This window comes from Excalfactoria chinensis, chromosome 25 (genome assembly GCF_039878825.1).
Source record: "Excalfactoria chinensis isolate bCotChi1 chromosome 25, bCotChi1.hap2, whole genome shotgun sequence".
NCBI classification, from domain to species: domain Eukaryota; kingdom Metazoa; phylum Chordata; class Aves; order Galliformes; family Phasianidae; genus Excalfactoria; species Excalfactoria chinensis.
The window spans coordinates 2,787,504-3,057,935 of record NC_092849.1 but is presented as its reverse complement, the minus strand read 5'-3'; the positions used below and the strand labels follow the sequence as shown (position 1 = coordinate 3,057,935).

The 270,432-nt window shown below is 50.4% G+C and overlaps 19 protein-coding genes, 1 long non-coding RNA gene and 1 pseudogene across 37 annotated transcripts in view; 16 read left to right on the top strand and 5 right to left on the bottom strand.

The window, feature by feature from the left end:
• The window catches only part of KANSL3 (KAT8 regulatory NSL complex subunit 3), a 19,152-nt gene extending 909 nt beyond the window's left edge, over positions 1–18,243 (top strand). The window contains exons 2-22 of one of the 8 annotated variants that reach the window (XM_072357154.1): positions 359–529; positions 731–821; positions 1,122–1,307; positions 1,485–1,616; positions 1,728–1,844; positions 2,303–2,404; positions 2,492–2,563; positions 2,861–2,935; positions 3,199–3,356; positions 3,991–4,054; positions 4,509–4,709; positions 4,979–5,135; positions 6,151–6,228; positions 8,269–8,460; positions 10,066–10,150; positions 10,973–11,124; positions 11,437–11,543; positions 12,170–12,389; positions 12,608–12,741; positions 15,561–15,702; positions 17,541–18,232. In XM_072357154.1, the coding sequence (XP_072213255.1) occupies positions 359–529; positions 731–821; positions 1,122–1,307; positions 1,485–1,616; positions 1,728–1,844; positions 2,303–2,404; positions 2,492–2,563; positions 2,861–2,935; positions 3,199–3,356; positions 3,991–4,054; positions 4,509–4,709; positions 4,979–5,135; positions 6,151–6,228; positions 8,269–8,460; positions 10,066–10,150; positions 10,973–11,124; positions 11,437–11,543; positions 12,170–12,389; positions 12,608–12,741; positions 15,561–15,702; positions 17,541–18,085 (3,181 nt within the window). In that variant the 3' untranslated portion in view covers positions 18,086–18,232. Of the gene's footprint in view, positions 1–358; positions 530–730; positions 822–1,121; positions 1,308–1,484; positions 1,617–1,727; positions 1,845–2,302; positions 2,405–2,491; positions 2,564–2,860; positions 2,936–3,198; positions 3,357–3,990; positions 4,055–4,508; positions 4,710–4,978; positions 5,136–6,150; positions 6,229–8,268; positions 8,461–10,065; positions 10,151–10,972; positions 11,125–11,430; positions 11,544–12,169; positions 12,390–12,607; positions 12,742–15,560; positions 15,703–17,540 lie in introns of all 8 variants that reach the window. The other 7 variants (XM_072357153.1, XM_072357159.1, XM_072357157.1 and 4 more) reach the window with 7 other exon arrangements.
• A 1,378-nt stretch (positions 18,244–19,621) lies between these two features.
• On the bottom strand, positions 19,622–24,197 carry ARID5A (AT-rich interaction domain 5A). Its single transcript, XM_072356984.1, has 7 exons — positions 24,173–24,197; positions 23,686–23,795; positions 22,782–22,926; positions 22,437–22,489; positions 22,242–22,339; positions 22,001–22,148; positions 19,622–21,853 (listed from the first exon to the last, which is right to left on the bottom strand). The coding sequence occupies exons 2-7, from the start codon at positions 23,746–23,748 to the stop codon at positions 20,579–20,581; spliced, it is 1,782 nt and encodes a 593-aa protein (XP_072213085.1). The 5' UTR covers positions 23,749–23,795; positions 24,173–24,197; the 3' UTR covers positions 19,622–20,578.
• A 4,147-nt stretch (positions 24,198–28,344) lies between these two features.
• On the top strand, positions 28,345–31,832 carry LOC140262573 (uncharacterized). The gene is made up of 9 exons (XM_072356987.1): positions 28,345–28,433; positions 29,883–29,926; positions 30,218–30,289; positions 30,492–30,563; positions 30,689–30,760; positions 30,850–30,927; positions 31,075–31,188; positions 31,345–31,492; positions 31,597–31,832. Exons 4-9 carry the CDS (start codon positions 30,560–30,562, stop codon positions 31,787–31,789), a joined length of 609 nt encoding a protein of 202 aa, XP_072213088.1. The 5' UTR covers positions 28,345–28,433; positions 29,883–29,926; positions 30,218–30,289; positions 30,492–30,559; the 3' UTR covers positions 31,790–31,832.
• Positions 31,833–32,078: 246 nt separating this feature from the next.
• DUSP11 (dual specificity phosphatase 11) lies at positions 32,079–36,215 on the top strand. The gene is made up of 9 exons (XM_072356986.1): positions 32,079–32,377; positions 32,454–32,529; positions 32,991–33,122; positions 33,519–33,642; positions 34,144–34,204; positions 34,442–34,488; positions 34,610–34,682; positions 34,932–35,060; positions 35,547–36,215. Exons 1-9 carry the CDS (start codon positions 32,079–32,081, stop codon positions 35,884–35,886), a joined length of 1,281 nt encoding a protein of 426 aa, XP_072213087.1. The 3' UTR covers positions 35,887–36,215.
• Positions 36,216–36,459: 244 nt separating this feature from the next.
• STAMBP (STAM binding protein) lies at positions 36,460–46,361 on the top strand. The gene is made up of 10 exons (XM_072356985.1): positions 36,460–36,606; positions 37,234–37,458; positions 40,918–40,993; positions 41,141–41,236; positions 41,757–42,132; positions 42,752–42,876; positions 43,100–43,237; positions 44,361–44,473; positions 44,662–44,761; positions 45,041–46,361. The coding sequence occupies exons 2-10, from the start codon at positions 37,244–37,246 to the stop codon at positions 45,095–45,097; spliced, it is 1,296 nt and encodes a 431-aa protein (XP_072213086.1). The 5' UTR covers positions 36,460–36,606; positions 37,234–37,243; the 3' UTR covers positions 45,098–46,361.
• Positions 46,362–48,551: 2,190 nt separating this feature from the next.
• ACTG2 (actin gamma 2, smooth muscle) lies at positions 48,552–51,240 on the top strand. The gene is made up of 9 exons (XM_072356994.1): positions 48,552–48,645; positions 49,313–49,484; positions 49,572–49,700; positions 49,784–49,894; positions 49,975–50,059; positions 50,178–50,339; positions 50,414–50,605; positions 50,716–50,897; positions 51,002–51,240. Exons 2-9 carry the CDS (start codon positions 49,359–49,361, stop codon positions 51,143–51,145), a joined length of 1,131 nt encoding a protein of 376 aa, XP_072213095.1. The 5' UTR covers positions 48,552–48,645; positions 49,313–49,358; the 3' UTR covers positions 51,146–51,240.
• Positions 51,241–51,780: 540 nt separating this feature from the next.
• On the top strand, positions 51,781–53,304 carry DGUOK (deoxyguanosine kinase). Of its 2 annotated transcripts, none has more exons than XM_072357029.1 (7): positions 51,781–51,903; positions 51,977–52,086; positions 52,249–52,310; positions 52,387–52,534; positions 52,618–52,733; positions 52,812–52,911; positions 53,006–53,304. In XM_072357029.1, exons 1-7 carry the CDS (start codon positions 51,813–51,815, stop codon positions 53,093–53,095), a joined length of 717 nt encoding a protein of 238 aa, XP_072213130.1. In that variant the 5' UTR covers positions 51,781–51,812; the 3' UTR covers positions 53,096–53,304. The 2 variants fall into 2 exon arrangements, with proteins under 2 accessions (XP_072213130.1, XP_072213129.1); XM_072357028.1 differs by having other exon boundaries at positions 52,162–52,310.
• Positions 53,305–56,215: 2,911 nt separating this feature from the next.
• On the top strand, positions 56,216–78,180 carry TET3 (tet methylcytosine dioxygenase 3). Its single transcript, XM_072357027.1, has 10 exons — positions 56,216–56,279; positions 65,164–67,060; positions 67,537–67,627; positions 67,765–67,858; positions 68,379–68,587; positions 68,760–68,910; positions 69,291–69,380; positions 69,497–69,634; positions 70,121–70,457; positions 70,872–78,180. The coding sequence occupies exons 2-10, from the start codon at positions 65,209–65,211 to the stop codon at positions 72,611–72,613; spliced, it is 4,704 nt and encodes a 1,567-aa protein (XP_072213128.1). The 5' UTR covers positions 56,216–56,279; positions 65,164–65,208; the 3' UTR covers positions 72,614–78,180.
• An 841-nt stretch (positions 78,181–79,021) lies between these two features.
• BOLA3 (bolA family member 3) lies at positions 79,022–79,778 on the top strand. Its single transcript, XM_072357042.1, has 4 exons — positions 79,022–79,134; positions 79,225–79,348; positions 79,444–79,532; positions 79,639–79,778. Exons 1-4 carry the CDS (start codon positions 79,102–79,104, stop codon positions 79,702–79,704), a joined length of 312 nt encoding a protein of 103 aa, XP_072213143.1. The 5' UTR covers positions 79,022–79,101; the 3' UTR covers positions 79,705–79,778.
• Positions 79,779–79,881: 103 nt separating this feature from the next.
• Positions 79,882–84,176, bottom strand: MOB1A (MOB kinase activator 1A). Its single transcript, XM_072357041.1, has 6 exons — positions 84,058–84,176; positions 82,449–82,615; positions 82,212–82,305; positions 81,053–81,186; positions 80,765–80,928; positions 79,882–80,616 (listed from the first exon to the last, which is right to left on the bottom strand). The coding sequence occupies exons 1-6, from the start codon at positions 84,069–84,071 to the stop codon at positions 80,539–80,541; spliced, it is 651 nt and encodes a 216-aa protein (XP_072213142.1). The 5' UTR covers positions 84,072–84,176; the 3' UTR covers positions 79,882–80,538.
• A 247-nt stretch (positions 84,177–84,423) lies between these two features.
• On the top strand, positions 84,424–90,647 carry MTHFD2 (methylenetetrahydrofolate dehydrogenase (NADP+ dependent) 2, methenyltetrahydrofolate cyclohydrolase). The gene is made up of 8 exons (XM_072357005.1): positions 84,424–84,580; positions 85,613–85,797; positions 86,442–86,564; positions 87,009–87,161; positions 87,244–87,351; positions 87,696–87,788; positions 88,311–88,436; positions 89,017–90,647. The coding sequence occupies exons 1-8, from the start codon at positions 84,495–84,497 to the stop codon at positions 89,154–89,156; spliced, it is 1,014 nt and encodes a 337-aa protein (XP_072213106.1). The 5' UTR covers positions 84,424–84,494; the 3' UTR covers positions 89,157–90,647.
• A 476-nt stretch (positions 90,648–91,123) lies between these two features.
• SLC4A5 (solute carrier family 4 member 5) lies at positions 91,124–109,571 on the bottom strand. Of its 2 annotated transcripts, XM_072357006.1 has the most exons (25): positions 109,233–109,571; positions 108,903–109,094; positions 106,040–106,169; positions 104,338–104,498; positions 104,028–104,183; positions 103,130–103,225; positions 102,737–102,792; positions 100,571–100,728; positions 100,396–100,483; positions 100,081–100,235; positions 99,799–99,942; positions 99,452–99,626; positions 99,046–99,179; positions 98,663–98,934; positions 95,944–96,005; positions 95,453–95,653; positions 95,003–95,116; positions 94,225–94,386; positions 93,609–93,787; positions 93,454–93,526; positions 93,236–93,304; positions 92,524–92,697; positions 92,170–92,331; positions 91,850–91,917; positions 91,124–91,518 (listed from the first exon to the last, which is right to left on the bottom strand). In XM_072357006.1, exons 1-25 carry the CDS (start codon positions 109,303–109,305, stop codon positions 91,353–91,355), a joined length of 3,420 nt encoding a protein of 1,139 aa, XP_072213107.1. In that variant the 5' UTR covers positions 109,306–109,571; the 3' UTR covers positions 91,124–91,352. The 2 variants fall into 2 exon arrangements, with proteins under 2 accessions (XP_072213107.1, XP_072213108.1); XM_072357007.1 differs by lacking the exons at positions 108,903–109,094; positions 109,233–109,571 and adding an exon at positions 108,003–108,103.
• Positions 109,572–113,675: 4,104 nt separating this feature from the next.
• LOC140262679 (tetraspanin-15-like) lies at positions 113,676–144,180 on the bottom strand. The gene is made up of 12 exons (XM_072357152.1): positions 143,981–144,180; positions 142,919–143,082; positions 142,293–142,384; positions 141,105–141,197; positions 137,154–137,746; positions 134,033–134,218; positions 127,652–127,726; positions 125,757–125,852; positions 121,891–122,004; positions 119,219–119,272; positions 118,545–118,661; positions 113,676–114,217 (listed from the first exon to the last, which is right to left on the bottom strand). The coding sequence occupies exons 5-12, from the start codon at positions 137,238–137,240 to the stop codon at positions 113,927–113,929; spliced, it is 1,020 nt and encodes a 339-aa protein (XP_072213253.1). The 5' UTR covers positions 137,241–137,746; positions 141,105–141,197; positions 142,293–142,384; positions 142,919–143,082; positions 143,981–144,180; the 3' UTR covers positions 113,676–113,926.
• A 2,043-nt stretch (positions 144,181–146,223) lies between these two features.
• On the top strand, positions 146,224–159,671 carry TACR1 (tachykinin receptor 1). Its single transcript, XM_072357151.1, has 5 exons — positions 146,224–147,284; positions 153,082–153,276; positions 155,720–155,870; positions 156,116–156,312; positions 156,716–159,671. The coding sequence occupies exons 1-5, from the start codon at positions 146,884–146,886 to the stop codon at positions 157,005–157,007; spliced, it is 1,236 nt and encodes a 411-aa protein (XP_072213252.1). The 5' UTR covers positions 146,224–146,883; the 3' UTR covers positions 157,008–159,671.
• Positions 159,672–164,267: 4,596 nt separating this feature from the next.
• NCAPH (non-SMC condensin I complex subunit H) lies at positions 164,268–173,027 on the top strand. The gene is made up of 17 exons (XM_072356974.1): positions 164,268–164,534; positions 164,607–164,700; positions 165,717–165,809; positions 166,344–166,482; positions 166,994–167,106; positions 167,396–167,585; positions 168,067–168,158; positions 168,301–168,506; positions 168,928–169,076; positions 169,503–169,606; positions 170,276–170,398; positions 170,718–170,825; positions 171,087–171,248; positions 171,471–171,584; positions 171,824–171,909; positions 172,102–172,177; positions 172,560–173,027. The coding sequence occupies exons 1-17, from the start codon at positions 164,326–164,328 to the stop codon at positions 172,617–172,619; spliced, it is 2,118 nt and encodes a 705-aa protein (XP_072213075.1). The 5' UTR covers positions 164,268–164,325; the 3' UTR covers positions 172,620–173,027.
• Positions 173,028–173,247: 220 nt separating this feature from the next.
• On the bottom strand, positions 173,248–180,962 carry LOC140262564 (uncharacterized). Of its 5 annotated transcripts, none has more exons than XR_011905841.1 (7): positions 180,772–180,953; positions 179,922–180,271; positions 179,158–179,586; positions 177,544–177,685; positions 176,703–176,751; positions 174,349–174,420; positions 173,248–174,264 (listed from the first exon to the last, which is right to left on the bottom strand). It is a non-coding gene; the product is annotated as an uncharacterized lncRNA (long non-coding RNA). The 5 variants fall into 5 exon arrangements; XR_011905839.1 differs by having other exon boundaries at positions 179,286–179,586; positions 180,772–180,935; XR_011905840.1 differs by lacking the exon at positions 177,544–177,685 and having other exon boundaries at positions 176,598–176,751; positions 179,286–179,586; positions 180,772–180,962.
• Positions 175,244–176,261, top strand: LOC140262542 (uncharacterized). Its single transcript, XM_072356928.1, has 2 exons — positions 175,244–176,209; positions 176,253–176,261. Exons 1-2 carry the CDS (start codon positions 175,244–175,246, stop codon positions 176,259–176,261), a joined length of 975 nt encoding a protein of 324 aa, XP_072213029.1.
• An 808-nt stretch (positions 180,963–181,770) lies between the features above and the next one.
• LOC140262563 (uncharacterized) lies at positions 181,771–183,424 on the top strand (annotated as a pseudogene).
• Positions 183,425–185,856: 2,432 nt separating this feature from the next.
• On the top strand, positions 185,857–236,691 carry AAK1 (AP2 associated kinase 1). Of its 5 annotated transcripts, none has more exons than XM_072357254.1 (21): positions 185,859–186,529; positions 198,163–198,281; positions 199,078–199,186; positions 200,788–200,930; positions 202,932–203,053; positions 204,502–204,583; positions 206,018–206,150; positions 206,960–207,063; positions 207,452–207,531; positions 208,685–208,839; positions 208,928–209,196; positions 209,989–210,207; positions 211,857–212,086; positions 212,647–212,804; positions 213,188–213,307; positions 214,608–214,703; positions 221,620–221,721; positions 222,305–222,406; positions 222,936–223,046; positions 225,436–225,540; positions 227,068–231,921. In XM_072357254.1, exons 1-21 carry the CDS (start codon positions 186,367–186,369, stop codon positions 227,160–227,162), a joined length of 2,817 nt encoding a protein of 938 aa, XP_072213355.1. In that variant the 5' UTR covers positions 185,859–186,366; the 3' UTR covers positions 227,163–231,921. The 5 variants fall into 5 exon arrangements, with proteins under 5 accessions (XP_072213359.1, XP_072213354.1, XP_072213355.1 ...); XM_072357256.1 differs by lacking the exon at positions 227,068–231,921 and adding an exon at positions 226,411–227,061; XM_072357258.1 differs by lacking the exons at positions 225,436–225,540; positions 227,068–231,921 and adding an exon at positions 233,008–236,691 and having other exon boundaries at positions 185,857–186,529.
• A 198-nt stretch (positions 236,692–236,889) lies between these two features.
• On the top strand, positions 236,890–244,703 carry NFU1 (NFU1 iron-sulfur cluster scaffold). The gene is made up of 8 exons (XM_072357093.1): positions 236,890–237,004; positions 237,525–237,631; positions 239,259–239,394; positions 240,075–240,141; positions 240,936–241,050; positions 241,993–242,056; positions 243,730–243,904; positions 244,422–244,703. The coding sequence occupies exons 1-8, from the start codon at positions 236,958–236,960 to the stop codon at positions 244,467–244,469; spliced, it is 759 nt and encodes a 252-aa protein (XP_072213194.1). The 5' UTR covers positions 236,890–236,957; the 3' UTR covers positions 244,470–244,703.
• A 2,446-nt stretch (positions 244,704–247,149) lies between these two features.
• GFPT1 (glutamine--fructose-6-phosphate transaminase 1) lies at positions 247,150–270,103 on the top strand. The gene is made up of 19 exons (XM_072357034.1): positions 247,150–247,222; positions 253,046–253,153; positions 253,366–253,473; positions 254,006–254,131; positions 254,449–254,507; positions 254,881–255,015; positions 255,618–255,679; positions 256,222–256,301; positions 258,581–258,686; positions 259,241–259,404; positions 260,039–260,134; positions 260,259–260,356; positions 261,067–261,187; positions 262,491–262,648; positions 263,745–263,859; positions 264,136–264,263; positions 264,669–264,836; positions 265,569–265,730; positions 266,348–270,103. Exons 1-19 carry the CDS (start codon positions 247,216–247,218, stop codon positions 266,390–266,392), a joined length of 2,046 nt encoding a protein of 681 aa, XP_072213135.1. The 5' UTR covers positions 247,150–247,215; the 3' UTR covers positions 266,393–270,103.
• Positions 270,104–270,432: the final 329 nt, after the last annotated feature.

Sequence of the window (270,432 nt, the reverse complement as noted above, 5' to 3'; positions counted from 1 at the left end):
CAAAAGGTTATTTATAAGGAAAGACTCACCAATATTGATGCCTTTGCTGGGAAATGCTGAGGCAGTCTCCACCAAGGAGCAGTCTCCAAGAGATGCTGCCTCAGTGGTGGTCAGCCCTTAAATGAGGTCCAGAGGAGTCAAGCTCCACCCCTTCCAGGAGCACAGCTCCATCACTCTCACCTGTGCTCCCACAGCTGACCCCACACTCACCTCAGCCGATTAATCAGAGGTTCAGGCTGTGATTACCAATTTCCCATACAGTGGGGTAGGGCTGGGGGCTGCATCAGGATCGAGGGGCTGAGGTGTGGGAGTGCAGAGAGATTAGCCCCTTTCTCTGAAGCACGATTTTCCCTTGTAGTGAAGCAGATGTCCCCATCGATGTTGAGACGGTGACAGCTACGCCGGTGCCTCTCTATGACAACCAGAAGGCACGCAGTGTGATGAACGAGTGTGAGCGGCACGTCATGTTTGCTCGCACGGATGCAGATGCTCCTCCGCCCCCAGATGACTGGGAGGAACACGTGAACAGGTAAAGCATGGCAATGGGGTGGGCTGAGGAAAGCTGGAGGAATACGGAGGTAACTTGTGCTAAAGAGAGTGATTGTTTTGGTCTTATTTATGGGTTCTGTTGTTTCTGCTTTGGGCTGCTTACCTGCCTTGGGAGTGTGTGGCAGCTGGAAGGACTGGGATGGGTTTCTGAGCAGTGTTACCCCTTTGGTTTTCTCTCCAGGACGGGCTGGACGATGGCCCAGAACAAACTATTTAACAAGATTCACAAAGCACTGCAGTCTGACAGGCTGGCTCGCTTGGCTAATGAAGGGGTAAGAGCTCTTATTCCCTGCTGCTCTTCTACCTTCCAGCAGAGCTGTTCTGTGAGTGGTTTTATTCAGTCCTCCCTAACAAAGCAAGGAAAGTCCTGGCCTTTGGGTTGTAGGGCCTTAAGAAACAGGGAACTCTGGGCTTGTTTGAGGTGTGATTTTGTCCTCATTGAGGGGATTCTGGCCCTTGCTTGCTGCCAGAGGGCTTGGAGCTGATTCATTCCTGTAGTTTGGGGTGAACAGGGTATGTTTAACTTTTCCCATAACATTGTTTTTTTTCTTCTTTAATGTCCTGGATTCTAGGCTTGCAATGAACCAGTCCTGAGGAGGATAGCAGTGGACAAATGTGCTCGGAGAGTCCGCCAAGCACTGGCTAGTGTGAACTGGGACACCAAACTGATCCAGTGGCTTCACACGACCTTAGTGGAAACCCTCAGTTTGCCAGTGCTGGCTGCTTACCTGGATGCTCTGCAAACACTTAAAGGAAAGGTGATGAGAGCAGTGAAAGAGATCTTACTGCTTCTTACGACGTTCTCCCTTTATTAAAGCTCATTAAAAGGAAACCGGCGGAAGCTTTATCCTTTTTCTTTGAAGCTCTGATGATGTTTAAAAGGCCTTTGGGAAGCCTATGTGCATTTTCTCAGTCCTTTTCTTCTCTGGTTCCAGATCCCCACTCTGATCGACAGGATGCTGCTCTCTTCCACCACCAAGACGGGGGCAGCAGGTGCTGAGGCTCTGTCTCTGCTGCTGAAGAGACCTTGGGACCCTGCAGTGGGGGTCTTGTCCCATAATAAACCAGTGAGTGCCTCACAGGGACTGAGAAGTCATTCTCATTCCCAAAACAACAAGTGGTGGAGATTTGGGTTGGGAAGTCACTTTTGCTTATGCGTCACTTGTGGAATTTTGCAGAGCAAATTACCTGGTTCCCCCCTCATCCTGATTGCTTCCTCTGGACCCTCCAACTCCATGTTCCCCACTTCTCGACGGCACCGATTCTGGCAGTCACAGCTTTCCTGCTTGGGAAAGGTTGGTATGGATGGTTTGGAAGGGGTGGGGTGGGGGTGGAAGGTTCCCATTAACAGCTGTGGCAGAGTGCAGCTGTTGAGCATGTTTTTATAATCCTTTGGTGCCCCAGAGTATTTGATTGTGCTGAGAATAGGCTGACATCTGCTGCCTGCTGCATTTGGCAGCTGGGTCACACAGTGGGGTGGAGTTGCTCAAAGCTGATGGAGGGCTGGAGTCCTCCAGTAGAAAGAGACTGGATGGAGGAGTGAGGGTATGGATCACCTCAGGTACAGAGCTGCTCACAGCCCTCTATGTGCGTTAGCTGTAATGGGTGTATGGGGGCAAAGTGAGCAGCAGAGATTCTCTGTGGGAATTCTCTGTTGTGGGAGGGAGACAGGAAGCTCAAATTCACATGGAGTTCCAGCCTGTTTCTGCTGTGGTGCCTTCCTCGTTTATTCCTCTTTAATTTCACCCTACAGGTGATCCCCATCGCCACCCACCTGCTGAACAACGGCAGCGGGGTGGGAGTGTTGCAGTGCCTGGAACACATGATTGGGGCAGTGAGAAGCAAAGTGGCGGAGGTGAGATCTGCTGCGCTCTGCTGTGCTGCCCAAAGGCATCGCCTCATTGCCTGTCCCTCTCCACTGATGGCCTTTTTCCTCCTGTAGATTCACAACCACTTCTCTCACAAGCCCATCATCCTCATCGGGTGGAACACGGGTGCCTTGGTGGCCTGTCATGTAAGTACGTGTTACAGGGAGGCCCTTTGACAGCTTTTCTTCGGAATTAGATTAAAAATGACTATAGTGTTTAAGGCTCTGCTGGATGATTCTCTTCCCTTTTCCCTTGTTGAGGCTCATCCCTTTTAATCCTGAGGGCATACAGGGTTTGATTTCCCCTGTGTTTTTTCCCCAAACCCATTTGTTAAACAAATGAAGGTCTAAATAGACATGGTGCTTCTGAACCCAGCGAAGCATCCTTCACGGCACTGGTGTGTTGGACTGTTGGGTTGCTGACTCTTGCTTTTTTCTACCCAGGTTTCAGTGATGGAATACGTCACTGCAGTTGTGTGCCTTGGATTCCCTCTTCTAACAGTTGATGGCCCCAGAGGGGTAAGGACCAATGGGGCAGGGGGACATTTAATTAACTGTATTATATTCTTCAGCTTTCAGCTGTTTCATAGAGTCTGGCTTCGCAGTCTAGAAACAACTGGGAGGTTTTTGTTTGGAGGAGGTGTCACATCTGTTGTGGGATTCCTCACATGATGTGATTTTGCTGCTGCTCCTGGGGGTCTTACGTGTGTTGCTTGTGCTCATGTGTCCAGAGAATATCCCAGCACAGCTCATCTGAACCACAGTTTCCCATTCTCTTGCAGGATGTTGATGACCCCCTCCTGGAGATGAAGACCCCCGTCCTCTTTGTCATTGGTCAGAACTCCCTGCAATGCAACATCGAAGCAATGGAAGATTTCCGGGAGAAGATCCGAGCTGATAACAGCATGGTGGTGGTGGGAGGAGCAGATGACAATCTCAGGTGTGCTGTGCTCACGGATGGATCCTTCTTTCCCACAAGGGCTGCTGGGCAGGATCTGAAATGCATATCAAAAAATCTGGTCCTAATGCACTCTCAGTCTTGTTCAAAGGCTGATGTGTTGGGTAGTGGCTCGTTTGGTTTGTTTTTCTGTGATAAATTTGCCTTGGTAAGTAGGAGATCCAGGGTACAGCATTGTATGATAACACATATCATACAGGCTATGTGTATGTGAATGGGGGTAGCCTGGTGTTAACCTGTGCGGACAAGATTCTAGAGCATTGTGTAAGTCAAAAAGAAGTGTCAAACCGTGACAAAGTTGAAGCTCTGAAGGAAAGGAAATACCATATTTACTTGGCCAAAAGCTTTGGTTGCAAGCTCAGCCGCGCTGGGCTCTTGTTAGTAAAGCTGCTCAGAGTTTTTGAGGGACAGACCTCGTCTTTCCAGCAGGCGGTGCTCTTGAGTTGAGCGCTGGTGGAACCAACTCAGACCTTACTTGGTAGGATCTGTGCAGGGGAGTAGGAAACATGCTGCCATGTGAATTGTACTATCGAGTGAAGGATGGCGTAGCGAGCACGAAAGGGGAGAAACAAATGTTTGCTGACTTCCATCTGGTTTTGTCTATTTTATTCCACAGGATAAGTAAAGCCAAAAAGAAATCAGAAGGCCTGACCCAGAGCATGGTGGACAGGTGCATCCAGGTAAAGGCAGAGGTTTCTTCCTTTTGTACTTTGTACCTGTTGAAAGAACATGCTGAAACGGTTCAGTGACCACAGGTGATAACCTGACTGAACAAGTTGAACAAAGTCATCTCTCTCTCAAGAGATGCTTTGAAGTGGTTGTGTCCGTGCAGGAGGAGGGCAGTAAGCTTCCTGCGTGGCTGCTTTAAACAAAGCTCAGTTTTCTGCTTGGGGAAGCAAACAGCTCTTAGGGAGAAACCATCGCATTTCCCTTCCATTCGCCAGAATTCAATGGAATATGAGCTTTGATGGGGAGGCTGAGGTCCACCTGCAAGATTTTAGGGGTTTTAAATCTAGAGAGCCCTATCAGTTTGCTTCTTTGGGAATCCCGAGTTCTTTTTTTCTTTAAGCTGTGAAGATGACTTATTTTTAGAGAGCTTTGCACCATATAGCCTAATTGTTTTGTCTTGCTTAGGATGAGATCGCTGACTTCCTGACTGGCATCCTCACTCGAGCAGAGAGCCATTCAGGCTCTGATCCCCGTGATCTGGATGCTGAGAAGAAGAAGAAGCCACGGGACTCAACCAGGAGGGATCTGTCATTTGACCTGCCAGAAAGAACCAGCCGGCCTGCCTCGCCAGCATCCAGAGTGCCTGCATCGCCCTCAGGCTCTGAGGTGAGGTGTCCTTCAGGGCATGGGGAGCTGAGGAGGGCTGAGGTTGTGTGAGGAGATGGTTTTGTGCAGCTGGAACGTGCAGTGAGAGGTGCTAAGCATTTGGAGAAAGGGAAGAGGATGTGAGAGGATGAATGGCTGACTATTGGGCGAACAAACCTTGAGAGTTCTGTCCTTTTCAGCAGAGGGACACGCGTTCTGTGCATGCTTAAGCTTAGGACTGCCTCTGCTCAGGGAAACATGGGATAAGAGGTGTTCCTTGTCTTATCCAGGACCTATCCAGTGTCTCCAGCAGCCCCACTTCAAGTCCCAAGACTAAAATGGCTGCTGTGTCTTCCATCCAGAAGCCCACCCCGATCAGTACCGCTCAGCTGCTCAAGAGGCAGGTGCAGAGGACAGACACGATCCTGACACACAAGCAGGCCCAAGGTAACAGCTGGTGGCTTTCTTACCTTCTTCCCATCCGGATTTTTGCTCTTCTCCCTGACTTCTTTAGGTTTTATCTTCTGATTGCTGTCCTGAATCCTTCCTGTGGCAACTTGCTCTGCAGCTTAGTTCCCTGTTATTGCCATTTGGAATGCAGCAGCTTGTGGGGAGGTGAAATTAGGTTGGAAGCGGTGCTTGTGCAGCTTGCAGAGCCTTGTTGCTGTTCCAAGTGGGAAGGATTTTCACTTGTTATAGCTGACCAAACCTCCGCATAGCCGTGCTCTCATCCTCTTTTGTCTGTGAGCCCCTTAACTGATGTCTTATATCCCCAAGGCTGCTTGGGAGGGGGATTAAAGGTACTCAGGTGATGACTAAGGATGTTGAATTCTGACTGAAAACAGTGGGGCTTTGGTAACTGGAATCATCTTGTATCAAACACAGAGGAAAAGCTGCTCCGAGCTGTGGGGTTTTTTGTCCTGTTGGATGCTGATTAAAACCTTTATTGACCAGCTTCAGTCTGACTGTAAAAGCTGTGAATGTAGGTAATGGTTTTGTTGGCGGTGTGATTTACTTGTGGCAAAAATCAGCAGTAGGTGGAAAATAGTTCTTCATCTTCCCTTCTGTGCTTGTTTGTTTGCTTGAGATGGCTCTAAAAAGGCTGCTTGTTGTCTGCTGCTGTGTGACCCTGCAAGTCAGGATAGGCTCCAGAGGGAAAGATAGGCTTGCATCTCTCTAGTTCCTCAGGGGATGAGCTAAAGCAATCTGCTTCGTTGTTGTTGTAGTTGTGGAAGTTTCTAGGTAGCACATGGAAGGCAGGAGGAGGGTTTGTGGAGCTGCTGCTGTGTGGCTTCTAGCGCGTGTTCCATGGCAGTAGGTGATGAGGGATGAGGTGGTGGCCATGCCCAGAGCTGTTTGCCTGCCTGCTCCCAGGTGTCTGTGGGTCACAGTGGTGTCCTTGCAGCTTGCATCCCCTCCAGAGCCGGGCTGTGATACTGTAATTCTCTCTGATTCATTTCAGCTCAGTTTGCTGCTTTTCTGAAACAAAACATGCTGGTGAGGAAAGCTCTTCCTCCTGGCACCTCTTCATGTCTCTTTGGTGAGTATCTCCTCACTTTCCACTGTCTCTCTCCGCCTCCCTCTCTCTCTCTTTCTGCTATCTCCTTTTGACATCTTCCTCTTCCCTTGCACTGGTTTGGGTCACAACCCAACGTTTCCCTTTGTCCCCCTGCTTTTTGCTTTCTTGTTGCTGCGTTTGAAGCTTAAGCAAATGGCTTGTGTGCCAACTGAGAGCACTAACACCTCTTGAGCTCTTCCCTGTTCCTGCTGCACAGATAAACACTGGTGTAAACTGGCAGCAGTCCTGCTCTGCTGGACAGTGGGTGATTTGTATCATGAGTTTAACTCCTTCCTTGTACTGAGGTCAGGCTGCATGTTGGTGGAGTGTCCTTACTGCGTAGTGCAGCAAAGTGGCTGCTGGTGAACATGGAAGTGAAGAGCTGCCAGGTGGCTCAGGAGGGGCAACTGTGGACTCAGAACAGAATTTCTTGGCCAGAAAATCATTGAAGAGCAAAGAAGGCAAAGAGAGGGGTGAGAGCCTTAGCTCTCCAAAGGGAAAGCCTTGGGGTGATTGGTGGGAGCTGGCTCAATGGGGTTGTCCTGACCTGGGGACATGCAGAGGGGAGCTGTGTTTAATCCAGAGGTTTGGGAGGCTGCACTGTCAGGAGAGGTGTCAGCTCTCAGCTCAGGTGACCCCAGGAAGATGAGAGCATTGACATAGATGACAGCTACTGAGCTGCAGTGCTCCAAACATGAATGCTTTTAACTATCCAGGGCAAACCCTGGATGCAGCATAATCTGTGGTATTTTCGATGTGCTGAGCACACACAGGATATGGTCCAAACTGCACATACAACCCCAGAGGCAATACTGAGGCCCAGTATTGGACTAAGCCGGTTATCTTACAGGTTACTTTCTCTCTTGAGCTTTGTTTGAAAGCAACACTGTGGTCACTTCAAACTGTGTGCTTACCCAGCATCAGATGGGAATGGAAACTGATGGTGTGTATGCGTGTGCTTTTTCACTGTCCTGCTTGGCTGGTGGCACCGTGGGCTTTGGTGCACACCTGGTGAGGTCTCCAAAGGGTGATTTGAACCAAGTATGTTTATAGTTGAGTGAGAGACGACATGTCTTTTGGTGTCCAGGCTTTTGACTTAGTCGCAGGGACTTGCAAACAGGGAGTTCGCTGGCTTGCATCTATCTGGATGGAGAGTGCTCTATGGAGTTTTCCCCCTGCTGCTGCAAATTGCTGCCAGCACCACGGCAGGAGGCAGAACTGCTGTCCGTCAGTGGTGGGACGTGGCATTTTGTGACTGCATCTTGGCCCTGTGCTGCCCTGCGGTGCTTGTCATGCACTTTCTGGTTGATCCTTTCCCCAGCAAGCTTATGCTGTAGGCAGAATGAAGTGGATGTGATGGATCAAGGATATAACAGCAAAACAAACAGTTGGTGTGGAAGAGAAATCTCAGCTTGCTGCTTTTCTCCCCAGTACCAAGCAGTGCAGGGCTTGGCTTTGCTGCAGCACCTCCTGTGCTCCTGCCTGCTTCGTGGCCACCTCTGTGCTTCTGTCCATCTCTCAGAGGGCTGGAAGGGATGTGCTGAGTGACAGGCACACAGACAGCTTGGCAGGTGTGTTGGAGGAGCAGAGAGTCTTGAGTTCTGATCCCAGCACGCCTGCACCTGCGTTTTCCTCAGCAGGAAATCAGGGATGATGCCAGGATTGGGTCTACCCTACTTGGAAATGAAAAGGGTTTCTGCAAAGATGTTATTGCTGTAGGCATCCTTTTTTTTTCTCTTCTGCAGATGGCAGGACAGACTTCCTATGCTGTCTTGCCTTTAGCCTTGGAGTGGCTTAAGCTAAGTACTGGCCCCGAGACTGCAGCTCAGGGCACGCAGAAGTCGGTGTAGGTGGTGAAAAGGAGAAGCTCCTGGTGCATGGGAGATGGGCAAGGCTGGCATGAAAGGAGCTGCAGAAGTATGCATGGGCATGTGACCCTTCTCCACACCTTGGTGCGCACAGCTGAGCTGCACCAACCTCAAGGAATCGGCCGTTTCAAAAAGCTCCTTCTGTGTCCCCCAGTTCCAGTCTCCTCAGAGCACTCGGAAGGGGCTGAGAAAGATGATGTGCGCGTGCAGCTGAAGAGGCATCAGACCCCCAGCCCGACCCAGTGCAGCAAAACTTCCAAACGAGCCAAAATCAAGGTGACCATTGTCTCTCACGGAGATGCTGCTGGCGTGGGGAACGGAGCACCCCTCAGCACCCAGGCAGAAAGTGAGTTGCCGTGGCATAGCTGCTTGTAAACCAGAGTGCTGCTGGGGCTGCGCCCACACCGACTCCTCTGGGGCACAGGGAGGGAGGGGAGCTGTGCTTTTGCTTTTTACTTCTTGAGGAGGTAGCTGCAGAAAACAGAGGCTGAAAGGCACGAGTGGCGCGGTGCTGTTGGGGGTAGCTGGGGGCACGTGGGGGGGCTGGCTTTGTGTAGCCTGGACTTGGCAGGTGCGTCCGTGATGTGCTTGTGAGCTGCGAGGAGGATTTCGTACCTTCTCTGAAGCACCAGGCTGCTGCTGGAGGCAGGATGCTGGTCGTGGCAAGTGTGTGCTCCAAGTGGGTCGTGTGGGTCTCTGGTTCTGCTGCCTGCTTGTAGCCCCTGAGCCAAGCTCTCTCCTGGAATGTGCTCTCAATTTGTGGAGAATGGTGACGTTCCTCCCTCTGGAAAACCTTTATTCAGGTTCCACAATTCAGCCGAGCTCTGCTGACCCTGCTCAGGTTGTGCTGCATTCTGAGATCCAGTGCAACAAACCCTTAGTACATATGTTAGCAAATCCCAGCTCTTCTCTTGGGAAAAGCCCACCGTGACAAGCATTGCAGAGGTCCTTTCTGTCCAAGAAGATGTGCTTGGTGTGCTTCCCCTCAAACCTTTGTGAAGGAGGCCAGAAGCTTCAGCTGCAATCCCTGCTGTACTTGAAGGACATTATCTTGCTGCTGCCTCACCTCAGAGCCCCAGATGCATGAGGCAGTTGCTCATTATTAGCATTAGGTTGGTGCAGGGCAGAGGGGTCAGCATCTCCATTCCAAATAGTAGGCAGTCAAGTTTTAAAAGCAGAGAAGCAAACCTTACTCCTTCAGAAGCCTTTCTTGGGTAATGGTTGTTTTAAACTGCGAGAATTAACTAATAAATACGCATCCTTTCTCAGGGTTGCAGCTCCTCTTCTGGCAGCTTTGAAGATCTCTGGTTTCTGGCATTTTCTTTTAATTTATTATTTTTATTTTTAATTTTTCCCACCTTCTTTTCACAGAAAGGAAATGAATTGCAGAAGTAAACATGAACCAAACAAGATTTCCCTCTTACCGTGTGTGAGCAGGAAGGAAGCACCAGACACACTCACTTGTATCCCAAAGGCTGCGATAAACCGACCTTGTGACACAATAAACAAATACCGTGACTCCTGGCATCCCTGTGTATTTTGTGTCTGTAAAGAATGCTTACAGAATGGAGCAGGCAGACCTTAGCTCAGCAATCCAGGTGGCAGAGCTGTGCTGTGAGGCCTGGAAGGAGGGGATGAGTGGTGATGGCACTTAGGAGACAGGTTTGCAGTTGTTGGTGAGGGCTTTGAAGCCGATTCCTTTGGTCCTGTCTGCTGTAACACTTGAACAATGACAGCATTCTTGTTTTAATTTGCAACTCTGCTCTCTTTGATGCTCCTGATGTTGTTGTGTGGTGGCTCCAGAGGGTGTTGATGGCTGCAGGTTTCTTTGAGAAGAAGCTTTGTGAGCAGGACGAACCCATGCAGCGCTGGGCTGTCTCTGTGGGAGCAGAGGAATCCCTCAAGGCTTGTAGAGGACAGAGAGTTTAGGTGTCTTCTTTTTCTTTTGCAGTTGTCTCAGGAAAGCCATTCCCTATGGCAGTCAGCCAGTCTGTGTCGGGTGGGAAGGAGCCCTTCGGACTGCTCGCCACATCCAAGTGAGTGCATCTTTCACTATGGGCTGCTATTGCAGAGCACCACAATGCAGTGATTTCTGCCTGTGGGGCTGCCTCTCATCTTGCTTCCTGATGTACGGGGGACTCTTAGGCTCCTATCTGTGGGCTGGTGGTCCAATCTACGAGTGATGGAAATGGGCAGAAGGTATTTCGCCTGCTGGGCCCTATTTCTGTATAGTTTTCCAAACTCAAGCTTGCTTTAGAACTACTTATCTTTGTCTTTTGAATCACCGTGTTGTTGTCTTGGCCAAAAGCATAGTGCTGTCTTTATTCTTTCCCTTCATTCTCTGATGGTAAATCATTGTTGTTTTTTTTCTCCCCAAAGATTGAGAATTCTCAGTATTGGCTTTGAAAGTAACTGACCACAGGGATTGCTTTTGGGCAATGAATCTGGTGTTGACAGTTTCTCACATCACTGTTTTCCCTTTTAATTCAAACCGTGCTTTGGAGAACTGGACCCTGACTGATCTGGGAGGGGAGAGGAAGAAGAGCTGTTCTCAAATAGAAAGTAGGTTTTAAATGGGAAATGGCTTCACTTCGAGGTAAATGGCTTCTGTGTAGGGTGGCAGCACCTAGGCAGGCACACACACATAACAGGATCACTTCTGACTTGGAAATACAGTGTTTATCACTCCCTGCTCTAGCTGCTGTGGTGGACACAGGGGAGCTTCTCATGTTTTGGGTTTTTTTTATCTCATCACCTCCCTACTCTGTGTGTTCTAACAGTGTGCTGACAAAGCAATCTTGCCTTGCCACGTGTAGTTTATCACCAAGAAACATCTTTTTCTTCTGCTTCTTTTGCAGGCTGGGCTCAGCAGCAGAAAGCTCAGTGAGTCCTGCTCCGTCTGCCTCCATCCCCAGCAGCACGACGCCCAGTGCTTTCCATGCCCTGCAGAGCAGGCTGGTGGCCAGCAGCACCCACTGCATGCAGGCCCAGCCAGCCAGTGCCCTCCAAGGTACCTGCCTCTCTCCATCCCTTTATTGTGATTGGAAAAGGTAAACCTCGATGCCTCGAGATAGCCAAAGTTCCCTCCTCTCAGACAGGAGCAGTATCTTGCCTCCTGTTTTTTGCATGTTTAGCTCCCAGCAAGGTTGGGCTATGTGTTGTGTGGCCAGGATGATCCCCACCAACCTTGGGGCCAGCTGCTTGGGACCCTCCTCTTTAAAGAACAATTTACTGTCCTGGGATGTCTTTACTATGACCTGGGATTTGATGGTGCTTCATTCTCCAGACCTGATTTCTTTATTTTTTCCTTTGTAAGGAGCAGCTTCTGCCAGCAGCCTGCTGCAAGGGCTGAGCTTCAGCCTGCAAGACATTGGGACTAAGTCATCTGCCCTTCCTGCCAGCGTGGCTGCAGCTGGGACACCAGTGCAAGTATGCAGCCTGCAAATGTTACTCTCTGAAGGGAAGCTGTATGGAGGGTAAAGTGGTAGAAGCTGGAGGGAGCCTAAATAAGCCATATTTGTCCCAGGAACAAATGAGCGATGCTGGGTGTGAACTGCAGCGAAATAATGTCTGAGGTTTGGCTGAGTGCTGGGGGTAAGGGTTCCTGTAAGTGGTGTGGGTTCTAGGAAATGGGGCTATGGGAAATTTTACTCAAAACCAGGCTTTGCAGCTACCAGAAAATACTGAGAAGAGCTCGCAGAATGGACTCGGAGGGAGATCAGTAATCTTTTCTAATCATTTTTCTTCTGGGAAAATTCACATCTGTGGTTCTGTTAAACAATGCTCCCCAACTTTTCAGTTTGAGGAGGCCCCATTCAGAAAAGGAGGCTCCTTACAGGTGTAGCCACAGTTTCTCCTTGGCGTGCTTTAAGTTGCAGTGAGTGTGTGCAGGTGGGAAGGGACAGCTTCACTTACCTTCAGACCTGCTTGTGGCCACCAGGATGGTGTGCAGAAACTCTCCATCTGCCCCCCTTGCTGCCATGGGAGGGAGAGGCTGTGCCACCCCAGCAGCCTCTTTCCTTCCAGATACTCAGTGTTTCTGCTTTACCTTCCAGACCTCAGCTGTGAAGACACCCACACCCATCCAGAACCTGAGTGCCATCACCACAGGCACTGGCACCATAGTCCGCACCATCCCAGTTGCCACCTCTTTGTCAGTGGGAGCTGCAGCGAGTGGGAAGCCCACGGCCATTCACCAGCTGCTGACGAATGGAGGACTGGCAAAGCTGGCCAGCAGCTTCCCTGGCTTGGCTCAGATCTCCAACCAGGCAGCAGGTGAGTCCAGCATGCAATGCAGGTGCCCAGAGCACCCCATCATCCCCCAGAACTGCTGTTAGCAAAGCTTTTTTCACCACCTTGGAGCTGCAGCTGTGGAAAGGCACTTTTGGTGGTAATTTATGAGCTGGAGGAGACTCATGCTGCAGCCGCAGCTGGTGAGCATGGCCTCTACAGTTCCTGTGTCTCAGGGGTGTTGTTTTTGCATGTTTTCTTAGGCCTGAAGGCCCCCACGACCATTACTGTGACGCTGCGTGGGCAGCCCAGCCGTGTGACAACGCTTAGCCAGGCTGCAATGGGGACGGTGCAGCCCCAGGTGGAGGAGCAGCCTATGCAGACGCAGGCACCACAGGTAATCTTTGGCACCTTCTGTGTAGAGAAAGCATCCAGTGCTGCTGGGAGGGCAGAGGAAGCTGCCCTAAGGAAAGGGTTCTTGCTCACTGCGTTTCTCTTGGGTGTGATGAGCTCGTTGCTGGTGATTAGAGAACCCAGGTTAACTTCACACCTTTTAGCAGCAGGGTTGTTTCCTACAGAGAGATTGCGTGCTGGTACTGCACCAAAGAAACCTCTGTCTGGATTTGTAATGTAATCAGTAAGGAAACTCTTCCTGAAGCTTCGGGCTTTCTTGGCAGTGACAGTATTTGGTGGGAGGAGGAAAGCTGCTTCTGTTGTCTATCCCTTGTCTGTTCAGGCAGGAGAAAGGGGGTTGGCTGCACTGTCTGGCATTGTCTCCCTCTTGGAAATGCTTCTTCTGACTATTAGGTGCCCTGATGTAGTGCTGGGCCCTCTGGGTGTTGGGATACCCTGCTTTTTCCAACTGCAGGTCCCCAGCTTCTGCTTTGTTTCTCTGCCATACTGTTAAAACCCATCCATGAAGCACTGAGTGTGAGCTCCAAAGTTCATCTGCTCCCAGCTGATCTCCTTGCTGGGATGGATCACTGACGGAAGGAAGCGCTCTTGCTGTTCTCATGCTAAAGGTGTGCTAGGTACTGACTCAAAAGGATCCTGGCTGCTTCCCGGGATACATCTTGGTACAGCTGATGAATTGAGAGAAGTTGGAGAGGATTGTTTTGTTGTGGTGAAGGTCTTGAGTATTGTGACACTGAACTCTTCACCCCAATACCTGGGGTGCATTTGCTGCAGATTTGCTTTTGTGCTGTGTCCTAAATCGGTGCAGTTTTGAGATGGACCCATAAGTGTGAGGGCAGTCAGATGAGCATGGAGCATCCCGTGGGGGTCAAACCGCAGTTCCCAGCAAGCTGCACTGAAGGCTGAGGGCATCAGAAGATGCCAGGATCACTCCAGGTTGGGTGAGAGGCTGTTCTCTCACTTCTGACTTTCCTCCTCCTGTTGTCACCAGCACAGGTAGGTGAACTGGTGCAGGAGGTGCAGAGCAGTCTTTGCTTTGCAGACGAAGCTCCGTGGTTCTGCTCCAGGGTACTGGGGTGAACTGTGTTATGGGCAACATCATGGGGGCAGGGAGCATGCTCCTGCACCTTGCTGCTGTTTGGGGTTGCTGGGATGTGTAGGAAGCTGCTGTCCTACAGGTTGAGCCTTTGGATGGAAACTGGGTAAGTACTGACAGCAGCAGCCGTGAGGCTTTCATTTATCCTGTGCTGCTTCAGAGCTGGCCCTGCAGCCACCGTTGCCTGTATCTTCTATGCAGAGTCCTGGTTTGCTTCTGGTTAAAGCTGAGATTTCTGAGCACCCACATCCTTCCTCCTCTGACTTCTGTGTTTCTTTCAGTCACTCTAACACAGCAGAGTCTGCAAGTGCAGGCAGAGCTGGGCTGTAGTAGAGCTCAGCAACACAGAGCAAGTGACGCTCAGTTATCCACTGTGCAGATCCCAGCTGAGCTCAGGGTGTCACACCATCACAGTGCTCACTCCAGATCTCTTCACCCAGGTAGCAGGCAGCTTTCATGCTCTTCAGAGGCCGTTTGAAGGCACCATCAAGGCTGGCACGCTTTCAGTGCTCTGTTACCTGAAAGGTGCAGTGCAGCCGATGGAAAAGCAGCAAGGCAGCAGCGTGAGGTTTTGCACAGATGGGCTCTGGGGTGAATGGGTTCACATCCAGGTCAGTGTTTTCAGGCAGCCACACTTGAAACTCAGCGTTTGATCGTAGACTGTGACCTGTAGCTCCAGTGCTGGGTTTGTGTGTTCAAGGCAGTGGCTTAACGCTGGGAGAGCTGCTTGAAAAGCAAACTGAAAGCGGGCCCTTACAGGAAATGGAGTGAGCTGTGTGTTTTTGTGACTAATTATAGCCCTTGACATCAGCTCGTGTGTACCTTTAGCACATAGGATTACGTAATCCAGCGGGGCTTCCTGGAAAAGAGCAAGTTTACAAAAGGCTTTGGTGTGGGGGGGGGGGATTATGGCAGAGCTTCAGCTCTTGTGTTTGCAGCAGCAGCCAAAAGCTTTGTTGGTTGGTTGGGTTTCTTTTGAAATTCCAGCTGACTTCAGTGTGTCTGCGCAGGAAGCGTGAAGCCCACGCATTGCATTGCTGTGTGTGCTGTGCTTTCTAACTCTGGGGGCTGGGATGGTGCTGGTGGCTGCTGAGATATAGAGTGGGGGGGTGAAACCTTTCCTCCCCCTATGGGCAATAAAGGGGGGGGGGTTGTTTTTCAAGGAGCTGCTCCAACGTGGTTTGAATGTTGCTTTTCTGAATGAGTTCCTCCCTGCAGCGTGGTGATTTCCCGATGGCAGCTGTGTAAAAATGTAGTGATGCTGATGCTTTCATCCCTTGTTTGCTGAGCTTTCAGCAGTGCTGGCGGTTGCAGCGCTTTCTTCTTGCATCATGCAGGTGATGTGAGGACTGGTTTTGAGCTCCAGGTTGTCACTTCAGTATTGCTGAGGAGGAGAATATAGCAGGGCTGACCTCCCTACAGTGGGGACAGGTATCCCATTCTGCTCTGGTTTGTTCTGACAGCAGTGTTGGTGCTGTGAGTGGCACCGTCACACTTTAAAGCACTGATGCTGTGGATTTTGCTGAGTGTTCCCAAGTGACCCATGAAAGTGAAGGCAGGAAGCAGGGAGAGAATGCTCTGCTGTTGAGCTGAGGGACAGCACGGATCCCAAGGAATGGTTGCAGCCCCCTAGAGGTGCTGTAACCTCACTCCCCCCCCCGGGCTCCTGGCTCTGCAGTAGCTCTTGGTTACTTTAACCCTTCCAGGCTCCGGACGGTGCAGTTGGGAACTTGGCCGCCCCAGCTTCCAGCGCCGCCTCTCCTGGCAATCTGCTGTCTCAGATGGATCTCAGCAAAGCCCAGGCTGGTGCAGAGATGGCTCCCACCAACCCTGCAGCAGCACCCCTAGGTGAGGCTCACGGCCGTGGCGGGGCGCGGGCAGCCAGCCTGGGGGCCTGCTGGGAGCCATGCCTGCAGGGCAGAGTGTGGAGTCACATTGGGGAAGAGTTCCCCCAACCAAGTTGACTTTTTATTATTCTTTTTCCCTTTTATTTTTCTCCTTTAAGTGAGGGCCCTCGTGGCTTCTGTGAACAAGTACGTGGCGTTCTGATTTGTAAGCTGCTGCCTCCAGCCAAAGAGTGGAGTGTAAAGTGTCAGCCCAAGGGGATTATTAGTGTCTTTAGGACCCCCACCACATGCTGACAGCGCTCTCCCTGCTGCCTACACTTATTTCCCTTCCTTAGGGAGAGCAGAACCATCCGATTACGCCTAAATAAATATTGCAGAGCCACTATCCAGCAGCCTCAGACTTAGAAATGAAGTAAAATCCTGTACAAAAAAGCCCCCTCCTGCCAAGCCTGTGCTTCCGTTTCCCTCTGCCCAGCTGCTTTGCTGTTCTGTTGGGAAGATGAGCAGGTCTGTGGGACACAGACCAGATCTGGTGGAATGAGGGAGCTGTGCCAGCTTCCCAGAGGGGCAAACACAACAGCTCTAGGTGGTGTTGATGTGTGGGATGCTTCACTGTGCTGTTGGCTTTCCTTGCAGGCATCAGACCCAGCTGTAACTCTAATCAGCGCTGACCCTCCTCCTCCCCCCCCCCCAGGACTCAACAGGGAGTTGCAGAAGTTGCTGGGCTTAATTCTTCTCCTATGTTTTGTTTTCTTTGTCCTTGCTAGTTGTGATAAGTAGTGGATAAAGTCAGAGAACTTCTGGAGGTTCAGGTTGGCTCTGCGTTCAGTGTGAGGACCAGTTTGTAGTGAAGCTGCTAGAGCAGCAGCATGAACTGGGGTGCTGATGTGGAAGATTTCTCCAAGCTCTCAGTTTCATGGGTATTTCAGATGCCTGCCAGCATCACCACGTCACTGTGCTGCTTCCTCGGCCTGTTTAGGAGTGCTTAGTCTCCTGTTCCTGCTGTTCTTCTGGCCTGTCTGTCCCCTCCATGATGGTGGGGTGTCCCAGCTCTGTTAGGCAGCTGCTCCTCAGCCTTTGCTCTGTGTTCTCTGTGTTTGAACCTGGTGTTTTCTTTTGGAGAGGTCGGCTCTGTGCTGGTGGTGACTGTGGCACACTCTCACCCCTGATGAGCGCAAGGGGTATGGTTACACATCTCTGTTACCAGCTGGGGGTGAACCATGGGCTGTTCCAGGTTAGGATCTTGAATCAGCAGCAGGTCTACAAGCTTTTCCCAGTGTCTCGAGCACATCTAACCCTGGTGATTGGGTTTCAGTAAAGTCGCCTTCCCCTGGGCTGTGGTTCCTGAGGAGCAGGCTGAGATGAAGGAGCCACCACATGCAAACTCTGCTGTTGCCTTAGAGCACGAAGGGCTTCACTGATGGCTTTTTTGCTGCTGTCGGGGTGGAGCGTGACGAGCATCTGAGCACCTGCAGAAGCCTTCACTGCTGGTGGGACAGAGCTGGAGGTGCCTGAGCTGTGTGAGAGGCTGGAGAGTGGGATGGAGATTACTTGGCAAGGAGGAGCCCCAGAGTGCTGGCCCTGTGAGAAGGGACCGTACTGGGGAGAGTGAGCTGAGGGGTCTACAAAGGGAGCTGGCAGGTTTGGGGTTCCTTTGTCGTGCTCTGCCCAGGCTGTGATGGTGCTGGGGTTTGTTTTGTAGTCACTCTGAAGACAAAATGGGGCAAAGGGGGTTCCAAAAGTACAGCTTGAAACCCTGCCACTTTGCTGCCGGGGCTGCAGCCCAGGGTGGGCACCCTGTCCCCATGATTGCTGAGCATGTCCTTCCCTTCTCTGCAGTGACCGCAGCCAGCCCCATGAAGACCCTGTACGTCATGTCAGATGCCAAGCTGTCTGCGCTGACCAAGTCTGTGATGGATGAGGCTACCTCAGTCCCCCTCAAACTGCCCGGCCTCCAACCTTCCTCCTCCTCCACCAGCTCTCCTGCTGGTCCCGTCACCTTTGCCTCCTCCCCGCTGGCTGTCGCTCCCAGTCCTCCCAGCAGCCTGGTGCACTCCAAAGTGGGACCCATCCTGCAGACTGCTTCCAAAGCAGTCATCCTCACCTCAACACTGGCCACCATGAAAGCCGACGGGTCCTTTGGACACCTTGGGGACAAGGTCAGTCTGACCAGGAGCACCTCAGCCCTCAGCCACGCTCTGGGGGTGATGGAAACCTTGGGGAGGGTCCCCTCTGTGATGGATGATGGAAGCACTCTCCTCCATGCCAGAGAGACCCTGACAAACAGACACTTGCTGCCAGGAGGGACTGGGGCTGCCCTCCTAACACTGAGCAGCTCCTCTGTCATCACTACAGCAGGGCCTGCGCTCGGCCAGAAGCCATAGGGACCTGGGGGACCCTCAGCATGGCTGTGGGGTGGGAGGGGGGAGGGCAGCCCTTTGCTGATGGGGCTGATTTGGGCTCTAGCAAACTGAGGGGATGTTTTCTGGTTTTGTTGAGCTGTTTAATAAATCTTTTATATATAAATGTATAAGGATAGATATATTCACCGGCTTTATTGTACCTGGCTCTCCCAAAAGCTGCTCTTTTCAGCAGCCGCACTGTGGGCTTCTTAGATGCTCTGAGTGTTTGAATGAGCCCGGCTTTGTTGGTCTGATTTCTCTCGCCTCGATTGCAGGGACAGACAAAGAAGCATTGTGCAGGCAGGGAAAAATGAGTGCTGTGCGTCCTGGGAGCGGCACTGAGGGAAGCTGCTCCACTGGAACGTCCCTTTGATTTTCTGCTTCCGAGAAGGTTTGAACTTGTTGAAAAAGCTCCGAGGGTGCAGAGCAGGGTTTAACTTTTGTGTATCGCAGAGCATGAAGCGTCAGCAACAAGCACAGGGCAGCACCAGCCTGAAACAGGGGAAGCAGCCCCCAAATGGAGTCCCAGGGTGATGAGATGGAGCTGATTTTGGCAGCACTAAGGCTGGTTTCCTAGGATCTGCATCTTACAGGGCTCAGGACCAGGGCTGTCCCTGGGGTTGCTTTCACAGGACGGAGCTGAGAGTTGTGATTTGCTGTTTGTGTTTCTATTACTGCTGGGGTTAATCTCCATGCCCTGCATGTTGTTGTGGCTCTGCCATACCCTGAACCCTCACCATCCTCTTCCCTGGAGGGGATGAGGGGCATCAAGTTGTGTTTGCTGTCCAAGACTCATTCACAAAGTGTGGATCTCTGTGGTGCTGGGGGAGGCCTGCGCTCCCCCTCCTGACAGCAGGCATATTTCTGAGATCTCTGCTCACTTCCTCATCCTGCTGGCTCCTGAGGAGACCCTATTGTCAGCTCTTCCAACCACCGCAGCAGAGGAAACGCGATTGTTATGGGGAGCCTGGAAAACAGAGCAGGAGGGAATAACCATTTCCCCCTTCGGCTGTTTGTTCATCGAGAGATGCCATCCATCCCTTCCCACCCTTCCTGGATTGTCCACGTGCCAACTCCAGATGCTGCCCAACCTTTTGGGGGACTCGCTGTGACCTCACCGTCTCACCACTGCCTCGTCCATTGGGCTTCATACCATCCTGATGGTGAGTAATGGCCTGGTGAGGATGCTGAGCGATGCTTTTGAGCTCTGCCCTTTTCCTGGACCAGTATCCCAAGATATCCCAAGCCCAGAGCCTGCCTCTCTTTTTTTCCTTGGGGTTCTGGGGCAAAGTGAGCAAGATTTGACTTTGCCAGCCACTCAGTTTCAGCTTCAGAACCCAAAGGGGACAGCAGGGTTGCCCCCTTTGGCAGGGGACAGCTCATGGCTGCCCCTGTGGCTCTGCTCCTTTGCCAGGATGCGGAACCGAACCAGCTCTGAGGTGTTGGGACCAGCTGTCCTCTGGCCAATTTATACTGCAGGACTGATATTGCTGCATCCTCTGGGCCACATTCAGACTCAAAAGAGGAGCAGATAACAGACTGAAGGATCTGGCTGCAGCAAAGACCTCAGGTCATTTGCACTGGCTCAGTGGGAGCTTGCAGAGGCAAAAAAGCAGCTGGAGTCGTGCTCTGCAGGTCTGTGCTGGTTTGCAGATCCCTCAGTTGTCCTGGATCATCTGGCTGCCACTAATAGTGCTCCTTTTCTCTCTGCAGATCACATCCTGGGTGCTGGCTGTCCATCTGTGGTGGGTTCCAGAGCCAGGAGGCCTCTCCATGCCATTGCTGTGCTGTCATCCTGTGGCACCCACATTTGGACACGTGGATGCTCCAGAAAACAGCTGTGAACCCCCCAAGGCTGAGAACAAGGTGCCAGAAACGATGCAAGAGAAAAACAGAGGTAGGTCTCAGCTTGCTCCCAACTCGGGGAAACACCTGCTAGGGTGAGGCCAGCTTTCCCCTACAGCCTAGCCCTAATCCCAGCAATCAAGCACACCCCAAACACCGCCAGCTGGGACCATCCAGTGAGGTTTATTTTGGATGCTGCCCTCCAGCACCCGCTTTGGAGCAGCCAGCGTGCTTCCCATGGATGCTTGCTGCCCTGCTGAGCCCCTTAGAACCTCAGGAGCTCCTGCTATAAGGCAACAGACTTCAGAACACAGCATGGCGAGGTGGGAACATCCACTGCCTGTCTGTGTTGGCTGCACAAAACTGCATGGGGACACGGCATCTCTAGCAAGAAAACCTCTGCAACTCATTTTGCTCCCTTATTATTGTTTATATATATAATATATAACCTTGTGATACTGGTAGTTAAATCACCGGAGTACGATGTCAGATACAAACATCTCTAAGACCAAGAGTAAAAATGACACGGTCCAGCTCATCTTTGCCACGAGACAAAGCAGCTCTGATGGCATCCAGGTGCCGCCTTCCCTCTCTGTGGGGCTGGGGCTGATCCAGAGCAGGACAGCAACCCTACAGCTTGGTGTTGCGGTGGAAAGCGGAGGTGTGTGGGGTGCTGTAGGTGTGCTGGCTGTGCCATGTCGCTGTGGGGTAGAGCCGGTGCTGCAGCGAGCCCTCGTAGGACGTCGGGTAATGCCTGAGGTCAGAGGGCTGCACAGAGGTGGCTATCACGGGGCTGGGGAAGGCAGGGATGATGAAGGGGTTGATGGAGAGAGACGGCACTGGTGGGGCTGCCTGGTTTTTCAGGTGCTCCAAAGGGTTGCTGAAGTTCACCGGGAAGCGCAGCATTGCTCCCTTGTAAACGTCTGGGGCTTGAGGCACTGCGGGGAGCGGAGCGGCGTAGCCAGGTCCGGGAATGATGGCTTTGGGTTTGGCCAATCCTTGGTGGCCCCTGGGCGAACCAGCGCCCTTGTCCCTGCCTTCGGTTTCGTGGAGAAAGGGGGAAACAACCTGCAGCTTCCTGCTGGGACCCAAAGGCTCCTCATCCCGGCTCCTTTTGGCAGTGGGTGGAGTGGGGCTCTGTGTCAGTGGGGTGAAGCCGGCCCCGGGGGGCACCCAGCAGGCTTTGACGAAGGCAGCCGGCTGCGGGCTCTCCCTGCTCCATGCTTTGCTCCGCAGGTCTTGGGGCTGATCCTGACCAGCCTCCGTGTCCTCGGGTTGTGGTTCCAAGAAATCCTTCAGGTTGGAGAAGTAGCCCCCAAAGGGGGGGCAGCTGATGGGTTTCAGCACCTCGTTGCGGTACGCGTGAAAGAAGCCGGTGAAGACAGCGGGCGCAGGGCCCCCATCCTCAGCTCTTGGGTAAGGCTGTCTGTCCGTCCTCCCAGGGGATGCGCTGGGGATGGGTCCTGCCTCACTCCGGCCTCCCTGCGGTGTGTCCTTCAACCTTTGTGTCTCGGGGCTCCTCTGCTCCTTGAGGTGGGGGCTGACTGCTGGCCGGCTGGGCTCTGGGTTGGGCTGAGCGCTGTTTGCCACCCCCCTGTCCTCCAGGCAATGGCGTTTGAGGCAGTGCAAGGACTCTGCCTTGCTCACCTGGGACAGCAGCTTCTTCTTGGCCAGCGGAGACATGATGGGGTGGTTGCCTTTGGAGTAAAAGCTGGAGAAGAGGCGTTTGTAGGCTTCAGTGTGGGCTCGGCAGGTGCTGGGACACCCTGCAGAGGGGCTCGGAGCTGAGGCCTTGGGGCTGGCGCATCCCTCTGCTGGCTGGCCTTGCTCCTGGGTCTCTGTTGAGTCCTCCTTGCTGGCTGTAGGGTTGGCTGCCACCTCAGGCTTTGCCTTCTCTGGTGCCACCTGCAACCAAAAGCAGAATTGGTCTGTGGGTTCCAGGCTGGGCCATGCACCCACCCCATCCCCTTGCCTCCCCCCTCCCCAGAACTCCAGAGGATGGGGATGGATGGAGGAAAGCTGAGCAATGAGCTTCACCCTGTGGCCCCTCACCTGCTCCCGGCCTTTCTCCTTCTTGCTCCTCCTGCTCTTCTCACCCATCTCGGTGCCCTTGGAGACCTTATATTGCTTGCGGGGTTTGCTGGGAGGCAGCGGCTTGTCGTCCTCCCCCTTCAGGTGCCGCACATACGGGAGGACCAGCCTGCAGGGTGGGGAGTCACAGCGCTGAGCCCCAACCCCATTAAACCCCTTGGAGGATGGGGGGGGAAACTGAGGCACACGGTGCCCCCCCTACCTCTCATAGTGCCGCCGGGTGCACGTGGCTGCACTGGTGCTGCCGGGGCTGCCACCCAGTTCATCATAAACGTTCTTCCACAGCCGTCTCCCCGTTACCTGTAGTGGGGCAAAGATGGGTAAACCCTCCTCCAAATCTGGAGCTCAGAGCTGTACAGGACAGGCAGGGCACGCTGCCTGCTTACTACCTGCTTACCAGCTCGTAGGCTCCCAGCTTCTCCACTGCTTTGTAAATCTTCCACAGGTTAACTGGAGAGAAGGGGGAGAGGAGGGAGTCAGCCAGACATGATGCGAACCAGCACTGCATCCCAAAGGCATCCTGGATCCTGAAAGCATCCTGCATCCCAAAGGCACCCAAAGGCATCCTGCATCCCAAAGGCATCCTGCATCCCTAAAGCATCCCGCATCCCAAAGGCATCCTGCATCCCAAAGGCATCCTGCATCCCTAAAGCATCCCGCATCCCAAAGGCATCCTGCATCCTGAAAGCATCCTGCATCCCAAAGGCATCCCGCATCCCTAAAGCAGCTCCCAGGTACTTACTCTGCTTGAAGCCGAGGTGTGGGATCCTTTCAATGGGCGTGTGCCTCTCCTTCATGAACTTATAGAGGCTGACAAGAAAAGCCTCCTCTTCCTCTTTCTCACCACTGGTATCTGCTGGCTTTGCCTGCTCGGGGCTCGGTGACACCTGGGGGGTGGGATGCAGCCATCAGGAGGGCAGAAAGAACCCAGAAAAGGGATGGGGGGGGGGGAAACTGAGGCAGAGCAGCAGCTCCCCCCCTCCCCTTCCCTCCCCCCCTTTCCTCCCCCCCTTCCCCTTCCATCCACCCTGGAGGCATTTGTGCAGCTCAACCTTCATTATTCAGCAGCCCGGGCTGGCGGCCAAGTTGGTCAAAGCTCCGGAGCTGTTTGAGAACACGAGGAACAGCTTCCAGGAAAACAGAAGGGCAGAAATTCTTGCTCTTAACCCCCCCCCCTTCTCCCTCCTCCCTCCTCCCTCCGCCTCCTTTCTCAGCTAAAAATGTTTCTCGTTTGTTTGTTCTCCATTTTCCGGAGTTATAAAACTTGTTGCTATTTTTGGGCAGAGCAGCTGCTCCCCCCCCCCCCCCTCCCCGACGTTTCTTCTTCTTTTCTATTCTTTTGAACCGTTTTTCTGACGGGGCCTTTCACGGCTCGTCTGTTTCCAGGCTCTTAAATAAACCCCGTTAAGGCGGGGGGGGGAGCAGCGTGAGAAACCCAAAAATGCTCTTGGCAGCCACGTGGGCACCCAAAATGGGCTTTTTTTGCCCCAAAGATGGGAAGTCCTCCTTCCTCCCCCCCCCCCCCCTCACCCTCACACCCTCCCCTTATTGATAGGGTGGGAACCTTGTGCCAACCATCACCCCCCCCCCCTTTAGTTATGGGGATGGCAGCCCAAAATGGGGTCACCCCCCCCCCAAGCACTCACGGTGGGTTCGGTGCTGGCGGGGGGCTCCTCGCCCCCCCCGTGCTGCTCCTGGCTGTCCTCCATGCGCGTCCCCCCCCCCCCCCCACCGCTCCACGCCTTTAGGACGGACCCTGCGGGGGGGGGGGGGAAAATAAGGGTCAGATCGCCCCCAAATCGTCTCTCCCCTTCCAAATAAGGAGAAATGGCCATCGCTCGAGCCCCGCTGTCACCTATTGTGAGAGCCCACCCTCAAAGCATCGCAGCCCCCCATTCAAATAACGCATTTTAGGACCCCCCCCCCCCCCTTCCCCCTCCCTGCCCAGTCCAACTTTGGGGGGAAAAGCCGCTCAAAAAGGCTTTTAAAAAGTATAATACTAAAAAGAGGAGTACCGGCCCTTCCCGGGAAGCTGAGGCAGAGGGGGGGGCAACACGGGGGGGTCCCGGCTCCCTTTTCCTTTCCTATCCCCCCCCCCTTTAATCCCCCCATTCCCTGCCCGGTGCCGCTCACCCGCCGCCGCGCCATGTGACTGTCCGTCTGCACCCGCCGCCCCGCCCCCCTCCGCCTATTGGCCGGCACAGCCACGCCCCTTTCTCCTATTGGGCAACTCCGCGCTCGCCCCGCCCCCTCGGTGAAAGGCGTGCTGGATGCTGTAGTGCCATCAGTGCGTGAATCCACGCGTGTGCAAGGCGTGCGTGGGGGTGTTTGGGGCACGTGGGCACCCCGTGCGTGTATGGCAACGATCCCTATGTACGCCTGTTTGTTTGCGTGTCCAGCTGCGTCGCGCGTGGGTTGAGCCGCGTGCGGGGTTCCGTGTTGCACACGCGTGTGCAAGCGTGTCGGTGGGCCGTGCGTGCAGCCCGCTGTGATTCCCCGGTTCACACTCAGTTCCCGGCACCGCAACGTGCGGAGTTGACGCGATTTCCTCCCATTCTACGAAATAAGCAGGAAACCAACCCGCGGTTCGGGGCTTTTTTGGGGCAAAAAAAGCTCGATTTGGTTGCGAGAAAACAACGGGGCGATGAAACGGGCAGCGAAGGGGCTGCGTGGGGCCGGATAAAGTCCCGTCATTGAGGGTAGGAGCGAAACAACCGCATCTCAGCCCTGAAATGCCCCGATTCCCAACCGGCCGCATCCCGGTACAGCGCAGCGCTGCGCGTCACGGCCGGGAATAGCACGGGAGAGCTGCCAGCCCCGCGCTGAGTAAGGCGTGAAGTCATCCCAACCGCGCTCCAAACGCCTGACATCACCCCGACACCCCCCCTTCATTTCCCACCCCCCCACCCTCAAAACAAAAAGACCCCAACAAAAAGAGCCGCTCGGTGCCGCTCCTCGCTCTGCCCGCCCCAATAGAAGCGTGGGGTCGGTTCGTTCCGGACAGCGGAGCATCATTGGGACCCCCCCCTCATCCTATCCCATCCCATCCCATCCCATCCCATCCCATCTCATCCCCATCCCATCCCCATCCCATCCCCATCCCATCCCCATCCCATCCCCATCCCATCCCCATCTCATCCCCATCCCATCTCATCCCCATCTCATCCCCATCCCATCCCCATCCCATCCCCATCCCATCCCCATCCCATCTCATCCCCATCCCATCTCATCCCCATCCCATCTCATCCCCATCCCATCTCATCCCCATCCCATCTCATCCCCATCCCATCTCATCCCCATCCCATCTCATCCCCATCCCATCTCATCCCCATCCCATCTCATCCCCATCCCATCTCATCCCCATCCCATCTCATCCCCATCCCATCTCATCCCCATCCCATCTCATCCCCATCCCATCTCATCCCCATCCCATCTCATCCCCATCCCATCTCATCCCCATCCCATCTCATCCCCATCCCATCTCATCCCCATCCCATCTCATCCCCATCCCATCTCATCCCCATCCCATCTCATCCCCATCCCATCTCATCCCCATCCCATCTCATCCCCATCCCATCTCATCCCCATCCCATCTCATCCCCATCCCATCTCATCCCCATCCCATCTCATCCCCATCCCATCTCATCCCCATCCCATCTCATCCCCATCCCATCTCATCCCCATCCCATCTCATCCCCATCCCATCTCATCCCCATCCCATCTCATCCCCATCCCATCTCATCCCCATCCCATCTCATCCCCATCCCATCTCATCCCCATCCCATCTCATCCCCATCCCATCTCATCCCCATCCCATCCCATCCCCATCTCATCCCATCCCATCTCATCCCATCCCATCTCCCCTTTGACCTCGCCGTGCCCATCCCTGCAGGCTGCCATTGTAATGCAGCCGGACTGTGGGGGTCGTTCTGCCCCGTGAGCCCACCGACCCCAATCTCACCTTACAGGAGGCTCGGGGAGGAGCAGCGCGGTGCCGTGCGGTGTGTTACAGGACCCGGGATGAAGGCTGAGGGTGACTCATCCCCACTCAGGGAAGTGATGTGTGTGTGTGTGTGTGGCTGCTCTCGTGCGTGTGCCATTGACTCTTTCCTTACCGGAACCAAAGGGAGTTTTGGGGCACAGCACTGAATGACTGTGCTGGGTTTTCCGGAGCCCCCATGGCCTGTCACCGTGTCCCCATGTCCTGCTGCTGGTGGGTCTCTGCCCCTTTCCTTCCCCTTGCCGTCCTTAGGATTTATCCCCAGCTTGGTGCCTTGTCCCTGGAGCCCTGTCCCATTCATGGCAACTCTTTGGGACAAACAGAGCCGCTGGTTCCCCCCTCATTGACCTGAAGAACATCCTGAGTACCCAGCGTGGCTCTGCTGATGGGGACCCTGTCCCCAGCTTGGTTGGGAGCCCTGTAAATAGGGGACAGCAGCAGGACTGGGGGGTTGCTGCAGCACCTATGGGTGCCCAACCCCTCAACATCCCATCGGAGAACCCCCCTTATCTGCTCAGCAGAGAGAGCCCCGAAAAAGAAAATCCCCCAGTGACTCATTTGGGGCCCAAAAGGCAAAAAAAAAGCAGAAGCTTGGAAGGGGGGGGGGGGGGGACCCTTTGCTTCTCTCCCCATTTAGGGGCAAGAAAAGGGAGGGACTAAGATAACAGGGTGGAAGTGGGGGGCTGAGACACCCCCCCCCAAAAGCCAGAGGGGGAGAAAGGAGAAGTGAAGGGGGGGGGGGGGGGGGACGGACATGGATGAGGACACTTGGGGGGTGACATTAACCCTTTGGTTCCAGGAAGGGGAACGCTCAGCTTTGACTCAGCAGCACTCAGAGTGAAAACCGTCCCCGTCCCACCCGCTGTGATGCTTCTGCCCTGAAGCTCTCAACTCGCCCCGTGCCTCAGTTTCCCCTCGTGTGATGCCACCACCCAGCACCCCCTGCCCCTCCTCGGCACCCGCGGTGAGTCTGTGGGCACAAACGAGGGGACACCATCGGGCTGGGGATGCGTCACACCCAGAGCTGGGCAGCACTGAAGGACGTCAGCTCCAAGGGGAAAGCCTTCCCCCATGGAAAGAATGGGCTGTGCGATGCCTTGGGTCAGATGTTGGAGCAGAGGACATTAATGAGGTTAAAACGTGCAGCCTGGTATTGCCTGAACCCCCCCCCAACCCCGCAAGTGCTGCTCAAAGCTCTCCAGTGCCCCCTGCTGCTCCTCGTGGTTCCCCAATGAGCTCCCATTGCCTCCCACTATCAGCCTCAACCTCCATGTGCAAAATCAGTGCACCCCAGTGCTGTCTGTGGCCCCCAGTAACCTCCCAGTGCCTCCAGTCCTGCCCAGTGCCCCCGTGTCAGCACAGCTGGTGCTCAGTATGTGACCATCTCCTTCCCCAGGCACAAAACAAGGCGATGGGGGCATTGGCAGCAGCAGAGGTGATGCAGAACATCAGTGAGGAGGTGCAGGTGTAGCAAAGAAAGTGAATACGAAGCATTTAATAATTTAAAGTAATTTATTGATAATTTAACAGAATTTAACATAAAGTAACATAGTTTAACATAACAATTTAACATAAAATAACATAAAACAACATAAAGTATCATAAATAATATAATCTAAAGGGCTGTTTGTGCTGAGCCCACCCAGCTTCATCTAGCGCCGGCGCTTTGGCTCTGGAGCATCCTGGTCTTCTGGCAGCTTCCTCTTTGTGGCCTGGATGCTGCCATTGCACACGGTGGTTGGCACGGGCGGCTCTGGTGGGCTGATGGGCACAGCTGGGCTCAGTGGCTCTGTGGCGTTAATCCAACGCAGCAGATCTGACGTATCCTGGAAGTCCAGCTCAGGAAATCTTTCCCCTTCCATATCGTCAGCGTCTTTGGTCCCCTCTGTTTGGTTTTCAACCAGGTCCTGGTTCTGCTGGGGGACCTCCTGAAGTCTCGCCACTTCTGAAAAGGCAAGAACATCCCCAGAGTGATGATCACAGCCTTCCCACAGCCACTCAGTGCAGACACCACCCCCGCCAGCTCTGAAGCCTCCAAACTCACCACTGTTGAGCCACGTGAGGAGATCGTCCATGTCCTGGCTGTCAGCCTGGATCTCAGTGCTGGATTCTGCTGCTGGAAAAGCAAGAACATCCCCCGTGGGTCAATGCCACTCGGTGCCAACACCCCCCCTTTGAGCTCTACAGCCTTCAAACTTACAGCTGTTAATCCATGCCAGGAGGTCATCAATGTCTTCTTGGTTGGCAGAGCTTGATGTCGCTGCTGGAAAAGCAAGAACATCCCCATTGAGGCACTGCCAGCTTCCCCACAGCCACCTTGTATGGACAGCCTGCAACCCACCCACCCTGCAGTCCCCAAACTCACCACCTGATTCCGGTGCTGTGGTGCTGCAGGTCAGTGGAGCCGTGGTGGGACGGGGGCTCACGTTGGTGGGACGGGGGCTCACGTTGGTGGGACGGGGGCTCACGCTGGTGGGACGGGGGCTCACGTTGGTGGGCGCTGGTTGCTGCTGGTCCTCTGTGTGCACCACGGCATCTCCATGGGGCTGACCTTTCTGTGCCCAGCCGGCGGGCAGTTTGCAGCGCACGGTGATCACCTGATGCTGCCTTGGTGGAGCTTTGCGGACCTTTCTGCGGCGGTGGCCGGGGGCCTGCAGTGAGCAGCTGCCTGCAGGCTGTGGGGGCTCCCCATGGGACACGGCCCCAGGTTCGCGCCCCATCGGCTGCTGGGGCTGCAGCGTCCCTGCCAGCTGGGGATGTTGGCAATAGTGGGCAGGGGCATTTTGGGGGGGCATACTCGGCTTCACCCCCCCAGGGAGGAGCATGAGGAGGGGTAAGTCCTGCCCCTTAGGTGGGAGCTGACCCACAACCATGGGGACCGCCCCAGGTGGCAGCTGAGCCACATTTGGGGGCAGCCCCCCAGGTGGCAGCTGGACCATATTTGGGGGCAGCCCCCCAGGTGGCAGCTGGACCACACTTGGAGGCAGTCCCCTATGTGGCAGCTGGGTCACAATTTGGGGAAGCCCCCCATGTGGCAGCTGAACCATATTTGGGGGCAGCCCCCCATGTGGCAGCTGAACCACACTTGAGGGCAGCCCCCAAGATGGCAGCTGGACCACATTTGGGGGCAGCCCCCCAGGTGGCAGCTGGACCATATTTGGGGGCAGCCCCCCATGTGGCAGCTGGACCACGGTTGGGGGCAGCCCCCCATGTGGCAGCTGAACCATATTTGGGGGAAGCCCCCCAGGTAGCAGCTGGACCACAGTGTGGGGCAGCCCCCCAGGTGGCAGCTGCGCTCCCTGTCTCTGCACGCCTCGTACCCATGGCTGGGTAGAGGCCTGAGGTCCCACGTAGGTGACAATGGGGACAGGGACAGGTTGCAGTAGCACTGGCACTGCTCTGCTGCTGGTGGGATGCATTACAGCAGTGTCCAGTGGAGTAAAAAGGATCCCAGTAAATCTGCGTCAGGTGATGGACACACCGTCAGCAACAACTGAGGAATTCTCTCTGTGGAGAAATGCCCAAATAGACACTGGGGTGAGATCTGGGGCACTGGGATCACTTGGAGGGTCGCAATGGGGGAGCAGGAGGAGCCTGCTGCCTTACCTGCCAGGGCAGATCGAAAGTGACAGCAGGGGGTTCCGTTACCACTGAGGCCAGCCCCTCTCCTCTGAGCTCACAATGCCCCTCTGTGACGCTGCCCCTGATGCCACATGCATCGCTCTGTTCCTGCCCCACCTCCAGCACTTGATGTGGCTGCGCTTGTGGTGGTGACAGCACGAGACACGTGTGGAGAGCTATGGCCTCTGCCCATCTCATTGTCCTCCTCCTTTTGGCCACAAGGTTCTGGAATGTTGATGCTGCTGCATGGCAAGCACCTGGACCAGGTGGGTGAGCAAAGCTGAGCGGAATGGGGGGCAAGAAACCAGGCTGTGTCCCCATGGCCATTGCATGGCGGACGTGCTGGGCAGCACCCAGTTCCCAACTCAGGGTCTCCCTCGGCCTCCAGCCCAGGGGAAGAGCCAGGCAGGTTTTCCTCCTGTGCTGCACCATCTCCTTCCTTTGTGCCCATCAAAGACCTGCAGTAAGAAGGGCCCGAGTGGCCAAATGCTGCTCCACGTGGCACACGATGGCGTTGCACACGTTTAATGGAAACTTCTCTCTGCTTCTGTTTGTAGATCATAACCCGGCTTCATTGAATGTGGCTGCCTGGTCAGATGCTGCTCCTGAACCTGAGGTGGAACCCAGAGGTGATTGCAAGGACAAAGCCTTGGGGGGCTCCCCCTCTTTTCCTCCCCTCTCCATCCCCTTTCCGTCCCCTTCTCCTCCCTGTCTCCAGGCAGCTCCACACGGGGGTTATTGTGTATCAGCACGGTGCCCCTGCAGGCACCCAGCAGCTATGGCTGAGATGCTGCTGTTTGACACGAGCTGCTCTGTTCTGTTTGGTTACAGGTGTGAGTGGAGGTGAATGGGATGCAGAATCCCAGCTGCCTCCTGTGATAGAAACCACAGTGGATGGTATGGGTAAGTGAGAGCACAGAGCTGCACGTGCCCCATCCCTGCACCATCCCCTGGCACCAGTTGTGCCGTTCCATAGTGACACGGATTGCAGTGTATGATGGAAAGCTCTTGTGGTTCTTGCCTTGTAGAAGTGCCTGCAGAGAGGGCTGTTCCAAACCCGCAGCCGTTTCCTGTGCCGGAGCCCCGCTGGTATCCCAATGGTGGGTAGTTTGTCTGGATGGACGTCCCCAAAGAGCGCTCAGTTCAATGGCTGGTGTGTCTGAAACGTGCCCTGCTTTGTTCTGTGCAGACCCTGTGAGACGGATGGGGAAGCTGGCGAGGTTTTCACCAAGGATCAGGACAGTGGCGAGGCAGAATGAAGTACCTGGTGAGTCTATTCCTGTCAGTCTATTTCTGACCTACAAATGCACATACAAGATACCGATGCCTTTGGAGAAGTGATGCCTCCTGAGGACGTCCTCCTCCTGACACGGGCAGATACTTACAGTCCCATTCTGCTGCCTTCTTACTCAAGAGATGGATGGAGTTTCTGTGAACAAGCCCATGCGTCAGCTGGGCAGCAGCCGCATTCAGCACATCTCCATCTTCCCCAAAGGAACAGAGGAAATAAGAGCATCTGGCACCAAAGGTGAGGGCCGTGCAGAGCTTTGTGGCTGACAGTCAGAGCTACTGTTGTTGCATTTCCTTTTTGTGGCCTCCCAGAAGGTTTCATGGCAATGTCAGAGCTCTGCTGAGATCACCTGCTGGGCACAAGGCGCAGCACTGACCACCGTTGTTCCTTCAGATACAGGTAGTGATGAATCCAACAATGGGGTCCCAGTGAAAGATGTCCCCATGTACTGCCTGAAAGGCGCCATTGCTGTGTTTGTTCCCATACTGCTGGCCATCATCGGGTGCTGCATTTGGATCCGGCGTCGGAGGCAGAAACAACAGTGAGTTGCTCCCCCATCCCAGCACGCTCTGTGTTCCTGTGCTGCTCCTGGAGGAAGGAGAGCTGGGCATTCAGCCGTGCCCTCAGCAGCTCCCATCTCTGCAGGCGCCTCATGGAACTGGCCAAAGCCCGCAATGCTGCCTATGAACGATCGTATGCAGACAGACGGACTCGGTACCAGCATCGAGTGCCAGGACATCCTGCCCGGATGCCGCCCCCGAGACCCCCCAGCCCCATCTACACCCCAATGAAACCCCACCGGCCCCCACCCCCACCTCCATCATACAGGGGATGGTAGCGGCCTTCCCTCCCTGCAGTCAAGTGACATCATCCTCCGAGACAAACAACAGCTCCCGCCACCAGCTGCGGCTGTCAGGGATTTTATTCCGATTATACAATAAAATCCATTATAACATCATTTCTGTACTGGGCTGTTCGTGTTTGGGTCAGTCCAAGAGTCGCCTGTTGAGAGAGGAGGAGGCCTGGCTGCTTCATAGTGGGCAGCTGAGGGCCCAGCATTGCTGCACAGACAGGCCCTGGGTGCCCCATCCCTTCGGGTGCCCCCAGCTCAGCTCCCATTGCAGTCAATGCAGATGAAGGTGGTTGATGAAGCGCTGTTTGACTCCGGGCAGCCCCCGATCGTCCCCCTGCCGGCCGCCCCCCTTCACACACCGGCTGCTCGGGGCCTCAGAGCGGGGCGCTCCGACACGAGGCGCTGCGGCAGGCCCGGCTGCGTCGTGACGTCATCACGCAGACGGCTGCCTCGCGGAAGCGGAAGTAGAGAAGCGGAAGTAGCGCAAGCGGAAGTAGCACAAACGGAAGTACCGGCTGCGTTCCCCGCCGCCGTCAGCATGCCGGGCCGGGGCCGTTGTCGCGTCCCGGAGCGGTGAGTCCCGCGCGGTTTCTTGTCTGAGAGCGGTGGGGAGGCTCCGGTTGTAACGTCCTTCCGCTTCCGGTTGTAGGTGGACCGATTACGTCCCGCTAGGCCGCAGGCTGCCCGGTACCCGCTTCATCGCCTTCAAAGTGCCCCTAAAGAAGGTGAGCGGGGACCGACGGCCGCCCCGGGGCTCATTGGGGGCTGCCCGTGTCCGGTTGGTCCCCATTAAAGCATGAACCGGGCTGTGCTGGGCTGTGGGTTGAGGCCCCTCCATTGGGGGCAGCGATAAGACAAGGGGGGATGGCGTTAAACTGAGACTTGGAGGCTGAGGTTGGGTCTGAGAAGGAGGGTTTTCTCTCATAGGGTGGTGACGCACTGAACATGTTGCCCAAGGGGGCTGTGGGTGCCCCATCCCTGCAGGCATTCAAGGCCAGGCTGGATGTGGCTCTGTGCAGCCTGATCAGCTGGTTAGCAGCCCTGCACATTGCAGGCTATTGGGACTGGATCATCTTTGAGCTCCTTTTCAACCCAGGCCGTCCTATGGTTGCTGTGATGAGTGGCAGCTCAGCCGTCACGGTGCAGCTGTGTTGAATGTTGGCTGCTGAATGTTGTTTCCCCTCAGAGCTTTAATCACAACCTGCACCCGGAGGAGAGGTTTTCACCTTGTGACCTCATTGAGAAAGTCAAAGAGCAGAAAGAAGAGTTGGGCCTCATCATTGACCTGACGTACACGACGCGCTACTACGGACCTGAGGTCAGTGTCGGTCTCAGCTCAGGGGAGGGAATGGTCTCTTCAAGCCCTGATATTGCTGCTGAGTGAGGAGATCTTAGTGAGAAGGTACCTTTAAAGGGCATCAAACACTTAAATCCCCTGGCAGGGGAATGTGGGGAAGCATCTCAGAGCTGTTTGGGTTGGGGTCTTTGTCTTTGATCAGGTGTGACGCTGAGCTCTGCAGCCTTTCTCCTTCTACAGCCACCACAGGTTTCTGGTTACCCTAAAGGTGGTTTTGTGGGCTGCCAATGTGTTAAAGGGGTGACATTATCTTACCTCAAACCATTCTGCTCTTTTGGCTTTAATTGGAATGCTGATTTCTTGCACCTTTTTGTCAGCAGTTCTCTATTCTATCCTCTCCTCCTTTGTTTCTTGTAGGAGCTGCCAGCTACGCTCAGGTACTCAAAGATCCTGACCATGGGACACGAAATACCCAACAAACAGACTATTTTTCAGTTCAAACGGGTTGTGGAAAGCTTTCTGAGAGACAACAAAGACAACGGTAACGTGAATTTCCCTTCTGTTCCCAAGTGTTCCCTATAGGAAGGGTGGTGTTCTCAGCTGACCTTTGTACACAGCATGAATTTCCTTTCCTCCTCTTGGTGTGTGAATGTCCAAGCAATGAGATCAGGCTGTTGTAGAGGAGTTTGTGCTGGCTGATAGGTAGCAGTGGGTCCTTGTGTTGGGTTGGGTCCTTATTGTTGTCTCTAGTATCTCTGTAAATACTGATGGGTGATTAGCAGCGGTGTGAGTGGGAAGCTGTCAGTGCTCGGGCAATGTGGGATAGAGCACATTTCATAGAGCATTTAGAAACATCCTCCCTGCAGTGAGCTGTGGGACCATGCAGATGTGGGATGAAATGAGCCTGTGAGCCAAACTGGTTGTGATAACCAACCACAAATGGGACTTTGTTGCACGATCCTTGCACTTTGTTTACGTTTGTCACCATCAGAGGACCAATGTGAAGCTTGCTTTGCTCTGACTTGGTTGCTGTTTGTTGCAGATAAACTTATCGGAGTGCATTGCACACATGGCTTAAACAGAACTGGCTACCTGGTCTGTAGGTGAGTTGTTTGTGGTCGGAGGGCATTAGCTGGGAGCGTTGCCTGCTTTCACCAGCAAAAGGGGTCAAATGTTGCGTGTAATCCAAGGCCTGCAAGGATCCAAAGCTTGTAAGCTTAGCAAAGATGTTGATTGCAGGGAAAACAGAAGCTCGAACAAATTCCCACTCATGTTTGAATTGTTTGTAAATGGCTTTGGGGTCACTCGTGTGATTAGAGCTGTCTTGTTGCTCTGCTCAGGTACCTGATTGATGTTGAAGGCATGGAGCCCAACGCTGCAATAGAGTGTACGTACATGTATGTTCCTCTTGTCAAGATACAAAATACTTTCTGTGGGCTCCTGGTTTTAAATGGGCTCGTGCTTGTTCCATTGGAGCATTGTTAGAACTCAGACCTTTCTTTCTCCAGTGTTCAACAGAGCTCGAGGGCATCCCATTGAGAGAATGAACTACATTGAAGATCTCCAGAGAAGATCTGGCATGTGAGTGCACAAAATGAGAGCTGCAATAAATAGATTTTAAGCTTGGCTGACTGCTGCTGCTTGACGTAGGGTGCAAGTGGGATGAGGAAGAAGGTGGGCAGCTGTGACACGTGGGGTTACAGATCCACATGGTCTGACCAGCTGCCCACCTCAGGAGGTTTGAAAGGGGGTTGATTGAAGTGTAAGGGGGCTGCTGTGATCACTTGATGTGGTTCGTGAGCCCAGCCATGACCCAGAGTTCTGTTTAAGGAAACGTGAAGTGAAGAATTTGGGGTCAGTCCCGATCAAACAAAGAGTGGATGCTGTTTGGAACAGTAACAAGCAGAAGGCAGAGAATCGCCCACAGCGTTCAGAACACCTCCTCTTAACAACGTCCAGGTGGGTTTTTTGCCTCTTTCCTCTGTGCTTCTTGTACAGCTGAGCAGATAGAACCAAAAAATGCTCCTTTTTCTTTTCCTTTTCAAGCAACTTAAATTCATGTCTTTACAAGTTTAGATGCAACGTCGCTACGTACAGTAGAGCATCCATTGCCATTTCTAGGGGCTGTGGAGGCAGGGGATCCTCCCTGTGTCTTCTTAGTGCTGAAGTTCTCCTTGTGTCTGCAGCAGCATGAAGCTGTTTGCCTCTGGATAACACACTCGTGCCTGCAGATGTGGAGTAGCATCCCTTACAGTGTAGGTTCTAGTTCCTGGTGGGGCTGCAATGTGATACTTCAGGGACAAGAGGACTTAGTTTGGGTCAGTTGGAGCTGTTCTTCAACCTACAGGGCTCAAAGGATCTGAAACTCCTCAGCAGAACCCAGGAGAGAGTGGGGGGGAGGGAGGTTTGAATTCTCCAGGTCCTGACTTTCAGCTCTTCTTTCAGGAACTCCATCTGTGCCAAGAAGAAGAAAAAGCAGCATGACAGAGTGGCAGACCAACACCGGGAGTTTGTGCACAAACCCGGCACGGCTGAGAAAAGGTGGCCTTGCAGTTTGGGTCAGAGGAACTGTTCGCTTTCGATGCCTTCTAAGAAGCGACACAACGAAACCTCCTTCCTACCTCCAAATCCCCTCCACCAACAACCACAGGAGTCGTGCGTGGCCAGGAAACGGCGGCGGCAACGTAAGAAAAGGATGGCAGAACTGAAAGGCACAACAGCATCCAGTCAGGGCTGCCTCTCCACAAAGGAGCTGCGCAAGGGCTCCAAACTGAGTCAGCTGTGACCGTCCACCAGCAGCTGAGCTGGATGCTGGGAACTGCGGGTGAATGGAGGTTCACATCAGCACGACCCTCTTCTTTCTCTTTAGGTTCCTCCCCAACCCCCCCCCCCTTTTTTTAATGCTTTTCTGGGTCCTTTTTGACGAGTATCTCAGCTGTTGGAATCACTCGGTGCTGTTCTGCAGTCCTGGCTCCGTTTCTCAAGTGATGGAGGGAATAAATGGAACTGGATTCGTTCGAATGAAACGCCATCAGGAGCATCTCTTTAACCTTCCACAGCGGGGGCTTTTGTTGAGCATTTCCTTAATACATGTGAAGAAATAGGATTAGGCCTGAAGCTAGATGATGATGACGGGGTTTTTTTTCACTCCCATTTGCTAGAGGGAACTAGAGGGAACTGCCCTGCTTATATCCTGAACAAACGTCCTTTTTGGGCCGGTTTCTCCAGCTCTGAGGGAGATAGAAGCCCTGCACGTTGTGTGCCTCCAGCCCGGACCCTGGGCTGAGAGCGGTCCCTTTAAGGCTCGGGCGCCTAGTGATGACGTCACACTTCCGCCCGTTCTCAAAATGACAGCCGCTGAGTCGGGCGGAAGCAAGACGCGGCTGCGAGATACCCGGATGTAAATAAGCGTTGTGATTGGGTGCTGGGATAGAACCGAGGGGCGGGGTCACGGCGCCAACCCGGAAGCGCCGAGTGCAAGCTGTGGCTGTCCCACCCGGCGCAGGTCGTGCCCCGTTCGGGCCCTACGCGCCCGTTCCCGATCGGGGTTGGGGGGGGGGGGGGGCTCTTCCGGGGCTCCCTTCGAGCTCTGCCTTGGGCCTGAAGGGCTGCGGGCTCCGGGGGGGGTTCGAGATCGGGCTGATCCCGCAGCGTGGCGGCTGTGGGGCCGGGAGGGGGGAGGGGGGGGGCAGCAGTTCGGGAGTGATTCGTTCCCGGCCCCAAATGAACGGCTGGAACTCGTTCTGTACAGAGGGATGGTGAGGAAGGAAGAGCTGCGTTGGGTAACGAGTCACATCGGGTCCAAACGGGTCACCCGAGGAAACGAGCTGGAGTTCATGGCTGCTTTACAGGCTTATATCCAAGGGCTGGGTCCAAAAAGAGCCTGGTTTCACCCACGTTTCTCCCTCAGGACCCCCCCGAGCTTTGTATTAAACTCTTTAAGGCTGGAGGGATGATTTTGTATTAAACGCTTTAAGGCTGGAGGGATGATTTTGTATTAAACGCTTTAAGGCTGGAGGGATGATTTTGTATTAAACACTTTAAGGCTGGAGGGATGATTCCTCTTAGGGAAACCAGCCACGTTTCCTGCTCTCTGTTGGTTTTGACTCCCTTGGCTTCCCTCCCACTGCAGCGCTGCTTTGATGTGCCTCGTTATGACCAGCCGTGCTGATGTCAGCCTCCCACCAGAGGAGCGTGTCCGAAGCCTGACCCAAATAGGGAGTGCTGTGGAAGTGAATGAGGATGTCCCACTGCGACGCTACTATCGCTCCGGCGTGGAAATGCTCCGCATGGCGGCCGTTTACTCGGAGGAGGGCAATATTGAACATGCCTTCATCTTATACAACAAGTACATCACGTAAGAGCAGCTTTACTTTGCTTGCAGCGAGGGGTTGTTGGGCTTTCAGTTGCTTCTTTGGGGTTTGTATAGACAGCAAGATGTTGTTGAGCTGGAAGAACTGGGTTCTGTCCACAGCTTTGCTCCTTTTGAACTGATACGGGTGACCTGATGAAGGTGACCACATGGTAAAGGTGCAAGGTACAAGCAATGCTCATTGCTTGGTGGAATGTCACTAAAAAGTCCCTGTGAGATCAGGCTGGCCTTATATAGCTCTGTCTCATTAACAGCTTCTGTCAGCAGGAGGAAGGTGTCGGCTCCTTTTGTTTAACAGCCTCCTGGTGTTTTATCGCTGCAGGGTGGTGAGGTTGATCTCAAGGACTGTGATGTCATTGGCAGGCATTCATGGCCAAAGCTCACGGTATCGGAAGGAGATGAAGGCTGGTTGGTGGCTCTCTAATAAACCAGCTTCAGAAGAGAAGCCTTCTTGCTGTTTAAGCTACTACAGCCTTTTACAGCAGTCACTACGTTCCTCTTTCAGCACAGCTGTGGAGCACTGGAGGCTTAGCAGCTCGACTTAGAGTAATTCCCCACACACACCATTATTGTCTGTATGCACCCGGACCATTCTGAGGAGGGACGTGGGGAAAAGGGTGCCAGGTCTGAACAACCTGCCTCTATTCTGCTTGACTTGGACAGTATTTGAGATCTCCAGGCTCTGAACGCTCTTCTGAAAAGCCAGAGGTTGTATATAAACCCACCCAAAAGAGCCTGTTTGCCATCACAGCTGCCAGATCTCCAGCACAGGGGCTGTCTGTATGGACAAGCATGGAGATGTTCTCACTGTCACTTCCAGAGCTGGTTGGGAATAAACCATCTTGGGTCTGAAAGCTGAGCTTCTGCCTGAGCAGCTCAGAGTATGAGTGATACAAACGTGTGTCCCTTGCTGTGCCTCCCCGTGTTCAAAGGGCTGAAAGTAGAGATGCTCAAGGGATAGCCCAGCAGCATTGATCATCCTGTTCCCTCAGGCTTTTTGCCCCCAATCTCCCCCCTTTCTCACTCACCAGAGGGTCGAGTTTGCTTTCTGCTGCTCTACCCGCTTATCCAGAATGAGCTTGGCCTTTCTATGGGTGTTTCCCTTCCTTGCCTGCCTGTGTGCACAGGGTTCCTTCCCCGGCCTCCTTCAACCCACCACATTTTTCTCTGCTGAGCTTTTCTTCCCGCCCTGCACTTCCTGAGCTTTTATGGTCATTGTCGCTGCGTAGGGAGCTGCAAAGTGTAAAAGCATCGGGAAGGTTTCCAAGCTGGTTACATAGCTGAGGCTGAAGGAGAAGCTCTTTAACTAAACAAGTGAACGAAACGTGCCTTTGCTCTTTCATGACAGCAATGCTGGGTGCTGGCCTGCTGTCCTTCCAGCAGCTTTCAGATGCCTGTGGCATTTACATTAGCCTGACTCTCGGGCTGCAGGGAAGGTGAAACGCTTTCCCTTTTGGTGGTGTGATTTCTCATGCTGATGAGTACGAGCTGCCAGCTTGGATTATCTGAAGATGCAAAGTTAATGTCATCATCTCGTTTCTTTAAATGGAAGAGTAATGCTGTAGCTCCTGTGGAAGCCAGAGGCCTTGGCAGAGCGTTGGTTGAGGTGTCTTTCCCTGAGGCAGAGCGCTGTAATTGGAGCCTCCAGTGGAGCTTTCCCATCTCTAGAAATGGGGTTTGATTGATTATTCAGCCCTGAGAGGCTCCTGGCTACAGCTCTGCACGTGGGGTGTTTGTTAGGACCAAGCCCACCATCCCCAGGAGCGAGTCCTCGGCTTTGTGTTGGCTTTGGGGAGCTGGAGGTCCCTTTATTTCCCTACTCCTGAGAGAGCCATTTGTCTGGGGAGGATTATAGATTGATATGGGAGAATCTGGGGGTGGATCCGCACTGAGATTCCCACTGAGGCAGCCAGTTCCATTCCTGGCTCTCAGCCTCCCACTTGATGTCAACTTGAATCTCCAGCCTTTCTCTTTCCCGTGCTGAAATGAAGCTGAAATGATGCTGAAACGCACCTGCTCGTTTTTTTCCCTTCAGCAGCAGCTTCTGCACCGTTCAGAGCGGATTTGTTCTCAAAGCAGGAGGATGCTGGGGCTTTTTTTGAGCCAAGAAAGAGCAGAGCAGGGAAACGTGACGTGAATTTCCTGGGAGATGAGGATTCCTGCTTTGTCCGTGTGACTGTGAGCTGCTAGGACTGGCTCCAAGGGTTTGTGCGGGGTGTTAAAGGGACTCGAGAGACGCTGCTTTGGCTTGTGTGCTGCAGCAGTGCTTAAAAATAGCCTACGATGTGGCTGCTCAGTGCCAAGCAGCCGCTCCGTTCACAGCGGACTCGCAACAGTCAGAGGTTTGGGGCTGAGGGTTTAAGCCTTGCCAAGCCTCATCTGGGCTGTGGGTAGGAAGTGTGAAGTGTTCTTATTAGAGAATGCAGAGTCCTCCTCTGCCTCCTTCCTCAGCCTGCTGCTGCTCTTCCCTCAAAGTCTTCCTCTGGCTGCCTGAGTCCTCCCTGCACCCCTCTGCTCTCACTGTTCCCCCTTTGTGCCTTCTGAGAAGGCAGCTGCCTCTGCTGCTTCTTCTGTCTTCCCCAGGCCGGCATCTGCTCTTAATCCTTCTTAATGAATCCCTTCCATTTTAATCTTCAATCTGTTGGCAGTGATCGCTGCCTTGTTTTGTCTCCTCGACACAGTGACCTACTTTGCATCCACCAGCCCCAAGCAGGGACCTCACAGCTGCTCCGTGCCACGGCTCTGCTGATCCTGTGGTCTCTGGCAAGAGCATCCTCGTGCTCTCCATGGTAACCACGAGCACAACCAAGAGCCTGGGATTGTGAGAAGTTCTTCCTTTTCCCAGAGGGCTGGGTTTTAAAGCAGACGGGTTTTATTTAGTGCGCATGCAGTGGTTTCACAGCACGAGGGAGGCTCTCTGCTCATGCTGTGGCTTTCCCTCTTGGCTCTGCTCGGCTTGTTTGGGCTGTGCTCTCTGCTCTTCTTCCCTCTGCCTGCACACAGGGCTGCTTACTGCTCTTAGTCCTGTTCTGCTCTGCAGTTGGTGCAGCCTCACCTCGTGCTCTGGGTGCAAGTTGGGGCACCACAATACAAGAAGGACGTAAAACTCTTGGAGAGCATCCAAAGGAGGAGGGATACGGAGATGGGGACCCTTGGTCTGTTCAACACATGGGGCTGTGGGGAGGCCTCGAGGTGGCTGCAGCTCCTCACAGGGAGCGCAGGGACAGCACTGAGCTCTGCTCTCTGGTGACAGCAATGGGGACTGAGGGAATGGCACCGAGCTGTGACAGGAGAGGGGCAGAGGTGGGGTGAGGGGTTGCAGGAGCACAGGGAAGCGGCAGAGCAGAGATAACTGAGCTGGAGGCAGATGATAAATACCTCCCAAAATGCCATTTCCTTTTGCTGGCATTCAGGAACACGGCTTTCTCTCCTGTGTATTTATAGGCTCTTCATTGAGAAGCTGCCAAAGCACCGTGATTTCAAAACTGCCATCACACCTGAAAGGAAGGAGACGATGAAAGTAAGTCATGACATTCCAAGTCTTCAGTGGCTGCTGTTGAAAATGCTTTGGGGGCTTATTTTCTATGAGAACCCATCGATTCTTTCATCCGTTCTGGACCTGCTTTTCTTGGCTTGCTGCTCTTAGGATTGTGTTTCCTCCTTTCAGAAGCTGAAGGAAGTAGCCTTTCCCAGGGCTGAAGACCTCAAGAAGGAGCTATTGCAGAGGTACATGAAAGACTACGTTAAGTACACTGAGCAGAAGGTGAGTGAGAGGAGATGACAGGCTTCTGTAATCTCACAAAGCCTCAGAGGGTTTGGAAGGGAGCACACACAGAAAGGTGAACTCTGGGAGGCCCCAGCTTTCAGTCTCCATCCTTGTTACCTGCAGCATGGGGCTGTTGTTACATGGGTGAACATAGATGTCCCCGCATCTCATTTTGTTGCGGTCTGAGATGGGACGTTTCTTTGGCTTTCTTTTTGTCTCAGCGTGTGAGATCTTACAGCTCAGAAGTTCAGCAGGTGCCTCACAACAGTATGAGTGGGGATGTGGTGTTCTGTGGGCAAAGCAGCAAGCTCTGTGGTCGGTTTTGCTTTAAGAAAGTGCTGTTTTGGAGAGAAGAGAGAGAAATCAATGGAGAATTGGATTCCCACACAAGGGCATTTAATTGCTGCGGACCCTTTGGGTTTGGTCTGTGATTGCTGAGGGTCTGCGGGCGGGTTGGAAGCTGCAGTCCTAAAGGAGTGATATTTGCTGATGTCCTTTGGTGTATTTCTTCTTGCAGAAAGAGAAGGAAGAGGAAGATGCCCGCAACTTGGCTTTGCAGCAGCAATTGGAAGAGGAAAGGAACCGTGTAGCCTTAATGAAGCAGCAGCAGGCAGAGCAAGAGCAGTTTCTTGCCTTCGAGGAGATGATTCGACGACAGGAGCTGGAAAAGGAACGTTTGAGGATAGTGCAGGAATTTGGAAAGCCGGAGCCAAATCCTGAGTCTCTGGATGGACCCCTCATCCCTGGCATAGAAAAACCACCTACTGATTTAACCCCAAGGGTTCCCATCTCTCCAGTTCACCCTGCGAGTCCATCGATGGGGAACGTCTCATCCAACCCTCCTGTTGTGGACAGATCTTTGAAACCTAGTGCTTTGGGAAGCACAGAACACAGTTAGTACAGCTCCGGGCGTCCTTCTCCCTTTCTGGGGCTGAACCAAATGCAGCCAAGGAGCTGAGCTGGCTGGGAGGCTCTTAGAAGTGTCTTGTCAGATCTCCATCCCTTCTGGGATATTTGGTCTCTCCTCAATGTCCAGCAAAGGTTTGCAGGGCTGGGGAGAACCGTCTCCTCTTAGTACTCCAGCCTCAGCTCTTCTCTGCTGACCTAAAATCTACAACCTGTTCGGCTTTTGACCTTCCTAGATCCAAATCCATTTTGGAGATAGGGGCTGAATTCCTGGCCATGCTGACTGAGCTCTCCAGTTTAGCCAGTTACAGATCCAAAGTTACAACCCAGACATTTCTAAACAACCGGTTCTTGACCAGAGAAACATCCTACCTTTAAATGACAGTTTTAGGAGCATTCGTGTTTTCATTTTCTCCATTGACTGTCCTTTATGGAGTGTCACTGTGACTTTATTTCCCCCATGGAAGAGCAGACATTAGTTTGCATAGCAGTTAACGTTTTCAAGCTGATATCTCTCAGTCTGGTCCCTTTAGGTCCACACTGAGGGAACATCTCTCCATTGGCACTGTCTGTCGCTGCTCACTGTGCTCCCAATTCTCCCCACAGCTGCAGGTGTAGATGCCCTTCGCCAGGTCATTGTCCCCATAGAGCTGTGCCATAAATTCCTCCAGCTGGCTGATGCCAACACGGCCCGAGGTGTGGAGACCTGTGGGATCCTCTGTGGTAAGCTGGTAAGGTGATAACAGTAATTAAGCCCCTGGAAGCAGGACAGGACTCGTGGGCTTGTTTGTAGAGCTGCTTTTCCCCTTGCTGGGCCCCTGAGTGATGAACACAGAAATGCTTCATTCCCAAAGCTTAGGAAATTACCTTTGCACCAATGGGCGGCAGCAGCGTTTCCTGTTTGGGGGGGGGGGTATTTCTGGAGGGTAACAGCCTCCTTGTGCTGCCTTGCAGATGAGGAATGAGTTCACCATAACCCACGTCATCGTTCCCAAGCAGTACGGAGGCCCTGATTATTGCAACACAGAGAACGAGGAAGAACTCTTCCTGATCCAGGACCAGCACGGCCTCGTTACGCTCGGCTGGATCCATGTGAGCCTCTCATCCCTGCCTGACACCCAACCTAAATCTTCTGTCCCTCAACTTGAAACCATTTCCCCTTGTCCTTCCATTATCTGCATCCTTTCCATCGGATCTCTCTGTGATGCAGCCTTGGTCACAACTCACATTGCTTGAGAAATTCAGGTCTGTTGGAGGTTCAGATCCCTTCCCAGAGCACTGGCCCTTTTGGCAATGAGATGCTGGGCTAAAAGCAGACCTGGGGACATCCCAGCCTTCCGTTTGGAGCTCCTGCTGTCAGCACCGTGGCCTCTGCAGTGATGTGTCCCTATAGTAGCACAGCTTTTTGCAGACAGCTGTGTGCTGCTCTGCCGTAGGATGTGCCAGCTCCAGATTCCTCCTCTGGCTCCCTGCTGCCTGTCCCCGTGGAGCCTTTGGCAGTCGGATGTTTGCCAAGCAAAACGTTTGGTGCTGCTGAGTAATCTCTCGAAAGCAGCAGCTGCTTTGCAGGCTTTGACAAATAAATGCCTGCTGAGTGTGCCTGATATGTGCGGGTGTCTGCTGACAGTGTTAACTCTTCAGTGATGGCCCCGGAACATCCAGGCACCCTCAGGAATCCCTTTGATTGAATCCCTACATTTGGCAACAAAAACCTTACAGGGGAAGAAGGAAAGGCCTTTCTGCCAGAGCGAGGCTATGAGATCTCTCAGCCAGAGCTGAGCACGTTGGATGTCATCTGTGATCTTTAAGAGCTTGGCCATCTTCACAGGGTGTGATCTGTTGGAGCACCGTGGTGATGCGTTGTGCATCTGGTGATGCTGTGCCCTGGGGTAGCCACACATCAGAAGCGTGTGAGGTGACTGCCCTGCATTTAAGGCAAGAGAAAGGCCGTGCATTAAAATAGGAGTTTGCAAGGGACGTGGCCAGAAAAGCAAAGCTTCTCCTGTCTTCTTTCCAAATGCAAAGGAGGAGCAGATGTTCTGGGGCAATCCAGAGCCGCTGCCAGCATGTTAGCAAGTCTTCTGTGCCATCTGAGGAGCTGCGCCTCTTTACCATTCCAACCTTCACTTGGCAGATACAGCCTGTTGGGGGGGGGGGGAAAGAAGCCCATCCAAACCCACTCTGGTGTTCTGTCTTTCCTTACCCTGTGTTTCAGACTCACCCCACGCAGACAGCTTTCCTCTCCAGCGTCGACCTGCACACACACTGCTCCTACCAGATGATGCTGCCGGAGTCCATCGCTATTGTGTGTTCTCCAAAGTACCAGGAGTAAGTGTGGTTGCCCACCCGTGGCAGGGAGCAGCTCTGCAGCCACAGAGCTGGCAGAGGAGCGCCTTGCAGAGCGTGCTGGGTCTCGTGCTTGGAGACAAGCAGATTCAAACACGCTCTTGGAGTGCAGGAGCAGCTGTTTCTTCTTGCAGAGGCTCGAGCTGGATGCAGTTTGTGCTTCTTTCTAGGACAGGGTTTTTCAAGCTGACAGAACACGGCCTGCAGGAGATCTCTTCGTGTCGACAGAAAGGATTTCACCCACACTCCAAAGACCCTCCTCTCTTCACTGTAAGTTGCCTCACGGAGCACTGGGGTCTATGTTAACATACTGGGCAGTTCACTTCAGATTGGATCTATGGTGAGTCTGTGGCCCAGGACAGGGGAGAGCCTCACTGGGACCTGCTTCTCACTGGAGTTGGGATGGAAAAGCTTTCTGACTCGATAGGTCTTTGTTTCTTCACTGCAAAGAGAGAGCGGTTCTCGGAAGGCCGACGGATGCAGATTGCATCAGGAGGTGGAAATACCTGAGAACATCTGAATTAACCCCATTTCTTCTTTCTCTTCCAGACCTGCAATCATGTGTCTGTAGTCGAGAGAGATGTGGTGCTGATGGATCTACGATAGGCGTCTTGCCTTGACTGCTTACTGTCAAACCACCTGCCTTCCCTTTAGGCTTAGGTAAAGTTTGGGTTCCTTCTGCAGCAGGTGATTTCCACCACGTGGTGCCCCTTCCCTTCCTCCCTGAGCAGGCACAGTGAAATCAGTTCCCTGACCTCAGCTCATCAACTCGGTGCCTGGTGTTGGACTGGTGGAAGGGCGTTGAGGTTTGAGGCGTGGGGAGAAACTAACTGGAGATCCAAAGGGGGAAGCTAACACTGAAGCTGTTATTTAATTTAGAGTTTGACCAGCTTCTTGGCTGGGGAGGGCCCTGCAAGTTGCTGCATCCTCGAGCTATGAAACCTTTTCAAGTGCTTTCCTAAGTGGGACCTGCCCAAATTAACCCATGTTCTGCTTTGCCTCTCTTTCTGGGTTGGTAAACTGTGGCCTTGAGCGTGGCTGGTTGGAGCAGACAAATCCTTGCTGTCATTTAAAACAAAACCTTCCTAATACCTCTCACTCCATATGAGAGCCCATCCTCACTGACCCTCAGAGCCCATCCTCCCTCCTGGTGCTCACATCTGTGTCCAGTGGAACAAGAAGGGACCCCAACTGTTGTGCTCTCCTCCTTCCTTTGGGAAACCCCCATTTCAGGAGCTCAGGGTGAGAAGGTTCCTGGATGCAGCACTGCTTTCATTCCAGGGATGCTGAGTGGGGTCTATCTCATTGCTTTCTTCCTTTTCCTGGATGGGACACTTGCTGCAGCAAGGGTTTGGGTTTGCCTGGTGCTGGTGAGGTGACAGAGGATGCTCTCCCACCTCTCAGTGCATTGGTGCACTCTGTTGCTGATCCACACGTGGAGCTCAGCTGTTTGCCCGACACTCCTGTGTTTCTTGAGTCCTTAAACACTCTCATTCCCAGCTACCTCTGCAGTCTTTAAGGTGTTATGAAGCCTGTCCTTGCCAAACTGAGTGCCCCACAGTGTTGCCGTGATGCAGGACACCATCTGAGGACCTTCTCTGTACCCTTTGCTGTTGAATGCGAAGCAGTGACTTTGCATCCCCCTCACCTGTATCAGCATTGAAAGGTGGAAGGCTCAGAGTGTGACGCATCACCTCTCCGTGTCCTCCATTGGGATGCTCTGATATCAGCATGTATCTGCATGGGCAGGGGGGAGGGCTGGGGAGACACACACATACATGAACGTGTTGTGCCCTTGTACTTCTACCTACAAGACAGCAAACAGCGTTCGTTGGTGGATGGTTTAATACAGACAGGTTGTGTTATGGGCTGCTTCTCTCGCTTGTTATCTCTAACTCCTCGGGCTGGAAGGAGCTGCTCCGTTTATTTATGATGTATCTGACAAACTGCTGCTGCAGTTCCCGGCGTGGTTTTGGCAGCGGGGGGGGGGGGGGTGGGGGAAGCAGTGGGATCACACACAAAGGAACGGAACCAAAGCCGTGCCCGAACTCCCAGCCAGGAGCCCTTTACAGCGGGACGTGCGGACGTTACCCATATAGGGAGGTGCAGAGGTCCGGCGGTGTGCGGGGAGCTCAGCCTGCAGCCCCCTCCTGCTCGTGGCACCGGGGTTGGCCTCGCGTGCCGTGGGATGCCGGGCGTTCCTATGAGCATCCCGGGCCGCCAGCAGCCCTCCCTGCAGCCCGGGCACGGCCAATGCTCCGGCAGCTGGATTGGCTGCGGTGGCCGAACCTTTCCTTTTTAGGCTGCATCTGCTCTGGCTCTGGGCTCTGCCACCGCGGTCCCAGCTTTCAACCTCCCTTTGCCGAGGCTCAGCCCCAGAGCAGGGACTGCTGTGACCCTGGGAGAGAACCAGGGGGCTGGGGAGGGCTGGGACCGCTTTGGCTTGGCTGCAGTGGGGGCTCGTAGCCCCATGGTGTTGTGGCTTTGGGCACAGTTCCCTTTTCTATTGCTGAGATACGGCTGTGCCATCAGCTCAATGCGGCCACCGTCCCCCCGCAGTGTGAGCACAGTGGAGCCCAATGGCCGGGCTGCCTCCATCCCACTCCCTTTTGCTTTTTTTCCTTGCCGCTCTGCCGGGTTGGGGTTTCTCCTTTTTTTTTTGCAGCATGTCATATATGGCAACCTTTTGCCTCGGTGACCTCATGTTTGGCAGCGGGCCGGGCAATGCGGGCTGGGTTGAAAGCAGCTGCGGGTGTCTCGCGTGAGCTGCGATGCGGGCAGCGCTGAACGCACAGCCGGGACCTGGGGACGCATCCAGCCCCCAAGGGATGGGGGGGAACCGGGACGGAGCCACCGCTGTGAGACGCTCTGGGACCGTGCCCACATCCTCACTGACACAATGAGAGCCCCGAGGCCGTGTGGGACCTCCCGTGTCCCTTTAGGCAGCTCGTGGCTCCTCATCTCTGCACCCACACCTCCGTATCCTCACCCCAAGAACGGCTCGGGGTGCAGCAAAGCAAAGCGGGAGGCAGCGCCTGCTCCGTGCCTCAGTTTCCCCAGCTGCAGCCTCACTTCCCACAGCTCTCAGTAGCAGCTCCGTGGCTTCCTCCCATCCTCAGGCACTGCTGGGAGGCCCCAGAACGGGATGGCTGCCCTTCCAAAGGCACCAGGTGATGTGCGAGGGATGGGAGCTGGTGCCTTTGCCATGGTGGGGCACTGGGGTGGCCCCGGTGCTGCTCGGGGGCAGCAGATCTCCATTTCCCCCTGGGATCGGGGCTCGTCCTGCTTCCAAACCCTCCTGGAGGGAAGCTGTGGGTGCACCAGCCTTGCAGGGCCAGGTTTGGAAGGACCACATGGGGCTCAGCAATGAGGGTCTGGGGTTTTGGCCAGGCTGCGTGGTGCCCAGAGGACCTTTTCCCTGCCAGGGTGAACACAGCTCTGTCAGGACTCCCATAGAACCTTCAGCCTTGCGCTGAATTGGGCCCATTTGCCTCGTGGGGTCCCTGCCCCCAACAACTACAACGATGGAAGGGAAAAAATCCTATGGGGGAAACCCTCAGGGTGGGGATGCTGGGGCCCAGGGATGGAGTGCAGCACCTCAAGGCTGTGACGCAGCACTCATCACTTGGTGTGCTGCTGGGATGCTGAACCCCTTCCAAATCAGGACATGCCACAATTCTATGGCTCAGGTGCACAGCCATCCCTACAGCCACCACCATCCCTACAGCCACCACCCTCCTGGGCAGGGCTGTGCTCAGAGAGGACCAAAGGCTGTCAGACAGGAGCACCTCCACCTCGCTTTTGCTGAGCGTCACTTATAAGGACTTGAGTCTTGCCTGTTTATCGAAGCGTAGCATGAAAGGAACGGGCTCACCAATGGGATGTTGCCTCCTAAGCATCCCCACGTAGATTTTCTTCCTTTTTTTTTTCCCCCTTCCTTACAATAATTAACTGTGCTGGGTCCTACCATCAGTCCAAGGTCAATTTAATGCAATAAAACACCTTATATGGCCATATGGCTAACACACCATCACTTAGCCTATTTAGGGTCTTTGTGTAGAGAGGATCCGCCTCTGAGGTTTCGCGGGCTCGTGGTATTTATACCAAAGCAGATCGGGACTCGGTCCCAGAGGAAAGGAGCTCTCACGTCTACGGTGAGTACAGCCCAGCACTGATTGCTCTTTGCTTGCGGGAACAGGAAGGAACAAACCCCCCACCCCCCACCTCCCCACCCCCCTGCACAGCCCTGGGGGCTTTGGGGTATCCCCAGCTTCATTCACACCGCATAGGGGAGGATGAACCCCATTACGACCCCTCCAAGCCAGGGGCGTCCACGGAGCCGAAGAGAACCAGGCAGCAGCCAACGTGGGTTTCCAATGCGCAGAGAAATCCCTGCCTTTATTATTATTATTGTTGTATTTGGGGCTGTTTGCCTGCTTTCCTCCAGTCCGGAGGGAGAATGTTTGGACATTTGTTCCCATTTTTGGGAATGGCTGCAGAGGGGCTGACAGTGAGATGGGATCAGCTGCTGCTGGGCACGGGGCATCGCCTGCCCCGCTTGGTGGTGTCGGCTCCGGATGAGGCACGGAGATCCCAGCTTTGGAACAAGCTCGGGGCATCAGCTGGCACGAGATGAAGGAGCAGGGCTGGGGCTGAGCACTGCCCCACTTTGAGCATCGCGGCCCGCAAAGGGAACCGCATCTCCTGCAGCTAAAGAACTCACAGCCTCAAACCACGCAGAGCCCAACCTGGCAGCCGGGCACAACCCCTCATCCTCGCTGCTGCATTTAATGCTTATTCCCCCCCCGCCCCCCACCCCAGCTTTTCCCCCAGGTCCCCCTGAGCGCCAGCCTCTCCCAGCCCCACCATGTGTGATGAGGAGACCACCGCCCTGGTCTGCGACAACGGCTCCGGGCTCTGCAAAGCCGGCTTTGCTGGTGACGATGCCCCCCGCGCCGTCTTCCCCTCCATCGTGGGGCGGCCCCGGCACCAGGTGGGTACCCGGGTGTCTCTTTGCTCTGCTCCTTCTTCTGGTTGCTTAAATGAGGCTAACGAGGCCGTTTCTCCCCGCTGGTGTTAGGGTGTCATGGTAGGCATGGGGCAGAAAGACAGCTACGTGGGCGACGAGGCGCAGAGCAAGAGGGGTATCCTCACACTCAAATACCCCATCGAGCACGGCATCATCACCAACTGGGATGACATGGAGAAGGTGAGAGCCCTGCCGGGACAGGGAGCGGGGAGAGCCCCGGTTCCACCCCATGGGATGACCCCACCTCCCTTCTGCCTGCGTAGATCTGGCACCACTCCTTCTACAACGAGCTGCGCGTGGCTCCCGAGGAGCACCCCACGCTGCTGACCGAGGCACCGCTCAACCCCAAGGCCAACCGTGAGAAGATGACCCAGGTAGGGCACTGCGGGGTTCAGTGTGCGTGGGGGGCCGTGGAGTTGTGTGTCCCCATCCAACCCACCGCTGCTCCTCACAGATCATGTTTGAGACCTTCAACGTGCCGGCCATGTACGTCGCCATCCAGGCCGTGCTCTCCCTCTACGCATCCGGCCGCACCACCGGTGAGTTCCTCATATGGTGTCCACCATTGGGGGTCCTTTGGATGCCTCTGAGCCCCATCCCTCACCCCATCCCTCACCCCATCCCTCACCCCATCCCTCACCTCTCTTCCCCTCCCAGGCATCGTTCTTGACTCCGGGGATGGTGTCACCCACAACGTGCCCATCTACGAGGGCTACGCTCTGCCCCACGCCATCATGCGTCTGGACTTGGCCGGCCGCGACCTCACTGACTACCTCATGAAGATCCTCACCGAGAGGGGCTATTCCTTCGTCACCACCGGTACGGGGTCGGGGATGGGGGTGGTGGGGATGGGGGTCCCGCAGAGCCATACTGAGCCCACCTGCCCCCTGCAGCCGAGCGGGAAATCGTGCGCGACATCAAGGAGAAGCTCTGCTACGTGGCCCTGGACTTCGAGAACGAGATGGCCACGGCCGCCTCCTCCTCCTCCCTGGAGAAGAGCTACGAGCTGCCTGATGGGCAGGTCATCACCATCGGCAACGAGCGCTTCCGCTGCCCCGAGACCCTCTTCCAGCCCTCATTTATCGGTGAGCCCACCCCAGCCCGTTGCACCCACCATCCACAGGCAGCCCTTTGGGGGAGCCCTGTGCAGGTGGAGGGGGATGTTGGGGTGCTGAGATCCTCCCTCCCACCCCAGGTATGGAATCTGCTGGTATCCATGAGACCACCTACAACTCCATCATGAAGTGCGACATCGACATCCGCAAGGACCTGTACGCCAACAACGTGCTGTCCGGCGGCACCACCATGTACCCCGGCATCGCCGACCGCATGCAGAAGGAAATCACAGCGCTGGCTCCCAGCACCATGAAGATCAAAGTAGGTGCTGGGGATCATCCCACCCCCAAGGCTTCCTTTCAGCTGGGCGGCCCCGGGGTGCTTTGGGGGTCGCTCCCTCGCTTTAACAGCCCTTGCTTTGACAGATCATCGCCCCGCCAGAGCGGAAGTACTCGGTGTGGATCGGCGGCTCCATCCTGGCGTCCCTCTCCACCTTCCAGCAGATGTGGATCAGCAAACCCGAGTACGACGAGGCCGGGCCTTCCATCGTCCACCGAAAGTGCTTCTAAGCTCCCTGCCCCGTGCCTGGGCTGGGGCGCCCCGCTCCTCCTCCACCCCACTGCTCCTCCCCGTCCCCCACTGCGCAATAAAGCCTTTTCTCCAGGCTCTGCCCCTTCTCTGGGAGGTTTTGAAGTGCCGTGATGGGGTGGGAGGGGGCGGGACGGGAAGCAGGGAGGAACAGCGCAATCCTGACCCCCAGCCCCCTCTCGGTGCCCCCAACCTCACGCTCTCGCTCTCACACTGCCGTGGGTGCCTCCAACCTCTTGCTGGTGCCCCGACCCCATACGGTGGTTTCCCTGACCCCACGGCCGTGACCGACGTGCTGACGACAGCCCCAACCCCGCGGTGTTGCCCCGATCCCATCACGACGCCCCAACCCGATCCCGGTGTCCCGGCTGTCCCTGATGCCTCCAACCACGCGGTGGTGCTCTGACCCCGCTGATACCCCCCACCCAATGCTGGTGCTCCCCCCCCCCCATCACCACTCCCCGTCCCCACCCTTCCCCTCGTTCCAACTCAGCCGAGACCACCCCTACGGCCGCGGTTCATTTGCATAAATCACCATATCCCCGCCCCGTCTCCCCGCCCACGTGCGCTAAAACCGCGCGACACCTCCCCTTCTCCCGCGCCCTGACGTCACCCGGGGAGCAGCGAAGCCCCGCCCCCCTCATTTGCATGGCATTCGCGCGCGGCGGCACCGGCGGCGGCGGCGCTGAGATGGGGCGGAGCGGCTCCGCGCTGCGCCTGGCGCTGGAGGGCAACATCGGTACCGGGAGAGGGGCGGGGAGGGTCGGGGCGGAGCTCCGGTCCCACGCGTGACCGCCTCGCTCCGCCCGCAGCCGTGGGCAAATCGACGTTCCTGCGGCTGCTGGGCCGCGCCTTCCCCGCCTGGCAGCGGGCGGCGGAGCCGGTGGCGCGCTGGCGGGAAGTGGTGGCGGGAGCGGCGCAGGTGAGCGGCGGCGTTGCGGGGAGATCCCCGCGTGGTGCGCGGAGCCGCGGCTGAGCGCCGCCCCGTTCCCCGCAGGGCGGTAATCTCCTGCAGCGGCTGTACCGGGACCCGGCGCGCTGGGCCTTCACCTTTCAGACCTTGTCGTGTTTGGGCCGCCTGCAGGCGCAGCTGGAGCGGCCGGAGGGTCCCGTGCGGGTGTCTGAGCGCTCCGTGTACAGCGACAGGTGCGGGGCGGGGGGGGGGAACCCGTGCGGGTCCGGTGCCGCTGCGGGTGCGTCAGCCCCCCCCCCCCACCCGCAGGTACGTGTTCGCCAAGAGCCTGTTCGAGGCCGGGCAGCTGGACGCCGTGGAGTGGGCCGTCTACCAGGAGTGGCACACGTTCCTCGTGGGGCAGCTGGGCGCTCACACCGCCCCGCACGCGTTCCTCTATCTCCGCGCCTCCCCGCAGGTGTGCGGGACGGAGAGAAGGAGGGAGGGGGGGGAGGCGGGGAGAGCCCTGCGGGGTGCGATGCGGGGCGCTTTGCTTCGCAGAGATGCCTGGAGCGGCTGCGGTGCCGGGCGAGGCCGGAGGAGCGCGACGTGACCCTGCGGTACCTGCAGCGGCTCCACGCGCAGCACGAGCGGTGGCTGCTGGAGCGCAGCGCTGAGTGAGTGAGGACTCAACACGGTTCTTCCCCTCCCCGGCTCTGCCCCTTCCCCGCCTCTGACCCTCCTCCCCTCCGCAGGGTGCACTTTGCAGAGGTGAGGCACGCCCCGGTCCTGCTGTTGGACGTGGAGGGGGACTTTGAGCACGATGCAGCAGCACAGGACACGCTGATGGCACGGGTGGGTACGGCACGCACTGACCTGCAGCCACATCCACGGGTGATGCTGCTCCCCCCCCCACACACACATACCCCTGTTGGAATCCATCCTGCAGGTGGAGGACTTCGTGAAGGACCTGCAGGATGGAGCTGCACCGCAGCGCCCCGAGGGGGGGCACATGGCTGGCACCGCTGCTGGGCCCTGAGCTGCACTCCATGCAGCAGCACTGGGGGTATCCACGAGGCTGCCAGGAGACACATGTGCCACAGACCCCCCCCCCACATCTGTTGTGCAGGGTGGACGTGCTTGGGTCCATTCCAATGGAAAAACAAACAAACAAACAAATCAAACTGAATCAAAGCGAAAATGTCGGCGCTTTTGTTTGCGTTTTAAGTTACAACGAAATCCAGCTGCTTTCTTGTTTGGTTTTTATCCTTTCTTCTTGAAACCAAAGCATCACGCAACTCTTCTTGTGTGGGGACACCTCGCTCCCTGCACTGTGCAGAGGATGAGACCCTCTGAGGGGCTGACCCCCCCCCTGTGCCCACTGCTGGGGATGGAGCCTCCTGGGGCAGACAGCAGCCTCATCTCCCTTTCCTCTTATGGGGTAAAATCTCTTATGGGGTTGCTATGGCTCAGAGGTGGAGGGGAGAGCAGAGCCCTGCAGTAACCATCACCCCCACTGCTGGGGACCCTACAGTAACACCGGAACGGGACGCTGACAAAGCCCTACAACAGCCCTACAACAACAACCCCCCCCCCCCTCCCCCCCCCTCCCCCGAGAACAAAGGACGGCGGTGGTTCCATCACTGCGGGCTCCATCCCCATCCCGAGCCTCGCTGACCCCCCATCTCCCCTTTTCTTAATCGGATAACGCTCTTTCTATACCCATTGGGGGGTAATTGAGACAAAAATGGGGAGGGGGGGGGAGGGTGGAAGGGGAAATCCCCCCCTTGTTAGCAAGAGTTTGGTGCTGTTTGTTGGAGGCAGGATTGCAAAGTGAAGTTGTTGTCCCAGCGTCACTCCCGTGCTTCTCTCTGTCCCTTCATCCCATGGAGGGGGAAGCACAGTGCCCCCCAAATCTGCCCCCCCCCCCAACTCATGCATCACTCCCCATGGCCGTGAGGCTCTGGTAGGTGAGTGCTGCCCTCCCGCTGTGGGTTGGGGTGACGTGTGGGGTCACGGGGTGCTTCTCTATGGCTTTAGGTCGCCTTAAAGGCTTCAGTGATCGCCCCCAAAAGCTCAGCTGGTCCCCCCCAAAATGCCACCGCGTGGGGACGGGGATCCCCTGCACTGTGACTCATTTCATTCTGTCAGTTCTTAGTGTTAGAATGGCAAAACGCTGTGCAAGAGCTGCTTTCCCCCCCTCCTCACCCCACACACCCCTCTTTGCTGTTGGGGGGCCCCATTGAGAAGGGGACAGCCCTGTCCCCAGGCCACCCCACCCTGCCCAGCGCCCCTGGCACCAGCTGCGAGGCCAACAACAAGTCAGGGCAATGTCTGTATCTACGCACGGGATGAAGAGTGCAGCACTTTGAACCCACATTTCTGGTTTGACCGGCTTGGGATGGCTGGTGGTTGCACTGAGCTGATTTATGATATGGCACATACGGTTCTTTAACCGGAGGGGATGGCGAAGGTCGGCCCTCCCTTGTCTCTGGGGTTCAGTTTTGGGGGGGTTCCCAGCTCTTTTGGGTTGTTCTGAGTGTAGTTTTTACATCAGGCAGAGCTTTAAGCCAAGAGATGTGGATGGGGCAGAGCTCCCTGCTCAGCTCTTTGGGATTCTGCCCTATACCGAGTGTCATTGCTTCACCTTTTGGGGCCTCGCTGCTACTGCAGGTGGATGATCTGCCCCAGGAGGGCAGGATTTGGCCTTACAGGTGACAGCTGTGGCCAGCCCAGAGAGCAGCTGATTTGGGGCACATCGGGGCTTTCAGCCCCTGCATTATAAATCAGCCCCTTTGCCTCCCACTTTGCCCTTGACAAAAAGCCATTCAATACATCCTTAAGCCCGGACTTTGAGGCCACCCTTTTGCATCGCTGCAACATTACAAGTGGCTCAAGAAGATGCTGCTGGGGACGATGGTGGTTGCAGAGGGGCTTCCCCACAGCCCACACGTCATGGGGGGGATGAGCTGCCAGCCTGTCCCTGCACGCCCTGGGCTCGGCATTCCCTGTGCTGCTGTTCCCACGTCCCCTTGCCTCTCCCAAGGGTTGGCTGCACCGTGACCGGTTCTGCCTGTTCCTCCCTGAGCGCCGCCGGCTGTGAACCTCCCGTGCTCAGCCCTCGCACCTCCATCACTCCAGCACTGCTCCTGGTTCCTCCTCCTGCTGGGTTTCTTCAAGCCACGGCTATTCCTGCAAACAGAGAAGGGAGATGCTGGAGGCTTAAGTTTGCAAACTAGTGCTGGTGTACAGAACCCTGAGCTGCTGTTCTGCACTGAAACTGTCCATCTTTGGGGTGGGAAGGCTTCCCTGATTTCACGGCATCATAAAGGCTTCAAAAGAGCTCTAAAACCCTCACGTTCAACCCCAGCCCACCCCCCCCATGCCCACCGACCACGTCCCCAAGCATCACATCTCACACAGACCATGGCTCACCACAGCTTAGCGTGGTTCAGGCACTCTGGTTCTGTGCTGGTACCTTCATCCACCACCCACTCCCAACACCGGAGCTTTGTTCCTGCTTTGTCGTGACCCACTTTGTGCCGGCAGAACCTCTAGGCCAGGTCAGCTCACAGCAGCCAGGCCTGTAGCCAAGCCTGCGGTTGGGCCTGCAGCCAGGCCTGGAGCCGGTCCTGTGGCCGGGCCCACGACTAGTGATCCCCATTTCGGACTATACGAGTCCTGTGGCTGGTTCTGTGGCCACGTTTCTGGCCGTGCTTGTGGCTGGGCTTGCACTTGGACCTACAGCTGCTCCTGTGGCCGGTCCTGCGGCCAGGACTGCAGGCTGTATGTGGGCCTGTGGCCGGGCCTGCAGCAGCGCCTACAGCTGGGCCTGTGGCCGGGCTGCAGCGGGGCCGGTGTCTGGTCCCGTGGCTGTGACTGCAGCCGTGCCTCCAGTCAAGCCTGAGGCCGGTCGTGCCGTCGGCCCCGCAGCTGCTCCGTTGTCCCGTCCCGTGCTCGGCCCGCTTGAACCCGTGCCCGGTCCCTGCGCTCGGCCCGCACGCCGTCCCAGCTCGCCCCCCGCCCCCCCGTGACACCCCACCTCTCGCCCCCTCCCCCGCCGTGCCCCGCAGCTCCGGGACGGTTCGGTGGGGGCCGCCGTCCCCGGTCCAGCCCCGCTCGGGGCCGCACGGCGGGTGGAGGCGGAGCCCCCCCGTGCCGGGGCGGGCGCAGCGCCGCACAAGATGGCCGCCTCGTAGCGGCGGGGGCAGCGGCGGGGCGAGGTAGGGAGCGGCGGGGCCCGGCGGGGCCGGGGCGGGGGCGGCGCGGCGGAGGCCGGGGACAAAGCGGGGCGGCGGGGGGGGGGACCCCCCTTCGGCTGCCCCCTCCCCCTTCGGGTTCCCCGCGCGCCCAACCCGCCCCGGTGCTCCCCCCTCCCCCATCCGTACTGAAAAATACCGGTTTGCTGCTTTTAATCTATTTTACAGTGATTCCCACCTCCCCCCCCCTCCCCTTTCTCCGCGGTTCCCCCCCACTTCTCCCCTCCCCCCTTCTCTCCTACTCCCCCTCCCCCCCCCAGCCCGTGCCCCGCTGCACCGAGCGCCATGGCAGCGGGGCCGGGGGCCGCGGTGACGTCACGGGCTGTCACCCCGCACGGGGACCGTCCCCGCTCTGCGTCACTGCGGGGTGCGGGCGGGGGGCGCGGGGCCCCCCCGGCTCATCTCTCGGCCCACCCCGGTAACGGCACCGGGCCCGACCCCGAGCGCGGTGGGGACCCTCCGTGTGCCGGGGCTACAGCGCGGCTCCGCCGGGTGCGGGGATACCGGGGGGTGCGGGGGGTGCAGGGGGGGGGGAGGCCGTGGAGACGGTCCTCGCGGTGGCCCCGGAATGACCCCCCCCGGTCTCCAGCCTTGTACCCGTGAGCGCAGGTGACGGAGGGAGGGGGGACTCGGGAGGTAACACGGTGCCCCCACCCCGCTCCTGGTGCTGTGTGTCTGTCCCCAGGTGTGGGGTGACATGGCAACGACGTGGTTGTGCTGTTGGCTGTGCACTAAAGAGCCTTTCCCAACGGGGTCTTGGCTCATTGGGGACAACCTGTCCCAGCCCTCTGCCTGCATGTGCTGGGGTCCCCATCCTCACAGTCTCACAGCCCCCGACCCCCTGCCCACGTGTGTTGGGCTCTCCTGTTCTCTGTCTGGCACTGAGGTCCTCCTCCCTGTCCCCACAGCCCCACGATTCTGGGTTGTCTCCCCACATCTGTCTGTTCTCTGGTCCCTATTCCCACTGCATGAATGTCCTTCGTCCCCCGTTTCTGCGTGCTGGCGTCCCCATCCTTGGGGCATTACAATCCCACACCTGCCCGTGTGTGCAAAGGTCCTTCCTCCTTGTTTCTGCAGTGTCAGGTTCTCTGGTCTGTATCCCTATGGTTTCAGCGTCCCTTGTCCCCTTCCTGTGCATGCTGGACTCCCTTGTCCTTGGTCCTGTGCTACCAGGATCCTTGCTCTCCTGCCTCATGTGCAGGGGTCCCTTGTCCTTGTCTCTATGGCTTGGGGTCTTCAGCTTTTTGCCTGTATATTGGGGTCCCCATCCTGTGCCCGCTGCAGTCCCTGGTCCTACACCCTCATTCCACGTGCGTGCTTCTAATGGCACAGCACCAGCACCGCCTTCACCGCGGTTGTTCTACTGTCCCCATTGCAGCGTAGGGCACGAGTGGGAGCTCCCCGATCTGAGCCCCATCAGTGCCACCCTTGAGGCTCCATCGCCTCTTTTATCTCTCCTTTGAGCTCAGTGCAAGAGGGTGCCAGACCCTATTTCTTCTTCTTCTTTTTTTTTCCTTGAGGATAAAAGAGCTTTCTTTTTTTCCCCCTGGGCCGGGATCCAAAGGGAGATGAAATGAAACGGGAAGGGGCTGGAGGTGGAACAGCTGCAAGCTGTCCTCACTCAACATCCACCCACAGCGCTGCTGCCAGCGCCAGGGGGCTGCTCTCTCCCATTCCCTTTGCCCACAGGGTGAGGGATGCGTGGTGTTGGGACCATGGGCAGGCGTGTGCTGGGTGTAGCAGGGGATCCTGTTGTGGCTAATGATGCGGAATGTTTGTTTGCTTCAGCTAAAATGGCAGTTCTTAAAGGGGAGGGGAAAAAGAAAAGAAAAGAAAAGATGGTTTCTGCACATCTCTTGGCTGCATCTTTTTTTGATTCAGCGAGGTTTTGTTGTCGAGTGGTGGAGTTGGGGACCTGGAGCTCCCAATGCTGCAATTTCCAATGCAGCCAAATGAGCGGGGAGGGGGGGGATGGGGGTGGACCAACCCACTCCGAGCTCTCCAAACGCTGTAAAAAATTGATTGGAGCAAGTTCTAATTGCTGCAGTCGTCAGCGTGGAGGCCGGGGGATGCTGTGTAATGTCTGGAGGGCTCGGCTCCAGCTCTCTGGCTGCAGTGCTGGCTGCTGGTGGTGTGGCTCTTTGCTCCCCAGGTGGATGAGGGCACAGGGAGCCGTGGGTCTGCGTGAGTGCCGTGCCATAAGGCAGTCGGGTGCAGCAGGAGGCTGAGAAACACAAGAGCAAGGGGTTTTAATGACCCCTGGAAGCCCCAGCTTGGCGTTGCAATTGGAGCTGTTACAGTTGGAGCCGTTGCATTTAAAGGCTCTGCATTTAAAGGCTCTGCATTTAAAGGCTCTGCATTTAAAGGCTCTGCATTTAAAGGCTCTGCATTTAAACCCGGGTGGTTCTCCCCGCTTACAGGTGTTGTAGCAGACGAATGGGTTCTGACCCTTCCCTGGTGATGCTCATTTGGAGGCAGCTGCTGCCCGTCCCTGCTGTCCCAGGGCTCCTCGCTGGCGGCCGCAGCCTCTCTGAGCCATTGGCAGCCGGTGCTCCTGGCCAGAGCACGCTGCCTGCCTGCACATGGCTTTTTTTAGGTTTACAAACATTACGGCCCCGTGCACACGTCGCTTCCCCCCTCCCTTCCCGTGAGTCATCAGCCCCGTCACCAGTGCCGGGGAGCGCAGGCCAGGGAAGCCGGAGGCGGCGTCTGCGCTTCCCCCCTTGGTGCTGATGACCCCATCAGAGGGGAAAAAAAAATAGTAGAGATTGGGTCTTTTTTTTCCCCTCCCTCTTTCGGTCATGGAAAAGGTTGAGCGCGATGAAGAAGACGCAGCGGTGACGGCTGTGATGATGCCACGGCTGTGATGATGCCACGGCTGTGATGATGCCACGGCTGTTTGTGGCATCGCCCGCCATGGGGCGTTTTGGGAGAGGATGGCAGCACAGCCTCCATCCAGAGGCTGCTCGAATGCAGTGCTATGCCTGGAGATATCGGAGAGGGCCGTGGAACTGATGGCATCCATTGGGCTGAGCTCGGAGCTGTGTGTGCCCCCCGACACGGGATGGAGCGTCGGCCTTTGGCTGCGTGCACGGAGGTGCTGGAGCCCCCGCGCTGAGCTCATCGCGGCTGATGTGGCTGCGGTGACTCAGCAGCGCCGGCGCTGACTCAGCGGCACTGCGGACCCCAGGAGGCAGCCGAGGTGGGAGGGGGGCTGTCATTTTCTGGGGGAGAAAAAAGGGAGGTTTTGTGCGGCGTGCTGCATCAGCCATTGTGCCTGTGCCGGTGCTGATGGGGAGCGCATTGAAAGGATGTGATGCAAGCACATCCCCGTGTAGAAAGGCTCCTGCTTGCTTTTCAGGTGGTTCTTCAGCACTGTGTGTAGGAGAGATGCGGTGGCTCTGACTGAGCATGTGTCTGAGCCCATACATAGGGTGGAGAAGGAGCTTACCTTACTCAACCCCAGCCTTGCTGCTGTGCTAACCTCATGGTGGGGGTCTTCATGCCTTCCCCTCCATGGGGATCTGTCTGTGTGCCGGCTGCCGGCCGCCGCGCCGGGGTGAGTACAGGGAAATGTGGGGAGGGCACCGTGCGAGGGGACGCGGCTGTGGCCATGTCCCTTTTGGGGGTGGCAGCTGGCTTGCACCGCCGGGCTTTCAGCTGTGCGTGCACACAGGGCTTGGGGCCAAACAGGAAAATGCGCCGCCCGCTTCTGTGCTTGCAAGAAAGAGGATCTCAGCCTGGAGAAGGGGAAGCGGCCATCCCATGTCTGCTCCGGCTTGCAGAGCAGGATGTGTCCCCCGAGAGGCTCTTCCTGGACGTGACTTGGTTCCCATCACGTCCGCTCTGGTGTTCCGGGACCCTCCCGGCCCTGGTGGGGCACATGGGGTGGTGGTTGTTTTGGGGTGAGTCAGGGGGGTCGTGGGCACGCTGTGTTGGGCCATGCCAAGCCCGCCCTGCGTCTCGCTTTCTCCCCGGGTGCTTTTCCCTGCCGGGACGGGTCGTGGCAGTGAAACCGGCTGGGGGAGCCAGTGCTGTCCCTGCACCCAGACTGGGCAGGGCCGGGCTCCCACTCATTTCTTGGCTCCTGCCCGCCAGCCATCGCGCTGCCGACGTGTTCCTGCTTGCCGCACACACGTCCCTCCTCCTCCTCTGCCAAAAGCTCGGGCTGCTGACGGGTTTCACCAAGCGAGGAGCAGGGCCGGGGCTGCGCATCCCCCAGGTACGGCGGGCCGTCAGGTGGGCTTTGGAGAGCCGTGCACCCACCATACAACACGGGACCCCGGTCCCAGCAACGTGCACAGCCCCGGTGGGACGGGTGTGGGGCGGCTTTGCGCCATGGCCACCGATTCCCGAAGGCTGGTTGGATTTCTGCACCCTGCTTGCAAGGCATGGGAACCGGGCGAGGGGGGAGTTCCCACTGGGGTTGGTGTGAGGCGTGCAGGGGGGCACTGCGCCCCGTCCCAATGCAGGCAGTGCTGTCAGGGTGTGAGGGGCTGCGGAACGTGGCCCGGCCCCACGTGGGCAGCTCGGGTGGGTGGCAAAGTGCTGCCGGTACAGGGAGAGGCTCAGCACAGCCTCAGGCGTTTCTGCCACAGCCTACACGCTTTCCTCTTCCTTCCCAGGTGAGTCCACGTCCCTTCATTCCTTCACCTTACATTCTTTCTTTTCCTTTCTTTCCCCCTTCCTCTCTTCTCCTTTCCCCCTTAGCCTCCCTTTTATCCCCTCCTCTCCTTTCCATCCCTTCCTGCTGAAGCCCCGTTGTTTTGGCATTGCCGGGCCGGCCACAGCGCCAATCTGGTAGCTGAGCTGAGCACGAGAGGAGTCAGCTGTGCTGGACTGAAGCCTCTCCAAGAAACAAAAATAGCGCCACGTTGGGTTTTTGGTTGTTTTTTTTTCCCTTTATTTTTTCCTCTCTTTTCCCTTTAAAGAGCTCTTCTCCCCTCCCTCGCTGCCGGCCGGAGCAGCCTGACGCAGCCTGGCAAGCCGTTCCCCCTTCCTCTTGCCAAATGCTGGTTCCCGGCTCAGTGCCGCGCTGGGAAAGCCAGCCCTGCATCTGCTGAGCAGCTCCTGATCCGGCTCTGCTGGTGCTGAGCATCTCACAGTGCTGTGCCCCGCAGGTTCCTCCTTCTGCCTGGCCTGAGTGGGGACCTCAGGGGCCGCTTGCGTGCGTGGGGATGAATGTTCCAGCCCAGCTTTGAAAGGCATCCAGGGTGGATTAGCAACAGATGCCGGAGCGCAGCCGCTCCTGGTGGGGGTGATTTTGGAGGAGCTGCATCCAAGCTCTCACCTCCCCTTTTTGCTCCATGCATCGAGGATTGCTGCTGGGCAATCCTGCTCCCATCTTTTCCCCTCGCTTTGATCAGCTTTCCCGTTGCTTGTAGCTTGGCTGGGCTGGGCAAATGCTTTTCCTGGAGCCCCACAAGAACGGATGGGGTTGGAGACATTTCCTGGTGGAGGAAAATCCCCCCGTCCTTATTGCACGCTCCTGGTGCGTGTCATTAAAACAGCTTGTTGCCTGCGAGATGGAAAGGAGGATGAAACGCTTATCCCAATGGCATCCAGAGCAGGATTACGGCTCCGGGCTTCCCTGAGAGGCCCATGGAAGCGGGGATGGGTTCTGTGCAACACAGCCCTGCCACGGCTCTGCCCGTCCGCCGGGCTAAATGAGGACAGGAGCGAGCGGCTCAAACCCAGTGCTGGGGTCAGCCGGGGCCACGGAAACAGCTTGGAAAACAAGCGAGCGTCTGGGAGCGCCGGGAGGAGCTCCATGGCTCTTCAGTTGGCTTTTCCCAGGGCCATCACATCCGCTCGGGGTATCCGTGCCGCCGGGCTCCTCTCCAGCATCCCCAACCGCCGGCACCATGCTGACATTGGGCGGCTTTCTGTGCCCGCTGAGCGGCTCATCCAACCCCAGGGCGTGCTGCCGGCCTCCTTTGTGCTGTGCTCAAAGGGATGCTCACCCATATCGGGCTTCCCCATCCCATGGGGACACAACGGTGTCCCGGAGCCCGGAGGATCCCGGAGCTGCTGCCAGGGGAAGAAAACCACGAGCGCGGCACGGGGCCGGCAGCCAAACAGCCGCCTGCCTCTTGGCCGGCCCCAGCCGCTGGCGCTGGCAGCACTGCTGACCTCCCGAGCACCCCGCCGTGCCACGGCTGTGCCAGCCCTGCATCCATTCCCCGACCCCGTGCCGTGCGTCGATGCATCTGGGCACCTCCAGCCCCCAAATCCTGCCCTTCCAATTGGGATGGTTTGTGGTTGGACACGATGATGCGCTCGGCTGCTCCGAGCCTGTGAAATCAATTGAGGTGTGTGTGTGTGTGTGTGTAGGAGTGGGTTTACAAATATCCCAGACAACCAGATAAGGGATCGCTGCTTCTGCTCCCAGTTTGCGGGGCTGGATGGGCCTCGTGGGGGATGAGGAACAACCCTTTGCACAGCACAGTGCTGTCTGATATTCCACCCATCGCTCCGTGTTTCTTATGGGGTCGGGGGAAATACAGCATGATAAAAAATAGGGAGGGAGAGGGGAAAAAAGGATAAAGGGCCCTATGGTGGCTGTGGCACCTCAGCTGGGGACACCGGTCCCCATAGGATGCTGCTGTTGGTGTAGGTTGTAAAGGGGTCTGCTGCATATGAGTTGGTTGAGCTGTGGGATGTGTGGGTTGTGGGATGTACGGGGTTATGTGCTGTATGGGTTATGGGCTGTGTGGGATATGGGATATATGGGTTATGGGATGAACAGGGTTATCGGCTGTATAGGTTATGGGATATATGGGTTATGGGCTGTTAGGGCTATGGGATGCACAGGGTTATGGGATGAACAGGGTTATGTGCTGTATGGGTTAAGGGCTATATTGGTTATAGGATGCACATGGTTGTGGGCTGTATGGGTTCTGTGCTGTATGGGTTCTGTGCTGTATGGGTTATGGGATGCGCAGGGTTATGGGATGCACAGGGTTATGGGATGCACAGGGTTCTGTGCTGTGTGGGTTCTGTGCTCTATGGGTTGTGTGCTGGATGGGTTATGGGATGCACAGGGTTCTGTGCTGTATGGGTTCTGTGCTGTATGGGTTCTGGGCTGTATGGGTTCTGGGCTGTATGGGTTCTGGGCTGTATGGGTTCTGGGCTGTATGCGTTCTGGGCTGTATGGGTTCTGGGCTGTATGCGTTCTGGGCTGTATGGGTTATGGGCTGTATGGGTTCTGTGCTGTGTGGGTTATATGCTGTATGGGTTCTGTGCTGTATGGGTTATGGGATGCACAGGGTTCTGTGCTGTATGGGTTATATGCTGTATGGGTTCTGTGCTGTATGGGTTATGGGATGCACAGGGTTCTGTGCTGTATGGGTTATATGCTGTATGGGTTCTGTGCTGTGTGGGTTATGGGATGCACAGGGTTCTGTGCTGTATGGGTTCTGTGCTCTATGGGTTCTGTGCTGTGTGGGTTATGGGATGCACAGGGTTCTGTGCTCTATGGGTTATGGGATGCAGAGCGCTGCGCGGTGCAAGAGATGCACGGACGCACCTTGCCGTGGGGCGCTGAGGCTGCGGTCCCTACCCGTGACACGTGCCGGCTCTCGGGATCCTCCCGGCCGTTCGGGGGCTGCGGGACCGATCGCACGTTTCTCCCCCCCCCAACCCCCTCCCCACCCCCCCCCTTCCCCGCCCGTACGTGCGCGCGGCGCCGGGGCTGATGGCTCCTGCAGCTGCCGCGGGGGGCGGGGAGCCGCGGCCGGGCGCGGTGCGGAGCAGTGCGGGCGCCTCCGTCCCTCCGCGGGCGCCTCCGTCCCTCCGCGCCTCCGCCCCCCCCCCGCAGCGTAAGTGCGGCGCCGCGGCCGTAAGTGCGGTCGGTCCCGGTGGCTGCGGAGGAGCGCGGTGCGGGGCCGGGGGTTTCCCGGCGGGGTCGGTGCGTGTCGAGGCCTTTTTTTGTTTGTTTTCCTTCCGCTCAAAGCATCGCAAACAGAAAAAAAGGGGGGTTGGGGGGGGGGAGCGGGAATCGCTGTTGGCTTCGGGATGGAATCCCGCACCCCCCCCCCCTTTTTCAGCCCCCTTCCCCCCCCCCCCCCACCTCCCCACGGCGGTGCCGGGAACAAAAGGCGCGGGGCGGGAGGCCGCGTGCAGCCCCGCGTGTTTTCCCCGTGGGTTCCCCCCCCCCCCTTCGGATGAACATGGACGGACCTCGTGGGGAACCTCCAACCGGGCCGCGCGTGCGGGAGTTCCTGCGTGGGGGAAGGGGGGGGGGGGGACGAGTGGGGGAGGGGATCCCGCTGTGCGGGGCTCCCGGCTGCGGAGGGGCCGTGGGAAGGGCAGACGGGGCCGCCAATGGGGTTCGCCCCCCCCAGGGGGATGTTTGGGGCAGGGAGGACTCGAGATGCTCCTTTCTGCTTCCACCGGGGTTTTGCTCTGCCTGGTTCAGGTGCCTGTTGCTCCGTCTCTTCCTGCCCGTCTGCGGCCCCCTTAAGGGGTGAAGGCATCCCCCGGCCCCGCACAGGGCTCTCCTGTTAGTGATAAACTACACCATCCTATCCCTTGTGGCACTGAGACCCCCTTCCAATGGGCATAGAGATGCCCCCCCTGCCCCTGTGTCATGCACCCTCCGGGGTGATGGGCTCCGGACCCCCTTCTCTCCTTGTTGCCCCACTCCTTGCTCAGTGCCCCATTGCAAGCTGCGGTCCCAGAGAGCACAGCTCCGTGTGGGCCTTTGGGATGGGAAGGGTGCAAAGGCACCTGCAGCTGTGCTGGGATGGATGGGGAGTGGTGGGCTGTGGGGTGGGATGCGGGACATGGGATGTTGCGTGGGATGCTGCATGGGATGCTAACACTTCTCCTCTCTCCCCACTCTCAGACAGGTCCGGGGGGCGACTTGGTTGATGGCCCCAGAAGAGGCCCAATGGAAGAAGGGCTGATCGATTATGGAGGCGAGAGGACGCTGAGCGAGGGCGGCCGGCTGGGCCTGGCCGCTGGGGGCCGGCCGCAGGCGGGGGGCAGCGCGCTGATGGAGCCCGGCGGATGGCTGCCCGGCCCCCCCACCGGCCCCGCACGCCTGGAGGACGCCCGCAACCTGGTGGCCTTCTCGGCGGTGGCCGAAGCCGTGTCCTCCTACCGGCTGCCCGCCCCGGGTTCCCCCTCGCTGCTCTACAAGAAGTTTGACACCGAGATGAGCCGGGGAGGGCTGGCGCCGCGGGACGGCGTGCCAAGAGGGGAGGACCTGCACGCCCTCAAGGCCGCCCTCGCCCTGGCCAAGCACGGCATGAAGCCCCCCAACTGCAACTGCGACGGCCCCGAGTGCCCCGACTACCTGGAGTGGCTGGAGCAGAAGATCCAGGCGGCCCTGGGAGAGGGTCCGCTGCCCCACGCCCCGCCGCCCCCCGACAAAGGTGCTATTGCTCCCCCCGCGGTGCTGGAGGCCGCCGAGCCGTGCCCGTCGGACGGCCTCCCCTTTTCCCAAAGTGCACTGAACATCGCCAAGGAGAAGAACATCAGCCTGCAGACGGCCATCGCCATCGAGGCGCTGACGCAGCTCTCGGCCGCGCTCCCTCAACCCGGTGCTGATGGGCCGCCCCCCCCGCCGCCACCACCGCCGCCGCCGCCGCCTCCCCCGGTGCCCCCTGCCCCCCTGGAGCCACCCGTCAGCACAGTGCCTCCATCCGGGACCACCGACCCTATGGCGGAGCTGGAGCAGCTCCTGGGCAGCACCGAATACATTGCTGCCGCCTTCAAGCGGCCCGAGGCCGGCAGAGCCCCCCCTGCAGCAGCCCCGAAGCCCCCGGATCGGACACCGGGCAAGGAGGCAGCAAGCAGCCCCCGTGTGCTGCAGGAGCCCGACCTGCACAGGAAGACGCAGCTGGTCCTGCAGCAGCACCTGCATCACAAGCGCAGCCTTTTCCTTGAGCAGAGCCTCTCCACGACCCCCCCGGAGCGCCCACCCGGCTGGTGGACCCCCAGCACCCCCAAACCTTTCGAGAAGCAGGCCAAGGAAAAGAAGAAAAGGATGCAGCCGGACAAGCCAGCCCGCAAGCAGGTGCAGATCAAGAAGCCCAAGCAGAAGGATTCACAGCCGCTCTTCCTGCCCTTCTGGCAGATCAGCCTGGAGGGGCTGCGGACCCCCACCGAGCCCCCCGCCTCAGCATCGCAGCCCGAGCCCCCACCGCCCACCCCGCAGCCACCCACTGCTCCCGACTCTCAGGAAAGGGGGACCCCCGGGGGGGACACCCACAGCCACCCGCCAACACCGGGCCCGGAGGGAGCGCCGCCCGCCGTGGTGGACGACAAGCTGGAGGAGCTCATCCGGCAGTTCGAGGCCGAGTTTGGGGACACCTTCAGCCTGCCGCCCGCCGGGACCCCCGCGCTGCAGGAGGGGCAGCCGCCGGCCCCACAGGTGCCCCCCATCACCGCCAGCACCGCCACTGTGGCCCCCAGCAACGCCGCCCCCGGGGGCTCCGTGCTGTCACCGGGGAAGGGACCTCCTGCAGAGCATCTCTTCTCCGTGCGCTCCCCCAAGCAGATCAAAATCGAATCCTCTGGTGCTATCACCGTGCTGTCCACCACGTGCTTTTACTCTGAGGAGAGCCAGAACGCCGACGAGGCGGAGGGGACGCCCACCAAGGATGAGGTGCCGCTGACCCCCACCCTCAGTGGATTCCTGGAGTCTCCTCTCAAATACCTGGACACGCCAACCAAGAGCCTGCTGGACACCCCCGCCAAGCGTGCGCAGGCCGAGTTCCCCACCTGCGACTGCGTGGGTAAGGGGGGACACGGGGGCCTGGGGGTCCTTCGGTGGGGGCTGGGGATGTCACCTGGGGGGCACTGAGGCTGCTTTGGTGGGATTTGTCTTCATTGGCTGTAGGGTGGGTTTGGGCTTTATTCCCTCTTGCTTTCATGGCCAAGGATGAGTGAGCACTTGATTGAGTGCCACCACCAAGCGTAGAATCAGACCAATCATAGAATGGTCTGAGTTGGAAGGGACCCTTAAAGGCCACCCAGTCCAACTCCCTGCGGCAAATGGGGACACCCAGGGCAAGACTCTCTCGGCCCTAAAACACTCAGTGCCAAAATGCTGCATTCAGGAGTGAGGCTCGTGCTCTGTCAGTGAGGAAATGCCTGATCTTTCCTGCAAAAGTGCTTCGTTTGAGGGAATTCGGCATCTGGGGGACGTGGTTCCCAGAGGACACCCCAACATCTCCGTTCCCTCCCCCCACACACACACCTTTCCCTGCAGAGCAAATCGTGGAGAAGGACGAGGGGCCGTACTACACCCACCTGGGCTCGGGACCCACCGTGGCATCCATCCGGGAGCTGATGGAGGAGCGGTAAGGGACCCCAACCCCTCACAAGGCCCTGACAATGGGCCATGGGCTTGTTGGAGGGGCTTGGGGGCTTCAGTGGGGGGTGTGTGTGGGGTGAAGCCTCAGCTGGACACTTATGACTGATGTGGGTCTGCCCCCAGGTATGGAGAGAAGGGCAAAGCCATCCGCATCGAGAAGGTCATCTACACTGGGAAGGAGGGGAAGAGCTCCCGGGGCTGCCCCATCGCCAAGTGGGTGAGTGTGTGCCTGCAGAAAGGGCCCCAGAAGTCCCTGGGACTCCATCGGTGCCATTTAATCAAACATGGGTCAGAGGGAGTGAAACAGCCCCGGGCTCAGTGCTTCTGCCCCACCGCTGCCATCCTCAGTGCCATGCTGGTGTCTGTTCCCTCTCTGCTTGGGGACAGGGAGGGTCCCCACCATTGGTGGTCGTGAGGACCGGGAGAGGATGCTCAAGGTATAGCAGCAAAGGGCAAAGCGAAAGAGGTGGCCACTCCTGGGATCCTCTGCAGGGCTTCTCACCCTCATAGAATTGTAGAATCATAAAATGAATAAGGCTGGGAGAGACCGCTCTGATCCAACCATCAACCCCACACCCACAGTGCTCTGAGCTCTGTGGGCCTTGGGGTCCCCAAAGCCCATGGGGAAGGACATACCCAGGGTTATGCCTGCAGCTCTCCTCCATGTTCCTGTGTGATGGTGCAGAGGCACCCACTGGTGGGGGCTTGTGTGCCAACTGGGCCCGGCTGTTTGACAGGTGATCCGGAGACACAACCAAGAGGAGAAGCTGCTGTGCCTGGTGCGTCACCGAGCTGGCCACCACTGCCAGAACGCTGTCATCATCATCCTGATCCTGGCCTGGGAGGGCATCCCCCGCACGCTGGGTGACACGCTGTACCAGGAGCTCACTGACACCCTCACCAAGTACGGCAACCCCACCAGCCGCCGCTGCGGCTTGAATGACGAGTAAGTGCGAATGGGTCACCACACCAGCTCAGGGATGTGGGGCAGAAGGGGTCGCAGCATCATCCCATGTTTCTCACTCAGTGGGGCCGGCTGTCAGCCCTCCAACCCATAGGGAGGGGGATGCTATCCATGCAGAGGTGGCTGATGCTCTTCCTTGCTGTCCCTCCCGCAGCCGGACTTGTGCGTGCCAAGGCAAAGACCCCAACACCTGTGGTGCTTCCTTCTCCTTCGGCTGCTCTTGGAGCATGTATTTCAATGGCTGCAAATATGCCCGAAGCAAAACTCCACGGAAGTTCAGGCTGGTGGGGGACAATCCCAAGGAGGTGAGTGACACAATAGTACTGGGAAGGGGGGGTTGGGGGGTCCTTTTTAGCCCTGGCTCCAAGTTTTGTGAGGAGAAGGTGTGAAAATAGGGTCCCACTTAGTAGTTTTGGTGAATTGGGGGGTAAAAATGACAACCTGACCCAGCAAGGCTCTCACTGATGCTGGCTGTGACAAATGGGGCCTCGCTAAAAACCCCAGGGAGATTGTAGAGTAGGAAATAATACAAGAATGGCTGTGTGCTTTGTGTGATGGCAGACATGGTGGGGAAGGTTGGACGCAGTGTGATGTATATGGGCTGCATCCCTGATTGCATCCCTGCTGCCAGAACCCTCGGGTGATGTCCTCTTGTGTACAAACACCTTTTTTTTCCCTATTGCAGGAAGAACTGCTCCGGAAAAGCTTTCAGGACTTGGCCACTGAGGTTGCTCCGCTTTACAAGAGGTTGGCACCTCAGGCCTACCAGAATCAGGTACCCAACCACCCAACATCTCCTCCTGGGCTCCACAGCTTGGCAGCCAGCAGAATGGGAATGGGGTGGCAGCATGCAGATTTCAGGTAACCAAAGCCTTCTCCTTGTTCTGCTAGGTTACCAACGAGGATATCGCAATAGACTGCCGGCTGGGCTTGAAGGAGGGGAGGCCGTTTTCAGGGGTGACAGCGTGCATGGATTTCTGTGCTCATGCTCACAAAGATCAGCATAACCTCTACAATGGCTGCACAGTGGTAAGCAGGCACTGGCGGGTTGTTCAGGATGGCTTCCCTTTGGCTGCTGGTGCTTTTTGAGCTATGTGTTGTCCAGCTGGTCCCTTTAGGGAGCTTTTTGGAGCAGAGTTGACTGAACCACTGTCACCCCAGTTTGGTGGCTGATATTTGGTGCTTGCACTCATGGAGCAATTTGCTTTTCAGTGCTTCAGTCCCTCAAATGAAAGTGTTTGTGTCCGCAAGGTGCTGAAGCATCTGGTCCCCACCAGATGAAAGCAAAGCACTCATGGGAACTACGCATTTGCTGTTGTCTGACCCAGACCCCAGGGGAAGTTTCCAAACAGCAGCAGGGGAGCAGAGTGGGCTGGGAGATGCACACCAGTGCAAGACCGGGGTGTGGATTGCTGTTGAATCAGGGCTGTCCCCCTTGTCCTCCTTGGGCTGCATTTGTCAGCATCTCTAGAGCTTGGCAGCCCCGTCCCCTCACAGCCTCCCGCACTCTTCCAGGTCTGCACGCTGACAAAAGAAGACAATCGGGTGGTGGGGAAGATCCCCGAAGATGAGCAGCTGCACGTCCTCCCCCTCTACAAGATGTCCAGCACGGATGAGTTTGGCAGCGAGGAGAACCAAAATGCAAAGGTTGGCAGCGGGGCCATCCAGGTGCTCACATCCTTCCCCCGTGAGGTGCGTAAGCTGCCCGAGCCCGCCAAGTCCTGTCGGCAGAGGCAGCTGGAGGCAAAGAAAGCCGCAGCGGAGAAGAAGAAACTGCAGAAGGAGAAGCTGATGACACCAGAGAAGATCAAGCAGGAAGCTCTCGAACTTCCTACACTCCAACAAAATGCAGGTAATGGGGACAGAGCTGAGGTCGCACAGCCCCAAGCTGTCCAGAAAGCAGTGAGGGGATGAGGATGTTCCTTTGTGGCTCTGGGAGGTGTAGTGGTTGGGGGCTTTCTTGGCCCACAGGGTGCACCAGCAGTGCTGTGTGCAAGTTGGCATTACCAGCTTGTGCCATGGGGTCTCACTTTGCACTGCGGTTTTTGTGGTGCCCGTGCTTTTGCTGCAGCTCAGTGCGTGGGTGCAAATTGCTGCCAGCACATCAGCACACGGGGGTGATGCCAGTCACAGCCAGGCTCTGTATGCCAGCAGTCCCGCTGTTGGCTTTTTAAGGCTGGCTGGGTTTTTTGGGCACAGGATCCTCACTCCCTGCTGTGTCTCCTCGGCCAGCTGGTCACGGTGGCTGTGTGTGCTATGCCCACAGGTATGGCGTTGAAAAGTGGGCTCACCCCGCAGCCGCTGAAACCTTCCATCAAAGTGGAGCCTCAGAGCCATTACAACGCCTTCAAGTACAACGGCAATGCGGTGGTGGAGAGCTACTCGGTGCTGGGCAGCTGCCGGCCCTCCGACCCTTACAGCATGAACAGTGTTTACTCTTACCATTCCTACTATGCACAGCCCAATCTGCCTTCCGTGAACGGATTTCATTCCAAGTTCACGCTGCCCTCCTTTGGGTATTACGGTTTTTCCAACAACCACGTGTTCCCCTCGCAGTTTCTGAATTATGGGGTGCCTGAGAGGGGTGAGAGCTGGGTGAGCAACAGCTACGAGAAAAAGCCCAACATTCAGGTGCTGCAGGAGAACCTCAACCATACCTACAGGAATACGGATTTCCCCGAGCCCATCCCACACAGCGTCCGGAGCAAAAACCATCACCAGCGCACCTACGAGCGGGCCAGCCGCTATGCCAGCCAGCAGAAGGCGGCTGCGGCCGGGGTGCACAGGACTAGCACGGGCTCAGAGGAGGCATCGTCGTTTGCACAGAACTGTTTTGGCAGCAGGGCCATCAAGCAGGAGCCCCCGGACCCCCCGCCCAGCATCGAGCCCCCAAACAACCCTGCAGCAGCCGTGCCCGGCACTGGTCTGGCTCTGCCCGCTGTCCCCGTACCGGAGCAGCAGTGGAGTCCCTACAAAGCATCGTCCCGAGGTTCGTCTTCCCCCGAGCGGACTAGTGCGGCCGAGAGCTCGTGGAGCAGCCTGGTGCCGGGTGCTGGAGGACGGGAGAAGCTGAGCGCCTTCGATGCTGCCGTGCACCTGCCACTGCCGGAGAAGCAGTGGCCCAACGTCGTGGCAGGAGAAGCGTCATCATCGTGTGGTTCCAGCTTGCTGCCGAAGCCGTGGAGCCCCTGCAAGCTGGGGGAGACGGTGCTGGGCGGTGCGGGTACCCCGACCCTGCGGGACAAGGGCTGGGAGCTGGGACCGCTGGGCTTTGGCTCGGCTCTGCCGGAGCTGCCCGTCTTCTCCGAAGAGCCGTGGGGATCCAACAAGGCCGAGGGGCAGAGGACGCCGGCAACTGTGGCGGGGCTGGCTGAAAAGCCGTGGGAGGCGGCGGCGGTGCGTGAGAAAGGAGCAGCGGGGGTCCGCCGGGAGAAGCCGTGGGATCCCTTTGGGCTGGAGGAGGGAGTCGAGGAGGCGGCGGTGAAGGCGGTGAAGGAAGAAGAGGAGGAGGAAGAAGAGGAGGAGGAGGAAGAGGAGTGGTCGGACAGCGAGCACAACTTCTTGGACGAGAACATCGGCGGCGTGGCCGTGGCGCCTGCGCACGGCTCCATCCTCATCGAGTGCGCCCGCCGCGAGCTGCACGCCACCACCCCGCTGAAGAAACCCAACCGCTGCCATCCCACCCGCATCTCCCTGGTCTTCTACCAACACAAGAACTTGAACCAGCCCAACCACGGCCTGGCGCTGTGGGAGGCCAAGATGAAGCAGCTGGCGGAGCGTGCCCGTGCGCGGCAGGAGGAGGCGGCGCGCCTGGGGCTGCAGCAGGACGCCAAGGCCTTCGCCAAGAAGCGCAAATGGGGCGGCGCGTTGGCAGCCGAGGCGGCCACCAAGGAGAGGAGGAACGCGGTCCCCACGCGGCAGGCGGTGGCCATCCCCACCAACTCCGCCATCACTGTGTCCTCCTATGCGTACACCAAGGTGACGGGGCCCTACAGCCGCTGGGTCTGAAGGCGGAGGCGGCCGCCGCAGCCCTTCTTACCTCAAAGTCAGCAGCACTGGAGTCCCGGTGCTGCTTCGTGGTGCTTTCTCCTCGGGCATGGGGGAGAAGAAAACAAACAAAACAAACAAAAAACACACACAAAAAGCAGAAAAAAGAGAGGAAAAAAGCAAAATAAACCCAACGTTATGCTTGGAAACAACAGAACCGATGCGGGTGCGAGCTGCACTTGGCAAAGTGTAGGAAAATAGGAAAGGAACAATGCTCTTGGACATTTTTCAGTAACCTAATATTTATATCTCTGTGTTTTTTTAATCTATCCTTGTGCACTGCAAGAATGGAGAGAGAAGTTTATAGCGTCCTTTCGCAAAGGAGAGGTTTTTAATCCCACTTAAAACCGCGTATTTATTGGATTATTATTATTATTATTTTTTAATCTGACAAGAACGACGAAGCCGACCTTCAAAATATGAAGCGAACATCAAGGAAATAAAAGAAATACATGGATAAATTAAGAAAAAAAAAATAGAAAAAAAAAAAGAGAGAAACAACCCAAACACCAAACCAGCGTATAAAGGCAGAGGTGGAGCTCCCCAGGGCCGTGGATGGGGGTCGGCCCCACAGATCCACCTGGAAATGTGTGCTATAACGTCAGCAGGACGCACCGAACATCCAATGTTTTTTAATTGTTGGTTCCCAAGGACCCACAATGGCTGTTTTACAACTGGAGGAGTCCAACCCCGTGGGTGGAGACCTCAGGGCATTGTGTGGAGGGTGCTGCTCTCGGAGCTCCGTGGCTCTGCGCTCATCTGGGGCTCCGTTGCCCTGAGGAGATGAGGAGCAGCTCGGCTGCGTCTCCGAGAAACCCGACAGGAATCAAACACATAAATAGGAAAAAGAAAAAACACAAACCCACGATAAACAACACAAAACTGTGAATAGCTAGCGTTGCTCTCTGTACATCACTGTTGCTGAAGTCTGGTGCTTTCAGTCTCTTGGGGGGACTTTGGCCGTACGAGCGGCTCTGGGAGGAGCAAACCCAGGACTTGTCTCCCCACACTCTCAGTCCGATGGGTGAGTTGGCGCGGCGGTGTGCTCCGCGTTTTTCTCTCCCCAGGTGCCATCATCTCACCTTCCTACAGGTTGCTGTTCTTCTTGCAGAAAAGAAGACAACACCCAATCCACCCACCAACCAACTGACCAACCTACCCACCATCCATCCAAACAACCAACCAACGAACCCACCAGCCAACCAACCATCCATCCAACCAATGAACCAACCAACCAATCAATGAACCCACCAACCAACCAACCCACCCACCCTGTAACCATCCAATCATCCAACCAACCAACCAACCAACCTACCCACCAACCATCCAACCAACCAACCAATCTACGAACCCACCAACCAACCAACCCACCCTGAAACCACCCAACCAACCAACCAACCAGCCAACTTACTCACCGACCAGCCCAACCTGCAACCAACCCACCAACCATCCAACCAACCAACCAATCAACGAACCCACCTTGCAACCAACCAACCCACCCACCAACCATCTTACACCGCGTGGTGCTTTCCCAACAACCTCAGCTGAGGCTGCCACCCTTGAGCCGTATGGGGCGCTGGGTGCAGGATGAGGCCGCGTCGTCGCTTTGCACTTCCAGGTGCCTTTTTGGGAACACGTGAGCAAGAGCCGGCGCCGTCACCGTGCCGAAATCACCGCGTGAGTTTACTGCAACCCCACTCACTGGCACAGCTCAGCAGGATCTTGGTAAAACAGCCTGAACCTTTGTGTAATCAGTCTGATTTTAAAAACCTGTACATAAGGAAAGAATTTTTTTTTTCTTTCTTTTTTTTTTTTTTTACAAGCACTTTCACTTAGATTTAAAAACAACAACAACAAAAAAGAAACTTTAAAAAAAAAAAAAAGCAAAAAAAAAAAAAAAAACCAACAAAAAGACAAAAAAATTCCCCTCTCTCCCCTCCCGACGACTTGAAAGCGGTATGTTTTAGACACAGCTATGGTGGGAGAACTGTAAATACTGGCAGAATATTTAACACGCTTTGTCCGTCCTTCATAATTTTTTTTTTGTTTTGTTTTGTTTTTTGTTTTTTTTTAAAGTGTAATCTGTAAAGTCGCGTATATTTGACAAGGAAATTCAGTGAGCTTTTATTGCTTTTCTTATAAGTACCCAATAGCATATCAGGATTGTAGAGTTCATGGCAAGTCAGACCTTTGGTTGGCCTGCGGGTGTCTTGGGCCTGCATGCAACAGGTTGGCTATGGGTATTGGCCATGGGGTTCAGCTGTTGGTCTTGGTTGTAGGTCTTGGCCATGGTTTTGATCATAGAGTTCAGCCATAGCACTTGATCATGGGTCTTGGCCATAGCATTTAGCCATGGGTTTTGGCTGTAGATCTTGGCCGTAAGTCTTGACCATGGAGCTTGGGCATAGGTCTTGATCATGGAGCTTGGTCGTGGGGCTTGGTCATGGTTTTTGCTGTGAGTCTTGGTCATGGTCTTGGCCATAGGTCTTGGTTATGGTCATGGCCATGGGGCTTGACCATGGTCTTGGCCATAGGTCTTGGCCATGGAGCTTGGCTGTAGGCCTTGGCTTGTAACACTTGGCCATGGAGCTCAGCTGTGGTGCAGCAGCAGTGCTGTTTGGAGGGCTAAGATTGAAAGAGGTCGGATTCGGGTGCCGGCCTTGGTTTGCTTTGCCCAGATCTTGTCTGACTTCCGTGCTGTAGGTTGTCGCAGGGGTGCCTTGAAAGCTTCGCGTAGATGATGTTAGCAAGAAATTTGCGGCATTTGGGGAGAAAGGGGAGCGTTTGGAGAATGTTTTGGTCCGTGCAACCTGTCTAAAAGTCCTGCTTCCTTGGAGGTGTCTGGTTTGGGGGTTTGCTCCAGTGCGGCGTCCCCCCCTGCCTTGAAGGGAGTCTCAAACTGGTCCGGGGGCTTGGGGGAGGGGGTGGGCAGTGGCGTGTGGGTCAGGGCGAGAACTGCTGCAGTCTCACGTTTTTACACTACATTACGTATAACCTACCTCAAATCTCAGTCATTGAAAATTAGCATGCTTTCAGACTTCTTATATGAAAAACTAGAAAAAAACTATGCACAGCTCTTTAACCCCTTGCTGCTGAGAGTCTGTTTTAAGCGAAACCTTTTTTCTTTTCTCTGTACCAGCACCTGCTCTTGTCTCACCCGCGCAGAAGCCATGGGGTGGAAGCACTGCGGGGTCGTCCCGGTGCGGGGTGGGCGGCGGGGTGTGCTGGGGGCGGCGTTTTTAATCGCATCGGGGCCTGGGGGGGGGGGATGGTTTGGGGATGGGGACACTTTGCAGCAGGTCGCAGTCACGCTGGTGCTAAAACAACACCCACCTTGGGAGATGGGGGGAGATCTCCGTGCTCAACGCGGGGTTCCTGGCCACGGTGCGCAGCTCGGTGCTGGCCAGGGGCTGCTCCCCCTCTTGGCACTCTTGGGATGAGGCTCAGGAAGGAGATGGAAAGCAGAATCCCTGAGGTGCCTCAATTGCTAACTTTTCCTTTTAGTACTGGAATATATGCTTTGTGGGCTCTTTAAGGCATATTTTTATTCAATGAAATCTTCTAATCAAAATGGTGCTATGGTGTTTTAACAAACTGTTATCATGCTTCTGCCTGATTCCATCTTGCCGAGGTGCTACTAATGTATATAAGAAACTAGAGAACCAAGAAAAAAAAAAAAAAACAAAAAAAAAAAAAACAAAAAACATTAAAAAAAAAAAAAAAAGAAAAAGAAAAAGCAATGAAATGATGTCGTTGAGAAGGAAGTTTACTTTTCCGGAGCGACAGCTCAAAGCGTGCCGGGAGCATCTTGTTCTTATGCAAACAGAAACCGGTGCCACGCTGATGCATTGCGGGCACCTTTGCTTTGTGGCGGCTTCGTTCCCCTCCAGGAACCAGGGGGTGGGCAGACACGGTGCTCAGATGTGGTCCTCAGCCCCAGCGTGTGGCCACGGTGCTCGGGCACGGTGCTCGGCCGTGCGCTGGGGACCCGGTGCTTGCTTGTGGTGCTTGGCCACCGTGCGTGGCCTTGGTGCTTGGCAGTGGTGCTCAGCCAGGTGTGTGAACACGGTGCTGGTTGTGGTCTGTCGGTGCTCAGCCGCGGTGCGTAGACTCGGTGCTCAGCCCAGGGGTTGTGAGCGCACTGTTTGGTCACGGTGCTCGGCCGCGGCGCTCAGCGGTGCTATGGATGCGGCGCTCAGTGTGTGAACGTGGTGCTTGGATGCGGTGCTCAGCCAGGGAGGGGAACGTGGTGCTCAGCTGTGGTGCTCAGAGCTGGTGCGTGTGTGCGGCATGCGGGCACGGTGCTGGCTCAGACGGTGCTGCGGCACCAAGCGCGGTGCTCAGACGTTGTCCCGCAGTCACGGTGCTCGAACAGGGTTCATGGACACGGTGCTTGGGCACGGTGCGTGGACGTGGTGCTCAGGAACAGTTGCTCAGGCGTGGTGCTCGCCCACCGTTCACCAACACTGTGCTTGAACGTGGTGCTCAGACGTGGGCTGTGGGTGGACGTGGTGCCGGGGCACGGTGCTCTCCCACCATGGAGCTCGGTCCTGGGGCAGCCTCGGTGCTCAGGCACTGCACAAGGACCTGGTGCTCACCCTCCACGGTGCTTGGATCCAGTGCACCCAAACACGGTGCTGGTACCTCCTGGCCCCGGAGCTCCATTCCCTCCCTGGTGGGGTTTTGGCTGCGGTGAGCTGTAGCAGGGGATAGCTGGGCTTCACGCTTCTCCCATCTCTTCATTTCCTTTCCACCTCCCCACTCTCCGCTGTTGGGTTGATTTTTCTTTTGGGGGTTTCATTGGTGCTACTTTTTCCCTTTGGGTTCCCGTGAGCTGAGGGGGGCAGCAGCCCCCTCCCAAGGCCCCAAACCAAGGCAAAATACCTCAACCCCAAACCCCACAGCGCCGCGGCAACGAAGGCAGCGAAACCAGGGGGGGCGAATCTTTCCGAAATCAGGGATCCTTTGGCAGCGCTGTTTGTTTCTATTTTGACTCTATATATTTTTTACCTTTCATCGATCCTCCCTTTTCCGCCCGGGTTTTTTCCTCATTTTTCCTCATCCTTCAGGGATTACAAACTGAAGTAGTTTTCAGCCTTGTTTTATTCCGGGAGCGTTTTGCCTGTGGGGTTTGGGGGGGGGAAGGTGGAAGGGGGGGGGTTGATTTTTGCACCGCAAAGAATAAGAAGGAAAAAAGGAAAAGGAGCAAACAAGAAAAAAAAAACCAAACAAAAGGAAACGAAAAACCCAAGAAAAAAGGAAAGCAAAATAAGCGCCATTTCCGCAGGGTTCAGAGCTCGGGGTTGGATCTGAGGAGGGTCTTTTGGGGGGGGTCTGGGGGGGGGTTGATTTGGTGTTGGATGGGGTTCGGAGGATGGAGCGGAGGCGATGGGGGGGGGTGGGGGGTGTTGGGGGGGGTCTCCCCTCTCCCCTGCAGGGACAAGACTTGAAGATTCCTTGGCCGGCTCGGGGCTGTGGTTACTTGAAATGAAGTTGTTTGTTTTTATTTCTGTCGTCGTCGTCGTTTTGATTTTGATTTTTGGTTGTTTTTTTGGCTTTTTTTTTTCTTTATTTTTTATTTTTTTTTGGCTTTTTTTATCTCCTTCCGGGGCGGATCGAGGAGCCGTAGATTATCCCCCCCCCCCCCTTCCCTACAGTCTCAAGGCAATAGGATTAATGTGTATTAAACTGTAGATAACTCCTAGGACAGTCAATGGATGCCGATCATAATTTTATTTTGTATAATTTCACCCCTTTTTCTTTCTCCTCTTTTACGTGTGTTTCTCCCCCCCCCCCCCCTTCCCCTTTATATCCCCCCCCCCTCCCCCTTTTTTCTCCCTTCAGTGTTTTGGTAAATTTATTTTCTAGGATGCCTAAAAATCGCAAGTATGGACCCCCCCCCCCCCTTTATCCCCCCCCCCTATTTTCCAACCTTTTCTTCTCCCCCATGATTTCGTTTCTCATTTGTATTTTATTCCCTAAGTTCCACGCGGTCCCGCCCGAGGCCGCAACAATGTATTATTATTATTATTATTATTATTCCTGATATCTTTAAAATATTGTGGGTGTTTTAATAAATTTTATATTTATTTTTTGCACTCAAAAATACGCCTGGGGGGACGTTGCTCATTGGCTGATTTCAGACGTTGTGTGTGTGTGTGTGTGGGGGGGGGGTCGGGATGGGGTCGGGGCGGCTCTTGGGGTCGTAGGGGGGTGTTGGGGCAGGATGAGGCCCGGAGGGGAGCGGTGGGACGGGGGGGAGGTGAGGCCGCTGTGTCTCCTATAGGGGATGGATGGGGGGGGTTGGGATGGATGAGGCTGCGGGCCCCTCTTGAGACCTCCAACCGGCAGGGGGCGCTGTGCTGCGTCGCGGCCTTATGACGTAACGGTCAGCGATTGGCCGGCGGCGGTCACCTCTGCTCTCCGGTAGCGGGCGCGCCCCCCCCACAATGGCCGCGGCGGGGCTGCGGAGCCGCGGGCCGGTGAGTGTGCGGGCGAACCGGAGGCCTTTAGGCCGCTCCGAGGCCCCCGTTTCAACCCCCCTTCCCCGTTCCGCGTCTCTCTGCCCGCAGCTCTTCGTGCCTCGCGGCGCCTGGCGCGGCCTGTCGGCGGGGGCGGCCGGGGAGGAGCGAGTGAGCCGCGTCCTGCGCCAGAAATTCCCCCGCGCCTCCGCCATCCGCGTGGTGGACATCTCCGGTAAGGAAAACAGGCCGCTTCCCCCCCCACACAACGGCAGCGCTGTTAAACGGCGCCGAGCCGAGCGGTTGCATGAATGTGTGATGCGTGAACAGGCGGCTGCGGGGCGATGTACGAGATCCACATCGAGTCCGAGGAGTTCCGGGAGAAGCGGACGGTGCAGCAGCACCAGATGGTCAATCAGGTACCGGGAACCGGGCTGCGCTCTGCCCGGCCTGCAGTGCTTTACAACGTGCTTTATAAGGTGCTTTACAAGGGACTCGGGCCCTCTCTGTCCGTCTCTGTTGCAGGCGCTGAGCGAGGAGATCAAAAGCATGCACGGGCTGCGCATCTTCACCTCCGTGCCCAAGACTTGATGGAGCGCTGCACGAATGGGGAGGGAAGGGGGGGATGCAAAGCTTGCCAATAAACGTGTAGCTGGATGAGGAGGCTCCTGAAGCAGCGCTGGGGTCGGGGGGGACAAAAGCTCCACCAAAGGGGAGCTCTGCAAATAAGCAGCTGGGGGGGACACACAGACAGGACGGCTGTTAGAAAGGAGAGCAGGAAGAAGAAACTTTATTGCCTTGCCAACATGGTCCCTGCCCCTCCCTCTGCCCTCCCCCCCCCCCCATCCAGCTGGGGCAGAAAAGCTGCACCCCTCGCCAGGCACTTTGTATTTCCCTTCCCCGTCACTGTTGCCATGAGGGGAGTTTAAGGCTCTGGGCCAAAGTGCATCGAAATCCAAAAAATAAGCACTTCCAAAAATAAGCTGTGGCCTCTGCTGCCCTTCCCCACCATGGGAAGCACAGGCTGGATGCAGCCCTAGAACGGATCAGCTTTGCTCCAGCACTGAAAACAGCAGCGTGGCATTCCGGAACTTCTCCCTATACCTGCACAAAACAAACCAACCCACTGCAAGCTGCGCGTCCCAGTTTCCCCCACTGCGATTCTTGCCAGACTTGAGTACGTATATGAGAGAAGAAGTGGACAAAACAGTGCCAGGCACCACAGCTCAGCCACCAGCTACACAGCAGCACAGCACTAACGCTGCTTTGCCAAAGGCCTGTAAGGCTGAGTGAGGCGGCACCAGCCAGCACATCATCCGGCTCTTTGGGGCTTGTGTTGCTGAGGGTGAAGGGGAGAATGGCTGTTGACAAAGCAGAAAGGAGTGGCCACGACTGGAAGTTGAGTGGGTCCTCCCAGGGAAAGTTTTATCTGTCTTTGGAACCCAGCTTCTCAATGAGTTCCTGCAGCGGAGCCAACTCCCGCCTGTCGATCAAGTTGAATTCCTGGTAGGAAAAAAATGCAACATCAGAACGGAATGCGCTGCTGAAAGAACCCCAAAAGGAAACAAAAGCTCCAGGTGCAGCCAGCACGCATGAAAATGGGAACAAAAAGCCCTGGTTGAGGCAGCTGAGCAGCTGTTCTGCACCTCACCTGCACAAAGAAGATAAAGTGCTTGAAGGAGGTGTTGAGATGTGCCTCCTCCTGCAGCCGCATGACGGAGTCGAAGTGCTGGTGGTAAATGTGGGCATAGACACGGAAGAGTCGCTTCAGGATGGTCTTGGCCACAGACATGAAGTTCTTGGGAAAAGGGACGCCTGAAAAGCATTGATAAAACAACAAAACAAACCACTGAGACTTGAAAAACCCACTAAGACTTTGTGGTGGCACTGTGCCTTGGTCCTGGACGTGGGGCATGTTGTGTTGTGTCACTGCAATTACCGATCTTTGATGGGAAGAGGGTTTCGTCATCCAGCTGGTCCTGAACCCACGTCATTAAGTAATCAATGTACTTTGGAGCCGAGCACTTGATTGGCTTCTTTATGTTGGTACCGTCTGCCCAGTGGTACTCGTATCTGTTGGGTGAGAGAACAAACAAATTCCTTGGCCCATTGGGGAAAGAAGAGGGGAAAGAAGCACTTGCAGGCCCTTTTCTGGCCACTGGGCCTCACAGCTTCCTCCTTATCATGGCACGGAATGACTTTGCAAAACAAGTACTCTGTGTGGTGCTCTGCCTTTACGTCTGAGCTCCTCGAGCCCAATACAGCAGCTTGGCTTAACATCTCCACCCCAACAACTGCAGCAATAGCCACCAGGGTTCAACCCCCAGAGGCCCCACATCATCAGCCTTCTGAAAAGCACCATCTCAAGGTGACGTGTGCTTATCAGTCTTACAGCACTCTTTTGTACAATCCCTACAGAGAGGGGGGGGGAGAAAATGACGTTTTGGCTCTTGTTTCTCAACAACCAACAAGTAAAAACGAACAGTGAGCTTCAAACAGGAAGTCCTTACAGGAAGCATCCCCAGATATAGAAACAGGAACTCACAATCTAGATACTTCTAGTTTAGAAAAGCAGGGCAGGATTTTACACAGCACCGCAAACTCCCCAGCCAGCCCCCACATCCTGCTTTGTTTTCTTCTCCCATGGTGCCTCACCCTTCTCCCACTCTTCTCCCCTGCTCTCTTCAGCAATCTGACCTCAGCACCTGCTGGGTTCTTGCTGTCTCACGTCCTGCCCCATTAGCGGCTGTGGTTTTAGAACTGCACGCACTCAGAACCACACTACGGCCTCTCAGTGCTTTTGCCCTGCAAGGCAACACACTGGGGCACGACTAAATGCTACAGCAAGGTCTGACGCTTCCACGTCAGGTTCAGTCTCTCCATTTGCCTTAGAATTAATCTGTTACTGGTACCATGTGTCCTCCCTAACTGCCCCACAGGGCTTCATGCACAAGTGAGTGACTGCAGGAGCACAATGCCATGTCCAAACCCCATCCAGACACATCCCATCCTCCTCAGCTTTTGGACACACACTTCAGAGATCGTCCAGCCACTTCCACAACACAAACTGCAGCTGTAAACCACCACAAACTTCTTACCTTGGTCCCGCAGACATGACCGGGCAGCTTGCCTCTGTGCAAAACTCTGTGATGGTCCCATAGAGCATATTGATTTGGTTGAAGAAATCCACCGCTGGAAAGGAAACGCATCAAGTTGATCCCAATTGCTACTCATAAATAACAGCTTTATGTTCCAAACACCTTCATTCCAAACGTCAGCCCTCAAGGCTCACTCCCAGTCCCCAGTTCCACACTCTGGTGGATCTCCTTACTTACTGTTAACTGCAATCCACTCATTAAGGTCTTCTCCCTCCGGCAGCATAACGGCTTGCCTGAGGTTGCCACTCCCAAGAGTGGCCTCTGCATGTTTCAGGAGCTCATATTGATGGGAGCCTTCAGGAATATTCTTCTTGGGTTTGAATGTTTTCGAAGATCGACTCCCGCTGTGAAAACAAAGAGAAACAATTTGGGTGAGCCCTTCAGCAGCAACCTCCTTTCAGAAGCATTTCCCTCCTGTTACCCCATTGCTCTTTGCCACCCGGCAGGTCCAGCTGTGGTGACACCAGGCCTTTTTTTCTCCACCATCAGGGTGAATGGATCCTACACGTGAGCCAACGTGTTTCTGACAGCCACGTGTACGCTGACCTTTTCAAATCACAACGAGCACGTGGTGCAAAGGCTCAAAAACAGACCAGTGATGGTTGCATTCAGTCACACTGCAGACAAGCCACCAAGGAGCCGCCGAGGAGCAAAACGACTGGCTAACTGGGTCAACTGAACAGGGCAAAAGCAAACTGTATAGGAAACAATCTGTTCAGAAGAGCAGCCTAACACAAGCCAGCCCTAAAACATGCATTGTCAGAGCTCATTACTGGCTTTATATCCGTGCACAGAAACCAACGCTGCCAAGAGATGATGGCATTTTAATGCCTCCAAACCATAAAAAACATTAACTTTTGGACTCCCGACTCGCACAGCTCACTGCCACCACGCTCTGTGCTGACTCTGATGTGGGGCGGTGTGAGCCAAAGCACTGCTGGGGGTACAAGCATTTCCTGGCACTGCTGGGCTTGCTGCTCACCCCCCAGTTGCACACAGCCGGATGCACTCGGCCTGCACACGCCTGGTGTCAGCTTCCTGATGCAGCCCTGCAGCACAGCCCGCTGCCTTTGCACACTGTTTACGTGCAGCGGGAATAAAAGACCTTATGATCCAATTCGTTCAGCTCAGCCACCGCTCCCTGCAATGGCGCAGGAGGGAACACAGTCCCAGCACAGTGCTGATACTGGGCACACTGACAACAGAATGAGGCTCTCCAGCCTCTTCTCACACCTCAGGGTGTCTCTGCTCCTTCTGACACCTTTAAGGGCTAGAAATGCACGAGTGTTCACATCTACCACCTGGGTACGGAACAGCCCATCCCTACAGCTGGTTATGGACACACTCTTACAGCAGACAGCCAAGCCATTCCCACAGCAGCCCGTCCATACCCGCCTGCACACAGCTGGGCACACCAACACCCCTCCACTCCCACCGCAGCCCCCGGCCCGCCCGCTGGGAGCCCCACACTCACAGGACAAAGGCCTCCTCCTCCTTTCCGCCTCCCCTTCACCTCCCTAAGCCCAAAGGCTCCCACCAAGGCCTTCCCCAGCAGCTCCCCACAGCAGGTGAACCTTCCAGCCCCTCTGTAGGCCTCTTCCTCCTCCTCAGCCCCTCAGCAGGCCCCACAGCACGCCCTCAGGCCTCCCCTAACGGGCCGAGCCCAGAAGGCCGCATCCTTCCCCCAAACCCTCACACGAGTCGCTCTATAGGGACGCCCCGAAGCCCTCCCGACCCGCAGCCGGCCGAACAGCGGCTCTCAGCCCGCACAGCCCCGGGCACTCACAAGAGGAAGCTCATGGCGAGCGGCGCGGCCTGAGGGAGAGCGCCGCCGGCAGCCGCAGCTCCCGCCCCAGCCTTAACTCTCGCGAGAGCAGGAGCAAGAGGCGTGGCCTCAAGCGGCACTGTCACCATGGCAACAGGCGTAACCTCGCCCCGCCTCTTCCTGCCGCGGCTTCTCACGCTCGCCAGGCCCAGCCAATGGGCGCCGCCGTGCCCAATTACGGAGGGAAGCCCCGCCTCCTTCCCCAGCCTTCCCTCCCTTTCGCCCCGCCCCCTTCCTCTCATCCACCACTCACCGCTCAGCACCGCGTCGCTCGCCGCGACGATTGGCTCCCGCTGCCAGCAGGGGGCGGATCCCCGGCGCTATAAAAGCGGCCGGTTGGGCGGCGCGGTGAGTGACTGCTCTCGCGTGTTCCGTATCCTCGGTGTCCGGTTGTTGCCATGACAACCGCGCTCTGCCCGCTCCGCACCCTCGGCCGGATCACGCTCCGTCCCCGCACCCGCCGCCTGCACCTCAGCGCACCCAGGTAGGGCAGAGCAAGGCCCGGCCGGTGGCCCCGCTGCCCTCGCAATGAATGGGGCCGGACCCCCAGCGGCCTCACCGAGCACTGCAGGCTGATGAAATCCCGCCGCCGCCTTGCGTGGGGATGGGGGGTGCGGGGTGGGGGGTCCGAACCGGAACCGGGATCGGAACCGGGGTGGGAACCGGGCTGTGCCCCAATTGATGCCTGACCGCCGCGGCGTGTCGTTGCGCTGCTCTTTACTCGCCGGTTGTTCCAGCACCGGGAACGGACACGGGGGGTGTGAGGGGCAACCGGAGGTGAATCTTGAGGAGGTGAAACATCAAGGGAGGGATCCGTTGGTAGAACGGCGCTGAGATACGAGCCGTCATCAGGAACCGGAGCGGGGAGCGGCCGTGAGCGCTGCTCGGCTGTGGCTCCGTGCTCACGGCCGTATCCAATTGCCCGGAATGCGTTTGGCAGAACCTCTGTTACCGATATAGCCCAGCAATGCGGGCGAGGAGCTGCCGTGACACGGTTCGGATGGGCTGACACCCCCCTCGGCTCCAGCTGAGCGTTGGGATGGGATTGAAATCCTATATCCCACACCCGGCTGTGTCGCCGTGCAGAGGTGGGCTGCAATGGTGCAGCACTTCCAGCAGCGCAAACTCCACTTACATGCAATGAGTTTTGCTTCGTAGAGCAAAGCTGTCGTGCTTTGGAAAGGAAAGGGTGACTGACTGCCCCTAAAGGGAAGCTGGCAGTGTGGCACGTGTGCCAACAACACGCATGTGGGTTCCTAAGTGCTTCTTCAGGCTGCAGGAATAGCTCTGTTCCTCCAGCAGCTTTGCTTGCTGCAGACAGCAGGGCTGGAATAGCTGCTTAATGTAACAGGCAGGAAAAGAAAACAGGTCTATAGGTAAAGGCTTGTGCTGAGCTCAGCTGCAAGAACTGCTGCTGCCCTGCCTTGGGGGCAATGCCTGTTTGCTGTGCTGATGTTGCACAAAGGTTGGGTTTGCTGGCCCTAACGCTGCTATGGTGATGCTTCTCATGCTGCAGAGATGATGCGGTTGTGATTTCTGGAAGGAAGCTGGCCAGGCAGATCAGACAAGAAGCCCGTCATGAAGTTGAACAGTGGGTGGCAGCTGGGAACAAGAGGCCTCACCTCAGTGTGGTTCTGGTCGGTGAAAACCCTGCAAGTCACTCCTATGTGCTCAACAAAACCAAAGCGGCTGCTGATGTCGGTAAGTCTTGTGCTCATCAGACTCTGCAGCTTGAATATGTGGGCTTGGTGGGCCCATGTAAAGCACCAGCAGGGCTTTGGTTTGCCTTTAATCTGCTGTTCAAGGTGCAGTCGTCATTCAGCACGGTCCCACTGTGCTGTGATGCTTTCAGTCTTGCAAGCTGAGATCCTTCTTGGTTTCCCAAACGTATTTCTGGAGGAAATGGGCTGAAAAAGGTTCAGGGCAAACATTAACTCCATGCTGAGTTCTGTGCTGCTAAAACCTTCTTTGGAGCTGAGATTTCAGTCTTGACATCCCCTTCCTGAAGTGAAGGAGGTCCACAGGAGGTGCAATTGCATTTGCATCGTAGCATCTTTCAGTGTGGCTCCTCCAAGCCCTCCGTACCTTTGGAGGATGGCTGCTTTCAAGTAGTCTTTCCCAGGGATGGCTGCACAGACAAATGGTCTTCAATCACGACTTGCAAGACGTGTGAAGGGCTGCAGCCTGGAATGCAGTCACTGTTACACGAAGCACACGATGATCCTTGATGTGCCCATATCAGATTCTGTGTAGCATTTAAACCAACCAGCTCAAATTAGCACAGACTGGGGAAGCTGCCGCCCCATTTGTGCACGTGCCACTCTCTAACCCAGCACTTTGCACAGGAATCAGCAGTGAAACAATCCTCAAACCGGCTTCAATTACCGAGGAGGAGCTACTGGATTTGATCAGCAAACTCAATAACGATGCCAACGTGGACGGCCTGTTAGTGCAGCTTCCTTTACCTGGTGAGTAGCTGGGTTTCAATCTGCTTATGAGTTCACGTGCCAGAAGGGAGGTGTAGCTCAGGAGTCCTCCTGTGACATGACAAGTGACACTGTGCCGCGGTGCAACCTTAAAGATGGCACTGCTCCATCATACAGCTGCCTGTAAGTTGCTGGGGCGGTGGAAATCTAATCTCGTGTTGCTGGTATCAGCTTCGTGCACCAGGAGCTTAAACTTGGCTGCAAAGCTGCAGCTGTCTAAAAATACCCCTGCTCCTTTAGCAGCAGTGTAGTCCCCAAGTGGTTCCAATCCCCTTCTGCTGGGAGCTGTTAGCCTTGAGCTTGCTGGAAGCTTGGAATAGCTTTGAGCCCCCAGACTGTGATGACTCTGAAGGCCTGCTGCAGCAGGTCAGGTTTTTTGGCTGATCCTTTACTCTTTTTTTTTCCCCCCTTCTTTTTCTTTTCCAGAACACATCGATGAGCGGAAGATTTGCAATGCTGTGACTCCAGACAAAGACGTTGATGGCTTTCATGTGATAAACGTGGGGCGCATGTGCCTTGACCAGTACTCCATGCTGCCAGCCACCCCGTGGGGAGTGTGGGAGATCATCAAGAGAACGGGTAAGCTGCTGCAACATTTGGCTGCTGTTTGGTTCAGCTCCAGCTTGTATTTGTCCTTAAGACTCTGTTTTATCTACTTCAGGCATCCCAACGCTGGGGAAGAACGTGGTGGTGGCTGGTCGGTCGAAGAATGTGGGGATGCCCATTGCCATGTTGCTGCACACTGATGGCAGGCACGAGCGCCCAGGAGGTAGGAGCTTGTTGGTCTCAGAGCCCCATAGTGTACGAGGTAGCTGTGGGAGGAAACCCTCTACCTGTCTACTGGGCTCTTAAACCAGCCCCAGGTCCGCTCTGGGGGCTGTAACATATCTCGTGTGCTGTTGGTGGAGGCTGGAGAGTTAGCTCTGCACACAGGCAATCACTTCAGAGCCTTCTTCAGTTAGTCCTTTACCAGATCTCTCCTTCTGACTTTGTAGGCAGGTTTGTCATCAAGCTCTTGTGTATCTGATGCTTTCCCAGGTGGTCTTGAAAGCGGAGGGTTAGAGAAGTTGCCATATACGTGAGTGAAATGCTTCATGTAACCCCCTCTTGCAGGTGATGCCACGGTAACAATATCACACCGCTACACTCCCAAGGAGCAGCTGAAACAACACACGATCCGCGCTGACATCGTGGTAGCAGCAGCAGGTAAGACTGATCTACCAGTGCAAGGAGGACTTGGTGTGCTAGCAAACACCTGATCAGACCTAGAGAACAGCTAACAGAGCCTGTTATACAGCCTGTGTTCTGTGTACAGACAGGGGGGAGAACTGAGACAGCATCTACTTACCAAGAGGTGTTGAAGGTGCTGAAGGACATCTGCAGTACCCTCTTCAGAGCACAAGAGGTCCCACACGTACATGTGCTCTTCTTTAGGCCGTGCCCTTGGCATGGAGATGGCTCATTAGCAGAAGAATTGAGTTGGTTTGGGGTGTCCATGCGTGGCAACAGAAGCCTGGTGTGAGAGAAACATGGGTTAGAAATTGGGCATAAAGAGACATAAGGTGGGGGTAGGATTATTAGTGGTGTCGGTGGTGAAGGCAGTGCTGTGTACACGAAGGTTTCAAGCTGGGTCAAAACATACTGGGTTGTGCAGTGAGAAGATGGGGGTGATGGGGGACAGGGAGCTGCTTAGCACCACTGTGAGCTTCTGGGTCTGTTCTCTTGCAGGTATTCCTAATCTGATCACAGCTGACATGATCAAAGAAGGAGCTGCAGTTATCGATGTGGGGATAACTAGAGTGCAGGATCCTATCACTGCCAAATCAAGGCTGGTTGGGGACGTGGATTTTGAAGGTAAAAATAAGAGCTCTGGCATCTCATACTTTGAGCATTAAATATCCAGCTGAGAAGTGGGGAGAGAGCCCTGGTTCATGCAGTGGAGCAGATGCACATCAATACTGAAGCTCTCTTTTGCCTTCAGATTTATGAGAATACAAGGGAGCAGCTTTCCTGTAATATGCCATGGGAACACATATACTTCAAGGCAGAAGAGACTGATTCTGAACCTAAGGCAGCTGGGATGCTTTGCCTCTACTCCAGTTTATAACCCACACTCCTGCTTTTAAACTCTGCCCCCCAAGAAAACCAAAAGCATGCAGAGATTCTCTTTTGCTTGCTGTTTACTGGCCTTGCTTACCACTTAGCTGCAACCATGCCCAGGCAGGTCCTGCATCTCCATGAGCCCAGCAAAAAGTACTGGAGCCTCCTCCTGTAAAAACAGAGGGCAAACAGTCACTAGAGTCCTCAAGAGCATGCATCAGGCCTGAATCTGGTCTCAGACTCAGTATGTGTTGCATCAATCTGGCTATTTAGACCTCTCTATATATATATATATAAAACTACTTACATGGTAAACTCTCTGTCCTTCCTGCAGGGGTGAAGAAGAAAGCCAGTTACATCACTCCTGTCCCTGGGGGAGTTGGGCCCATGACAGTTGCCATGCTGATGAAGAACACCATCATAGCTGCCAAGAAGCTGTTGAAACCCAAAGCACTGGAAGCCTTAACTGCTTAACACAGGACTCTCTTTTTAGCTCTGAAAACAACATTCCGAGATGACTCCTAGACAGGCCGATAGAAAATGCAATACTTTATTTATTGTACAGAGGTGGTATTTACTACTCTGAGGTCATAGATATTTATTTGAAGCTGAAGCATATGCGTATTGGCTGTAATAAGGCATATGCATCTACACTCCTGGCCTTCTAGCACAGCTGCTTTCTAAGCCAGTGCTTCTCTAAAGGAACCAGCCTTGCATATCATGGTGTTCTTGCAGGGGCTGAGCAGCAGTGGGGACCCTCTGGGTGTGCAGAGCTTGCTGCAGCATTCGCAGTCCTTGGAGTGGAATGGTGTGTGTTCCATGGTGCAAAAAGAATGGCCCTTGTGGTGTTGTTCTCACAAATGCTCAGTCCGTGCTCTGAAGCGTTTAACTCTGTGATGGGTGTTCACTTGGAGTCGAGCTCTTCTGTAGAAGCAGCAACTGGAAAAAGCCACGTTCTCAGCCTGGATGGGGCTCCTGGCGGTGGTAGATCAGGTATCCCTGGGAAGGCTGATCCCACCTTTCTGGGTGCCAGCAAGCTTTGCTGTGGAGCTGAAGGTCTGTTGCCATGCAAGAGCTGCAGCCACCTGCCAAAGTCACCTCTAGTTGCTCTTCCCTGGAGGGGAGGATGCTCAAACAAATGCAAACCGAGGAGCACCTGGAAAGGCGAGCTGAGGTTCAAATGGCTGAGGTTCAAATGGCTGAGGCTGCACGAGAAACGCAGTAAGAGCTGAGACTAATTTGAAGTGAGATTTATTGGATTGTATCAGTGGTAAATACAAAATGGCTAAAAGTAGTGCTGTAACAGGGCTGGCAAATCTGTGACGCTCCAGTATTTCATATACAAAAAGTATAAACCGTGTGTGAGACTTGCAAAATGGATAAACTGAAACAAGCTGCGCTCTAAAAGGGTCTGAGCTGAGGCTTCAGTTGTGCCTTATGGAACAGCCCCCAGAGCCTGTGAACCCTTTCCAGGGCTGGAAAGTAAAGAGCTGACATAGTGGATAAAGCAAATTAACCATGGTGGAGTGATTACAAGCAGAAAAACCTACCTGTGCCATGCTTCAGCTACCACACGTGAGATTGGTACAAAAACACTACAAAACAGACACAATGCACCCAAACTGAAATAGCTCTTAATGTTAATGTCAAGCTAAAGTGGTGACCGGAGTCATGCTGTCTTATTAAGCTCACCATGGTCCCATAAAGTGTTCTTGAACCAGAAAAATAACTGCTATAAACAGGAAAAGTGCATTCAAGTCCTTCTGGTTTGACTTGACTATGTACAAAGGACTGGGCTGTCCCACACAGAGGTTCAGACCTCTAGTCAGTGCCCCCAGGAACTGCTGGCTGGCACAAGCACAGAGCTCCTATCAATACCAGGGGATGGGGGGGAAGAGAGAGGGCTTTTTGTAGCCTTAAAATAGAGCCAGAAAAAAGAAAGCCCCATCTGTGGGGAGATGTTTGCTGTTAAACCACATGTGTGTGTGTGTAATGGGGGTGGAGGAGCTCGAGGAGGTGCAGACTCCCTTGTCCAGGAGCTGGGAGGCTCCTTGGTGGTGTGCAATGGGGCAAGGAGAGGATGCAAGGAAGGGTATGCCAGGTCCAGGCTGGGTGCAGTGAGATGGGGTCAGGCATGGCCACGCTCAGCTCTGCTGCTCAATTCCTTATGGAAACCATTCCCAGTTCTCTGCAGCAGTGATCAAGCTCTGTTCCCTATTACTGCTCCTATGCACATACCCATCTCAGACACTCCAGCTCCTGAGCCTTCCCTCCTACCAGTCCTCAGCCTCCAATGCGTCCTCATCCCCTGCTATGCCTCAGTGCTGAGCCCCAATGGGCAGGAGAACCCCTCTTGCTGCAACAGAAGGACCCTGATGGGATGGCTGGGACATTCCCCAGCATCACCCCCAGCCACCTTTGGCTTTTCCAGCCCAGCAGTGGTTCAGAGGCCAAAAATGCCCATTTCCACATTTTGAGCCCAGTTTTGCCATCAGCGCCGATGCCTTCGCCCAGCAGAAAGGGAGGAAAATGTGACAGCACTAAGATCTATGGGAGCAGCGGCTCCCCTCAGTCTCACGTAGAAAAATATGTCCAATTTGCTTTATATATATATATGAATATATAAATATCTATATATATATATAAATTAGAGGAAGCGCTGCAGGAAAACTATAGCGTGGTCTCACTGCCCATGTCCCGCGGTGGCTTTTCGGTGTCGGTGTCCTCATAGTCTGACTCCATTTCTATCTTCACCTGGGGCACAGCACAGATGGGGCTTCTGGAGTAATTAAATGCAGGAGATGATGGGCATGAAATCTTCAGGTGGAGTGTAATGCTGCAGAGGAGGAGGAGGGGGATGCGGAGGTGAGCACAATGCCCACCCGCTCCCCAAAACAGCCCAGAATTCCCCCATGGGAGGCCTCCAGATGCTGCTGCTACTGGGGGAAAAAAACAGTTGAAAAGTCATAAAAGATGCTGTGAAAATACACTGAAAATGAGCATTTCCGAATGGCCCAGAGACTGATGGGAACTGGCTCAAGGTGGTGGTAAAAGTGATGCTCAGTAGGAAGCATTGGCTGCTGGACCTGGAAATGTTTGGTGTTGCGGATGGGGGACCTGATGGGGCAATGTGAGGGTGAGCGTTGGGGGCTGCGGGTGCTGCTCACCTGCGATCCATGTCGGAGCCGTTTGGGGAGGAGTCAGAACGCAAAGCTCCGGGTGGAGGACCTCTTTCCTGGGGAGGACACAGAGGTGAAACACTCCCAGTTGAGGAATGAGACCCCCTAGAACCCCACTCCCCTCTGCCCCAGTGAAGCCCAGCAGTGTGCCAGGCTGCTTTTGGAACGAGATGGGGCCAAACTGCACTCATCTGCCCTTTTAAACTCAAAGACCTTCTTCTCCCCAAACTTCAGCCCTGAGGGTTTCAGTGGGACCCTTCCCCTCCCCATGCTGTCCCAACCTTCCCCCCACCTCCTCAGCTGCACACCTCCTCATCACTGCTGCTGTCCCCTTTGTTGCCCTTTTTCTTCTTCTTCTTGTCATCTTCCTTCTTCTTCTCCTTCTCGGGGATGATGTTGTCAATCCAGGCCAGGTCATGCTGGGAGAAGACAAAGTCCAGCAGCCGCCGCACCAGGATCAGGGCTAAAATCTGAGAGGGAGAGATGGGGGAGTGAGGACCCGGGGGCCACCACTTGTCAAGATTTGCTTCGAGCCCAACGTCTTGCAGGCAAGGCAGCAATAGGGGCGATGACGCACATGGGAAGTCAGAAAGTCAGTGGGTTATTTTGCAATGAAACACAAGCAAAAGCCACCTGGGGAACTCTGCAGCGCTGAACCTTACCATGACAGGGAAGATGATGGCAGCCACGGTGGATTTGAGGATCCAAAGCACCGCCAGGCAGATGATCTGCACCAGCGTGAAGAGGTGGATGCGGCGCAGCGGAACGTGCCGCAGGAAGACGTAGTCAGGCTGGTGCTTGGCTGGCATGAGGAAGAGCTTGCAGCGGTCCCAGAACTGTGATGGGATGAAGGCTGGTGTGAGCTGTCAGCCCCACTGCCCCCCATGCAGGCTCCCAGTTGCCTGGAGAATCCCTTTTCATGTGCCTCAAGTGGGGCAGCTGGGGCTCTGTGATGTTTCACAGAGGGGTTTGGATATTTGTGGCTTCACGTGGCTGGAAAATGCTGGGGATGGGTAAGTTCTGGGGTCCAAAATCCTCATTTTTGAGGAGGTTGTAGTGAGGAGGGAGTTGGCCTCTGCTCCCGAGTAACAGCATTAGAAAGAGAGGTGATGGCCTTATGTTGTGCCAGGGGAGGTTCAAGTTGGATACGAGGACAAATTTCTTCCCCAAATGACTGGTTGGGCATTGGCATGGCTGCTTGTGGGGCCACTGTCCCTGGAGGTGTTCTGGAACCATGGAGATGTGGCACTGAGGGATGTGGTCAGCAGGCACAGTGAGATGGGCTGTGGATCTTCCAACCACAATGGTTCTGCAATGCTCTGATCTCTGCTCAAACATGGGGTCCCTTTGTGGCAGGAGAGGAGGAATGCTCACCTGGATGCCGTTCAGCGACGCGACGCCCATGTACAGGAAGACGCCGTACAGCACCGGCATGGGGATGTACTGGGAACATGGAAAAACATGGCCTTTACCCCAAGGAAGGTGGGCAGCTCACTCCTGGGGAGGGGGACAAATGCCGAGGGCCGAACAGGGGGGAAAAATCCACCCCAACCACCTGTATGGCAGGGATGGGGCAACGGGGGATGTTTTACCTTCAGAATTGGGGCCAGGAAGACAGAAATCCCTGTGAGCACGAAGACGATGATGCCCGTCACCCTCTGCTCTCTGGGGCAGGGAAAGAGGGGGGTGAGGCCATGTCGATGGGTCCCCATAACATTGGGGCAGAGCATGGCTGAGCCCTCCTCACCTGACCCCCAGGAACTGGGGCTGCTCCCCCGGGGCACTGGTCTCCGTCTCCATCTTCAAGCTGTCGATGTGGGCGATGGAGATGACGGTGGCTGCCACGTACCAAGGCAGCCCCATGAAGGAGCACACCGCCATGAGGATGCCCACCCAGAAGAGGTCCAGGTGGTAGCCAGCTGCTTTCTGCAACACAGTGCAGAGGGTCACGGGGGGGGGGGGGTTGGGAGGTCCCTCTGTACACCACAAGGCCCAGTGAGGCAGAGATTTCCCCTGGCAGCATCTGCATCCTGTGAAGATGCTGGGGGAAGTTTTTCACTGAGAGGACAATGAGGTCATGGCACTGCCACCCAGAGTGGTGATGACCCATTGCATGTTGTATAGGGCCGTGGGCAGCCTGATCTGGTGCCTGATTTAGTGTTTGGGAACTCTGGAGCCAAATGATCTTTGAGGTCCCTTCCAACCAAAGACATTCTGTGGCTCTATGTCCCTGGACAGGGCTCTGAGCACTGATGGATCTGTTCACTGCAGGAGAATCGGACCAGATGGTCCTTATTAAGGGGTCCCTTCAAACTCAAATGCCATGATTCTATGACCCCACGTGAGGGTTCATCCCGACTCACCCGCAGCTTGTGCTCCTTCCTGTTGACGATGACGGCCGTGATCTGCTGGTCCATGAAGATGAGGATGGTGACGAGCAGGGCAGGCAGTGCACTGGCCAGATACACCCACCATGGGTTCTTCCCAAAGGGAAAGACAAACCATCCTCGGTCCACACGCGTAGGCTGGGAGGAGAGAGCAGTTTGCAGCCACGGCCGAGAAGAATCCTAAGCTTGGGAATGTTGGCAAGCCCCACATCACCTCACACCCCATTTCCTCATGAGCATCATTTCATCCCATGTTCATCCACCCTCATAGCCACGTGTTGCAGCCCCAAATATTCCCCAGATGCTCATCTGGACCGAGCTGCCCTTACACAGCTTTCCCACACCACTGATGGGGAAGAGATGTTTTCAGCAACACTTCCAGAAAGGGATTTATTGCTTTTTTACCTTAAAGTCAGTAGGCACTTGGAGCTTTGGGGTGTTCAGTCCGAAAAGCACATCCAGCCCCACAAACATTAGTATGGACATAAAGATAGAGAAATCGCTAATGAGCTTACGGAGCTGCCAGAGTGAGAGGTGGGAAGAACAGAGAGAGGGGAAAGGAAAGAAGAAGGAGGAAGAAAAGTCACAGAATTAGAATATTCCCCCAGAAACACCACGTAGCTTTTCAGAAGGTGCTCACACACCGCGTTTTTGGCCCCAAAAGAAAGAAAGGGACCACCATGTCCCCCTAAAAGCACTGAGAAGCTGAAGGGAGAGAGGTGAAGAGGCACAGACCACAACAGTGCGGCCAAACCTTGATGATACTGGGGATGTGCAGCTTCGGGGTGTCCAGGCCGAAACAGGCATCCACACCACAAAACAGCAAGATGGAGAAGACATTGGAAAAATCAGCAATGAAGGCCCTGACCTGGAGGTAGATGGGAAACGGGGGGGGGCAGAAAGGGCAATTAATGGGATGGAGGAATTTGCTCCCATATCTGATGCGTTCCAGCTCTGCACACAGATGGGCATAGCTCACAAAAAGCATTATTTCACCCTTTGGGTTGCATGGCTTTAGGGTATCCAACACGCAAGAGCCCAAGCAGCATCTGAAACCTCGGAGAGCATTATCCTTATTGATACCAACATCTCCTTTTGTCGTAAAAGAGAAACACGGATCTATTTTCTCACCCAGCAGCTCCCATTCTTCCTACCCTTAGGAAAGATTGGGGTAAAAGCCCGCAGATGTCAGTGCTGTTCTTACCTTGGTGGGGAAGTAGCGGCTGAATTTGAACTTCTTCAAGGTGAGCGTCATGGAGTAGGTCCCAAAGAAGAGAATGAAGGACATGAGGGCCAAATCGGGCACGAATTTACAGGATTTTCCCACTAAGCTGCCGCCGTACTTGAGACACTCCTTCTTACTCAGCTGAGTCCAATCCAGAGCTGTGAGGTTAATAGCATTGTACTGGGGAGAAGCCCCCCCCCCCAAAGAAAAAAAAGAGAAAAATCACAATTAGAGTTAAGCAATGGCAGTGTGCAAGGAAGGGGTGTTTCCAATGGGAGCTGCTCCAACCCCATAACTGTGGGAAGACCCCAGAGATGCCATGAATTTGGGCAAAAAAAGCGGGGATTTTGTGCTGCTGAGCCCAACCACGATCCCAAATAGTTGCAAAGCGTTCCCCCAGACCTCAACCTATTCCCCAGGGGCAGCCATGCTACACCTCCCCCCCAATGGGAACACATAACCCCGCTTACCAGAGATGTGTTAGTGGTGTTTGCTGCTACTGGAACTGAAGCATCGAACAGTGTCATGTTGGCTGCAGGAAAGAAGTTTGTTATTAAGGTTCTTGGCTAACAGAGAGGTTCCTGCATTAAAAACTGGCCAAGCTCCATGCAGAGAAACATGGTTCAGCCTGGACCGGGGTGGGGGGGCGTAAGAGCAAACGTAGGGCCAAGCACATCCTCTGAAGCCCTGTGCAGCCGTCAACCCCCAAGGGCTGACCAAGGTTTGGGGAGCACACCCTGTTTCTAACCCCCCAGTAACTTCTCCCTGATTAATCCCATGCACTCCCCTTGGAGCCACCTGAGTTGGAGATGCAATCCAAAGGGTAGAAGGGGGGGAAAAATAAAGACCAAGAAAGCAGCCTGTCCATTTTGGAGAGGTGACACCCATTAACACCCGATTTGTTGGCATAGCTTGGCATGGGCGTTATTTTATGTGTGTGTGTGTAAATATATATATCTAAAACTTATATATATATTTTTTTAGGGAGGTGTTTTTGTGGCTCTGCAAAGCAATCAGTAAAAGGCAACCTGCTGGGTTCTCCTCTCTAACCACGGCACCTTCTCCTCCAGCACAAAGAGAGGTTCCGCTCTTCGGACGATGCAGCTCCGCGGTGCCAGGAGCTCCTTGTGCTGCCCTACATGGGGTCCAGGATTGCTCTCCCCCCCCAATCCCTGGGGTCCATCCTCTTCCTGTGGTCAGGTGGGAGTTCGGCTGCTCCACCTTGCTGCAGCCTCCCCCGGTGCAGAGAATTAATGAAGGAGAAGCAATTGCTGGGTTAGAAGCAGAGAATCTGGGGGCTGCTGGAACCAGGCTCCAGGAAGCAGTGCTGGCAAACCCAGCCCGCCCTCTTTACAGCATTCAAACATATATATATATAAGTTATCATTATTATTTTCCTCCATAACTTTTTGCTTTTCCAGCAATCGAATTTTATTTCTTTTGTATAATTACTTCTACAACCCAAAGAGTGGTGTAGCATTAACAGAAAACTGGTGAAGGAACCTGTAAAGGCTCTACATAAACCCTTCTATTGGAGCAGAGAGAAAAGTAAAATACATGAGAGAAAAAAAAGATAGCAACCAAAGCCCCACGGGGGTACGAGTATCAAATATTAAAAGAGCTTTAATATTTAGAAGGTGATACTCACTTGAGATTGAAATCAGCCCAAATTGATGTGTGCAGCAGAGACAAATATGGTACAAATCAGTTATAATAATCAAAAATCAGAACTATTAAAAAGTAAAAAGAAAAAAAAAAGGGGGGAAAAAAAGAGTACGGAAGGGAAAATAAACACAACTTCTCAATATCTAGAGGAATGGAAAATCCATCTTTGCTTCGGTGCCCAGGGCAGCAAAGGTGAGGAAGAAGGGCCTCATTGCCCAGAGGTTGGAGGTTTGGAGTGGTGTAGGTGGCTCTTGGTGCCAACAGTGGGGCTTGCTCTAGGCAGAGGCCGGGGTGGGGGCTCTGGAAGGGAGAAACCTCTGTGAGGTTGGGATGTTTCAGCCCTGGGGGTTGCACTTAGCCTAAGTTGGCCAACACTGGGAGAGCCTGGGTTCCAAAAGGACGGTGCCGTCACTCGGAGCTTCCATCCCAAACCTGATGTGGTTGAATTGTTCAGTGCATGGTGAGTAAATGGGAATGGAGTCAAAAAAAAAACCAAACAACCCCCACAAAACCAAATCAGAGAAGGGATTTGAGTGCTGTTTCCATCATGGCCTGTCAGATCTCATCTTGAAGCAATGGACTCATTGGTGCAGCTTGTATGGCAGGTGTTGGATGCCTTTTATTTCTTCGCTGTCACCCTTCTTTTTCTCCTCCACCCGCAGCTGATACTCCCCACAGATTGTTTGTTTTTCTTCTTTTTAAATAAATTTGGCCTATTTGAGAGAAGGTGGTCGCTGGCATTAGCCCCAAACTGGGACCGTCACCGGGAGCATTTGAGTTGCGTGGATTTGGGATCATTGCACATCTACCCAGGAGCAAATAAAGGCATTGGTGGCAAAAAAAAAAGCAGCATTTTTAGGGCAAGGCTGAATTACAGTCCTCTTTGCCATCAGAGAAAGCTATGGCTGGAAGATGTCTTCACTTTGCTTCCCCCAAAGCACAGCTTGTTTTAATAAGAAATTGCAGCTTCTTCCTCTTAAAAGAAACTGGATCAAAACCAGAGGAGATGTCAAAAGACCTTCTTGCTCAGAGCCTTGTGGCCTCTCCTTTTTGAAAAGGAGCAAGAAAAAGAGGAAAACAAACGCACACAAAAAACCAGTCCAGGAGTTTCTCCAAAGCCCATTGGGATACACTTCAGGCATTCCAGAATCAGGAGAGGACTCAACGTGTTTTCTGGAATGAAGTTTCCATTGGCAGCATTGGTGGAATCAATGATCCAAGAAAAAGAAAACAAAAACAATCTTTCTTTCCATCTTTTTATCCATCCAGGTCCAGCTGCTCCAGGCTCTCCAATGCTGCTCAATGTATCCCAAGGCCATGGGATGAGGCTCCGTTTCCATCACCTTGCCCAAAATCACCCCAAGGAGGATGATGAGGTCTCTCTCTGCCCCATTCCCACTGGTAGCTCCTTCAATGTCTTTGGCTGATGATCCAGTTAGAATCTATCTGCAGCGGGACCCCCTGTGGGCACCTACCTCCCCCCCTCTGTCTCCCCATCCAGCACTGAGAAAGGTTTGTACTCACCTGGGTCAGGAGCAATGCACTCGCATTTGTACATGGTCACATAGTCCGGCTTGAAGTCCGAATTGATGGGGTAGTACTTAAAGGCCCCTATCATCTTCTTGATGGCATCGTAGATGAAGATGAAGCTGATGAGGGTGGAGAAGCCTTCCTCTGTGAAGCGGGTGATGTACTTTATAATGAAGCTGGCATCAGTGGCCACCAGGATAAGGCACTGTAGGGCAGAGTGCAAGCCGATCCAGAGGCGGAACTCCATGTAGTCAATGCCGTTACCTCTGAAAGCAGGCAGAAAATGAGAGTGGCCCAGGAACATGCAATGGGTTGGGGTCAGACCCCATCCCGTTAATGAATAGTCCCCATTCCCTCTGGCATCACTCAGCACCTACTTGCTGAAGTCAAAGAGCAGCTTCTCAAAGATGAGGATGGGGCCGGTGCTGCTGAGGATGATGAGCGGCTGCCCAGCAAAGAGGCAAAACATGGAACCTGCCATTGCTGTGCCAAGGAAGCTCTCCATGACACCCTGAGAACAGAGTAAACCCAGAGTTATGGTGGTGCTGTTCCAGTTACATCCCCAGGGATACCCCAGATAGAGATGGGAATTAAGGACTCCTGTTTGGACTCATCTAAGATGGCTTCTATGAATTCTATGATTCCATTCTATGATTTGGGAATGAGTTTCCACCCCTCACACCAAAGGTTGGCATGGCACGTGGGAGTAGAACCCACTGCATCCCATCTCACCCCTGTTTGCCTCTTTGCTAAGCCAAAGTGACCCCTGTCCTTGGACTCCACCTGGTAGTTGTCTGTCGCATCCCCAAGCAAACCCCCGAACGTGATGGCATTGGTGATGCAGCCCAGGTAGATGAACAAGATGGCAGAGATGGACTGGATATGAAAGCCTTCATAGAAGTCACTTGGGAACCAGGGCAGCTTCCTTTTGATATCCAAATAGAGGCCACCACAAAACCTGCGGAGATAAAGCCAAGGATGAGATCCAAACTGTGAAGAACAACTCACAAAAGCCTGTTCCCATTAGGAATTCACCCTTCTGCATCCCTGGAAGCCACAGGGTGAGCAGCAGGAGATGCTGATGGGTGCCAGCACCCTTTGGGGTTTTTGGGTGGCCGGGTGATGCTCACCTGCCAGTCCATGCAAGCTCTTCTCCAATTTCATGCACTTCAGGCATCTCCCCATCATCACTGCCTCCTCCACCGCTCCCAGCACCTGCCCCACCAGCTGTGCCATTCATTTGTCCCACTTCATTCAAAGAGAAAACTGATTTCCTGTGGGAATGATCATTACTGCGGATGTTACACGTGGGGATGAGGACAAGCAAAGAGGCTGTCCTCCTCCAGCACCTCCAAAATGAGAGAGATGGGGACAACCACAAGGCTGGGGCCAACCCCACGTCTCCCGCTCACCTTTTCTCAGCTGAGGGCACTTTTTTGGGTGGCTCGATCCTAATGTTGGGGTCCCACTCTCCAGGTGGCAGGACAATGACTTCATCCAGAAATTCATCTATGCCAGCGATCAGGTCTTCTCTATCTCGGGCTTTGTAAGCAACATCACTGAAGAGCTGAGGGTCGTGAGAGCGGTCAGTTTGGGGACAGCACCCATATGTCCCCCCCCCCCTCCCCACATGTTTTTACAGATGTTTCATAGGATGCAAACTGAATTCTTCTCTCAGCCCTGAGCAAGAGGGGCTCCCAGCTGGGCCAAGTTTGGCATTTACTCACATCATCCACCATGAGGGTCGCGATGGCTCTGCCGATCTCATTGTAGGATTTGGCTTTTCCTGCAGGGCCCAGGAGAATAAAGAGGAATCTGGGAAAGGAGTGGCACCGTGTTGGCATCCTTGCACTGCCACCTCCCCTGTCGTGAGACCAGCCAGTGCTTCAGAACCAGGCTCACCTGGTGGGGACGGGCACCTCCGTCACCCCTCCCAGCATCGTTGCCTGGAGCAGCCTCACAAATGCTACAAAGGGCTTCTCGAGGAATTCCACTTCTCCCACCAGCACGTTGGAGGCCTCTGCATCCTTGGGGATCTTCTTGATGAACTTGTTTTTCAGCTGTTGGGGAAGATGAGGCAGGGAAGGGAGCTAAAATCCAACCTGTCCTTCTCTTTTGTACCCTGACTACAAACACTAAAGCTGCAGCACCAGGTGTGGGCTGCAGGCTCCAATCTCAGCTCTCTGATGCTCCTGGGGCTCCCAGGGGATGTGAGGGTTATTTCCACAAATAAAACAGGGAGAATTCGTAAAGCTGAATCTGTGAATTTCAACACCACTTCTAAGCCCAAGATTAACTTGAAAGCACGTGCTCTGGGCTGCCTCATGCAAATGTGCAACTCCGTGTTCTGGAAAAGGTGCTTTGCTGTGCTTGGGGTCTAAGCAAGGAAAGCCCATGGCAATCCCCAGACTGACTGCATCAAACCTAAGCCAAAAATACTGATTCAGTGGGAAGCCTGCAGGCGTCTCTCTAGGCCTGCTTGCAGCCCTGTAGCCCCAGGCTCCCCCCCAGGGCTGAAACACTACTTGGTGCTTTGCACAAGTGCATTGAGCTCCTGTCTTTGTAGCTCGTTCCCCTACATCCCATCCTCAGAGCAGGAATGGATAATGCAAGCAGGAAACCTCCATCATGGATTTTTTCCCAGGTCTCTTCTCCCCTGCAGCTCTTTCATTATTAGCCCCAAATGGTTCAATACAAACCGAGGCAGGGTGTTATTATAATCTATATGCCAGCATGAGGGGAGGCATGTGAGTTGGGCAGCAAGCTCTCCCTTTCTAATCCTTTAAACCCAAATGGAAAAAAAGAAAGATGAAAAAAAAAAAAAAAAAAGAAAAAGAAAAATAATAATAAACCAATTCCTCCAATGCAGCTTGGAATAAGCAAGAGCAGGAGTTAACAGTGGCCACTAAGCTTCACGTAACATTGAACAAGTCCCTTTGTAGCAGGCCTACAGAGCGATTATACCCAGCATTCTTGGTCCTACGTGCTTTGCATATTTTGGAATTAACCCCCTGCATCCCATTGCTGGAGGCTGATACTTGGGGTGCATTACTGGGCCATTGGCTTGCTTTATTGCAGCTCTAATTTAGGAAGGTGCACTGGGAAACTTCTTCTTGTGAGCTGTTTCCCATGCGTTGTGACACCCTCATCCTGCTGCTCCCTTCTTGCAGCCAGTGCCTGGGTTTGGGGATGTGCCACCTGCTGGATGGCAGCGGGCAAGAGAAGCAGACAGAGGGGGCACAATCCCTTCTGACACACAATGATGTATTTCAAAGCCAGCCCCAAAGGGTGAGGCCAAGCTTGGAGACGTAACCATGGCATGAAGAGCCCCAGAGCTCAGGCAAGCCAGGAAAATGGGGATTCCCATCCATTGCATCACATCAGATAAGCCCACTGAGGACATCCCTTGGGGCAAGGCAATCACTTATACCACATTGTACCCTGCAAATCCCTGCCGGACCCTTCCATCCCCACTGTCTGGGCTTGCTAATTAGCTCACAGCTGCCAGATTTGGGGCATTACCCCCTTGAAGCAGAAAAACAGCTTGTGGCTGTAAGTGGACTCAAACTGCACAGTTTGGCCTTGATGCCACGTTTCCCCCAGTCAGAACTGCTTCCAGCTCCAGCAGCTGTACTTCAAACACATCCACCTTGTGCTCTCCACCAGCTGCTTCAGGTCAAACACACGATAGACTGAAAGCTGTAGGAAAACATCATATGTATTTCCAAGGACTGAATGGCAAGCTCCATCCTGCAAGCCATATGTTGGCAGGATGGCACAGGAAGCATGCCTGATTGGACCTGATGAACTTGAAGGTCTTTTTCAACGTAAAGGATTCGGTGGTTCTATGGTTGTTTCTGGGACAGCTCCCCCATGAACAAACAAGGATCAATATGAGTATTTGTTTCACTAATTAGTAATTTGTGTGGTTATTGACTGCAATGCTCACATGGACCTTAACTCATGGAGTCTCCCACACATCATAGTGCATCTGCAAGCAGGCCAATAGCAGACAGTTGTGTTAGAGATGCTCCTCATTACATTGCACAGAAATTTGGGGATTATTACCTGGTCGGTGCTCGGTGTGTCTGAGATATCATTCATGCTTCGGCTTTGCACGTGGCCTGGAGACGAGAAAGAGAGAGAAGCAGGGTGAGCAAAACCCCATATGGCGTGCAGCTGAACCTCAGCCCCACGTGGAAGAATGAAACAGAGCAGGAAGACTTCAGAGGGAATAGATGATTATTTAGCACAGCCAGGCCTGCAGTAAGATCAAAGCTCAATAATAACAGCTTTCCTAACATCAGCCATCCCACAGCTGCACAGAATGCGTCTCATTCATGCCCAGAGATAGTGGTTTGGCAGGACCCCACCTCACAATGCAGCTCAGGTTTGTATCCCCCCCCTTTTCCTGCTTCTTTTTGGCTGGTTTCAGCTCCCTGCTGCCCACCCCCAGCTTACGCAGGCGGCCGTAGCTCGCGCTCTGCCGCATCCGCAGGTCCTCTGTGGAGCGATGGAAGGCAGCACCTGCAGCTGGGCTCCGAACGGGGCTTCGATCTGGGCAAAGAGAGGATGGAGAGGAAGGGGGAACCACAGGGAACTCATCTGCAATTCATTCCACCCATAGTCATTTTTCCATTAGCAAATAATAGGCTTTGCTGCCTTGAGCCTCACGTGCTCTCAGTGGAGGTTGCAATTTCTTTTCCTAAAGAAGCTATGCTTGCTTCTTCACAGGTCCCTCCAAAAATAATGCCTCCCTTTTATTCCCATGTAAACTGCAACAGGCACAAACAGCACAGTAACACTCTTTGATAGAGCAGATTCTCAGCTACAAATGATGATTTTTTGCTCTAAGACCTCGGGATGCCCGTGGGGTGGACACATTGCTTATTGACAGCCAATTCCACATGCACTTTGGGTTTGGGTGCTGCTGTTTGTGTCTGCCCAGAGAGCAGCTGAAGCCTGGCAAATCCTGGGCTCCACCAAATGACCTCCATTTAAATCTAAGTAAATAATCTAGCGTGAAAACAAACAAATATCCTTTTATAAAGGCTCAGAAATAGGCAGGTTCAGTGACGGAGCAGACTGGATTTGTCTGTAGGCTGCTTGCCCCTTGGCCAAGTGACCGCCAATGCTTCTGCCCACCTCAGCAGACACTGCTTTGGCTTTTAGCTTCCATGACCTGCCACTCTCAGCGGGTGGCAAAACTTCTGGGGTTTTTCTTACTGCCATAAACAGTTTCATGCCCCAAACGGTTCGTGTTTTTGCTTCTTTGTCTCCTGAGATCCGCTTCCCCCAGGGACTGTTAACTGAAGATCTAAGGATGCAATTGGGTGCGGGTGGGATGCCAAGCACTCACTGGTGTTGGAGGACACCGACTTGCCAATGTCGGCCAAGGACCGGTGGATGGGTTTCTTGGTCTGGTGGCGGTGCTTCCTGAGGAGCACGTAGCTGATCTTTTCCCTCAGCTCAGGTTTGAGCAGACCGTCCTCTATCTGCTTCTCAATGACATCGTCTGAAAGCATCAAACGAGGGAGAGTCACCTCACTGCAAAACCTTCTCCCCCCTCCTCCTAAAAAGGCATCAACTCTTATTGGACCAATTTAATGGCTTTCAACCGCCATCTTCACTTCCCTTGGCGTGAGTCACTGCTACCCACAGACTCATACCTATGATTTGGGGCAAAGAGTAACCATCGAGGTCCAGGAGCACCGTTCCTGTCTGCAGACACGTCCGCAGCTCAAACAGGCTGTGCAAAGACAGCGTGGACACGTGGGGTTTGCTCCACCTTTCCCCGCCTTCCTCCACCTTCTCTTCAAACTTTATCCACCTGAAACAACAGAGAAGTGAAGCCATCTCACTGTCATTGCTTCTGCAGTTGCAGAGTGGAGCAAAACCAGCTTGTCTCCACCATTCAAACACTCCTGGTACTGATGTGGGAGGTTTCCCTGCAGAGCTGATCTTGCCTTAGCTGGGCTCTGCACCTGCACAGAGCAGCAGAACTTCATGCATGCAGGGATGCAAAAACCCACAGCATTGCAAAGGTCTTTTTAACATCTTAGCAATGCTCAAAATTCAATGTGGGCAATTCATTCCCGTGGTGGGAGAGGAGAAGATCTGCAAGCTCCTCCTGTCCCTTGGAAATAAGCCTTTCTGCCTCCATTCCTTAATGTCATAAGCCAAAGACTTTGGAGCAAATCTGGGAGCAGTGGTTGATTTCTTCCAGCTCCTTGTGAACAGAGCGCTCGGAGAGACGTCAGTTTGGGGAAGAAAGCTGCCCTTTTCTTCTTTCTTTTCTTTGTTTTTGTTTTTAAAGGAGGTCTGCAGGCTCCATGGATTAGTCTTGGCAGGGCTCAACCTTGCGACTTTTAACTGGTACAACGTGGATTTGGAGCCCTGCCATTGCAGAGGGCACAGATGGGAAGGATGCAGGGGGAGAAAGGCTTCTGGGAATCTCTGATGGCTCAAGGAGAGCCTGGGACTGTGTGAGCTGCAGGAGGGGCATTAAAGTGCTGCTGGAAAGAGAAAATGCAAGGGGAAAATAAAGCCACAAAATACCACTGGGGAGTGTCAGGAATGGAATATGCAGAGGACAGAAATCCAGATCATTCAAAAACACAGAGATTGTTGCTAAAGCCAGCACTGTATCCGTGGCTTCAAAGCTCCTCATCCCAATTTCTTCTCAGGAACCCCCTTTCTCCAGCCTTCCAAACAACACTGCTTTCATTGGGAGGAAGTTCCAGCTTCTCCCTGCCCCAGCCGTAGCACCACTAAGACACACTGCTCACCCAAAGCCGATTAGGTTGGTTTTCCTTTCTCTTTTGCCCCATTTTCCTGCTGAAAGTGGGTTAGCGTGCATGCATTGCAGTGAGAGCTGCTCTGGATGGCGTTGGGACCTGAGGCACGTCTCTTGTGCCCTGGGAGCAGCACCCCGCGATGCCTTTGCAAAAGCTCCAGCAAAACCCTCACCTGCTGTGCTCTTTTCTTTCTTTCCCCTCTCGGGGGGACTAAATCCCACTGCGGGGTTTAACCGCAGGTAGCGCTGCCGTGCCAAGGTGAAAGGGGGATTTGCAGAGCTATGTAGGAGGCTAGGTTAAAAATAATATTAATAATTAAAAAAAAAAAAAGATATAGGGATTTTGAGTAAAACATTGGATGGGCCAACATCAGTTACTGAGAAGTGGGGAAATTCTAAGTAAACCTGTCCCAAAGTCATTGTGATACGAGTTGATGGGGAAAAGGATGAGTACTTAACCTCATTGAGGCAATACTCATCCACAGACCCATTCCATAGGGCAATGTTTCCAGCTAGGAATAGCTTGGGTTGGCTCTTGTTGATGCATTTCTGACCTGAAGGGTGGCTTGCCTTACCTGGCTGACTCCTTCCACTCCATCTCCTCCCCGTCGTGCTGCAGTGTGTCCATCTCTGTGAAGAGTGTGGGGTTGGGAGGCTCATCATCATCACCCAGGATGTAGCGGAGACGTTCGGCAGCCGGTGACACTGATGGAGGGGGGTGGAAAAAGAAGAGTTGTGCTGAGATGAACTCAAGCCAAATCCTTGCAGGAAGAGCCCAGCAAAAAAAGGGGGATTGATTTGTTGGGTTATTTAGGATGCCAGGGTTAAAAAAAATAAAAAAAAAGAGAGGGATTTTGAGCAAAACGTTGAAGATGCCAACCAGTTATTGAAGAGTGTGGAATCTCTGAGTATATCTGTCCCAAAATCTCTGTGCAAAGAGACTAAATTGACTGGAAAAGACCAATATCATCCAGTCCAACCACCAACCCATCCCTCCCATGCCCAGTAAAGATATGGGATGCTGAAGGAAAGGGTGAGCACCTCCACCTGCTTCCCTCTGTTTGGGCAGCAGAACTGCAGCTCATCACCCAGCCATAAGCCCCTGTGACTCAGCTCATTCTCAATTAGGGTGGCAAAGAAGTTTTGTGCCTTCGAGATGCTCAACCCAAATGGACACGGGACTGCTTGGGCTGTTCCTCCTCTCTCCACAGCTGCCCAGCTATTTGAATAAGAGGATAATCAGCCCTACGCCGTGCTCCGTGGAAATGGTGTATTTTTAATAAAATCTTGGGTCTTAGCCCTCACCTAATATGGCAGGAGTTAATCCAGCAATGAAAATGTCTTTGTTAGCAGAATCCTCCTGTACCCAAACCCTGGAATAAGAAAGTCGGGTAATGCAGTGCACGGCTCATTAAGTTGCCATGCGTGAGCAGAGGACAAACTCGCGTTGCTGCTGGAGCGCTGCCTTGTCCCGCCAGCAGATCAGCTGAAGGCCGAGTTGTGGCCACTGGGAAAGAATAGGATGTCCCTTACAGTCCAGCTGAGCCTGCTTAACTGCTTAAGCACTTTAAGCCACACCACCAGGGCTAAAGCCCTGTTGTCAAGTCCTGAGCATGCTGTGTACTGGAAGATGTGGTTTGCATTTGGGAGATGCAAAAGTGCTGCAGAGACACCTGGAACCAGCACCTGCATCTCACAAGACATCACTGAAACAAGATATCGTGCACACAATAGATCTGTGCCTCCCTTGGTCAACTCCTATGGTGGGAAGATGCTCACAGCTTCTCTGTTCTGATTTACACCCAGCAAATCACTGTTAATTCCAAATCGAGCCCAGAGATGTGGGACTATCTCAGTATTAACACTGATGATTCAGGGTAGTTATATGCACAAAAGAGCTGAGGTTTCTGTGGGGCATTGCATGGGACAGATGAGTTACACCAACTGGAGGGGCACAGAGCCTTTCACACCACACATTTAATGCAGCAGTGGAACCTCCGCCAACAGCACATATCCAAACCAAAAACCCCACTCTGCCTTTGGGGCTCATTGAGAGGTACAGTAAAGACAGGCTGACATCCCATGGGGAGGGGGAATCCATGGATGCTGCCCATGTCACGCATTGACCACCCGCTATTACTCCACAACAGACTTTTTCCTGAGTTTCATGGCTTAGAACGAACCTTCCTCCCCCAAATTACACCAGAGCGGGGCATGCATCCCATGCAACCAGAAGCTTTGCTCCCATTCATTTCAAGAAATCATATGGCCCCAGGTCTGGGTGGTGTTTATCCCCCCAAACACAGCCTGTGCTGCTTCCCTGAGCTGGGACAGGTGCTGATGAAGGCCCCCCTCCAATCCCTGCTCCATTCTGAGGTGTCCCCAGGCTCATCCCAGTTATCGGCATCACCAGGACTTGCGACAGCCCCGTGCTGACCCCGGGGAGAACCAAAGCCCAAAGCAATGGGGACTTTCCTCCCCTCCTGCTCCCTCCGCCGTGACCACAAAGGAGGAATAGCACACAGTGCCAACTCCTACCTGGAACGGTGTCCTTTTTTTCCCCCATTTCTTCCCGTTGAAACAAACCTTCCTCGCGCGGCACAAAAGCCCCCAAACTTCCTCCTTTATCCACTCAAGCCTGTTAAACTCCCAGGCTTAAGGAGCAGATTACAGAGAATATAAAGCACTTTCCTCTCCCTTCAGCTCTCATGACGGGAAGTTACCAAATCAAGCGAGATGCGTTCAGGAGAGGTGAGCACTTGGGAGCATGTGTGGCAGCAGGGCCAGGGGAGGGAGGGGAGAACAAAACCCAGGGACAGGGCTGGGGTTGCTTTGAGGGAGGTGGTTTTCTTTCCCTCCGCTTGGAGCCAAGTGGGAAAACCACCTGCAGAGTTTCCTCTGAGTTCAGGCTGCAAACACCAACTCTGCTCCCATGTGAAAAGCTGGAGAAGATTTCCCTCTATGGGGAAAGCCATAGCTGAGATCCCTCCATAGACATGGCAGCAGCGTAGTTGGTTAGACATCAAGGAAAATGTAAATAAATCAAGAGATTAATGAACACTTTGCTGTGCAAAATGTTAATCTTTGATACAGAGAATTATGGAGACCGGGTAAGGTCCTGAGTGATAGACTAAAGGGAACAAGGTTGGGGTTGGAAGAGGGAGCTGGGGCTGGAAAGGGGGGGTTGGATGTTTGCACCCCCAGGGCATCGCTGTACCACTCCATGCAACCTCCCAAAGGCAAGGAGGATCTTTTCAGACTACCCATCACACAAGCAGCCCCAGATATTGCTTCATGCTCTCAGACGTCGGGAAAAACGGTGCCGAAAAGAAAAGCCAGGCAGGAAATGCAGCAGGGCGCACGAGGGTGATTTAACCCCGATTTCCATCACACCGCAAAACCCCTCCTGCTTTCTCAGGAAGCCAGAGGACAACTCACTGGTCCTGCTGGCGTTGTCATTGCCGCTCTCGTAGCAGCCGTGGCCGCCGTCGTCGGTGTCGGAGCGCTCCTGCCGCTCGTAGTGCCGCTCGCTCTCGCTGGTCCGATCCCGGCTGGAGGCGGATCGCCGCCGACGCCGCTTCCTCCGGTATCCCCGGGGCACCGGCACCCCGATGTAGATGGAGTGGTAATCTGGGGTGGGAAGGAAGGAATCAGAGAGCGGGTCCGAGCATTTCTAGCTTGTAAAGCCTTCCTCCTGCCAGGCTCAAAACACCCACAGCCCCGAAGGTCCCGCTGCCATGCGGCAGGGATGCTCACTGTGTCACTCACCTTCTTCATCGTCGTATCTCCTCCTCGAGCTGCTGAGTCCCCGCTCGCTCAGCCCGTCCTCATCCTCCAGCATGGTCCTGCCTTGTGGTGAGAGCTGAACGGGGAGTCAAGGGCAGAGAAAGGGGAGAGGTGGTGAGAAAGGCCGGGGAGCAGCTCCTTTGCTGCCTGCTGGGTAACCCCTGCTATGGGAAGCTCTTGTATGTGGCCAAAAGCACAGGGACCTTCTCGGAGGGCTGAGAGCACACTGGGATCTGCCACCTCTTGCAACGTGCTGGCCCTCCCCCCATAGCAGCAGGCTCAGCCTTGCCTCAACCTGCACCATCGCTGCCCCTGCTCTGTCCCCGCAGCTCCGAAATGTATTTTACAGCACTGATATCTCCATCCTTCCCTCCTGCTGCTGGCAGGAAATTGCAAGTGATTATTAGAAAGAATTCCCTGTATAATGATGGAGAGCTGCTTGGCTAACAGAGCTGTTGCAATGGGGCTGGTTGGGGATTAAACAGACATTTAACTTTTTTGGGGGGCATGCACAGCTAAAAGGGGTTGTGTCAAAGCAGAGTTTGTCTCTCCCCATATCCCGAGCACACGTTTCCACTTCCAGATGCCTTCCTACAAACCTATGGTTTTATTCCCCATGCGAGATTATTTGGATTTTGCCATGGACACTAATTAATCTCCTAATTATCTGACCTCCAGTGATTGTCTTTCACACTTGACTTGGATGGGGGAATGGTTACTACTAGTGGCAGCCCAGTCGATGCCTCCCAAAGTCACTTTGAGAGCAGCTCTCTCTGCATCCCCCCGCTCTGCCTGCCTGCATCCATGGCAATATACCATCATTCATCTCCTGCAGGGAAGCAAAATCTCAATTCAACCCCAAAAAGGTTTAAAATAAAAAGCAAACTAGGTGTGCACACGAGGAGCCAGAAGGATCCATTGCTGGCCAGGTCAGCTCTATTTGAGTTACTGAATTATTGACTCATTTTTTTCCCCAAGGCAGAGACTACTTTAGTAACCAACACAGGCTCCAGCCTCAGCTAATTGCCACCTGAAGACATCCTTTGATCTAACAGATTTGGGCTTTTTGACCATGTTAGTCCAACTGTTCTTGCCCAGGTGCAGGACCCAATCCATTTTAAGGATAAACAGCTCTGGGTGGACAACCATGCCCCAAACCTGGCTATATTGGAGAATAACACACATCAGCTGTGAGCCTTGGCTTCCTGCAAATAACATCATGGGGCTGAATTGGGGGATTCAGGAAGCTGATGCTGGCAAGAGAGGCAGCATTACACTTACCCAGCTGCAGGTATGAATAACTTCTCTTTAAAACTGACCCAGTGCCTTCCAGCAGATGAATCCCATGAACCCCCCCCAAGAGATCTCCCCAGGGGCAGCAGTGCTGAGTGTGGATGGGGACACACAGCCCTCCTGGTAGGTTTACATTGCTAAGAAATATGAATTATTATTATTATTATTCTTTTTTTTACACCTATCCTGGCCAACACGAGCTCTGCCACAGCTCTGTTTGGCAGTAAAACAATAACTCATTTCCCCCCAACAAAAGCACGCTATGTTAAATCTGCTGATAAATAGAAGGGCCCCGACTGATGTATCCAAGCTGTACCTCGGGATGTTTTTCATCTCATTTTTTACATAGGCAGTTTTATTTCCCCCCAGAAGTCTTTGCATATAAACACAAGCACGACGCAGACTAGAACTGTAGGGAAACACAACCTAAAGTGCTGCAGGAGCAAAAAGCAGAGCGCATCCGTACTTCCCAATTAAACCCCACCACCTAAACCAGCTTTCACTTCCAGAAAAAGCAAATGTTAACGTCAATAAACTCACCTCTGGCTCACCAGAAGCACTCAGAAATTGGAAGGGCTGTGCTCAGCGTGGGGCTGCAGTGGGTGCTGATGGATGTGGGAGCCCGGACTGCCTCGGGAGGAAATGGCTCCTGCAAACATCATATCGATGCCCATTGGCTGCAGCTCTGTAGCTCCCAGCTTCAAATGTATTTTTGGGTAACGTCGATTGACTTTCGGAAGAGAAAAGCATCATGGGATGTAAATAGACCTTCAGAGAGGTTGTGACATTCATGCCATGCAGACCTGGTGGCGTGCAATGATGGTTTCCAGATGGGATGTAACAACATTTTGGCTGCCAATCCCTACCATCCACGATTCGCCTCTCCTGAGTTAATTGTTACTTCTTTAATTATTGATTCCTATCAGTTTTGCCTTGATTGAGGGGGGATGGAGAGAAGAACAGCTTTGGCTCTTTGGCTCAGTGCAACCTCACACAAGGCTGATAGCAAAGAACGTGAGGAAATTACCTGGAAGGTGCAGGGAAGCACTGCCAAGAGGCAGAAAGCTCCTGAACCCATTGAGAGCCACACAACCAACCTAAATGCCATCAACAGCTCTACCTTTTTTGATACACGTTCCACATTTTGCCTTCAATACACGAAATACCTGCAAATTTGAGCATGTGAGAACCAACCTCTTGGTTCTGTGAGCGGGTGAGGCGCTCCCTTGCCTGCCTGTGTCTATTTAACGCCTGGCTTGCTCACGTCTGTTTGACCTCTTAACAGGGATATCAATAAATCTGCATCAAAGCAGCATCAGGCACTTGGCTACAGACAGTCCCACCATCCAGCAAGCAAGCAGAGAAATCCTGCTTTGGGTTTCGAGGCTGTTGGACAACAGCATTTTTCCTCTCACCTCTCTGGCATCACCTGGAGCCTCAACAGAAGCAAAGCCTGTTTGATGCTTTATTCCTGTTTGCTTAATGGGAATAGCATAACAGGGTGCCAAGCCTCCATGCATATTGCACCCGCTGTATCTCTCATCATTCAGTGCCTGCTACAAAGCATCCCTTGTTAGTCCAGGTAGGAAAACCTGCTGAATCTGACCCGCTATGCACTGCATTCCAGCCTTCCTAGGCTCTGCCCAGCTGGGAAATGCTACAGAGACAACAGCAGCAGCTCATCTGCTAAGAAAGAAAAGAGAAAAATAACAGGAATGAATTTTCCCCAGCTATTACACAGAAATTAGCCCCAAAGAGCAGGCTGGATTTATCTGCTTGTATATATAATGGTTTTCCTAAGTGCCTCCCAGAGACTGGAGGAGGAAGGAAGAAAGGCTTGTGAGATGCCTGGATGAAGGCAAACACCTGTTATTCCTCAGATGATCGTGAGCACCTGGAGGTTTTAACCTTTTTACCTGCAAGAAATCCCACAGTGTTGGTCACATTGCTTTAAAAGCATTCAATAACCCCACTGCTGGCTCACAGCTCCATTTTCAATGCAATCTATGGGAACCACCCCATGCAAAAAGCCCTTTTCAGGCTTGTGCTGGGAAGGTTCTCATCTGGTTAAAGGAAAAAAGTCTCAAAACAGGCAGAAGAGGGAGACAGAGCTCAGCAGTTGTACACAGCACAGCGCATGGGGTGCCCACGTTACAGAACTTGGCTGCTGCCCTTATTAATATGAAGCACATCTAATAACTCCAGCCTTTCTTTTGCTGGGGGGGCTCAGCAGAAACAGCCATTTTTAAGAGCAGACTTTTTGTTCTTTCCTTTGCCTTTTTGCTTTTGAAATGACCTCTCCTACTTGATGGATGCGGCTGCCACCACTGCCCTGAGGGTGCCCATGAGTTCCTCTTGGGGGGAAACATCTCCAATCGATGCCTCCTCCTCTGCACTCACCGAGCTGTGTTTGACATTGGGCTGATGGATGGCAAAGCTCCCACCAATGGGTTGCAGCTGAGCCAGCAATGGGGAGGTTTTCACTCTTGGCTTTTTTTTTTGTGATGAAAACACACTCTTATTTTTGCAATTCATCAGCCCTGGGCTTCCCTCTTGATTCCCAGCGTGGCCCATTTATCCCAGTCAGCATATTTAATTCCTATATCCTGAGCGCTGCAGAAGGGAATTGCTGCCTCGATCACCAAGACGCTGCAGTAAAGATAATAAATGTTAAAAGAGGGAAAAATCCTTTCCTTATCTGGTCTTTAGATTTGGTCTCTGGAAGAATCATAGAATCATTAAGGTTGGAAGAGATTTGTCTCTAGACCATTCCAGCCCCAACCCATCCCACCATCCCCTCAGTGCCATGGTTCTAAAACACCTCCAGGGACGGTGACACCATCACCACCCTGGACACCCTGTGCCCAACCACTCTTTTGGAGATGAAATTTGCCCTCATATCCAACCTGAACCTCCCCTGGAACAACCTGAGGCCATCACCTCTTGTCCTATCTCTGTTAACTGGGAGCAGAAGCCAACACCACAATCTCCTTTCTGTGGTTGTAGAGAGCCATGAGGTCTCCCTGGGGCTCTATCCTTCAGGATAAACACGAACATAACAATAGCACAACATGCACTAGTGCTGCTTCTCCCCCCTCAGCCACTCGACCAGCATACGCAGCAAGTGCCAGTGACTTTGCAAAACAGAACAGCAGTCACATTTATTGTGTTAAAAAATAATAATAAAGAGATGTACAAATACTTCAAGTGATGTACAAATACTTCAAGTCAGCAATGTAGTAAAAGGGCTCTCGGGAGCTCACGTACCCACACGGTGCATTGCACTGTTACAGCCTCCCAATGCTACCTTGCAGTTTTTCCCTAAAGGTCCCCTGAACCTGAGAAAACAGACTGCAATATTTTCACACTCAGCATCAGCTGCCTCACTCAGAGTTCTGCTCGAAGTTTCCTTTTCCATCGCTGCTTTCAGCCGGCTCCTCATTCTTATGGCAGACGCCTTCCTCCTCTTCTTCTTCCTCATCCTCCTCCATGGCATTGACAGGGATGTATCCTCCTTCCTTGGGCAAGCACCAGCACCAGCCTGCACCACTCAGGTCCAACGCTCCGAAGCTGAAATCGCGCACCTCCAGCATCTTGAAGTCCACAGTGTCCAGCTGGGAATAAATCTCATCGAGCTTTTGCCAATACAGCCACGCCATCACCAGGCCGACCACCTGCAAAATGCACAAGTCAAAGCCACCACACGGGCACATAAACCATCCCCAAAGGTCTCTGTGTCACCCTCACTCTGCAACCTGAGCAAGAGATGGGAGAGGATGTGATGCAGTAATGCCAGCTGACAGAGCAGGAGGATCTTTGCTAAATCTGCTGACAGCTCTGTCTGCCTCATGACATCCCACACTGGCCCTGATCACAGGGCATGCTGGATATCACTGTGAGCATTGCAAAGAGAGTGGCACAGGTCTGTCTTCTGGCTTAAAGTAGGATAACGCTGCAAGCAAGGTGCCACTGGGGTTATTTCCCTGCTTGGCTGTCAGGGGAAAAAGAAATAACAATTTAGATCTTAAGGAGGATAAAGACAATTGTTTCCAGCAGCCCAGGGATTCAAATCCATTGCTTTGATTTCACCCGATGCTTCCTTTGGGGTGATATCTGCACCATCCATCCACTGGCATCTCCTGCAGTACTGCAGTGCATTGCTCTGGGAGCTGAAAAATTAACATTTTTGGATCATTGAGCTGCCTCCCAGCTGATCCATTAAGGTCTGCAAAGGGGGAGAGTGAAGGAAAAGACAAATGGGGGAGTTGTGCAGCCTGTGGACAGGAGGGATGCAGGAGTCCAAGGTGATTCATGGTGCTTGGGGGCACCTTTACCTTCCTATGGAAACAAGAGAGAGCCCAGAGCAACCACAGTTAATGCCCATGCTTAAAATAAGGTTGTTCTCATCCACATCCAACAGCAGAGTCCTCCCAAAGGACTTCAAAAGTCTTAAAATAATACTCAAATATATGTCATGCTCCAGCATTATTTACTTCTGTGAGGTCACTGGGCAGATTAACAGCCCGCTGCTGTTAGAGTGAAGGGACCGGGAGAACAAACCCCTTTGAAAGGACACATTTTTAGGCAAGCATATAATTTTTTTCCTCTGTTAACCAAACAGTAACTCAGGGAAAAAGATTTGTGTCTACAATAACTTGAATCCAAACGGATCCCATCCTGCAAAATCAGCCAGGTTTGGGGATGCAGTGCTGGAAATTTGCCTCCTATTTCTCTCCTCCTGATGGGACACAGCACTGGGGTGAAGCAGGGGATTTATTTAACTTAATTAAGGCACCCCAAGTCCTCAGCCTGCATCCCCACACCTTGGTTCTCTTCTGAGTAATGAACCAACTGCCATTCCAGCTCAGCTCTAAATATCCTCTTCCACTTAATGAAAATGGAAAAAGCTGTCAGGAATACAGATGAATTCAATATCCCCAGCACCAAGGGCACCATGTTTTCCAGAAGTAAAGAGACTTCTAATGGGAGTGCTGATTTTATTGTGCTGCAGTATGAAGGCTTTATTGCAGAGGAGCGTGTTACCACAATGGGTGAAGCATCAGATTAAAGGGAAAAAAAAAGGGGGGGGAAAAAAGCTGTTCTTCTCTCTGCTTTTTCCCCTTGTAATGACTTCAAGCTACCGCTGGTGGGTCATTGGAAGCAGTGATTTGCCTGTTCTTTCTGGCTGGCATTCAGCAAGGGACAGAAGGCACTGCTGCTGCCCCACGAGGTCCCATCTCTCTGCTGTTTCCTATCTCTCTGTCTTCTCCCAGCTGCAAACTGAGCAGCTTTGAGCTGGCAAAGCAGCATCTTACTGCAGCCAGTGCCCTTTTTCTCCACCTTTCAGCATCGCTCTGGGTCTCACCCAGAGAGCAGCAGCTGAACTTTGCCCAAAGCACCCGATCTGGGCAAAGCAACCTCTTCATTTTCCTTCTCAACCAGCAAGAAGGAACTAGAGAGTGAGACCTCTTGCAATCAGCAAGGGCCATCTGGAAGCTCTCCCATCCAGCCCAAGCAGCTAAAGGAAATTCAGGGCTATCAGAGGGGAAAAAACCAAAGCACCAAAGCACAGATTGCCAGGGATTTTACTTGTTTCTGATCCACCTGGGAGGATGGAGGGGTAAGCAGTCTGATATTTTTATACTTAACTCAAAGACCCAACAATAACTGCTCAGTTCAACCCAGAAGGTTCCCATGCAATTCCATGCTACTGGCTTTCTCTGGAACACCTGTGAGTTTTCTCTGTGCAAAACAGCAAAAGCTCAAAAAGAAAACTGAAAACATTTCGATCCTGAACCTATAATTATTCCTAGCTAACTTAGATTAGTGACACTAATTATAACTGGGCACTGTATTATGTTTTAACTATGGGTGTCTCCTTGTCCAGCTGAGCTGTGATACCAGGACAACATCTGCTGATGTTTCCAAACCATTGCTGCAGAAAATAAACTGCTATTGAATCTGAGACAGCAAACGTGCCACCTTGTTCACCACTATTACTGCAAGGCACAAAGAACTGCCTTAAGAGGTATCCAGGAAAGGTTGAACAGAGATGGTTTGGGAAGGGCAGGAATAATCCATTGGCCCAACAAGGGTCTTCTGCAAGCAGGTTGGTAATATTAGATATTAACCCTTGGAGATGACCCATCAGAGATTTGATTTTTCATTGGACTTCAGTTCTTTTCTCCTTCTTTAGGATGGAGGAAAAAAAGCTCTTTTTCATCCCCTTATTTCTTCCTTATTACAGTGGCTATTTCTCCATCTTGCTAAGAAGGATTAAACGCCATCAGAAAACATTTGGGTCCCAACCTTCTCATTGGCTTGCTGCAAGTTTCCCATCAAGGTGGTTTGCAGCTCTTTTTGAGACTAGAATAAGTGCATGGGGAAACACAACCAATGCCCAGTGGCCGAAGATGAGACACGTTAATACATTTACCCAAAGCTCAGGGCACCACCACCTTTCCATGTCACCAGTGCTTTCCTCAGGCTAGGAGCTCAAGGACAATAATCTCATCCTGACTTTCCATTGGCAGTTGCTGGGGTTGAAGCTGTTTCTGGGCTGACAGCTCCTGGCAACGCAGGCAGCCATTTATAACTTAATTCCCTCCAAAACTTGACAGCATCAAATCCAATTTATATTTAAAACCTGGAAGCTGAAAGCAGATGGGAAGAACGACGTTCTTGATCTGAAGAGCATTGAAGGGGATGCCAGGAAAATCACAACGCTCACTCGAAAGCACTTGATATTCATCAAGGCTCAGCAATCCTTATTGCCATCACTGGTTTGTCTCCCTGTCCTTCCTAATTAAGAGCACCATGTTGGTAGGTTAATGGATAACGCAACAGGCAGCTCCTGTAATGGGCTCTTGACATCCTGCAAGGCAGATGGAAGTGGCTGCCTCTTTTATGGTACTTTCTCACCCAATTTCTGCGCCTGTTGTGTTTCCTGTTGGTAGCACAGCAGAGGCTCCATTCTCATCTGCACACTGCAGAGATGGCAATCAATAAATGCAACTAGGACTGGGCAAACTGCTCCTTCACCTCATTGTTTTCATTCAGATCAAGAACGGGTCTGAATGGATCAGAGGAGTTCAAAAAGCATTTAGATGTTGCACTAAGGGACGTGGTTCAGTGGGGAAATATTGGTGGTAGGTGGATGGTTGGACTGGATGATCTTGTAGGTCTTTTCCAACTGTGGTGATTCTGTGATATGGTGATTCTATGATCATCTGAGACACTCAGGAGAGTCAGTCCTTTGAAAACTAACTCAGTGTGGCACCTGTTTCCCAAATAACTTCTACTCTACTCAACCACCAAGTACCTCCAGTGGCAAACCCAAAGTTATATCCAAGGAGTTAAAGAGAAAGCTTTCATACATGAGCCTTGAAGGAAATCAATAATAATAATAATAAGAGACTTAATCAATGCCATATTACTACAGTTCTGTTAAAGATTATTCTGGAAAGAGCTAAGAGATATGAATATCTTTGCAAGCACGGTGCCAACAGTGCTCCAAAGAAGAAACCCTCACTGCAACTCAACATTTCTCACCATATCAAGCATTTGTGATGGAGAGCTTAATTACTTGTGCTGGAAAGCTGCCTGGATTCTCAGGCATTGGTAATGGCCAATGATTTAAGCACAGATTTCATGATGCATGAAAATAGCTGCTGAATTTATGATTATGGTTTCTTTCGGTTGATACTTACGCCCTGTTTGAAGAGAGATGTAAAAACAAATGCAACATGATTTCTGGGTATCATATGCATGTTTTGCTTTCAGATTTTATTACTCGAACATTAATTAAATGTGGGAGTGTGCTCTGAGACGGCCAGCACCACAGCAGTAAATTGCTAATTTTGCTAAGGTTGCTCTAGAAAGTGCTGCTATATTCCCACTCGGGACGGATCTCAGATATAAAAGCTACTTAAAAACAAATCATTTTCCTCCCCCAGAACAGAGAAAGAAGCCAAGAGGATGCTGGCTTGATCCACAGCCTACCTGGGGAAGCAGAAGGGTGCAAACAATGCTCAGAGTGGACTCAAAGTTATCTTTCAGCCACAGTCCCACGGCGTGGATGCAGCCTCGCACGTGGATGACGTCGAGCAGCTCCAGGCGCTGAAGGAAGGTCGAAAAGAAGCACTGCAGTTAGAAATGAGGTTGTGGTTTTGGATGGGTTTGCTCCATTCTGCAAAGGAGCGCCATGGCAAAGCGTGTGGGAATCCATTTCTTAGATTGGACTTTTTCCTCCCTGGGTTTTCTTGCCAAAAAAACCCCACTCCCTTTACAGTCACAGTCCATACTGCATCTCTCTGCTGTGACACAGTCCTACAGTCACCCTTGAGGGTCTCACAATCAGTTCTACCACCAAAACCAAACCTCAGGGCCAGCGTTAGGACTGACCAAAGAGAGCTCCCTGCTCCCCAAAAGGCCCCACCAAAGCCTGCATACAGCACCCAAACATGCCGTGTGCTCACACTCTTTGAGCCCACGCAGGACCTTGGGATGCTAATCAATATGAATAAAAAAAAAATGTATATAGGGCTGCAGAAACAGCTGTCCCTATTGGGAAGAGCCTTCCATTGTGAGGCAGAGCTTCTGGTCATTTTAGGGGTGTTTTGGGAAGGGCTTCACAAAGGTTTTTTTGTACAGAAGAAGGAAAAAGCAAACATTACCTCTTTATCAAGTGTCCTGTATCCGCACAGGGTGTTAATGACTTCTCCAGGGACCTGTGAACAGAGACGGCACAAACTTGGACCAGAAGAAACCAAAGAGAACAGATAGGAAATAAGAAAATGATTTTCTTGAACTATTTTCCTCTTTGGTTTCTGCCATTTCAGAGGATGATTCTCATCCCTTGTCTGGAGATTCGAGTTGGGACCACCCTTGTGTTACGTGAGCACTGAACAAAGCAGCTCTGTGAGGTGTTCCCTTGATTTTCCCCTTGCTTAATTCTAATCACCTTTTCTCACATTTTTAGCTGTGTCTCTCCTTCTTAACAAAGGGAATTTCACCAGGATTAAATGTATTTGGTTTTCCAGAAATCAAAGGGGAATTTCCCCAAAGCCTCCCAAGCTGGTGGGCAGAAGCTCCAGCATGTCCTGACCTAGACAGCTTCGTACCTCTCAGGACTGATCTTCTGATGTTGACTTTTCATCTGTTTTTGGCTTATTTCGTTAAGAAAACAGCATCTTCCATAACGCCGTGTAATTCTAAAGGGACCTTGTATCCAGAAAATAAGAACAAGCTGAAATGATCACGCTTTCAGAAAGATGGCTTTGGCAACCAGCAAAAGCTCCTGGACAACAAAACAAAAACTTCCCGTGCTTTTGGAGGCACAGAGATGAAAAAGAAATGTGCACATTTAGGGGTAAATTATGTTTTCTTGCAAGGAACGGCATAAAAGAAATGTGCACTTTCAGGTCCCAGCCATAAAACTGCAGCTTGTTCCTTCTGCAATCGGCAAGGAAATTATCCCAGTGATGCTCTACCAAGAGCATCTGCACCTATCTGTGTTAGCCACAAAATCCCCTCTCTCATCACTTCAATGCTCTACTCACAGACTGGCATAGCAAAGGAGATTAATTAGTCCTTGTGCCTACTAAAGGTTTGCAGAGAAATCCAGAGACCAGCAGCAAGGCATCCCCTGGCATTTCAGGGATGAGGTCTCACCCTGGGTTTGGCTCATGTAATGGAGAATACAGATATGGAAAACTCACAGCGCCCTCATTGCCATTGCCAATAGTGACACAAAGGAACACGTGCACGATCAAGGATCCAGCTATTTCATTTGCATTAAAAGCAAACAAAGAAATTCGCTGAACACAACAACCCCCAAACCATCATTCTTGGCAGCTTTCAGTTGGCCTTGCTGTTCACATGTGGACATCATGGGATCCTTACTGGTGAAACACCGCTGCTTTCTATAGGGCTCATCCCATTTGAGCATCTGGCTGCAGCACAGATAGCCACTTTTCTTCTTTCTTGCATCAAATACTGAAGGGTTTCTCAGTCACCCCCAGTTCAACCCATCTGTTCCCTCAGGTCTTTGGGAGAAAGGAGAAAAGTGAAGTTTCGGTTTTGATCCATTTTTTGCCAAGATGTTGCATGGAAGCAAAGGTCAGAGCTGAACGGATATTCCTAATACAAAAAGAGGTGACAGCCCTTATTCTACCTGAATTCATTTTGATGCATCCAGGAAAAGTCTCCCCTGAGAAAATGGGATGGTTTTAGGTCTGGGCTAGAAGCAGATCTGGAGGCTGGTGGCTCTGCCTGTGGCAGGAGGTTGGAACTCAATGAACCTTCAGGTCCTTTCCAACCCAATCAATTTGATGATTCCATTACTTCACCCACTACATTAAATATGTGTCTTCTTCCATCTCCAAAACAATTTGCCAGGCAAAGGAGTTTTGTTTCCCAAGTTGTCATAAACCACAGGGGGATGCAGAGATACTGAAAAACACACTTGACTTTCTCCAACAAATCCTCACTAGTAATAAAAGAAAGGACAGGCCATGAATTCCTAATTCCATCTTCAGGAGCTGACAAAGATCCTTAATCAACACCCTGATTAGAGAAAATAATTATTTTTGCAGCTGATTTGCATGCCAGCCTTCCACTGATAGCAAAATACATCACATTTCCCCCCCCCCCTTTTATTTTTCTATTGAAAAATAAATACGAAGGCCAACAACTATGTTAGATTTAAGATACATGCAGGTATACAAGCAAGATAAAGCAAGCTCTGCACAAGTTCAGAGTTGGCTGGTGATTATCAGTCCATCAGTACTGCAGTCCTGCAAAGGGGGCCCAGGGGTCCATCACCAGTGTTAAAGAGAGCATTATGGCAGTACATTATTTTCAGCAATATTGACAGAGTTTTTAAGCTACGGCAGCTGAGGATATTTGCACTTTTTCTTGTCCAGCTCCTGGCTTTTTTCTTAAGCTCTTCTCATGTCTCCTCTAACAGCAAAACCTCCTTGTTATGAGCAGATGCCAGCAAACGTGAAGCCCATACTGCTAAACCAAGTGGCAGCCAGCTGAGAACAGCGTGCCACTGCACAGGGGTGCAAAAGGGAAGGACAACAGCTGATCCCAATCCATGCTGAGATACAGCTAAAGATGCTTCTCTTTGTCAAACCATCCTCCAAACAAGATGGAATGTCTGACAGAAGGTAGAAAGATGGGAACTCATTTCAAACAACCTCTTGGCGCAATACAGACGCAATGTGCAGCCCAGTGCTTTGCTATTCACACTAAATTAAAGCAGTTTATAAGAAGCCAGTGCAGAAACCAGTGAGAAGATTTTGCTTAAATAGAGGCACTTCCTGTGCCTTGGCTGCTTTACCTTCCTGATGCAGCACGTGTAGGGCACGCCACATGCAAGCGGTCCGCTGCCATTGCAGGAGTGGTACAGGTTAACCTCCCAGTCTCGGTATTCATCGCCACCACAGCAAGAAAACTGCAAAGGAAGACAAGGAAGGGATAAGGCAGGCAGGTGAAAAAAGCACAGCGTTTCCAGCTCACCCATGCATCTCCCTCCAGCCTTGCAGTGCACCTCTGGTGTTGCTAATATGAAGAGATCCCCAGTTACTTCTTGCTTTCTGGAACTCTAAGCTAGAAGCTGAAGATACCATGTTAAAAACCAACCAACCAAGGGCGTTTAGCAGCATTTTAGAGACATGCAGCAGCTAGAGGACTGTGCATGCATGTGTTGGAGGCATCACTCTTTCACAAGCCTAGGAAAGATGAGGCCCATTCATGCTTTGCTCCAGCTGATTTAATTACAGGTGACTAATCCATCCTATTCTCAGGGCATGCAAGAGAGATGCTCTTACAGTGCCTTGAATGAACACTCAACTAGTTGGTGCTATTTAGCAATATGCTGATAAAACTCCACGGTCTAACGGCCATTTCTCTTCTTGTCAGGTTAAATTAGAGATCAAATGCTGCAGCTACAAACAAACAACAACAACAAGCTGCTTTTTCTTCTGTTTGGGCAATAATATTAATAATAATAAAAGTTTAATGAATGTCATATTCTGCTTTCCACAGAATAAAAGTGAGCTTAACATATCCTGAGTCATCCCTTCTCTTGGTAAGCAAGCTTCAATCTTAACAATTTTCCCCCTCAAAAGAAAAGCCTGGGGTGGGCAGGGGAGGTGTGTGTGTGCTAAATAAGAAAGGGCTTTCCCCATTTCTTTTAAGCACAACAGAGTCTCCAAGGAACAGTTTTTTGGGGACAGGTTTAGCTCTGGGAGCATCTGTTCCCTTTCCTGTAGATTGCTGGCAATACTTGGCCCACAGGAGTAGGAATAGACACCAGTTCCTCAGGCTAGATTTCAAACTGTGTTCTAACCTGCCTTTATTGTTTTTAATGCCATCTGTGTCAATGAGGGAGGCAAGCTTGAAGAACTAGTTTAGGAAGAAAGGTGGAAAACCCCCGAAGGAATATTGGATATTGCTGTACTACTCAATATTCCAGTGCTGCAAAGAAGTTTCTTCCATTTGCTTTCCTTGCAAGAATTGATATAAAATCCTTGTAATGAGCATTACTGACTGCAGGAGAGCTCCTCAGGGTGTATTCTTCCCTGCAAAGAGAGACTGCACTGCTGTTGTGCCTGGATTTATTTCCTATAAGCTGAGACAGACCTGGGTCTGTGTTTTACTTTCACGGGGGCTTGCAGAACTCAGAGAAGGATAACAAGCAGAAAACAACAGCAGAGCCTGCAGACAGAGCCTTGAAGGCTGCTTTGGAAGAGCCACACATGCTCATTGCTGTCATCCTGTGCAGTGGCCTCAAAGCAATGTGCTCCAAGGAGATGCGCAGGTGGGAGCTGCCTTTCATCTTCCTGAGAAAGAAAGAGGTGTGCAAGCACAGCGCCTTCCTCCCTCTGAGCCTTACTTTGAGTTTGGAGCTGTTCGGGTTTGAGCGTGAACCAACATCGCTTTGAAATTCAAATCCTGGCTTTTGAACCCCCACCCCTCCCCAACTTGAGCTCAGCAAGCTACCAAAAAGAGACAGAAGAGGAGCAGCACAGAGCTGCAGTTCATCACTGGCAGCAAAGTGGGGCTTCTGACTCATCGTGGCATCCAACCCCACATCCCTGTGCTGCAAAGGGCAGTAGATCAGCACAAATGAGTAATGCAAATGGATAAGTATTATTTCTTAAGGACAATTCATTCTAATATCTGCCATCTCACAGGCAGACAAAACAAGTTGGTCTTGGCAGGTAAACCCACCTTACTTGAGCAATAATCGTAGCATGTAAATTACCGTCCCATGCTTCTACACACAACTGTTATTCAGGAAAGGACCACCATTTCCTGTTGTTTCTACTGCACGATACCAGTTTAAGTGCGTGGTTTGCAAATGCTGTGCTAACACAGAAGCTCACAGCAGTGAGATGCACATTCTTGCAAAGCTCCTTTTTCTTGCTGGATGGGAAAACATGCAAAGGATTTTCAGCAAAGCCAGAAGCGGCCACAACTTCTAAGTACAGAGAAAGAGACTTTGAGATGAGTATCTCCCACAGAAAAGCTTAATAAAAGGTCAAGTGAAGAAGTCAACAGGAAAATATCATAAACAGGGGCTGAGATCATACGGTAAGTGCCCGATCCTCGCTGGGCTGGAGCCACAGAAACCTTCCTGCAAAGAGATCTTGCCCCCACTCCTTGCCAAGGCGCTCTGAGGATGGCTCCAATGTCTTCTTTCTGATGGCTCACAGCACATCCATTTATCTTCCATACAGGGAAGACAGAGTGACAGCATCCTCCCAGAGAGGTTGGAGCCAAGCTTTAGATAAAGATCTTCCCTGAGATCCCTTAAGCCTCTGGACCTTCAGAGGGCTCCTGGTCTTACTGATGCATTTGGTTTAGTGATGATGGCTCTGCAGGAGCCAGAGGTGGGTATTTACAGAGAGGGGAACATGGAGGGCACCCTCAGCCTTAAATTTCACCTCCATCAAAGGAGCTTCATGGGCTCCTTCAAAGCAAGAGGTAAAATTCACATATTTGTGATGCTCCAAACGACCATGAAGAAACATTAATCAGAATGCAGCTGTGTTGGAAAGGGAGCCAGGCTTTGCCAATAGGCAAGCTCTGGGTGTGCAGTTTTCACTGTGATTTCTCCCTCTTTCCTCTCCTAGATCTCAAGGTTTCATTTTTCCCCTCTCAAAACATGCTTAAAGGTCCCATCCAACTCTAAGGATTCTATGACTCTACGATCATTGTTCTGAAGCACACCTACCTGGGGTTTTTTGAGATGGAACAGTGGGAAATAGGGACAAGGAAGACATTTTAATTGGATACAGTGCACGATCAGCAGAAATCTCAATTAAAAAAGCTACGAAATAAGAGGCAATAGCCAAGGCACATAATAGGATTGGTTCAAAAAGAAGTGATAACTGCAAGGAGAACTGTTTATCAACCTGAAGGTTGGCCTGAGAACAGGGGATAGATGCTGCCAAATCCTGGCAGCCTCTAAGCATTAGATGCCATGCTTAATAGATGCACAACCACACAACTGAAGAAGCTAAAGCAGAATAGCCAGGCCCCAGAATAGGACAGGGTGCAGATTAGCACTGCTCTTGCAAGTCCTTGTGGCAGCTTGCTCACAGTGCTGTCCATGGAAAGCCAGGGGCTCTTCTTTCCTCCCAGCTACCAGGAGAAATCACTGGCAGTTTTCCCATCAAGTCAAGTGCTTGCCAGGCTCAATGACACATCTCTAACAGTTACCTAAGGCAGCCCACCTGAGGGTTGCTGCAGTCTTGAAGAGGCTTTTACACATCTTAGTTCATTCTTCCAGCTGTTCCCCTGCAGTTTGGGATAATGACCAAAGAGTTTTCTATTTGCTATGGGAAATACAAATATCCTGGCGAGGTCTCCTTGTCCATGTCACAGCACAGAACTGAAGGATGTTTTCATTGCACACACCAGGAGAAGGTGCTTGCCAAAAACAAGAGGGCAACTGCATGAAGGTTGACATGGGCAGTGGTGGATGCTGCAGCTGGGATGGGTACACATACAGACTGGGGGACAGCTGAGGGTTGATGCTAAACCAAATCTGAGCCAGCAGTGTGCTCCTCCTTCAGTGAGGCACAGAGCGAACCCCTCATTATGCTTCCCATCCATAGCACTGCAGCATATGCTTGTAAAACTTCATGAGTCCCCCCTCCCCAACCCCTGTATTCAACCCTCCCTCCAAAACCAAACCTTTTCTTGGACAAAATCTAAGATGTTCTTGAAGTCGAGGTCGTCGTAATAGTGCCGAATGCCCTCTTGAATGTTAGAGTGCAAAACTGCATTCATCTGGGGACAGGAGAAACACAAACACGTCTCACAATTGGAACAAACAGCAAAATAGCACGAACTGAGAAAATCATGCAGAGAAATCTTTTCATAGCAAGCTTTGCTGGCTGCTACTAGAATGAGAAGCAGCAACTTGTGTGCTGTCCCAATTTGGGGCATAATGGATGCCCATGGAGCAGCATCGTGGCTCTGTGAGCCTCATGCATCTCTAAGGGAACTTTGATGCTTCAAATTAAATGCTAACCAAATGGAAAATGCATTTCACAGATGCATGGGAAGATTATTTGTGAGCCGGGAGCACAGGCTCCAAATGTGCTATGCCAAGACTGACGTGGGTTTGCCACTTTGCTCCTGATAAAGGGCCAGGCAGAAATGCTAAGGGAGGGAAAGGGAACGTTTTCTGAGTTAGAAGTGAGGGATGAGAGGAGGGAAAAAAAAAACATTGTTCTTCATAATTCACTCTGACATGAAAATTAGGGGTTGGAAGAACTGGGAGATGAAGATGGAGAAAAGAAGAAAAAAGAAGAAAATGAAGGCATGTCAGAGTGGGAAACAAAGCCTGCCGACAGCAAGGGATCAGGTAGAGGAACTGAAAAAGCCTTTCAGAAAACACTCCTGTGAACACTGATTCAAACGTTGCTTCCTGGTTCACCCAGCACAACAGGCAATGCCTGGGTTCCTCTGCTCCCTGCTGCTTTCATCCCCATATGGGCTCATCCTGCACTCCCATCATCCTCCCATACGATCCCAGGATGGGGACAGCATCCCAAGTGAGATCTCAGCTCTGAGTGCTGTGGCCTTGCACTGCTGCTCTTTCCTTGTTGTTTCCCCCCACTTATATAATACAAAACCCAAACAAATCTTGACTAGCTTGACGAGCATTGCTCCAAATGCAGATTTGTGCCTCCTGGGCTCATCACTTGTTGGGTCTCTTTTCTCTCTGCCCCACTGTTTCATTTCCAACCAGGTTTTGATAATGCACGTTAGATTTAAATTAAGGGATGATTTACGCACTAATAGCTTGATTCATCCCATGAGTTCTCCTGTAAAGCTGCGATCCCCCCTCCTGCCACACAGGGTGGTGCTGAGCATCAGCAAAAAGGGACAAAGATGGAGAGGAGCAAAGTCAGCAATTCTGTATCATTTTCTATGGAAATACAGCCACCTCGCACCATGCCAGCACTTATTGATCTTCTTTACATAGGAAGGACTTGAGTGCTCTCATTTTCCTTAGAAAATCACACCTCCCCACTGATGCCATGTGTAAGATAGAATGATACAACGATGGTAACAAAGATAGTAACAGATATTCAAAAGGTTATTTATGAGAAAAAACTCACCAATATTGATGCATTCACAGGGAAATACTGATGCAATCTCCACCAGGAAGCAATCTCCAAGAGATGCTGCCTTAGTGGTGGTCAGCCCTTAAATGAGGTCCAGAGGAGGTGGAGTCAAGCTCCATCCCTTCAGGGAGCACAGCTAAATTACTCTCACCTGTGTTCCCACAGCTGATTAATCAGAGGTTCAGGCTGTGATTACCAGTTTCCCATACACCATGATAACCTGCAGCTCCCTACAGGATTGGAGGTTTCTGGAGAGCTCTGGCAAGCTGCTGAGCAGAGCTGGCTGCAGCATCCAACCTTCTTCCCTTCAACAACCAGCATCTTCCATTCTCAGCTCATAGGAAGGTGTATACACGAGGTGAGAAGGAAATCTTCCCCCAGCATGCATAGGGCTGTAGCTTGCCACTGTGCTAAGCCAAAGAGCAGCTCCTCCAGTCTCCTGATGGCACTCACCTTGTTTTCAAAGATGATTTCAATGAATATCAGCAGCAGCTCCGTGATGAAGATCACCAGAAGGACCCAAAAGAACTGGAAAGAGACAGAGAAGGATTAGCCCTGCTGTAAGCCAGGCTGCATCAGCTGCCAACAGTTAGCTGTGATGAGGAAGACCTGGAAACCAAGAGATGCTCAGAGACACTTAGAAATCAGATCATTTCATTACAATCTCCCCAGGGAGCTCCAAATCTCTTCCAAAGATATCAATCCTGAATTTGCTACTCAGTAAAATGAATGGCAGGAAGGAAGGACGGATCAAAAAAGAAACCAAATGTAATTTGGATGGCTAAATTCTGCATGGGGAAACAGGCAAAATGGATGCAGTGGAAGAAAGTATTTCCTCTGGGTGGATATAAGTGTGCAGAGAAATGCCAACACCTATTAGGATGGGATGCCAGTTCTTGGCTGAACATTGATGTTTCCAAGCCAGGCATCCAATGGGAAGTTCTCCATCCCCAGAGCAGGGCAGTAACTCACATCTCTGACTAATGGTAGCAAAAAAAGCCTGATCTGGAAATTGGTGTCCTGATGAAGCAAACAGCTTCAGCTGGGAGGTTTGATATTCCTGCAGCCCAAACTCCTAAAGCCCCAGTCCTATGTGAAAGATCCCATCTTTCTGCACCTAACTGCATTGGATGGACAGCAAATCACAGCTTGGCTCACATGCATTGATCTCCCCAACACTACCTCCCCTCTGCAGCTTTGGAGACTCACCAGTAAAAGGAAGGTGGAAAGTTACCATGGTAACCAGCTAAAAATCCAAACAAAAATGGAAAAATACGACAAATAAAGTGAGTGGAGGTAAATTATTACCACGATATTCACTTTGGCCACTTGTTTATTAGCAGAGCCTCGTCATGAAGCAGGCATTGCACGGATCCGTGTGCCCAGAAATTACTTCCCAAGCTCAATTAAGACTAAAGCACCCCTGCAGCAGCACCCTGCTTGCTGTGCAAACCCCGAACTGCAGGGTTCTCATTAGCCACCTCTGGCTGAGCTGTGCACTGTGCCTGTTTGCTAACAGCCAACCAGCACAGTCCTACTGGAGAAGCAGCACTGCTTTTCCCATCAGCTAAATCAGCTTCTAATGGGCCAAGTTTAATTAGGCGGGGAATCCTGTAACCAAACACCCATTATCCCATAGTCAGAGATAACACAGTGTGCATCAAACCCAATGTAAAACGATTCTGATCCAGCAGGAAGCCCAGGTTGGTGCGGTTGAGTCTTCCCTGTGTTTTGCCCATTGAGTGCTACACACCAATTTCTTCGTCTCCCACTCTACTTCCATCTCGTGGTCTGTGTTTTTGCTGTACAGCTTGTCAATTCAAGGCATAAAAAGCAAGATTCCCGTAGTGTAATCCAGCCTGCTCCACGCACACTGAAATCAAGGCTAATACTTCACATCCAGGAGTCTTGCCTGGTTTATAGGCAATCGTGGCCCTATTTTGCATAAGTCCACGGGATGGCGGCTGTACCTGGCTGTTCAGAAAAATGATTGCTTTCAAATACTCCACCAGATGAAGTTCACAGCTATTAAAGCTCTTTGCTTCCACGAGAGCAGAGGGTGAATGGATGGAAATGAATGAAAAGTGCAAGTTCTGTGTCAGAAATGCAGACACAGAAAGGGAGAAGCTGGCAGAGGCTGATTGCTGTTCCTTCCAAGAGGCAAAGAACACGACTTGGGGGTCACGCAGGTGATGCCCAGCTGCCCCTGGACACCATGGAATATGTCACTTTGCCTCCAGAAAGACCAACGTTTCCCTTATCGTGTCCAGAAGGTTGGCAGGGAAAGCAGCCAGAAGCCTCATCTCCAGCCTTGCAAACGTTCAGCCTGAGTGAAAACCAAGCAATGGCTGAATGGAGCAGGCAGACCCTTCACTGACAATGCAGAAAGTGCCTTTTGTTGTTGCTTTGTTGTTGCTTTCCCAAGGACTGCAGCAACCATCAGTAACAGGAACACGTGTGAAGGAGCAAAAACGTTGTCAGTGCCTGCAATCATCCCTTCTACAAACACATCGCAGCCTTTGCTGCCTGCCAGACCAGGCATGAATAAGATGGCATCTTTTTTTTCCTTAAGAAGACTCCAGCAGCACAGTGACCGAGCAAAAACCCACCCCAAGCAGCTTCTAACCCTGCCTCGAGTTGTTGTAGGTTTGCAGCAAGCAGAAATAAATACATAAAAATCATAAAGTGGGGGGAAAAAAAGAATTGCAAAGCAAAAGCAGCGCGCTGAGGAACTGCAGAGTGTGAAGCAAAATGCTTCACGGAGAGAAAATAGCCCTAAAAAAACCCCCTCAGTTGCCAATTTATCTTGCTCAAGATGCCTGGCAAAGGGAAAAGATCCTCAGTTGTCATTAAATTAACACTTGCTGCAGTCAGCTGCCTTTAATGAGCTCATTGCTTTGCATACAACCGGAGCTGTGCCTTCCCAGGTAGCCTCTAAGAGCTCTTTCTGCCATCTCCCTGTGTCAGGTGGGATGTCTTGCTGCAAAGTCTGCTCTCCCAGAAGCTTAAAGGTCACCTGAAATGCTCGGTTGGTGCCCAGTAAGCACTTCTACCCCTTTCCAACCCAGGCCATTCTATCATTCTATGACTCTCCACTCCCATCCTGAGACTAAGACAGATGCTGCAGTGCTTCGGAGCTACAATACACTCATGCTTTCCCCAAAGCAAAACACAAAAGGAGGGTTTTCTGAAGCCCCACTAATTCACTGCAAGGAGGGCTGTTATTGCAGAGGCTGATACAGGGATGAGATTATAAAAGAAAGAAACCTGCAGAAGCAAGAAAACAGAGCAAACACCAAGTAAAAGAACACAACATGCTGGGAGTTTGCTGGTGATACTCAACATAAAAGCCTTGGGAGGAATAAAGCAAGCTTCTTGGTGCTTGCAAAACCATCCCGAACCACTCCTAGAATGACAGTGAATGGAGACACAGCAAGAAATCGAATGTGAAAGTGGAAATAATCAGTGTGGCAAAGGAATCATTCACTCCTGCAGGGCTCCAGCTCCCTCGTTTCCCCCCCGGAGTCAAACCTGGGCCAAACAAATCCCCATTGAAAGCACATCGCAATGATTAAAGAGCCCCAATCAAGTGGTGACTAACCCTTAAAGAAGGAGATCAGCCACTACTGCCTGCAGAAAGTTGCTCTCGCTGCCCTGGGGTTTCTGCTTTGTCTCAGTCAAATGAAATGATAATGATTGCAATAATGATAACGATAAATAAATAAAGAAATAGAAATGGATTCAAAGGAGAACGAATTAAGAAGGCTGGGAGGGCCTTGCAAAGCCTTTTCTCACTATATCTTTTTTCCAAGATTGTTGGAACCAAGTGGAATTAGGCTGAATCAAGCATACGAGGTGCTGGAGTGCAAGCAGTGCACCCACACTTCAGCAATTTAAAAGAAGTAGTGCTTCCAGATGTGGAAATAAACCAAGTGGAAGTTGCCACTCATTGATGTTTTTACATCCGCTGCCTCAAAGCTGGTTGAAGTGGCTGCTGTGGGCAATGGATTAGCGCTGGCGATGTGGCAGAGGGATGCTCTGCAGGGCTCCGTTGTAACAGAGGTTTTCTGTGTCATTTTTGCTCATTTATTTTTTTTTTTCCATCTGCTTGGGAACAAAACCAGCTGCTCAGCCCCGCTCAGACCTCAAAGTGCTCCTTCACACTCGAGCCCCTCTGATTGCTTTTGTTCAGAAACAGCCACAAAGCTTCAAATGACTGTAGCATCCGACTATCTTCAAGGGGGAATTTGCCTTGCTGGGAGGACAATTCTCCACTCACACAATAGCCTTGTGATTGCCACCCACTTCCCCAGAGTTCTCTCCCCTCTCCAAATTCACCCCCCCTTCTCCAAACCTGAAAAGTCGACATTTGCTGGCATTTAATCTCTCTATTTACATGTGCAATCAGAAGCTGTAGAAGGAAAAGGCATCTTGGCACTGCTCACACTTGTAAACAGCATATAGGTCAATAAATATATCTGTATTTATACATATATATATATATGCATATAACTTATAGAAGTCCAAAAGAATGAGCACAGCAGCTGATTTGCTGCAGACCCAAAGTCAAATCCTGCCCTGTGTGATCAGTGTGGGATAACACAAGGTAGTAAAAGAGGGACCCAAAAGGCTCACCGAGAAGAAGGGAGGCAAGTTGGATTTCTGCTCTTACTTCAGCTTTTGCTTCTCTCCTGCTTTGCATAAAACAAATGCAAAGCTGCAGAAGCTGGGCTTATCCCAGTGCAAGGGATGCACGGAACAGCTGCCCCATGGCACTTCCAGATCTTACACCAAACCAACCCCTGTTATAAGCTGATGGTATGAAGCAATTCTGCTGAGATAAAGTGCACCTCCACTGGGAAGGGCTGTTGTCATGTTATCTTCTTTGAGCTGATGCTCATCAAGCTGAATAGATCTGCAGAGGAAACAGCATTTCAGCTCAAAGACGGGGAACTAGGTTTGATTCGTCATCGGAAATAGCATTTCCCCTATCTGCTGCTAGAAAAGGGATCATTAATGGGACATGGGGCCATTTGTGTCACTCTGCAGCCAACTATAATTGACCAAGGAGCCTAAAAAACCCCAAAATCATGAAGTGTTTCAACACATGAAGTCAACACCCCCTTTCTTATATCCGAGCTAAAAGAGCTGCAAGGGTTGTTGTGCTTGATAACTTGCACATGCGTTGCTTTACTTATTCCACACAGCACGAGTGAAGCTGGTTATATCTGTAGGGAGGCAAAAACAACCCAAAAGGCCAGGATTACGTTTTTTCTCAGCTGTGCCACTACAGAATTGATTTGACTGACAAGCTGTGAAATGCAGTTAATGAGCTTGGGTTTCTGTTGGCCCGGGTTGCTACAAGGATGACAGTTCCTACCCTCTGATGTGTCAATTTCCCACTTCTAAAGCCAGCCAAAGAAAAAGGGTATTAAGGAAACCTAAGGAAGTATTAGCAGAGAAAGGAAAATATTATCAGAAATTTGAAGTAATTATCCTTCTTTGGCATAATCCTCAATAGGATGAACACAATGCCATGTAGCTTAAAATTGAGATGGAGGAAAGAAGAAGATGTAATGTACTTGACAAGCTACAGAACTTCAGCTTTGGCAGAAAAAATGTCATCTGGGTTTATGTTATAAAGAAACACAAAGATTTTCCTGTTGTTTGGATGGAAGGAGCAAAAAGAGGGTTGTGTTCTAGAGGTATAACTCAGCCCAGACAAATGCCCACTGGGATAACTCGGAATCCACAAAGAAAGATCAAATTGATTTGATAGGGAATTAATTAAAAATTGTTATTATTATCAGCAAGCAAGCTATTGGGGCTATTTAAATACCACAATTTAAATACCTGGACTGATCTGGCCACTAATTTAAAGACTCTTCTGAACACAGTGTCAGAAGGTGACTTATTCAGAGCCCTCCAACAGAGCACATGATATCACACTGCAATACAGAGCAGCTTCAATCCCAACCCCCTTCCTACATGCAATGCAAACAACCCCTGACCACATGTGGCATGAAACAAGATATATTGGAAAGCAATGATATTTTCAGCCAGTAGCACAGGAGCAAAGACAATATGGGCTTCCTGATCTGGGCCATCATCTGTATTAATTTGAGATGCAAATGCTGAGCAATTTTTAAAAGCAATATTGCAAGCCAGGGGAAAGGAATGCTATCTTCCCAGTGTTTGATTTTAATAAGCGAATCAGCTCAAATCAGTGGGAGAGGAAGCTGTTATGTGGGCCATTAGCATGCAAGGCACACACACACCAGCAGGAAGGCTCTGTAGACCAGCACAAAATATTCATCCAAAAGCATCTTCCTCACTGAGAGAGCATTGGTCACAGCTGAAAAACCAACTGAGCTGTCAACAAGTTTGTCGGTGGATGCCAGCCTGGGCTGAGCATGATTGAGGAGCTGCATCCCTATTTGCAGGCATTTGCTTATAACCTAGCTTATAAACCCCTGCAGCCTCAAGCTCCTTGATGGGGTCTAGTACCAGATCTGGAGGTCGGTGGCCCTGCCTGTGGCAAGGGGTTGGAACTTGATGATCCTTGGAGTCCCATCCAAGCCATTCTATGATTCTATTGGCATCCTTGCTGCCCCAGGAGGAAGGAAACAGCTTCCCAAAGATGTGGGTAACTGGGTGCCAGCTCTGCAATCTGTACATATAACTTCTCCCCATTATTGCCCACTGGCTTCACAGCTGAGCTAAAAACATTGAGGGAGACACCATCACTGTAATTCATGGTAGTGACTCATTAGGATACGTTAATATTCCTCCTTGAAGCCACCCAGACCAACCCAGCAGCAGCACCAGTCTTACTGTCTTCAGAAGTGTCCGGTTGTCCCTAAGGCTCCCCACCATGCCGATGAAGGAGACGCTGAACATGGTGAAGCCCAGCAGAAGCAGGATGATGGCTGGAGCGAGGAACATCCCTTCCAAGGTTTTGTGCTTCTGCCTCTCCACTTCGGCATAAATCCCAATGCAAAAGATCACGAGGCCGATGATCTATGAGGAAAGTGTGAGATGTGCATCAGTTGCTCTGCCTGAATTTCTCACCTCTTTCTGCTCAGATCCTGCTTTATGAAGCCACCCAGCACTCTGCAACCTGCTCTGCTAAGGGCTGCCACTGCAGGCTGGACCTTAGTTAGTAATACAATGAGATGCTGCCACTCAAAGCACCTTCAGGCATGAGAAGACACTTCACAGAGCAAGGGACAAAGGGGAACTGAAGGGTGGCAAAGGGATTTTGATGAAAAATAGCTGGGAAAAAAACAAAACATTCCCTGAAAAGCAGTGTTTCTACTGAGAAACGGTGGGTTATGGAGCAAATTGGCAGTGTCAAAACCATTGCCAGGGTCTGGGCAGCACACGTGCTTCATAAATGAGATCATCAACTGAAGAAGAGCATTGAAAGCAGCAGGCAAAGATTGCACTGGCCTGTACAAAGCCTGGCTGCTCTGGTTTCCATCACTGGGTTAATTTTGCCACATGAATTCAGCCAGCGCAGCTATGTCTGATTCCTGGCATCACAACTGCTTTCTACCACACACACTCAATGACGTGGTAAGGTACATAATGAAGTCTGCCAGTAAATCCTCTGTAGTTACACACCAATTGCCCAGTGATCACCTTAATGCAGTGCAAACTCGGAGGTAGCCAGCAGCTGCTGGTAATGAGCAATGCATCCAAGAGAAAAAGCAAACCTTCACTTACTGTCTAACGAGAGGATGATTATCCCATTTCTGCATAATAACTGCAAGATCAAACTGCCACTGAGGGGAAAGAAGGTGCTTTATATGATGGCCAAAAACAAAAGAGCAGGGGGGTTCTGAAGCCAGGATCTCTGCCAAAGCAGGGCAACCTCAAAGCCTGCCAGGGGCCAAGCAGCAGGCATGGCTCACCCCAGGGTGAACAGCATTAATTGGATGAGTCAGTGTTAATGCCAGGCAGTAATTTCTTCTCATCCAGGAGTGCTGAAAGACACATCAATAGTGGCTTCAAACCCAGGCAGACAGGTGATGTGTCCTGGTTTTGGCTGGAGTAGGGTTAATTTTCTTCTTAGTAGATGCCATAGTGCTGCGTTTTGGATTTAGGATGAGGACAGCGTTGGTAACATGCTGATGTTTTAGTTACTGCTGAGCAGTGCCTATGCTAAAGAAAGAACTTCTCAGCTTCTTGTGATGTGACAGAGGGGACGAGGGCTGAGGGGACAGAACCAGGACAGCCGACCTGAACTGGCCAGATACCTGCAGGGTAGCAGACTTCTTTTACTCCTTTTCTTGGAGCACAGACCACATCTCCAGCAGCTTTGGGTGATAATGGAACCCTCAAGGGGGAAATGGGCTGTAATGGGCCCACAGCAGTGCCATGGGTGCACTGTAGGAAGCTCTAGCCCAACATGCAATGCACCAACCTCTGGGCAGTTGGCTCCATGCATGGTTTCAAGCCACTCTCTGCGTTATCCTACATTCCTTTGCTGATTTCCCACCTACACGCATTTGCTTCCATTACAGAAAAGGGTTGGGAAGGACCCAATGGCGTTCTTCTCTTTGTTAAGCCAATCCCCTACAGGCTGGATAGAAAACCACACCACCTCCCCCTCCAAATCTCCTCAGTCCTTCCCAGTCGATTATTCTGAATGCTTCTCCATGGGAGGTGCTACGTTTTCAAGGCTTTCACTCAAAGCAACAAGATATGTCCGCACAGTAATTACTACCGAGTGCATTTGGCTGCAGCAAAAGGACCACCCCATCACGTCTGGTTAATGAGATGGGAGAGCTGCTGGGTGGACACTGTGTGCATCTCCAGAAGTGGGTCAGGGGGCTGGAAAGGCCGTGAGATCTATGTGGATTCAACAGACTAAACACAGGGACTGCCCTGGGGGGGTCCTCAGTGAGCAACATATCCCTGGTTAAACGCAGGCTGGGACAGAGTCATTCCAAACCACCTTTTTGTATCTATTTCTCAGTTAACAAGGAACTATTGAGGCTCTTCTTGCTCACACACACTGCTGTGTACCCCACAGACTGCCCTGTCTCACTCTGCACCCACACACCAGTGCATGGCATTGCACATCCCCTCAATAATCTGCATTTGCAAAGCACGGCCAAGAGGTATATTCAGGCAGCTTGGAATTAAAACAGAACAGCAGCTCCTCATCGTCCTTAAGGCTGCTTTAAGGCATTTCCAGGAAATCAAACCTCGGATCCCTGCAGGAAACAAAACCCCGGTGATGGGGGTGGTGATGAATCTCTCATTCACACTCAGAGGTGAGCACAAGACTTCTGGCACTGTGAGACGATGCAGTTCATCAATCCCAGGCTTGAGAGCTGCCCTCCCACGACAGAACAAACAAATCAATAAGGGGCGAGGGAGGCATTTTCAAGCTTTGCTTGCAACCCTATTTACTCTTCAACCTGCCTAGGAACAACAGAGGTATTTGTGCATTCAATTACACTGAAACAATTAGGCATGCATGCCACTACACACACCCAGGCAGCAAGAGTGCATGGGGCAAAGATGATTAATTAGCTGTCAGGAGGAAATACCTGTAAATACTATGGACTGGATTATGCAAGGTTAACCCTGGGAAGGCTCCAAGCTCACACTGAATTTGTTACCAGGGGATGCACAGAGCTGGGATGGGGGAAATTTCTTGCTGATTCCCCTGGCCTCAAGGCTTGCTTACACCTTCAAAAGCTGCAGTTTCCCCCACTATGGACCAGCTGGAACCCTATTTTTTGACTTATTTTAGTTTTCTTTTGCTGGTGCAAAGCATGAGGGACTCTGCACCAACGCACAGCACAGCACCAGGTTTTATAGTAGAGATTTGACACCTGGAAGGAGGAAATTTGGACACTGGAACATGAAATTGAACCCATTGGGGTGGCACCGTGGGGGATAACAGCAGGAAGAACAGCAAAGCAACACGAGCACCTACCGAGAAGAGAGTGGCATAGGTAGACAGAGCAAATTTGACGCTGTAGTAATAGAGGAGGGAGTTCCGGCACTCGGAGCCCTCTGCCATCCCGGGGCTGACCCTCCCTGCTCCGGCTGCTGGGGAGCGCAGACATGCGCCCGCTGTTGCTGCTGCACGCACCACCAGCCTTTAACTTGAACTGCTTCCTCCTGGCAGGAACCCAGCCTGAAAGAGGGAAGGCAGAAACACGAGCAGCCGGCGTTAACCCTTTCTTTGCTGCGCCTGCTGTTCTCCTTTGTTACCGAGATCAACAGAGGAGCTCCGTGCGGGAAGGTTTACTTCGGTGGGTGTTGTGCGGAGATCTCCAATCAATTGTTAATGGTGTTGCAAGCAGATTCTCCTGGTATTCCCAGTGCTGGCAGAGTGACCCTGCAGTGATGCCAGGAGCGTCCTGCAGCAAAAGAGGGTGAGCGGCAGCCCCAAAGGGAACAGAAATGGGGCAGAGTTCCGCCAGGCGGTCGTTTGGAGCTCGGCGCTGAAGAACAAAGTCCGTGTTTGCCCTCTGCAGATGGGGCAGAGCTTCTGCCTCAGCTCCGCCTCGAGCCTGCACCTGCCTGGGTAGGAACGTGGAAACAGGATGGAGGAGAAGGTGAGAGGAGCAGGAAAGCAGCAGCGTGAGGCCGTACAGGAGGGGTCACAGCATCAGCCTCCATATGGCTGTGAACATGGAAAACGGGAGAGAAAATTGATCTTTAACAGAAAGAGCCAAAAGTGAGGCTGGAGGAGCTGCGAAATGCTGGGGCAGGTAAAGGGAAACGCAGCCACTGCTGTGATTCTGCTCCCTCGATGCTGGGAAGCACTTGGGATCGCTCAGAAAAGGGAAAACCCTTCATTTCGAGCTGCAGTTTGGAGAAGTAAAGAAAAGCACTTTGCTGTGCACTGTGTGGTTCGCAGCCCTGGGAAGTGTTTAAAAAAGCCCCATCTCTTGGTGGGGAAGGCAGCAAGTGGTACAGAGCTTCTCACCTGCAGACATAGAGAATTACAGTGAGGTTTGGAGAAGTGCTGTGACTCAGGGCTGCACCCAAATGCTTGGCCCTGTATCTACCCAGCTGTGGTGCTAGAGTTTCTCTATCAGGTCTTAGGAGATGAAGAGCAATTCGGCACAGCAAAAGTGCTTACACCACAGTCCTTTTGGCTCACCATCCTGCTTGCATTGGTTGTTAACACAGGGACAGAGTGGGCTGGCTTTGTTGGTGCGTTGTCTCCCCTGATGGGATGGGTCATAGGATAGAATCACAGCATCAAGGCTGGAAAACATTAAATCATTGCGTTCCGTAAACCCAAGCTATCTTTAAACATCAGCTCCCACCTTTACACAACGGTTGCCCTTCCCCACATGGAGTTGTCTCAGCTTTGCTGTCCCCCTCCTGTAGCAGATGAAAGCATTTAACAAATGCAGCAGCAAATGAAAAGACTTTCCACGGTGCCATTGCTTGAATGACAGCTTGCCCTGCATTTTCCCAGGCAGGCAGCAATTAAAGTGGAAATGTTAATCTGTGCTGCTGCAAACCACGGCGCAGCTGGCTCAATACCATCACAAGCAGCCATCAAGAATAAAGTGAGCAGTGGGGATGGGAGGAGAAATCGTTCTGAGGAGTTAAGATAATAAGCAAGCAGCACCAGGTGGTGATGAACAGGAATAAAACCGAAGCATTAATGTGTAATTTTCTGATTTGTAAAACTCTGATCACAGGAGGAGGGTGAAGACCTGGGCCTGGGGACGTCAGGCTCAGCATCACGCTGTGCCCATGCCAATGGCAAAGAGGGGCATTTCTGGCTCCTAGGATTCAAATGCACTTGAGCATCCTCCTGGGTCAGCCAGTTCTATAGAGCATCACTTCTAATTGCACAACACAGAGCTGTCCTCCACAAACCTGCGTTCTCCCCTCAGGAACCAAGCAATGCTCCCAGTGTTAGAACAGGGGCCAGATTGGAAGGGCCAGCATTCCCGTCCCTTTGCTGTGACAGTTTATTCTAAATGTATGTTTTCCAGCATCGGTCTCAGCTTGAATTCACAGCATGAATGACTCATTTCTGCTGCAGGAAAAGTGGTGTTTGCAGGGAGGAACCTCAGTTAAACAACCGAGGGAGAAAACAAACAAACAAACCACAATCACATATAAATAAAGGAAATCAAGGAGCCAAGGGCAGAGCAATGCCGCCAGCCCCAGACAGCACAGCTCAGGGGTATGCCGAACACCAGCACAACACCCTCCACCACCACCAAAGACAACACCTGAGTGGGAGACATCAGCTGACAACTGGATCTGCCTACAGATCAACCCCTGCAGCCCCTTCTGCTGCTCCTCCAGTCCTTACCCATCCCAGTGGCTTTCACTGCACTCAACACCCGGTGAAGTCATGAAGGCCTTTTCCTTCTCTTGTCTTCAGGAGCTTTATCCATCCTGACGGCTGCTGGAGCTGCTCACAATACAGTTATCTAATCAAGCCCTTCCTCCAGTAGCATCTGGTGAGGGAGCAGCAGCAAAGCCTGCACGGCACTGGGAGGATTCTGCCTGGGTGCTGCCCTCAGGTTTACCTCCAGCCCAGGAGAAACATGGCTGAAAATCCAAACCCACACAACGGCATCATCCCCATCCCATCCCAAGGGACTGGGATCCCAAGGCCAAGCTGTCAGCATGGAGAACGCAAGCATCTCTTCTTTTGGGAGCAAAGCATGAGCTGTCAGGAAATAAGGAAGCTTGTCTGACAACACCCAGAACATTTACGCTTGGCAAATTCTCAGACACCCTCAGGAAAGGCTTTTAAGGAAGGAATCCCAAGCTTTAGTTGTACCAGTCAACTATTTCCAGCTGTGTTTTTTTGGCATTCCCAAAAAGCACTCACACTGCAGGAAGCTCTCACTGCCATGAGTTCTCTATGGGAGCCCAGCACGCTCTGGGCAGGACGTTGGCCAGTAATGAACAGACCCCATCCAGCTGCACTTCCCAAACTCAACCCAAACAACGGTGGCTTCCAAATCATGGAATTACTACTTTTCTTTTTTTAGGAATCGAGATGCAAACTGATTGGGGAATGTTTGCACACAGCCAGGATGCTGAAATCTCCCTACGTTGCCCCCAAATTCCATCAGCTCCGTGTCATTTCCATCCTGCCCCTAACACCGAGCCATCTCTTTTTATTACTCTTATAATGACTCTGAAATGTGCAAGTCAGTGTCCAAAAGAAAAACAAGAGGAGGAAAGAAGAGAGGTAACTCGAGCAAGATGTATTTGGGTTTAAATTGCTTCGAGCAATCATCCAATTGAGCTGACTTCATTTCATTTGCACACAGCCCTGCGAGCGGAGCGCTTTGCGTTATGGATAATCTCCGCTCTTCATTTAGAGCGCTTTTGGCAGACGTTGCCGGGTGGAAATAAAGCCATCATTTAATAAATAAAAGGCCAACACTTGGAAATGCGCAGCGCTCCTGACCTAACGAAGACTTATGTTGAGTGGAAAAGCAGCAGAGGCATATGGAGATTTCTGTGTCTGCTGCTGGCCAAGCCCAGAAGAAGCTAAAAACAAACCAGAGGTTTTTCCTTCTGCTCTCAATGCTCTGCAACCTCCCAGCAAAAACACCATCATCAGGGAGGATGGGCTTGGACCACATCCTGGTTTGGGACTCGTTCAGTCTTCCTTCCAGCTCTGGTTCAGGTCTTTTGCTGCTCCTTTGCAGTGCTTCCAAGCTGCTGTTCCAAACAGCCCCACTGGTTCCATTCTGAGAAATTCAGAGCCTCTTTGCTAAAGCTGCAGCAAATCCTCCCCAGATCCCACAGCTCACTTGCCCCTCAACTCTTTCCAGCACACCCTGGGCACCTGTGACAGGGAACACAGCCCGGGAGGCACCGCCAACACCATGTCTGCAGATTTCTTTTTAAGGAGAAAAAGGAAGAAAAAAGTTCATCTCACCTTTGGTCTTAGCATGCTGGTATGGACACTGTGACCAAGCAATGCCTGGAGTTCTTCAGAAGGGCCTGACCCTTTACAATCAGGAGGGCCTTCCTGGACAAAGCAGAGATTAAAAGCTGCTCAGAAGCAGAGATTTAACAATTGCATCCACTGATGTGAGCTGTTCACCTTTTACACCTTCATTCATTCATTCATTCGTTGTACCACACCTTCCCACATTTGAAGCATTATCTCAGCATCCCTCTTTACCTCCAGAAGTGGGTTGTTTTCTTTTTTCTAAACCCCAGTCTGATTTTCCTTCTCAAGACAATTCTGCCCTTTGGCAGCTCCTCACCTTTTCATATTGCCAGTTCAAGTGCTAACACCTCTCTCCCTATCAGCAGCTGTCAAGACTCATTCCTCTTTCCCTCTTGCACTGGCAGAGGTGCTGTAATGGTTTTCACACCCAAACGCATCGCTCATCTCACATTCGATTTGACCAACACATCCCTGGCTGTGCTTATAAAAATCTCAACCCAGTTTCTGGCTGAAGCCATTTATAGTTATCCGCATAGGTTGTATTTTGGGAAGGGTGTGGGGAAAAGAAGCAACAGGAGCAGGGCGAGTTCAACTAAACACTTCAGGCAACATTCTTGTACCAACTCATCACCCAGGGAAGTGGTAGAGTCACCATCCTTGGAGACGTGTAAGAGATATGCAGGTAGGGCACACGGGGACATGGTTTAGCAGTGGACTTGGAGAGTCAGAGGGATGGTTGCCTAGATGAGGTTGGGTATTGATGGATATTGACTTGATCAAGTTGGATGTTAGGAACAACTTCTTCTCTAAGAGAGTAGGAACACAGAGGCTGCCCAGGGTTGTGTTGGGTCACTGACCCTGGAGGTATTCAAGAGAAGGCATAAATCCCTTTGGGAAAACGTAGCTGGAATTTTTCTGCAGGATAATAACAGCACACAAATAACACTATACCTCAGTGCTAAAATACCCCCTGGACAATTAAAGGGCCCCCAGCACAAACCTACCCAATGCTCCATCCCTTTGTGAGCCCCACTGTCTGAGAGTGTTTGGACAGTTTCTGGACAGCATCCTTCCCACACATGTTCTCACATCACCTATCACCTCCAGTGTTGAAAACCTACACATTAAAAACCCATCTCCTAACAGCTCTGCATAAGAATCCTGCTTTACCTCTTGCAGGACGGTGTTCCAGCAGCTTCGATTTTTCCACTACAAAATAAAGGAGAGAAATCCCAGCCAGGCAAGCTGGAAACAAAACACACCTGGGAAAGGGATATGGAAAGGAAGAAGACTTTTTGCAGTTGTTTTGAGGTAGAGAAATATCAGGCAATCAAATACAGCTCTTAAACAACAACTAGTGGCTTGCATAGAAAATGGCCATGAGCAGAGCTGTGCTCTGCAACTACAAGCAGCTTGGGCAGATTTGTTAACACAGCATGTCCTCCAACCCCAACATTTGGGAGGCTGGAGCTTTGCATGGAAATATACATCGGATGGGAAAGGTTTCTCAAGTGCTCTGGCAAAAACTAGTCTCAATCTCACTTAATATTGCATTCTTGCAAAGAGGATGAATTAAGTGCTTCTGGGAATTGAAAATAGTTTAATTAGCTTCTTCTTGGTTTAGGGCCAGCTCATTAGTTCATTGACAGTTAGGGAGAGCTAACAAAGCAGATTTCAGCAGAGGAGATGATCTTCTGTAACCACAAATACCACAAAGACAGCAGCACTGTGGTCAGGTCGAGCAATAACCTGGACTACAAGAAGCTATGAGGTGCTCAGAGCCACTTCCCACTCACCTGAGAGAGCTCATTCACTGCAGCTGTTGGGACCCCCTCTCAAACAGTTTGCAATCATCACAAGGAAAAGCTGGAAATGGATTCCCTGGGGCTATGTGTACATCGACGGCATTGTCATTCAGCCCATTCACTTCATGATGAACACTTGGGTCCTCCACATCTTCCTCAGGGTGAGGAAGAAGATGAGAAAATGTAGGGATTAGTCATCCTAAAAGCATGCTGTTCCCAGCTTCTGAACACAGAACAGAACAGTCTGTACACAACACAATGAGAAAACACCTAAGAGAAGACAAGCACAGAGCCCAGCAGCCAACTCAGTAAGCAGGCACCAAGCATGGTTTCGACAACAGTGTCTGTCATGCCAATGGCACTGCTTGTGACAGCTGCTCACCCAGGTCACAGTGGTTCATCACCTCTGAAACCAAAAACCACACATGCTATGTTCCAGTTGGGTCACGAGCATCACTGCAGCCCATTTCCCGACTGTGGGGAGGCAAAGGCATGCCTGTGTTTTAAATGCAGCTTCAGAAAGGTGGGAAAAACCTCAAACCTACCTACTCCATTTTGGAGTGGAAGATGAGGGAATGCATCTCCCTCAGGGTTGAAACATGCCTCTGAGCCAGGGCAGCTCTGGGGTGCCCACAGGCACTGTGGCAGGTGCACTCCACTCACCCCCAGCCACCTCTTGCAAGGCAAAGAGAATCTCTATGGCACCTGCACAGGGCTGCAGCAATCTGGGGCTGCAGGTACAGCAGAGGGCTGCAGGAGGTTCTGAGAACGGGGAAATTCAGAAGGAATTCTCAAAACTCAAAGTAGAGGACAAAGCAAAGGAGCTCAAAGCAAAGACATTTTGCTGGGGGAAACAGCTTTTGAACTGCCACAAAGGTTTTTGCAGGAGACAAAAGCGAACTATTCACCTCCATCCGATTTTGGTGACTGTACAAAGCTCAAGCATGATTCAAGACACTTTGATCATCATCAGAGCCTCAAGGCTCCTCTATAGGCCACAAGGAACAGGTAGGCTTCACACACAGGCTACTAAAAACCATAAAGCAGCCTTACCTTTAGAAGAAAAAGCATCGCTTTAGAGCTGCATGGCCTCCAGCCACCCTTACTCCCGAGCCTCCAAGGCAAAAGGACTTACAGCACAGAGAACCAGAAAGACCCCAACCGACTGCATAACCCTACTTACAAAAGGAGGGATCAGTTGTGCTCAGTTTAAAGCCAGGGAAAGCCCAGGTTGGGAGGACTGTAGAAACAAGCAGATAAAGCATGGCAGACGTTCCCTTTGGGATCCAACTATTTTAGGAAAATATGTTACTGCCTTTTGGGTGCCATCCCCCAAATCTACAAGGCAGCCTGATCTGCCTGCTCTTATGTCACCCAAGCACGAAGCCCTGCAGGCACCTCTGTGCAGGATATTGGGTGGTTAGGACCACTCTTCTGGGAGATGGCATATCTTGAACCCAACACTGCATGTGTCATTTGCACAGGGAGATGGGGTCCGACCCCTCGGATGGGGCATGGAGGAGCTGGGGCTGCAAAAAGGTCATCTCTGATGGTTCCCTTCAGCAGATTTTCCTCCCAGAGAATTGTGCTTTGTATGTGCTCTCATTGTTTGATGGCTCCAGTGGGACTGCTGAGAGACCTATAGGGGAAGAGGCTCCTGTCCTGCTGGAAAACACAACAGGAAAAGTCAAGGTTTTTCCATCTGCTGATTACAAAGCTTTGCTTTGCTCTGGAAGGGCTGGTGGTGCATGCAAAGGTATACAAGCATCCCTGGGAAAAGGAAGGAGGGGGATTGTTGGAACATCACACAGAGTGCTGGCACCTTCACAGGGACCTGTAAGCATTAATTAGCTGTCACAAGCTTGCAGTAGTCTGCTCACTGCTGCCAAGCAATGAGTACATCTGCTCTCTCTCATGTAGGATTTCTTCTTTGGGTTGATTTTTTCCCCCTTTTCTTCTCTTCTGCAATTAGAAAAACCTCCCTCTTAGTGGACATACCTCCCAGCTGCCCAGCCTGGATATGTCATGGCACATGGGCTCATCTGCAGTCTGCTTCAGGTAGAACTTCAGTTCCTCACATGGCAGCAGAACAGGAAAAAATAGGTGGTTCTTTCCAACAGGAATGTGCATAATGCATCACCTCTTTATTTCCAGTGAGAAAACGGAGGTGGAGAAATGGGTGTGATGGCTCTGTGCCTTGCAGTGGGGTGCTGTTATCAGGTGGGGCACAGGGGAGCTTGCTGAAACGGGAGAGGGTTTGCTGTGGTGCACTGAGGTGGCTGCTGAAGCTGTCCCCCGTTGCCAGGACCTCCCCTCCTTTGGGGTTTGGTCATAGTCACATTAATGCCCCAAAGCAGCGAAGGGAAATGTTGGAAACACAGTCGCTAGCAAACCTCCCTAAGCCGGCTGGATGCTCAGCCGTCCCTCTGCCGCATTTTTAGGCAGTGCTGCCATCGAGCGGTCCGGATGCAAGAAGAGGGGACCCTCAGTGCGGCTCCGGCTTGCGGGGCTGCAGGATACGCGGAGGCTCTAAGCTGAAATCCACCTCCTCGTTCGTCCGTCCCGCCGTTAAAAAGCTCCGTCTCACTTCAACAGCGGAGCCTGTGCCAAAAACTAAAGCTTTTCGGAGTCCCTCCTGCTTGCTTCAGCTTACGAGCTGAGCATCCTCCCTACACACGAGCAGCAATGCCGTTCCCACTCCGGGGTTCGCAGTGTTGGTTTCGCAGCACTCCCTCGGAGCGGTTCCCAGCTGATATCGGAGTCCGCAGCATCCTTTAGCAAAGCAGAGGGACGCGCTCTGCTTCCAGAGGTGCTTTTTGTCTTCATTGCATCGGTGCATCCTAAGGGAAAACCATCGCTCCCAGCACACAGCGGTGCGCTTTGCGCCCACGCTCGGCCATAACACGATACTGGATGAGTAAGTTAAAATCACCCCCGTCTGGTGGATGTCAGAAACCTGGGCTGGGGGCAGAGGAGAGCTCTGTGCCTGCAGATGAACCACGTTCAAATTACAGCGGTAATTTTCGGAAGGATTTGCCTCCCCCCGAGAGCTGTTTCCTTGCTTTGTATTAGGGAAGGGGCACAGAGCCGGACCGCCCCGTTGACGCTGCTTTAGGCAAGAAGACCAAAGACCTCATTACGAAAGTCAAACATTTGGGTTGGCTTTTCGTTTTTCGTTGGTTGTGTGAAGCCGCTGGGATCGATCCCCCACCCCCACCTGTCCACTGGCACTACGGAAGCTTTAGGGTGAACGGTAGAGGCGAACGCAGCCTGCAGAGGGAGGTGAGGAGGGGGCGAGGGGCAGCTGGAGGGGGGAGCGGGGGAGGGCTCTGGGCTCCCGGCTCCGCTCCCCGCTCTCAGGCACCGCCCGCGCCGCCTACAAAAGCCGCGGCAGTATCCGAGCTCCGGCTGCGCCCAGAGGGTCCCGGCACCGCTTCAGCATCAGCCCGGACCGAACCGAAGCGACTGGAAGGTGGGAAACGCTGCCCGGCCGTGCTGCGGGTCCACAGCGAGAAGGGGCTGCCATCCCGACACGGCTGTGCTCTGCCATGGCTACGCACGCTGCTGCGGCTGCACCCAGAAGAGGAAAGGATCAGCGCCCTGAACCAGCTGCTCCTGGAACTGGGAGGGTCCCAAGCCCCGACGTGGCTGTGCTCTGAACACGGAGGTTCCTTCGCCCCGATCTACCTTCGTGCCCCAAACCTTCTGCGTGCCCTGAGCCAGCCGTGCCCTTAACCAGGAGGGTGCTGTGCCCCAAAGCATTCTCACCCCTGAACCTGCTGCACCCTGAAGCATCCTGACCCCCAAACCCAGACTGCGCTGCTCCCCAAATCATCCTCACCCCAGAGAGTGCTGTGCCCTGAAGCATCCTCCCCACTGAACCTGCTGTACCCTAAACCCAGAGGGCTCTGTGCCCCGAAGCATCCTCGTGCCTGGTCCGGCAGTACCACGCTGTAATGGATGACACCCCGCCACTGGAAGCGGAGCTGGAGCACCGCAGGCTTCTCAATGCCTCCCTGAACGAGTCCTCTGCCAACCAATTCATCCAGCCCCCGTGGCAGGTGGCCCTATGGGCCGTTGCCTACACCCTCATCGTGGTGGTGTCGGTGGTGGGGAACGTGGTGGTGATGTGGATCATCTTGGCACACAAGAGGATGCGCACCGTCACCAATTACTTCTTGGTGAACCTGGCTTTTGCTGAAGCCTCCATGTCTGCCTTCAACACGGTGGTGAACTTCACTTACGCCATTCACAACGAATGGTACTACGGGCTGCTCTACTGCAAGTTTCACAACTTCTTCCCCATCGCTGCCGTCTTTGCCAGCATCTACTCCATGACAGCCATCGCCCTGGACAGGTGAGCACCCAACCCCTCCCTGCACCCTGTGCTGCTCCCCATATTGCCTCTGCCTGGACACTGCGCTCAGCTCCACCTGGCCACAGGAAAGCACTGCAATTCAAATGGAGCTCTTTTCAGGAGCATGAGATTGAATCCCTTTCCTTGACCTGTTTGCAGGTGGTTCAGGGAGTCCTCTGTAGGGAATCCATTCTCATCTCTGCCAAAAGAGCTCAAAAAAAAGGTTCTTGTAACCCATTAATGCATGTTGGTAGTGTGTACAGGGCTTGCACTTCTGGCACTTTTATATCCTTTCCCTTCCCAGCTCATCTCCAGAGCAGTCCATTCCTTTTCCAACCTCCTCATTTAGCTCACTGCTTAGCACAAAATGGTCATGTCACTAAATCACGCCTGTTGGATGCACTGCAGGAGCCCTTTCCTGGCTCTCAATCTCAGGTGCTGGGGACCTCAGACTGATGCTTAAACTGCATGTTGTTTCATTGGCTGCAGAGCCACCAAATTTCATAAAACCACCTGGATTTTATTACCAGGGAGTGAAAGGGGAGGGAAGTCCCACGGATGGCTCTCGTTGGGCTGCAGCCAGTACAAGTGAGCTGCTTTCTTTCCCAGCAGCTTTCTGGGGGTGCTGCTGGATGGCTGAGGGCTGCCAGCAGAGCAGCATCCCATGTGTGTTCTGCCAAGGACAGAAGTTGGGCAAAGCCTGGCAGGCTGTGGTGGCACAGAGCAAAAGGTGAGGAGCACGAGTTGGCCATGTGCTGAGGGTCATCCTCCAGGCACAGCTGGTGTGTAACACCCTCCAAAATCTTTAATGTATGTCTTTAATGCCTTTTTGCATCGGTGCTAGGGATAAACCAAGGCTCCCAAACAGCTCTGCAGTTGAGTGCAGTTGATTTCATGAAGAAAACTCTGCTGTGCAGAGCCTTTCTTTGTGCTCCTTCCCAGGGAGCAGAACACCTTTTGGCTGGGGATAAATGCAAACGGGGTTGGGGGAGGATTGGCACTACCATACACCAGCCTGATTTGGGTTGAAGTGTAAGTACTGCACAAACGAGCATGGGTATTTCGCAACAAGAAATTGCAGCACTGCCACAGATAGTGCAGAGACAGCTTGGAAAACAGAGCTGGAGATGGATGATGCTCTGGTTGTTAGAAACAGGCTCAGGTTTTGTTTGGCTCTGGAGTGGTTAGGAGCCTGTGAGCTGCTTCTCCCTGTGATGAATAAGATGCAGCTGAGAAGAAAACTATGGCAATAATAAAAAGGCTTTTGCTTGAAACCAGGACTGCATTTTTACCTGGAGCTGTTTCACACTGGGCACAACCACAGTAAAATAAAATAAAACAAAGGTTAATCTTACACAGAGGCACAGAGTTCTGAACACTGCAACAATGGCAGGAAATGCAGGAGTTGGGGTTGGCAGCTTGAAGGCCTGCTCAGGAAAAGCAGTGCCGCTGCCACGCAGCATCCTGCAGCAGTTGGGGCCAAGCAGCCCACTCTGGAACTGCACAGCATGGCCTTCATCATTGGGTGTGTCAGTGCCAGAGCACAACGTGTCCCCTTCTGGCTTTGAACGCTATGAATGCGTGCACTTCAAAGAAAGAACCGTGAGATTCTGCTTTCTCCAGCTTCCTAGGAAAACTGGGAGCCTGTGTTGTATCCAAGGCACTTTGCAGACATATGTAGGGACATCCAGAGTTGTTTTTTTCCTATTTCTCCTGCAGTATCTGTGAGGAGTGTTATGGAGCATCACCAAACAGACAGCATTGTTCCTCTCCTTGGGACTCAGATTCATTGCTGAGCACTGCCGCTCGCCCACACTGCTGCAGGAGGGAAGGACCTCCTTGCTGCCAGGTGAGCAGAGCAGAAGGCGAGGATCCTGGGTTATGTGTGGAATCAGAGCCCGACCAGCACGCAGGGCTGGGAAATCAAACTGGGATCCTATTTATAAGCCTCTTTTGTTTAAAAATCACATTCCATTAAATGTCTCAAAATCCATCCATGTGCCAGCAGGAGCTGTAGAAGCACCAAACCTGCAAGGCTTCCTTCACCTCCATGGCTTCTAAAGCCACCAGCTTACAGCAGAGACCTGTTCGTATCTCCACAACCCCACACTATATGCAACAGAAAAGATGGAAACCCTAGATGAAAATAGAAATTATTCATGCTTGCAAGCTTGAACTCCCAGTTTAGATGAACCAGCTGAATACCAGGAATACATTCACCAGCTCAATGACCCCGTGCCTTACCCAAGAGGCGATTACTGCAGATAGAAACCCTCTGGAGAGGACAAATTACATCAGTGAACAGACATATTAATTAGTCATTTACGCCCTAATATAGCACAAGTTCTTTTAATCTTGACTTAATGGTCTTCTGGGGCTTGCAGGGCAGAACTTTGATTTGTGTCTGACAGTGTGTAACCGTGCCCTGCTGGGATGGGATTTGAAGAAGAGCAAGTGGGAGGGAAGGGAACCTGGGGGGACGAGCTGAATTCAGCAGGTCAAAAGCTGACTGGCATCCTTTTTTTCCTTCCTCTTCTGCTGTGATAAATATGCAATGAATATGAAATAGCAACAGGCTGGTGGGTGGTTGGGCAGTGTAGGATCTCAGGTGTTAGATGTGCCTCTGAGGTGCTTGGCTGCAAGCAGAGCACTGGCACAAGACACTGCAGGGGAGATATTCTGCTTATTTGATGGCTTTCCTAATTTGGCCCTTAGTTTGTTCTTAACGCTTTGATGGCTCAGCTGGGTTAGTGCATGTACTGAGTGCAACAGATCTCAGATTTATCAGCCCTGTGTTTCCCACACTCATTCCTCAGCTCTAAATGGGTGTCATGGGGCTATCTGCTTTCCTTAGGCAGCATTTGGTGAGGTCATAGAGCCCCTCAAGAGGGTTGTGCTGTACTTTGGATCCTCCCATCCCATCACTATCAGCAATGAGATGAATGCTGGGGGGGCCCTCTGCCATTTCTGGGCTTTGGTTCTTTCTCTTCTGTCTGCATTTGGCAAAATTCTTTCTTTGGAAAGAGATGTGTCGCATTCATTACCCAGGCAGGCTCCAGCTTTCCAGATGCAATTAATAGTGCATTTGAGACGGTGTAGCCATCTAGCTATGTAATAAGTTATACACTCGGAGCTACCCTGCTACAACACAGTACTCAAATGCTATTGCTTCACCATGGTAACAACCCCCACCCCCATCTGAAACACAATAAAATATTTAAAACAACAACAAACAGCATTACCTATGTCACCGAAGGGAAAGCATCTGGCCTAAAGTTGTGTTCTTCAGTGCAGTGGATATAAAAAGCTGCTGGCAAATGGAGCCATCTTCAGTTCCATTGAGTTCTGGGGGGAAAGGAAAAAGGGATGAGCATCAGCGTGAGGGTGAAAGGAACTGGGCAGCCCTCAGGTGTGAAGCTCCCATCCCAAAGGTGAGCAGAGCAAGCTATTTCATTTTGAGGAAAGGGCATCATTCATTCTTCCCAACCCAACATCTCCTGCAGCCCAGTGTGAGCTTCACCCCCTCAGAACACTTGCAGCCTATCAGGAACAAAACCTTTCAATTAATGCAAGAAATCTGCCCTTAAATCTTCAAACCAAGAACCCTCTCCCCATAGAAAAATGGGATGTTGGGAGCCCATAGTAGTTCTTCACCTGCTGCACATGAGAATATGCCTTTCCCCTCCCTGGCTCCTGCAAACCACCACTCCTGTCTAGCCAGGAGAACCGCCCTCCTGGGCAGTGGAGAACAGAATAAATCTCTCTAATAGGATACAGGGAGATGGGCAGAGCGGGGCCACAGAGGCACTTTGCAAGGAGAAATACGAGCGAATAAACTCATTAGCCTGCTTTTAAGGATCTGCTTCCCACCAGAGAGACTGGGACCTGCAGCCCTTCACTCTGATCAACGTCTCTGTGCCCCAAATCAGGCATGCATCTGCCTGCAGGACCACTGGCAACTTGCGGGTGCCCTGGAACAGCATAGGTGCACCCCCCAGAAAGGAATACACACCATCCTATAGGGGAAAGAAACTGGAAAGCTCAACCAGTCAGCAAGGAGCTGAGAGATGTTTGGGGTGGATGGACCCGGCACTGGAAGAAGGCAAAAGCAGCTGCTTTGTTTCCCCACTGGTGTTTTCCCACCCCAATACGAGCATAACAGTAGCTGTTAATTGAGCTAAAGAGGCCATGAAACCGTGTTCTGTGCTCCTCCCTTCCCTGCAGTATAATTCTGCATCAAGCAAAAGAAAAAAACAGCAAGGATGCAGTTATTAAAACGTTGGGACAACTCTCTGCTCGCTGATACAATTGTTATACAATTAGGCGGTATTTTAATATGAAATAATGATCAAATTATTCTCAGGATGTTTACACATTTCCATCTATCTCCAGTATCACCAGCTCCTCCAAGCAGCCTGGACCTTTATGAACCTTTTTCCTGGCAGTTTCCAATGTAGGGCCAGTGTTTCCCAAAGCACCTTTGGTTGGCTTCCTCCTGCCCCCCTGCCACCATCCATGCAACTCTGGTATATTTGTTTTCTACTTTGACTCTTCAGTTGTATTCATTTGGTTGTTTTCTGTATATCATGGGCACCAGAGCATCACAGACAGATTGGTGGTTGTTGGAAAGGTCCCTGGGCAATGGGGTTGGGGTTTAACTAATAGTTTTATCAATTGTTTGGGCATTTTATTACGTTTAAGGGCCTCTGCAGCCACAAAGTGCTTGAAGCTGATAAGGAAAGTCCTCCAAAGTGCACTGGCAGAAATTAGGTCAGTGGAGCAGTACCATAGGATAACCCCAACCAAACCTCCTCCAGCTCCCACAGTGGAGCAGTGGGGATGTAGAAGCCTTGAGAGCTCAGTGCACTGCTGGCTGCTGTGGCAGAGCAGTGCCAGCATCCATTGCCTTTGCTCTTACTCACCGGCTTATGTTTCTGGCACCAAAGAGCTCGCAGAGATTTTAGAGGGATAATTATCAGGTGAATTTGCAGCTGCACAAAACTGATAAGTTTTGGTACCCCAGGGCAGGGGAAGAGCTGATGGCGGTGTGTATCTCTCTATTAATCCCTGCACCTTTGCTGCAGCAGACGGACACGTAATGGAACACGGGGACTATTTTCATCCAGGAGAAAACTAAAAGCAAAAGCTGCCCGTCGTCTGAAAAGAGTGGGGGGAAGTGGAGAGACAGAGAACACTGCAAATGCCTCGGGCTGTAACATGCAGAGCAATGCAACGTTTTTCCTTGTTGTAGAATGACAGCATTTCCAAAGCTTGACATGGGGGAGGGAAATAAAACATTTGCAGTGTGCTCACTTAATCCTTCCAGCTCTGCTGGCTGCTGTCAGCTTTGCAAAACCAGATTTGCAGAAGGATAAATTCAATCTGCCTCGTCGTCACTGGAGTCTGCCTCATGTATGATGACTGATGTTCAGGATGGAAGATCCCATGAGCCAGGCAGATATGGGGCAGCTCTAGTATGCTTTGTTTTGGTTCTTCTGTTTGGAAGCCTTTGCACTGCAATCTGAGTAGATATGATTTTGCTCCAGTGCAGAACTATTGGATGCTGCCAATGCAGCTGCTTTCAGACAACAGCATCAGTTCTGAGTCCAGTACAGATTTGAGCCCCTCACTACAAGAAAGACACTGAGGCCATGGAGTATGTCCTGAGAAAGGCAGCGGAGCTGGGAAGGGGCACAAATCCTATGGGGAATAGTTCCCTGATGGGATGGTTCAATCTGGAGAAGAGGAGGCTCAGGGAGGCTCCAAGCTTTGATTTCTTCTCTTGCTCACCTTGCAGGTACATGGCCATCATCCACCCGCTGCAGCCCCGGCTCTCAGCCACCGCCACCAAAGTGGTCATAGGTGTCATCTGGCTCCTGGCTTTCCTGCTGGCCTTCCCACAGGGCTACTACTCAGTGATGGAGAAGCTGCCAGGCCGGCTGGTGTGCCTGGTGGCGTGGCCAGAGCACAGCACTGACGTGTATGGAAAAACGTGAGTAGGACTTTCCCAGCAGGATGGACAAATTGATCTATATGAAAAAAAAATAATGTAAAAAAGTATTAAAAAAAAATAGATAAAATGAAGTGGGGAAGGCTGAGAAGGGATGAAAGCTCCTTGGGATGGGGAAATCCTCCTCCCACTCAGGGTAAGGTTGGTGCTATGTGGCTGACGGTAGCAAAATCTCTATCTATAGCATGGTGAGGTTTATTAAGCTGAGTTTGGTGCTGCTTGTAGTCCATGCTGCGTGAGCTCCCAGCCCTTCTACAGTGCTCACCCTTAAGGGAAACACATCCAACTGCTAAGATTCAACTGTGGGATGCAGTCTGCACTGTCCCCAGGGGCTGCATTGCTCTGTTTTTTGTAGCACCTTTCCTTCAGCATCCATCTTTACAAGGCTTCCTTTGGTGAGAATACTCCTGTAAGAAGTAAATAGTGTTGTATCAGGTGCACCTTGGCCAGGCAATAACAGAGAAAACTGTTTGGGGATGTGTTGAGCCCAAATGCAGCAAAAAATTCACTCAAAAAACAAGCTCTGAAAAGAAGCTCTGCGGAACCAGCTTAGGATGAAAGGTAGATGCCTGGATAGGAGGGCTCAGCAGCCATCTCCTTCCTTCCCACCAAGGCTCCAGCTAATTACGTCTGGCATTTCCAACACATCTGGGCAACCCTGCTGGACTGCAACACACGGTCCTCCACAGTTTGCTCTTTGAGGTGTGTGAGTCATGCAGTGAGCTAAATGTCATAAGGAAAAAGGAGAAAAAAAAAACCTCCACCTTTGCAACTCCAGTCCCACAGAGCAATGAATTAGTGCTGTGAAACCGTGCTAGAGGCAAAGCAGGGGATGTGCACACATGAAAAAGTGCTCAGAGCCGATATGAGTCTGTCCATAAGGCAAGAGCTGAGCTGAGGATGGCCCCACTGACATCCAGAGTGTTTTCCAATCTCTGTGATTCCATGCAACTGCAATAAATGCAGCCAGCATGAAGAAACTCAGCCCACAAGGGCTGAGCCCCCAGGTACCCCAGCATGAAGAAGTGACCAGCACAGGCCCAGGGCCTCACACTGATGTATCATTTGCCATTTGGCCAACTACTGTTATCTTAGTGACCCCAAAATAACTGCAGATGGGTGTTTGGACCCCTATCAAGCATCATTCCTGCTTGCACGGCTGTAGTGCAGTTATTTAAGGCAGCAGCCACTGGCAGGAGGTGCTGATCTGCACCAGGAGTTGGTGACTCAGCTCCCTTCCATTCATTCTGATTCATTAAGGGGCAAAACTGCACCACTCATTGGCTTATCAGGGAGATACCAGCCCACAGTCCAGACAGAAGCTGCCTCCTCCCATGTCCCTGTCCTCCCTCCTACATGCTCCCCTGTTCACAAGGTACTGAATCCCCACACTGAAGACTTCTAAATCACAAAATCCAGGCTTCTCTGCCTGCTCTCCTACTGTGATCCTTATAGACAGACTAACAAATGGATGGGTTTCAGCATCCAAAGTACAAAAAATAATGAACCAAAAAGCAGGATGTGTTGACAGTCCCTTTCCCCACCATGCTTCAGTGGCTCTGAAAATAAGGATGTGCATTGCTTGCATTATTTAATGGTTGCTCTGTGGCTTTTCTGCATCACTCTCCACACTTTGCAGCTGGCTTAAGACCCTGCTTTGCACAGCAACAATGGAATCTTCATCATGGAGCCACAGAGACGCCTCTTTAATTAGCAAAATAGGAAACAGTCCTACAAAATCCAGCTGAAATGCAATTAGCCTTGGGTGGAGAGGAGGCCAAATGAGATTGCAGGTACAAAACAGGGAGGAGATGGCAAGGCAGTGTGGGTCTGAGGCCAACCTCACCCCTGCCAGAGCAGCAGGAGTTGCATCAGGCAGGAGCCTGACCCATGATTTACACCTCGGAGAGATTATTCAATCTGAGCTCCTAGGAGGCGTGAGTGCAAGAACAGAGCAAGGCTACAGAGCCTTTATCCATGTTACAAAGCGATGCAAAGATCCTGCCCTCCCCATGAGCGTAGAAAACTCACCAGTTGGATCAGCACTGGAAAGGAACGCAGCCTGGAGCAGTGCCACGCTGGAGGCAAAGGTTATTTCTACCACACTGCTTTGATGAACTGCTCGTTGACCTTTTGCTAGCAGGAGCTTCCTGCAGCTCAACTCCTGTGCATTCTGCATGGAGCTGTTCCCAGCTGTGTTTGCAGCAGTGGGGACTGAGGTTATGTCTGCTGCTGCCTGAGCAGAGCCAAACGTGTGGTGGACCAGGACTCAGGCAAACTAAGACCTGGCATTTGCCATGCAGGGAAATCCTGGTTAATCATGCTACATTCCCTCTGCTCCTATGAGACTGTGCTGCCAAGCTTGGTTTGCAAGAAACAGGCCAGCTGGGTAGAGGACACACTCAACAGCCATCATTTTTTCTAGGTATCACTTCTGCATGACTGTCCTGATCTACTTCTTGCCACTGCTGGTGATAGGCTGCGCCTACACCGTGGTCAGCATCACCCTCTGGGCAAGCGAGATCCCCGGTGACTCCTCTGACCGCTACCACGAGCAGGTCTCGGCAAAGCGGAAGGTAAGGAACCTCAGGGACAGTAGGAGCCATCATTCAAGCCCAATCCCAACTAACCACAGCCAGAAAGAATGTAGTGAGGTGGAAATAGGTTGTTGTTCCTAAAGAAGTAAAGCGTGTCCTTCAAACGTGTGTCCTCCATGATGCCGAGTGTGTGTTCCCCACTGGAAAGGTCTCTGAGGTGGCTTCTTCTAGAGGGTGACATGTGACAGATGTCCTCCCTGCCCTGAGCTCTCTTGTCCTCACAGGTGGTGAAGATGATGATCATTGTGGTGTGCACGTTCGCGCTGTGCTGGCTGCCCTACCACATCTACTTCACCCTGCAGTATTTCAACCCCGACTGGTACCTGCAGAAGTTCATCCAGCAGGTCTACCTGGCTGTCATGTGGCTGGCCATGAGCTCCACCATGTACAACCCCATCATCTACTGCTGCCTCAATGACAGGTGGGTTTGAGTGGCTTTTGGCAGCAGCTCAGCACAGCAGGGCAGGGAGAAGAGAGAAACAAAGAGGTCTCTGATGGAGGAGACTTTGGATAGAGGGATGTTCTAGGATGGCTCTGTTCTATCCTCTGCCAGGGGCTGTGTGTGTTGTGGGGACAAGACTCACCTCAGTAAGTCTAACGTGAAGTCCCTGAGGGGTCTGAAGTCATTCATGTTTCAAAACAACCCTCCCTACTCCTCACTGGGACTTATCAGTGGTGTTCTTTTCTTTTTATTTTCACATCTGAATGAAAAGCCATGTTAGTTTAACTGTTCAGCAGCTCACAGCTCTGGCTTCTCATGGCTAGTGGAGTCCTCTCCCCATCCCCACTTTCCTCACCCCTGCCTCTCTGCAATGTCCCCCCAGGTTCCGCGTGGGCTTCAAGCATGCATTCCGGTGGTGCCCGTTTGTCAGTGCTGCTGAGTACGAGGGGCTGGAGATGAAGTCAGCCAGGTACCTGCAGACACAGAGCAGCATGTACAAGGTCAGCAGGATAGAGACCACCGTGTCCTTGGCGGTTGGTGCAGCCGAGGAGGAGCTGGAAGAGAGCAAAAAGGGCAAACGTCTCTCTGTAGACATGACCTCCAATGGCTCCTCACGCAGTGACTCCAAAACTGTCTCTGAAAGCTTCAGCTTCTACTCCAACACACTCACCTAAGCAGCTGCCAAACTCTATTAGCCACTCATTAGGATGCTGCCATACCTTTCCCTCGCTGGGATGCTCCAGCACATGATCCACCCAGCATCATCACCCTAGTTTGTAATGTACCGGCTTCTCTCTCTGCTGTTTTATCATCTCCTGCTGTGCTGCTGCTCACCTGCGATGCTTGAGTGAGCCCAAGATCAAAAGCTTCAGGCTGGTTTCATGTGCTCCATCATGGCTCATGTCCAAACACAATCAAGGTTTTTCTAGCCTCCACATTGCTCTCTGCCTCTCCATCCTGCCATGTGCTGGTAGGCTGCAGAAATAGAGCAGAGCTGGGTTTTTTGTCTTAAACCAGGAGTACAGTGCAGGCAGGCACTTCCTTGCTCTCTGTGAGGCAGCAGGTATCTCTCAGTACATCCATCCTCCATGGGAAAATGAACCAATCTTTCCTGCTCCCAACTTTAATTTCATTCTGTCCTTCCCAGTTGTGTATCCTGAGAGGTATTCAATACCAAAATCAAGCAGAAATGCTGTTTTCAACTCCAGGAGCCCAAACACCCTTCTGACACCACTGGCCACTCAGTGCTTTAGCTGAATGTGGTGGGTTTGTAGTCTCAGCTCATCTCCGGCACCCACTATTCTGCAAAGAGCCACTCCACAACCCAGCTCAGCTCATCAAATCAGGACTCTTGAAAAGGATTTTGGAGCTAAGCCAGGCTTTGGTTGCCATTGATCATCCATCTGTGCCAAAATCAATCACTGTGATTTCATACTGGGCTCAAGGCGATTCGTCACACATTGATTTTGGAAGTCTCTGGAGAAGAATTGACTGAATGGACAAGTTCTTCACAACCTGGAAGTGCCTGGAGCTGCTCAGAAAGGGGCACAGTAGGTTTCCATCAGAAAAACAAAGCTTTGTCAACATAAAATGTTGGAAGGGTGACAGGAATTTTGCGTAAGTTTTGACTCAGGGGAGAGCAGAGAAGATTTCACTCACACTTTCTGGATTTTGTTTTAACCAGGGGAATGTTTCTCTTTTCCTCTCCTTGGCTTGTGTATGAAGCATTTAGTTTATGATGTGTAACTTGGATGTTTGTTATGTTCTAGTCCTGTTCTGATGGTGCAGTGACTCCCAAAGTGGGTTGAACTTTGCCACAAGCTCCACAGGTGCTGTGCTGCCATTACGTGAGAAGGTGCTACAAACCAGAGCCAAATGCTGATTTACTTCCAGCTGCCAACCCAAAATCGAGGCAAAAATGAATGTCTCAAAGTGCAGTGGAGAGCCAGCAAGTAAGGCCAGCAGAGATGTGGTCCGCAAGCACCATCCCTGAGCACGCAAGTTTGTGTTAGCTTATGAGCTTACAGAAGTCAGCATCCGAATACACAAAAAATAACCGGGCTGCCTTTTTTTCTCCTCTGTGTCTGATGCCCTCAGGATGCTGATCATGAGATGTACAGAGAAATGACAGCCATTTTCTCACAAGCAACTCTCAGCTTGAAACGTGGGATAACCCCAAGAGAGTGCGTGGAGACCTCAGTTCAAGATGACAGCTTGCAGCCTGAAATGCCTCTTGTGCCCCTTGTAGAAAGCTGTCTTTTGAAATAAAGCAGAGTTCCCACCAGTTACAAACTGGGATGTCCAGGCGGGTAGGAATGTCCCTTGGGGAAGTTTTCATCAGATGGAGGCCAGCACAGGAAAAGGAAAATGCTCTGGGTGAACGGGTACGTGTCCAAAGCCAAAGGCTCTTCCCAGCTCCAAGCACCAAGCTGTCTCATAGGTGGAGGTGGGAGCCTGGATAAGGCTATTGTCACATTTAGGCTCCAGGCCAACCTGTGAGATGGGGTGTTTGGAGTGGAGCTGTGTCTATGCTGGTGACATCCAGCTTTCCTATCAGACAGCTCAGTGGCAATACAGAGGCTTCTCCTACTTTGTTAAGCCTGGTTTTCTAGTTATCTTTCAGATCTCTGGTTAGAAATTCAATTGCAAAGCAAGAGGTTTCTTTGCCTCCTTGCTGATTCTCTGAAATGCAAGACCACACAGCCAAAGCTCCCAGCACAAGAGCACCTCGCTTTTGCTTGCTATTAATAATTATAGAAACAAAACCCAACCACACAGCTCTCAGGCTTCAGCAACCTGTTAGTCTAATCACACCATCCCGCCCTCCCCACCCCCCCCAAACCTGTCTCCAGTTGTGTAATTCACATGGTGGTCTTAATGAAAAGCTTAACATCCAACTTGGCCCCTTCTCTCATGGCTTATCTGCCCAAAATACCATCACTGTTGGAGCTTCTATCACAACCATCAGTGAAATGTGCTTTCTGGGGCATGTCAGGGGAGGGACAATGAATCCCAACAGCAGCTGAGGGTATGAGAAGACTCTCGGGTGTCTCTGCCCTTAACCTTTTTATCCCAAACAAAAGGCTTCCAGTTTCAGTGCAATACAATATGCCTGAGGGATGTGATGGGACAAGCTGTGCCTCGATGTGCGTTAAGGGTTTGGGTATTTGGTGTGGTGCAGTGCATAGGAGCTTTGGGTGAGGTTCCTCCCGTGGTAGCATCTCTATACAGCAAAAGCTTCCCTACACAGAGCTCTCCTCTTCCAAATGGCCTCTCTAATTATTGGGTTTCTTAATTCCCTGTGGATTTTCATAAATAAATGTTTCTTTTGTCGAGGCTGTGTTGCAACTGGTTAATGAGCCCGTGGCTGTGGGAGGCAGTGACCAGCAGCGTGGTGGGAGTGGGGCAGAAGGGGTGAACCAAGAGCAGGTTGTAATTCATAGCTCTTAATTAGGGGAGCATTGCTGAGACACATTTGATTGGCATCACTGCCAAAAGCCCTGTCCCATATGCCTATTAAGCCCTGTTTCTTTATTTCCATGGGTTACTTTAACATACAAAAGGGAGAGGACAGATGGTGTCACACAGTGCTGCTGTGCTCCCACAGAGCACTCTCTGCAGTGAGAATGTGAGAGCAGATCCCACTTCTCAGTGGCAGTCAGCTCATCTCATCCAAAGTGAGGTCAGCATTAACACATCACCCTTCTCAAAGAGGTTCAACATCAGTTCCTATATACACTTGCATGTGACAGGCACATGCTTCTTTGCTGTAAGAAATACTCACTGTCACAGTGATCTGCTGCAGAAATCATACAAGCAAATCCAAATTCCCCATGCCCCGGCCCATAGCAATTTGCTCATTTCTTTTCCCTGCAATCAGATATGGAAACATTCATATCAAAAGTGTCCCGGTGGGTTTGCATCAAGGTGGACGCTCTGGGAAGGATTTAAGGAGACAGATGGAGGGGTTGTGCCCTATATTTTCTGCCTGGCAAAGTACTGCAGAGCTCTTCTCTATCAGTATCCTGCATCCCCAGCTGAGACTGCTGCTTGTTGGATGCCATCACCCTCAGGCATAGCAAGCAGAATGAACTGGCACAGTTGATGCTGTACCTGCAAACCCCTCTGGTCTCATTAGCAGAAGAAAGCCCAGGTGTGCAGCAGAGACAAAAGATCAGGTTGAGGTACAGCAGTGAAAGCAGGATGTAGCATGAGCACAACACAGCAGCTGTCCAGAGCAGCAGCTTATTTGCACCTGTACACTTGTCTTTTTATAGCTGCTGACAGCCATCCTGGCAGGTAATGCAGACATCAGTGACACCATCAGTCTGATTATTTACTATGGCAAAGACATAAGTTCAACTTGATTAACGTTTCTGGATTCCACAGTGCTTGGCATAAATGTTTGCTTAATGCACAAGTCAAAAATATCCTCAGAAAATGAAAATTAGGGACGGTCAATTGCTTGCTGCTGTGCACCAGTGTGTAAACTGGGGTTTCCATAGCACCAAATGGTGTGTTAGATCATTATGCCAAAGAGCTGAATGAGAAGCAGCTTAAGTGTGAAGTGTACAGAGGACAGAGGGTTCTTCCTGTTTTTCATCTGACCTCATGACCACCACACTTCAATTTCTGCACAGATCACGGTGGGTTTTGGTTTCCCTCTCACAAATGGGGCTATCTGGTGAATTACAGACACCACTTCAACCTGATCTGCTTGTTTAGACCAGCAATTACGTTTTATCACTGAACTGAATCAAGCATTAGCTAATGAAAGATCTCCCTTCGTTTGTAAGGGAAAGTCACTAAGAACAGCACAAGACGTGAGTGGGCACAGCCAGCCACCAGCACTGTGCTGTGCCAGCGTGGCTGCTGCTGGCTCCAATGGCCACAGAGGATTTACAGCACATAGCATCCCTCAAATGCTTCCAAACCTTGTCAGGACCTTGAGGACTGGAAGCTGGAAGCACAGCCTGCTCTGCAGCCATGCTACAGGTGGTTTATAAATCTCTGCATGTGAGGAGTTATTTCATTTTACAGCTGCTGCAGAGCCTGTGAAACCCTGGATTTCGTAGTACAAACACTCGAACCGGGGATGAAACATGAGAAGTGTTTCAGCAAACAAAAGTTCCAGTCGTTGGTGTTTACAGCAAATGAGCCAGGAGTCTGCAAAGGGAGATGTGAACCATCCTTAGCCCTGACACCACCGTCCGGCCCTTTGCCCACTAACCTCCCTGCTCATAATTGCATTCATTATCAGAGAGCCAAAAGGAGGAAAAAAAAGGCAAACAAATCCAACTTGTGTTAGTGTAATCTGTGCCACAGCCTTCCCAGACATAAAGCAGGCCCTCCTAATGAGCTAGAAAAATCAAACCATTTGCCTCTTCTGAGGTCTAAATCTCTTCCTTGTGCCCCTAGGTATGAGCAAGGCCAGACAGAAGTAGCTCTGCAACGATAACAAACAGAGCTAAAAACAGAACTTACAGGAGGGAGAAACAAATGAGAGGCTGAGCATAGGATGTCTGTCTCCAAAAAGGATCTGCCATGAAAATCAAAACCAAGTGCCTTCCTTCCTGGTCAATGGCAGCAGCTGAGCAGGTATCAAATCACTTTTTATTACTGAGAAGAGCTGCATTTGTTTAAATAAAAATAGGACCAGCAAGTTCATAAGGGTTCCTGCAGTGTCTGTGGAAGCATATGGAAATTACCAGGTAATCTTTAGTTTGTGGGTCATTTGTAGAGGGGCTCAACAAGTGGAGATCCTGCTTGTGCAACATCAACCTCAAGCACTGCAGCAGAGTCCCCAGACACAAGGTGATACATGCAATAACCCAGACCCATGCAATAACCCAGTCCCTGACAAACCCTTTGTCACAGGCAAGTGCCCACAGCTGAGCCTAAGTCAGATGCCTGCAGCCAGCAGTAGCCTCAGGAACCCCAGAAGGCTGCAAGCTCAATATTCCCTGGCTCTATTTTTAACCTTGCAGCTGGGGAAGATCCCTGTTGCTACGCTACCTGTGTTGTGGGTCTGGAGCAGACAGCACATCTCACCCTGGAACTTGCCGAGCAGCTCAGCAGGACACAACCAAGGGGGTTTTAAATCCATCACAGCAGCTGCAGCACTCACACAGGAGCGCTCCCCTTCCCTCTGGTTTCAACTTTCCCCTCTTCTCCAGTGCTTGCCTGCAGCTCAGAGACATCCCCTGAGCTCAGCATCACCCCAAAGCTTCCTGCAGCCCTGGCACAGTGCAGGCAGCTCTGTGTTTGAGTTGCTCTTCCCAGCTACTTTAGCAGACCTTGTAAGAGCCCACAGTGCTCCTCCAAGAGGGGAAGAATCCCTGCACGCCTCCATCAGCGACAGCAAACATCCACCAGCAGGTCTGAGTCGTAAATCAAGTTTCCCAATATCCCCCCAGTGATGTGGTGGATTGGGAGCTGATAGAGTGGGAAGCAGCCGGTTGTAGAAGTTTCTGTCACCAGATGATGCATTCTCTTAATTTCCAGTTAAAATACAGAGCATGAATATTTCTGTCCTCGCCTCCACCCGCTGGTGGCAGGGGATAATCAAATGCTTCACACATCGCTATTGCAACTGCAGGAATAATTCATCTGGACATCACAAACCCTCACGGTTTTCTATGCCTTCTTTATTTGGGATGCAAAGCTGGGTGTACTGATTTGTTTACACAGGCCACTAGAAGCTCTGTTAGGAGGAAAGCATCACGAAGCACGACTTGTCTTTTATAGCCTCCCCAGTTTAGTCTGTCCCCGCTGGAGCCAATGAAGAAGAGGGTCAGACCTCTTCGCTTCTGACCCGGAGTCATTTGGAAACAAGAAAGAAGCCCTATAGGGTTTTTCCTCCCTCCCCTCTCAGAGTTCCTCTGAATTGCTACTTGCACAAGTGCCCTGGACCTCCGTGATACTCGAGCTGTGTTAACAAATAGATGCCAATCTCCAGTAGTTGATTTTATGGCCATTTTTGGGGGTGGTTGGAGTTCAGTGCTGATGGCAAGGCCGTTCTTCAGCTCTTGTCTGGGGAGGGGAGGGCTGGCTCAGCAGCACACACGCTGTTTTTCCCCCATCATCTCTTCCTGAGGACTCCGAGCGCATCTTTTCCTCTTGCACCATCCAGTGGTTCAGGCTGGAAGTCTGCGGGGAGGAACTCAGGCATCCAAATGTGAGGCAGTTGCAGAAGCTGTTGGTGCACGGAGATTAGGAAAGCTGTCTGTAGGGCTGGCAATGCCCCTGGTCCAAACTGTACATGCAAGGGTTGGCTGATAAAAAGCTAAATGTGAGCCAGCAGCGTGCACTTCCAGCATGGAAAATCAATGGTGTGTTGGGCTCCATCAGCAGAGGGGGGGGGGGCAGCAGGGACAAGGAAGAGGCTCGTCCCCATCTGTTGTAGGGCCCATCTGCTGTGCTGCATCCTCAGCACAGGGAAGGTGTGGGGATGCTGGAGATGGCCCAGAGGGCAAAAGGAGATGGTGAGCAGGAGCGCCATCGTTGTGATCAGCTTCTTACAAGGGTGGGTGGCGAAACAGCTTCTTACAAGGGTGGGTGGCAATGAGACAAGGCTTAAAGCTCAAGGAGGGAAGGTTTGCATTAGGAAGTTCCTTATGGAGAGTGCTGAGGAGCTGGAACGGGCTGGAGATGCTGTGTCCCTATTAGTGCATAAGGCCAGGCTGAATGGAACCCTGGGCTACTGCAGAATAAAGGGATTTAATGAGATAAAAGGATTTAATGAGATAAAGCGCCAATAAAGCGCTGTGAGCAGAGCAGACCCCAGAGCCGCTCCGCAGCACCTGAAGGGAGCGACCGTTACACCGCGCGCCTAAATTTAAACTAGGAGGCGGTTCCGCGGTGTGGGACCCCCTCGCGGCTTTGGATTGGTGGAGCGAGAGGAAGGCGCGCTCTGATTGGTCCAGAGGTGAAGGGAGGGGCGGGAGCTCGGAGGAGAAACTTCCGGATCGGTGGGAGCTGCTTCAGTCCGCCATGAGGGCCGCGACCCCGCGGAGGGGCGGCGGGGAGCCGGTCGAGGCTTTGGCGTCGCGTTCTCTCAGCGGCCCGGCCACCCCCACGCTGGTCGAGTGTCCCGGGAACGACGATGAGAGGGAAAGGCGGCAACGGCGGCGCTCGCGGGTGGTGGATCTGCAGCTCGGCGGCACCGAGTCACCGCTCAGTCTCTGCTCCCCGACGCTCAGGTAAGGCCGGGCCTCTGGGGGGGCTGCAGGCGGTCTGGGCTCCTCTGACACGGCCGAGCTTCCTTCTCTCAGGCAGGCGGACGCGTCGCTGCCGGCTCTATCGGGATGGACGAACGCGCAGATCTCGGAGCATTACGCCGCCTGCATCAAACTGTCCGCTGAGAACGTGAGTTGGGGGGTCCCTGCTCTGACCGCCCCTGGGTTTGGGGTGGGGGTGATGCTCTGCGACGTGTGACAGCTCCGCAGTGAGCGTAGAACGGCTCGGGTTGGAAAGCAGACAAGTTCCAGCTCCCTGTCACAGGCGGAGCCACCAACCTCCAGGTTTGCTACTAGCCCAGGTTGCCCAGGGTCCCATCCAACCTGGTCTTGAGCCCCTCCAGGAGTGGTGCAGCCACAGCATCTCTGGGCAGCCTGTTCCAGCACCTCAGTGCTCTCTCTGTGAAGAACTTTCCCCTGACATCCAATCTGAACCTTCCCTCCTTGAGTTTATTCCCTCTTGTCCTATCACTGTCTGCCCTGTTGATCCCCTCCTGTTTATAAACCCCTTTTAAATGCTGTCAGTGAGGTCTCCTTGCAGTCTTCTCCAGCCTGATGAGCCCAGCTCCCTCAGCCTGTCTTTGTAGGGGAGATATTCCATCCCTCTGATCATCCTCATGCCCTCCTTTGGATCTTCTCCATCAGCTCCACGTCTTTTCTGTTCTAGGGGTCCCAGTCCTGGATGCAATACTCCAGATTGAGCCTCATGAGGGCAGAATAAAGAGGGACAGTTACCTCTCCCTGCTGGCCATCACTCTACTGATGGAGCCCAGGCTCCATGGGCATCCTGCAGGCTCATGTTAAGTTTTTCATCCATCAGGACCCCCAGATCCTTCTCTGTAGGGCTGTTCTCAAGGATTTCTTCCCACAGTCTGTATACATATCTGGGATTACTCCAACCCTAGTGTAGAACCCTGCTCTTTGTTATGTTGAGCCTAGTTAGGTTCACACAGGCCCACCTTTCAAGTTCCTCTGGATGGCAATCCTTCTTTCTGATGTGTCAGCTGCACCACACAGCTTGGTGTAAAGCTGCTTTGGGCCTTTCAAACAGGTCAGAGTGGGCTGTGAGCACCCCACAGGTTGGTGGCTTGAGGGTTGACAGCATCACGTTCTGGGTTTTGGTTCTTACCTGCGTTTGTATTGCAGAAAATCAACACCAAGAATGTTTTTGGCTTACATCTGATAGACTACATGACAGATATACTGAAACAGAAGGACTCCGAGCTGATCAACTTCAAGGTGAGTTGGTCACGGAGGCGTTGGGCCTCTGAATTTTAGCTCTAATAAATCTCAGATAAATGAGTTTTCAGCAAGAAATGTGGTAGAGGCAGCAGTGTCATTTTTTTAGTGGAATTTTATACTGCTGACTGCTTTGGTACTGTAGGAGTTATAGGTTAAGTGCCTCTTTCAGTGGTGGTCCTTCAAAAGGAGAGCTTTAATAATAAGGCTTCTGAGGTAAGTATTAGGTATCATAGTATCGTGCGAGTTGGAAGGGACCTTAGAGATCATCGAGTCCAACTCCCAACTGGTGTTTCAGCCAGGAACAGGGCAGGGCTGTGATGGGAAAGAAGGTGATGTGACCTGAGTGTAGGAGAGACAGCAGGGATGGGTCAAAATAGGAAATGACCAAGCAAAGACTCCTTGCTATTGATAGTTCCTTGTTGCTCCAAGAGTGTTCGAAAACTCAGCTCTGCATCTTGTTTTCTGCATTTACCTCCTGATGTATCTTGTTCCTTTTCTCACTAAAAACTGCATCCTTTTTTCCTCTGTCAGATGGCAGCTGGCACCATCGATGCCAGTGCGAAGATCTACGCCATACGTGTGGATGCGGTCCATGCTGATGCATACAAAGTTCTTGGAGGCTTAGGCAAGGAGTCTGCACCCACTAAAGATGTGGGCAGCCCAGAGGAAGGTGTGCTATTCACTCCTTTTCCACCCACAATACTTCCTGTGTTCTTCTGTAGCACCCCTGAATTTCAAAGCACTGTTTCTTTCTATTAACACGTATATCTGGGAGAATGCTGCTAGCTTGATGTATTTATTTCTTCTTAAGGGCTGTGAAATACTGAGTTTCTTTGGAGAAGTTTGAGATGAAAACTTGATGCTCAGCCCTGTATTTGAGTGCTTGGCCAGCTAGGTTTGACTGCAAAACAGGGATGATGTTTGAGAATGAAGCACCCCACGCTTTGCTGTCCTTTGCTTTGAAGCAGAAACGTGTTGTTAGGACAGAAGAGGCAAAATGAAAAGAAACACATTGAGCAGCCACTGAAGTATTGGTGGTTTGTGCTGGTGGACACCTAATTGGGTAGCTTTATGCCTACTGGGCTTTTGTGGCTGCACACAAAGTGAAATACAGTTGTGTTGTCCCTCAGTCATAGGATATCCTAGCAAGCTTTTCTAACCACAGCTTGTATTTCTTTCAGAGGAAGACAGTACAGCTTCCAAGAAAGTTCAAACAAAGAAAAAACACTCCTTCAAAACGATTGAACAGAACTTGAACAACATCAATGTGACAGAGGCCAATCGGAGATGTGAGGTGGGTGGAGGAAGGAATGCTCACCTCGTTTTTTGCCTTCCTATTGTTTTCCTTACTGTGCTTTCCCCTCTTGGGCTGTTAGATTCATGTGCACATCTGAATTCTGCTACTGTAGCACAGTGGTCCTTAATTGTGCCTGTTCCTCCTGTGGGAGGCAGTTGTGAGAGCTTTCTCCTCACTGAAGAAAGATGGAGGGGTTGTTCTCCCTTTGGCTTTGTATTTACAAATCTGCAAAGACTTCTACATCTCACCATCCATCTGGTTCCATTCCTTGATTCTGTGCCTGCAGGTTGACCCCATGTTCCAGAAAACAGCAGCATCTTTTGATGAATGCAGCACAGCTGGCATCTTCCTCACCAGCCTACGTACACAGAGCTGTCACAGTGAGCTCCTTTTTGACTCCAAGATCGCGCCTCTCCCATCTTCGGAAACCCTTGTTCTGCCCAACAGCGATCCTGTGAATGTGACAGATTTGAAGGGTGAGTGCTGGTAATCACTAAGCAATTGTGCCACCCAGACATCATTTTCATCTGCCAAGCGTACTCCTTTTAGTCTCAGCCAGTTTACTGATGCTTTTATTGACTTCTTGGCTACCTTGTGGCACCTTGCTGTGATCCTGCTTGGGCTGAGGCTGGTTGCTGGCAGGGCCGTGACCCTCACAGCTTTTTAGATCTCTGCATGTAGCTCAACCTGATGCACAGCATGTAATTGAGATGAGTGTGGTCCAGGTTAAGGGCTGACCTTTATAGAGTGCCTTAACCCTGTATTCCTAAACCCCATTACTCTGTTAAGGCTCACAGTGTTATGCCCACCCTTCTGTCAGAGATCTGACTGAGCTTCCCTTTCTGCTGAGAAATGAGCCTTAAATGCTTTTGAAACTAAGAATAACACCTGACATTTGTTTTACCTGCTGCTTATTTCATCCTGTGTCTGATATTTCTTTATTCTTCCTACCTTTAGTGCTGCTAGAAAAGTGTGTTTTAAAACGCCCCATTTATTCTACGCTGGCTGATTTCCAGTTCATGAAGTGGGATGCTGAATCCCATGAGGAGGTACGTAGCTGGCTCTGTGCAGGATCGAATACTTGAGCTGTATTTTCTGCTCTGTCACTCCAGAGCGATCCTGGAGCTGTGTGGGGCAGCAAGGTGTGCTGTGGGGTGCTGTGGCTTTTCCTTTGAACACCTTCTCTCGCAGTCAGTATCAGCCCTGCTGGATAAGTTTAAGAAGAGCGACCAAGTATTCGATATCAATGCAGAAAGGGACAGTGATGTGGAAGATGATGTTCCTGCCCTGTCAGATGATGACTTCAATGCGGACTCCCCCGGGAGTATAGCAGCAGAAAGGATTGGGGAATTTGCAGGAGACAAATCCCTTGCAGTAGTCCATGAGAGCAGCAAGAGGTGGGTAGTCGCTGCACCTTATAGCTTTGATTGCCAGCAGCAAGTTAAGATGGCTCTCTGGACGATCTTCTCTTTCCTCTGTGCATGTTTTCCATCTGGCTGTAGTTTGCTTTCTGATCAGGTTTCGGGTACATTGAGGAATGCACATCTCTGCCCTCCAGAAGAACCTTCTTGTATGGTCATGTTTCCTCTTCGGTCTGCTCTCTCTGCTCCCGTTTTCAGCCTGCCCTGCCCATCTCTTTTTGCAGCAGCCCCACAGACTCCAGACAGTGCAATACTCGCAGTACTGTTTGCTGATAAGAAAGCATGAGTCTTGCAGGCTGCTGTCTGTACAGAGCTGCACAGGGTGTTAAACACACTCAGGCTCAATGTATCTCAAAGGAAGGATTTTACTGAGCAGTGTGTGTGTGTTTCTTTCCAGAGCTGATGCGGTTTCTTTTGGAGAAGGAGACATTGGGACCATGTGCCTTCATCTGTCCATGAAACCAGGGGAATACTCCTACTTCAGCCCCCGAATTCTGTCAATGTGGGCTGGCCCGGAGCACTGGCACTTCAAACCTCGACACAAATGTATGTATGTATTCAGAGAATGGAGCTCAATATGCTGCTGCTTTCTGTTGGGAAATGGACAGTATGTGAATAGGAAACTACAGGAGACAGCCTAGATAAGGACAGCGAAGGTAATAAGGACAGGAGCATCTCCCTTCAAAGGAAAGGAACAGAGGAAGTTCTGTATGAACGTGGGGGAGAATTTGTTTCTTTTGTGGGTAACAGCACTGGAACAAGCTGCCCAGTGAGGTTATGGTTTCTCCTCTGGAGATAGTCAGAATGTATCTGGATGGGGTGTGCAGCCCACTCTAAGGATCCTGCTTTAGCAGGGGAGTTGGACTAGATGATCTCCAGAGTTCCCTTCCAACCCTGTGAGCCATAAAGCAAAGGCAGCAGAGATGAGACAACTCTGCATGCTCACGTTGGGAGTTTCCTTCCTTTCTGCAGCAAGTGTGAACTCTGAGAAAGAGAACAAGAAGAAGGCAAAGAAAGCATTTGAAGTGAACTTTGATGAGGATATTGACTTTGAGACCTATTTCCGTAAGACGAAGGTACGCGCTGAGTTTCTGCCTCTGTTCTCTTCTGCCCTATCAGTGCATCTTAGAGCTGCCATCAGCAGGTGGCTCACCTTTGTTCTCCTATGGAAGCTGGCTCAGTAAGCACAGCATCATGCACGTTCCTTGGTGCAGGGTCTTCTGGCTCCAAATCTTAGAGTTTTACCAACCTCAAAGTGAAGAATCAGGCTGGATTCTCTCTGGCCAATAATACCCTGTCATGAACTGAGACCCCAGAGGCCCAGAAAGCTGTGTTAAAGTCACTGCATGCAGTGTAGAACTCATCTTTGGAAGCGCTTCAGAACTTCTTTCAAACAAATATCCACGTTTGGTCATAGAACTGAAGAATTATAGAATGCCTTGAGCTGGGAGGGACCTTAAAGATGCATTCCATGGGCTGTTTGCTACCCACCATCAGCTCAGGCTGCCCAGGGCCCCATTCAACCAGGCTGTGAAGAACCATAGGGATGGGGCACCATCTCTGTGTGATCTGTTCCAGATCCTCACTCACCCTCTGAGTCAAGAATTTCTTCTAAATATTGAATGTAAATCTGTCTTTTTAGTATAAAACCATTCATCCTTGTCATGTCGCCATCTGCCCATGTAAGAAGTTGATTCACATCTGAGTACTGGAAATCACATGGATTATGGCATTACCTTCTGCAGGCTGCTTTAACTCTGAGCAAATCCATTCTGGAAAACCAGAACGTGAAGAGCACCACGCTTCCTGCAGACTTCAACTACAACCCCAACAACCTTGTCCAGCTGTTCCTCAAACCAGCTGCTAAGGTAAGAGGCTTCTCCGGAATCTTCTTTGCAACGTTCTGTGCACAGAATCACTCTTTAATCTGCTTGAAGTGCCTCTGGGATGCTCCTGAGGGCAAGAAATGAGCCAGCACGATGCCTGTTAGTGAACTAACCCTCTTGTGGATGCTGAGTTGTCTGTGCTTGGCTGTTGTGCTCTATGAGGGGATTGCTGGGTGGTACATGAGGAGGAAGAGGCAGCAAGCTCGAGAAAAGGGGTTGCAATGAATGAGCAAGATGTGGGCGTTGCTTGGGGAAAACCTCTTGTTTCCTCTTTCCTGATGTTGCAGTCTCATCTCTGCAGCTCTTCAGGCTGCCTGAGGCAGGCAGCTCGTTGGATCACGAAGATGAGATCGGCGAATATGATTACAGTAACCCCAACGACACCTCCAATTTCTGCCCTGCAGCACAGGTAACTGGGAGCCTACGTTTCTCTATCGCCTACATTTGACCTTCAGTTTTCTGCCAGGCCAATGCTGCAGGTCTCATAGAGCCCCACACTGGTGGGAGAGCCTTCATTTCTCTTTGTCTTTCCGTGTAGAACAGCCTTCTGATAGTCTGTGCTTTAGATCTCTGTTGGGTTTAGCTTTAATTCAGTCTGTGCACAGCTATCAGACCCTGTGTCTCCTCCAAGATGTCTGGGGGTGGCCTCACTGTGTCTCTTCTTGACCAGGCTGCAGATAGTGATGATGACAACGAGCCCGTTCAATTCATGGGCCAAACAGAGTTCAACATTACCTCTCAACCTGAGGGTCAAGATCACGAGCTCAATGGGATTGATGGTGTTGATATCACGATGTACGGGGAGCTGAACCTCATTGCTGAGCCTCAGAAGGTAAGGACTCATACTGTGCCCAGCTGTGTGCTGCTGACTGAGCAGAGACAGACAGCAACTTTCCTTGTGTGGGATCTCCAGGGATTTGCTAGTGGATGCTTTATTCTGGGATGATGTTATTGCTGTAGGAAAATCAAGTTTGGCTCTTGTTCCTTTGGTTGTGATTGAGGATGCTGTTGCTGCTCAGTTGCTCTGTGCTAACCCCCAATGCCTTTCCCTCAGGTCAGTAAGATCGCAATTCAATACGCGAAGACAGCCAAGAAAATGGACATGAAGAGGTTGAAGCAAAGCATGTGGGACCTTCTCGCTGATATACAGAAGAACTCAGTGGCACAGGTGAGTGTGGGCAGAGCCAGATGCTTTAACAGGCCTGAAGAGAAGAGCATGTCTTGCATGTAACAATACTTAGCTCCCAAGGAGATCACGTTAGTGGTAATTCCTTTCCAATAGCCTTGCTCCCATTGGATAGTTAGGAAGGATGGACAGTGAGCAGTGATTTGCAGTTGCTCTGAGCGTGAGGCTGAGCCCTGGGGAGCAAAAGCTGCCTCAGCAGTGTGTGTCTTTTTGCTGAATAGATTGAAGATGTGGAGAAACAGAGCGACATGTCAGTGGTGATGGGGGAGAAGGCCTTCAGCAGCGTCACAAAGGAACTGCTTCACAGGTAGAGTGGCCCTACAAAGGGTTGGACAGGTTGCATTTGGCTTGGCTGAGTCTTTGCTAATGGGATGAATGAGGTAGAGAGTATCAGAGTGGGGAAGGAGCTGCCACGTGCAGCTGATCTTTGGTGACTTGCAGGCATCCTCCATACACAGTCTCAGGCTCTGGACATCCTGACCTCCCTTCTGTTCCTTAGGTTGCCTTCTGTGATGGCTAAAAATCTGTCTGTCCCTTTGGCCTTTGCCTGCCTCTTGCACTTGGCAAATGAGAAGGTAAGAGCAGTGTATGTTTGCAAGGTGGGGGTAGGAGCAGCGGGCAGAGCACGCAGCATTGTATTACATCGGAATCTTACAGTTTAATCCCGTTTCGTGTTTATATGAGCACAAATCAGGTGGATGTGCTGGAAATAAAAAGCGCAGTATTTCCAGCTTCACTTCTGACCGCTGCCAGATGTGAGGAGGGGGGGGAGGGCAAAGGGGGTGAAACACATCCCTGCTTAATGTCATTGTGTGTTGTGAGTGCTACAGCAGCTGAGGGCAGTCCTCCATCTGTGCTGTGATGGGGGCAGAAGGGGGCTGGGGTTGTTCTGAGCAGTCCTTGTGTGCTTTTATCCAGCTCCCTGGCTCTCCTGAAGGCAGCTTTTTTGCTTTTCAGAACCTGAAACTGAACGGCATGGAGGACCTGTCTGATATCATTGTGAAACAAGGAGACTGAGCCTCGTGTGGAGCAGCTCAGCCAGGCTGACCCCCAGGCTGCAGCTTTGCTCCCCAGCTGGGCAGCGCTTGTTCTGCACCAGGGGCAGGTTTTCCTCCTCCCAGCATCGCTGAGAAGTTCTGCTGCTCTGTGGTAACTGGTGAACTGCAGCCATGGTCCCACCTGCCTCAACCTGGAGGCCATACAGGACAGCTGCTGCTTCGATGCATCCCTCCTCCCTAGGCTGAGGAGCAGAGCTCTGCAGTTCCTCTGTGAACCATCCGTGCTGTGAGCAGGATGTTGCTCTGTTACTGGGTTGCCTGTAACTCAGTGATATTTCCAGTCCTTACAGTCCTTTACCTTTGTCTGGTCTTTCCCTGACATGGCTGATACTGAGCTCCCCAATAATAAATTCCTATTCATTTTGTTAGAGCTGTGGCAGAGGACTCTAAAGCAAGAGGGGCTAAAATAAAACACGGGTGTTGAAGGAGAATCGTACTAAAACTCCCCAGGTCCCAACCAACTTGTGCTGCTGTGATGGATGTGTGAAGAGAGGCACTGAGCAGGTGGATGTTTGGGGGCTGCCCAGAGTCAAAGCAGCGCAGCCCTATGATGCCAATGGGAGTGGAGTATCATCAGTCACATAATTAAGTAATGATGTTTTTATTGATTTATAACTACAATAGAAAGCTGGACAGCCACAGCTGATGGCAGCAGCTGTTGTCCAGGAGGGGGATGTGATCCCCAACCCCAGGGAGGCTGCAACCATCCCCTGTATAATGGGAGTGGTAGCAGTGGCTGGTGGGGCTGGGGGCTGCTGGGCTCATTCTGCACCCCAGAATGAGGTAGACAAGCAGGGTCACTCTTGGGCTCTGGGGGTGGTGATGTGTTGGACCACATCAAAGGCCTTGCATGAGCCCAGGCAGCTGCCTGCACCACCACCAGGCCACCCCGGCCCCTCAACAGTCCTCCAGGCACCTCCAATGCAGCAGCAGGACGTGGTTCATGTCCAAACAGATGAAACTAAAGATGCTGACAATGTCCGTGGAAGAGGAAAGTCTTCCTGATGAGCTGCTGCCAGAGCTGGACAGCCAGGAAAGGGCAGAGCTTGCTACAGTGGATTTATGCCACACAGCCAATGAGCCCAGCTGTCCTCAGCAGCCTCAACACAGCTCTGTTCATCACAGCGGTCTCTGACTTTCCCATGACCAGCAGGGAGCAAAGTAGAGGCAGAGGCTGAGGCCAGGCCCAGCAGTGGCCTGTCCTGCAGGCAGCCAGCAAACTGGGCAGCTCTCCGAGTTGCTGCCCTGCAGCCTTTCCTGCTCCCCCAGCACACCACCAGAGCTGCCCGTACCGACCCCCATGGATGTCCCTGCGCCTCCTTCACCCAGCACTGCACATCTGATAGGAGAGGCACAGCAGAAGCAGCCCCGGGTGGTTCTCCTCCATCTGGTGCTGTCACCCAGCTGCATCTAAGACTCTTTACAGATGGGGGAGTAACTCACTGTTGTTTCTGCATCTGCCACTGGATGCAAATGCAGCATGCAATGATCGCCAGCAGCATGGGAACCAACGCAGCAATAGCTCCTTTCTGGCAGTACATGAAGATATCTTTCACTAGGACAACATAGAGGAGTTCTTCCATCTTACACTGCAATCCGTGTCACTGTGGAACGGCGCAACTGAGGAGCAGGTGGTGCCAGGGGATGGGGCAGGGATGGGGCACGTGCAGCTCTGTGCTCTCACTTACCCACACCATCCACTACAGCTTCCATCCCAGGAGGCGGCTGGGATTCTGCATCCCGTTCACCTCCACTCACACCTGTAAGCAAACAGAACAAAGCAGCTCATGTCAAACAGCAGCATCTCAGCCATAGCTCCTGGGTGCCTGCAGGGGCACCGTGCTGATACACAATAACCCCCGTGTGGAGCTGCCTGGAGACAGGGAGGAGAAGGGGATGGAGAGGGGAGGAAAAGAGGGGGATCCCCCAAGGCTTTGTCCTTTCAATCACCTCTGGGTTCCACCTCAGGTTCAGGAGCAGCATCCGACCAGGCAGCCACATTCAATGAACCTGGGTTATGAATGAATATATATGTTCTACAATCAGAAGCAGAGAGAAGTTTCCATTAAACGTGTGCAACGCCATCGTGTGCCACGTGGAGCAGCATTTGGCCACTCGGGCCCTTCTTACTGCAGGTCTTTGATGGGCACAAAGGAAGGAGATGGTGCAGCACAGGAGGAAAACCTGCCTGGCTCTTCCCCTGGGCTGGGGGCCGAGGGAGACCCTGAGTTGGGAACTGGGTGCTGCCCAGCACGTCCGCCATGCAATGGCCATGGGGACATAGCCTGATTCTGAGCAATGCACGTGTCACAGAGGGGCATTGTGAGCTCAGAGGAGAGGGGCTGGCCTCAGTGGTAACGGAACCCCCTGCTGTCACTTTCGATCTGCCCTGGCAGGTAAGGCAGCAGGCTCCTCCTGCTCCCCCATTGCAACCCTCCAAGTGATCCCAGTGCCCCAGATCTCACCCCAGTGTCTATTTGGGCATTTCTCCACAGAGAGAATTCCTCAGTTGTTGCTGACGGTGTGTCCATCACCCGACGCAGATTTACTGGGATCCTTTTTACTCCACTGGACACTGCTGTAATGCATCCCACCAGCAGCAGAGCAGTACCAGTGCCACTGCAACCTGTCCCTGTCCCCGTTGTCACCTACGTGGGACCTCAGGCCTCTACCCAGCCATGGGTACAAGGCGTGCAGAGACAGGGAGCGCAGCTGCCACCTGGGGGGCTGCCCCACACTGTGGTCCAGCTGCTACCTGGGGGGCTTCCCCCAAATATGGTTCAGCTGCCACCTGGGGGGCTGCCCCCAACTGTGGTCCAGCTGCCACCTGGGGGGCTGCCCCCAACCGTGGTCCAGCTGCCACAAGGGGGGCTTCCCCCAAATGTGGTCCAGCTGCCATCTTGGGGGCTGCCCTCAAGTGTGGTTCAGCTGCCACATGGGGGGCTGCCCCAAATTGTGACCCAGCTGCCACATAGGGGGCTGCCTCCAAGTGTGGTCCAGCTGCCACCTGGGGGGCTTCCCCCAAATGTGGTTCAGCTGCCACATGGGGGGCTTCCCCCAAATATGGTCCAGCTGCCATCTGGGGGTCTGCCCCCAACCGTGGTCCAGCTGCCACCTGGGGGGCTGCCCCCAAATGTGGCTCAGCTGCCACCTGGGGCGGTCCCCATGGTTGTGGGTCAGCTCCCACCTAAGGGGCAGGACTTACCCCTCCTCATGCTCCTCCCTGGGGGGGTGAAGCCGAGTATGCCCCCCCAAAATGCCCCTGCCCACTATTGCCAACATCCCCAGCTGGCAGGGACGCTGCAGCCCCAGCAGCCGATGGGGCGCGAACCTGGGGCCGTGTCCCATGGGGAGCCCCCACAGCCTGCAGGCAGCTGCTCACTGCAGGCCCCCGGCCGCCGCCGCAGAAAGGTCCGCAAAGCTCCACCAAGGCAGCATCAGGTGATCACCGTGCGCTGCAAACTGCCCGCCGGCTGGGCACAGAAAGGTCAGCCCCGTGGAGATGCCATGGTGCACACAGAGGACCAGCAGCAACCAGCGCCCACCACCGTGAGCCCCCGTCCCACCACCGTGAGCCCCCGTCCCACCACAGCTCCACTGACCTGCAGCACCGCAGCACCAGAGTCAGGTGGTGAGTTTGGGGACTGCAGGGTGGGTGGGTTGCAGGCTGTCCATACAAGGTGGCTGTGGGGAAGCTGGCAGTGCCTCAATGGGGATGTTCTTGCTTTTCCAGCAGCAACAACAAGCTCAGACGTCCAAGAGGACATCGACGACCTCCTGGCATGGATTAACAGCTGTAAGTTTGGGGGCTGTAGAGCTCAAAGGGGGGTGTTGGCACCGAGTGGCATTGACCCACTGGGGATGTTCTTGCTTTTCCAGCAGCAGAATCCAGCACTGAGATCCAGGCTGACAGCCAGGACATGGACGATCTCCTCACGTGGCTCAACAGTGGTGAGTTTGGAGGCTTCAGAGCTGGCGGGGGTGGTGTCTGCACTGAGTGGCTGTGGGAAGGCTGTGATCATCACTCTGGGGATGTTCTTGCCTTTTCAGAAGTGGCGAGACTTCAGGAGGTCCCCCAGCAGAACCAGGACCTGGTTGAGAACCAAACAGAGGGGACCAAAGACGCTGACGATATGGAAGGGGAAAGATTTCCTGAGCTGGACTTCCAGGATACGTCAGATCTGCTGCGTTGGATTAACGCCACAGAGCCACTGAGCCCAGCTGTGCCCATCAGCCCACCAGAGCCAGCCATGCCAACCACCGTGTGCAATGGCAGCATCCAGGCCACGAAGAGGAAGCTGCCAGAAGACCAGGATGCTCCAGAGCCAAAGCGCCGGTGCTAGATGAAGCTGGGTGGGCTCAGCACAAACAGCCCATTAGATTATATTATTTATGATACTTTATGTTGTTTTATGTTATTTTATGTTAAATTCTGTTCTGTTAAACTATGTTACTTTATGTTAAATTCTGTTAAATTATCAATAAATTACTTTAAATTATTAAATGCTTTGTATTCACTTTCTTTGCTACACCTGCACCTCCTCACTGATGTTCTGCATCACCTCTCTGCTGCCAATGCCCCCATTGCCTTGTTTTGTGCCTGGGGAAGGAGATGGTCACATACTGAGCACCAGCTGTGCTGACATGGGGGCACTACCCACCATTGGGATACCAGCAGGGCTCTGGCACAGGCAACGGCTGCGGGTTTGGCACAGCCCTCTCTGCAGGCACTTCTGCAAAGCAAGAACCACGAGAGCTTTCCATCATACACTGCAATCCGTGTCACTGCAGAGCGGTGCAACTGAGGAGCAGGTGGTGCCAGGGGATGGTGCAGGGATGCAGCACAGGAATACAGAGCGTGCTGGGATGGGGGAGCAACTCACTGTTGTTTCTGCCTCCGACGCCGGATCCAAATGCAGCACCCGATGATGGCCAGCAGCAGAGGAACAAACACAGCAATGGCTCCTTTCAAACAGTACATGTGGACATCTTTCACTGGGACCCCATTGGTGGCTTCTTCATCACCTGCATTTGAAGGTCATGCAGTCAGTGCTGCGCCTTGTGCCCAGCAGGCGATCTCAGCAGAGCTCTGATGTTGCCATCAAACCTTCTGGGAGGCCACAAAAAGGAAATGCAACAATAGAAGCTCTGACTGTCAGCCACAGAGCACTACACGGCCCTCAACGTTGGCACCAGTTGCTCTCATGTCCTCCGTGCCTTCAGGGAAGGTGGAGATGGGCACTGTGCAGCTGCTGCCCTGCAGACGAATGGGCTCGTCCATGGTAGCTCCATCTATCTCTTGAGAAAGAAGGCAGCAGAATGGGACTGTAAATACCTGCCCTTGTCAGGAGGAGAACGTCCTCAGGAGGCATTACTTCTCCAAAGGCATCGGTATTTTCCATGCATGTAGGGGCTGAGGGGGACACTGAGTCCCAAACTGTCCATCTTCCCATGCCCAGCACATCCCCCATGCAAGGGTGGCCCCAGGGCAGCGTGCTGTATGGCCATGGGGACATCCTGCCTTCCTGCCCCCCGTTCCACTCATCTTTGCTCACACACCTGCTCCTGGTGCTCGCTATAGAGCAGCATCGACCTTCCAGCAAGTTGCGGCCAACAGGAGAAGGATTATGAGTCAGCCATAGATCCCCACGCTCATCCCATGCTGTCACCACCACAAGCACAACCACTTCCCTGTTAACTCAGAAGAGGGGCTGACCCCAGCGGTCACTGAGCCTTCTGCTGCCACTGGATCTGCCACTGGATCTGCCATGGAAGGTAAGGCAGCAGGGCTCCTCCTGTTCCTCCACTGCAGCCCTCCAAGTGATCCCAGTGCCCCAGATCTCACCCCAGTGCCTATTTGGGCATTTCCCCACAGAGAGTATTTCTTCAATGGACACTGACTGTTGCTGGTGTCACGGCAACCCCTCCCTGTCCCCAGTGTCACCTATGTGGGGCCTCAGGCCTCTGCCCAGCCTGGGGTACGAGGTGTCCAGGGAGCACCACTCCCACCTGGGGGCTGCCCCCAACTGCAGCCCAGCAGCCACCTTAGCAGCAGCAGTTACCCCTCCTGATGCTCCTTCCCAGGGGGATGCAGCCAGGTATGCCTGCCCCCAATGCCCCTGCCCACCGCTGGGAACATCCCCTGCTGGCACGGATGCTGCAGCCCCCAATTCCATAGGGAGCCCCCACAGCCCACATACACCTGCCCATGTTAGGCCCCCAGCTGCCCTGGCCCCTCAACAGTCCTCCGAGCACCTTCAGTGCAGCAGCAGGTGCTCCCTGTGCCCTGCACCCTGCCCGCCAGCTGGACACAGGCGGTGCAGCCCTTGGAGATGCCATGGTGCAGCAGGAGACACAGCTACCAAAGGCAGCAAATAAAGAGTCCCCGTGAAAGACGTCCCCATGTACTGTGTAAAAGGACCTATTGCTGTCACTGTTCCTTTACGCATGAAATCAGTGTGTGCTGCACTTGTATCCAGTGGTAGAGGCAAAAATACCAGTAAGGTGCTTCCTCCACTCAACTCCTACATGCTCTTCATTACACAAAGCGAAGCCCATGGCATGGAATAGTGTCACAGCTGGGCCTTGTAAGCTCGGAGTGCAGCAATACATGCAGCACTGTCACCTCTTGGCCCTGTGGTGCTGGCTGGGGGATCCCTGCAGGCTGCTCCTCCTATGCTGGACTGCGTGGCCGCTGCTTGGGGAAGCCTTTCAGGGGCAAGTGGTGGAAATGTTAGCAGAATCACAAGGAGCGCATTCTGTCCAGCAGCTCTGTCCTGTTGTGAAGGCCGAGTTCCACGTGGGCTGGGCACAGAGCTCCTCCCCTTGCTGAGGGTACTGCCATTGTGGGTGAGGATTCTGTCACCTCGATCAACAGGAAACCACCGTTGAGATTTTCACATCACAGGAACATGGAAAGGTTTGGTCTGGAAGCAACATTGAAGATGTTAGAACTCCAATCATGTGTGGGGATACCACCCACCGGGTCAGGCTACCACCACCCTCCCTGGCTTTCAACACCAACAAGGATGAGGCAGCCACAAGTTCCTTGGGCAACACTTATACTGCCACTCAGGCCCCTCTAACTGGAGAGCTCTATGTACACAAAGTCAGCCTAACACTAGCAGCATGTAGCACCCAAGAAACAACCACCCAAGCTTCTCAAAGAAAAGAACCCATTGACCAGTCAAAGACTGAAGCTTTCCTCAACTATCGTAACCCAATATGATCAAATAAAAAGAAGACAAAACTGAAGACTTACCTCCATCATCTCTTTCCGAGTCAGATGCGCTATTTTGCTACTGTGCTGAATGACCGCTACAGCCTGCAGGCACAATGTGATCACACACTGGTGAGAAGCTTCACTGACTGTTGGGACTTCCCTGATCTGTGGTGACCTGCAGGGGAGGCTGCAGGAGGCAGGCTGGGGGCAGCAGAGCCTGCATCGTGTCCATGCTTGAGGGAGCTACACCCGGGGGGGCTCCCCCACAACTGTGCACGCTTTCCACTAAGCCACATCTGCTGCTTTCCTCCACCTGTCAGTTGTATCACGCCGAGCAGACAGACTGTCCAGCTGTGAAGGGATGCAGGTCTCGGACCAAGCAGCGGCTGCTGCAGAGAGAGAGGAACTGCTGAGGGCACAGCAGAAATCCCTGCTCTTCTTTCCTACCCAGCGCCTGGCACAGGCCAACCTCAGCCCTAAGGTGCATCACAACTTCCCGCCTCCTCCGTTAGCGGCGCCATTTTGTTTTCCCGCCTCCCAACACGTCTTCCCTCCTTCGCCGCCATTTTGTTTTCCCGCCCTCCAACGTCTTCCCTCCTTCGCCGCCATTTTCTTTTCCCGCCCTCCAACGTCTCTTCTCCATCGCCGCCATTTTGTTTCCCCGCCTGCCAATGTCTCCCCTCCCTCGCCACCATTTTGTTCCCTCCCCCTAAAACTCCTTACCGGGCGCTACTTCACCACCCGCCCCTCATTCTTTTTGCTATTTTTCCTCTCCAGTGTCTCCCTGCCGCCGCATCCCCACGTCCCACCCCATCTTCCCAGTGTCTTTTCTTTCATTTCTCGCCTCCACAGCATCCCACCGTTCTCCCATACCCGAACCCGCACGTACCCGCAGCACTGCCGGCTTCAGACGGGTCGGGGGGTTCCTCACGGAGAGAGGCAGCGCCAAGTAGAGACGCCATGACGAACGGATCGGAGATGAAGCTGCTCTCCTCCTCTCGCTGCCGACAAGCCAAAACGTTTCGCTTCACAGCGCAAAATGCGCAGCGGAATGGCGGCCGCTCCGCCCCCGTGCGAGGCGGGGCGCTGAGGTAACGCTCTGAGGTAACGCTCTGAGGTAACTCCCTCAGAGTCGGCCGTTACAAAGCGGCGTCCGTTATGTTCGGCGTGTGGGGGATCACTGAGCTCCGTCCCGGTACCAAAGAGCTTCAGCTTACGGCCCTTCCTCGTGTGACAACGGCAGAGATTTCCCAGTCGAGAAACGCACTGAGACGACATCAAACCTCCACCGTTCTGTACGCACTGCTCTGCATCGCGGCCTCACTACAGGGTGAGAATGGAGTCCGATCTTGTGCTGCCTCACAGCTGGGGAGGGATTGGGACTTTCGTCTCCTCTCCGCATCCCTGTCCCGGGTCACTGAATCTTGTCTGGAATGGAGCGAGTTTGGGCTTTAGGAGGAAAACAGGGCTGATAAGGCAGAGGTGGAATAAAGAGCGTGCTGGGATGGGGGAGCAACTCACTGGTGTTTCTGCCTCCGCCGCTGGATGCAAATGCAGCATGCAATGATCGCCAGCAGCACGGGAACAAACACAGCGATGGCGCCTTTCAAGCAGTACATGGGGACATCTTTCACGACTTCCTGCTCCTCGTTCCATTCAGCTTTGCTCACACACCTGCTCCTGGTGTTCACCACGGAGAAGCACCGACCTTGCAGCAAGTTATGACCAACAGGAGGAGGAGGATGAGTGGACCATAGCTCCGCACACTCGTCCCATGCTGTCACGAGCGCAGCCTCTTCCCTGTGAATTCAGGCCACACTTGAGCTGCCATGGCAGGTAAGGCAGCAGGCTCCTCCGGCTCCTGGCACTGTGGCCCTCCAAGTGATCCCAGAGCCCCAGATCTCACTCCCCAACTGTGGTCCAGCTCCCACCTGGGGGGGTGCCCACAGTTGTGGGTCAGCTCCCACCTGGGGGACGGCAGTTAACCCTCCTGATGCTCCTCCTTGGGGGGATGCAGGCAGGTATGCCTCCCCCCAGTGCCCCTGCCCACTACTGGGAACATCCCCTGCTGGCAGGAATGCTGCAGCCCCAGTAACTGATGGGGCTGTGGGGAGCCCCACAGCCTGCAGAAACCTGCCTGCTGCAGGCCCCTAGCTACCCCGGCCCCTCAACAGTCCTCCGAGCACCTTCAGTGCAGCAGCAGGTGCTCCCTGCACCCTGCCCGCCAGCTGGGCACAGGCAGTACAGCCTTTTGGAGATGCCATGGTGCATGCAGAAGACCAGGGGCACCCAGTGCCCACCAACGTGTGCCCCAATCTGCTCGCCTGCAGCACCGCAGCACTGGATTCAGGTGGTGAGTTTGGGGGCTGCAGGGTGGGCAGCAGGCTGTCCACACCAGGTGACTGTGGGAAAGCTGGCATTGCCCCCTGGGGATGTTCTTGCTTTTCCAGCAGCGACAAACTCAGATATTCAGGACCTTACTGTTATCAATGACCTCCTGACATGGATGAACAGCAGTGAGTTTGGAGGTTTCAGAGCTGGCGGGGGTGGTGTCTGCACTGAGTGGCTGTGGGAAGGCTGTGATCGTCGTTCTGGGGATGTTCTTGCCTTTCCAGAAGAGGCAAGTCCTCAGGAGGTCCCCAAGCAGAACCAGGACCTGGTTGAGAACCAAACAGAGGGGACCAAAGACACTGACAATATGGAAGAGGAAAGTCTTCCTGATGAGCTGCTGCCTGAGCTGGACAGCCAGCAAAGGGCAGAGCTGCTGTGGTGGATCAATGCCACACAGCCACCAAGCCCAGCCTAACCCAGCAGCCTCTACGCGGTTCTGTTCATGGCCAGCAGGGAGCAAAGTAGAGAGGCAGAGGCTGAGGCCAGGCCCAGCAGTGGCCTGTCCTGCAGGCAGCCAGCAAACTGGGCAGCTCTCCGAGTTGCTGCCCTGCAGGCCTTTCCTGCACCCCCAGCACACCACCAGAGCTGCCTGTGCCGACCACCATGGATGTCCCTGCAAGTCCTTCACCCAGCACAGCACATCTGATAGGAGAGGCACAGCAGAAGCAGCCCTGTGTGGTTCTCCTCTATCTGGCACTGTCACCCGGCTGTATCTCCTGCCATGTGCCAGACAACCACCACGGGGAGAGCACCGAGCAGGCTGAGTGCCCTGCGCCCATCTGCACAACCAGCAGGCACCAGCAGCACACTGGCAGCATCCAAGCCACAAAGAGGAAGCTGCTGCAGGGCCAGGATGCTCCAGACCCAAAGCGCCGGCGCTAAGTGAAGCTGGGTGGGCTCAGCACAAACGGCCCATGTGGTGCAGCAGGAGACACGGCCAGAGCCAACAAATAAGGCTCCTGTGGCACACAAAGAGCGGCAGCAGCACCTCAGGGTCTCCAGCATCAGCCCCAGCCCTACACCTCCAAACCTGGGCTGTCCACCAACAACACCTTGGACTGGGACAATGTGGGACTCCATTAGATTGTTATTTTATATTAAATTATGCTATTACATTAAATTATTAAATGCTTTGTATTCACTTTGCTACACCTGTGCCTGTAGTCATTCATGCAGCACCAAAGCCCCCCCAGGCCTCTATGCCCACCTCCAGGGCAAGCATGTTATCTAGGAGGATCTGTTCCATGATCTTCCCAGGCACAGAGGTGAGACTCACCAGCCTGTAGTTACCCAGGTTGAAGCCAGTTCTCCTTTTGTACTTACCAAAGGAGGTACACTCACTTTGGCCTCTCTCTTCCGGCCAATGTACCTGTAGAATGTCTTATTAACATCCCTTACCAAGTTCAGTTCTGCCTCTTGGCTTTCCCAATCCCACGTCTGCAAGTCCAGACAGCATAGAAAACCATGACAGCTCTCCTGCCTTTTCTAGAAGTAGCCAGAAGAGGTCAGTGTTCCCTAACTTTCCGATGATCCCCATGAAACACGACTATATGTTTTCAGTCAGAAAATGCTGAGCTGCCTGGAAAGTTTGATCAAGAAGGATGCATCAGTATTAATGTGCTTCTTCCCGGGGATCTGAATGCATTCTGTTAGCGGTAAAGGGAAACTGGGGATCACAATCTGCAGGCAAACAGCTCTGCTGACCACAGCAGCAGAGCTCAAAGGTTTTTAAACAAACATAATGGGATTTTAGGAACTAAATGTGGGTTTTAGGACTGACAGTTTCAGCTGGGACAGAATTGTTTTCATCACGGTGTCTGGTACGATGCTAAGCTTTTGGTCTTAGGAGAAAAACAACGTTGGTAACACATCAGTGTTTATAGCTGCTGCAGGATCAGGATGTGGGGCATTACATACAAGAACAGCCAGAATAAAGATGATGGAAGGGGTACGGATCTAACTATAAGAAACACGTCTGCTCAACTGTATAGCAATGCACTCTTAGAGCATCAAACATGCTACATACAATCACCAGTGATTTTCCTTGCTTTGCATAATAACATGTCCCTTAAAGTCTTCAGATAGTGTGGGGAGAGCAATTTAGTCCATTTACTCCATAGAAACCTATGTCCAAAAGCCAGGTTATGCATGCAGGGCAGGACTGTGTAAAGGCTATCATTACCTCTGCCTGCATGTTGTATTCCCCAAGGTCTTTCAGTTCAGCCTCTATCATAGTTCTCCTTCTTTTCAAAGCAAAGCCTGGGGCAAACATTTTTGTCATTCTACAGAGGATGCGTGGCCTGTCCCCTTGGGACAGGAAGTTGTCAGCAGGATGGTTGTGGTTATTACCTTAATACAGGAAATAAGAGTCATCAGGAAACTCTAAATGCATTCTGCTTTCCTCCTCTGTCCCGTACCCTGTGCCACAAACAGAGAGGAGCAGTTATAACATGGCTTGGATGGGAGGGATCTTAAAAAGACCATCTAGTTCCAACTCCTGCTATGGTCAAGATCGGGTTGGCCATGATCCCATCCAACGTGGCTCTGAACACCTCCAGGGATGGAGCATCCACAACTTCTCTGGGCAACCTGTTCCAGCATCTGAGAACCCCCTGAATAAAACCTTTCTTCCTAACACCTAAATCTCCCTTATTTTAGCTTAAAGCCATTTTCCCTTGTCTTTTCACTAAGATTGAGTCCCTTTCTTGCCCGTAAGCTCCCTTCAAGTACTGGAAGGCCACAATGAGGTTTCCTTGGGGTGTTCTCTAGGCTGAACAAGCCCAACTCCCTCAGCCTCCCATCACAGAAGTGTTCCAGTCTCTGAGCATCTTTGTGGCCCTCCTCTGGACTCCCTAAGGGATGAGAGCCTTGCTTCTTCACACATCCCTCTCACGGCCCCAGGTCATTTTTAACCATCCCCTGGCTCTCTTAAACTCCCAGCTCTGACTTTTCTGCTTAACATGTGGAAATGCTTTGGTTGAAAAACCTTTATTCCTCCTGCTCCCTAAGAACCCCAAAGCACCTCAAGTTTCACATGATTTAACCTGAACTCACCATTCTCTGGAGGTTTTTTGGGGGTCTTTGGATACGGTGTGTTGCTGCTTATGGGCCTGTACATGGCACTGGGGAGGATCCGTCGCTAGGCTGCCAAGCTTTGAGCCTTTAGAGTACAGATGCAGCCCCTCCTCACTCTGTTTTCCCCATTTTAATAGGATATTTTTTTCCACAGACGGGTTGAGGCCTGTCACTTGTCTCTCATTCCACCTTCGGGCTTCTCTATGGAGGTGCCAACAGTCAGACCAACTCTGTGCTCCAGGAGCAGCGCGGGATGTGGGAGCTGTTGCTATTATGACATTAAGGAGCCAAACTTAAGCTCAGCATTTCGGGAATAAATGTCACCAGCCGCCGACAGGCTCCAGCACAGGCACGGCCCCTCGCTGACAGGATCCCGGCCACCTCTGACGGAGCCGCGCTGGCTGCTGGGAGTTGTAGTCCGCGCCGCGGCAGAGAGAGGCGAAGAGGCGGCGGCGGGAACTACACCTCCCAGGATGCAGCGCGGCGCTGTCAGCCCTGCGGGCCGCCATTGCAGCCCGCCCTCCCCGCTCACAGGGCCGCTCCGCCGCGCTGCGGGGGTGAAGCCGCGGTCTCGGCGGGCCGAGCGGGGACGTCGTAGGGCCGGGGGAGCAGCCGGGCCTTCCTGTGACGGCCATTTCCTGCTCGCCCCTGGGCCGGCGGGGGGCGGTGGCGGGCTCGCTCCCTGACGGGCTCGGCGGGCAGCGATGCGGGCCCCGGGCCCTGGCGGCAGGCGGCCCCCGCCGTGAGGAGCCGGGGGGCTGCGGCAGGCCGGGCCCTGGGCGGGGCGCATGGAGGCGCCCCCCGCCCGCAGAGAGGTACCGCCCGGGGGGGGCAAACCCTGAGGGGGCCGCGGGGATAACCGGCTGTCCCCCTCCATCCCCCCCTCCGCGGTTTTGCAGGTGTGACCCCCCCGCTCCTCGCGCGGCCCTCGGAGCCCCCCCCGGCCTGAAGAAGAATCGGGGCGCGGGGCCTTCAGCAGAGCATCGCCCCCGGAGCTTTCTCAGCTGACTGCTGAGAGATGAAGAAGTTCTTCGACTCGCGCCGGGAGCAGGGCGGCTCTGGGCCCGGGTCGGGCACCAGCGGCGGCGGCGGAGGCAGCGGAGGGCCCGGCAGCGGCTACATCGGCAGAGTGTTCGGCATCGGCCGCCGCCAGGTGACGGTGGACGAGGTGCTGGCGGAAGGTGAGAGCCCGCAGAGCTCCATCCCTCCCCGTTGGCAGGGCTGGGAGGCTTTGGCCTTGCCCCCGTGCTCCCCTCCATCCCTGCTTCCCTCGCATCTCGTTGTCCTTGGCGGTGGTATCCTCAGCTGGTGGCATTCCTGCTTATCCCAAGTGTGGTTTTGGTTTAGATCTTGTTTTTTAAGTGTTTTAGGAACTGCTGGTCTGTCAGGAGTTCCTTACCTTTCCCTTTACTCAGCAGTTTGGTTGGAGGAGAAGGTACCGTAAATTAAGACCACGGCGGTCTTTCCTTGAATTTCCTTCAGTCCAAGTCCTTTGGAATTTACATAGGAGTAAATTTCCTGTATATGTTTGTCAGGCACAAAGGTTGGGTAGAGCTGGCCGCGGTCTGGAGCAGGGGATTGCTGTTTGTTTGCTTTTTTTAGGGGGGGGAAATGGAGATTCCAACTGCATTTTCTTCAAAATGAGTCAATGACAGAGCTGATAATGAGCAGTAGGTGTTATAAAACTCTGGATGTGTGCAGTCCTTGCAGTGCAGCAAGCTGCTGCTGCTGGTTTTGTTTGTAACTGATGCTGCAGATTTTACTGTCGCTTTACATTCTGTTTGTACGGACCGTAGAGGATCTTATTAATGTCTTTGGCTGCCAACCTTAGTCCCGACCTTCAGAAAGACGTTGGTCTCCTTAGACCTGCTGGCATCCTTTGCAGTTTCAATCCAAAGCGGTGTTTGGTTTTGATCTTATAACTGTGGAGGTGAGGTGGCTGCTCGATAGGAGCTGAGTGGGAGGACCTGCGTTGGCTTTTACAGAAAGAGCCCTAAAATGGAAAAGGAACTTCTGTGTGCGCTGTAGGTGTACAGGTTTGTGAAAAAGCCACCTCAATGTAGGAGAAAAGAAATCAGTGACCGTCTTTTGGGTCGGTTCTGGTGCGTGCTGAGCTGAGAGGAGCACCAAACCCAACCTTTAGACTACAATGGTTTCTTCTGCTGACTTGAAATTTGCAAGATGAATTCGCCTCAACTGGTGCTTCAAAGGCCATTGTGGCCCTGGAAGCTTTGGTGCTAGATGGGTTAAATCTGAGACAGTGTCCCAGTGTCGGTGGTTGTGGTTTTTCTTGTATTTTTTTAATGCAGATTGGCCTCATCCTGGTTACGTGGGGAAGCAGAGGCTTTTTTTGCTGATGAATAATCTGTTGGCAGGTTCTACCCTGGTGCTGGCAGCACTGGGAAGTGAGACTGCCTGTCCCTGGGCTCAGTGCTGCTTGGCGTGCCCAATCCGCAGCCACCAGAGGCGTAGGGTGATAGCAGAGATTGTGTGGGTGAAGACAATCGTGGAGACATCCTAAAGGAACTGCTGCTTGTCAGGGATTTCCCTGTGACTCTTGGGTCCTTGCCCGGCCTCTGGAGCTGCAAGGTCTTCTTGTACAGGTCGAACAAGGTGTAGCAGGCCTGGAAAATAGGTGCTGTATTCTCCTTTCCTGACCATGCTCTAAGGCAAAGCACTTTTTATTTTTTATTTCAGCAGCCCCCCTAAAGAAAATGTGCTGAGCAGTTATTTTCTACGCAGCGTGGCTATTGAAAGGTAGGTCATCTCAGGAGACAACATGGGTCATAGGTGCCGCAGCTTTGCATACCTCTGGCCTTTTGGATAGCTGTCTGTGCTCCCTGAGTGCTTGTAAAATACCTTTTTTCACTGACTCAGCTGGGGAGCTGAGCTCTGGACTACGGAGCTCTGAGGCTGAAGAACTGTTTTGTGCATACGGTGAATTCTGGTGGTTCAGCAGTATTGAAAAGGCAACTTGTGAAGTCTTGGTTATTGCTGCTAAAAGGAAATTTCCCCTGGGAAACACTTCTGAAGATGAGGAGGATTATCTCTTCTGGGAAGGACACGACTCCCATCCCCATTGCTTTAGAAGGGAGAGGAGGGGCCCATGTTTTGGTACAGCAGTAGAGCACAGAGAACAAACAAGATGTAAAAGCAGCTTAAGAGAGGGAGTCTGAAATAATGATGGATGATGTAGGGGAGAGTAAGTCACAAGCCTGAGGAACTGGTTGGACTAGAACTTTTGGCATTAAAGTGTTGGGGTTTACCACTGTCAAAGTCATGACTGGTCGTATTTAAGTGTGCTGAGTAATAGTGCTCCTGGGCCAGGCTGGGGGTCCTTATTGCGGTACTGTGATGTGCCAGATGGCAGACATCTGCATGAGTCTTAGTCTTTTGGCAGAGATCCCCCAAAGTACCCACTGCAATTAGGGGGCACCTCCCACCCCCTGTCTGGATCCTCTCTTTCTTGGGTAAAGAGGAACAAGTCAAGGACCTTCCTTCTGGAATGTGTGTGTGTGTGGATAAAATAATACAGCTGACAAATTGAAGTTTATTACACAGGTTTTAAAGAAACGGCAAAGGCTTCATCACGGCTTTCTTTAGCAGACCTCAGTTAGTTCTCAGTGCTCATGAAGAGCTTGTTGATGGGGAAGGTGACCCCCTGAGCTGCCTGTATGCGTGCCTGGGTTGACTGCAGAGGACTTGTGCTGGCTGTTGCCTGCCTTACCCCCAGTGTTCCCTTTCCCTGGACTTCCACCATGTGAAGTCATCATCCTTCTTCTGCAATAACTTTGACTTTCAGCAAACTCCATCTAAGATAAGCGTTGCAGATTTGCATGATCCTCAACCAGTTCCAGGGTGGCTGTGTTCAAGGTGTCACTTGTTACGTTTGTTTCGTCAGTTATTGCCTTCTGCTTTCTGTCAGGGGCCAATCAGCTGACCATTAACACTTGGATTAGCAATTAACTATTTCTCCTCTCAGAATGGGACATGGGGTTTTTCTTTTTATGCTTTTGCCCTTGCTCTTTTTGCGTACCACGTGAAGCATTGCTGAGCTCTGCACTGTTGGATGGGGTACTGATTCCTCTGTCTCATAGTAGTCTGTGGTTTTTTGAGTGTACAAGCCAGGCAAACTGATGAAGAATCCCAAGTGAGTTACTGAGTAAATGTTGAGGTATCCCAAGTGCTTTGGGGCTTTTATCAGTGCAGATTTTGCTGCAGCAGTGTGCGCCATGTTCTTAGCTGTAATCAGAAGAGTGTGAGTGGATTTAACTGTGTAAGAAGTTGTACAGCCATGCGTTGTCTGTGCTCACCTGTGGGTTTTCTGCAGTACATCTGTGAAGGGGTCTGGGGTTGTATATGGGGCAGAGTGATGTCTTAGATAGCAGCTCTGTTGGCTAAAAGCAAATATATTGGCTGTGTTAGCCCAGCAGAGCTAAGGTTTCTGCAGTCATCTTCCCAGGAAAGAAGTCTTTTGTAGAGGGACTCAGTGATTTGTGATTGAGAGTCCTGCCACATCCTTATAAGGCTGTGTGTTCAACCTTTATTTAGGGTCCTGTCAATGGCAAATACAGGCGTAAAGCATCCAGCTCAGATCTCACAGAAGAGCTTCAGTAGCTGAATATGAACAGGCTGTTAACCTCTGGTTGCAGTCCCAGCAGTGACATTTTGGATCTCAGAAGAACAGGTACTCCCCACAGTGCTTTGGTTGTGCTGTGGGCCTCCTCTTTGCTTAGGAGCTGCCAGCAGTTGAAGAGAGCAGGTGCTGGGTTATAAATGTGCTGAAGACAAGCTGGAATCCACTGTGGGGTTAGCACTTGCTGCCTTCCAAGCTTCTACACCTGCATTAATCATGGCTAACAGGGGTCAGAACTGATTAGGTGCTGTACATTTGCATTGAGACTGGAAGCTGCTTCCTTTGAAGTTGGGTTTTATTTTTTTTCCCAGTGAAAATGAGGATTTGGACAAAGTGTACCCACTGGAATAGCAGCTTGCCAACTGCAGGACTTGCTGCTGCTCTGGAAAATCACAAATGATTTGATTTGGTTTGTACTAAGCAAGTGTTTACTCATGTTTCCCATGTGGAAGGAGACGGGAAGTCTCTGAGCAGAAACGTGCTGTAAGCAAGCTGGGCTCACAGAGCAGTTCACGTCTGATAACAAGAGTTGATTGAGTAGATAACCTTCCCAGGAAAGTATGCCTTCATTCTTGGGTTGGGGTAAGTGTGAGATATCCTTGTGAGAATAACAAGTGAAATCAGATCCCGTTGCCTCGCTTCTTTGAGAATAGGAACGACGCTGACAACTATTTACGAGTATGAGGAAAAGACTCAGAAAGGCTTCAGTGAAACGCTGCTATAAGGTAATTGTCTCTTTGGTGAGTTTTTATCACTGTGGCAACTTTCCCTTTTCTCCTCTCGTGGGAGATGCAGGAGTTGCTGTTAGGTGAAGGTTATTGCTAGCTGTCTACAGTATGATGCAGTAGAATGGAAGCAGAGGAGAGCTGCTGTGGCTCCTCTAATGTTAGGATCTTTTGGTGCCCTGTTGCCAGAGGATCTGAACCCTGCACTGGTCTCTAGAATTGTCCTTCCATTCCTTTTGAGGCTGCTGGGAAGTATAATAGTGAAACGTTGTTTTGGGAAGCTATGTAAATGCACAGCTGTTATTCAGACTTTTGGACCCCTAAAACCCCTTCCTGTGATGGGCATCTGACGCATGAACCAATTCACATCTTCCCTTCCTCAGTGGAAAAGCTCTTAAGCTCTGTTCTCTGTAGTGCTGATTTTTCATTCTTTTTCTTTTTCCCCTTCTGCTGAATGATGTCTGCTGCGTGTTCCTGAGTGGTCTGAATTCCCTGGGAGCTCCTGGTGTGATAGTAGATACCTCTCTCCATCCTCTGCACGTGCTTTGGAGTTGAAAAGTTCATTGCTGTCTTCAGAGTTTGATTAGTGTAACCTACAGGAATGTTACGTAATCCTTAACTGGTGTTTTGGGGTGGTTCATTGTGATGATACCTGGGGATGTTGAAGCCTGGCTTCCTGTGTTTAAGCAGAAGAAACTTGTCTAAAGCAAACCTGTGTATGCTGTTGTGCAGCCCTTACAGTGTGACACAGATTGTAATCTAGTGTTAGTTACCTCTTCCACGCTGCTTTGCTTAGCAGAGATGTCTGGGTGCTACCATAGTAATGAAAATTCCTAAGTGTCTGCCTTGTCTGTTGCCATGAGCCCTTTGTGGATCCTTGCAAAATGCCTTCTCATGCAGTTTGCTGTTACCGTGGCACATAAGGGATCCCAGTGTGGTTGGCCCTTGCAAACAAGTCCAGTTGAATAGACCTTGCCCTGGCCATGCTTCCTTTCTTCTTCCTCTCCAGCTCCATATGGTGCTCTGCTCAGCCAGGGCTATTGCTCTTCTCCCACCCTGTTGATGGGATCCTCCACTTCCTTGCCTCTCTACTGAAGGTTTCCAACTGTATGTGGTTGCAGCAGCTCCTTGCTACCTATGCAGTTCCAGTCACGTTCACCCCAAAGTCATGCTCTGCAGCATGTTTATGCCATTGCTAATTTCTCTTGGAGGTGAACGAGGTCTCGGATGCCATTAGCATCTGCTTGGAGTAACAGCAGCTGAAATGTGCTTCTTGAGGGCTGACTGATAACAAGTGATTTATTTCTTTTTTTTAAAGCTATGAGTTATTCATGACCCATTCATTTTTATTTATTCTAAGTCTTACAGAGGAGATTCACCCACTAAAATTGTCACAACAGAGAGGAACTGAATCTGCTTTGCCCAGGAATCAACTTTGGGCGCTGTGTCTTGCTGCACTGTAAGAAAACACTGCTCCACCAGTTTTGAGTTTCCAAGTCTGCCTGTCAGGGAGGAATCAAGTGGATGCACAGGACTGCCTAGTCCTCTTTCTCTGCTCCATTGTGACTGACCGTGCTTCTCTTCTGCTTTGGGTGACTCTTCTGGTTGTGTTGTGCTGCACAGTGCACTGTAGGCACTCCTGGCCACGACTGCCATGCTGACATTAACTATGACATTCTGTGTATTTAAAAAGCATGCAGGCGAGGGTGGAGCCTGTCAATCTAAATCTGGCTTGTTGTGGCCTAGTTATTGCAGCACTGACACTGAAGGCCCTCTAATGATGCTGTAATATTGGATAATCACATTAAGATTCTCAGCTATGCTAAGTGTGTGTAGGACTGAGTCTCTGCTTTACTCTTGCTGAGAATCTGGCCCATCAGTGAGTTTAAGCCTTCGTTTTACCTTGGGAAAAGTCTCGTGTTAAATATGTTAGATGCTCTATTAAAGGTTGCCTGTCAGCTATCAGAGCTGAAGTAATGCCACAGCTGGAGCTGTGAGAGCTGCTGTTTTCCCGAGTTGGCAATGTGAGCAGTACCTAGAAGGTGGTGCTTGTGCTGTGTTCTTTGCCTTGGTGGTGAGTATTGTCTAATGGGTGTGTGACACTGCAGATATTGGTGCAGCTTTTGTCTTTTTTCCTCCCCCTTACCTCTCACTGAATCAGCTGTGCAGTGGTTAGGGTTTGTACCCTGCACAAAGCCAATAAAACATGCAGACCGTACTTCCCATTTATGTAGACCAAATTCATTCTAGCTTCAGTGTGAACTGGATGGAGTGGTGTTATTTTTCCCTGCTATAAATGCTTATCAGTGATGGAAGAGCGTGGAGCCTGATGCCTGAACCTTGAGACCTGGAGCTCCAGGGCTGCATGTGCTGTTCCCATTCCTGCCACTGACTGTCTCTGGGAAGCACAAGGGTGAATATCACTTCAAGATCTGCACTGCTCAGAACTGGTGTTAATATCAGTATGAACCAGGTGAACTCAGAAGCTGCATTGCTTTCCCCACGCTGCTTTCCTCTGAGTAGAAGCAAACCTTGAAGGCCTGTCCTTCCCAGTAAATCAGGGCTTGTGTCATCTTGACTTTACCCAGTGATAGAACTGTGATAGTGAGCATTACAGCCCTGCCACAAAGCCTGTCTAACTACTATGGCTTCTTAATTAAAACTTGAACCACTTTAAAGGAAAGAAAACAACAGCATAATGACCCAATGAGGGCTTGTTTTTGGCATCTCTGTATCTCTAAGGGCATTGGAGATGGCTGATAAAGCAGAAGGACAATGTGCAGTGGATCCTGACTGTTCCAATTCCTTGTTCTGTATCAAGGGCAGAACACTTTATTATATTGATCCAGGTTTGTGGAAGGGCTGGGTAATAAAAAGGGATAATGCTGTAAAAGGAATCTTATTTTAGGATGAAGTATCCTGTCCTGGAAGTAAAGAGCTTGAAAATGATTGAGTGGTTACATCATAAGGGCAACGGTGGGATTTGAGATTGTCCACATTTCAGCAGGTATGCTGCGTTAACATACCTTCCTTCTTAGGCAATGAGAGAACGGAATGAAAGATAACAGAAGAATATTAGTGCAGATTAATACTGACAAAAATAGCACTATAATCCGAATGCCTCTCACAGTTGAGTAGTGGAACCACAGTTAGAATAAAAAGCCTGGATAACAGCAAACCAGCAAATAACACAAGATCATCATGCAAAACATGGCGAATGAGGGGCTGTTGCCCTTGACCACGTTATTGCAGTGTTCTCTGCCTTCTGTAGGTGCTGCTTCTTGCTGTGACAGCCAGACTCATGGTGTTGTGTACAGCTGACACTCTTTGGAAGTTTCCCTTGAGGATCTCTGCAGCTCAGCAGCCTCAGCATGGCCTGAGGAGAGCATCCCAAATGAACTTATTTACCTCCAGTCCTACAGCTGAATCACTTGTCCATCAGTGGTTTATGGGTGGGGAGGACTGAGCCCAGTTATTGCTTCACCTTTGGAAATGAACACTGAGAGCTGCAGGAGAGCTATGCTGGTACATTGGAGTGCTTTTCCCTGATGTGCTCGCAGAGCTTGATGCTAACTTTGGCTGAACTTGGCTGTTGTCTAAAACAATTACAGATGTTTGGACAACATTAAGCAATCCTATCTTTTTTTCCCTTGGCCTTTTCATTTGTAGTGAAGGGTAAGTGATTTGCTGAAGCCATCATGGAAAAGATGCCCCTGATGTCCAGTGATGGGCAGTGTGCTGTGTGGTAGCTGGTTGTGGCTGCAGCTGTGAAAAATGGACCTGTTTTAGTAATGCTTAGGGAATGGTAAGGCTGGAAACACCCTGAGCAAAGAGGCTCGGTATGGTTTTCCTGTAATTGGATCACAGCATCCTGACTTAGGAAGGGGGGGGGCGAAAAACATGAGCCTTCTCCCTTTGTACTTAGGAAAGTCAGTGCTAAGGAAGTTCCTCTGGCCTGCTAGATAAGGCGAGATATTACATAATTCTTGGTGGGTAGGAGTTAATAAGATTTGGATTGTGCAAATAAGGAGTGGCTTTGTGCCTGGTTCAGCAAAGCACCTAAATTGAAGTGTCTGGAAGCATAACAAGGGTTTCAAGTGCTTTGCTGGAGGTCCCTGGAGGCTGTTTTCCTCGGAGGGGTTTGCTGGGGATCTCTGAAGAGCACTTGGTTGTCCTTTTATCTTTGATGCTAAAGCACTGTGGGCTGTCCTGCATGCAGAGCTTTGAGGTGGATGAGACACAGCTAAAACACAGAAAGGCTGGAAACAACTGGATGAAAAACCACATGTGTTTTTCCTACTCAGAAAAGAATTTCACCCCTGAAAATTTAAAGCTTTGAGAGGCATCCAGTACATCTATCAGGGTCTGTGATAATCCCAGATATCATTAATTTGTTGATAGAAGGACGATGGAGAAAACTCAAACTGAAGCAATGTGTGGCGTTGGGTTGGGTTGGGTTCTTTTTGTAGTGATGTGGTAGTTGACTCTTTCAAGCCCAGTGATTTGCTTCTACTTAACTGCAAAGAGGGGTGACTTCAGACCTCACTGTTTTGGGGCTACGTGATCTGAGGCAGCTGGAAGATGTATCTATGCCCTGGAGATGCTTTGTGGCTATTACTGTAGAGCTTGAACATGCAGCTGGGAGCTCATCCTGCTGCACATAATGTCTTTGGGAGGTTCACTCAGCATGGATTGTAAAAGGAAGTGTTCTGAAAAGCGTATTTGGATGAAGCTATTTCTGTTTTCTCAGCTCCTCCAATGTCTCTTGGTGGTGGATCAGCACAGCAGGGTAACGTGGCAAATGCACTGTAGCATTAATTTTGCAGCTTGTTTGGAAGTAACATCCCGTGCCTGTTTTCAGCTGGACATTGCTGTCTGCTTGCAGGAGTATTCCAGGCTTAAGTCACTTACATGCACCAGTGCTGTCTTCTTACCTCTAAGAGGGATCACATACAGCCTCATGCAGCTGGTTTTACCTCTCTTAGAAGTGGCTACGAGGAGCTGTGCATCCTGCTGAAATTACAGAAGGGCTGAAAATACAATTGCCAGTGCTGGAAACCAGCCAGTACACTGACACAAGCTGCATGGAAACATGCTTTGTATAGCCAGGAGATCACTGGAACTTCACATTTTTTTTTTCCAGCATATCCTCAAACCTGTGTGCTGGAAACAGAGGCTCTGCCTGCCAAGATGCGAGGACGTTCCCAGTGTCTGCATTGCTTTGCCCCCATGCTTTGGCCCACCCTCTTTGGCTATATGTACACAGCTCTCTGACTTCACTTGGGGCAGCTGAGGCTCTTGGGCTGACCTTGGCTGCTGTGAGCTTGCTCCATTCCTGACGTGTCTGTGGATTGTGGCAGAGCTGCCATATTGCATTAGGGCTGGCAATTTCTGGCCATTGTTGTGGTTGCTGAGAATAGAAGTAAACAGTCCTCCTGTAATGCGTATTTGGTGCTTCGTAATCATTGCCCGTCCATTTGCCTGGCATCTATTTGCTTTTAACTGTGCCCAGATTTAGCAAGATTGGGGGTTGGACTGGAATAAACAGGAGGAAGCTGGCTGTGGTCAGAGGCTCTGAGAGCTGGAAGTCCTTGGGGTGGTGGGGCTGTAGATATGCAGCATGCAAGGAGGAAGGGATAAAGGCAGTCAGCAGCTAAAGCATGCTGATTTTAATAGAATGCTGTTGTTTGAACTTTCTCTATCCATTTCTGCTTCCCTCATCCTCCTTCTGCTTCACAGCGTGGTGCAGTCCTGTTCTCTGCATGCGAAGCTGGGAGTGCTGAAGCCAATTAGCAGAGGAAGGTGTAAGAAGTGCAGAGAAATTCAAACTGGGGTGGCATTTTCTGCACCTCTTCTTATTTTAAGTGTGCAGTGAAGTTTGCTCTTAGTTTTGTTGCACCTTTCTGGACCACATCCTGGGGACAACAGAAAGCAGGGCTCAGTTAGCTGCTATTGGAGTATTGTGACCTGTTGTGAGGTTATCAGAGCAGGGGATGCAGTAATATCTTAGAACTTATGCATGTTCTCTTGAATGTTTATGGATCAGATCCTGCTTCTTGAATGGCAGAGGATAAAAAATAGTGCAATATTGTGTACAAATGACAATATGTACCCTGATTAAATCCGTACTTCTTTTCTCTGGAGAGAAGCATGCTGCTTTTACTAGTAGCAAAACTGTCATGCTTTAATCAGCCATCAGTGGGAGTTGAACAATAAAGCAACCAAATTGGTAGGAGCATTTGCAGGCAGTGTAAGCGAAATGATTTTGCACAGCTTCCGTTTGCAGTGCTGTCAGCTGAAGTTTGCAGGAGTTGAAGATGAGAGAGAAAAGGATGCAGGATGCAACTTCCCCATGGCTGTAAGTGCTGTTACATCAGATTCAGGGCAGCTCCTCAGCAGACTTTACCTTTCTCTTCCTCAGTGCAGTACCACCTGGTGTGTGTGGCTCTCTGCTATATGGGGGCGGGTAGTGCAGGCTGTGTTTGTAAGCTCCATTGTGTTGATGCTTCTCTGAGTTCTGTAGTTTATCTGCCAGTTAACCCTGCTTATTAGCAAGAAAACCTGCCCTGGATCTGGACTAGAGGAAAGGTACGTTCCCCAAGACTTTGCTAATGAGATACTAGCAGTCAGTGTGAGGAGGTGCCGACTCCACTGAAGCAAAGATTGAGAAGATGATCCTTGAATTTAGTGGATATCCTTTTTTATTTTTTTTCCTCTTTTAAAATGAAGTTGAATTGTTCTGTGTTTTCTGCTCAGCTCGTGTTTCTTTCTGCTGAGCATGGACTGTAAACAGAGATAGGATATCCTGGTGGCCTCCGGGCTGTGAGAAACGAGCTCCTGCTGGAGCTTCTCATTAAAGAAACAGAACTGTTTTGATGATGAGTGAGACTCTGGAATAAAAAAGAACAGTTGTTGTTGTTTTTTCAGTGCAGTGTTTTCTCTTCCATTTCTGCGGTTCATAGAAGCATTATACGGTCCAAACCTGATCTCTCCAATGACTTGAAGAAGTGGGATGTTTTAAGAAGGAATTGGGAAAGTAGTGCTAATGATGTGTCCCTTTTTTTTTCCCTTCTTGTTCTGTCCGGTTTGGAAAGCACTAACATCAAACCATGTGTGGGGGATGGATTTCTTCTGCTTCTTACATTACAAAGCAACCTAGATGCTTGGAAAGTTGGGAAACGTTTCTGAGTTGAGGCCTCTGGAAGTTCAGTGATGCTTCATAGCTCTGATTTCCATCCAAGTTATTGTTGCTGTTTATACTTCAGCTTGACCCATTGTAATGGAAATCAGTGGGGCAATGAAGAACTGTCTGGCAGGACAAGCAGTAGGTTTAATAGGTTGTTATCACTGAGATACTGCACGTTTAAGCAAAGCTTGAAGCCCAGGACGAGGGTCAGGAGCAAGGACAGAGTTTTATGTCTTACTAAATAGAATGACTCTGTGTTTTTTGCAGGTGGATTTGCCATAGTGTTTCTTGTGAGGACAAACAATGGGATGAAATGTGCCCTGAAGCGGATGTACGTCAATAACGAGTACGACTTGCAAGTATGCAAAAGAGAAATCCAAATCATGGTAAGTCACAACTTCCTTCTGGGGGCTGTGACTGAGAGCCTCGTCACCTTCTGCCTGTGAGCTGTGCAGAGTTGTGTCACAGACTGTGGGTTTCCTTAGCAAAATGGTCATTCTTCTGGAAGGTCCAAGCTCTGGATTTTGCGTGATAACGCAGTGTAGCTTTTGGGCATGCTTTGTCCTTACCACAGTTAATGCTACGTGGGTAAAGTTAAGATTAGATCTTATATCAAAGGCTTTAACTGTGCTCACAAAGCTTGCTTCCATAGATTTTACTTGCTAGTGCATTCCATTGTCTCTCTTTTTGGAGGCTGGCTAACCTAGAAAGCAAAGGCAGGAAATATCTTTCTAACTTTTTTGCTGCTGAATCGTTATGATAAGATTGGAGCTGCTGTGTGCAAGTGGAAGATAGAGAGGTAAAAAAGGAAGTGCAGCACAAACCACGTGTAGCCATTGCAAACCGCCTGCTTGCTTCTCCCCTACACAAAGAAGGAGCAACTCCAGCAAGCTTAACCTGAGCCATTGAAGGGAACATCCAAACATCTGGACCGACCCTATGGGAGTTAGTTCTGTAGGTTGTTTGTTTCACTGTTGCTTATTTCAAATTATTCTGGAAGGAAAGCAGGTGGAGACAGGCCTCAGGTTCGATCAAGTTGTGTGTAGTGGTTAAGCCGAAGTGACAGGAGCTTGTGCTTAGGCGGGGGAAGAGCTAGGAAAGCTGAGCGTTGTAGAGGAACCAGATTAAAATGCTGCTCGTCCTGTGTGGCTGTATAATGCTTTGAATGTGTTTATTTTGCAGCGGGATCTATCTGGCCACAAGAACATTGTAGGATACATTGATTCCAGTATAAACTCAGTAAGCAGCGGTGATGTGTGGGAAGTGCTGATATTAATGGACTTCTGCCGAGGTGAGTGTGGGCTCAACGTGTTGCTCATCTGTAGGTTTGGCCCTTTCAGTGCTTACAGGAAGCTTGCACAGCATTTTCCTTTCATTTCAAAGGGGAAACTATTCCTAGGCAGGGCCCTTCCTTGAATACCGAGGAACTGTTGTGAAGAAAACAAAGCAGAAACTAAACATAGGGAAAGAGCTGATATGTGAGGTTATGCTGCCTCTGTTGATTCAGCTCTTACTACCTTTGCTGGGATGGTCCTGGATCCTTTTTGTTGTGAAAGGGAACCCTTTAGTGTGCATACGTAGCTGTTTTCCATAGGCTGGTACACACTGGAGTGCTGTTCTGTAGCTGCAAGGCTGTGGAATGAAGTTATTCTGTATTGCACATCATGCAGCAAGCTGCTTCTCTTTCAACCTGATTTAGGATTATTCTGGAAGAAGCTTGAATTGGACAGTGTGAAGCCGAAAAACATTCCTTTTACCTCTGACCTTTTTTGTTGTCTGTCTGTAGCCAGACAAGCTCTTCCACTTGTTTCCAGCTGTCCTAAAGCTTTGATCTCCTGTGGCTAGGATGTGGTGTTTGGAAAATGACGCACGCACTGTGTTCAAGTGCCTCTTGAAGGAAAAAAGTGAGCAGAAAGAATGTTATGGCCAGGTGACTTCAGAAGTCTGGCTGTTCTGGGTGGTGGCAGCTGATGGGAATGTGTATTCTTAGCTTTTAACCTGAGTCAGGTGTACTATAGCAAGAACAATTAGATTCTGAAGTGCCTTTAAACATGCATGGTATGTATTTCTGGACTGCCATGCTGTCTTTGTTTCTTCTTGAGGCAGGAATTTTTACTGACCTGTGTTGTGTATGTTTGCTTGTAAAAGGAGGAACACTAATTTTTTCACAACGAGCTTCTGTTGTGATTCCTTTGTAAGTTTAATCCTGAATATCAGAAGGAGCGTTTCAAGGAAGGGACCTGACAGTGACAGTAAGTTCATACTCAGCTCTACAGTACAGATCCCGCTTTGGGTAGGAGTGTAAATGCTGGCAATTCAGAATCCTCTCTAATCATCTTCCCCTCTGTGCTGGATGTTGGGCTTCGAAGGACAGAGCATATTTCATAAGGTGTCATCTATGTGAAAGAAGGGCTGCAAAGTAGTAGTTCTCCTGTGGCTTGCAGATACCCTTCTTGGCACGTGGTTCTCTTGGTCTTCAACACTGAAGCATTGAATTTTCCTTTGTTAATCTCCATTTGTGACAAACAGCTGCTTAAACTGAATTAATGCATCTTTACGTGCTGAACTGCACTCACTGAGCGCAAAATACAGCTGGACTACTTCCTGAGCTCAGCTTTTCTTCAGAGCTTTAGTGCTATGGATATGAATTTTGATGCAGCTTTACCAAAGGTTTGAATATTTTTTCCTATATGTACTTAAGATGTTTTTGGGGGGAAGAGCAAAGGCCTTTACAGCCTTTGAATTTGATCTCATGAGCTTTTCATGTGCTGATATCCAGCCATGCTTTGGGGTGTTGACTAAGGCAGGGTATGTCTGGTAGGAATGGGGCTCGAACTGGGCCTGGTTTAGCTATGCACTCTTGCCCTCATTCTTGTTGTTATTTTTCCTCAGGAGGACAGGTGGTGAACCTCATGAACCAACGCCTCCAGACAGGGTTCACAGAGAATGAAGTCCTACAGATCTTCTGTGACACCTGTGAAGCTGTAGCAAGGCTGCATCAGTGCAAAACACCAATAATCCACAGGGATCTGAAGGTGAGTTTTGGACTCCAGTAAAGCAGGAGGGGATGCATGTGGTCCTGAGTGTGTGTGTTGTCTGCCTACACCACAGCAGACGGGCTTTGAAGGCTGGTACTGTGTTGTTGTTGTTAGTAATAAGAAGTGGGTATAAATACCTCTCTCTATTGAAAGATAAAAAAAAAGCCTCTCATGGCTGCTTACCATATGTTTACTGTCTATAGATCTGCTTAAAAACACAAATGTTTCAAAAATTCTGTTTTTCACAGGAGATATGCCAGAATGTATGTGATGAATTATTCACAGTGACTTTCTACCACCTGAAACGCCATTGATATTATAGTCGTTCAGAGAAAGTGTGCTGTGTGTTTGCTTCTTAGACCCACATGAAAAAGATCACTGCAGAGATGTTGGCTTTGTGGCATGAGTTGTTGGAAGCTTTTGCAATTGGCCTCTAACTCTTGACCATGAAACCATGTGGATTGTGAGGCTCTCTGTGCTTAGATGAGAGCAGAGCAAGGCCAACAGGGAAAGCTTTTGAAGAATCCCATGCCTGTAATCAAACAAACTCAAAACGCCGTTTCCTTTTTCTCTCAACTAGCTCATAAAATGCCTGAAAAATAACTTCAGTCCAGAAGGAAACTTGTGCGTGCATTTGAAATTCAGATGTGCTCCGTGGGACAGGCTCTGTTCTCAGCCTTCAGCAGCTGTTTGTTTTGTGCTGCTGGCCTTTGTTTTCTAGGAGCATGAAAACCAGGTAGCACAGGGGATAAAAACATGTAGGGTTTGGTATCCTGTATGCTTCAAGTGGTAGTGACCCCTCTGCACAGTGGGTTGTCAGACTGGTGTTTAGTTTAATGGAAGGAGAGAATAAACTTATCTAGTGCTGATAATGAGGACTTACACAAGTGCCCTATACATGGTGACAGTTGTGTAGTTTGTTTTTGTTGGTGCTGATGAAGCCTGCTTGATGATGATTTGAATAAAACTTGCAGGTTGCTTCAGTGAGAAGCCACGTCTGGCTTCTCAGCCAGATAAAGTGGAAGGATGCTTCTGGAAACGTTTAGACAGTGTTTGAAGGGGGCAAGGGATAACGCTATCAGTGCTGGTCTCTTAGGGAGCAGCTCTGTGTGCGATGCTTATTCAAAGCAGATGAATGGCAGAGGTGAAGAAGAAGGGTTGTTTTCACCCCTGGTTTCATGCCAGCATTTCCCTCTCAGCTGCTTTAATTTGGTGGGATTTTTCAGTGCTTAAAATGCTGACTCCTTCACTTTTCTTTGCGTTTTGTAAACATTATCCTTGATAGGGAGGTCTATTTCCAAAATATTTTTGTCACTTGTGGGCTGTGTTTTGGTTTTTTTTTTGCTTGCTTATTTTTGAGATCTACAAGCAGTGTGTTTTCTCATGGTTGTATCTCAACACTTTGAAGGTAAATAAATGGAGAAACGTCCATTCCCTTGAGAGAACATGCTGTTAATGCTACCATTCACATGAGGAACTGGAATGCCTGGACGGCTCCTCTGCCAAGGCAAAGCACTGAACACTGTTTTTCTATGCCTTGTGTCTGATTATTCCATTTAGACAGCTTTCCTACGTGGTAGAGTTTTATTAATGTATGATTTTAAGTTTGAATATTTAAGAGAGAGATAATTATTTTTAGCTACCACAGGTGCCAGTTTTGGTGTACAGTTGTCTGATTCAAGCTCACAAGTCCTTGAAAGCAGGGACTCATCCCAGATTCAGATTACAGAGTAAGGCTGAGGGAACTTGAGCTCTGAAGACACTGAAATGTGGAGTTTTTGTCCTTAAGAACACAGCCTTAATAGAGGCAGAGTGACGTTCCTGCAAAGAAGGAAGGAAAGGGGAAAGACATCAAGCAGCAGTTTTACAGCTGTGTTCCTATGATCTGTCTTCTATTTTAGGAGGTGTGAGTTTCAGGCATTAAAACCCCAAATCGCCTAAAGAAAACAAGTTCTTTTAATGTTTCTAATTGAACAAATCCTTTTTTTTGGTTCATAGGTTGAAAATATCCTGCTACATGATCGTGGCCACTATGTCCTCTGTGACTTTGGAAGTGCTACTAACAAATTCCAGAACCCTCAAACAGAAGGGGTGAACGCAGTGGAGGAGGAGATCAAGAAGTAAGTGTGCTTTTTCCTCTTGCCTCAGACACAGTTTGTATTTGAAGGGTAACTTCCCTTGGACTGTGACTGGCTTTTACTCATGCCTGTGGCAGCAGGTTGATGTTGTTACATAGAAGTACCTGCTAGAGGTAGATAAGGGCCTGGGGGAAGGTGAAACAATCAAAAACTGAGCTTGATGTAATTACTTTGGACCTGAAGGACTGAGTGTGCTAATGCAGAGAGGCTGCCTGCCTTGATGAGGCTGTGGCATGCTTTGTTATGGTTATCAGTCCCTCTCTTCTTTGGTTCATTTGTACTGCAAATATAGTGAATGATAAAATCCCTTTCCTTCATGACCCTCTCATCTTCAATCTTTGCAGTGAGTAAGGAAATACGTGGCTCATCTCCACATGGAAATGGGAAGGACCTCAGGGTGTTTCATTTAGCTCCTTTTGCCCTGTGTGTGACCAGCTCTAGCAGTATCAGTGCTGGATGCTTTGATATGCTTTTAGAAGAGGAAATCAACACGCAGCCCTGTAGGGCCTGGATCAGGGACAGAGCAGTTGCTGGGTCCTGCTCTTGCTTTAGCTTTCACTTTAACACTGCACAAACGTTCCTGTTCCATTAATACAATATTTTGGTTGGGAAAGTGTGTTAGAAATGTGTGCAAATGTTTCCTTTCTGTGAGGATTCCGTTATACCTGCATGGACTTCCCAGACTTGCTTCACTGAAGTTCTCTGAGCTCACCCAGTCTTTCTTTGCAGTCCCTTTGAAATGCTTTATTTGTACACTTACTAATGAGCCTACAAAAACCTTGCCTTTAGCAACCTTTTCTTGTGATCAAGCCAAATAGCGTGGAAGGTGATACAGCAAAAAATTATAAATGCACTGATAGAAAACCTTAAGAATCTCAAACTGTGGCTCAATTTCCATCTATTTCATTTACATAATAAAATGAGGCCGATTCTAGTTTGAGTTGGAGCTGTAAAATAATCTTTCCTTTGTCTACAATGGCTCTGAGCAGGAATCCCAGCATGGAATGGAAGGCTGTATATAAGGAGCCATGTATCCAGTTACAATCTTTGTAGGTTGGCCAAAGGCCCGGCGGTAAGGACATTGCAGAGGACATTTGACTTCTGACCTTGTTAATATTCTGAATTCTGGAATATTTGTGTTCTAGCTCTTATAAAAATACTGTCCTGTTTTGTGAGTAAACTTTCTGTTGTAGAAAGAGTCTTTGCTTTTGCTTTGGTTTCCCAGGATGGTTTGCAGTGTGAGTATTGTCATGTTAGAATCAAGCAGCAGATACTGTTGTTGATGATCTGTTGAGAAATATCTAGTTTTTCTTTAGTGTTTGCCCCAAAACAAATAGGAAAAGTATGAATTTTGAACTGTTTTAAATGTGGCAGACCGAAAGCTCATCTGATATCCACATTAAACTCACCAATAGATCTTTTTGCTGCAGGTACACTACGTTATCTTACAGAGCACCAGAAATGGTCAACCTGTATAGTGGCAAACTTATCACTACAAAAGCAGACATATGGGTATGTATAAAGCCCACTTAACATCGCACAAACAGATTGCATTTTGCTTTTGTTGTCCTAACAACAGGGTAACTTTCTGGCTGGGGCTAGCCTGGTTCCCATAGGGCTGGATAGTTTCTGAGTAGAGTTCTTGTGCTTGATGTTTCTGAGTTACTGCTAAACAGGCAAACGTGATTTTGTATCATAAAACAAAACAGAAAATTCATGGTGTTGTAACTTTTGCTTCTATTGAGGAAGGGTATGAAACCAATGTTACTAGGCAGAAGATGGGAAATGGAGGAAAAAAAGGCTTTCCCTCAGGATTAATAGTATGTTTCTGGGCAGTGTAATGCAGCCCAGAGTCATCAAACCTGGCCAAGGACCAGGCTTTTGTACTGCTGTTTCTAATGAGGACTGAATCTTGCTATGTTTTCTGTGTTGAATGAAGAAAAATGCAGTTGTGGTGTAATCCCTTACTAGATAATCTAACAATGAAAGGATGGTAGGCTTCCTCTTAATTGGGATGAAGAGCCTTTGTTGATTGGGGATAAGTGGCAATTCAGCAAACAGGATGTGTTAAAAATGCTAATTTGGGGTGTGTTTGTATGGTTTTTGAAGCCCTGAGCAAGGAAGCAACAAGGAAGCAGCAGTATAAGGAGAGTGTTTATGGATCCTCGATAGTTATGTTTGCATATACAAGTGGGAAAATTGCTGGCGTGGCATCAGCTGGAAAGAGTCCTCTGTCTTATCTGTGAGCTCAGCCAAGGGTCAGGAACACAGCAGCTCCTATGGGGGCTCTTGCAGTGCTGAGTTCAGCAGGAGGTTTGTAGACCTGGGCCCCAGACCAGCCTTGGGTCTCTTGCCTTGCTGAATCCCAGAGAGGGGAGGGCACAGCTGTAACAGCATGAAAAGACTGTCAGGGCCTCAGAGGCAGCTAGAGGAGAACCCTGGGTTTGTACCCTTTGTGATCACATAGAGAGGTGGCGACAGAGGCTCAAGCTGCTGTCTTCTTCTTGGCCTTGAAGGTGTTCTGTTCTGCTCATCTGCTCCGTTCCCAAACAAGAATACAGTGATGTGCAGAGTGCAGCCATAGCTTAAGACCTCTTGCAGTGGTTTGTCCTTTTTGGCACCTTCCTTTCCCCAAAACTCACTAAGGTTTTTTTCAACTGGAGTACAATTTAATTATCAAATCCTATAACAAAAGCCACAAGCTGATGGTGAGTTGTTCTGCATTAGGAAATATGTTCCCCCACTCCCTCTGGGATGGCAGGAGTGTTTCATAATTAAGGATGATGGATGCCATTTGGTTTCCCTATTTATTTTGCTTTGTATGTGGGGAGCAGGAAAAGTTGTTGTGCAGTAGCATACACCAATATAAGGTCTGTGTAGATTTGGGGATCTTGTTGCATCTTTCCTTCAGTTAATTAACACACATGCTTTGCTCTTTGTCTTCAGGCCCTTGGCTGTTTGCTGTACAAGCTGTGTTATTTCACTTTGCCATTTGGGGAGAGTCAGGTGGCAATCTGTGATGGCAACTTCACCATTCCAGATAACTCTCGGCATTCACAGGACATGCACTGCCTCATCCGTGAGTGTCTGACAGCGCCCTAATCAACTTCCACAGGACTTTTCTCTTAAGATGTGTTTACATTCTGTGCTCCTACAGCAGAACAGTTGGTGTTTCTTGCTGTAAGAGGTTTGCTTTGCACACAGGGGTGGATGAAATGATTTTCTCATAGCTTGGGACCAGCAGGGATTTCTGTTTGACTGGGCTGTGTCAAAAGGCAGGAAAAGAGACGACCTCTTGGTTTAAGAGTCCTATGTTAGCTTGCACAATAAGCCTATTTATGCAAAAACGTGTTTCTCCAGTACCAAATCTGTTTGGATAAGGAACTGAGAAGAACCACGGTGACTTAGACCAGTGATAAGAATTTGTCTTATGTGAATTGGGAAACAGAACTGAAACGATTTATAAATAACCTACTGCCTAGAATGAATGTGTAATTAAGGGTACAACACGTTACTCTTGGCAGAGCTGGGGAAGCTCCCTCATGAGTACAGCATATTTTTTTAAACTCTTTCTAGCCATGACCCTGAGTCACAGAGTTATTTTCTAAGCAGGCTGGTATGTTCTTTGCTTATGCAAAGGCAGTGGTCTGTGTGTCTTCCTGCCCCACACACTCACTAGGGCTGTGTCAACATCTTTTCCTGTAGGCTCACTTGGAGATGCAGAAATCAAACCCTACACCATTCCCTAAGCAGTCTGTATTTCCCCTTCTTGCTTTAGAGCCTGCAATAGCAGCCAGGAGTTACTCATAGGAGTGTTTAAAAAATATATGTATTTCCTAGACCATCCTTGTATGAATTTGTTCCATTTTTCTGATGTATCTTTTAAAGGGTATATGCTTGAGCCTGACCCTGATAAGAGACCTGATATTTATCAAGTTTCCTACTTTGCATTCAAACTGGCAAAGAAGGAATGCCCAGTCCAGAACGTCCAGGTGAGTAATGAAGGAATGGACTGACGTTGTGTGAGGAGTTGGGGGTGGCAGCTGCTAAATACTGAGGATGCTGCTGTGTTGTACTGATTGCTTGGTACTGTCATTCCCAGATTCTTTTCAAATGCCCAACATGTGCAATCTGAACACAAAGCTTCATAGCACGTGTAGAATATGCTCAGAAAGCTGAACTGTATCTTTTTCCTCATGAAAAGCTCACCCAAGCTCCTCTCATGCCATTAACGAGGAGGGGTTTGTCCTTTGCCCAGCATGAGGAATAATTGTTTTGGGGATTCTTCAACCTCCAAATTTTATCGCTGTGCTTTCGCAAATGATTTCTGACTGTTTTCTGCCCACAAAGTACTAAACTCAGTGTTTTTGGGATCTGCAGAACTCTCCTATCCCTGCTAAACTCCCAGACCCAGTCAAAGCAAGTGAAGCTGCAGCAAAGAAGAGTCAACCAAAGGCCAGGTAACCACACCTTCCTTACAGTTAACTCTCTTTTACTGTGTGTTGTCTCTCTGCTTTCTGTTAGAAAAGATGCTTAGCATATTTAGCTGCTTCTTTGTGGGCTCACATTTATACATCGAGACAAACACTGCAGTCCTGAGGCTTTGCTTCAATGACATAAATATCCATTGATCTGAAAGACAGAAGATGCAGATGCTGGAAATTTTTGTGTGAGAGGAGGGAGGGATTTGGGCAATACTCAGCATGACTCAACAGCTAGGCTTTGTCCTGAAGACATTGCTTGACAGCAGCAGTTGAGGTTCATGCACTTAAATGAATCTACTGCGTCATCTATTCTAAGGCAGTACCCAGAGTACCCGAGATAGCAGGGAGACTGCAGTGGGCCTGGAATTGGCCCAGAGAGCACAAGGCATCTGAAAAACTGCATTAGGAACAATTGCTGTTTGAATTTGGTCCTCAGCAGATGGTAACCTGACCCAGTAATTACTGTGTGCAATTACTGCAGTTGCTGCAAGAGCTGTGTAATTTCTTTGCCCAGCACAATCTCCATCTGAATAGCCTGATGCGTGGGGGAACTGCTGTACTGTTGAGGTTCTTCTCCTGCCACTGCTTGCTCCTGTTTATAATACTGTAATGAAATATATACATTTTGACGGACAAAACTTCTGCCTTATTTTACTGCAGTGTGAGCATTATAGCAGTGGGCAATCCAGAAACAACAGTTTTCTTCCTGTTCTGAAATAGGGCATCTCTACTCCTGCCTCAGTCCCAGGAGTCTGTTTGTTTTTATAATGGAGCACAGCTGCTCTCACTTTAGGAGACATCTCTGTAGAAGGACAGGATGGTATCTGTCTGCTTGGCTCTGTTGCTGTGCCTCTGTGGAGGATGAGTAATACTAAACAAGGATCAGGGGATGTCCAGTGACCTTATTCTGGGGTAGATATACTAAAGTTAAGGTAAAGACACTGATTCCTATGTGTCTGGAAGCATCTAAATGTTTCACCTCTACCTGTTTATCACCTTTAAAGCTGATGAATGAAAGAGTCTTCAAGCCTACGCTGTGTGCTGCTTGTAGCAGCTCTCAGGCTAACACAAACTACTCTTACTGCTTCTGCTGATGATTCTTGTTTTTAATTGTTACCTTATTTTGTAGGTTGACAGATCCCATTCCTACAACAGAAACTTCCATAGCACCCCGCCAGAGACCTAAAGCAGGACAGACACAACCCAACCCTGGGATTTTACCAATTCAACCAGCCCTGACACCTAGGAAGAGACCCACAGCCCAAGCAGCAATTCAGCCTCAAGGTGAGACTCCTGGCTGTGCTGTGCTGTGTTGCTGGGCTTTGGTGCATGCTGATCACTTAACAGATCCATTTTCTTCTACCAATTGCAGGGCCTGCTGCCCTGGGCAGTGGTCAGCCTTCACTCCCTGCAAGTGTCCCCCAGCAAAAAGCAGCACCGCAACCAACTTCAGCGCAGCCACAAGCCAAGCAGGCGCCAGCACCCCAACAGGCATCACAGGCACAGCCCCAGGTCCCTTCTGCTCAGCCACAAGCCACACCTCAGCACCAACAGCAGCTTTTCTTGAAGCAGCAGCTACTGCAACAGCAGCAGCAGCAGGCTGCATATTACCAGCAGCAGCAGGTGATGCAAGCTCAGCAGGTGAGCAAATGTGGCAGCGTTTGCTGTTTATCTCCTGTGCCAGATAGAAACATGTCATTTAGAGGAAGATCTGTTTTCCTTTTCTAAAGGGTAGGTACAGTTTTTATGCATTTTCCAATGTGTTTCCACTTGTCTAGCAATACTATTTTGTAACACAAGGCTATCGTTTTTAACTGTTAAAATGGAAGGCCTTGAGACTTTTTTGGCATGAATAAACATAAAAGAAATGGTGTTGGTTAAACTTTTATAGCTCAAAGTGTTTCAAAGACTTGAGGTCAGTGCTTAACTGATGAGCAGGGGGATACAATTTCTCTTCTGCTCTTTGTGATGCAAGAAAGCTGGCATGCCTTTTTTAGCAGTCAGATCTGTTTGTGTGGTAGACTGTCACAGTAGAGAGGCCTGTGAAAAGCTTGTGTGTTAGATAGGAGTTGTCTAGATAAGACGTGCTTAACTGAAGTGTTGATAGCGGCACAGATAACTGCAGAAGCATGTTTAACAGTGGAAGAAGCAGAAGGATTATGAAGCTTCCTGTCCTGGGGGAAGGTTTAGAATAAATAAAGGTGGGAAAATGGGTTTGGGGCTGCAGAGAGCCTGCTACAAGCAGGTGTAACCCAGAAAGGATCTAACATTGGACCAGAATGCCACTTCATGCAGGTGGTGTCCAAGCCATCCCAACCTGTTGCTGCTTTGCCCCTTGCAGTGGCTGTGACCAGTCTTATGTCTGGTCCCTGAGTTCTGTTAGCCCAGTTCCCAGCTGTGCAGCAGGTGTCTCAACTACTGCTTGTTTCCCAGTTCCCAGTGATGCAGCAGGGAGCACCAGCGCAGCAGCAGCTCATGCAAAACTATTACCAGCAGCAGCAACAGCAGCAGCAGCAGCAGATGATGGCCCAGCAGGCAGCAATGCAGCAGAAGACAGCAGCAGCAGTTCAACAAAAGCAACAGGCTCCAGCACCACCACAGCCCCAGGCCCAGCAAAGTGCAGCCCAACCAACACCACAGCAGGAACAAGCGGTAAGAGCCTGGCAGAGTGGATGTAAGTAGCTGTTTCTCCCTGTCCCTCCTCTGTCATGTGATAAACTGTCTGAAATATTTATACTCCATCAGAATGAGCACCTGGAACTAAGCTGTAGTGCTGCTGATTTGTAACTGCTTCAATATTGAGGGCTGATGCAGAGGAATGTGCAAGTAGCCTTTCTGGTTGTTTCTGGAGTTGAGTAACTTGGGATACTGAATGCTTTGGAAAGGAAACTTTTTAAGGCATTGTGTTTTTAAAAAATAAATACCTCATCCACTTTTCTCATCATCTGACTGCATCCAAAATAAATGCTCTTTACTTAATGGAAAATGTGGCTGTTAGCTGGCTACTTTCCTGCTGCAGTCCGCAGTGTTGAAGGCAGGGGAGCTGTGCCAGAGGGCAGGAGCTGTGCTGCCAGAGTATCTCTGCAGTGCATATGGCAAGAAGCTGTGCCTTTTGCTCTCATTCCTGCACGGTCACATCCACTGTCTGTTTTGGGGAGTGCAAAGGGATGCCCCCAGACACTGACTGTGTGTTGGAGCAAAAGCATGTGCAGGCACCAGGCTAAAGGAAGCCATTGGTTAATTTGCTATACTTGGTTGCACGTGTACAAAGCAAACAGTATCTGATGATAAACCTCTTCAGCTATGCAATGTCTTAGCCCAGACTAAGGGTCAATTTTTGCTTGCTGGCAGGGCCTAAGTAATCTCTTAGACAAAGTAATATCAAGAGTTAATTTGACTAACAAAACACATAGTACTGAAGTGCATCCCTGAAGAGCTTTGCTGTGATTCACTAGCACAAAAAATATTCTTAATACTATTGAATCAGCTGGACTGAAAATTAGCATCATCCCCCTGCCCATACAAGACTCATCAGAATGGATGCATCTGGAGTCTTTTCAGCTCCTGTAGCAGTAAGGAGAAGGAAGACAGTGATTGGCTCACTTTAAAAATGAATACTAAGACATCTTCTCTGAAGAGCAGGTTCTCTGAGCAGAAGATACCAAGCCAGGACCTGTCAAAAACCTTTTCAATTTGCAGAACTTCAGCTTAATAAACTTAACGTTCATTTCTGTGGAGATTTTGGCACTGCCTGTTTATTTCTTAGCACCAAATGTACCATTCTGCAGTGACCTATATAGCAAGACTTAAGCAAGACTTAAGGTGGGTGCATCAGCAGCATTCAGGTCAGCTTGCTTCTCAGCCATGCTGAAATTGCCAGATGAAAAGCAAGGCAGCTAACCACTTGTTTTCTTTGCACCACTGTAGTTAAGCACAACGCTGGGAATCTAACTCTTCCCTCATTGCCCTCTTAGGTCTTTCCAGGTCTTTCATCTGTTTTGCATGATTGAAAATGTCCTGATGCTGACTGGGGAACAGAGAGCTCTAGTGCCCAGGTGGCGGAGATGACATGCACAGCTTTTTTGCTCTTTGCATCCTGGCTTCTCCTCTTTAAAAGCAGCCAGCAGCTGTGCTGTGCTGTTACTGAAGCTAAAACTAAGGAAGCTTGCACGAGGTTTCTGCAGAAGCTCCTTTAGAAATTTGAACTTAACCACACATGATCTATTCTTCACCCATCTCTGATCCATGACTAGGAGATCAGATCAGAAATGGGATCATAATCATTTTACTATCTCTCCTAGATGCAGGCACAAATAAGGCAACAGCAAAAACCTCAAACCACACCGCCTACAGCGGTTCAGGGGCAGAAGCTGGGTTCTCTCACCCCTCCGTCCTCCCCCAAGACACAGCGTGCAGGACACAGGAGGATTCTGAGTGATGTGACCCACAGTGCTGTTTTTGGGGTTCCAGCCAGCAAATCTACTCAGCTCCTGCAGGCAGCTGCTGCTGAAGCCAGTCTCAACAAGTCTAAGTAGGTGTTTGCTTGCTTGATATCAAAGGATGCGGAAGGGGTGGAGTGTGGATGAGGCTCCTCAGGGTCTTCCTGAGCTCAGCTTTGAGGTGAAGATTGACTGGTATAAAATAGTCACTGCGTCCCCAAGACCACAGTGTAGGGCTTGGCAGAAAGTCACTGAAAATCTTCCCAAGGGCAGAAATCCTTTCGAGTGTTTTCCTCGCTCCCAAAAGGCTGAGCAAATTGGGCTTTCAAATAGATGACTAAATCCAGTCAGCTGTCTCACCAGTAGCTCTGGTGTATGCTTCGTGCCTGCTAAATAACAGCATGTCTTCTGCAGGAGCAGCTGCTAATGACTTTTATGGTTTTAGCTCTTGACATGAAGATACTCAGGCAGGTTATGAGTAGATAAGACCAGCTCGTCCTAACGTTTTGGGTGTGCAAGTAAAATACCTTGCACTGAGTGTTTGAAGTAAAAATTGTAATTATAGTGCAGTAGTGTGCAACTCGTTGTGCTGGCCAGAGAATTTCAGGTGGATTATTAATGAATATTGTTTGCTTGGAATGATCACATCCAGATCAGCTTCCACTACGCCCTCGGGTTCCCCAAGGACCTCACAGCAGAACGTCTATAATCCTCCGGATGTCTCTACGTGGAATCCATTTGATGATGATAACTTCTCCAAACTCACAGCTGAGGAGCTGCTGAACAAGGACTTTGCGAAGCTGGGTGATGGTAGGTTCATGGAGGTACTTTAGTACCAGCCTGATCTTGAAATGAAAAGTGATATGGAGTGATGCTTTGTCAGATGCTGCTGGAGCATTTCCATGTAATCACGACCTGCTGTGCTGTAAGAACTTAATTCTTCCAGTTTCCCTTCCTAGTCCTGGTCATCTTTGCTGAGCACGATTCTCCCAGGGATAGGTACTAACTGCTCTTAATGTGGCCCTGTTCAGTTGACTGTAGAAGCTACGCTATAAGCTCAACTTCATCAGCAAGTTGTGGTTTGCAGGAAAGTCTTTTTAAGTCGCTCACTAATGTAGTATCCTAGAAATATAGATGAATAAACTACCTTCAGAATAGAAGTTTTTCCCCTAATTCTGTGTCTGGTATTTCAGGGAAAGCTCCAGAAAAGATGGGCAGTTCCACAGAGAACTTGATTCCAGGTTTCCAACCAGCTTCATCTGCACCCCAGGCTGATGCGTTTGGTGGCTCATCTTCCTTCACTGCTGGATCGGGTGAGTCCAGATATGTCCTGCACAGTGCTGTGAGAAAGCAGCAGTTCTTTTTTATAGCTTCTTTAAAAGGAAGGTAAAACATATCAATTACAACATCTGTAGGCAGAGGTGAAGCTTTTCATGAGGTAAGAAACTTAGGCAACCCGTGAAGTTCACAAGGAAGCTGCTTATATGTTGAGACTCCACATAGCTTCATTGTTAGGAGTAAAATGTGTAAAACTTGGACTGACTACACGTGCTGGAGGATTCCTCTTGCCAGCTGTTGTTAGACTGTGTGGAGCAGGACTAATGTCTGTGCCACAGAATGGAAGAGAATAACAGAGACTGGAGTGAGCAAGGAAAAATCTTTAAAGGTTTGTAGCATGTTTCTAGTTCTTTGTCTTCAGAAGTTCTCACTGAATGCAGGAATGACCTGTAAGGCACAGTATTGGCAAACTGCTTACAGCAGCAGTGCAAGTTATCCTCTCCTGTGTCGCATGCAGCCATGCAGTGGAAGATGCAACTGTTTGATGTTTCCTTACTGAAGCAGACCAGCTGTTGACCTGAGACTGAAGAATCCTTGAAGGATTCTTTAAGGGGAGGGAACAGACAAATGGAAATAAGAGTACATGGATTTATGATGGAGAGGTTTAGCAGAGCTTATTACAGCTTGGTAGTGTGGACTCTTAGGTAAGGAGTTGAAATCCACGACACAAGAGTGCATTACATGTTTGTGTGTCCTGTGAACAATTGATTTCATTAGACTTTGTTGTGTGATGTTGAGCAGCAGCAGTTCTGGATTCATCTGTAAAGTGTTTTCTGCAAAGCCTGAGAAGCATCTTCATGTTCTGGGCTTTTTGGACCCTGAAACATTTCTTTAAGGAGTTGTCTTTAAAGTTTGGAAGTTCTCTGAGCACGGTCACTGAGATGGTTGCTTCTAGCCTTTGTCTTTGTTTTTCCTCTTAAACATAAGCCTGCTGCAGAGTCTCTTCTTTCAGACAGAGAGGCCTGCCATGAGGGCTGTCCTGCTGTGTGTCCTTTGTCAAGGCATTTCACCTTCTTTGCTGCTGTAAAGTGAGATAATAGTACTTCCCTTTCCAGCAATATTTTGAGACCTCTGGGTTGAGCTCTTCGGAGATCTCTGTGGTAATACCTTTCTTTGTACTGTAGCAACATAAACTTGTTCTTAGTGTGCATGTGTGTATTGCCAGGCCATAGCTTGGACCCTGTAACGTTGAGCTGTGTCGTAGGACTGAACATTGCTTGATGTTTTCCACTTTTCTCTCTGTCTCACTCTGCCTTTTCTGATCGTGGCTAACAGCTGAAAAAATGAAAGACATTCTGAGTCTGGATGCTAGCCCTCCTCTTCTGACTGTGCCTGATCCTTTCATTCCTCTCCCATTATCCGACACATCAGGTAACCAGAACTGGGTTTATGAATTGGGGGGACTGTCATTAGCTTTGTAATCTTAACCTTAGAGCTCTATTTCTAGGCACGCCTGCAATCCTGGCCCTTTGTTTGTAGTGCTGAGCACCAGCAAGTTCTACTGAACTCTGTGGTAGTGGTGATGTATGGAATTCTGACAGTGAATATCCACGTAGTGGTGTGAGCAGAGCTCAGCACAAGAGCCCCCAGGGCTATCAGGCTGTTTCTAATATCATTAGCATTGGTGTCTTTTAAAGGTTCAGTATTCAAAGCCAAAAATGAATAAATCATTGGGTAATTGCCTGTGCTTACTGAAGGTGTTTTCAAATTGGCTTCTAACATTGAAAATTTTAGTTTTCATCATTCTTAATCATTATTTTATGTAAGAATGGGTGTTTCTTTGCCTTCCAGAGTCTTACTGCAGTTGCTTGCTTCATGTGAAGCACAAGTTAACATGTAACCTTTTCAGATTTGGCAAAATTTTCTAGCACAGTTGGTAGCTATTTCCATTTGCTTTGCAGTACTACTTGAAAGTCTTTCCTGTGTGCATATTTCTGACTGCAGCAGCCAACACTTTTTAGCACAAAATTATGTAAGAGCTTAATTGCGAATCAGTGGGGTTTGGAAGATGACATTGTTCTTATCATGGAGTTTCCTCTAAGCCCTTTGGTGAATGTGTGTGACAGGTTCCTTCATGTCAGTTAGCTCCAGAGAATGAGGGCTTGTTCCAGCTCTCACCCTTGTTCTCAGCTTGAGCTTTGCACCACAGGAAGTTCGACTGATGAGAATCAGTGTATTTGTAAAGGTATCTTTTTCCCCTATATGAGCACTCATTAGGATCTGACCTGCCCAGCATTAATTTGAATGAGCCTATAGAAGGTTCTGTGCTGATTCTCAATAAATATTTATTTTTTTTCCCCCTAAAGCTGATGGAAATGCTGGTTTTCCTAATGTGAAGCCTATCAGCCTAGGCTGATTCACTGCCTATTTGCTTCACTGCCTGCATGCTCAACAGCTACATACCAAGGTGGTTGCTTTCCTTTATTGCCAGTTGCATCTTGATAGAGCACAGCCGTACAAAGCAGCAGGCAGAACCTTATCTGCAAGAGCTCTGAAATTATTTGTAGTGTGCAGAAGCTGCTGCAAAGAAAATTGCCTTTCACCCCTGCCCTTGGGTGCAGGTAACGGGAGCAGTTTTGTCTGCAGTTTGTGGTACCAGGTTGCTCCTCCCATAAATCTGCCCCAGACTGGCTGCATATCTTTACAGGCAGGTGCTAAACCTTCTTTGCTTGTGTTCTGTCGTTCTGCTTCCGAGGGTGCAAAGTATGGAGCAGGGGCAGGCAGCAGGTCTGGTTTTGTTGACTCCCTGCACGTTGCTGTAAGAATATGTAAAACTCAGATGTCCTCGTGTTTTTGAACATAAAATTTGATGAGGCTGCAATTTCCTGAATGATCTCGAGAACCAGAATTGTGGATTCATCCTTAGCCTTTCAAAGCTGATAGGTGTTAGCTTTGCTTTGTGGATTTAGCAGAAAGGCTTAAAATTAAATACAAGTCCTGGTTTTAGACTCCAGTTTTTAATCCGTGACCTTTATTGTACTGTGCCTGCGTTGCATTGTGCCGTATGCCTTGTGCAGCATAGCCCCACAGCAAGGAGAAAGGACTGGGGTGTGCTGTTGTGCACGTGGATGGCTTTCCTCTAAGTGTGCCCTTTGGGTTGCAGAGCTGGGGCTGACCTGTATCACTGAGTAATAGCATCTCCAACTGCAGGTTACTAAGCTGCCTTCATTTTGTGGAGAAGGCTTTCCTGTCCTGAGGCAGTGGTGCTTAAATAGCCATAGGATCCATCCCCAAGCAGCCTAAATTGGTTTAAATCCCAGAATTAGGAGCATTGGGCAGTAATCAAATGAAAGTAGAAGGGTCATCAGTATATTCCTCCTTCTCCATTGTGTAATGGCTGCGATTCCTAATGGAACTGTGACCAGTAGGAGGAGCTGGCAAGCGGGTTGTTATAAGAGTATGGAAAAACATCTGTTAAAGCAAGGGGAAAAATGAAATATTCACGCTGAAAACACTTTCCTGTGTGCATGTATAGGGAAGTGAGCCAAGTTGTTAACAAGCTTATTGCAGGCTTCGCTTGGTGATCAGTCACTAAGGGGTATTTGATTGGAAGGGTAATTTTTCTGCTACATGTGTCTGCTTAACATCCATCAGTGCGTGTTTAGCTAAAGGAGCACGAAAGGCAGAGTTTTGTGCCAGGAATTCTGGAAACCTGAAATTGAAGAGTTGGGAAGCTTCTAGATTGTTCTAGAAGTGGATGGTCCCAAATCCAGATTTTCATGCCTTTAGTATGTTAATATATCCAGTGAAATGCCCTTGGATGTGTTGTCAATAATATCCCCTTCCAATGATTTGAGGGATGTTTGGGGTGTGTGTTCCTCTCTGGTCCCAGCTGAGGGTTCCCTGGTACCCTGTGCTGCAGCCCTGGCTGATTGTCTTTGCAGAAGCAGAGCTGGGGAGGTGGGTGTGGGTCCTTGGCAGGGTGAACAAGGAGCAGCTGCTGAGAAGCAGAACTGAGGGTGAGAGCTAAGAAAGAGCCCTGGATAGAGCACAAACCCACCCACACTGCTGGCTGCACCACGCTGCTTCGTGCATTACAAGGCAGTGGGGCTTCCTGAGGCCTCATCTACCAAAAACACTGTCTTTGCACATGAAGCTTTTTTTTCTCTCCCACCCCTTTCTTTTTCAAACTGGCCATTCTTTGCATATTTACACGACCATTTACATATACCTAATAGCAAGTGATCTGCTTTAAATACACATATATTTATCTCTTCTATTTGTACTATACAAGAAACAATTCAATGTGGCAGGAGCTCTATTAGGAAAACTATCCCAGTGCCTTCTCTTGATTAGCCAGAGTCCTTTCTGGCTGTATAGTGTGCAAGGCTTCCCTTAACACTTGATTAATCACTGGCCACAAATCTTCCTGAGCAACTAATCCATACTTTCCTTAGTAGTTTGTTCTCCCACTCACAGCACATTGACTTGGTGGGATTTTCACACCCTTGTCTTTTCTTTCTCAGTTGACGTCCGAAGAAAAGAACTCTGCTGTGTGCTCTATTGAATTCTCTTTCTTTTTGCTATTCCTCTGCAGTACACGAGTGAGTAAAGCCCGTCCTGTGTGCGATGCCTGGCTGGTGGGCACCTTGGCTTTGAGATGTTGCATCTTGATTGCTTGGTGCTTTACCAAAGCGTGGCAGGCTTTGGCAGCCTGTTGCCATTTTAACTTGCAAGCCTCTCAGGAGGCTTTGTCCTTAATAGCCTTCTCTAACTGAAGCCTCATTTCCCTCCCTTATCTTTTGATTACTTTTTACATCACTCTTCTTAATCCACAAGTGCTTTCTGCATATACTTTGTTGCTTAACAGGTGTATTGCTAAGAAGAAATGCAGCATGCCAACTTTGGCAGTGGTGACGTTGCAGATGCAAAGTGCAAATTGATTGTAAACTTGCAGAAATTAAAACAATGCATGTTTTGGAAAGGAAGCAATCTGAGGAAAAAGGTCAATGTGTTCTTACAGGACTGTCCAAAGCTGTGCTCCTTCATTTACATGTGGAGTCTGATCTCTTGCTTTCTTGCCCCATGATATAAATCCTGAATTAATTCTACTGATGCTGTATGCCATTGCATCCTTCTTATATGTAAATCAGAGGGGAAAGCTTTTGTGTTCATCCCTAAGGAAGCTATTTTGGGGGGGGATCCCTCTGAGAGCACCCAGTTGTAGGCTCTACTTTTGCTTTGCTTTTTCTGCAGCGTGTTTTGTCTGTTTTGACTATAATAGGAAAAAAGAGGCCCTCTAATAGAAAACACTGAATTTAACAGCATGGTGATTGGTGCAGAATGTGCTTTGTCGTGTTACACATAAAATTAATTGCAATGGATCCTGAAACTGCAGCATGGAAGAGATTCATCCTGAGAGTCACAATAAACTGGCACCTCTTGTTCTTACTCCAATGGAAGTTCTTTGTTGAGGGGGTGGCAGTTAGGAGAAGGTCTAAAGAAGCCTGCACCCAAGTCTGTAGCATTCATCCTTCCTATGAAACATCATGTACAGTTTTATTGATGGAATCTGTTCTGCTTTTGATAGTAGCTTTGGGTTTGCATGACTTGGAGCTGGTGTGCTTGTATGGGAGATGGCTAATCCCCATTTTTTCCTTCTTGCACAGCTGTATTTCATACACATCCATATTAGTTCTGGCTTTACTCCTTCTCAACCATGACTTCACTGGGAGGTGAAGCAGCTTTTCTCTTTGAAATGAAAAATTAAACCTGTGCTGGATAATTCCTTTGGCTGCAGGAAACTAAATGCTGTTCCATGTCACGAAAGAGCCTAGCTCCTCTCGAGAGCTTCATGTAGTTAAACAGCATCTGCCTAACATTCATGCAGAGGGAAACAGCCCATTATGCAGAGCACACCCTCCTCGAGTTCTTGCTGTCATCATTGGGGCTGTGGTGGAATAGGGGTTTAAGAAATGCATTTATTTGTCACTGCAAATGTACATAGTGTTCTTGGGCTTAGGGATGTCTGCTGTGCATTCTGAGAACTGTTTAGTACATGTGTGCTTTGAAAGAAGCATGTTGTGCTGAACAGACCAGACTTTACTATACAGGAAGTATTCCTGCTAGCTAATATAGAGCTATAGATTTTTCTGGTCCATCGCTATTTGTTCTTGTTAAACATTATTTTCCCACCACTCAGTGACTTTTCTATTCTTTGGCTTTGGTACAAGGTGCTAGAAAGTATGAAACCGGGGAAATGAACTGCTAAACCTTGAAACAGAGAGAGAACCTGATTTTTATTGTTACTTTTTGGTATCTCCCTTCCCACTATCCTGATGCCTTTTTGTTTTTGTGAGCTTCTCAGCCTCACTTGAGGGATAAAATTCCTTTGAATCACACACTAAGAGCTGTGGTGACTGCCTGCAACAGCACTGACAGATTAGAACCAACAGCAGAGGAAACAAGCATGAAACAAGCAACGAAGTAAGATAAAGAGCTGCTGCCATCCTAAAGCTTTGCTTAAGGTCAGCTGAGCCCAGGGTGGGAGTAGAATTAAAGGTTTATTCTTCTAAGTTCAATGTACTAAAAGATGTAGCTTCCTAGTACCTGCCCGAGAGAGAGTTTCACTGTGTTAAGTGGAAAATATGCTGTATTGGGAAAGGACAAAGCTGTTTGGAAAGGTAAGGGGGAAAGAGGGAGACTTGAAAGAGCAAAACACTTGGAAACGGAATCATGGAAAGGAGCAATTCCAGGTACTGTGTGTGTGGTTTGGAAGATGTGTGTTGATGCCAGTCCTTGAAGAGCTGGGCATTTGCAGACAGGCCTTGTTCGTCCAAAACTTCCCTTTTGGATAAAGGAGCTGAGCATGTTTCCTGTCCTTTTGTCCCCTTGTTTCTCTCCTGTGCTGTCTATTCCCAGCGTGCTGCAGTCAGTTCCTGAGAGCTCTTTTACCCCACCTCTTTCTGTTGCCAAACCCCTGCTCCAGCCTCTGTGCTGATCCATGGGAAGTCCCTTAGTGTGGAGGTGAGAAGCCGTCAGTGATGCCTCTGTGGCTGTTCCTTCTGCAAAGCCTCCCTTTAAAGGAAAATGAAAGCATTCCTCCCAGAGATGGGAGGTTTCAAGTACATTTAAGGCTGCTGCTCCCACTGGGGTTTGCCTTTCATTGACCTTCAAGCCTTTGCTGATACAACAGCTGCCTCTCAGGTCCCTTTTTAGAGTTTCTTCTTCCTCCTCCAGTTGCTTTAATGCATTGACTTGTCAAGTTTTTTACAGGGAGCAGAATTTATCCTGCTTTGAATAAGTAGTTCTCAAGCCAGGAGGCTATTTTATTATTTATATGGGGCAGTAAAAAAGATTGATACCATTACTATGTACATTACAGTGCAACTTAAGCTTTTCTTTGGCTTTCTAAGTGTGATAAGTCTTTTATATAGCAGTATTCCAGAGCCTATTCTTTTGTGCAGTTATAAGCACGTTTTCTTTGGATAATAAATGGAGCTAGCCTCTGAACTCAGATCATAAACTGCAGGTGTAAAAATGTTGTAAAGGCTGTGGCTGTGATATGCCATTGCTTGTTCTGATGTTGTGTTAAATGCATTGGAATCACCAGATTTGTCCACGTGCAGCAAGTTTTATCAGTAGTCTGTTTAAAAGCAAAAAAAAGTGAAATAATGAAGCTCAATATTGAAAACCTGGTTGGTTTGCTTGGAAAAACCAATCGACCCCCAGATGAACGACTCAGGTTAACTTTTTACACAGGCAGTCTCAATTTCCCCATGCAAAGGATAATGGAAACCACAGGAGTCATACAGTTGAGTCACACCTGGTTTGAAGCCTGATAGCTCAAATAATTGGCAGCTAAAGAGCTTTGTACCCCAAGGGGAAGGTTCTGATGCCTGGCACTGTATGTTTTCTAGCTTCCCATGAGCCCTGGAGGACACAAGTATTCTAGTCTGTACTAAATTAATTAAAGCTATAGACCTAGCTCTGACTTCTGATCGCTCCTTCTGTTTCTTCCCATTATAACAAAACAGAGCTCCTTAGTATACGAGGATGAGAGTAGGTTTTGTGTTCAGTTTTCGGTGGGTCATTTAAGTCACAATACAGTGGTGAGGATATATTACATATTACGTGGGTAAGGATGTCTTCTGCTTTCTGGGTTTCTCTGTCCTTAATGGAAAGATGTTCTCCGTGCAGATTTTGTGTTTCTTGCACACAAAATCATCCAGTTGCTTTTCTGAGGCTGATGTGATGAGCCACTGAATTGAGCACTTGATTAATGTCTTATTTTCTTTTCTTTTGCTTTTTTTTCTGCCTTCCTTTTTCCTTTTCCTGCTTAACCCAGAAAAACTGATTGAGGGACTCAAATCTCCTGAGACTGCGCTTCTGCTCCCTGATATCCTGCCTCTCGCTGACCCTTTTGGTAGCACATCAGATGCTGTGAATGGTAAAAAATAAACAAAAGAAAGCAATGCAGGGTACCCCCTCCTCCCCTCTGTCTGCCACAGCATGCCTTGTCCTGCATGATAACGTGTTTATTCTCCTGGGCTCTGAAAACAGCCGCTGATGTTGGTGAAATGCAATGGTAGGAAGTTACTGAGCTCGGGTAGAGGAGTGGTCATCAGTGGGTGAAGAAGCAGCAGAAACCCTTCAGTTTCTGTAAAGGGCTGTCTGAGTGGGCACCCAGATTGCCCTGCATCAGCCCTTGGCAAGGCCTGTGTTGCCTTTGTTTTGGGGTATATTGTGAGAGTAAATGTCCTGGGCTGCCACGAGCCTGGATGTGGCAGATTGCAAAGCAGCTTGAAGGTTTGAGTGTTGCAGAGTGACCAACTTGCTGAATGCATTACAGAGGAATAATTGCAGGCTGCAGTTGTTTGCAGTCAGCTGCTCGTGGCTTTGGGTCCAAGCCAGGATTCCTTGTCTCTGGTTGCTTTGAATGGACATCTGTCTTCTTGGTTCTTACTGATATGGTGCCTTGCAAACTAACCTCTGGCTTCTTCTCTGCTCTGGTATTTCACACGTTTGGAAAGGAAAACCTGATGTAGCTGTTGAAAGCCTCATACCCGGCCTTGAGGCTCCACTGCCCCAATGCCTCATGTCCCAGACTGAGTCGGTTGCTTCCAACAGGACAGGTGGGTGAGGCAGGAGGGGCTGTGGCTGCACTGCACTGGGGGTGGGCTGTGGAACAGTGCTATGGTGAATCAGGAAGCACTGCCTGTGTGGACTGGAGAGTCTCTTCTCGCTGCTTTTCCCACCAGTGTAAATTGCTCTTGCTTGTATGTTTTCTAAGTGGCTGCTGCATGGTTCTTTAAGGTTTGAATGGTACAGTATTACTTCAGTCCACCATCTCAAAGCATTGTCCTGATGATGTGGCTTTAAAACCTGGAGCATCGCTTGTATGGGATTTTATTATCAAATACTCTGCTTCAGGGAACAGGTAGCACCAGAGAATCTGCTGTGTGTTGCTAAAGGTGTGGAGAATCCCTCTGCCCTGAGCACAGAGCAGTAAGAAATGTTTTCCATTACAAAAAAGGGTCTGTGCTGGATTTGCTTCAGTGCGTTGTACATTAAACAGATGGGAATAGGAATGTGCCAACATGAACTTAACACTGTCTGTGTCTCGTTCTACCTGGCTGCTTTGGGATGCTAACCTGGATTCAGACTCTCTCACTGGGGAAGACTCTCTGCTTGACTGTTCTCTGCTTTCTAACCCTGCTGCTGACCTCTTGGATGAGTTTGCTCCTGTGGCTTTCACGGCTCAACCTCACAAAGGTAAACTGTTCCTTTTGCCTCTAATCCTCACCTCACTGTGAAGTGAGAAGCTGATAGCAGTTTGTGCAAGCAGAGGCTATGACCCCTGTTTTGATGGTGCTTTTTTTTCCATGCCATTGTTTTGTTTTCTTCCCAAGCCGGTGAAACTTGTAATGCTCATGGAAGTACTAAGGGGATTGTAGAGATTGAAGTGTTCAGCCTGAGCATAAATACAGAGTGGTGGTATGTTTTACAAGACAAAGTAACACTGAGTTTATAGAGCAGGTAGGCTTTTGTGTGCAACCCTTCTTCAGGTTTGTGAGTGAGTACACTCTCATTTTGCCAGTTGCACATGTGATCTAATGCCTCGATGCTGCAAGCGAGCCTGATAAGGATCTATTTTGATGTCGGAGGTTTCTGAAACCAACTGAATGTCTTGTTTGTCATTGCTTATGTCTGTAGCATGTGACTGAGCTTCAGATCTGGAGGCTGGTTGCTTTTTCAGGGGTTATCAGGAGGAGGCTCTCCAGTCTGCAGTGTCACAGAGAACATGAGTGAGAGTCTTAATACAATATCCAGCTGAAAAATGTACACTGACGCAAAATAGCAGAGTGTGGAGGAGGAGGAGGTGGTGTGTGATGATTCCTAAGAGCTGCAGCTCAGCTTTTACATGGCTGATTATTTGGGCTTATAGGGGAGTTATTGAGGTGCTGTGCTGTGGTCTGAGTTCTGTTCCCTGTCCCAGCCCTGGGAAGTCATCTTCATTCAGATGACTTTTCATCCAGGCTGCAGAACATCCAGCTGTAATTTGGGCCCTCTCTGTGGTGTAGCTGCATCAATGGCACTGGAATAGTTCGAAGATATCTCAGCTGGTGTGACGTGCATGGTCAATTCTTCCTGCTCTGTTCTGGCACACTCATGGGTTAAAAGCAGTTCGTGTGTCCCTTGAGGGCAATGGCAAATGTCAGCAGACTCAGAAGCTGTGCTTGGAGTGAATATTGGGAGCAGGACCAGGACTTCTGTTCTATCTTTTGCCTTGAGAAGACAGGGCTAGAGCTTGAATGCTAACCGTGGGTGCCCCTTGGCTGTGGGTTTTACTTAGTTCATTTGGTAAGTATCCCTATAGCAACAGAAAACGATCCCTCCTCTGAGGAATCGCTGTATAAACTCTGTAATCAATTTTTACACTTGATGACACTTCAGAATTAGATCGTGTTTCTCATAGAGCTTTTGGGTTTAAACAAGTGGTTGCTCTAATTGCTCATTGCTATAATACACTTCCACGCCACTTTATTTTGAGTAAATGGCTTGAAATGTATTTCGAGCGGTTATTACTCCACGTCTGGAATGCAACAAAGCCAAAACGTTGTTGGTGTGACTTGATGAGAAAACAAATTAAGAGACTTCTGCTAAGATGAAATGTCTTTGACCCTTCACAACCTAATCTGCTGTAAAATCTGTATTCTTTTCCTGAATCTGATCCTCTAGAGGAAAGAATACTTCTACAAATGGCTCCTTGCATCACCCAAACCTTGATAGAGTGTTTGTCAGCTTTTGGTAGAGATCTTTTGTTCATGGTCTCCTAGCAATGTTCCTTTTCCTTGGAAGCCATTGACTCTGTGCCATGTCCTCACTGTGCTTTCAGAAGTACTTTAGGTAGTAGCTGAGAAACAGACTGTGGAAGGTATTATAGGTGTCTGAAGAAGCTAGTAGTGATGTGGTTTGAGTGTGGAAGTCCCTGAAGGTCTGTGATTGCTTGATAATGCAGATCAGTGCCTGAAAGCCTCTTACCAACTGTCTTATTCCTGTTGGGGTGGCTTAAAATGACTGGAATTATGTGACAAAACTTCTCTAGGTGCCTTTAAAGCCTCTCTGGGTGTTTGGTTACATCTTAGACTCCTTGGAAATCTGACTTTTATATTGAATCTGTTTTATCCCTGTGGCTGAAAGTTCAGGGATCATCATGCCTTGGGTAGATGACTGGAATTCCTTCTGTGTCCTTTCCCAGCCCTTGTCTTCTCCCTGTGCATGAGAGCTGGTAACTGGAGAGCCACATCACTCTACCAAGCTATGTCTGATGGCCACAGGATGATGATCACCACAGCACTGACCTGTGCCAGCTGTTGAGCCTTTGAACTGGCTGAACTTGGTTTTAGTTCTCATGACTTGCCTTGCCTTTTGGTTCAAGTTTTGGGTTCTTTCTCCTTTCTACTTTCATATTTAATTGGCTCTTTTACTTCTTACCTTCTTTACCAAAAACTTACCAACTTTATTTCACGTTTTAAATGAAACTCCTGCTTCTAAACCCTGTCTCTGAGAACATTAAGATACTCTAACACTTTTTGGCAATTCTAACCAGCTTTCTCTGCTATCTTTGCTTCTATACCTCTGTTTCTCCTTTACGCTGCAGAAGATACTAACCTGATAGCAGGCTTTGATGCTCCTGAGGGCTCTGAAAAAGTGACAGAAGATGAGTTTGACCCAATTCCAGTGTTGATATCCAAAAATTCACAAGGTAAGCCAGGATTTGGGTGTGAAAAAGGGAAAGAAAAAACCAGAAACAGCAAGCATAAATTCTGGGGCAGTGATGTTTCAGCATGAAATAATGCAAATGACAAACTGTAAAGGTATTAACACTGCAGTATTTAGAGAGCTCAGCCTTTCTCTGATGTGTATTGGCCCTGAAGTGTCTCTAGGTTCTTTATATCTGAAAAGATTGCATGGCCAGAAAGAGCTCATAGGCTCACAAGCACCTTCAGGTCCCGTGAAGTAATTCCTACCAGTCTGCACACCATTACCAATACCTCTGTGCCTAAAGTACAATGCAAACTCTTATTCTCTGAGCTTTTTGCTTCCTGTTCAAGCCAGTGGAAGGAGAAAGTGAACTTGGCATGAGAGGGAAGTGATAACAGTCATTTATAACCCCTGAGACTCCTGCTGAAAGCGAGTTTTTCATTTCTGATTGGTGATTTTCAAAGGTGCTTGTGGGAACTGAGTGTGGAAAGCCTGGTAGATGGTACCCACCTCCTTTGAAGAGCTTTCTTAGTCCTTAGGACGCAGACTGGAAAGATCATCCTTTTAAAGCATTCCTGTATATCACATTAATGTGATCTTTGCAATCAGCTGTAGCATTGAGTCAGGTTGAAAGCAAGGAATAGCAGCACTGTTTTCCCCAGAATAAATGATTCTGTTGAGTAGGGAAACGTTTTGCAGTACGGCCAGTCGGATGGATCTTCTCTGTGCAGTCAAGCCTTCAAAAGGCTTTACCAGCTTTTGGTATGCTAGCTTAGGTTTGGAAACGTATTACAGAGCTCCTTTTGTCTGATTATGTTTTTCAGTTTGGTAGAACTTTATTGACTTCCCTAACTACCATTTTCGTTTACAGCATGAGTGTGCTGTACACCTGCTCTGCATCTAATGCTAGCTTCCAAAGACTGATGCTCATTAGGAAATGTTCTCAGACATTAGAAACTCTGCTCCGGCTGGAAGTCAGAGAAGATTTCTACCAAAGCTGGGCCAAGATAGGCTACCCTGAATAATGAAGAGCATCTTCCCTTCAGTGCCAAAGCACCAATTAATACAAAGCTCAACTCTCCCTGAAGTGGTTGGAAGCTCAAAAGATGCTCTTAAAACAGCAACTAATTTTCAAGATGTATAACTCTGAACCATCCTTTCCATTGAGAGTACTTGGAATTACGTTACATATCCTGTAGCAGGGACAGAATCCTGCAGCTTAGATGTCAACTGGGGTAAAAGAAATGGTTCATAGAGATTCCCCATGGGCAGAGAAGCTGCTGTGATGTTTTCCCATGCAAGAGTAGCAAGCTAGGCTTGGAGGGGGAGGAGGAGGGTGTAAGAGCAAGCAGAGGGAATGTTGTTGCTGTTGTGATACCAGTAATGAGAAGAGCTTGAGCAAGTTGGATGTTTTGCTTTGACTTTTTTTCTTTTGTTTGTTTGTTTGTTTCTTGCTTGCTCTTGAACATCTGAAACTGTCGTGTGTGTGTCCTGTTCAATACTGAATTCCTATCTCTCACACTTTCAGGTGGGCATTCTAGAAACAACAGTGGAAGCTCTGAGTCCAGTCTTCCCAACATAGCCAGGTCTTTACTGCTGGTGGATCAGCTCATAGACCTGTAGCAGTGACACAGTAGCAGACGCAGTTTCTGTAACGTACCTAATCTTCCGTTTTCATTTCCAGAGGAGTTACCTTCAGTTGTGCTTCTTTTTCTTGTGTTGTTTTTTTGTTTGGTTTTTTTACCCTTTTTCCTCCTTAATTCAAAGAAAAAACAAACCTGCCAACAGGAGACAGTCACCCACCTTTCACCCTGTCTTCCCATCCCCCAGCAAAGATTCTGTCTCAGTTCTCCAGGTAGTCCTCTCTAAAGCTGGTAAAACCCAACCTGCTGTGGTTCCTTTTGCACCTCTCTGCTAGCCTGTGTCTAAAGGGAGCACCGTCATTAGCCGCCCTGCTGAGATGTACCCATAGCACCATGGAAAGCCTAACTATAACTGGTGTAGATAACTGTAGCTGACGTATGATCCCTGTTGTACAACAGACTCCTTTCTCCTTAGAGTAGAGCGTAAAACTGTGTTTCAATCTTTGCATTTGTGTTTCTGGGTTTTGGTTTTGTTTGGTTTGCTTTTTTTTGTTGTTGTTGTTCCTTTATTTTTCTGACGAATGGGCAGGAGGAAAGGGGACAGGTCAAATTGGGAGGGATGGCCCTCACCTGCACAGTGCGGGTTAGGAGAGCTGCTGCTTCTCAATTGCCAGTATATGCTTCAGAGGAGGAAAAAGCACTGAATTCTCCTGCAGTAGTCTTGCTTAGTACCTCTGGTGATGGTGCATATGAAGAGAGTTTTCTGGACTGCCCCCAGCTCGTGGTTTGCTGTTTAACAAATCCTGCTTGTGAATGGACTCTGCTTCTTTGGGGGGGGGGGGGAGGGGGAAGGGGGAGAAAAAAAAAAAAGCAAAAAATATAAAAATAATAATAATAATAATAATAATAATAAAAGCCACCAGGTTGTTAAAGCTGCAAAAATGATCCTAAGTGAAATAGAACAAGATTTTGAACCAAATATGTGTGAGTATGGCTGTGATCAGCTTTTTGTTGACCTTTTTCTTTTAGGCTGAAAAGGGCATTTGTGGCAGCAGCGGGTGTTATTTTCTGTGACTATTTCTGTGTTTGACTGGAAAAACAAAACAATTCCCCTCCTCAACCTACTGTAAATTGTGTATGAAACAAATTGTCCTACGGTTGTTTGTCTATTTTTACTCCTGGTTTTAGTCAAGCATCTGCTCTCTGTTCTGGGTTCCCCGTTATCTCTTGTAACTGCGTATAGTGCAACCCAGTTACGTATGGACCCTTTCTCTTTCTGTAGACAAAGGTTACCGTGGACTTTATTCCACTCTTTGGTCTTTGTGGATCAAGCATGTACTTGGTTCAGATGGTTTTGAAGTCAGTGCTGCTACGAATCGATGGGTTTTTACCTTTTCTTTTTCCCTTCACACGCTTAGTTTGTCTCCTAGCTGGGTACGCTCAACTTGTTTTCATGGGCTTATGGTCACAAAGTCCGGAATTTCTATCTTGCATTTGAAAGCTCTTTCTGAACAGAAGGACTCTTCCTCTGTAGTGGAATTATTACTAGCTTACTGCTAACCTTGTGTATGTGTATGTAGCTGTATTAGTAAAAGTGCAGTTTCCCACGTGCGAAAGTATGAACGACTGAAACATGTGTGACCTCTTGCTAAGAAGGAAAGAAACCCGAGTTTGTGACTGCTCCTTTCCTATCTCCGCTATCTCCGCTATTCCCCCTCCCCAACACTTAGTTTAACCAATTCTGTACATAGAACTACCATCAATCGTGTCTGCTCTACATTACTCTTCTTTTAAAACCTACACTTAATAATAAAAGTATTGCTTAAGTGTGTTGTATCATTACATGTGTATACTGCACTTTCCGAGAGAAGCTTTACATGAGAACTATGGAAATGACCTTAGTAAAATTGTGGATAGAACTTTATTCTTTTTCTTTTGTTTTATATTCCTAAAGCACAGGAGAGCTGGACTGGAAAACACGAAGATGTTATAGATAGAAAGTTATTGTATAGTCAGATACTGAGAATATATGAAAAGAGAATGGATTTTAAAAAGTAACCATCTACTGTATATTAGAAACAAAGATTTCTGTGAATTAAAGTACTTTTAAAGAATGTTGAAGGTTTTAAATCTAATGGCACTTGTTCAAGGGTTCTGGAACAATTATAAATGCACCGGGTTGTTAATAATGCTATTAAATAAGCAGATGTGAATGTTCATTTTATTGCTTTTTCAAGTAGCTGTTTGTGGAGCCGGGTGGGAAATACAACGCAACAGAAGCACACGTGTGTTTAGGGCCAAAGCTGCTTCGTCAAAGTCTCGCCGCTTAACTTGCTAAATGAATGCAAAGTGCAAGGAATGGGAAAGGGGTGGTGGCAGATATTATGGGGTTAAGTGTCCACGTGGAAGAAGTTTGGTTCCATTATTCCTGATGTGGTGTAAAAAGGGTTCTCGTAAGGTTGCAGCCTTGTTTGGAGCTGTGGGAAATGTTTCCTCCCTCCTTCCAAGGGTTGTAAGGTCAGATGCTGTTATGTAATACAAACCTGCAGCCTGCTAAAGCAGCAGAGCGATTCTGTTCCATACCTTTAATGCACATCAAGGTGATGGAGGAGCCTTTCTGCCCCGCTAAGCTCGAGCTTGTAGTGCCTTCGTGTCCATGTTGGCATTGGTTCTTTTGATGGATCCTCCTGGTGCTTCAAATGCAACCGCAGTGCACAAAGCAGTTTCCCTTCAGCTCAGGGTTATTCTTGTGATGCAAGATAAACTCTGCTTTTAGGGTATCATCTCAGTGGCTTTCCTAAGCCACCTTATTAAAAAACAAGAAGCTTTGGAGTTCCATGAGCTAATGCACAAAGTGGAACATGTTGGCTACAGCAATGGGGTGATGGTGTGCTGTGCACCAGCCTTCTGAGTGTGTGCAATGCACGTGTGCGTGTCTGTATGAAGTAAGCTGCTTTCCTGTTAGCCAATACAGTTCCTGGTTCAGAAACTTCTCATATATAGCAGCTGGTAGAGCCCAGTCTGGGTGTTGGGGAGGAGAAAGTGTAACATAGAGTGCTATGTGGGTGAGGTGTGGGTGAGGCTTACTGGTCTGCTCTGCTGCTTTTGGGTCGGAATCATCCCTGTGACGTCTTTGAGGTGTGGATGCTGCACATTAACCCTGCGCTGCTCCAACACAATACACACAAGTGGGGGGAGCTCACTTTTTCCCTGCAGTTCCTGCCCTGCCTCACTTTGCACAGTTGTTTGCACCACGTAAAGTGTGCCAAAACCAGAGGATGAAATCCTGTATTTCTGGAAATGAAGGATACTGGAGCTGCTCCCTCTGTGCTGTGCAGCAGCTTTGGCTCAAAGTACTTCATTTTGCTGCCCATCATTTCCCAATGATGGGAAAAGTGCTGCGGAGCTTCAGTGTTTGGTTGTTGACTATTTCAAGAATGAAGGAATGAGAAATTTATTAACCTTTTTTTTTAAAGGCCAAGCTGGTCCATCTTGCTTAGTAGGAACTGCACAGGTTTTTTAGCTGCCTGTCACCGTGTGTTGTTGAGACCTTCCTGACTTCAGCCAGATGGACTCAGTTGTTTGGTCGAGGAGCAGCATTAGGCTCCAGGAGTGTCTCTGCCTTCCCCTCAGGGCTCAGATCCAGAAGTGAGATCATCTCGGTGACTGCTCTGCCTCATTGCAGCCCCTGTAAAAGGGAGAGGAAATGTTTTACAGCTCACCCAGCTATTTCAGTACCACTTTTGGGTGGTGCTTCCCAATGAAAGACAGCATCCCTGTGTGTCAGTGCTGTATAGCTCAGGGTTTAAGTCACGACTTCAGGTTGCTCTCTGCATGTGAAATTGTGACCTATTTTCTGAGGCTTTGCAGGCAATGCAGCAGCTCTGCCTCCCACACCTTTTGTAGGGCAGGGTGTGCAGAGGTGGGTTCGTCACTCAGGTTCTCCCTTAGTAATAAAACTCTGCCTGCACGTAATTGAGGAATTGCTCCTTTATCCAGATAACTGCTCTGTATCTAACCGCAGAATAGAAACAAGCGTGCTCAAACATCCGAACGTAGGAGGTTATGGGTGGAGAGAGGAAAGGTCTGAGCCGTTGTCTGATCGGATGCGTGCCCAGCTGAAGCGAAATGCTGGCACTACAGCAAAGGAGAAAACTGTTTACAAGTATTCCAGGCTCGTTTTGCTTTTGATGGGCAGGAAAGCAAGAAAAGGATGGGATTTTTTTACCCATCAAAATAAAGGGTTCTGCCTATCCTGCAGTGCCTCCAAAACCAACCTACAGCTTGTCGACCCTCCTCTTATCTCACCCAACTGTTGTTGCTTGTGTGAGCGTAGGCACAACCAATGCAAGCAACTCTTTAAAAGGAGAATCCTATTCAGATGACTTGGTTGCCCGGTTCTTGTGTGAATCGGGTCATTGGTTTGCCATGTTCTCTGTGATATATGCATTTTTTCCTTTTCTTGTTCTTGTGAATGCTGTTTTTTGGTGAGGGCTGGGCTAATTCAGAGGCATTTGTGTGGTGTGGCAATGGGTCTCGCCCTGTTTCTCCCTTATAAGCTCAAAATCCCTTGATAATACCTGGTGACATATAACCTGGAAGAAGGAAGCACTATAGTCGTATCAGTCCTGTTATCAAGCTTAGTATCTGAGGTTAAGCCATTGCTGGCAATATGGGCTTCAGGAAAGACACAGTATTTTTGTAGAGTAACTTATAGAATGTTGACATATCTACACTGTTTTTATTTAGCAGTGTAATGTATCAGAGTGAATAGTTTCCCAATAAATACCGATTTTCATGCCTAATGAATGAGTGCTGTGTCTTTCATTGAGAGGCGGCTGAAGATGGGTTAACTTTGTCAACATAAAACCAAACAAAAATGTAAATCCGAAGCATTAAACGGGGCAGATTTAGTGTTATTATGGGGATGTGATGGTGCTGTTTTGTCACCACAGGGGTGGCTGGGTAAAGCATTGCTGGTTAATGGGCACCAAACCACCTCCCCTGTTCTTCCTGCAATTCGTACTGCTTAGATCTCACGTGCTTTTTCCCATCCTCTTGCTAACATGAGTCCATACTCCTAACCTGCCAATAGGTCTTTGAAGGTAAGAGATCTTCTGTTCTGTCTGTTGTGAGTCCTGAGGCAAAACCGACCCCATCTTGGGCTCCTGTAGAAGAGCAGTACAGCAAGCACTGTCCTATTAAACCAACAAGAAACCAGCCAGATTGCTAGAGTGATGTTAGCTGCCTCATTTGCAATCGTGGTATGGATTGTTGAAAGTCACTCGTCTTGCAACGGTTTGAAATAGTGCTGCTATAGTTACCAGAATTCATTAAAAGCTCCAGGCTGACGTTTAGCAGATTGGAAGGCATCCCTGCCTGCTCTTTGTGCCTGGCTGTGATTCCACATAGCTGTGGGCTGCCTTGCACCAAGAGGCAGCGCCAAGCTGTGCGTCTGCTTGCAGGGTGCTCCCATGTCGATAAGCAGAATCAAAACAGCGAGAACTGGAGCCTCCCTCCAGGCAGCGGGGTGACGAAGTGCAGACCTCTCTGCTTGTGGTCGAGGGCGGCACAGAACCCCTGTGCAGCAGTGCTGAGTGTGCCCATTTGTCTGTCAGACATCTTCCATCTCCTGAAAGCAGCGTGTCCCCGAGCTTTGAAGCAGAGCTGAGCTGTGTCCCTTTGCGTGCCGTAAATACCCTCCCCGGCATTTTGATTTGATTTCATTTTCCCTCTCCTCCATGTTTTTTTTTCCCATGTGTGGTGGTGGTGGTTTAAATCCGAATATCGTGACATCTCTTGTGTGTTAAGTACCTCTCATCTTTCTTTGTGACTAAGGAAACGCAGCTCGCTGAGTAACTCTCCTTTTCTTTTTGCATCTTTAGGCCTGCAGAGGGATCCTGCCCTGTTTCCAGCTGTACCTCTCGATCTCTGCAAAGGCCCCACTGCCAGCGATGGACTTGCTTTGTACAAGACTCAACCAGAGGGGAAAACGCAGCCCAATGCTGAGCCCGACTATGCCGCACGCGACGGCCCTTCGAGCAACAGCTCCTTCTACAGCAGCGAAGGTGAAGGGACAGACCACGAAGGGGACATTTTGGATTGCAGTGGCTCCAGGCCTTTGCTGCTGGATTCAGAAGAGGAGGAGGAAAGCTGCAGGCCGGGTTCAGGCTTCCTGCAGGCCGGGCCCAGGGAAAGGAGGGACGTTTCCAAGGAGCAGCATCCCCACACACAGGCTGCAGAGATGCCATTCCCTGCCTTCCAGTCGCACTCCGGGGAGGTTTTTAATGAACCCGATGTCTTTGCCACGGCTCCTTTCCGCAGCTCAAGGAAAGCACCCGATGAGGCGGATGTCTTCACCAAAGCTCCTTTCATCTCTAAGGGCAGCGCGGCTCTCCATCACCCGGAGGAAGCGGATGTGTTCCTCAGAGCCCCTTTCACCAAAAAGAAGAGCATGGAGGAGCTGTTGTCTCACAGCGTGCCCAAGGAACCTCTCGTGTTCCTCAACCCAGCAGCCGACGTCCAGCACAGAACCACCCCTGCATTCCAAAGCCTGGATGCGGTGGTCTCCGGGCCCTCGACGAGGCTGCAGTATCCTTCAGCAGGCTTTGCTCTGCTGACCAACCTTCCTCCTGTGAGAGCAACAGAGGAGCACAGCCCTCCTCCAGGCATGCAGCCGGAGCCCAGCGAGCGCAGCCCGGCCCAGGCTGGCCCTCAGGAATGCACGCTGGGTCCAGCATCAAACAGCCGGCCTTTCCGTCCACAGGCCTTGTCCAAGTACTCCCGTCACTACAGCCCAGAAGATGGGCCTGGTCTCGACGTCCAACCCATCGCTGCTTACAAAGTGGTTTCTCAGACCAACAGACAGGCCATAGCGGGCTCTGTCTCCGTTGCCCCTCTGGCTTCCAGGACTACGGAGCTGCCCGCCGCCGATCCTTTTGCTTCAGCTCCATTTCCTTCCAAAGCAGCAAAGCAAAAGCCTTAATGTGCTGTGAGCCGGGGGGTGTTCCCAGCAGAACGCCTCCTACGGGACCTCAAACCTCTTTGTCCAATCGGATGACATAGCAATATATATATATATATATATTATTATTTTTCAGTCAGAACTCTCTTTGCAGTGATATAGTTGAACCGTTTTAAGTTATGGTAGCTAGTCGGAACGCCTGGCTCTCAGGATCCTCATATCCTCTTCAGTTACTTCTTCCTCCTCTCACTGCCTTCCCCAAGTTATTTTGTCAGCAATATATCCCATACCTTCTGGCTCTGGCTAGGGAAAGGCACTGTAAGGTTAATTAGCTGGCATGTTAATTACAGAGTGAGTCAAGCGGGACTGGCTGGTGCTATGGCAAGGAAGTGTGTGTGTGTCATGCATTAAATATGTCAGTGCCTTCCGTAGCTAATGCAAATGCTCCAGGTAAGCAATTAAAGCTGCAGGAAGGAGATCTGTCAGGCTGCTTACATGGAGAATTAAAGGATCAACTATAGGATTTCCCCAAGTGTATGGCCCAGAAATGTGAGCTGTGGGGACTCACAGTCACTGTGTGGTGTTCCTGTCTAACAGGTGTTGGTGCTGCAGGATGCCTCCCAAGAAAAGTGGTTTTGTTTTCATTTGCAAGGGCCTGACATCCAGGGAAGAGTCACATTGTTAGGTGTGGGTTCAAGGTGTTCCCTCCGCTGGCTGGATTTAGGTTCTCTGCTTTTCTTCAGTTTTTACTTGAAAAAGTTGCTTTTGGAATCAATCTGTGAAGCTTCATACAACGCCGCATCCAAGTGGCACTTAGCGTAGCTGGAGATGCATTCACCCACTGCCCAGCTTTTGCCCTTCAGACCTCACTGCCCTGCACTGCCACAGGATGAAGGGACAAAGCTCATTCGGGTTGAATTGGGCTGGATGTTGGCAGTGGAAATCCTGCAAGCACTTTACACAGAGCCCCCAGAAGCTAACGAGCCTGCCAGCTCCAATGGTTTTACATGTATTTCTTTGGGGGGTAGGGGCAGCTTGTTTGCATCTCTGTCTGATGAAGGAATGGGACTTTTGGTTGTGGTCAGAAAATTGAATTTCAAGACCAATTAGTCTTATATAGCATTCAACCTCCTCATTCTGCATGGCCAGTAAGTACGGCAGCTTCAGCGTGATGAATTACAAGCCCAAATGTCACTTCTTTTACTATGAAGCTGTTTCTAATGGACGTGGGATGACAGTGCTTAGAGTTTTCTTCACCACTTTGCTGGTGTTGGTAATGAAACGAGCCTGATATGGCCTAAAAGCAGCATATTTTGGGGTCAGTTTTCTGAACAGAACCACTGGTTCCACCTGTCCAAAGCTGTAACAAATCCTGGGTCCCCAGAATAAACCTCGATCCTGCGACAATCGTAGCCACAATCCAAACCCACTGAGCATCAGTGATGCACATAGAGACATCCATCACAGTATCTGCATGCAAAAAGGAAGAAGCATCGTGTTGGGCTCTCCGTGCCTCTCTGCCTGTCTGCACAACAGCACGGGACTGCTCTCCAAGCTCCCCTGTGGGGCACGGTGTGCTCAGAGCTCACATTGCATCAGCGATCGTCTTCAGTGTCAACTCAATCAGGCGAGATCCATTTAATTACTGAACTCTCAATCACTCCAAAGCGGGAACCGGTTACTTTTAACTCAGCTTCCACCAAAGACTCTGACGTTGGGGAGTTGAATTTTTGTTTCTTTGTTGTTTTTTTCTCCTGCATTCACGGTGTTAATTTAAGGCCTTTCAATACACCGAAAGACTCCAAAGCGTTTTTAATAGCAGGTATCATCCTGATGGTGAAATCTTCTTCCGTTGCTGAAACACATTCCTACAACCTGATCCTTTCTGGCAGTATTCCTATATAGATGCCACGGCCCAAAGGTCCCATTGGCCATCATGTTGTTCTCCTCTGGGGGCTGGTGATGTCCTGGGGGTCCCCTGTACCCATCTTAGGGGCTGGAAGTGTTCTGGGGTCCCCAGTCCCATCCTGGGTCTATCAGTGTTGTGGGGTTCCTCTGATCCCATCCTGGGATTGCTGATGTTGTGGGGTCCTCAGATCCCACCCCGGGGCTGGTGATGTCTTGGGGTCCCCTATCCCCATCCCGGGGTCTGGAGGTGTTCTGGGGTCCATTGGTCCCATCCTGTTGGGGCTGGCAATGCTCTGGAGTCCTCTGATCCCATCTTGGGGGTTGGTGGTGGAGGGTCCCTTGTCCTCATCCTTGGGGTCCCTCTAGTCCCATCCTGGGACTGCCAGTGTTATGGGGTCCTCAGATCCCATTCTGGGGCTGGTGATGTCCTGGGGTTCCCTGTCCTCATCCTTGAGGTCCCTCTGATCCCATATGGGGCTGGTGGTGGCTGGGGGTCCCCTGCCCCCATTCTGGGGGGTCTCCTGCTCCCTTCCCGGCACTGTTAATACCCAGGGGCTCAGATTTGTATGGCCGTGGCTGCAAACGGGACAGAGTCGTGTCCGTGCTCCGGGGTGTGACGTCTGTTTTCCTGGTAACCCCTATGAAGAAATGTTCAAGCTGTAAACTTCTGTACATTTATTAAAGCTCTCTACCTGATGACAGCACCTTGTCCCTCCGCCGTCTTTCTTCCCCCCCCCACCCCCCCCCCCCGCCTCTGTGTGCAGAATTGGGGTTATAAAAGGTAAAAAAGGGAAATACTGAGGGGAAAAAGGGTATATCTATATATCTATATATCTATATATATCTATATATATCTGTATATATCCTAATGCGCGTTCCCGTCCAGGCGCGTCGCCGCCGCCCTTGTCCGCCAGGGGGCGCTGCAGTGCGCGGGGCGGAGCGGCGGCCCTGAGGCGCTCCAAGATGGCGGCTGCTCGATGGCTCGGCGCGGCTGCGGGGCTGGGCGGCCGGTAGGTGACTGCGGGCACCGCGCTGCCCCGGGCCGGCTGCACGACCCCCCCCTCTACACTCGTTCCCTTCTCCTCTGAGCGATGCTGCGGCTTCCTGGAGCCCTTTCTTGGCCTTCCCCTTCCCTAATGCAGCGGGGCGGATGTGGGTGAAGTTACGTCCTCCCCTTCCTCCTCGTTACTGAGGGGCAGTGAGGACAGGCCCATCCTCCCCCCCCCATTCCTGAGTGCTCTCATGGGTGTAAAATTAAGGCTGATCCCCCCAAAAACGCGCTCAGTGAGGGGTTTATTTCCCCCATAGTGTCCTTAAGGTGGTGTAAGATGAAATTCCCCCCCTTTAAAGGAGAAGCAAACAGGAGAGAGGATCATTCTGTGTAGCTTTCCTGCACACGCTGGGGATGTGGATGGTAAAATCAAATCCCCTTTCTTTCGTCTGCTTGGTTTTAATATTAGGAACATTTCTTTCTCTTCTTTGGTTCTTTGTCATTTGGAAGCTCATAGTGATGCTATGATTTCTCTCTAGGGTTTGTCACACGCTGTTAAAAGGTCACAGTCTGACAACTCAACAGCCCTTCCACCAACTTGCAAGGAGGAAACAGCTTCTTCCCTCTGCGGTGTTGCATAATACAGGTAAATACCAGCTAGAAATAAGGACTGAGCACGCTGTGGGAATCCATGTCTTGTGGCAATAACAAAAGCTCACCCTTCTCCTGAATTCTGAGCTCATTTTGTGCTTGGTTATACATGTGTTCTCTGTGCTGTTCATCTGCCAAGACCTACGAGGGGCTCTGATGTAAAATAGTTGGGCTTTGCTGCAGCCCTTGTGAACACCCCCTTTAAGGCTGCGTTGCACTTCAGCTGCTGACCTCGACAAGATCAAGTGTCCAGAAAGAACCCAGCAAACCCACGTGTGGTGCGTTAATGACGTTCTGCATGAACAACACCTGCAAAAAGCAGAGGTTAAGGTGGGGTTTGTAATGCATCACAGGTTCTTGGAAGGCACAGCAGAAAGGGAAATGAAATCTGAGCAGTGGACACGCAGTGTTACAGGCTTCAGCTGTGAACCAGTTCCCAGCAGTACGTTCTAATGGGGCTATTTACAGTTGTACGAAGAGCTCCAGGTGGATTAGTGATTGAAAAACCTGGCTGTGGGAAGGCAGATTTGCAGCTGCAAAAGATGCTTGTAAAATAAAGTGGTTGCTCTCATGGAGATACCTTTCCTGGGAGCTGACTCAGCCAGCTTCAGGGTGCTCGAGATGCTCCAACAAATGCAGTGTATTGGATATCCCCCCCCATCCAAATCCCCTGCTGTAGGTTACCTGCAAGCTGTGCTGGCAGCTGGATGGGGTTTTGCAGGCCAAAGGGAGCAGAGCAGCTCTTCCCATCCCTGCAGAATCATCACGGTTGGAAAAGAGCACTGAGATCATCCAGTCCAGCCATCAGCAGTAGCCACTGTGTAGGTGTTGTGACGTGTCTCCAGGAGAACACACAATTAAACATACACCATTAGGCATCAAATGCTCATTTTTATTCAGTTTTACACTCTTGTACGTAAGGAACACCTGCAGCCCACAGTGAATTGCAGTAGAAATGTATCTTTTAAACACCTTTAGTAGGAATCCAGCAATTGGATCTTCAGTTGTTGGTTCAGTTTCTGCAGTGTAAGTGATGGCTTACAGTAATTCACCCGGTCTGAGTCTTACAAGCAGGGTGTGGTGAGCTGTAAATACGATGCTGAGAGGCTGGGAAAAAACCAGCCGTACGTCATAGAATGGCAGAGTTGTGTAGGCTGGAAAGAAACCTTCAGGATCAGCAGGTCTATGACTCAGTGTTACCACCTGGAAACCATGGCCCTGAGTGCCACGTCCACATGGCTCTTAATAGCTACGAGTATATACCTGAACCCAGCAAGGAGTGAGCATTGCATCTTTTGGTCTCAGTAGAAAGTGAGGATGGCACTGAACTCGTGCAGCTTTATATTGCTGTAGTCAGGTGCCTTTCACTAGGTAAGAGTTAGCACAAGAGGCAAAGATAAGGCTGCGTTTATCTTGTTTCCTGTAAGATAATGTGACTGTGTTCATTGGTCTGAGTGCCTTTGTGGCTTTTAAAGCATCACTATTGCACAAACTGCTCTGGTTGTAGCACAGTGATCACTCCTGGCTTTTTACTTGCTAGATAATCAGGCTCCTTAACTTTCATTTCAGCTACTTACATTTGATTACATTCACTTTCTTCCTTTTTTTCTTTCAATTGCCAGTAAGATGCATGTTTATTCAAACTCAGGACACACCAAACCCAAACAGCCTCAAGTTTATTCCAGGCAAAGAAGTGCTGGAGTCCAGGACTATGGAGTTTTCCAGCCCAGCTGCAGCATTTTGCTCACCTCTAGCAAGGTATTATTAAACACATCATCATTTGTATGGGGGACCACGTGGGCTCTGTGTCTACAGTTAATGTTTTAAATGCATCCTGCACTCAGGAGCAGATTGATTGGATTTTGTTTGTTGATGTTGCTTTGCTTGTAGATAAAACTGAAGGTATTCATTGCCAAAGGGCTCTGTGTGTGTTCTTGGCTCTGTTGTACGCATTGTGCAGCTGGATTGATACTGTAAGTCCAGGATTCTTGAACAGCTGCTGCATCATCAGTGAGACCTCTGGCCCTGGTTTTGCACAACTGTTCCCATCAGAAGACTCCTAGTTCCAGTCATTGCTTGGAAATGGTCAGACTTCTAGAGGTCTCTGGTGCTGCTCAAGAGCAAACAGGATCTTTACAAGCAAAGCTCTGTGACTTAAGAGCTACAAATCCAATGTGAAAGCTTTTCCAGGACATCAAAACGTGTTACTCCAGTGATGAAACAGTGGGATCTGATTGTGCCAAAGTACATCAGTTTACAGAACACAAACAGCTCTGGGAAGGTGCCTTGATGTTATCACATATCTGCAAATAGACGTTTTCATTAAAGAGAAGATGTATGTGAGCCACGGCAGTGCTTCTGTGGCGTAGATTGTGTGGGTTAATGGGAAACAATTGTCTGGAGTTGGGCTGAAATCTTTTTGTTTGTTTCCTTAACAGGCAGTTATTCAGAATTGAAGGAGTTAAAAGCGTTTTCTTTGGGCCGGATTTCATCACCATCACCAAGGTAAGAAGGAAAGAGGTTCACGTGTGCTAAAACTTCAGCTGAGAGTCAGATGGCCGTGGGGAAGATCCAGCCACACTGATTTGGAGATGCATAGTGGGGAGGATCCAGCCACACCAATTTGGAGGTGCACAGCAGAAGGACCAGAGGCAGTGAGCACAAATAGGAATGCCAGGAGTATTGAAATAAATATCAGAAGCATAAAAATATCCTCAGTTGGAAGGGGGACCCACAAGGATCACTGAGTCCAACCCCTGGCTGCCCAGAGCAGCTGTGGGTTCCTTGCTTCCTGGATGAAGCTGTGTGCAGCCTGTTCTGGTTCCACGCAGATCCTGGGGCTGGGTGAGCTCCTGGTGCTGTGGGTGGTGCAGTGTTTACTGAAGGCACAGAGCTCATGGCAGCAGAGATAAGGTGTTGCGTGGTAACACTGCGGTGACACTCCTGTGACAAGCATGTGGCAATGCAGTGAATTATGCTTTGGCTCAGAATCAAACAGAGCCACGACAAATTTGAGTCTTAGACACGGCGTGGTTAAAAGAAGTGCCCAGTAATGTATTGAGGGGACTTCTCACTTTTTACCTTACGTTTAATAGATCTGGCTTGCAAGTGAGGAAACCTGTCTATTGACTGCTTTATGTTGAGACTTCTCAAACATTTTTGGCAAAACTACAAAATAAATGCATGCGTGAAACCTGAGAACCTTTATGATATTCTTAACACGAGATCTCTATATAATTTACCCCTTTTAGGAGGCAGATGCTCTGTTTTTATTTACTTTTTCTTCTGATTTCTTGTAGGAGAGCGAAGACCTGGATTGGAACTTGCTGAAACCAGATATTTATGCAACTATAATGGATTTCTTTGCCTCGGGTTTACCTGTACTTACTGAAGAGGCACCTAGGACAGATACAGGTAAGTCAAACTCTACAGGAAGAGTATCTGCATTAAGATCCTTTTGATATCCAGAAGGGCCTCCATTTGTCTCCCAGCAAAGCAAACAGCAGAATTTAAAGCTGGAAGAAGTGCTGAGCTGCCTGAAAGTGTTGATTAACCCAACAAGCAAAGCCTGAATCTCATCTGCAGGAGGATGAGGAGTGTCCTTTCACAGGAGCTGTGCTGAGCTGTGTGTTTTGGCAGCCTGGACCGCTGTTCCATTGCAGTTTGTGTGCATGAAAGCATATTTTTGCTGTGCTTAAGAAGCTGCTGGGTGCTGCTGCACATCTTTTTTTATGTGGGCCCTTTCTCAAATCAAAAAGGAGTTAAAGCTTAACGTTTTATTCATGATTGGTTTTGTTAGTGATAGGTTTTACGTCAACAGGAAGTGGTAAGAAGTCCTTTTCAAGCTGTAATAGAAAGTAATTACGACTAACTTCCAATTTAAGCCAAGAATAGTATTTTGCTTTATATTTTTATATTTGCAGCTTACCAGCTTGTACAGCTTTTCCTCCCCCGATGTTTTAAGGCAGATGATGACTAATTCCTCTCTATTATATCTAGGTTTCCTCCTAAGCACCCTGCCTTACCCATGATCCATCCCATGAATGGCTGTTGTTGCTTCCTTTCTTTTCCCTGTTTTGCGTGCTCTTTGTCACATTGCTGTTGTCAGTTAAGGCCCTTCCCCTGTACTCAAGGGATAACCATGAACCATGATGCTTTATGCCTGTGAACATTTGGGCTGTGCATGTGGGGAATGCAGGAACGGGTACATACTCTGAATCAGACCTTCCCCTTTTGGTTTCTGGCATCTCAGCAATGTTTGTGTGCTATTTCATTCTGCTATTAGGAATCTATAGTGTCAATCCTCCTAACAGATTTCTCTCCATGTTCTGATTTGCGTGTTTTTCTTTTCCAAAGCTCAGTCAGAAGAAGACGATGAAGTTGTATTAATGATTAAAGAACTGCTGGATACACGAATAAGGTAAACCAGGTACATTGCTGCTAGTTGTGTGTGCTGTTTCCTCTGATTGAACGCTTTCGGTCTATTTTTCTCTAAGCAAATTATGTGCTGAGCAGAGTCCGTGTTACAGAGTGATGTTAGAGTAGTGCAGTCTTACCCTCTGGAGAGCACTTAAACATGTGGGCCATTGGGTTTATGAAAACAACACAAATAATCATTGCTTTCCCCTCTGTTAGTTACACTGACCTCTGTCTTTATTATATTTGTTATTCCTTTCCATGTATCCTTGGGTCATGCTCTAAAGGAAGTTTACCAGCAGATCTCCCTCACTGTCTTGGCTTCAGTGGATTTTGCCCTTATATCTGCTGCACTTTTATTGGTATTTTAACACAGTTTGAGTTGAGAGCCTGGTTGTAACTAATGAAGTCTCCAGAGTGTCTGTGGAGCGTGTTGTTTTACCTGAAGTATATTTCTATGTTCATTAATTGCCTTCCAAAATGAGCTGAGGGGAAAAACATCTGGCATGATTTTGAACTTGTCTCATATCTTGACGGTGCCATCTTGCCCAGCTCAAATGACAGTGACAGAAGTCAAATGTATCCCAGATGGAAAGCAGCATTGGGTGGTCAGGCTGGGCTGTGGTCATTCAGAATCCCTCTGGTTTGTTAAGCCTTGACTTCCCAATGGCCCTTCTTCACATTCACACAATCTCAGACAAAATCGCTGCCTCTCCCCACCTCTTTGTTTCTTTCTTTCCTCTGTTGATGATATTAGCAGCTGAAGAGCTCAATTAAGAGCTTCAGTCACTCCTCCTTTGTTACGTAGCAAGACAGCTTACAGAAAGCTGTATATAAACCAGTGGCACACACAGAGGGTTATTGTCTCATCCATCGAAAATATGTGCAAAGAAATTGTAGGATGCTGCAGGATGGAAGGAATGGGGACCTGAAAGGCCCTGTAGAGCATTGCATAAAGTTAATTTAAAATGGAATCCTTGGTCACGTCCTGTGGCTTTTTGGAATGGCCATAATTAGCTGCGAGGAGTTGTTAATCAATGCGTCTGATTCATAGATGAATCTGTTAGGAGTGTAGTTCTCAAAAGGGTTCTTTTGGAAATCAGTATAAAGAGCTTCTGTTGGAGTTTGGGGATGGTTGCAGCTCGGTCTGGAAGGATGTTGCTATGGGGATGCAGTGACAGAGCCGGGCATTTGGTGCTCACACAAGGAGAGCAGGCTGCAGAAATGCCACTGGTTCCAGACTCTCATCTCACCAGGTGCTTTCTTCACCTGTTTGCAGATTTAGATGCATCCTGTGATAGATACGCATCTATCACAATGGATTTTGGTGCATAAATTGGGATGAGCATCTTTATGTGCCTCCAGGCAAACCAGTGTTTCTTTGCTGGCTTGATGGAGCTCTGCTTTGAGGTGCTTTGCCTTTAGAATGCCATTGGTTCTTTGTATGCTATTGCATTCACCACAAGTATATTTTGCTCTAAAAAAGGCAGTAATGGTGAATGTAAAAGTCCAACAAAATATGAACTACTGGAAATTCGAACCAGAAAGAGAAGGAGGGCTTTAATTAATCTAGCAGTCCAGATCTTTGTGTACATAAAATTGAGCTCTTCGAAAGCTTTCTAGAATGGAATGCATTTCAGCTGTGCTTGCTGTGAGTTGAGTATCGTGTTCTGTCAGGCCAACAGTGCAAGAAGATGGCGGTGATGTTATTTATAAAGGCTTTGAGGATGGCATTGTGCAGCTGAAGTTGCAGGGTTCGTGCACCAGCTGTCCCAGTTCCATCATCACCCTGAAGAACGGGATCCAGAACATGCTCCAGTTCTACATCCCTGAAGTGGAAGGCGTGGAACAGGTGGGTTGCTGTGAGATAATAAGAGATCTTCATTTAAATGGGGAAAGATCTTTCTCCCTTCCCTCCATGCACAGGTTGGTGTTTGAAGCAGAAATGTAAGATAAACAGATGCTTTTAATGGTAAGATGGGACAGATTTTGTCCCTTCAATGCAAGTTATTTTGCTTTCTCATTACAATTTGGTACAGGATCATGGAACCATATGGGTTGGAAGGGACCTTTGGAGCTCTTCTAGTCCACCCCCTGCTAGAGCAGGTTTCTTAGAGCAGGTACACAGTAGTGATTGTTCTCATGGCATTAGCAGTCAGATGACCAGCTCCTATTATTTCAGTTATCTCATGGAATTTCTAATTGAAAGCCTTTCTTTTGTTTTTCATGTGATGTCCATCGTCATCAGTGGCATAGAATGGTTGTTCTCCTTGGGTCTGGCAAGGATATAATGCAATACATTCACCAGGCAGTGCTATGGAACTGAGAGCTTCAGCTGTTTACCTGAACTACTTCTGGCTTTGTTTCAGGTTGTCGATGATGATGATGATGTGGAGAAAGAAGCAAATTCTACGTGAGCTTCCATCATCCATGGCCGGATCAGTATTTCCTGTACGTAAATCAGCCTCGTTCTGTGGAACAACCAAACCTGCCTTTCTCATCACAAAAGCTGTTGCACTTCCACCTGTGAAAGCATCTCCTCAGTGCCAGCAGTGTGTCCACTAAGTTATTAAATGCTGTCTGTTCAAGCAAAGAATCCTTTTGTTGTTTGCATTTTGTTGTACTTTGTCATATGGAGACGGTGGGCTTCTAAAAGCAGCGGTGTGTCTCTGCAATGTTCTTTCATGCAAGGGGAAAGAAAAAGGGGGGGGGGGGGGGAGGGACAGAAATAGGATAGAAATAGTGATAAATAATGATTCTTGATCTTTTTTACGCTTATTTTGTAATGGTGTTGATCAAGTCTTCTTGCAGAGGTTGAAGGACTGAGCCATGGCTTTCTAAGTGGGGGAGTCAGGATTGTTAATTCGATGGAGTTTGGTTTAAAAAGCTTTGGGTTCTTGGCCATACCTGTGTAAAAAATAACCCCATCATTTCAGCTCTTTCCTTATGGAAGGTGTAACGTTGCCATCAGTTATGAAGGTTACCCACGTGCTCAATGCCACCACAGAAATAACAGCAACAGAAGCAAGAAAAAAAACCCAGAAGTGAGTTGTCTGCTTTAAAAACCATGTATTTTTAAATAAGTATTAGATGATCCTTATCAGCTTTAGTAAGTAGAGAGACTAATTAGCTTATTTAGAACCAAATTGCTCAGCCACCATTAGTGGTCTGTTTAAACTTGCCCAACTTAATGCTCCAGTCCAAGATGAACACGTGGTGCTTAAGGGCACAAATTACATCTGTAGGATAGGAAAGAGAAAACCAATGTGTTTACCTATGGCATATCCTGTTTGGTGCCAGGGAGTGCAATGTGTGTGTAACTTGGCGGAGCGAGGGGAGGACGTGGCAGAGCAGAACATGTGCCCATTGTAGAGACGATGGGAAGAGAAATATTTATTGTTCTGAAGCTGAAATACGTAAAGCAGGATTTGCAAGTGCTTGTGTTTATTTCTTGTGCACGTAGGGTTTAATTCCTTCCTGGTCCCTGGCTCTAGCAGATGGTTTGGATAATGGAGATGGTCTTTCTTCTTTGTGCTGCCATGGTTTGTGGTCATTATTTGGCTTATGGTTGTAGTGTGTGCAAGGAGCTGACAGCCTCTGTGTGTTTCTTCCTCCCTACTTTGCCAATGTAATTCCACCGAGCCCCTAAGCGGGATCAATTAAGTCTGTGCAGAATCACATCAGCACGCAGCAAACATCGGCTTCATCTCAGAAAACAGATATTTGAGCAAAATATTCCTGTAGCTTTCAGGTGGAGCAATAACCCACCATCACTTCAATTACCCACTCAGGGTTTGGAAGTTGGTTTGAAATCACTGTTTTCTTTCCCCATCTCTTCAGCGGTGAGTAACGTTTCTCATTTCTCAAAACCATTTTGAGGCCTAATCTGTCAATTCATTGCACTGCATGCACCCAAACTCACGTAGGTAATTGCTTCAGGTGTTAAATACAACGTTGCTCTTCAGATTTGGTCTTTGTTTTCCAGTGAAGCAATGGAGTAATGGAAGGTCACAGTGAGGTCTTTGCAACCCTGCACGTAGCAGGGGGTTGGAGCTGGATGAGCATTGAGCTCCTTTGCAACTCAGGCCATTGTAGGAGAAAGCAGCCTCCTGACAAGGCAACATATTATGGATTAATATTAACATATTATGGATTAATATTAACATATTATGGATTAATATTAACATATTATGGATTAATATTAACATATTATGGATTAATGGAGCAGGAGGAAACATACCTTGATGGTAACACTCAATGAGTATCACAAAACACTCTTTATTTCTGTTCCAGGAGGTGACACTTCACAGTCTGTGTAGAATCCAGGAGCACAAGCCAGAGCTTCTATTTCAAGTGAGTTACGCTGAGGCCTTAAGGGGGGGGTGGGCATCTCTTCCCAACCCACAGTGTTTATTTTAAAGGCTTTGTGTGTGTGTGCGAGACGGTTTGAGAAGCTGGTTCCTTTATTTCTCCTGTTGGTGCTGAGTCGCACGTCTGTCTGTGGTGTGAAACCACGCGCAGAACGAGCTGCAGGGTTACGGTAACGTGTTACACAGGGGGATACATTTGGGCTTTTATAGGGGGGGAATGGCCACGTCAAGAATAAACACATGGAGCTGAATGCATAAAGATGGGGGCAGGTTTGCAGCAGGATTGTTAAGGTGCAGCCTCAGCCTGAGGTATAGCATAGGTTTAAGTTGTAAAGTTCAGGGTTTGCTGCTGGCACGAGCTGCTTTAGGAGTGTTTGTGGGGCCGCCTGCTGCATCGTAGGGTCACATCTGCCTTCAGATAATGACATGAGAACCCAGGGAGAAATGAAGCTGGTAAAGAAGGGATGGGAGCAGAACCCACACAGAGCAGCAAGGGAACAAAGTGTGCCTCGCAGGTCAGCAATGAAGGCAGCTGAAGGGTGATGGCTCCCCGTATCCCCCCCAGCACTTCGGGAGCGGCTCCTCTTTGCCGTACCCACCCCCATCACCTTCCGCCCCCGGTGCTGCCACGTCCCAGGGCCGGGCCGGGCCGGGTTGGGCGGAACCGGCATCGTGGTCCACTGATAAAACGGGTTGTGCGCATGCGCTTTGTGCACCGGCGGAGTGGGGGGGGGCGGTGCGGGGCGGCCCCGGCTGAGCGGAGAGCGGCAGCGCGGAGCGGAGCGGCGGCAGCATGTGCGGTGAGGGCCGGGGTCTGACGGGGTGGGAGCTGCCTCTATAACGGGGGTATAAGGCTGCTGCCCCCACCGAGGTAGAGCTGATGTTAGAGGGACCCCGTGTCCTTCTGTCAGCGGCTGTCGGGGGCGGCTCGGAGCGGTGAAAGGCCGCGGTGCGGGGAGGGATGCGGTGTCACAAGGTGGGACCAGGTCAACCCGTGTCCAGGAACCGCGTCCCCCCCTCGTTGGATGCTGTGGTTGTCCCGTCTCATCTCTCGGCCTCGGAACTGCAGTTCGTCCTTCTTTTCTCTCTTTATCACGTTGCTTTCGGTGTCGTTCCGTGCTCTGTTGGTTATTTTTTTTTTTGCTATTTTTTGCTATTTTTTTACCCACCAAACTCGGAGCTGATGCTGGCAGTGAGGCAGGGATCGCTTCTGCTCCGAGCTGATGGCCTCAGGGCGGACCGACAGGGGTTCAGGTTGGATATTGGGAAGGATTTCAGCTCCCAAAGAGCAGCGTTGTAGTGGCACAGCTGCTGCTGGGGTCACCGTCCATGGAGGTATCCCAGAACCATAGAGATGTGGCACATGGCAACGGGCACAGTGGGATGGGGTTGGACTTGAGAACCTTATTACTCTCTTCCAGCGTTAATAATTCAATGTTTTCATTCTGCACGTTAAGCTTGAGGTGTTTCTTCCATTGGCTCTGTGGCATTGAAGCGGGCTGGAGCCATCAAACAGTGGAGCTCTATGAAGGCACACTCAGAAATCCATCCTTCGCCCTCGGTGTGATCCTGCCGATCATAGAACAGCTTAAGGTTGGAGGGTTCCAACTCCCTGCCGTGTGAGTCTGTGTTAGAAACACACAGTAGAACAACACAAGGAATAGAAGGGATCCTTCTCACTACCAACAGCAGGGATAGGGGTGTGGTTTTGGTGCCCTGTTGTTTGAGGTCCAGCCTTTGGGATGGTCACTGTGTTAACACTCTGGCCTTCATCTTCATAAAGGTGAGAAGCTCTGGGTGTCCTGTGGGTAGTTACGTAGTTGCATTCAGGGTTTTAAACGTTTCTTTTAGGTATTGGTTGTTTCATAGATGTTGGAGTGTTGTGTGAAACAGGGAGGAGAAACGTCAGCGTTTAGTGGCTGTGTTGCTCTGGTAGATATTATCCTGCAGTGAAAAACGAGGGGTGCATCTTTCTCTGAAGGCTTATGGAATAACGAGAAGTAGATCTTATGAACAGAAAAGCTTCTGGATGCAGGAAGTGTCTGAAGACAGCAAAAGATTGCAGGAAGCAGGAGAAGAGCAGCTTGAAGCCAGCAGGTGCTGCCCCATGAGCTGTGGTTTCCTTGGCTGCTGTCATTCACAGCCCAGCTGCTGGGTACGAGACCTGGATGACCGTAGCCAGGGCTCATACATTTTCATTGCAGTGAAGGTTTGAGCTTTCTTGAGTGACAGAATCCATATCTCAAGCCCTGGTTCCTCCTGCTTCATCCTCTGCGGGGTCCTGATGGCTCTTGAGATGATGTTCTCGTTTACATGTAAGTGACCTCCCAAAATGCTGTGATCTGATGTGCACCCCTTGAAGGTGAAGCGGTCTGAGAGTTTACTTTGATGCTTAACACAAGCATGGGGTCTGCTGTATGGACATGCTGTCCTTTTTGATCACGTTGTAGATTTTGTTCTCGGTGTGTTTTACCAACTTGCTGCTTCAATAGTTAACCAGCTCTTTGGGTGTGCTTTGGTCCGAATGCACCCAACCAGTTCAATGGCATCCACGATATGCTTTGGAAAACAGGTCTTTCAAGGTAGCCAGACATGATGGATTGTTCTGTAAATAAGTAAACCCATAGTCTGCTTCGGAACAGCAAGAAAGGGATGTCAGAATTTAGGTCCTGTGGCATTGGTGATTATTGGAGATGAAAACGGGCTTAAGAAAGAGATTATTTCCTTTATCTTAGTCTATCCCGCACGTGATATTATGTACGTGTTATATACTACCTTCCATCTCATTTCTTGACCAGGGGTCTGATAATCCTCACCTGCCACAACAAAAGATAGTTCAGAAGTGCCTGCTGGACGTGTGATAACATCTATTGGAGTGATTCTAGCGGTGTACAGGATGGTATAAAGTTATTTACTAACCTGGCAGTAAACCTAGCCTGAAGGCCTTTTGGCTTTTGTTAGGAAAAGGATTAGGAGAAGCTCTTCTGAGTAACTTCATTTTATTTGAGACACCGGGGAAGATAATATGCTCTCGTGTGAAGGTGGTGATTCATTTCATTTTCCTGTGAGCTTACTGTGAAATAAGGGGGCATGGGAAGAGAAAAGGTCATAGGAAAGAACATTCTCAGAAGAGGTATTTTTGTGGCTGTCAGTAGAAATAGCGAATACCCGTTTGGCTAAAACTCTATTGGGATGAGGCCGGGAATGGAGCTGTGCTGGTGGTGAGATGCTGATGGAAATCTACCAGTTCTGTGCTGGATCTAGAGCCATAGGATTATTAAGGTTGGAAGAGACCACTGAGATCTCCCACATCCAGCTCATCCCATCGTGCCTACTGACCACATCCCTTAGTGCCACCATCTCCATGGTTCTGCAACACCTCCAGGGATGGTGACCCCACCACCCCTCTGGGCGGCTGTTTCAGTGCCCAAATACTCTTTCCAAGAAGAATTCTTTTCCTAATGATCCAACCCATTGTGTTTCTGTTGACTCTTGTGATTTAAATGACTTGATGGCAAGATTGGCACCTTGTGACGTAGAGCTCTGTACGGAGCCTTCGGGCAGCTGTAAAGATCTGTGCATTTCCTCTCATCTTTTGAGTCGTTTACATTGATTTGAACATAAGCACTTAGAGAGGGAGAACAAGGATTTAATAAGATGCTAGGATCTGGAGAAGAACATCTCTGTTGTGCAGAAAGAATGTCTTTTACAGCCTACAAAACACGAGGTAGGGCTGCGGTGTGCCATGCTACATTGCCACGTCCCTCCTTGGAGAGGGATAAAGTGATCTTTGTTCAGCTGGGGAATAAAAGGAGGTTCTTTGCTGTGCTTTGCATCATGCTGGGATCTCAGCATCACCTGAGCACCCTTTGGCTTGCACAGCCACGTTCCCTTCTGTAGGGTTACACAGATGTGGCCAATACCTTGGGGTGCAACTCAGGAGCAAAATGCTGTGTGCAGAACTCCTCTTGCTGGCTGCTGAGAGAAATAAACATTTTTTGTCCAAGAACACACTTAAATCGCTGAGGCATGACAAGCAATTAATGCCTTGGGCCTTTTTTCTCCACCGTTGAGGGCAGCAGAATTGTATTTAAAAATGGAAGGTGATTATAAGATGCGATTGCTCATCTGTTCCCAAAGAATCCAGTGCTGAGGGTAGAGGCAGTAAAAATGCTGTTCTGTACGTGTGGGTTGGAGCTTTCTCCAGCTCTGAAGAATTACCTCATTATGGGATGTTTGAGAAAGAGAAACAAATATTGCCAGTAAATGGAACTGTTATTTACACACAGTCGATGGTGATCAGATGTCATGAATGGATGATGAGCCTTCAAGTATTTGGTTTTAACTTGCTGCCAGACTCACGTTCGTTTTCACCTGCCTTGATTATCCTCGATGCTACTCTGTTTATTCTTAATTCCTTTTTAATGCACATCTTAACTGTTTTCTGTGTGCTTTCAAGCTTGCTCGTTGTACTTCTCCTTTGTAGAAGTGTGCAAGGTGGGTTTGTAGGGTCCTGGTTTTGGAGGGTCCTCTCCGTTATCACTCCCATTTCTTCTCAAGGTCTCCCAGTGTTTAAAAGTTTCCTAATTTGTAGCCTATTTCACAGCATTAATATCACATTTACATGCTTAGAGTTGGCTTTTTCCCCCCCACAGTCTATGTTTTATGATAAAAATCTCTTTATTTTGTGGTTTGCTCCATCTTAGGTTCCAACTACAGGCACAAATAAATGCTATTTCAGTATCATTCCAGTTGAGCCATCCCTGCCTGGAAGGAATTTCTTCTCTTTTTGGCTGTTCAGGTGTGACTGAACTCTATTAATGTGAGCGGTAGGGCCGCCATGAGGCCTCCCCACAGCCTCTTCTTCTTTGGGCCAAGCCAACCAAGGGCCCTCAACTACTTTTCACACGCCTTGCCCACCAGGCCCTTTCCCATCCTTGTAGGCTCTCCTTTTGGACCCTCTCTAACACTTTTATGTCCTCCTGACGTTGTGGCATGGAGAGGAGCTCTCTGCCCTCAGCAGCTCTTTGCTGGGGAGTCCCAGAGCTGCTGATGGCTGCCATGTTGGGTCACGAGGCAGCAGGGCAGCTGCTGAGACCACCGACATTGTCCCCTTTCCCACCCCTTTGCCTCTCCTCTCTTCTTATGCACAGTTTCTTCTCTCAGTTCTTGGCAGTTCTGGTGCACTCTTTGCTTGCCAGCCTGTCCTGTGTTTGTTTGCCTGTGAGTCACTCGGGCTGGTAAAGAAGGCCTCTTCTGTGCTCCATCAATGAGGCTCTTGTGTGTCTGTTTCTGTGCGGGGAAGAGCTTCAGGAGTGGCCTTGCTTTACATTCAAACCCCACAGCACCTCAGTGCTCACCATCAGTCTCCATTTGCTAAAAAGAGCCTATCCCACATGGATGGTGTTGTATCACAACGGTGGAAGAGCTTGCGGAGACTTGGGTTGGTGTTGCAGCAAGATGGCCAACGTGCCGTTGAGGGGAAGGCTGGGATTGTGGGGCCTTATGGAGAGCTGCTTGGACGTGGGCAGCTCAAGGGCTTGGGTGGGAACAGGACCATGCATAAAGCAAGGAGAGACGTTTCTGCTCTGAAATTGTCTAGCTAAATGTAAGCAGTTGTTGTGTTTCTGTAGTTACACGTGCTGGTTGTAATTATGGCTTCTGAGCCTGCTTGGCTTTGGGTTGGTGTGTAGATGGAAAGAGAAACCTCAGGAGTTTCTGGAACCCAATTTGCTTTTTTAAACAATATCTCGGGCGCCTATTTGGGAGGTTTCAGGCAAATAAGAGAGGGGCTTTTCCAGCTACCAGCTAATAAAGCCGTTTGCTTTGTACTCCTGGATAAGGCTTGGCAGCCACATAGAGGATTTCAGGCACCTAGGAGGATATAGCTGAAATATGCAGCCTGTCAGCCTGGGTGACAGCTCTTTGGAGTCAGCTCACTTGTGAACAGGGACTGCTGTGTGTGTCTGAAGAATGCAGTTATAGAAGTTCGGGACGTGAGGAAGGTTATATGGAAAAAAAGGAAACACTTGGGATGCCTTTAAGAAGGACTCCGAGTGGGTGGGTGACTGAGCTCCCTATTCCTCAAGACTGGTTTATAAAGTCTCTCCGATTACAAACCTTGCATTGCCAGGCACTCACATACGTGGATGTTTACGTGGAGCTGCTTTGCTTTTATTCCGTGCAGATGTTTTTTCTCCTTTAAAAAGAAGGAAATGCCAATTTTCCAGCACGGATAATTCTAGCAACCAGTAAATGTCTTTGCACGCTTCTGCTCCGTGATGGCACCAAAAGGAATCTGAAATAGAGCTGTAGCTGCTGTTGGAGATCCAGGAATTTGCATGTCCCCAACACCATGTTGTGTTTGCATCCGAGTTGCTTAAAAATAGAAGCAATGATTTATCAGCTTTTGCAGCCCCCTGGAAAAAAATAGCTTCATTACTTTGAAAGTGTTGATTTACAGGAATAAAATTAAATTTGCCCATTTTTTTTCTGTGGGAGGAACTTGGGAAAGTGACTATTCAAGGCAAAAATTCATCTCGAAAATGGTTCTTAAGCAGCAAAAACCCAATTTTCCTCAGTTGTGATTTTATGGTAACTCTATGCTCTTTCTCCCCATGCAGGCATCTTTGCTTACCTGAACTACCATGTTCCCAGGACAAGAAGGGAGATCCTGGAGACCCTTATCAAAGGGCTGCAGCGGTTGGAGTACCGTGGCTATGACTCTGCAGGTAACGGTGGCTCTTGCTTGTATTTTGGCTTAGCGATTCTCGTGGTTTTGTGAACGTTTTCTACTGTCTTCTGCTTTCGAAGGAAGCTAAAACCCAAGTTGGATATGAGTATGGTTGTGTGGTTGGAGGTCAGCAGTATTTCTTTACATAAATAGCTGTAACACAGCTTCTGCATTTCACTCTATTTCTTTGCATTCCACGGTGATGTTTAGGTGTGGGAATCGATGGTGGCAATGACAAAGACTGGGAAGCCAATGCTTGCAAAATCCAGCTTATCAAACAGAAGGGGAAAGTGAAGGCACTGGATGAAGAGGTGCACAGTACGTATTGCTCTTTCACTCTTTGCTCTTCCCTTGAAACACAGTTTCTCACGTCATTTGTGTTCTGAGTATCATCTGTTTTATGCATAAAAGCTCTTGTTTGGAAATAAATGGGGAAATGGGAGATCCTGGGAGGTAGTGATCAAGACATCTGGAGCTTGGCCATGAAGCAAGAAAAATGTGCTTAGTAAATTCAGTAGTTGAGTTTTATGTTCCCACCTGTAGAGCAATGAAGTAGGTGAATGGCTACAAGTAGGCGCTGATGTCTGTAACTGCCAAATGAATGACAGAGCGCAAAGTGAGGTCTTGTCCATTTGTTTCTCTTTGTATTTCCTTGATTTTAAAGCTAGATTCCTTAAATCTGCATTGAACACAGAGAGTCACAAAGTTGTTGGGTCAGAACCTGGTGTTCCATTAGGTTTACCAGTTCTTTTAGCTGCTCTTCTGTCTCTGTGGACTTGAGAAGTGGGATGAGATTCTCCCAGTGGCTTTGGGTCGGGGTAATAAAACCTTCTCCCACTTCTTCCTGCAGAGCAGCAGGACATGGATCTTGACATCGAGTTTGATGTTCACCTTGGGATCGCACACACCCGTTGGGCTACCCATGGAGAGCCCAGTCCCATCAACAGCCATCCACAGCGCTCGGATAAAAACAATGGTGAGAGTATTTGCTTGTGGGGGTGTGTGTTCCTAACCAAACTGTGGGACCTGTGTGGTTTGGTTGGTATTTTAACCAGGGGGAACAGCACCAGCAATCTGACAGGAGGAGTGAAGTGTTCAGTTATTTCCAGCAGGGTTGTTATTATCTTCTGCCACTCACAACCAAACGGAATGGGGCAGGGCACGGAAATCACAGCAGGAAGTGAAACTCTTCTCTTTATTCTGGTGGCTTTTACACACCGTGAAGATCTGTAATCCCTGCTGTTGGGTGGGTGGCAGCTGCCAGGCTGAAACCGTATCTTCCTCTGTCTGCAGAGTTCATCGTCATCCACAATGGCATCATCACCAACTACAAAGACCTGCGGAAATTCCTGGTGAGCAGAACCCTGGTCTTGTTGGGGAGGAGGGATCAGGAGCCCCCCGTGCCCTTCCAAGTTGCATTAGCTGTATTAATGGAGTGGAGAGAAAGGATGGATGGGTGCATGGAAAGGAGAAAATGAAAGATGGAAGGGAAAATGGAAAGGAAGGAAAGGAGGGTGAATGGTGATAAAGGAAGGCAGGAAAAGTGGCATGAATGCAGGAAATAAGAAAGAGGAAAGGGCACAAAAAGAAGAAAAGAAATGAAAAGAGATTGCAGGAACAGAGGAAGCAAAGGAGGGGGGCAGGATGGGAGAAAAAGGAGGAGTTGGAAGAAAGGGAGGGGATGGAAATGGAGGGTTGGTTACCCAATGTGTTCTGTTGCTGCAGGAGAGCAAGGGCTATGACTTCGAGTCAGAGACGGACACGGAGAGCATTGCCAAACTGGTGAAGTACATGTATGACAACCGGGACAGCGACGACATCAGTTTCACCACCCTGGTGGAGAGAGTCATCCAGCAGCTGGTAATGCATGGGGCGCAATGTGGGGTGGGGACACAGGGATGGATGGGGACAGACATGCATGTATCCTGGGAACGATACCCAGGGGAGAGCTGTTAGAGATGGGGTCAAGTCCAGGCAGTGTGTGCTTGAGGTCTGTGTGGTTTCCATCTGGAAGAGATGCTGACCCCTGGTGGGAACTCCAGCGCACAGCCTGCCTTCCACGTGTCAGCTGTGGCTGAACTGTGTAGGACCAGGATCCATCACATCTCTTCCCAGAGCAGGTTGCTCAGGAGGTGTTGTTTTTTTTCCCCCAGTGGTTTCCCTGGCAGAAGCTGCAGTAACTGCAGACAGGAACAAATGTTGCTTTTTATCAGGATTTTTCCTTTGTAAGTTCCCTGTGAGCTAACACAGGAGTGCTTGCAGGGACTGCCAGGCAGTTCAGAACTCAGTGAGTGGCTGAGGAGGAGCCCAGGGCTCCTGGTGGCTCCAAATGATCAGTGAAATCTGCTCAGTATCTCCAATGTATCCACAGAAATGTGAGTGTGGTTTATATGCTGGGATGCCTAAAACCTTGTCCCGGCCTCAGATGAAGGGATAAACCACTTGTATTTCTTTCATTCTAGGAAGGTGCTTTTGCCCTCGTATTCAAAAGTGTTCATTATCCTGGTCAAGCAGTTGGTACAAGGTAAGTATCTGTATCTTAAGGTAATTATGTATGTATTATGTATGTATTAATATATAATTACATACCTGATATGTAAGTATCTGTATATTAAAAAAACAGTCTTGGTGCACCCAACCTTGAGATAACTCCCCTCCTCAGCCAAGATAGAAGACAGCAGGGGTTGTTCTCATGTTATATGGTAAGGTGTATGGTGTGTATGGTAGGAGATATGTGGTAGGTTGAGGTTGACTGTTGTTTTTTACTTCCCCAGTTATTAGAACAGAAAATTCCAAAGAGCAAAATGATTCCATTGGAAGGGTGCACCAAGTATTTTAAAGCCTGGTGTCCAAGTTTCCTTCTTCACCTTTGAATGTGAGGATCAGTCCAGTTGATTTAACCATACACATTAACATCAGCATTTGGGGTTACTCTCAAAGAGTTAATGCTGAATCTGGGGCACGTTTTAACTCAGCAGGGTGCTGTGCTGGAGGACAGCTGTCCCTCCAGGTTGGGTCTCAGGGGGATGAACCTTTGGGTGCTGAGGATTGTCACTTGTCTTGCAGACGAGGCAGCCCTCTGCTCATAGGAGTGCGCAGTGAGCACAAGCTGTCCACCGACCACATCCCCATCCTGTACCGTACAGGTAAGCGTGTACTGTATGTCCTCTTCAACCAAAACACATCTTAATGCAGTACAGTTCAACGTAGATACTTACTTTCATATTATGCGCGTGGCATGTTGGCATTCAGAAGTTTATTTGCTTTTCTGAACGTGCTTTGCAAGTACTGTCACGAACCTTATTTTATTCCCCCATAATGAAAATTGCTAAAACCATTCAGTTACTGAGCACTGAGTCACTCTGTGAGCGCTACAGTGATCGTAAGGACTGTCCCATTACGTCTTCCTCCTTCCTAATGGTGCTGCTAATGATACCTTGCTGTAGTATGAGGAACTGTTCCCAGTCAGCTGTCTTGTTTCATCTTGGTTGATGCTGGATTATTGGCAGTAATTCTTTATGTATGTATATAACACACTTTTTTTTTTCACCCCACTGATCTGAATTTTGTTTTCCAATTACACTTTTCAGCTGTACAGTCTATGGATCATTCTTTTGATGGAATATCCATAAATGTGGAGGAAGGTGCCTACCAAAGGAAATCTTAGTTGACATTTCAGACAAATCCTCCATTTTGTTAGGAAAGGAATCAAAAATGAAGCAAATAGGCATTGTCTCTTTACTGTGTGGCTATTGCTTTCCATGTAATCTAGTGAAACAAATAGGATAACTGGAATCCCTTCTGGATCAGAAGCACCACGAGCAACACGCTGAACCTGTTTCAAGTATTGTGCCCTAATGCTTGGCAGTGAGGTTTACCTGTGATTGCAGCTCACTTCCTTTTGCTCTGTTAACGCGGCTGTATTTGTTCAGCTTGAAGTATATGGGGCACTTATTAGGACAAACCATTTTTAATCTCATATTAAGTACTTAATTTAATCGCACCTTCATGTGTGATGTGCTGAACTGAGTTCACACCTGAAGCTGGAAAGAGCAGCTGTGTTAACCTGTGCAGCAGTGCCTTTGCAGAGCTGCAGTGTGTTTGGAGCTGTGGTAAGGGAGAGAGATGGTATTAAAACACACTCAAAACATATCCCTCCTCTCCAGTTTTCATTATATTGTGTTGACTTCCCATGGCATTTTAACTCTTTGATTTAGAAGGGGAAGGATGAAAAGATTCTGTGTTGCTCATAGATTCTTTCATTGGGAAGTGAGTGCTGTGCAGCAACAGTCCAGGTTACCCATAGATAATTGGGTCATCTCTGGGCAAATAGATAAGAGCTATAACTGGTTGATAGCACTCATTGTAACTTTTCAGCCGCTCCTTGGTTAATATACCTATATTGTCCATTCCAGTTCCAGCTTAGAGGAAAGCATTGCAACATAGTAAAGTCAATGCGGGGAAATGCATTTTGAGAAACAAAATTTGCATGTCTTGATCAACTGTGGGTACTTCTGTTGGAGATTGACCACTAACGCCTTCACTCTGTCCTTTCCCTCATTTACTGACCTGATGAAGTGGAGGGCCCTAAACTCTTGCCTGAGTGGAACCTTCTTATGAAGTATCAACATGAAAGCAGTATTTTCCCTTTACATGTGCAGCACTGTGAATGTCAGCATTACATTACCAAATCAAGCCCAAATCAAGTTGGTTCTTAGTCCTGTGTCCTTCAGTCCTTGTAGGTACTTCCCTCCCAGCAGAGTAAGACAGCTGTACACATTCTGAATCCAACTGAGAAGCTCGTATTTGGTATCTCAGGAGCAATGCCAAGTGCTTAATCATGAATCCCTCATCTGTGTCTGAGCGCATTAGCTCAGCCAGACTGAAACAGGTTTGGATTACTGCTGGTGGTGCTCAGGTGGCGTGAAAGAGTGTCATCCAGTGACAAGAATCACTGAAAGAAAGAGCAATCCGGCTTGCTTTCTCCAAGCTTCAGGACGGTTAGTGAAACACGAGCACAGGAGGCGTTTGTAATGATAAACAGCACAGATTCAAGTGGGAAAACATTGGTAAATGTGACTGCTCGTAAAGCAGCATGAGTTCTCTTTTCCTAGCGGAGTCATGCATAAACTTTCTTTTTACTGCTGTTTTTCTGTCAACTTAAAGCTCTGCATGCAATGTGACGCTTGCAGGTTTAACTCAAAAGCACGTAAAAAGCGTGTAAGCAAACTGAGGAAGGACCCCCGTGATATAATCATTGGTGTGCTGCCCTCTATTCGTTGTTGCTGTTCAATTTACTTGTGACACAGTGATGAAAATAGTGCTTCATGTTGGTACTGTGCCTTGGGACCTTTGGCTGGGCCTAACCCTGCAGCTTATTCTGCATTTGTCAGTGCGTGCAGCTCCTAACCCTTGTGTCTTTTAGGCAAGGACAAGAAGGGAAGCTGCAACCTGTCTCGTGTGGACAGCACCACCTGCCTCTTCCCAGTTGAGGAGAAAGCTGTGGAGTACTACTTTGCTTCTGATGCTAGGTAATGTGCTACAGCATCTTTCAGCATAGATATAGATTTGTTCTTTAGAGGCGGACCTTAACTACTGCTAAGATTCCATAGATGTGTGCTGGGAAACTTGGGAGAGCACAAGCCTAAAGTAACAGGACTGATGTTGCTTGGGCCAGGTTGCCCAAGGTTTTATAGATGGGGAGAATGAGATGTAAGGAGGAACAATTGCTCATCACTGGAAAAGGTGAAGGGACTCTGCAGCTGCAGTTAAACATCCTGTGTGTTACCTTCTTCCTGACTTCCACTCTCTGGCTCCTAATGCTTAGATCCCATTGTTTTGTCTGAGGAGCTCATGGTTTCTTTTTCAAGTAGGCACTGAGCTCAATAATGAGGTGGATGGGGAAAATCCTGTTATATTGGCAATGTGGAAATGCCCTTTGCAATGTTCTTCTAATTAAAAAAAACAATAATTCCATTGACATGAGTAACTTCAAAAGCTGTTATGTTTGATTATAAATAGGGCTGTAGCTCTCATCTTTCTGTGACAAATAATGTCTTATGGCACGTGATGTGTGCTTTTATAGTGCTGTCATTGAGCATACCAACAGAGTGATTTTCCTTGAGGATGATGATGTAGCAGCTGTGGTTGATGGCCGTCTTTCCATCCACCGGATCAAACGTACAGCAGGCGATCACCCTGGGCGCGCCGTGCAAACCTTGCAGATGGAACTTCAACAGATTATGAAGGGTAACTCTTCTGGGTAGATGCACATACCCACGGTCACAGAATTATTCAGGTTGTGAAGGACCTCTGGGGATGATTTGGTTCTGCACAACCTGGATCAAGTTGTTTTCTTCAAGTAAGAGAGCAGAGACTGAAATCTGATGGTAATTCTAATACTGACAACCTGGATCAGGTTGTTCACATCATTATTTGGTTGAGTTTGGAGTCTGTCAAAGGATGGAAATCCCACAGACTCTCTTAGCACCTCTTCCAGTGCTTGACCTCACCCTCGTGGTGCAAGAAATCAATCTTGCATCTAATGAGAGTTTTCCTCGAGCTGACACCATAACGAGAATTGTGGGGCTCAGGATTTTGCTTCCAGCTTGGAAGCATCAGTATTTTCTAATGTTAAACCCCGACCAGCTTGGACCTAACTATTAGTTGACGCATTCTGATACCTTGAATCTAGTTCTTACAATGAACTTTGGTAGAAAATGAAATGAAATGAACCTTACTATTAAGGTTCATTAGGTACAAGAATGAAGAATTATTTCTGACTGGTAACTGGCATGTCAGTGACTCTGATCCAAGTTTTTCCCCACATGAATGTAAATTACCTGCAAGTAAATAAAAGTATTATCTTGTCTTTATTTTATAGGTAACTTCAGCTCGTTCATGCAAAAGGAGATATTTGAGCAGCCAGAATCCGTTGTTAATACCATGAGAGGAAGGGTCAACTTTGATGACTACACTGGTAATTGAGATGAATCCTTCTTTATTTTTGGCTGCTCAGCATCCAGTAGTTATTCACACCTGTAATCTTGAGATGTTCCGGTGCTTGGCCACCCTAATTTTTCCTCTCTGAATCTTGCTTGCAGTCAATCTTGGTGGCTTGAAGGATCACATTAAGGAGATTCAGAGGTGTCGTCGTTTAATCCTTATTGCCTGTGGGACGAGTTACCATGCTGGAGTTGCAGTAAGTGGTCAGTCTCAATCTGTTTGTGAACTGTGGGTAGAGCTGTACGGTGCTGCATCTGTCAGCAGGATAAAGATGAGATGATAATGCTCAGTAAATGTGTACTGTTGGATGAAGACCCTTTGGAAGCTGTATTCATCAGATTTTCAAATTGCCAGCATCAAAGATAGAATTATAGAACGGCCTGGGTTGAAAAGGACCTCAAAGATCATCTCATTTCAACCCCTCTGCTATGTGCAGGGTCACCAACCACCAGACTGGGCTGCCCAGAAGCACATCCAGCCTGGCCTTGAATGCCTCCAGGGACAAGATAGGAACTAAAAGTTTGTACACTTGAATGCTCAATGAAAATGTTGATGGTATTCAATTGAGTAGCCTCAACAAGCTTCTGGCTTGACTCAGATGCTGTTGGTAGCTCTTGAATTCATTGGTAATACAAGTTGTAGTCTGATGGAATGACATTTCAGAAGAATTGGAAGCAGTTGGCCCTATAGGCTTTTTATGGGGCTGTAAGCGGGGTAGCTTTTCATAGGGATAGTTGTATGTAACTTGAGTATACTGAGTAATTAGGATATAACCCAGTTCTAATTCTTTAAATGCATTTTGTTAGTAATATTTCCCAGTGTGTGTCAACCAGAAGGTTTTTCTGCACTTCAAACGCTTAGTTTTCTATAATTAATACATCACTTTCTAACATCACCTTTTGGCAGACACGTCAGGTTCTGGAAGAACTGACTGAATTACCTGTGATGGTTGAACTTGCCAGTGATTTCCTGGACAGAAACACTCCTGTCTTCAGAGATGATGTTTGCTTTTTCATCAGCCAGTCAGGTATGGTCTCACTTTACCACCCAACTCACATCTTTCCTATAAGCTTGGGAGGCCAAAGGCAGCAGGGCTGAATTCTTGTGCCTGTCTATAGGGCTGCAAATCCTACATGCAAAGGAAGAAATTGGCATAGACAAGCTGGAGATAGGGGAAAAAAACAGTGGTTCTTCCCCGTCCATCTGCATGAGTTCATTTAGCTGAGCCTTAAATATGAGGATGGTGGTTTTGTTTCCTTTCTCTGCAAGGAAATACTCCATCAACCAGCAGGCTGAAAAAACATTCTTCTGAGGTCTGGGTAAAGACAACACAGTAGTTGCTTTTGAATAGTTGTAGTTCTTTAGTTAAAGCAGCACCAGATACTGAGCTGCACAGTGGATCAGCTCTGTGAAAGATACTACACAAAAAATACTGCAGCCTTGGAATGGAATGAGTGGGAAAACACGCTTATCTTAAGAAGAAATACAGTGATGTATCCTACTTAAAATATTTCCAAGGACAGTGGCAATAATTTATTTGCTTTCATTTTAGTTGCAGATTGTCACAACTGATCTTCAGCTTTGTTATTAAAACTAGCGGTTAGTGTTTCCTCAATGCAATAAAATGCTTTTAGTAGCAAGGTCATTATCAGGTAACTGAACATCCCTTCTTTGTGGAGGACTCACGTTAAGTGCTGCAGCTTTTTGCCAGGTTTTGAAACGTTTTGCTTTTTCCCCTTATGAGTTGCTTTGTCCCAAAGGAAACAGGCGACTGATTGAGGGCACCCTGGGGGATGCATCTTTCCCCTCAAGTGTTGGATGTGGCAAACAAACAAGGATTTTCCTGGAACCTAAGCTTGGTCATCAGGCATTACAAAACCAAACCAAAGTAAATAAATAGCCCCCTTCTCCCCCTCCCCCCACCCATAAATCTGTTTTTCTAGCCTTGGATTTCCACCCTACTGGCTGGTAGTGTGTAATGCAGCGTGCAGACAGTGTTGGTTTTGTATTGAAGTGAACCTAACTTGCTTTGTTTTTCTGTTGCCATATGGACAGGAGCACCTCAAAAGAGGAGAAAGGCAAACTGATATAATACATGGTAGCTTCTAGTCCCATCTGTGGAGCTCAGCCCACAAGCATCACCGCTGGGATCCCCCAGTGTGAGGTTTCTATTTCCCCACCTTCCGAGTTCATTTAAACCGACCTTTTTAATTGCAGACTCCTTTGACTTGCAGACAAACACAAACCTTTTAAGATTCTATTTGGAAAAGCACTACAGTTCTACGTCTGCAGAGTAACCAATACCAGCATTGGTAAATGTGTCTTTACAGGTGAGACAGCAGATACTCTGATGGGGCTTCGATACTGCAAAGAGAGAGGAGCCTTAACTGTAGGCATAACCAACACAGTTGGCAGCTCTATATCACGGGAGACGGATTGTGGAGTCCATATCAATGCAGGACCAGAGATAGGGGTTGCCAGTACCAAGGTAATACCAAGTTCACAGACCTTACTGAATCTCTTGTGAAGAGGTTGGTTATTATATGGGTCCTCAGAATGCTTTCTGTTCCCTTTTAGCAGCTGCAGTGGATGACTGTGTAGTCGGTGATCGTGTGCACTGCAATACTAGTCATTTTTCTATCTAGCAAAGAGCTTTCTTCTGTTTTGTAAATGAAATACTGCAAGGAAGCAGTATTAAATGTTGAAAGCAAAGTGATCTCAGAGAGAAGATTACCCTAAAAGGTAATCTTCTGTATGTTAGCAAATGGGGGAATGGTCTATAAAATAAACCCATTTATTGTGTCCACCTAAGAGTTATTCTCTGGTTGATGCATCTGGCTGCATGTGATGCAGTTTAAAATGCCGTGCTTTGCTGCATTTCATTTCAATGAAGTGCTTCTGCACGGTGAAATCTGCTTTGGTTTAGTTCTATTTAGAGGCGAGATGATGTCAATCTGTTACATAAATTCAGCCAAAAACCACATTGGAGTTTAATAGTTCAGTGGGGAATTTGATCATGGAAAATTCATGAGTCTCTTACAAGAAAACTTTGAACGAGTTGTTTGTCACTGGGTCGTTTTCACATAACCAATGGTTGGAGATAACTGAAAATGGCATTTTTCTCTCTGGAAATGTGGGGAGTTACCAAAGTTGTGCTTATATGAAGTATGAAATGGAAGAGGTTCTCCCCTAAGGCTGTATTCAGGTTTGTTGTCAGAACACATGATAGATAATGTAACACATCTTCAACTGCGTGCTACCCAAATTGGGAGGTCACATTCTTGATCAGGTTCTCCTAATTACCATCATTCAAGCTTTTCTAAATTCCTTCATAGCTCCAGTATTTAACGTGGGGGTTGTTTGATCATGGTTGAGAAAGGGGCAGAACTACTGCAAACCTTCATCTTATTTCTAAGTGACTTCAGTCCCAGAGCATTTCATCACAGCACTTGTCTTTTAACATGTATAATTTAACATTAAATAGGTTAATTAACCCTAATTGAAGGATGTAGTAGGTGACAACTGTTTGCTTTCTGTCTTAATAACGTGTTTCTCTCTAATTCTTTCTCCCTTCCCTTCACTAGGCCTATACCAGCCAGTTTGTCTCGTTGGTGATGTTTGCTCTCATGATGTGTGATGACAGAATTTCTATGCAAGAAAGACGCAAGGAAATCATGCGTGGTCTCAAAGGACTGCCAGGTAGGAAAACATCGCATCGATTCCATCTTGCCAAGTAATAATTAAATGGCACAGGTGAACCTGGCAGCACCTAAGCTTTGCATTTGGAAGATGGAAGGGTTGAGATTTGTGCAGTGTGACTGTTAGTGGTAACTTTGCAACTGTATTCTCTCTCTTGAGTGCCTTCAGAGCACTACATTGGACTCTTAAACACTGAGTCCAGTTCACTCTGTGGGTCACTGCTGTCTGTGTGTACTGATGCAGGGTTATAAACAGATTCAACTTTGATTCTTCCAGACTTGATTAAAGAAGTGCTGAGTATGGATGATGAGATCCAGAAGCTGGCCACAGAGCTGTACCATCAGAAGTCTGTTCTCATCATGGGACGTGGCTACCACTACGCTACATGTCTAGAAGGAGCTTTGGTAAGAGACTTCTTTATTTGAAACCTCTTAGCTGCACTTAACTGTGGGCTTAGATTAGACACCTGGCTACAGGCTGATTTATAAACACCAAGCAGCTGTGGTCTGCTGGCTGACACAGACCTGAAATAGTGTGTGAAATAACACTCCCCATCCTGCTGCTGTTACTTCCATGTGAAGATACCCAGTTCACATCGTAGCTGCTGGCTCCAGACTGAATATACACTGAAATACTTTTCAGTGGACTCAAATGTATTTTCAGCTTCAGCATTCACACTGTTTTATGTCTATTTGGATTACAGACAGGGCACATTTACCTGCCCAATTCCAGGCTGTGATGATGTATGCATTGACTGAAGGCAAATCTTGAGGATCTTATGAAAGATCATTTTTTTTTTCCTCATCTAGAAAATTAAAGAAATCACCTATATGCACTCTGAAGGGATATTGGCAGGTGAGCTGAAGCACGGCCCTCTTGCACTGGTGGACAAACTCATGCCTGTTATCATGATCATCATGAGAGACCATACGTATGCAAAGTGCCAGAATGCTCTCCAGCAGGTCATTGCACGACAAGTAAGTACCCATAAAAGCTTTCAGTGCACCAGAAATGCAGGTTTTAATATGGAAGCAGCTTTATAGGGCACCCTGCCTATCTGCTGTAGTGTCACCACCTAAAATGTGAGTTCATTGCGTGGTCTCTGTGGGCTTTTCACATGCAGTTTTGTATAATATTGGGAGGGGAAAAAAAGAGTAGGGGAGAGAGCCTGATTGGTATCTTTATTATTAAATGTATGACCATTTCTGCTACAAATCTTACAGGGCAATAGAAGCTGGAGGCTGAGAGCTTTGTGACGGTGTGGGTTAGGTTCAAGATATCTGCAGATAACTCATGCAGAACCCATAGAACTGAGCTAGTTTTCAGCTTAAACAGTCTTTCACTAGCTAAGAACACACAGCAGCTTCTGTTTGGTGTGCGGGGTTTGTTTTTTAAACCTCTGGGATTTCCCAGTTCTGTCAGGTCACAGAAAAGGGAACAATTCAAACTGCAGCCATATATGCATATGCAGACTGCACCGATGTTGTGTTTTAATGAGGAAAAGTGCATTGACAGAAGGCAACAGATGCAGAAGCCTGGTGGGCTTTGTTTATCCTTTAAAATGCGCTGAAGGGATGCCCGTGTGATGTTAAGCTGTTTAGCTTTGAATTAAGGGAGAAGTTCTTGCTGCCACTGATCTGAATTGAAGTGAAAAAACAGATTGTTCCAGACCTTTTTTTGAATTCAAAATTTGCCTTTCCTCGTTTCAGGGGCGACCTGTCATCATTTGTGACAAGGAAGACATCGAGACAATTAAGAACAATAAGAGAACAATCAAAGTTCCCCATTCTGTGGACTGTCTGCAGGGGATCCTGAGCGTTATCCCCCTTCAGCTTCTGGCTTTTCACCTTGCAGTTCTCAGAGGATACGATGTAAGTATGATATTCTCTTCCCTATTCCCTTCCTCGCCTCTTGCATTTGTGTTTGCTACCTGCATGGTCTGGAAAAAGCGTGTTGTGTGAGGCTGGAAGTCTGTGGAGGGTGTCTGTGTGACTGTTGGTGTTATTGGAACCAGGTTAAAAGGTGGATCCAGCGACTGCAGAAGCTTTTAGTGAGCAAAATGTGAGGGCGGTCTGTGACACGTGGCTGAGAACTGTGCAGTTTGAGCTTGGATGTATCTGTTTTCTGGTGCTGGTAGGGAGCGAAAAGGAAGCTAAAAAATCCACAGAAGGATGTTTGAGATACAGAGTTTGTTTGTGTTGGTTATTTGATCTTAACACAGGCACTGGCCTCTACCTCTTACTGCAGTGACCTTCTGTATTTGAGATCTGTAACAGGGCACACCAAAGGGACTGAGTCTTTTGTTCATGAGAGCCATAACAGCTGAGGTTGATGGGCTATTTCTGCACTGATTATCCTAATTAATAGGGATATATGTTCAGTTGATTTCAATTTAAACACAGAACCAACACTCCACACGTTACAGAGTTGTACCCAAAGGAAGTGTGTAAATACTCACGAGCATCTTCTTTCTCCTCCCTCTCTGCAGGTTGATTTTCCAAGAAATCTGGCCAAGTCCGTAACTGTAGAGTGAAAGATCATCTGAATCATAGGGGCAAAGGGGAAATAAGTGAAAGACTCTTTTTTGGTACCAAAATAACTTGATTTTAAAGTCCCCTAGGTAAATCTTATTTTGGTAAATGATTGTTTGTGTACGAGATCACCGTAATTCCATTACATTAGTGATTGTCAAATTGATTCCACGTGCTATGCCAATGGCTTTGGGTTTTTTGAACAATAGATTTCCATGAAAGCTATTAAATGGTTTTCTTTAAAGGTTACTGAGTCTTCTAGGTAAAGGGCCCTCCACTTTACTTTCAGATACTGTCATTGTTTCTTATCCAGTGTGGCTCATTCCAGTTGTTGGTGAGAAACCATTTGATGCATTACCTGTCATGCTCTCAGGCAGTGATACCAGAGTGTAGAGCTGGAACAGGAGCTGCTACTCGTCACAGTCGTGTTTGTGCAGGTATTTTAACAGTGGGAGAAACTGTAAAAGAGCATTTGGTTCAACTTGTGCCTCATCCGTAACAAGGGATTCAACCGAACCATCTCAGCCTCTGAAGTTTTAGGCACGCAATAAATGTGCTGTGAGTGAGTCCATGTTGCTTCAGACAGATGTTACCTATGCCAAATAACTTAGCAGCTGACAATCTCATAGAGCTGGGCCGCAGCACGCCGTGTGACACAGCAGCTCTTTGTAGTTGTACCCATGAAGATGGTGGAACTCACGCCTTCAAATGCAAGTGGAATCAGTGTCTGGCTCAGCACCGTGGATGCCTACCAAAAAAAGGAGGGGGAGCAGTGCTCAGTTGTTGCTGGTGTTTATTTTATTGGGTTTTAATTTGCTTTTTAAACAAACAGCCCTCTTCCTGTGTTGAGGGATGAAGGTTTTTTCCCCTCTTGAACTGAGAGCTGTAGCACTGCAAAGAGATCGGAAGGAATGGGCTTTATTTTGCTGCAGGTCACTTAATGGTTTCTGCCTTCTGTCCTTTGAGCAGAGACAGCACTAAATCTCTCTCTGAGGCTTGCTATGTTATACAGAGTCCCTTAAGTGCGTGGGTTCTGGTTTATTTAGGAGCAGTTCATAGTTTGTAGTGTCATATGTGGTTGTGTCAAATGGAGCTGATGTAAAACTGGAGGGGATAAAACTTGATAGGCACAAAATATGAACCTCGACAATGATTTTTTGACAAGTTTGAGGAAGTTACACAGCAAATGTGCCTTCAAGATGTCGAACAGGTCATTAAAGGGCAGTTAGCTGGGGGTTTCCTAATGCAAAAAGGTGAATTCTTACCAACCTGATGAGTTTTGAATTAGTTTTATACATGTAAATGCATGGTACAAGATGGAAAGCAATGCTTGCTGAGTCCTGGTAAATATTCCAAACTGCTGCCCTGGAAAACTTCTTTAACAAATGCAGTGTTGGGGACCATCCATTACCATTAAAACTCAGCTCTGGTGGATGATTTACAGCAGCATAGGGCTGCTCAGATGAAGTGTTTCCAAAGACAGTGGCAATTCTGCTTTATGGCAAACCACAGTTAACCTGTTTGACTTCAGTTCATGATCAGCTCGAGGCTGGTTCTTTATGTTCATGAGTGAAATGCTGCGTGCCTGGAAACGGTTTCTCAAAGCCAACATGTGTATGTTCATTAATTTGTGTTCAGCCTATTAATTTATCACTGCGTTGCGCTGCCAGTGGAGGAAGTGTTGCATTGTATTTGTACAGCAGTTGCTTATGAGGCACTGACTCCTGCTCTGTGCCCCCTCCTAGACGTGACCAGTAGAAGGGGCTTTAGAAGGGGTTAATTCTCCCAAAGGAACAGCAAAAAATGTGTGTTCAGTGCCAGCACTTTGAGGGCAGCTCCTCTTCTTGCTGCCACACACCTTAAGGGAAGCTGTCAACCTTGAACATGGGGGCTGGGAGCCAAGGAAGGTTCCTCTCCCATTGCCCAGCGTAAGGTCTTGCAGTATCACACCCCGCGTTCTCATTAGCATGAGATCTGATGGGAAAGAACCTGCAAGAGAATGGTTTGAAGATCTGTTTCTCCTGTTCCGTTCAGGAGAAAAGCACCAGGCATTGCTTTTAGCTTGTCTTGTGCAGAGGATGGTCTGCCTCCTGGCAAACAGTGTGGTCAGCACAACAGGCAGGGGGTGGTCAGCCTCTCGGAATGCAGATTGCTGTTCAATAGGAGGTTAGTAATGCAGGCTGTTGGACACTTACGGAAGCTGTGTACAAAGAGGACCAAAGAACAGGATTCTGAATGAGAAATGTCACGAGTCTGACACTCTCCTGTTGGATGTAACTGTACAGATATTGCTGAGCTCTTTGGTTTTAATGCTGTGATAGACAAACCCTTGTTCTCTGTAATTCTCCACGACAGGTTCCTCATTTGCCTGAAGTAAGGTAGTATTCACCCCCTGCACTCTGCAGGTTGCCAGCAAACTGCCTCAAGTGTACAAACTGCCAAAACAGAGGTGTAGTACGTGCAGGTGGGACGTTGTCATGCTTCAATGGAGCACCCTTGCTATGAAGAACTCCTCTGATGAGCATGGTAGGGAATCCGTAAAGCATCTCACTGTTAGTTGCCATGCCAGTGTGAAGTCAGACTGTGGAAAGGACTCTTCTTAGCTTTCCTTACCTCATTTTTGTGTTAGACGTGTTGTGTTTTCGACGAACAGATGGTGTTTCTCTTTTTTTCCCTCGAGGACTTTTAGAATGTCTCGTGATATTTATTAACAGCGGTCAGTCTTCTGCTCTCCGGAATGAATGTTTTGCTTACTGAGCCAGTCCGACTCCCTCCTCCTGATGGAGGTGTGCAGACTTCCAGCAGCCCCTCACTAAAATCCAGCCATGGTTAAACACCAATAAAGCCCTTCTTCATTCTGCATAGCAGCTGCCTGTATTTGCCAGAAAGGTTTTTCCTCCTATCTGCACTGAAGAAAGGCTGTACTCAGCTCTGAGTTTGTCATAAATGAGTGAGTAGTGTCTGCACGTACGTCATTGCAAAGAGCCCAAAGCAGTGTTGGGATAGCCAGGTGTTTGTAGGGTGTTTAGGGGTGTCCTTCTGGCCACATCCTTGTTTGTTGAGTCTCTTTGTATGGAAAGAGCTGCACTGGTGAAAGCTCTGAGACAAGTGGGAGAATCTCACGTGTATGACAACATGCAATGTTGCTTAACTAACAATAGCCTGGACAAACTGGGTTGGGTTAAGCTGCAGAGTGAGGTATCTAAAAGCCCACAGAGGACCAACATTAGTGCAGGACGAGGGGTTTTCTCCCTTCTGGTAGCAGTCCTTGGCAGCACAGGCAGCAGCACGTGGCATGAATGGGGGGAGCTGCAGTTTGGCACATTGGTGTTTGGCTGTGGCTGATTTTAGATCCCACCTGACGGTACCAAATTTGCCTCGAAAAGCACAGAGTCCCTCCACCAGATCAGGAAGAAGAAATAAGGAACTGAGTTTGAATCAGAGGATAAAACTCTTTGCCTTCCATTCAGTGCTTGTAAATAGACATTTGAAATGGCAGATACCACCGTTTCTTCCCTTTGGGTCTGTTTGCCTCTGCTTGTACATATCCAGCTGGCTTGGTTTGCGGGGACCAGTCTGTACCTTGTTTCCTGTTGTGTGCTGTATGCAGAAGATGTCTTATTTTGTCTGTAGTGTTTTATAATTTGGGTTCTGTCTTTTTTGCTTACTTTTTTTGTATCTCACCCTTTGAATAAAATCAAGTGCCCTACATGAAACAAATGGAATTTTACTGGTCTTTAGTTAAATACACGTAAAGGTACCCAACAAGCATTCTCCCACCCTCCCCTCAGGGCCCATTATTTCCTATTAACATCCACTAAAATATATTCCTGTGGTCCTCGCAAATTCCTATGGCAACAACTTTAGACAAACAAGCTGCTTTACCTGCATCTGGATCCTGAATGTGGCGGTGAGCCCAGGCACGTGGAGGGCACTGAGGATGTGGGTGCCCCATCCCTGGAAGTACCCAAGGCTGTGGATGGGGCCCTGGGCAGGCTGAGCTGGTGGGTGGCACCAAGTCCATGGCAGGGGATGGCGCTGG

What these genes read in the sequence shown, in the direction of transcription:
- ARID5A (XM_072356984.1), bottom strand. Translation starts at nt 23,748, where the DNA reads ATGGAGGACAGCCAGGAGCAGCACGGGGGGGGCGAGGAGCCCCCCGCC. An exon ending in ACCCGGCGGCACTATGAGAG is followed by an intron (nt 22,149 to 22,241) that starts GTAGGGGGGGCA and finishes CCCACCCTGCAG; the next exon opens with GCTGGTCCTCCCGTATGTGC. An exon ending in AGGAGAAAGGCCGGGAGCAG is followed by an intron (nt 21,854 to 22,000) that starts GTGAGGGGCCAC and finishes TTTTGGTTGCAG; the next exon opens with GTGGCACCAGAGAAGGCAAA.
- TACR1 (XM_072357151.1), top strand. Translation starts at nt 146,884, where the DNA reads ATGGATGACACCCCGCCACTGGAAGCGGAGCTGGAGCACCGCAGGCTT. An exon ending in AGGTCTCGGCAAAGCGGAAG is followed by an intron (nt 155,871 to 156,115) that starts GTAAGGAACCTC and finishes TTGTCCTCACAG; the next exon opens with GTGGTGAAGATGATGATCAT. An exon ending in TACTGCTGCCTCAATGACAG is followed by an intron (nt 156,313 to 156,715) that starts GTGGGTTTGAGT and finishes ATGTCCCCCCAG; the next exon opens with GTTCCGCGTGGGCTTCAAGC.
- LOC140262542 (XM_072356928.1), top strand. Translation starts at nt 175,244, where the DNA reads ATGCATCCCACCAGCAGCAGAGCAGTACCAGTGCCACTGCAACCTGTC.
- LOC140262573 (XM_072356987.1), top strand. An exon ending in GCCCCGCTGGTATCCCAATG is followed by an intron (nt 30,761 to 30,849) that starts GTGGGTAGTTTG and finishes TGTTCTGTGCAG; the next exon opens with ACCCTGTGAGACGGATGGGG. An exon ending in GAGGCAGAATGAAGTACCTG is followed by an intron (nt 30,928 to 31,074) that starts GTGAGTCTATTC and finishes TTCTTACTCAAG; the next exon opens with AGATGGATGGAGTTTCTGTG.
- ACTG2 (XM_072356994.1), top strand. Translation starts at nt 49,359, where the DNA reads ATGTGTGATGAGGAGACCACCGCCCTGGTCTGCGACAACGGCTCCGGG. An exon ending in ACTGGGATGACATGGAGAAG is followed by an intron (nt 49,701 to 49,783) that starts GTGAGAGCCCTG and finishes CTGCCTGCGTAG; the next exon opens with ATCTGGCACCACTCCTTCTA. An exon ending in CTTCCAGCCCTCATTTATCG is followed by an intron (nt 50,606 to 50,715) that starts GTGAGCCCACCC and finishes CTCCCACCCCAG; the next exon opens with GTATGGAATCTGCTGGTATC.
- AAK1 (XM_072357258.1), top strand. Translation starts at nt 186,367, where the DNA reads ATGAAGAAGTTCTTCGACTCGCGCCGGGAGCAGGGCGGCTCTGGGCCC. An exon ending in TAATCCACAGGGATCTGAAG is followed by an intron (nt 200,931 to 202,931) that starts GTGAGTTTTGGA and finishes TTTGGTTCATAG; the next exon opens with GTTGAAAATATCCTGCTACA. An exon ending in TTCCTTCACTGCTGGATCGG is followed by an intron (nt 213,308 to 214,607) that starts GTGAGTCCAGAT and finishes CGTGGCTAACAG; the next exon opens with CTGAAAAAATGAAAGACATT.
- MOB1A (XM_072357041.1), bottom strand. An exon ending in CCTCTTCCCATCAAAGATCG is followed by an intron (nt 80,929 to 81,052) that starts GTAATTGCAGTG and finishes AATGCTTTTCAG; the next exon opens with GCGTCCCTTTTCCCAAGAAC. An exon ending in ACTTTATCTTCTTTGTGCAG is followed by an intron (nt 80,617 to 80,764) that starts GTGAGGTGCAGA and finishes TTTTCCTACCAG; the next exon opens with GAATTCAACTTGATCGACAG.
- LOC140262679 (XM_072357152.1), bottom strand. Translation starts at nt 137,240, where the DNA reads ATGGCAGAGGGCTCCGAGTGCCGGAACTCCCTCCTCTATTACTACAGC. An exon ending in TAGATTTTGTCCAAGAAAAG is followed by an intron (nt 122,005 to 125,756) that starts GTTTGGTTTTGG and finishes CTTCCTTTGCAG; the next exon opens with TTTTCTTGCTGTGGTGGCGA. An exon ending in ACACGTGCTGCATCAGGAAG is followed by an intron (nt 119,273 to 121,890) that starts GTAAAGCAGCCA and finishes CTCTGTTCACAG; the next exon opens with GTCCCTGGAGAAGTCATTAA.
- BOLA3 (XM_072357042.1), top strand. Translation starts at nt 79,102, where the DNA reads ATGGCCGCGGCGGGGCTGCGGAGCCGCGGGCCG. An exon ending in GGCTGCGGAGCCGCGGGCCG is followed by an intron (nt 79,135 to 79,224) that starts GTGAGTGTGCGG and finishes CTCTGCCCGCAG; the next exon opens with CTCTTCGTGCCTCGCGGCGC. An exon ending in AGCACCAGATGGTCAATCAG is followed by an intron (nt 79,533 to 79,638) that starts GTACCGGGAACC and finishes TCTCTGTTGCAG; the next exon opens with GCGCTGAGCGAGGAGATCAA.
- MTHFD2 (XM_072357005.1), top strand. Translation starts at nt 84,495, where the DNA reads ATGACAACCGCGCTCTGCCCGCTCCGCACCCTCGGCCGGATCACGCTC. An exon ending in CAAAGCGGCTGCTGATGTCG is followed by an intron (nt 85,798 to 86,441) that starts GTAAGTCTTGTG and finishes CACTTTGCACAG; the next exon opens with GAATCAGCAGTGAAACAATC. An exon ending in CATCGTGGTAGCAGCAGCAG is followed by an intron (nt 87,789 to 88,310) that starts GTAAGACTGATC and finishes GTTCTCTTGCAG; the next exon opens with GTATTCCTAATCTGATCACA.
- SLC4A5 (XM_072357006.1), bottom strand. Translation starts at nt 109,305, where the DNA reads ATGCTGGAGGATGAGGACGGGCTGAGCGAGCGGGGACTCAGCAGCTCG. An exon ending in GTGCCCTCAGCTGAGAAAAG is followed by an intron (nt 99,943 to 100,080) that starts GTGAGCGGGAGA and finishes TCATTCCCACAG; the next exon opens with GAAATCAGTTTTCTCTTTGA. An exon ending in ATGCGACAGACAACTACCAG is followed by an intron (nt 99,180 to 99,451) that starts GTGGAGTCCAAG and finishes CTCTGTTCTCAG; the next exon opens with GGTGTCATGGAGAGCTTCCT.
- STAMBP (XM_072356985.1), top strand. Translation starts at nt 37,244, where the DNA reads ATGTGCCTCGTTATGACCAGCCGTGCTGATGTCAGCCTCCCACCAGAG. An exon ending in TTAAGTACACTGAGCAGAAG is followed by an intron (nt 41,237 to 41,756) that starts GTGAGTGAGAGG and finishes TTCTTCTTGCAG; the next exon opens with AAAGAGAAGGAAGAGGAAGA. An exon ending in AAGACCCTCCTCTCTTCACT is followed by an intron (nt 44,762 to 45,040) that starts GTAAGTTGCCTC and finishes TTTCTCTTCCAG; the next exon opens with ACCTGCAATCATGTGTCTGT.
- GFPT1 (XM_072357034.1), top strand. An exon ending in GGTCAAGCAGTTGGTACAAG is followed by an intron (nt 255,680 to 256,221) that starts GTAAGTATCTGT and finishes CTTGTCTTGCAG; the next exon opens with ACGAGGCAGCCCTCTGCTCA. An exon ending in TGGTCTCAAAGGACTGCCAG is followed by an intron (nt 263,860 to 264,135) that starts GTAGGAAAACAT and finishes TGATTCTTCCAG; the next exon opens with ACTTGATTAAAGAAGTGCTG.
- NFU1 (XM_072357093.1), top strand. Translation starts at nt 236,958, where the DNA reads ATGGCGGCTGCTCGATGGCTCGGCGCGGCTGCGGGGCTGGGCGGCCG. An exon ending in TGCGGTGTTGCATAATACAG is followed by an intron (nt 237,632 to 239,258) that starts GTAAATACCAGC and finishes TTCAATTGCCAG; the next exon opens with TAAGATGCATGTTTATTCAA. An exon ending in GGCACCTAGGACAGATACAG is followed by an intron (nt 241,051 to 241,992) that starts GTAAGTCAAACT and finishes TCTTTTCCAAAG; the next exon opens with CTCAGTCAGAAGAAGACGAT.
- DUSP11 (XM_072356986.1), top strand. Translation starts at nt 32,079, where the DNA reads ATGCAGATGAAGGTGGTTGATGAAGCGCTGTTTGACTCCGGGCAGCCC. An exon ending in CGCGCTACTACGGACCTGAG is followed by an intron (nt 33,123 to 33,518) that starts GTCAGTGTCGGT and finishes TGTTTCTTGTAG; the next exon opens with GAGCTGCCAGCTACGCTCAG. An exon ending in ACTGGCTACCTGGTCTGTAG is followed by an intron (nt 34,205 to 34,441) that starts GTGAGTTGTTTG and finishes TGCTCTGCTCAG; the next exon opens with GTACCTGATTGATGTTGAAG.
- DGUOK (XM_072357028.1), top strand. Translation starts at nt 51,813, where the DNA reads ATGGCATTCGCGCGCGGCGGCACCGGCGGCGGCGGCGCTGAGATGGGG. An exon ending in CTGCTGGAGCGCAGCGCTGA is followed by an intron (nt 52,734 to 52,811) that starts GTGAGTGAGGAC and finishes TCCCCTCCGCAG; the next exon opens with GGTGCACTTTGCAGAGGTGA. An exon ending in AGGACACGCTGATGGCACGG is followed by an intron (nt 52,912 to 53,005) that starts GTGGGTACGGCA and finishes TCCATCCTGCAG; the next exon opens with GTGGAGGACTTCGTGAAGGA.
- TET3 (XM_072357027.1), top strand. Translation starts at nt 65,209, where the DNA reads ATGGAAGAAGGGCTGATCGATTATGGAGGCGAGAGGACGCTGAGCGAG. An exon ending in CCCCACCTGCGACTGCGTGG is followed by an intron (nt 67,061 to 67,536) that starts GTAAGGGGGGAC and finishes CTTTCCCTGCAG; the next exon opens with AGCAAATCGTGGAGAAGGAC. An exon ending in GCTGCCCCATCGCCAAGTGG is followed by an intron (nt 67,859 to 68,378) that starts GTGAGTGTGTGC and finishes GCTGTTTGACAG; the next exon opens with GTGATCCGGAGACACAACCA.
- NCAPH (XM_072356974.1), top strand. Translation starts at nt 164,326, where the DNA reads ATGAGGGCCGCGACCCCGCGGAGGGGCGGCGGGGAGCCGGTCGAGGCT. An exon ending in CTCTGCTCCCCGACGCTCAG is followed by an intron (nt 164,535 to 164,606) that starts GTAAGGCCGGGC and finishes TCCTTCTCTCAG; the next exon opens with GCAGGCGGACGCGTCGCTGC. An exon ending in TCATTGCTGAGCCTCAGAAG is followed by an intron (nt 171,249 to 171,470) that starts GTAAGGACTCAT and finishes CCTTTCCCTCAG; the next exon opens with GTCAGTAAGATCGCAATTCA.